The sequence below is a fragment of the Myotis nattereri genome, assembly GCF_964212035.1.
Source record: "Myotis nattereri genome assembly, chromosome: 3".
NCBI classification, from domain to species: Eukaryota; Metazoa; Chordata; class Mammalia; order Chiroptera; family Vespertilionidae; genus Myotis; species Myotis nattereri.
The window spans coordinates 172,115,893-172,391,718 of NC_138077.1; the positions used below are offsets into that span (position 1 = coordinate 172,115,893).

The 275,826-nt window shown below is 39.3% G+C and overlaps 4 protein-coding genes and 2 pseudogenes across 7 annotated transcripts; 2 read left to right on the forward strand and 4 right to left on the reverse strand.

Annotated features, from left to right (window-relative positions):
- The first annotated feature begins 39,774 nt into the window (after positions 1–39,774).
- Positions 39,775–227,101, forward strand: DOCK7 (dedicator of cytokinesis 7). Of its 2 annotated transcripts, XM_081087072.1 has the most exons (49): positions 39,778–39,887; positions 62,668–62,773; positions 66,959–67,134; positions 67,321–67,389; positions 77,517–77,646; positions 77,745–77,957; positions 78,303–78,388; positions 81,067–81,133; positions 82,035–82,184; positions 86,734–86,814; positions 88,626–88,791; positions 92,525–92,667; positions 96,374–96,467; positions 99,700–99,862; positions 125,562–125,679; positions 130,196–130,266; positions 133,822–133,960; positions 134,861–134,962; positions 142,860–142,946; positions 146,072–146,303; positions 148,500–148,664; positions 152,059–152,228; positions 156,793–156,885; positions 158,049–158,138; positions 159,089–159,184; positions 161,227–161,367; positions 161,459–161,572; positions 163,260–163,430; positions 167,447–167,586; positions 170,735–170,904; positions 171,592–171,746; positions 179,060–179,242; positions 179,348–179,510; positions 184,392–184,488; positions 187,367–187,463; positions 188,274–188,408; positions 189,751–189,903; positions 199,770–199,928; positions 200,573–200,673; positions 201,591–201,783; positions 203,574–203,717; positions 206,966–207,097; positions 216,297–216,431; positions 217,562–217,651; positions 217,769–218,005; positions 218,349–218,492; positions 220,811–220,917; positions 222,958–223,125; positions 225,978–227,101. In XM_081087072.1, the coding sequence occupies exons 1-49, from the start codon at positions 39,850–39,852 to the stop codon at positions 226,018–226,020; spliced, it is 6,417 nt and encodes a 2,138-aa protein (XP_080943198.1). In that variant the 5' UTR covers positions 39,778–39,849; the 3' UTR covers positions 226,021–227,101. The 2 variants fall into 2 exon arrangements, with proteins under 2 accessions (XP_080943197.1, XP_080943198.1); XM_081087071.1 differs by lacking the exons at positions 130,196–130,266; positions 134,861–134,962; positions 142,860–142,946; ... (28 more) ...; positions 222,958–223,125; positions 225,978–227,101 and having other exon boundaries at positions 39,775–39,887; positions 133,822–133,916.
- Positions 56,007–56,948, reverse strand: LOC308516925 (developmental pluripotency-associated protein 4-like; the record flags this gene model as incomplete). Its single annotated transcript, XM_081087991.1, has 1 exon — positions 56,007–56,948. The coding sequence occupies one exon, from the start codon at positions 56,946–56,948 to the stop codon at positions 56,007–56,009; it is 942 nt and encodes a 313-aa protein (XP_080944117.1).
- LOC308516926 (glycine cleavage system H protein, mitochondrial-like) lies at positions 67,754–69,839 on the forward strand (annotated as a pseudogene). The gene is made up of 2 exons: positions 67,754–67,781; positions 69,346–69,839. The product of its transcript is annotated as a glycine cleavage system H protein, mitochondrial-like (transcript).
- Positions 108,010–117,381, reverse strand: ANGPTL3 (angiopoietin like 3). The gene is made up of 7 exons (XM_081087073.1): positions 116,834–117,381; positions 116,083–116,193; positions 112,287–112,401; positions 111,672–111,785; positions 111,168–111,263; positions 109,027–109,293; positions 108,010–108,230 (listed from the first exon to the last, which is right to left on the reverse strand). The coding sequence occupies exons 1-7, from the start codon at positions 117,329–117,331 to the stop codon at positions 108,058–108,060; spliced, it is 1,374 nt and encodes a 457-aa protein (XP_080943199.1). The 5' UTR covers positions 117,332–117,381; the 3' UTR covers positions 108,010–108,057.
- A 1,065-nt stretch (positions 227,102–228,166) lies between the features above and the next one.
- On the reverse strand, positions 228,167–242,787 carry USP1 (ubiquitin specific peptidase 1). Its single transcript, XM_081087070.1, has 9 exons — positions 241,915–242,787; positions 239,346–239,587; positions 237,146–237,266; positions 236,194–236,298; positions 235,460–235,620; positions 233,136–233,821; positions 232,266–232,436; positions 231,007–231,208; positions 228,167–230,196 (listed from the first exon to the last, which is right to left on the reverse strand). The coding sequence occupies exons 2-9, from the start codon at positions 239,516–239,518 to the stop codon at positions 229,464–229,466; spliced, it is 2,352 nt and encodes a 783-aa protein (XP_080943196.1). The 5' UTR covers positions 239,519–239,587; positions 241,915–242,787; the 3' UTR covers positions 228,167–229,463.
- Positions 242,788–259,443: 16,656 nt separating this feature from the next.
- Positions 259,444–273,218, reverse strand: LOC308515535 (large ribosomal subunit protein uL14-like; annotated as a pseudogene). Its single transcript has 3 exons — positions 273,183–273,218; positions 272,203–272,254; positions 259,444–259,850 (listed from the first exon to the last, which is right to left on the reverse strand). The product of its transcript is annotated as a large ribosomal subunit protein uL14-like (transcript).
- Between the last annotated feature and the right edge of the window lie 2,608 nt (positions 273,219–275,826).

Sequence of the window (275,826 nt, forward strand, 5' to 3'; positions counted from 1 at the left end):
AGTTATTAAAGCTTAGGAATGTTTGCCAGTGTCTGGATGATCTAATGCTTTGGCAAATATTGAAAGTGACCTATGTCCCCAGGGGGAAGCACATTACGCCTCATGATTCGATGTCCCAGATTTTCCAGAAAAGACCTGATTTTTTTCTTTTTTCTGGTTTTTTTTTTTTTCATAACAAAGGTCATTCCTTTATTAGATTTTAACTTTTATGTCTCTGGCAGATTTTCCCTGTAAATTAATTCATGCATGTCAATAAAATATCTTTTGTTAGATTAAAAATCCCAATTTTTAAAGTAGAAAAATGATCACCAAGGCATCAGGGTTGGAACAATTAATCCTCAGGTAGGGCAGTGTGGTGCTGGTGACTCCAGCAGGCTCAGGGAGAGATGTGAATGTGGTGAATGAATATGAAAAATCTAATTTGGAGCTTACACTTTGGTAACCACAAGAAACTACCACTTGAATTTCCAGACAATTTGCGCCATAATTACTTTTGACCTTGAATTCTAGTCCCAGATATAAAGCCAACCAGCTGTATAAAGGAGGCTCAATCAGTCAATATTTTGTTGCTTTCCATACCCTAATAGCTCAAGTAGAATTTTAAAAAATGATTGAGCAGCCTTGCTTGGTTGTTTTGAGAATTAAATGAAATACAGAGTGTACACGTGATTTTAAAAGCCCTGTTTGTTTTTGCCAATGAGTCCTTTGTTAACATCTTACTATGAAAGTTAGAAAAATAAAACAGGAAAGTTGAACAGCTCTTGTTGAAGATGATATAAAGGGCAGAAGCCTACAGATTTGTTATGTTACCCTTGCTTCTTCCCATGTTTATTAGAGAAAAAAATTAAATAATTAAAAAAAGAATAAAAGTCACTAATAATCCCACCACATGGAGAACTGTTCATGGACTGTATTTTCCCAGACCCTAAAGAATATCTTCAAACTTGACTGAACAGAATAAAATCTCTTCTCCACTGCCCAGGGGGCTTAATTATTCAACTGACTAGAAGTGTGTTTGAGATTTCAACCTCAAATCCAGGAAGCAATGGAACACATGGCCAGAAAGAGGAGACAAAGGCCAGAACTGCTGTCTAATGAGTCTGATTGAGAAGCCAGGCTGAAAGACACCTAGAGCGCTCTGGCTAACAGCTAGACGTAGGACTAGAGTTAGCTTAGCTTGTTTTTGTAGTCCAGTGTCTGGAAATTGTTGGTTCAATCAGACTAGTATAGAGATTCAAGGTTATCAACATAACTAAACAAAATGTGGCCTTTTTGTTAGGCTTAAAAAACTGCATTCTGAATATTTAATTAAAGGCTTATCTAGTATACAAACATTATTTTGAATATACTTTGAATTATAAGGACAAAAGAAAGATAATTTTTGGCTTCTTTTCATTTAATGGAATGATTTTCAAGTTTTTAAAAATATGGTAATTATAAATTAAAGTACTAAGCATTTATTGGTAAATAATATATGTTTCATTTCAATTAATGTAATAAGTGAATGAAGGTGAAATAAGTGCTCTAAAATTATAAAAATGACTAAGAATTAGACTATTTCCCGATACCCCTTGCCTTCTCCTACTTTCTTTTATCTCCAGCGTAAGACAAGAATATAACTTGAAAGAAATATACTAAGGCCCAAATATTGGTAAATAAAGGTTTTTCCATAACAGTTGTTTAAAAATATTACTACTATTTAGTCTGTAAAGAGATATTAAAAATATTAAAACCAGATATGATTCAGATTGTTGGGTCAAAACATGCATCTAGAAACTTCCAACTCATGCATGCAAAGGTGCAAAACCTTTCTGAAACATTTGATGATTATTCTGCATCTTTCATTATTCTCCTGCATATCTTTAGCCATTCTTTACTCTAGGAGGTCCTTCCCCTCCCATCCAGACTGGACTAAATACCCTTCTATGTGCTCTAAGCCCTTCTATGTATACTTCTATAATTTCTACTTATCTCCTTCTGTTGAAATTATCTGCTTATAATTTTTCTCTTTGGCTGACCCAAAAGCTTCTGTATAGAAACCCTCCACAAACCCTAGATGAGATTGAGTTCCCTATCTTAAGCGTCCATGATTCCCTACAGTTTTCTTTTAAAACACTGATGGGTGTGATTATTTTTACAACAGGAATAGTAATTACCGCTCTTTGGTACTGCATAAATAACCATTAGGGCTGAAGCTTTCACTTACACACCACTATCACTTTCCTTTCTGCATCCCTTTTTTCCTTTCTGATCGCCCCTAACTGACCCCCCTGCCAGCCTGGTCACCCCCAACTGCCCCCCACTGCCAACCTGGTCAGCCCTCACTGCCCCCCCTGCTGGTCTGGTAGCCTTTCACTGCCCCCCTCCCCCCTCTAGCCTGGTCACCCCCAACTGCCACCCCTGCTAGTCTGGTCACCCTTTACTGCCCCCCCTGCTGGCCTGGTCGCCCCTCACTGCCCCCCTGCTGGCCTGGTCACCCCATGCAACCTGGTGTTCAGTCGTTTGGTTGTCCCTCACTAACCCCCCTGCCAGCCTTGTTGCCCCACTCAGCCTGTTCAGTCATCCATTCAGTTGTTTCAGGTGTGATGGTCCCTGGCTCTTTATGTATATAGATAGTTTATCTTTGTACAGAGATTTAAAAGTCAAAATACTATGACTTATAATTTTTTTTTAAATATATTTTATTGATTTTTTACAGAGAGGAAGGGAGATAGATAGAGAGTTAGAAACATCGATGAGAGAGAATCATCGATCAGCCGCCTCCTGCACATCTCCCACTGGGGATGTGCCCGCAACCCAGGCACATGCCCCCGACTGGAATCGAACCCGGGACCTCTCAGTCCGCAGGCCGATGCTCTATCCACTGAGCCAAACCGGCTTCGGCAGCGACTTATAATTTTTAAAAATCAATTCCTGCTTCTGAAAGCATTTTTTTATATTATATTAACTTCATAGTCTTCTGCTACTTGCCTCAGTCTTCCTAAATAACATCCTTTTATTGCTGCTGTTTCAAGATCTCGCAGTTTCATATCTTTCGGCTTCCTGCTATGGAGGATGAAAACTAAGCTTTTAACAACACTGCCTGCCCCACACCCCATCACACACACATTCACATACATTCTTTTCCTCCTCCATTTCTCCCTATATCAGTGGTTCTCAACCTTGGCTGCACATTAGAATCACCTGGGAATCTTTTTAAAATCCTGATTTCTGAGCCTCATCCTCCAGAAATTCTGTTTCTTTGTTATGGGGTGGGGCCACAACATTAGTAACAAAGAAACAGAATTTCCGGAGGATGAGGCCCAGAAATCAGGATTTTAAAAAGATTCCCAGGTGATTCTAATGTGCAGCCAAGGTTGAGAACCACTATCCTATATAACTACATTATTCATAACTTTTGACCAAGTCAACATGACTATGAGGTATACAATGATTATACTTCCTTTCTTGCACAATTTTTTGTTTCTCCTGGAATTAATAATTATCTTTCTTGTTTGCTTAGTTTTCTATATCACTAATTTATCCCCAAACATTCCTCCAGAATTATAAATTTCCTCTCATAATGTCCAAATACATCTGATTTTTTTGTTTGTTTTGTTTTGTTTTTTCTTAGTGTCTTTTTTTTAATTAAATCTTTATTGTTCAGATTATTACATTTGTTCCTCTTTTTTCCCACCATAACTCCCCTCCTCCCAGTTCCCACCCAACCCTCCGCCCTCACTCCCCACCCACTGTCCTCATCCATGGGTGCACGATTTTTGTCCAGTCTCTTTCCGCATCTCCCACACCCCTTTCCCGCCCAAGAATAATCAGTCCATTCCCTTTCTATGTCCCTGATTTTATTATAATCACCAGTTCATTCTGTTCATCAGATTATTTATTCACTTGTTCTTAGATTCACTTGTTGATAGATGTGTATTTGTTGTTCATAATTTGTATCTTTACCTTTTTCTTCCTCTTCCTCTTCTTAAAGGATACCTTTCAGCATTTCATATAATCCCGGTTTGGTGGTGATGAACTCCTTTAGCTTTTCCTTATCTGTGAAGCTCTTTATCTGACCTTCAGTTCTGAATGATAGCTTTGCTGGATAAAGTAATCTTGGTTGTAGGTTCTTGGCATTCATCACTTTGAATATTTCTTGCCACTCCCTTCTGGCCTGCAAAGTTTCTGTTGAGAAATCAGCTGACAGTCGTATGGGTACTCCCTTGTAGGTAACTGAGTTTCTTTCTCTTGTTGCTTTTAAGATTCTCTCTTTGTCTTTTGCTCTTGGCATTTTAATTATGATGTGTCTTGGTGTGGTCCTCTTTGGATTCCTTTTGTTTGGGGTTCTCTGCGCTTCCTGGACCTGTAAGTCTATTTCTTTCACCAGGTGGGGGAAGTTTTCTGTCATTATTTCTTCAAATAGGTTTTCAATATCTTGCTCTCTCTCATCTTCTGGCACCCCCATAATTCTGATGTTGGTACACTTGAAGCTGTCCCAGAGGCTCCTTACACTATCTTCGTATTTTCGAATTCTTTTTTCATTTTGCTTTTCTGGTTGGGTGTTTTCTGCTTCTTCGCATTTCAAATCTTTGCCTTGATTCTTGCACTCCTCTGGTCTGCTGTTGGGAGTCTGTATAGTATTCGTTATTTCAGTCCGTGTATGCTTAATTTCTAGTTGGTTCTTTATCATAACATAGAGGGTCTCATTAGATTTCTTGAGGATCTCACTACATTTATCGACGGCTTCTAGACAGTTCTTAAGAGACCTTAAAAGTGTGGTTCTGAATTCAATATTCTCCATTGACAGTTTTGTCCTGTTTCTTTGTCTCCGCATTTTTTATGCTTTCTTGGTGCACCCCCTAGTGGTCTTTGTGCCCAGTCTTGTTGTAGTTAAGCCTTGATTGTTGTCGGAAATACTGGGGGTGATTTGTACATCTGATTTTTTAAAGTTTTTATTTATTTTGTGGCAATATCCCTGGTGGAGCCCTCTGCTCCCTGTGCCAATACCAACACATGTTCTCTAGAAATGTTGTGCAGGTATCTCTCTGGAATCTCTTTAATATTCATCCTGGGGAGTCCCTTCTTCTCCCTCTGTTGGATCTCCTATTTTCTGAATTCTATATCTTTCTTCCTTGTTTTGCATCCTTGCTTTATGGAGCACATACTCCAACAATTCCTGAGAAAGGGTACATGTTTAGTATATTCTTTAAAAACATGAACATCTGAAAATGTCTTTACTCTAGCCAGCCATGGGCAAACTACGGCCCGCGGGCCGAATCTGGCCCGTTTGAAATGAATAAAACTAAAAAAAAAAAAAAAAGACTGTACCCTTTTATGTAATGATGTTTACTTTGAATTTATATTAGTTCACACAAACACTCCATCCATGCTTTTGTTCCGGCCCTCCGGTCCAGTTTAAGAACCCATTGTGGCCCTTGAGTCAAAAAATTTGCCCACCCCTGCTCTAGCCTCACACTTGAATGAAAGTTTGACTGAATAAAGTTGAAACTATTTTTTTAAATGTGTTTTTTATTGATTAAAAAAAAGGTTAATGTTAGTTTTTCTCCATAATTATCTTTTTATTTTTATCCTCACCCGAGGATATTTTTCCATTGATTTTTAGAGAGAGTGGAAGAGAGAGGGAAGGACAGAGAGAAATATCAATGTGAAAGAAACACATCGACTGGTTGCTTCCTGCATGCGCCCTGACCAGGGAGAAGCCTGCAGCTGAGGTACATGAACTTGACTGGAATCAAACCTGGGACCCTTCAGTCCACAGACAATGCTCTATCCTCTGAGCCAAACTGGCTAAGGCTGTTTTTTTATTGATTTTTAGATAGAGAGGAAGGGAGAGGGAGAGAGGGATAGAAACATCAATGATGAGAAAGAATCATTGATCGGCTGCCTCCTGCACACTCTCTTTTGAGGATCAAGCCTGCAACCTGGGCATGTGCCCTGACCAGGAATTGAACCTGAGCCACACCAGCCAGGCTAGGTTGAAACTATTTCCCTTGGATTTCTGTAGACATTGCTCCATTGTCTTTGCATGGAGCATTGTTGGAAGAGTCAATTCCTTTAAAATTCAAGTTCTTTATTTGTGGCCTCTTTTTTTTCCTCTTGGGAAATGTTTAGAAATTTTTTTGTTGTTACTCCTCACCTGAAGATATTTTTCCTTTGGTTTTTAGAAAAAATGGAAGGGAGTGGAAGAGACACAGAGAGAGAAACCTTGATGTGAGAGAGAGACATTGATTGGATGCCTCCCTCAAGCACCCCAACTGGCCTGGGGATCAAGCCTGCAACCAAGGCATGTGCCCTTGACAGGCATCAAACCCCAGATCCCTTCAGTACCAGAGCCAATGCTCTATCTACTGAGCCAAACCGACCAGGGCTAGAAACTTCTTTTTACCCCACTAATTAAAACTTCTCATGTGTGCTTTGGTGTGGGTCTTTTTACACCTAATGTGCCAGCATTAAGTGGGCTCTCTTACTCTGGAAAGCCATGTCTTTCTGTTGCGGAAAATTTTCGTGAATTACTACTTTGATCATCATCTCCCCTCTGTTTTCTCTATTCTTTCTGAAACTCTTATTATTTAGATGCTGAACTGTCTTAAATTTTCTTAGGTTTTCTATTTTCCATATCTTTTACATTTTTGTTTTTTAGTTCTACTTCCTCAGAGCTTTCCTTCAATTTTATATTCCAATTCCTGAACTTTTAGGGTTCTCACAGCATGAATCATCTTGTTATTACAGATGGTCCTCAATATACAATGCTTTACCTTATGATTTTTGGGCTTTACAATGGTGTGAAAGTGATACACATTTAGTAGAAATTGTACTTTGAATTTTGATCTTTTCCCGGGTTAGCAATGTAAGTATGATACTCTCTTTCCTGATGCTGGGCAGTGGCAATGAGAAGATTTTGCCCCACTGTAGGCTAATGTAAGTGTTCTGAACACAGTTAAGATAGGATAGGCTAAGCCATGACGTTTGGTAGATTAAGTGTATGAAATGCATTTTTGACTTACAATCTTTTCAACTTACGATGTGTTTATCAGACTATAACCCCATGGTAAGTGAGAAGCTTTCCCATCTGCAAGTTGAGTTTTGAGCTTTTTTTCACACTAGCATATTAGTTCTCACTCATCTGCTTCCATTCTTCCAATTTTATCTTGCTTTCTCTCCCATTCTCTTGATCCTTCTTGGTTTATGCCTTTGGGGGATCACTTTCCTGGGGCTTCAGGAGAAATCCGTGGTAAATACTTGTGTTTAATCTATCACATATAATCAGGACCTTTGTTTATTTCCCTCTGTTGCCGGGGCTGACAGGCAGCCCCTGAACGATACAGTTTCACTGTCGGGGTAGAAGGCTAAGGGTCGACCTGGCTGATAGCAGCGAGGCAGCCTCGATTGCCTGCCTCGTTAGCCATTTATTGCAGTTTTTATCTTTAGATACAATCAGTAGGGTGAGTAATCTTGGGAGGACACTTGCTTACATTGTCCTCTAGGCAAGGGCATCCAGGGATTAAGTGTAAGGATTCCAGTAAACAACCGGCGGTCTGCATATGCACAGGCTTGTTTGGAAAGGTCAAGAAATAATTAGGGCACCACCTTGGACACTCTCCTAAGTCTCCCCTAAGTCGGAATTCCAATAAACAGGGGAGGCGGCCTTCCACACACTTTTCTCAGAATGTCCTCCTTACAAACTTTCTAACCAAGTCTCTTGTGCTCCCCAACACTCTATAATGGTCATACTTCTTCTGAAGGCAACATGGATACCTCTGAGTTACAGGGAAAAGATTAAGTACAAGAGAACAGAGAAAAGAAAAAGTGCAAATATTAATATTTCAAGATATTATAACACTTCCAATGGGACTGAAGCCAGCTCATACTAGTTCACAAAAATAGTTTTATTTTCAGGAATTTTGTGAGCAATTGCTAAACAGCCATTACTAAAAATTAAATTAATTAAACTTACAAATCTACATAATAAAAGCATTGTATGCAAATTGCCCCCTCAAATGGGAGTTCATCCAGGAATTCAACCAGGGGGCGGGGCAGGCCGGGGGATGGGAGGGAGTACCCAACCTGCAGCCGGCAGCCGCTAGGGACCCTATCAGTGTACAAATTCCGCGCACTGGACCTCTAGTGTTTAATATAGCTTACAACTTACAATGAAATAAAAGGTTAAACACAAAGATAATAAATACTCAAAACTCATAACTTCCTCATTATTTTAGTGAAATGTCCTATCTAATAAAAGACAAAAAGGGTAATTGACCGTACCTTCACTACACTTCCCATTGGCTAATCAGGGTGATATTCAAATTAACTGCCAACCAAGATGGCGGCCAGCAGCCACACAGCTGAAGCGAGCAGGAGGCTTGCTTGCTCCAGTGATGGAGGAAGCCAAGGTTCCCCACCTGCTGCTGCCCAGCTCTAAGCTCCAAAAGCAACAAAGTTTCAATTATAGAAGCTAAACAAACCCCAGATACCTGCTTTCAGCTGGCAGTGGCCACAGAGCTGGAGCTGGCTCTCAGCTCCAGTGACAGCAAGAGAGTTTAAATTATAGAAACTAAGCAAACCTCAGATACTTGCTTTCAGCAGGCCGTGGCCTCAGAGCTGGTGCCGGCTCTCAGCTCCAGTGACAGCAACAGAGTTTAAATTATAGAAGCTAAACAAACCTCAGATACCTGCTTTCAGCAGGCTGTGGCCTCAGAGCTGGTGCCGGCTCTCAGCTCCAGTGACAGCAACTAAGTTTCAATTATAGAAGGTAAATAAATCCCAGAATTAAAAAAAAGAAAAAAAGGAGAGGCTGGGAGCTTCAGTTGCCCGCCAGCCTGAAAATGGCCCTCAGCCCCTCACCCAGGCTGGCCAGGCACCCCAGTGGGGACCCCCACCCTGAAGGGTGTGTGACTAGCTGCAAATAGCCATCAGCCCCTCACCCAGGCTGGCCAGGCACCCAGCGGGACCCACACCCTGATCCGGACACCCTTCAGGGCAAACTAGCCGGCCCCCACCTGTGCACCAGGCCTCTATCCTATGCAGTAAAAGGGTAATATGCAAACTGACCCTAACAGCAGAAAGACTGGGAATGACTGGTCACTATGACACACACTGACCACCAGGGGGCAGATGCTCAATTCAGGAGCTGCCCCCTGGTGGTCAGGGCGCTCTCACATGGGGGAGCTCTGCTCAGCCACAAGCCAGGCTGATGGCTGCCAGTACAGTGGTGGTGGTGGGAGCCTCTCCTGCCTCCTCAGCAGTGCTAAGGATGTGTGACTGCAGCATAGGTCTGCTCCCCGCTGGCAAGTGGACATCCCCCGAGGGCTTCCGGGCTGCCAGAGGGATGTCTGATTGCCATCTTAGGCCCAACCCCCCAGGGATCAGGCCTAGGCCAGCAGGTGGTCATCCCCCAAGGGGTCCCAGACTGCGAGAGGGCACAGGCCGGGCTGAGGGACCTCCCCCCCTCAGTGCACAAATGTTTGTGCACTGGGCCTCTAGTTCTATAATAATGTGCTATATATCACTTTCAACTCCATGTTTAGTGAAATCATATTCATAGCTTAAAAGTGGCCATAGTGGGAGTATTTGTATCAGAAATTTTAAAAGCGACAAATAACAGATCAATACTGTTTTTCCTTTTATTATCTAGACTTAAGAAAGCCATGGAGAAAACTATTAATAATGCCAATTAACTTAAAAATATGTTGTGTCTGTAGCATTTTAAGTGTGAATAGTACAAAAAATTGAGAATCCCTTCTTCCAGTATTCGAAAACTATTGCCTCAGTCACCCAATAAATCACTCAATCACTGACAAAAAAAGTGAAGTTCTGACATTCTTCTTTTTTTGTTTTCACTTTTCTCTTACTCTTTAACTTAAATGAAAATATCAACCAATGTTCAGGTCAAAAACACATTCATTTTGTCAATTGGAACCATACGTTGGCCATGGATGCAAGAATTCTGCAAATATCAGTGACATCTTTCTTTGAGAATCAATAGGCTATAATGATTTGACAATGAAGTATATATTATCATTTATAAATTTGTGCTACACATCCTTTCTATTAGTAAAATTAATACACACATACCTTGTTTGATTTATTTTTGGAGAGCTAGTTCTTTTTTTAAAATATTTTTTATTTGATTTCAGAGAGGAAGGGAGAGGGAGAGAAAGAGAAACATCAATGATGAGAGAGAATCATTGATCGGCTGACTCCTGCATGCCCCCTGCTGGGGATCGAGCCGCAACCCAGGCATATGCTCTTGACCAGAATCAAACCCGGGATCCTTCAGTCTGCAGGCCGATGCTCTATCCACTAAGCCAAACCAGTTAGGGCTGGAGAGCTAGTTCTTAAACTTTTATCACTGTCCATAACTGTTCTTAAACTGTAAGTTCTATGAGGGCAGTAACTGTTTTTGTTTGATTCCTCTCACCATTTCAATACCTACTAGGTACTCCATAAACATTTATTGAATGAGTTCATGAAAGCACAGGGACCTTGCCTTTTTCATTTTTCTATCCAAAATCTAGCGCAGTGCCTGACACAAATTAAGTTCTGTAAAATAATGTTTGATGACCTGAATTGAACTTGAGTCATATTCTCCTAATTCTGAAAACAATCCCCTGATAATCAAACACATCAAGACAAAGAGTGAGATGGATTATTTTTTCAGGCACAAGACTTGTTTTCATGGTTGCTTTGTAAGTTAAGTCCCTTGCCGCAGGAAGTCCAGGGTGGAAGCCAGATCTCCTGATTCGTAAAAACAGTGCCCTATTCATTAGATTCCCTATTTCTCAAGGGCACCAGTATTTTTTAAACACTAATTTTGGACAGCAGAGCCAGTTTCTTGTTTTGTGGCTACAAGATTTTACTTAAGATACTAGTAAATGACAATAAACAGTCAGAAGGAATCAAATTACGATGTCTATCATTTAATGAGCCCACACTGTGCTCCTTATAAAACCGTGCTTTTAATCCTGTAGCTTGGTTTCTTTCAACAAGGCTATAAGGTAGGAATTACCTGTACATTACAAATGAAGACACTAAGATTTAGAGAGATTTATGAACTTGCCTAAAGCTCACAGATGCTAGGTAGCAATACTGGGATTGCAAGCAGTTCTGACTTAAGACAAATGCCTAGGTATTTGTGTGTGTGTGTGTGTGTGTGTGTGTGTGTGTGTTTTAATCCTCAGCCAAGGATATGCTTGGGTTTTTGTTTTTTTTAATTTATTTTAGAGAGAGAGAAAGAGAGAGAGAGAGAGAGAGAGAGAGAGAGAGAGAGAGAGAGAGAGAGACATTGGTTGCCTGCTTTACACACCTTGACCAGGGATTGAACCTGCAACCTTTTGGTGTAAGGGACGACCCTCCAACCATCTGACCCACCCAGCCAGGGCTATTTTAATTGGACAATGTTTCTTTGTGTTTTTAAAAATATCTTTATCATTGAAAATATTACATATGTCTCCTTTTCTTAAACATCAGCTGTTCATACACCATTGTTCACGTACTACTTTCAGGATTTGATCATATTTGCATGCCAATTACATTATCATTTACTTCATATTTATCATGGACTTCTTCGTTATTATTCAGCCTAATCTGAAACAATAATATCCATAAAATAATGGTTTTATATGTTATCTTCTTTTCATATGTATTAAAATGAACACATAATTCTTAAAATAAAATTTGCCTACTCACCAGCTAAAGTGACCTTAGATGCTATCAGAGCTACATATACATTCCTGAGGCAAGCATTGCTTCTTGCAACGCTGCAGATTTAACTCGTACTGGGGCGGGGCAAGAGTGAGGTCATATTTTTTGGTTTGTCTTCCATTTCCATTCTGAAATAAAAGAAAACAAGTCAATCTATTTTACTTAGAGGAGCCTGACTAATACTTCCTGAGCAAATTCCTGTTGCACAAAACAAGGAGATTTACAAAACTTTCTTCCAGGGTCACTGAAACCTTCCAAGAAAATGACTCGGAATTAAACTTGGCAAAGATTATTAAATGCCACCAGAATTAGACAATTGAAGGTTTCTGCGGCAAGAACACAATTCAAGAAAAATTAAACCAATTTGTTGGAAAGCACCTACAGTGAGAGTCACGCAGGATTCCAAATGTAAGAAAAGCTTCCTGGCATTTATGTTGCCCAGCTGGAGTTGATAAAATTGTTTCTATTCTTTCCTGTAAGTATGTCGGAGGAGGAAGTAGTTGGATTGTCTTTCTCAGCTTTTGAGTGGGAGGTATAATACAGCATTGTCAGAGATGATTGCAAAAGAAAAAAAGAGAGAAAACAACTTTTTATGAGCTGCTGAAAAACTGGATTCATATCTCTGTGGCAGAGCCCAGATTTGGTTAAGTAGATAATTTGGAATGCTGTCCAATGCATTTCAAAGGGAAAAAATTAAAAGAGCATCAGAAATCATAATAGCCAAGACCATAGTGGTAAATAGTATCATTTTTTTAGGGCTTTTGAAATATAAATGTTTGCATTTGGCTCCGTTTTAATATATCTTTTTTTATGGTTCCTACAAGTCCCTCCACAATGTGACTTCTACCACGTAGTCAGCCCTCTCCTTACCTCAAACGTATTCGGGGCCTATGCCCAGGGTCGTTGGCATCAGGATTTCACTTACATCTGGACTTTAAGTAAACCAGAACTTAACAAATCTTAGCACTTCTGACCTTTCTATCTTAAACAGAAAAATCCCCTGTAGAATTTAGATCTAGGAGGAGTACTGTTTTTCAAAGGAAACAGAATCTTTCACAATAATGAGAACTTCGTGATAGAATGTGTGTTTTCATCTTGCCCTCACTGACTGTGTGGCTAGCAACCTGAATGACAAATCAAATGACTTCCAGTTGCTGTAGAATCATAACAAACGAATGAGATATCATTTTCCCTCCCTTCCTGGGGGCGGGGGGGGGGGTGGCCTCTGGGGGTGGGACAGGGGAGGGTAGCCAGGGCTACCTGTGTTCTGTGTGGTACAGTCTAGGCTTCCTACACCTAGTTAAGAAAATGTTGTTTTTGAAATCTAGGTTCGCGGAGACTTGTGGGATTGGTGGAAAGGGAAACAGCTTCCGGTTTTAAGAGAGAGGGGGCTGGAGCAGAGATGGTTTACCCAGAGTAACAGATGGAATGCTAAGTCCTCTAGCTGGGGGGCTCTGCACTCTGCTTCCTCACAGTGGCCTGGAAGTCAGAAATTTTGACGGCCAGTGGCTTCATGTGTATCTGGGGACTGAGCACTAAGCTGTAACTCTCTCTAGTGAAGGTCGCAGTTGTCAAACTTGGAAGAGAGGGAGTCAATGCTAACTTTGGCAGAAGCAGCCACCTTTTTTAAAAATATATTTTTTTATTGATTTTAGAAAGGAAGGAAGAGGGAAAGAGAAATAGAAACAACAATGATGAGAGAGAATCATTGATTGGCTGCCTCCTGCACACCCCCCTACTTCAGAATGAACCAGCAACCCAGGCATGTGCCCTTGACTGAATCGAACCTGGGGCCCTTCAGTCCACAGGCCAATGCTCTATCCACGGAGCCAAACCAGCTATGGTGAAGCAGCCACCTTTGAGCAGACTATATAGATGGTGACAATATGGGTTTCAGCAACAAATCAATGGATTGAGTATGCTCTACACACCTATTCCCCACATCAGTTCTCCTTATTTATGTAAACCTTAGGCTTTTTATGAAGGATGAGGTAAGGCCTTATAAAAATAACCATGATTGAATTACCAACCCTAATAGGTGAGAGCCCAAAAGATTTCTTTTAATCAAGAAAAATATTGAAATGTGATGTTCCCTACACTTCAGTTTTATTAGTTATATAATAAAAGACTAATATGCAATCTACCAAACGGCAAAACGACCAGTTGCTATGATGTGCACTGACCACCAGGAGTCAGACTCTCAACACAGGAGCTGCCCCCTGATGGTCAATGCACTCCCACAGGGGGAGCATTGCTCAGCCAGAAGCCAGGCTCATGGCTGGCAAGCGCTGCGGTGGTGGTGGGAGCCTTTCCCACCTCTGCGGCAGTGCTAAGGATATCCGACTGATGGCTCAGGCATGCTCCCTGCCAAGGAGAGGGCGCAGGCTGGGCTCAGGAACCCCCACCCCTGAGTGCACGAATTTCATGCACCATGCCTTTAGTTGTGTAATAATATTACCACAAATTGAGTAACTTAAAACATTATTAATTAATTAATTAATTATTGTTTCTTTTAATCCTCCCCCAAGGACATTTTTTCCCACTGATTTTTAGAGAGTGGAAGGGAGGGAGGAAGAGAGAGAGAGAGGAAGAGAAAGAGAGAAAGAGAAGGAGAAAAAAAATCCATGAGAGAGAGACACATTGACTGGTTATAACCCAGGTAGTTGCACTTGACTGGGAATTGAACCTGAGACCCTTCAGTGTACAGGCCAATGCTCTAACCACTAAAAAATACTGGCCAGGGCTATTTATCTCTAAATATAAAAGGTTAAGCGACCATCCGACCATCTGACTGGTAGCTATGATGCGCACTGACCAGCAGGGGGCAGATGATCAACACAAGAACTGCCAAGCTGTGGTGACTTGGCAGTGGCAGTTCTCAGGTGACACACCCTAGAACCAGAGAGGAGGGAGCCCGATTTCAGGGTGCATCACCCAAGAATCGCCCTCTCGCAATCTGGGACCCTTCAGGGGATGTCAGAGAGCTGGTTTTGGCCCAATCCCCACAGGCCAGGCTGAGGGACCCCACCTGCCAGAGGGACCCCCGCTCACTCCACAGACGCCCTTTGAGCCACAGCGCCACCCCAGTGCGGCTGGCCGGAAAAGAACCATAGGAGGTTGGCTCCAGAGTGTGTTCGGCCTGTCTTGCCCAGTTCCACTCCCCCGGCCACCTTCTAATTAATTTCCTTTCAATGTGCATGAATCTGTGCACTGGGGCACTAGTTTATTAAATCATAGTTTCTCTGGGTCATAGCTTAGCTCAGTTTTCTGCTTCAGGACTTTTCACAAGGCTGTGATCAGGAGTCAGCCAAGACTGGGCTCTCATCTGGGGTCTGACTGGAGAAGGATCTTCTTCCAAGTTCACATCACTGTTGGCAGCATCCAGTTCCTTGCAGGTTGTTGGACTGAAGGCCTCAGAGCCTCCCCTGCTGTCCTGAGTTCCTTGCCACATGGATCTTTCCATATGGTGACTTATTTCATCAAAGCCATTAAGTAAGAGACTCAATAGGGAAAGTCTAGCAAGATCAAAGTTACAATTCTATGTAATGCATAGGAAGCTGATACAAGGAAAACCCTCTGCCCTCCACCTACTTGCCTAAAGGCTAGTTGTAAATTTGTAAAAGTATTTCCCCTCCCTCTCTACCAAGAAGGACAACAGTTAATTGCCAGAGACAACTCTCCGACTCTTATGAGCCCAGATGCCCTAGAAGAATCTACATAACACATTTTACTAACTAGCCCTTCTCTTCCATTAGTTCCCCCATATAGTGGCCTACTCACAATTTGCCACCCTGGGAATTCAAGGCCCTTTCCCTCTCTAAAAATGTATTGTTCTTTTGTTAACATGCTATCTATAATAATAAAAGTGTAATATGCTAACTGGACTGGACAGCAGAAGAACCTTCCGGACATCCTTCCGGATGACCTTCCAGGTGAAGCCACAGCTGTGAGGACTGAGGCAAGCCACCGCAGCTGCAAGGACCAAGACTCTTGCATGAATTTCATGCATTGGGCCTCTAGTATAATTATATAAGCCCAAGTTCTAACTACCCCTTTGAGTTACTCATCCCTGAGTGCTCCCATGTATAAGTATGATGCACATGTTATAAACTTCGGCTTGGATTTTTTTCTTGTTAATCTGTCTTTTGTCAGTCTATTTTATAGAGCTTCAGCCAACTAACCAAAGATGGGTAATGGGAAAAAAATAATTGTTTTCCTTCCCTACATTGCTCAGCAAATACATTCCTCCGGTTCAGATGAGGAGGTGGTACAGGAGAAGTTAAGTAACTTATCGAAAGTGACACTGTTCGTTTGTCTAATCTTTTTTTTTTTTTAATTGATTTCAAAGAGGGAAGGAGAGGGAGAGAGAGATAGAAACATCAATGATGAGAGAGAATCATTTATTGGCTGCCTCCTGCAAGCCCCCTACTGGGCAGTTTGTCTAATCTTAAGCCTGTGCCCTTAGCTCCCATTGCCTTCTTCACTTAAAAAATAATAATAGTCCGGCCAGCATGGTTCAGTGGTCGAGCCTTGACCTGTGAGCGAGGAGGTCATGGTTCGATTCCTGGTCAGGGCACATACCTGGGTTGTGGGCTTGATCCCCAGTGTGGGGCATGCAGGAGGCAACCGATCAATGGTTCTCTCTCATCATTGATGTTTCTATATCTCTCTCCCTCTCCCTTCCTCTCTGAAATCAATAAAAATATACTTTAAAAAATAAATAAAATAAATAAATAAATAATAGTAATAATCAGTTGCTATCTTCTTAATAATAGATAATATTTTCCTGGAATATGAATATTGATTTCCTCAGCTAGCAAAATAGTCCATTCAAAATGGTTTCTTGGAAAATATTTTGACATTATGGATGCTCATCCTTGCTGTTATCCCACTTGATTTTGTGCTTCTGTTTTTCCTTTGGCATGTCTCTCTGAGGCATATTCTGGGTCAGGAAAGTCTTTCCGGGGCCCCTCAACTGCCTCCGCCTACCCATAGGCTGGCCTTATGGGTAGGCTGGCCTTATGTCCGACACACATCGACTTCTCTGCCTCCGAGGGTGTAGCCTTCCCTGGCCACAAAATGTAATTACTATTTTCCTTTCCCTTTCTTCCCACACTAGTTTCTTTCTGGTCTGCATAAGTGGCCCTTCCCACCCCTGAATATCCAAATTACAATGTATTTCAGAAAAAAACCCTCTGCTCCTCTGAAAACTTCCCTTCCCCAGGGCAGGCCTCTGACTGCTATATTCACATTTTACTATAGATAGTTATCACTGTTTGAGGTCTCACAGCTGACTCCACTGACTCAAAACAACACATCAAAGCCAATATTCTGGCCTACAAAACGTTTCCTCAATAGCCTGATATGAAGCAAAGACAATCACACTGAGGCCTTTAACCCAGGTTGCACGAGCTCAGGGAAGTTAATTGTTTGGTGGTGCTTTCCTGTACTTGAGGAATAAATGCTTCCTTTTCCAACAACACTCACTAAAGCCTCAGTCAATGCAATGAAATTAGGGACTTGAAGAGCGTCCTGTACTCAGAAAACCTTGAGTGGTAATTTAGACTATGATGTATGCAGGATCACAAAGGGCCCTCCCAGTATGAGAATTCTTAATAATAGTTCTGAATATTTCTGGAGGGGCTGTGGCCCTTCTATCAATGACTCCTTGATTTTTTTGCACCCTATGGAGCTCAGAGCCTCTTTCTTACAAAAGAGGAAAAGGTGGGTGTGGATAGTATGCAAGCATAAGCTACCAAAGAGACCAAACTCCTAAGCATAAAATAGAAGAGCCTTCATGAATTGAATTTTGACTAACCAGACAGTTTTTCCTTTTGTTTTATCCTGAAAAAGATGCTTTCCTTGACCAAAATTTAGTCAGACTCCTCTAAGCCCTCTTCTCAACTAGGCCTTGACCTTGGGTATCAGTGTCTGTCTTTGTTGGCCTGTATTGCTTAGTTTTAGCAAGAATCCTGCTAAGTCAGTTTAGAGAGAATTCCCCCACCCTTGATATTGGGCCAAATTCTCCATCTGCCACCATCTCTTGGGTGATACACCTGAATACCCTGGCCTACAATCAGCAAGAATCCTAGTAGGTCAGTTTAGCAAGAATTATCCTACCCCCTTAGTAATTTTCCATTCACTAACAAACAACACCAACTCCCACAGCCCCCACCCCATCCCTTCCTTGCCTATAAATCCTTACTTTCCCTTATAGTCCTGATAAAGACTAATTGGAACTTGTAGCAAATACAATCAGTAAAGGGGTCTATGGGAGGAGTTAGGGCTATGGAAGTGCTCACATTCTAGATAACTGTGGAAACCCTACATGTGAGAGTACTCTACAGGAAGAATTTTATATTTATAATAAAGCTTTATGGTTCTGACTTCCCCTTCCCTTGACTTCCTTTTCCCTTCTATAAATACCCCTTCATCTAGGCACATAGACCAGAATATGCACGTGGCTTGTTATGTTTGTATGCACTGGGTTACAACCCTTTTTTTCCCCCAAATAAATCATTTTTGTTGACAAAGCACCTAGTCGATATTACTTTTCATTCAACAGTTCAAAATGAGCCCAGTTCTACAATGAGGTCTCTTTACCCCTATTGCAATAGTTCCTAAATAAAATCTGTTTATACCACTTCCCAGCTCTGGTTTTTCTTTGACAATCCACTGTAGTGGCCCTATGTTGTAGTCACACTGAATATTTCTCCACTCTGGGAACATTTCTTGCTTTTCCACACCTCCCTGCCTCTACACCTACCTAAGAATGTCCTTGTTTCACTTCTCTGCCTGGTTGACTCCTAATCATTCTTTAAGACCAAGCTTACATCATTTATTAACCAAGTCCCTTCCTCTCCATTTCTAAAATCACTGCCAGAGCTCAGACCCTCAAAATTTCTTGGCTGGATGGCTGCCAACAACTTACATTCACCAGGTCTCTAGTGTTGAGCCTCTTCAAATTTATCTTCTACACACCAGCCAGAGCAATTTATTTTAAACACAAATTTGATCATCTTATTACTTATTTGAATTCCTTTTTTAAAATATATTTTTATTAATTTTTTTTTACAGAGAGGAAGGGAGAGGGATAGAGAGTTAGAAACATCGATGAGAGAGAGAGACATCAATCAGCTGCCTCCTGCACGCCCCCCACTGGGGATGTGCCCGCAACCAAGGTACATGCCCTTGACCGGAATCAAACCTGGGACCCTTCAGTCCGCAGGCTGACGCTCTACTCACTGATCCAAACCAGTTAGGGCTATTTGAATTCTTAAAGTCTTTCCATCAGCTACAAGGTAGAATCCAATAGAGCATCAGCCTATTGCATGGGTGGGGTCCCTTGGCCTGGTCGCCGATTGGGGCTGTCTGGCCCAGTCCTGATTAGGGCCAAGGGGAGCCAACCGGCCGAGGGGAGGGACCACGGGAGGTTGGCCAGCTGAGGGAGGTTGGCTGTGGGAGTGCACTGACCACCAGGGGGCAGCTCCTGCATTGAGGGTCTGCCTCCTGATGGTCAGTGCACGTCATAGCTACTGGCGAGTTGTCAGGTCATAATGGTTGCTTAGGCTTTTATATAGAGAGATATATACATTTAGGATCATGTATATTCCTAAATACATATTATAGGAATGCTTACTCTATATATACCTACTAGAGCAGTGATGGCGAACCCAGGACACGCATGTCAGAGATGACACGCAAACTCATTTTTTTGGTTGATTTTTCTTTGTTAAATGGCATTTAAATATATAAAATAAATATCAAAAATATAAGCCTTTGTTTTACTATGGTTGCAAATATCAAAAAATTTCTATATGTGACATGGCACCAGAGTTAAGTTAGGGTTTTTCAAAATGCTGACACGCTGAGCTCAAAAGGTTCACCATCACTGTACTAGAGGCCCGGTGCACAAAATTTGTGCACGGCGGGGGGGCGGGGGCAGGCGGGGAGATCCCTCAACTCGACCTGCACCCTCTCCAATTCGGGAGCCCTCAGGGGATGTGCTGCTGATGGCTTGGGCCCACTCCCCATGGTTCTCTGCTCTCTGCGGGGCCTCCCTGCTCCACACCACAGGGATGGGCAAGCAGGCCCTGCTGGGTGCTGCCTGGGGCCCCCGCTTGTCTGCTCTTAGGTCACTGCAGTGACTGCCCAGCAGGCCTTCTGGGTGCTGTCTGCAGGTCGCCACTGCCACCACTTAGCAGGCCCTGCTGGGTGCTGCCTGTGGGCCCCGGTTGCCTGCCTGTGGGTCGCCGCGGCAACCGCCCAGCAGCCAGTGCTGGGTGCTGCCTTCGGCCCCGCTTGCCTGCTGGGCTCACGTTGCCAGGGTGACACCACCAGCGTCCTGCCCAGCCGCTATGGGCCCCGCCATCTTTGTTGCGGATTGATGGCTAATTTGCATATTACTCTTTTATTAGAAAGGATGTACATAATACCTTATACCAGTGGTTCTCAACCTTCCTAATGCCATGACCCTTTAATACAGTTCCTCATGTTGTGGTGACCCCCAACCGTAAAATTATTTTCGTTGCTACTTCATAACTGTAATTTTGCTACTGTTATGAATCGTAATGTAAATATCTGATATGCTATATGTGTTTTCCGATGGTCGCGACCCACAGGTTGAGAACTGCTGCCTTATACATACATTACCATTTCTGCATTTACTGCATTGTTTTACATTTATTAACTTTTCTCTGTCTCCAATGACATGATCACATTCTAAGGGCATGGACCAGGTCCACTCAGTTCCTAGCCTACTTTTATGGTACAATGTGCTCTCAATAACATGTGTATTAAGTGAAGATATACCTAGTAAAAGGAATACTAGAAGTTCCTTTTTTAACATAACCTCAAGATTTTATTGTTTTCATAATAAAAATATGAAGATTAGAACTGGATTACTCGGCCCTTTCTCTGCTTATCTCCTCCTAATTCAAAATGCTTAATCTCTTAATTCTCTTAGAAAAGCAGTTGGGCTCAACACATTCAAGCCTCAGCACAATTTTGTTTGTAGTTTTAGGCTTTTTGCTGAATTTGGCTTAGTCTGCCTGCCAAGCTATTCTGCTTCCTGTTGTAATGCCACTTCTCCTGCACATGCAGACAATCCTTGTCCTTCTGGGACTCCATCACTTTGTGGGGTTGGAGCTTGCCACACTTCTTACAGAAAGCCTGGTGGGTTTTGGGAACTTCACCATGTTGGCGAGAACGGATTGGCACAGAAAGAAAGAGTTAGAAGTCCCCATGTTTTAAAAGTATTTTTCTCTACATAAATATTTCAATAACTAGTGGGTTTATTTGCATTATTAAGCTTCTCTTTTTTATTATTTTTTAAAATATACTTTTATTGATTTTAGAGAGGAAGAGGGAAAGATAGATACAAACATCAATGATAAGAGAGAATCATTGATTGGCTGCCTCCTGCATGCCCCCTACTGGGAATCAAAATGGGAATTGAACCATGACCTCCTTGGCTCATAGGTTGATGCTCAACCACTGAGCCATGCCAGCCAGGCAGAGCTTCTCTTTTTAACAGCCAACTCTCAAAGAGGAAAATCATCAGTCACCCACACTTCAGTGTAAATTACTTCAAACTGCTGAATACCTGGTTCAGATCAGTAGGGGTTGAGAGGATAACTGGAGTAGAGTAGTATACTTTTGTTATTCTTTTTTAAAAAAAATATATTTTATTGATTTTTTACAGAGAGGAAGGGAGAGGGATAGAGAGCTAGAAACATCAATGAGAGAGAAACATCAATCAGCTGCCTCCTGCACACTCCCCACTGGGGATGTGCCCGCAACCAAAGTACATGCTCTTGACTGGAATCGAACCTGGGACCCTTGAGTCCACAGGCTGATGCTCTATCCACTGAGCCAAACCGGATAGGGCACTTTTGTTATTCTTACTGGCTGCACAGAACCTTTGAATACTCGTCATATGTTTGGTGAGTTCTTTCCTATTGATTAGAAGCCAAACCTCACTTTCTCAACCTTTCCGGCAGTCACATTCCTCCAGTCCAATCCATGTGCACCAAACTTTGAACTGGAGGCTAGGGAGGTAAAGACGCACGTAAGACCCAGTCTAGACCTTAATGCAGAGGCTCCATTAAGAATCAGTGGTATTTTTTTGAGGAAACTCCATACTGTTCTCCACCAGTTTGCATTCCCACCAGCAGTGAATGAGGGTATTGGAACCAGTGATCCCACTTCTAGGAATATATCCCAAGAAACCAGAAACACCAATCAGAAGGAATATATGCACCTTATGTTCATAGCAGCACAATTTACAATAGCTAAGATTTGGAATCAGCCTAAGTGCCCATCAGCAGATGAATGGATTAAAAACTTTGGCACATCTACACAATGGAATACTATGCAACTGTAAAAAAGGAATGAATTCCTACCATTTGCAACAGCATGGATGGAGCTGGAGAGCATTATGCTAAGTGAAATAAGTAAGTCAGAGAAAGAGAAATATCACATGCTGTCACTCATTTGTGGATTATAACGAACAACGTAAACCGATGAACAAAAACAGATGTAGAGACAGAGAAGCATCAATCAGATGCTCAAAACTCAGAGGGAAAGCAGGGAAGGGTGGGGGTGAGGGGGAAAGATCAACCAAAGGACTTGTATGCATGCCTATAAGCATAAGTGATGGATGTGGACAACAGGGGGTGAGGGTGAGGGCAGGATTGGGGGGATGAGGGGACATTGGGGGGATAAGGACACATTTGTAATATCTTATTCAATAAAGGGAAAACAAACAAACAAAAGAATCAGTGGTAGAGACTGTGATGTTTCTCTGGTGGAGTTCTGTCATGTCATTTGGGCATTGGTCCTCCAAGCATGGTTCTCTCATGTTCTGGGAGATTCTGTGAACTTCTTAATATCCTTGAATATCCCTTTCTGTTTAAAATAGCTAGGATATATTCCTGTACATTCTGTCTAATCCCATTGACTAACAGATGTACTGGTAAGGAGGAAGAAGGAAGTACTTTTCATGGTGCTTTGGGGAAGACAAGCCAGAAGGATGGGGAACTTTGGACGAGGGAACTGCAATACAAAGACCATGAATCCTTGGAGAGCAGGGGAATCACCAAACTTTGCCTACTTGGTTAATTTTGCTTCTGGTCCTGATAGGAGCCATTATGGACCTAAAAATAATTCCTTATCTGTTTTAGTGAGTGAGGTGGGTGTATGGCTGAGAAATACTGATATCTATTGGTTTAAAAAGCTGCAGAATTTAATCTTCGCCAATCTTCTCAAGCTCCCTGGTCCAGAGAACCCCTGACTCTTCTAATGCAGACCAGTCTCTCTACATATAATTGCTGTTCCTCTTTCCATGAGGAAGAAGAGGGAGGGAAGAAGAGGAGGGCGGTGCAGCAGCAGCAGGGGCAGAGTACAAAGAAAGGAAAGGAGGGGGAAATAGTATGTGGAGAGGAGAAAATGCTGGGGAGAAAAGTCATGCAAATGTCCACTTGAAAAAAAGAGCATCATCTTTTTTCTTTTAACTACCTCGTCTCTTCTTGGCTTTCCTCTCCCTCTAAGACATTTATTCTACTAAGGATTTTCCCATTTGAAAAGTCTTCCAGAGCATATTTCTTCACAAATATTAAGGCTTTTCTATCAATGCTAACTAGGATATAGACTGTCTAAATAAATGTGAGAAAGTATAGTCATTTATCCAACAAATATTTACTGGGACCCTTTATGTGCCAGGCACTAAGCTCGGGAGCAGTGCTGAATAAGATAGATAAAGGCCCTTGGGAGTTTTCATTAGCACTGAGCTCATCCATACTCTCATGTTTCATAATCTATTAAAACAAATGTCTTCTCTTGAAATCATAGCTGTGGTAAAATGGCAGATTAAAGTGTCTATCCCAAGGTTACATGCAGGTAGGCGCTTAGTATAATTGCTTTGGAATGATAAAGTGATGATACTATTAAAACTCTGAGTATAGGCAGGGTAATTTCTTGAACTTTATAAGACAATGGAAAAAATTAATTTTTATCAAGAATATTGAAAAGAGCTATAAATCAATCAATTTGGACCTTCTAGATCAGTGGTTCTCAACCTTCCTAATGCTGCGACCCTTTAATACAGTTCCTCATGTTGTGACCCAACCATAAAATTATTTTCATTGCTACTTCATAACTGTAATTTTGCTACTGTTATGAATCGTTATGTAAATACCTGATATGCAGGATGTATTCAGGCAACCCCTGTGAAAAAGGGTGGTTCCACCCCCAAAGGGGTCGCGACCCACAGGTTAAGAAACGCTGTTCTAGATAGACAAATCGATGTATTTAACCTGTGAGTATGCTATTAGAGTTATTGAAGGTACTTCTTTCCTACTCCTGATGTTTCTTCTATGTTACTGGAGCCCATTAGTGTACATACTGGTATTAGTATAGTGCTTCTGATCTTCTGCCAACTCTGCACTCATTCCATTCTGGGGGTGATGTGTTGGTGTTCATTAAGTATATTTTTATTGATTTCAGAGAGGAAGGGAGAGGGAGAGAGATATAGAAACATCAATGATGAGAGAGAACCATTAATCGGCTGCCTCCTACATGCCCCACACTGGGGATTGAGCCCACAACCTGGCATGTGCCCAGACCGGGAATTGAACCATGACCTCCTGGTTCATGGGTTGATGTTCAACCACTGAGGCATGCCGGCCAGGCTAGGGGTGACATTTGAAAACAGAAACTGGGCATGAACAACTCAGCTTCTACCTCGTGGGATAAAACTGAGGAGAGGGTGTATGTGTTTATCTCTCTGCTCCTCTAGGGGCAGGCGCCACCCATGCTGGGGCAAAGCAGGGACCTGCCCAGTTCCAGCACTGCCTGGCCTGAACTGGGTAGGTGTGGCTGAACAATTCTGGACTCAGTATTATGAAGTTCACTTGCTCAGACATCAGCCCTTCAACCTAAACTTCATTAGTAATAACAGTGATTTTTTTGTTGTTGTTGGTCCCACTGCCTTACTCTTACGTCTTGTTTTCCCATTGATTTAGAAATGAGGTGAGGAAAAGGGACTAGTAATTGGCCCTTCCAATTAAGTAAAGACTGTCCCAACAAATAAATAAAGAAAAAAGTAAAACTTAGTGGACAAAGCCCGAACTCTGACATCAGACCTGAATTTTGAATCTTGGCTGTGTGGTCTTGGTTAAGCCACCTAGCCTCAGAGAATTTCCTTTCTTTTTGGTACCCTCAGAATATTATGTTTAGCATTGTTGCAAAGATGAAAGACAATGTATGTAAAGTACTAAGCACAATGCCTGGCATTTTATATTTTACTAGAGGCCCGGTGCATGAAATTCGTGCACAGGGATGGGGGGGTCCCCTCAGCTCAGCCTGTACCTTCTCCAATCCGGGACCCCTCAGGGGATGTCCGACTGCCGGTCTAGGCCCGATCCCTAAACCGGCAGTCAGACATACCTCTCACAATCCTGGACTGCTGGCTCCTAATCGCTTACCTGCCTGCCTGCCTGGTCACTCCTAACTGCGCCCCCCTGCCTGCCTGATTGCCCCTCACTGCCTCTGCGTGCTGGCCTGATCACCCCTAACTACCCCCCCCCCCCCCCGCTGGCCTGGTTGTCCCTATCTGCCCCTTGCTGCCAGCCAGGTTGCCCCCAACTGCCCCCTCTCTGCTGGCCTTGTTGCTCCTAACTGCCCTCCAACTGCCAGCCTGGTCACCCCTTATTGCCCCCTTGCTGAACTGGTTGCTCCCAGCTGGCCCCCTCTGCCAGTCTGGCCACCCATAACTGCCCCCCCTCACTGGCCTAGTTGCCTCTTACTGCCCCCCCTGCCAGCCTAATCGCCCCCAACTGCCCCCCACCCCCGCTGGCCTGGTTGCCCCCAACTGCACCCCCCCTGCTGGCCTGGTCGTCCCTAACTGCCCCCCTCTGCCAGCCTGAGTGCCCCTAACTGCCCTCCCTGCCAGCCTAATTGCCCCCAACTGCCTTCCCCTGCTGGCCTGGTCACCCCCAACTGCCCCCCCAATGGCGTGGTCACCCCTAACTGCCCACCCACTGGCCTGGTCACCTCTTACTTCCCCCCCCTGCTGGCCTGGTCACCCCTAGCTCCCCCCCCCACTGGCCTAGTTGCCCCTCACTGCCCCTCTGCCAGCCTAATCGCCCCCAACTGCACCCCCTTGCTGGCCTGGTTGCCCCTAACTGCCCCCCCCCACCATCCTGGTCACTTCTTACTGCCCCCCCCCCACCATCCTGGTCACTTCTTACTGCCCCCCCCCCCCGCCAGCCTGGTTGCCCCCAACTGTCCCCTCTCTGCCAACCTGGTCATCCCTAACTGGCCCCCCCTCGCCAGCCTGGTCGCCCCACGCAGCCTTCTGTTCAGTCGTTTGGTCATTCCTCACTAACTGCCCTGCCGGCCTGGTCACCCCATGCAGCCTGCTTGTTCAGTCATTTGGTTGTCCCTGGTCAACCTGCCGGCCTGGTCGTAGGCAGCCATCTTTGTGAGGGCGTGAGGGTTAATTTGCACATTACCTCTTTATTATATAGGATAAACAGTAACTGGGGGTGGGGAGAAGGCTGATTTGGAATATCCAACACTGAGATAGTTACAAAAGTATTTTTGCCTTCACAAAAATTTATCTTTTTAAGAAATAACACTAAAAATTTATTTATTTATTTATTTTAAAATATATTTTTATAGATTTCAGAGAGTAAGGGAGAGGGAAGAGAGATAGAAACATCAATGATGAGAGAGTATCATTGGCTGCCTCCTGCACGCCCCCTACTGGGGGTCAAGCCTGCAACCCGGGCATGTGCCCTTGACTGGAATGGAACCTGGGACCCTTTAGTCCACAAGCTGACACTCTATCCACTGCGCCAAACCAACTAGGGCTAAAAATTTATTTTTAATTTCTAAACTAATTAACTAAAAATACATTCCTCATGAAAAACCTTGCATGTTTTAAAATAATTTGGTAACTCAATAATTCTTTTGGAATTCAAGAGATAATGAGGATAATTAGAGTGAAAGTGATTATTTCTAGCTTATTAATCTCCCTCAATTATCATAGAGAAAACCTTTACTGGCAGTAATAAGGTCTTCCTTTGAGTCAGGTATGATGAGAGAAGTGCTAGGAAAGAACAAATCAGGCATCTCACTTTTGTAGACTATTTGTGTCCCCTCATTTTTAAAGCTAATATTCCATGTATGAAATTGTCTGTGAGTCAACATAAGATACCTGCTTTTTTCCCCCTCATAGGCATCTTTCTGAACAGTTTTCATCATCCTTGTCCATCTCTGCTGATTTCAATTCATCATTGGCAAAGGTATGGAGTGTTTTGTGGCCGGGAAACAGATTTATGAAAAGAATCCAGATATGTTTCTATTATTTTTCTGATGCATGCTTTCTAAGGTTCATTGGGTTCGGAGATTTTCACGTTTAGCTCAAATAAATGACAAACAGCGATATCAATTTGTGACCTATAACTCTACTGAAAAGTAACATAAATTGATTTGATTTAGAATCTAAATTTTAGATTATGCTATTTGTTATGGGGATGCTTTTTCATTTTCTTTGCTGTCCTGAAAATTTACATGTAGAATATTTTCTCTGCAAACAGACTGTTTAGGTAAAAAGCAGGTAAGAATTTCCCTTTTGTCTATTAGTGCTTTCACAGTTTATATCATTCTTAAACAAATCTACCTATCAGCAACTACACAAATAAAACTAGAATTAAAGAAACAAGCTAATTCTATTGTGCTCACAAATGGAAACAGTGCGCTTTTGCAAAGCACTAATGAGCAGTTTCTAAGATTATAAGCACAGATTATAGGAACTCCACGCTTCAGCATTCTATTGTGGGGGTTCATATAAGGAGCCAGCCAATGCAGAGGGAGATCTTTTGGATTGGAACACTCACCCCACAATGGAAGCCACGAGAACACATCAAATGCATCAAATAAATGACTGAAAGCATATATCTGGTAAATCCAGACAACCAGGGATACTTTAATACCTGAATTCAACTTGATTTCTGACACTAGCATAATAAAATCAAGTGATTTTTTTTTTTAGAGAATACTTTAAATGTACTCTTAACTAATAGTGCCTAAAACAAAATGCTCTCTGGTTGACTCTAGGGCAAGCATGTCAAACTCAAAGGCTAACACGGGCCAAATAAACAAGGTTTAAGTTTATGTGGGCTGCAAAAAAACAAAAGCTTCAATTTTCATAGAAACCTAGGTTTATTTCGATAGAGACATGCTGAATACAAAAAAGCTAAAATAAACGAGTAATAATCGTTAACATAAAATAATAGAACATTTTAATAAAAATTAATATTTTTTCTTGAACATTAACTAACCAGACACTGAATAACTGCACAAATTAATAAGCACAACGCAAATAAACCTATTTTTCTTGTTCTCCGAAAACGAATTATTTCCTGTTGCGCACACCAAACAAGTCAGTCCAAGACTAATGACATGGCAATCTGCTGCTAAAATATTTGCTGATAGTATTAGTGGAGAGAAATGGTGCGTCTGCGCGTAAGGCGCGTAAGGGAAGTGAATGCAACAGGATCATAGTAATCAGCCATTAGCGAACGGCTGTAGTTCGTTATCAATAATTTGTATAACAGGATATTGTCAAAATTAAGTTATAAAATTGTTATTAAAATGTTTCTTACATACCGTTATATTGGCTGGGCCGCAAAAATATTCGTTGTGGGCCCCATGCAGCCCGCAGGCCGTGAGTTTGACACACTTGCTCTAAGGAATCAAGTTTTCAGACTGCTTTGTCTCTAGCATCTTCTCCAGTTTCCCCCAGTGGGGAACGACGTATTTACTGAGCCAATTTTGCTAATAAGTATTAGAACTCTTTTAGTGAACTCAATATATCCAAAATATCATCCCCGCATTAACCAATAGAAAATATTAATGAGAAATTTTACATTCATGCTAAATCTTTGAAATCAGTGTGATTTTACACATATAGCACATCTCAATTTAGACTAGCCACATTTCAGGTGCTCACTAGCCATGTGTGGCTAATGACTAACATATTGGACAGTGCAGGTTAAAGCAATTCATCAGGAGGGTATAGCTTGCTATTGCTCCACTCAACTTGTCTTTCTGCCGGCCTCAGCGTGTTGCCTCATCTGGCTAACTGGGTTTTCAGTTTTATACATTCTTCCTACGGTGATCTTCTCTCCTGCTCAGCCTTATTTACTAGAGACATGGCAGTGTTTGAATGGGTGTTCTTTATCATAAAGGTTTTGAAGGAAAGGATACACCAGGACACATTCATTATTATTAAAACAGCCAGATGAAGAGATACAGAGGTACATAGGGCTAGATCCCAAACAAATGAGCTTCTGTCCTGTGGAGCTTAGGGCCCAGGTGGGTGGCAAGTGAAAGCTTTCTGGTTTCCCAATGAGGAACCTCTCAGAACCCCCTCCTTGTTTTGGTTTCTATGGGGACTTTGATACATAGGCATGATTGATTAACTCACAGACTATGGGTGATGGCTTGGGTTCCAAGGGTTTGGGGAGCTGTGAGCCAGGAACTGTGGATAAAGAATGAAAATATCTGAGAAATATATTTTGGTCATCTGAATAACCAAATATATGTATTTCTTATAAATCACAATTTCAATTAGGTAATTTATTAGAGCCAGCAGCAATGACAGAAGCAGAGTTGGAATCTGAGTCCGTTGTCTTGATAGTGTTGGAAAGGGTAAGAATCCCTCCTTACCCTTCTTTACTTTTTACGGCTGAACTAACAATAAAATGAACACAAAACCAGATTAACCAGAGAGAAAAAAACAATTCAAAACATGTTCACAGGACAATCATAAATGATGCTCAGAGAAATGATGAACCAGACAATGTTTTATACTTTTTAGACAAAGAAACAATAAAAATTTGAAAAACTGGCAGGACATTAGAAAGGAATCTAAGCAAGATTTGGGGATTTATTAGTGAGGAATCTGACTTGAGTAGTAAGTCAATAAAGAGGCAATAAGGTTTGTTGGTACAGGCTTTTCGGTGCTAGATCTTTTTGCTCTAGTGATAATGTTGTCTCTCTAGTCTTCCTGGAACAGGGCACCTTTTACAGGAGAGATTTATTTCCTGCCTTCACAGAGATAAGGGAGGGTCACGGTACCCTTCTGGCACCAGCTGCTTGTCAAGTAACTTTATTTCAAAGTAATCAATACACCACTATGGGGTATTTGGAGGTGACCTGTCTTGGGTCCCCGCAATAGACTGTCTATCCCACCTATTGTAAAATAATTGTGTGACAATATAGAGCAGTGGTTCTCAACCTTGGCTGCACATTAGAATCACCTGGGAATCTTTTTTTAAAAAAATATATTTTATTGATTTTTTTACAGAGAGGAAGGGAGAGGGATAGAGAGTTAGAAACATCAATGAGAGAGAAACATCGATCAGCTGCCTTCTGCATACCCCCTACTGGGGATTTGCCCGCAACCAAGGTGCATGCCCTTGACTGGAATCGAACCTGGGACCCTTCAGTCTGCAGGCCTGCTGGGAGCCGGTCCATCCTTGCTGTTTCAAGGGACCTGGCATATATGGCATACTGTTCCTAATATGTTTGCTCACCTTCTTGGCACTATGTGTTTTAACCAAGGTCACCTCTCTGAGAAAGGTTGTTTCCCCAGGTAGGGATTTTCCCCTGAAGTTAGGGAGGGAATAAAACCCCTTAACTAAGTGCCAGGCGGGTAATTAATCACTTTAACTACGAACAATCATGCTTAAACTACATAATCTTTACTCCCTGGAATGGAGATAAGAAACGCCCTAACCTTTGGAATTAGAGATTGATAGGATTGGAATCAACTGGTATAAATACAGATGTAACAAGACAACAGGACACAGAACCTAGACACAGAGCCTACTCAGAACCTAGAGACAGAACCTAGCGAGAGAACATGGCAAAAGCTCCTGGACAGAACTTAGAAGACAGAACCAAGAGAGACAGAACCTAGACAAAGAACCTAGAGACAGAACCTGGCTACAGAACCTGGATAGAACATGGCAAGAGAACCTGACTAGAACCTGGTGACTGAACCTGGCTGGAGAACCTAGCAAGAGAACATGGACACAGAACCTGGCTGGAGATCCTAACCAGAACTTCGCTGGAGATCCTGACCAGAACTTGGCTAGATCCTGGCTAGGCTGCTGATCAACTGAACGCTGTCTCCGTGTCATTCCTTCTTCGCCAACTCCGTCCACACCTTTGGGGACCCCTGGACCTGCTGGGGTTGGACCCCAGCACAGGCCGACGCTCTATGCACTGAGCCAAACCGGTTAGGGCTCACCTGGGAATCTTTTAAAAATCCTGATTTCTGGGCCTCATCCTCCAGAAATTCTGTTTCTTTGTTACTAATGTTGTGGCCCCATCCCATAACAAAGAAACAGAATTTCCGGAGGATGAGGCCCAGAAATCAGGATTTTAAAAAGATTCCCAGGTGATTCTAATGTGCAGCCAAGGTTGAGAACCACTGATATAGAGCAACACTAGTAAAGAAAGCAGTAAATTTTATTTATTTATTTATTTTAATATTTTTTAAAAATTGATTTCAGAGAGAAAGGGAGAGGGAGAGAGAGATGGGAACATCAATGATGAGAGAGAATAATTGATCGGCTGCCTCCTGCACGCCCACTACTGGGAACTGAGCCGCAACCCAGGCATGTGCCCTTGACCAGAATTGAACCTGGGACCCTTCAGTCTGCAGGCCGACACTCTATCCACCGAGTCAAACCAGCTAAGGCAAGGAAGCAATGAATTTTAAAACAAATTGTAGATAGATTAAAATAGCAAATACCAAAGCTAAGGTACAAGATAACTTCCTACTTTAGAATCACATAGTTATGGATTTGGCAGCATTCTGAAGGGGCAATCACCTACATTTCCCCTATCTGTAAGCAAGGCTACATCTACTAGTCCCTACACAGAGCAAGCTATGCAGTTCTCTAAGTTATTTGGAAAAAGAATAGTCTACCACTCTTTTTCAGACTTGTCCTAATACCAGATGATACTGATAACGGAGAATTCTTATGTGCCTTAACAATCATCTAGTTTTATTACTTCTATTTTAGAGCTGAGGAAAAAAGGGCCCAGGAAGGTTGCTATTTGCTTAAAGTGGCATAGTAATATTGGGGCAGAGCCGGAACCAAAACCCCAGTCGTTCTGATTTCCAGTCCCCTGCCCCAGCTGTAGGAAGAGGAACTGTGACTTTCAGGACTCTCACCATTCCACTTTCTATGTCTCCTCTTAAATTTTCAACGTGGTCCCTGGCACTCCAGCCGAGGCCTTGGCTTTCAGCTCTCAGACTGAACCGGGTGTAGCACTGACCCCCATGCACCTGAGGTTCTCTCTGTTCCTGGTTGTGGCACACAGGATTTTAAGATGGCTTCCCAAGTTCCTGCCTCTGGTGTATGTGTTCTGTGTCAGCCCTCCCAGGTGTGTCTATCTGATGAGACAGCCACTGGATAGGTTACACGATGGAACAAATGTATGATGGTGGTCGTTTTTGATTACATAGTGATCGACCATGAATATAGCTGCACTACATGGTTATATTTAGTGAGGAAATGGAATTCTATCTGAATGTATCTCCCTCGATTTCCCTTATTTCTACCTTCCAAATGCTGCATGGTTTTCCATCCTTTTCTTCCCTCCTGAGGTAGCAGATAAAAGGTACCTGTTTCTCTCAAGGTTGTCAAAAGTGTCTCTCTCGTATTTTCAATTTTCTCTCTCCTCTTAATTCTTCCCTTCAGTCTACAAACATGTAGGGTGTCCTACCCGGTCAGAGCCCTTCCATGACTCCAACTCTTGAACCTTGGTGCTTCTTCTTTTCTCTGTGCGAGACCTGTTTGTTCCAGATCTTCCCTACTGGTCCTAAAGAACACTGGGCTCCTCTGGGCCCACATCCAGAATCAATAATCCCAGCAGGTTTCAGCTCCTAGCCCCCTGAAATCAAATCACAGCACAACAGGGCACCACTGACATTCGTCCCAAGCTGGCCCTTGAGCCAACATTTCTTCTACTTGCTTGATTTCCTTAACCCCTGGCCACCTAGACTTTCTGGTCTGGCTACATGATAGTGTCATTCTGTGAGCTTTCAACTCTGTTTCTTCTCTAATCAGCAGGTTGTCTTCTCCCTTCTGACATCATACTAATTTAGGCCTTTTTTAATTTTTATTTGTTCACTTAGAAAGAATGATATAATGAATCCCAACAGTCCCATCACCCAGATTCAACATTTATTAACATAAGCCTAATGTTAGGTTATTATTTTTTTGTGTGGCCAAAACCACGTAATATTAAATGTATCATCTTAATATTTTTAAGTGCAAAGTTCTATAGAGTTAAGTATATTCACATTGTTGTGCAATAGATCTCTGGAACTTTTTTTATCTTTTAATACTGAAACTTTATACCCATTAATTATGAATCATATTGGATTGCTTTTAAAGCAAATCCCAGGGCTTACATAATTTATAAATAGTTCAGTGTGTATCTTCAAGGAATAAAGATATCTATCTATCTCTCTCTCTCGCTCTCTCTCTCTCTCTCTCACTGTGGTACAACCACAAAACCCTTATCACACATAAATCAAAAGTTCAACAGGATGACACACTCAAAATAAGGTAGCTCTAAGAGGGTTTATTTAAAGGTTGTGGGCATAGGGCAGTGGTTCTCAACCTTGGCTGCACATTAGAATCACCTGGGAATCTTTTTAAAATTCTGATTTCTGGGCCTCAGAATTTTAAAAAGATTCCCAGGTGATTCTAATGTGCAGCCAAGGTTGAGAACCACTGGTATAGGGGAACCACAATGTATAGTGTAGTAACCTAGGGTAAGTGGCTAGGTTGGTACTACCTGCAAGCCCATAGGGATAAGGCGAGGGAGTGGTTACCAGAACTTGGAAGGAGAATGAGTTTAGAGAGTTGGCTGTTCTTAGAGAAGCAATGTTCTTTGGTCAAGAGGTACAGCAAGCAAGAGGTGCCCTTGCAGGGAGGGAGGCAGGGGAATAATACCTTGACATTACTCTCCTTCCTCCCACGGTTCTCTTGCCAGTATTTCTCACTGGCCAAGTCCATCTAATAGCTAAAGGCCGTGAGAACCGTGCTCATAGAGTTCAGATAGGCCAGCCTTCTGGAGAAGAGAACAGGATGGAGAGTGTATCTGGAGGAACAACTGGAAGATAATCAGAAAATAATAATTCTTATAATCATTTCATACCCAGTCAGTGATCAGAATTTGCTGTCTCCCAAATGCCTTTTATTTTATAGTTGGTTTGTTTTCTTTGGACCCATATGTTGTATTTAAGTTGCTATGTGTGATGGTTAATTTTATGCGTCAATTTGACTGGGACACCGGGAGACTAGTTGGTCAAATTTTATTTTGGGTGTTTCTGTGAGGGTGTTTTTGGATGAGTTTATATTCAAATCAATTGACCGAGTAAAGCAAATCACCACCCTGCCTAAGGTGGGTAGGCCTTATCCAATCAATGAAAGGTCTAAATAGAACAAAAAGGCTGAACTTTCCCCAAATAAGAGGGAATTCCTCCTGTCTAATGGCCTTTGAACTGGGACATCAGTTTTTCCTACTTTTAGACAACTCAAAAGGAAATACTGTCTCTTCCTGGATCTTGAGCCTGCTGGCCTTCGCACTGGAACTGCATTTCCAGCTCTCCTGGGTCTCCAGCTTGCCAACTGCAGATCATAGCACTTAGCCTCATTATTTGCGTGAGCCAATTCCTTATAATAAATCTCTCTTTATCCTATTGGTTCTGTTTCTTTGGAGAACCCTAATATAGTATGTCTCAAGTCTATTTTATTCTCTTTTTAAAAATAACTTTATTGAAATATGATACAATAAGAAATACATATTGGTCTTTGTCTAAAAGCCTAGAATTCCTGAGTGATAGAAGTGATAGGAACATGTTTTGTTATTTATAACGATCTCCTTTCAACCACGTCTTTTATGCAAATGAGGTGATTCTTGGTGGGCCCCAAGATAGCTTCAGATGGGGGTTAGTTGTCAGAGGAACCACTTGTGATTAGAGCAGGGGTGGGCAAACTTTTTGACTCAAGGGCCACAATGGGTTCTTAAACTGGACTGGAGGGCCGGAACAAAAGCATGGATGGAGTGTTTGTGTGAACTAATATAAATTCAAAGTAAACATCATTACATAAAAGGGTACGGTCTTTTTTTTTTTTTTTAGTTTTATTCATTTCAAACGGGGCCGTGGTTTGCCCACGGCTGGATTAGAGGGTTGGGACTTTCAGCCCCACCCACAGACCTTTGAAGAGAGGAGTGGCTGGAGATTGAGTTTAATCACCAATGGCCAATGATTAATCAATCATGCCTACCTAATGGAATCTCCATAAACTCCTAGATGATGGGGTTTGGAGAGTGTCTGAGTTAATGGACACATTCATGTGATTGATTAATCATTGTTTCTGGGGAAATGTAAATTAAGGCAAGATTGCAAAATATTTTAGTCCATAGCATTTATTTGCTCAAAAATATTCACTGAGTGATTATAATAGACTAGAGGCCTGGTACATGAAATTTGTGCACATGGGGGAGTCCCTCAGTGCGGCCTGCACCCTCTCCAATCCAGGACCCCTCAGGGGATGTCTGACTGCCTCTCGAAATCTGGGACCACTGGCTCCTAGCCACTCGCCTGCCTGCCTGCCTGATTGCCTCTAACCCCTCTACCTGATCACCCCTAACCACCTCTGCTTGCCTGCCTGATTGCCCCTAACTGCTCCCCTACTGGTCTGATCGTCTGTAACTGCTCCCTAACTGCCTCTGCCTTGCCCCACACCCGGGACCCAGGCTTCCCTTCCTCTGGCCGGCCACAGGCACCCAGGACCTGGGCCGGCTTCATCCAGGCCAGCCACAGCTGCAGGGGACAGTGGGCAGGCAGCTTCGCCGGGCCACAGCTGCAGGCGCTGGCGCCCGGGACCGTGGGGCAGGTGGCTTGTCCCTCTCCCGGGCCGCAGCCTGGTTGGTCCCCATTCCTGTCTCGTGAGCTGATTTGTGCCTGGCTGATCCCCATTCCTCTCTCCCCAGCGTTGAGTGTCTGAGCCCTTACGGCGTTATGGCGTGAGGGCGTGATGACCATTTGCATATTAGCGCATTATTATATGGGATCAGGCAGTGTAGTAGATGCTTGAAATACAATGGTGAACAAGAGATCAAATCTAATGGGAAATACAGATTAATAGGCAATTAGTGAATAGTGCAGTAAGCAACATAAAAGTAAACATAGGTGCTCTTAGTTGTGCAGTGTGGGTAGGTTTAGAATCCCTGAATTGTCTCTTGTAAAAATCATATTGCTAGACATTAAGAGAGAGTGAGTGACAGAGGACGAGACAGACAAAAGCTTCCCTAGCTTAGACTTTGTGCCCAACTCCTAGACTTCAATTTGGGATTGAGGTAAGCCCAAGTGGCAGGCCCGTCATCCCTTCCTCTGGGCCACACTCACTGGCCTTCCTTAGAGCCTCCTAGTGGAGGGAGCCTCATGTCAATTTTATTGCATGAATCCAGTGATGCTTAATAAAAGCTCAAGCTTAAACAAAGGAACCACTCTCTATCTCCTTCCCTCTCCCAAATCCCCCCAAAGAGAACACATTCCGCCTGAAAAGTCAGAACTTTATCGCTCCTAACACAAACACTCTGTGGCCTTAGAACCTTGACCTTGTCACAACCATAATCTCCCTTAAAGGGGGAAACTTGAACTCAGTAAAGGTTAGAATGTGAAACTAATATGAATTCCTCTCTCTTTTTTTCTTCTTTCCACATCCCGAAGTCTTCTGTTTAAAGGACTTTAGAACAATGTGTATATCTAGTGGGAAAACTGTCCTGAGGCTTTCTAACTTAAACGTCACTGTTTTGAGGCTGCTCTGCCAAATAGGTCCTGGCTCTTGGAAAGTAGTTTCTTTGCCAGTATCTTCCCATCAGTGGGAGACTTGGGTTCTAAATTCATCAATGTCTGAGCCATTGGTTCCCCAGAGTTCCAAACAGTCTTTCCACAAAGTTTTAATAGGGTTAAACATAGTTCAACTCCATCTAGTTTTCTCCACCTTATGTCAAATGAACATCCTGGTGATATTCTAGTCTTTAACTGATGCTGAGAACTGATGCTATCTAGAACTGACATGGAGCATCCTGAATTTTTCCCAAGTTAGCACTTAGCATACATTTTACTTGTTTATCTCTTCAACCAAACGCTATATTCTTTGAGGACACAAATTGTGTCTTATTTACCGTTTTACCTCCAGGTTGACTAAATTGGTTGACTAAATAAAGGTCTCTATCAGGTAAGACTCTTTCAGTTGCTAATGACAGAAAACCAAATGAACTCAAATTAGCTTAAGCAAAATCACAAACCAAACCAAACCAACTAACAGACAAAACCTCTGCACATTACTTTGTGTAACTGCAAAGTCCAAGAACAAGCAATGCTATAGGAGCTCCTCTCTTCCTCCTTGTTCCCATTTTTTGCTCTCCTCTCTGCTGTGTTTGACTTCACTCTCAGGCAAATGAGACGGAGGTACCGGTACAGCACATAGAATTTTTAGTTCTGATTGGGCCCAATAGTCTTGGCTTGATTCACATGCCTATCTCCAAACTAGTTACGTAAGTCAGAGGAATGTGATGCTCTGCCTTCCAGGGTTTAGGCCACACATACTCATCCTTGAAACTAGGATGACAGGCAATCTGGGGTGGGGAGGTCAGCTCCATAGAAGTATGGTGTATTGAGGCCAGTGTGTGTGTGTGTGTGTGTGTGTGTGTGTGTGCATGCACGCGCACATGTACATATGTGCATGTGTGCGCGGGTTAGTGTGGGAAGCATGAATGCTGGTCAGCCAAAGCAATTCCACTGTTGAACTCCATACGTTTCCCTGAGATTGGACCCCTGTGAAACATGGATATCTGCCCAGACTGGTCTTGTCTGTGACTGCCAGCTCTTCCCCAGGGGTGGGGGCCACCATTCTTGCTTGGAGTATTCCCCAAACTCTGTGTATCTGCTTACAGCTTGGTCCTGCAAATCCTCTTTCTGCTCTAAATGTTCCCAGCAGGCTGCACAGTGCATGCAATGTCCTTCCAGACACTTTGGCAACTAGTGAGTCATGTATACAAAGAACTATTCAAAACAGAATTTGGTCAGTTCTCTATGAGAGTAGTGAAAAGATGTTTGGGGAGCAGAGATAAAGGCATACAACATCTGGCTGGGGCTTGAGAGCAGACAACCAATTCAGGCTCCATCAAGCACCCAGGACAAGCCCCAGTGTAACGATGAATAATGAGAATAATAGTGATATTAACAACAGTTGCTAATACATATAGTACTTACTGTATGTCCTTTTCTAAGAACTTTATACGAATTAACTCAATGAATCCTCACTCTACTCTTTCAAGTAGGTACAATTATTTCCCCCATTTTAGAGTTGAAGTTAAGTAGTTTACCCAAGGTCACATAGGAAGGAAGCAGCAGAATAAGACTGGGTTTCTACACAGAGGATCTGAAAGGCCATGATACAGTGTGAGCCTGGACTTACAGTTTTATAAGCAGCTGTTTCATCTTTCCCAATGGACTCAAACTTCCCGAGAGTAGGACTGAGTCTAATCCAGCTTTGTATTCTCTAGAACGCTAGGTGGGCTCTACACTTAGATAGAACCTACATATATCTCCTCTTTGAGTAAACTATCTTTGCTGGAATGAGCACTGTTATACAAACCACGTAAATGAAATTTCCCGCACTGCTGGAGCACTGGGCAGGAAGTTCTGGATCTGACTAATTGAGGTTTTCGCCTCTGACTCAGTGTGTGAGTCCAGGCAAATAACTTAATGGCTGAATACTACAAACTTGCCAACTGTAAAACAGGAAAATAAGTATCCCACATACTTCACAAGGACACAGCGAGGATAACATAATAATAAACAAACACAGAGGGTAAATTCTTGCAATCCTTAAGAGGAAAGGTACAAGAAACCAAGGTATTGTTCTTTTTTTCCCACTGTAACTTCACTAATCAGCAAATGTGCACTAGGAGGCAAACAATCTAGACACATGGGATTACAGCAGAATAATAAAGCAAGCTTTCTGCTACTCCCTGTTTAACAATCGATTTAATGGGCAAGATCAGTTAGAGTGATAAACAGAAATTACTTAATAGAATAGGAAATTGGTAAGGTACATAGAGCTCTCTTCGTCCAACATATATAATGGAAAATGAGATCCAAAAGGGGGAAGTAACAGACTCAGGAAGGGTGCTATCAACGCAGAAACACTGGTCCTCAAAGCCAAGACCTGGGCTCGGGCTTGAACGCCAGTGGCAGAGATTACCATCTGTGTGACCTGGGGCCAGTAGCTTAGCTTCTCTGAACCAATTCCCTTCTCGCTAAAATTGTGGTCACACCTTACTTCAGAGAGCTATTGTGAATTTTAAATAATATCCTGCGTGTAAAACTGTAATCCAGGGCCCGGCGGTCAACTATTATTGCCGTTACTTCCGTAGGAGAAAGGTCTTTTCTGTCTCTTTTTCTGTAAGACAAACCATTCTTTGTCCAGCCAGACCCCGTTCACACGGTGGAAAAAGAAAAGAAAAAGTGCTTTTAATAGGTCGGAGACGGGCGCTGCTGGCACTCGAACCGAGCCACCCTGGGCGGCAAAGCACAGGCCCGCTCGGCAAAGCCCATCTTCCATTTCCTTCCCTTCCTTTTTGGGAAAGGCCCCCCCGCTCCCCGCACCCCCTCTACCGCCCCCAAATCGCTGGCCCCGGTCGGGCTTCTCCCTCCGTCCTGTAGGTCGTGCGGGCCGCAGCAGCGCGGCGGCCAGGGCTGGCGCCTGGGTCCCCCCACACCCCATTCTTCCCCTGGGTTTCCCCGCCAGCGCTCCCGCGGGAATTGACGCGCGGGCGGGGGGATGGGGGGGCGGGTGGAGGAGGAGCGGTTTCTCGTTGCGCCGCTCTCAGGAGCATTACGGTAGGGCTCGTTCCCGGCTCGGCCGCCAGCCCCAGCCTCCCGAGTCCGGCGCCGGGACTGGCGGAGGCCGCGAGCGAGGGAGGCACGCGCCCGCTCTCCGCGCCCAGACCGCCGCCGCCGCCGCCGCAGCCATGGCCGAGCGCCGCGCCTTCGCCCAGAAGATCAGCAGGTAAATCCCGGGCGTGGGGCGCGTCGCCGTAGCCGGAGGAAGAACGGCCGAGTCCTGCCGCGCCGGGCCTCGGGGGTGGGTGAGTGGGTGGGTGGGTGTGGCGGCGGGGCGCCGGGATCCCGCGGCCTGCCCTGCGGCTGGGCGGAGAGGCTGGCGGCTGCGGCCTCCCGCCGCCCTCGGAACCCGGCCCGCAGCCTCGCCTACTGCGGGCCCCCGAGAGGCCGGGGCGCCCGCCTCCACCTCCACCTCCACCTCCACCGGTCCGCGGGCACCCGAGCCTGGAGTTTCGCGGCGGCGCACGGCCGGGCGGGTGGGGGAAGCTCCTCGGCCGGCCGGCTGATCGGCGGCGCTTCCCAAATTCTTTGTGTCCCCACCCCCGGCGCCGGGAAAGCCGCGGCGCTGCGCCCCCTCGCACTCCCCGCCCACTCCCCGTGCGCCCCCCGGCGGGTGCGGGCGGCCGCCCTCCTCGCCACCCCGACAAAAGGAGCGGCGCGCGCGGGCGCGGGCCGGGGGAGGCCGCCCCTCCTTCGCGCCTCCTTCCCTTCCCGAGGGATCTGGCAGGGAGGGACCCTCTTTGCACCCCGAGGCCCACTTCAGAGTGGGCTCCTGCACCCGGGGTTTACGGCCGCCAGGGAAAGTTGGGAAGCTTTGGTCTGCACCCTCGGTGTGCAGCTGCGGAATGTTGGGCGAATCGTGGCTGCAGCCTGATGTTGGGACCATGTGCAGCTCAGGGCGTCCCCGTGTTCCCAGCGCCGGGGGAAGGTGGGTGATCGGCAGTGTCCCTCACTCACCGATCCTCTCACCGAGCTTCCCCAGCCTTCCACCTGTTTGGGGTGGATTGATTGTCACCTTTCTCCCCCGCCGCCCCCCCTCCCCCAAACTACACATTGAATTACTGTGGAGGGTGCTAGCATTGGTAGAATGTCTTTGTGGAATGTACTAGTGTATAAGATGCTAGACATTTTTGGTTTCTATGGATCATGGTGTTCCAATAAAAGAAACACTCACATGTATTTTTTGACCGTTGTATTTCTGTGGGTCTGGATCTTTTTCGTTTGCTGAGGTTTTTGAAAGATGTTTGGACCCCCCCAACACACGTCCTTTCTTAACTGCCTGAACGTCCACAGTGCTACTCTATTTTGGCACGTTGTATATTTAAAACTAACATTTCTTTGATTTAAGCTTTGTGCTTAATTTTTTTTTTTCTTTGAAGTTTTAAACACGTATTTCATTTTCTCCTTAAGAGGCAAAATAGTAAATGCTAAAGGGCACGGGCTTTAGTGTTAAACTGTGACATGAGATCCCCTACTGTTATCTTCTAACTTGCCATCTTGGCCACATTGTTTAAGCCGTCTTAAGTTTTAGTTTCCTCCTCTGGAAAATGGGTATAATAACAGTACCCAGATCGTAGAGTTGTTGTGAAAATTAAATGGCAAAATGTGTGTAAAGTGTTTAGCATAGTGCATGGCCTATACTAGCCATCACTGAACACTTACAATAATTAGCATATCCTAGAGAGTTGTGATTGATTTAATACTCAATTAGTACTTTTTTTTTGTAAAACAATTGGGTCTGGTTTCTGAAGGCAGTGCCATTTTTTAAAAAAAATGTATTTTATTGAATGTTTACAGAGAAGAAGGGAGAGGGATAGAGAGCTAGAAACATCGATGAGAGAGATCCATCAGCTGCCTCCTGCACGCCCCCCAGTAGGGATGTGCCCGCAACCAAGGTACATGCCCCCGACCGGAATCGAACCCGGGACCCCTCAGTCCGGAGACCGAGGCTCTATCCACCGAGCCAAACCGATTCGGCAGGCATTGCCATTTTAAAAAAGATGTATTACTTGACACCATGCTTAGTATTAATTTCTCTTTAAAGGAATCAAAAGTTCATCCCTGAGAACATTGCACTGATCAAGAATTGTGCACATTAGGAATTTAGATATGACACATACAATGTTTGCTCTCCATCTTCTATGGAGTTTGTCTTCAGGTGGGACAGGACAACACACACATACGCACATACACACACAAGATCGGTTTTGCAAAACAACACTAAATTCAAATTAATATAACCTTATAAAGTAAAGTTAGGCCCTTGCTGGTTTGGCTCAGTGGATAGAACGTCAGCCTGGGGACTGAAGGGTCCTGGGTTCCATTCCCGTCAAGGGCACATGCCCAGGTTTCAGGCTCGTTCCCCAGTAGGGGGAGTGCAGAAGGCAGCCAAACAGTGATTCTCATCATTGATATTTCTCTCTCTCCCTCTCCCTTCCTCTCTGAAATCAATAAAAAAAAAAAAAATTAGGAGAAAGAATAGGTTTGAGGGTAGAAATGAGGTGGAATGGATATCATGATTCAGTTTTGGACATGCTGATTTGAGGTGCTCATGGAGCATTCAAAGGGAAAAGTCTACTGGGTTGTTGGTACAGGTTTTAGGTGCAGAGGAGAGAGATTGGGATGAAGATCTAGATTTGGGAGTCATCAGTAAGTTGATTGTAATGGAAGCAGAGGACATGAAAGCCCAGGAGGAATTTGCAGTCTTAATTTGGAGGGAAGGCCAGGGACAGAACTGCTATAGATGAAGTATTATCTGCTTATCGTAAGTGAAAGGCACTTTCTTCCTTGTTGCCAAATACGACTGAATAATAATTCTGAATAAATTCTTGTTCTGCTTCTTAGTTTCCTACTAAGGGAAGTATAATAACACAAACTCTGGAGGCAAACTGCCTTAGTCTGCCATACTAGCACTGCCCCTCATTGAGTAAACTTGGGCATGCTACTTTATTCACCTCATTATGCCTTATTATCCCTATCTATAAAATGGGATAATAGTAGGACTTACCTTATAGGGTTGTTGCAAAGATTAAATAAATCAATACATGTAAAGTGCTTAGAACAGTGTTTTTTACTAGTGCCCAGTAAGTAGCAACAATTTTTTGTTATTACAGTATTTATAATATGGCTAGGACCTTTTCTTGGTAGTGATAATCCCTTTTATGGTGTCCATACATGAAATCTGTTGCTCTGAAAAACCTGTTGCTATTTGAAACCTTATCTTTCTTTTTTAAAAAGCTTTATAATTATTAGAAACCTTTACTTAAAAAAGAATTATGTTGATTTCTGGCTCAGTTATTTCCTAATCCTTTTGCTGTTATTTTAGTGCTGTTATTTTTTGAAGCTGTGATTTGGTGACTTCTTCCAGCTTTTTATTCTGTATCATTGATTGTTCTGCTTACCTCAGCTCATCATAGAAAAGCAGCATGTTCATTTTGTCAATATCTTGTCGCCCTACTTCTTAAGGACAAGGCACATGCATTGTTAAGGTTTATACTCACCCCCAGCATATAATAGGTACATTTTTTGGAATGTTGACTGTAAATTAATGATCTAGGATTTTGTTTGGATTATTTCATCCTGTTACTTGATATTCAGCAGTAATGATGAGCATTTGTATATTCTTAAAATACTTTTTACTACATTTTCATCTTCATAACCGAGAGAGGCAGAGAACATAGTAAAAAAAAAAATCCAGGGCATTTTATACAGGTTGAAATTTTGCTTATATCACAATAGCTATGTGATTCTGGACAGTTGATTTAACCTCGCTGTCTTCATTTATTCATCAGTGAAGTGGGGATAAATCACCTCCATAGATTTAATGTAAGGATTAAGTGCGTTAATGCATGTAAAAAATTTAGAACTGTGCCTGAAACATAATAACCATAAAAAAAAAAGTTAGCTGCTGCTATTCTTATTTCTGTATTACTTTTTGTTATTATTTTGTCCCTAATCTAGATAAGGAATTGAGGCCTACTGGGCATGGGATTATTTGCTTAAATTGGAACTCAAATCCTAGTTCTCTGGTTTCTGGTCTTAAGGTCTTATGCTTAAAATAATTTTTTTTAAAAAATTTATTGATTTGAGAGAGAGAGAGAGAGAGAGAGAGAGAGAGAGAAACATTGACTCATTATTTTACCCATTTATACATTTATTGGTTGCGTCCCGTATGTGCCCTTAACCTGGGATTGAATCTGCAACCTTAGCATATTGGAAGGCAGCTCCAACCAACTGAGCTACTGGTCAGGGCAGATCTTACACTTTTTATTCAACTGTATTTTCTTTCTGCAAAATATTTTCTGGATTAGTTCCAGATTTTCTAAGAGTGCCACTGTTAGCATCTCAAAAGTTACCCTTGCCTTTTTAGTCTTGCCTTTGTTAATTTAGTATCATTTTGCTGCTAAAGAAGCAGAATATAATGAAAGGCTTTATCAGATCTTTATTTCTGATGAAAATTTACCTGAGTAGGGTTTCCTAGATATAGCCTTATTTATATCCTCAATTGTTTTTAGTCTTGAACCTGTTCATAACTCTGGTTGGTTAGGCCCAATTTTTCAATCTGCTGAATCTGCTATGTTCAATTCATTATCTCACTGCTGATCAAAGTAAATCCGTTCTGATTACTATCAACTACTTTAATGCTGCCTGTTTTGTCACTTTGGACATATACTTCATTGAGCTTTTGTTATACTCATTTCACTAACTCTTAATGCTGAGTCTTATAATCTATTCTTACTCATGAACTATAGAGTAGTGTTAGGGGGAGACTAGACCAGTTCACACAGACAATAGAGTGGTGAATGCCTGGGAGGGGTGGGTGCGGGGTGGAGGGGGTCAATGTTTTTTAAAAAAAGAACAAAACAAACACACAACCAAACAAAGGGGACATCTGTAATACTTTCAACAATAAAGAAAAAAAAAGCACCCAAAAGTTGATCTCTTATTAATAGTTTCTCATTTGAAGTTTACTGCAAATCATTTCTATCATTTATCATCTTTGTTTCCCTACATCATCTTCTATTGAAAAGTTTGACATGAGTTCTGACACGAGTTCTTCATTTTAACCTCAGCATACCACTGTATCAATATGTCATTGAACCATCTTTCTCTTGAGCCTGAAAAGTGTCTTATCTCTAAAGCTTACCTGTTTTATTGTACTTTGAGTCCCATACCTTGCCACTTCCCTCAGAACCTTGATCTCACAATTTTTCCTTTCCTTTCTAGCATCTTCAATCTATTCCTTTTAATGGATGCTTCCCTAAACCATAAGACTTACTATGTCTTTCTCATCATAAAACAAAGAACCATTGAGTCTTTTGGCCTTTTTAGCTGCCAAGCAATCATTCCTTTTTCTTTTCTAGTCATATTTCTCACTTGTTTGTGGTATAGTCGAGACTATTTCCTGCTTGTTCTCATCAATCCTTAGTCCATACGGCTGTACTCACCATGGTACCTTATATGTACTTGAATTATAGAACTCTTGAGGATTAGGAACCTTTGACTTATTTTTTTCTTCATCACTGATTTCAGAAACTACTGCATGTTTTTAAATTTTTTCTCAAGCTTCCACCCTCCCCTCTTTCTCCTACTTTGATGGCTGGTTGGGTCTTTTTATCTCCAGAGCTTAGCACAGAGTCTGTGTAAACTGGACAGCCAAGTATTTGAATGAATGCCACCCTGACACCTTGGAGCATCTTTCATTACCTCAGTCCTAGATGATCACAAACCAGTGTAATTGATCCCTGGCTCTCCCTCTCCTAATTCAAATTTGTTGCAAATGAATTCTCCTTAAAACACATGGAATTCTTTTTTTTAAGAATATATAATGGTGCCCTGGCCAGTGTAGTTCAGTTGGTTGGAACCTTATCCAATATACCAAAAGGTCATGGGTTCGCTTTCCAGTCAGGGCATATACTGGGTTCAATCCCTAGTCGAGGCACATGTAGGAGGCAACCAATCTATGTTTCTCTCTCTCTCTCTCTCTCTCTCTCTCTCTCTCTCTCTCTCTCTCTCTCTCTCTTTCTCTCTCGTCCTTATTTGTGGGTTGTTTTCTGGACTTTCTATTTTGTTCAATAGGTCTGGTTATACATTTTTACCTATTATAAATGCTCTTAATTCTAATAAGTCTTAGAATTTGGTAGAGTAACTCCTCCCACCTTTTTAAAGTATCTTGGCTGCTGCTCTGAGCTCTTTGAATTTCCATGTATACTTTAGAAAACCTCCACATCTTATTAGAATTTGATTGGGATTTCATTGAATTTATATATCAGTTTGGGAACAGTGACATCCTTATATTATTGAGTTTCCAATTTATGATTATGGTGCACTCTCCATTTATTTTTAAAAATATTTTTATTGATTTCAGAAAGGAAGGGAAAGGGAGAGAGAGATAGAAACATCAATGATGAGAATCACTGATCAGCTGCCTCCTGGATGCCCCAAACTGGGGATCGATTTATTTAGTTCTTTATATTGCACAATGACATTTTATAATTTTCTCTGCAAGGTTCTTAAATATCTTTATTTGATTTACTAGAGGCCCCGGTGCATGACATTCATGCACCCGGGGCGGGGAGGTCCCTCAGCCCAGCCTGTGCCCTCTCACAGTCCGGGAACCCTCGGGGGAGCGGTCAGACACCCTTAGTGCTGCCGCGGAGGTGGGAGAGGCTCCTGCCACTGCCTCTGCGCTTGCCAGCCATGAGCCCGGCCTCTGGCTGAGCAGTACTCCCCCGTGGGAGCGCACTGACCACCAGGGGACAGCTCCTGCGTTGAGCATCTGCTCCCTGGTGGTCAGTGCACGTCATAGTGACTGGTCGTCCGCTTTCTGTTGAGTTGCATATTAGCCTTTTATTATATAGGATTTCTAGGTATATAAGGATTTTGTATCCGGCTATATAACTTGCTAAACTCTTGTTAATTCTAAAAATGTATCTGTGGATTCATACGTAATATGGACAATCATATCTAGAAATTATGAATTTTTGTTCCTTTCCAAACTTTATAACTGATTTATTTTTTGTCTTTATTACTGTGCAAATTATTATAATTTCTATTCAACATTGTATTAATATTGAGAATCCTCATTTTGTTTATGATCTCAATGCCTGATGGTTGCTGTACTTTTATTGGTCTGGGTTCCCTAGAAATGGAGATTGAGACAAGGTTTAAGAGTTGAGACTTTATCTGGGAGGCATAACTCCAGGGCATCAAAAGAGAAAATGAAAATGAGGCAGAAAAGGAAGAGAAACAATATAAGGTGATAACTTATCTCATTGGCCACTGCTCCCCAAAGAGCTGGGGAGAGATTGTTGACAGGTGTGCTTGCTTGGCCACACAGGATATCTTTTTATGGAGGAACAATTCCTCAGATCAGTAGATGGGAGTCTGGAAGAAGAAATATGTCGCCCCGCTTCTCTCCTGCATCATGTTTTCCATTGGTCAATTCTATCTCCTCAGAGAGATATCTTCCCTTCTCTTCTGGGTTGCATCATTTGGACCCCTTTGGCAACCATTCTAGATGTCTCACTACTTTAAAAAAAAATTTTTTTTTTTTATTGAATTCAAAGAGGAAGGGAGAGGGAGATAGAATATCAATGATGAGAGAATATCATTGATTGGCTGCCTCCTGCACACCCCCCTCTGGGGATCGAGCCCACAACCCAGGCATGTGCCCTGATGGGGAATTGAACCGTGACCTCCTGGTTCATAGATCCCCACTCAACCACTGCTGCCACACCAGCTAGGTTGTCTCACTACTTTTTCAGTGGCTTTTTATAGAGGAGACTTTTTGGTTGCAAGTGACAGAAACTCAGATCAGATTAATTTGCACACAAAAAAGTGTTGACTTAATAACTGAGTACATCTGGTCCAGAAATACATATGATGTTGGCAGACCTCCTATCATCATGCTTACATAGATTTTCCACTGAGTTACAATGAGAGTTCTCAGCCTCAGGCTCAAATCTTGCCAGTTTAGTTCTGGCACAAAAGATCCAGCAACAATTATTGGTTTGGCTTGGGTCACATGTTCTTCTTTGAACCAATTACTATGTATAGGGATATAAGGGTCTTTGGCAGGTACTGGGTCACATGTCCTTCTCTATGGCTTGAAGGAGGATGTGATGGTGTCAGCCCCACCCAATCTCAAGGAATGAGTTCCTTACCAAAAAGAAGGGGTCTCTGACCAAAAGAAGTAGGGCAAGAGTGTGGTCACACCAAAACAACTCATGGTCTTTAAAATTAGTCATTTTAAGTTGCACAACATCACTATAATTATTTAAATATATAGCTGTACAGTCAGCTTTGCTACCTATTAAAATTTAAATGTAACTTGTGAAATATCCTATATAAAAAGCCTAATATGCTAGGTGTTCGGTCTTCCAGTCGGCTGTTCAACCAATCAAAGCATAATATGCTAATGCTATGCTAAGGCCGCTCAACCGCTCGCTATGACCTGCATTGATCACCAAGGGGCAGATGCTCAACACAGGAGCTGCCCCCTGGTGGTCAGTGCCCTCCCACAGGGGGAGCACTGCTCAGCCAGAAGCCGGCTCACAGCTGGCAAGTGCAGCGGTGGTGGTAGGAGCTTCCCCCGCCTCCTTGGCAGCGCTAAGGATGTCCGACTGACGGCTTAGGCCTGCTCCCCAAGCTGTCAGTTGGATATTCCCTGAGGGTTCCTGGACTGTGAGAAGGTGCAGGCCAGGCTGAGGGACACCCCCCCCCCAAGTGCACAAATTTTATGCACCAGGCCTCTAGTAAAATATAAAGGAAACCAGTGTGACCTGATGCCAGCTGTACATCTGGTACTTTAACTTTTAGGTCTGAACTTTATGCGATCTAGAGCCCTCCCAAGGAGTTGTGCTTGTGTTTTTGCTTTCCTATGCTTTTTTCTGCATCTACATTTCTGTGTCATCATGAGGTGTTTCTTATTTGTCCAGTGACACCAGAAAATTGAACTTCTTAACTCATATCAGTCATTTAATGCTGTTCATAAACTTTGATAGAGATGCAGGGTTTGTGGTAAGGTGTCTCATGATGCAAAACTTTCTTAGAGACTCCACTTGAGCTCCTCTTTTTCATGTTGTTATCATTCTTACTCTGACTAATAAACAGCTTCTTCCCCTTATCTTCACAGAGTAGTTCCAACCATACTCAGGCTCTTTTTTAAAAAAAATAACTTCATTGAAGTAAAATTTATATACCATAAGATTAATTCAAGTGTATATTCAGTGATTTTTAGTAAATTTATAGAGTTGTGAAACCATCAACCACAATCCAGTTTTAGCGCATTTTTATCACCCCCCAAAATCCCTGTGACAGTTTATAGTCACTCTCTGTTCCTACCCCAAGCAGCTCTGGGCAACCACTTACTATATTCTCTGTCTTTTCTCTCTAGATTTGCCTTTTCTGAATGTTTCAAATAAATAGTCATACAATATGTGGTCTTTTGTGTCTGGCTTCTTTAAAAAAATTTTTTTTTAAAGTTTCAATTACATTCAGTGCTATTTTGTACTAGTTTCCTGTGTGCAACAAAGTGATAAGATAATCAAGTACTTTACAAAGTGTTCCCTCTGATATTTCCAGTACCCACCTGGTAGTATACCTAGTTATTAACATATTATTGACTACTAGAGGCCTGATGCACAAAATTTGTGCAAGGGGCTTGGCCCTCGCAGCCTCGGCTTCGTCCAGCAGGTCGTCTGGAAGGACGTCCAGAAGGTCGTTTGGCTGTCTGGTCTAATTAGCATATAACACTTTTATTATTATAGATATTTCATATGCTGTGCTTTACATCCCTCTGGCTTCTTATTTTTTATTTATTGATTTTTGTTGTTGTTTATCCTCACCTGAGGATATTTTTTCGTTGATTTTTAGGGAGAGTGTAAGAGAGGGAAAAACAGAGAGAGAAACATCAATGTGAGAGAAACACATCAATTGGTTGCCTTTTGCACAATCCCTGACCCAGGCCCAGGCAGGGGAGGAGCTTGCAACCAAGGTACATGCCCTTGACCTGAATCGAATCCAGGACCCTTTGGCCTGCAGGCCGATGCTCTACCCGCTGAACCAAACCAGCTTGGGCCCTCTGGCTTCTTTAACTTAGCATAATGTTTTTGTGATTCACCCATGCTGTAGCATGTATCAGTACTTCACTCCTTTTTATAACTGAACTAGAGGCCTGGTGCATGAATTCATGCATGGGTGGGGTCCCTCGGCCTGGCCAGCTGTGGGGGAGGGACCACAGGAGGTTGGCCGGCCCCGGAAGGTTGGCTGTGGGAGGGCACTGACCACCAGGAGGCAGCTCCTGTGTTGAGTGTCTGCCCCCCTGGTGGTCAGTGCGCATCATAGCTACTGGCCAGTCATCCGGTCCTACGGTTGTAAACGAAGATAATATTTCACTGTATGTAGCACATTTACTTTATCCATTCACCAGCTGATGGACATTTAGGTTGTTTCTAACTTTGGCTATTGTGAACAGTGCTGCTATGGACAGTCATGTACAGCTTTTGTTTGAACACCTATTTTCAGTTCTTGTGGGTATATTCCTAGGAGTGGAATTGCTGGATCACCTGGTAATGTTTAATTTTTTAGGAACTTCCAAACTGTTCCACAGCGACTATACCATTTTACATTCCTACCAGCAATGTATGAGGGTTCTAATTTCTCCACATCCCTGGTAACACTTGTTACTGTCTTGTTTTTGATTATAGACATTCAGATGAGTATGAGGTTGGCACTTTATTGTGATTTTTATTTGCATTTCTCTAATGATTAGTGATGTTTTTCTTGTGCTTATTGACTATTCACAGACTTCTTTGGTAAGATAGCTATTAAAATCATTTATTCATTTTAAATTGGATTATTTATCTTGTTTTGTGTTGTAAGAGTTCTTTATATATTCTGGATACAAGTCCTTTATTATATATATGAGTTACAAATTTTTTTTTCCCTGTCTGGTTTTTGCTTCATTTTCTTAATGGTGAATTTTTAAGCACATTCTTAATTTTGATGAAGTCCTGTTAATTAATTTTTTTTTAAGGATTATTATTTTGGTGGTATATCTAAGACTGCTTAATTCATGGTTGAAAGGCGTTCTTTCTCTGTTTTCTTCTACAAGTCCTATAGTTTTAGCTCTTACATTTAGGCTTATGATACATTTTGCATTAATTTTTGTGTATGGTGTGCGATGAGAGTCTAACTTCATTTTTTTTGCATGGAAATGTTCAGTTGTTGCAACACTCTATTGAAAAGACTATATTTATTTCATTTAATTGCCTCGGCACATTTGTCAAAAATCTGTTGACCATAATGCAAGAATTTATTTCTTGACATTCAGTTCTGTTTAATTGATCTGTATGTCTATCCTTAGACCAGTACCACATTGTTTTGATTAATTACTGTTACTCTATAGTAGATTTTGAAATCCAGAAGTGTAAGTTGTCCAACTTTTAACTTTTTTTTTTTCAAAATTGTTTTGTCTATTCTGGATTTTTTTGCATTTCCATAAACATTTGAGGATCAATATCAAATATAAATTTTGTTAATTTCTGCCAAAATCCTTTTGGGATTTTGATAGTGATTATGTTGAATCGGTAGATTAGTTTGGGGAGAATTGCCATGTGAACAGGATATTTTTTTCTTTGTTTTTATTGTTGACACTATTACAGATGGCACCATTTTCTCCTCCTTTAACCTCCCTCCACCTTGTCCCCACCCCCCTTCCCTCTGGCCATTTGAATAATATTGAGTCTTCAAATCTACGAACACAGACTGTCTCTTCGTTTAATAAATCTTATTTGATTTCTCTCAGCAAAGTTTAAGTTTTCATTGTGTAAGTCTTGCACTTCTTTTGTTAAATCTATTTCTAAGTATTTTATTGTTTTTGAGGTTATCATGAATGGAATTACAAAATTATTTTTGGTTTATTCATTGCTAGTGTATAGAAATACAATTGATTTTTGAATATTGAACTTGTATCCTCTGACTTTGCTGAATTCATTGGTTCTGGTAGCTTTTTTGTGTATGGATTTCTTCAGATTTTCCGCATACAGGACCCTGTTATTATCTGTGAATAAACATAATTTTATTTCTTGCTTTCTAATCTAAATGCCTTTATATTCTCTTCTCTTCCCTCCCTCCCTCCCTCCTCCCCTTCCTCCATTCCTCTCTCTCTTCCTCTCTCCCTCCTATTTTTCTTTCCATTTCTTCTTGCACTGGCTAGAATCTGCATTATATTGTTAAAAAGAAGTGTTGAGAGCAGATACTCTTGCTTTCTTCCCTTTCTCAGAAGCAAGCATTAGACTTACAGCATTAAGCATGCTGTTACATGTAGACTGATGCTGTAGAAAAGGGAAGGAAGGGACAGAGAGTTGAGAAGTATTTAAGCATTAAAATGAACAGGACTTAGCAATTAATTGTGTATAGTTTATACCAGGATATAATTTGTACATTTGTAGGAAGATTCTGGCTTTATTTTTATGAAGGAGGGTGGAATTGAAGATAAATTTACCTACTTTTGGGAGGATTGACTTTTTCCAGTAGAGGCCCCCCAGCTAGTTTTCTTTTCAGTTTTCTTTTTAGTTGTTAATTTCAGATGTGTTAATTTTTCTAAGTGCTAAATTTTTAAATTCTTTTTCAATATAGTTATAATTTAATATGTTCCATGATTTTAGGGAGCAATATTATCCTCATGTTTTAGGTGAAGAAATTGAAATGCTATAGATCAGAGTGATGGAGACATCCAAGTCTTGTTAATACAATGTTTTCTAAATCTTTGACTTAAATGTTATCCCAAAATAGTGTCAGGTGGGATGCATGAGTCATCTGACTTTTTAAAAAAATTCTCCACAAAAAGAAGCTATGTCTTACATGTTAAAGCCTATTATATAGAAGGACTATTTCTGTTCTTTGGTTTCATAAATCAACCTATATGTTTTCATTTTCTTGGCTTTAGTGGTTACTGGTGCACTCTGAACCTACATTCCTAAGGAATTTAACACAGGCTAATTTATAAGTGGCACAGAGGCAGTGCCTCAGATGGGAGTTTCATTTAGCCATCCGTGAAAGGTGGGAAGCAGATCATAACAGTGGCGGTAGTCATTAAAGTGTTCCTATTTATATGGTAGTATATAAAACTAGATATTTTCCCCAGGTATATTTAACTGACCTCATAGCTAGGTTTTGAAGAATAGAGAAATTATTGATATTAACTATAGCTAGAATAATTTATCTTTGGAAACTTGCTTCCATAAAAAGAAGCCTGAGGAGCTTTAAGGATCTGAATTCAAACCCTGGCTCTACCTTTCAAAATAAGCTTGAGAAAGTTACTTTATTTTTATCTCAAAAATATCTATTTTCCCCCTGATTATAATACATAGTACTGCAGAAAAAAGGCACAAAAGAGACAATAAAAATTACTCATAATTTTTGATTCAGACAAAAATCTGCCCTAATGAAATTTACACTCCAGTGATGGTCTTTGCAAAAACTAGAAATAGCCTAAATGTCTACCAATAGAGACTGGCTAAATATCTTCCAGATTATCTATGTCATGGACTCTATTACAGATAAAAAGAAGGAGAGCAGTGGTTAAGCTCAGATCTTGGTGTTAATACAGGGGGGCCTTGACTTACGAGTGTCCCGACTAACGAGTTTTTCGAGATACGAGCCGTCTCTTGGCTGATTTTTTGCTTTGAGTTGCGAGCTAAAATTCGGGTTACAAGCCAGCTTCAGATACCCCACCGCTAGTTGGCACAGTGAACGTCACAGTGAATGCCACAACATCAGCCCAGCATCACGTGTCTCACTTGTTCACTTTATGATTTGACATACGAGTAATTTGAGTTACGAGCTCCGTCACGGAACAAATTAAACTCGTAAGTCAAGGCCCCACTCACTCTACTAGACAGGGTTGTTCTGAAGATTAAATGAATGATGTGTAACAAATGTAACATTTTGCTCATTGTCAGGTAGATTGTATGTGCTTGATAAATATTGCTAGAGTATTATTTTTTACTTGAGGCCCGGTGGATGAAATTCATGCACTGGGGAGGGGAGGTGTCCCTCAGCCTAGCCTGCACCCTCTCCAATCTGGGACCCCTTGAGGGATGTCCGATTGCAGTCAGACAGTCAGACATCCCTCTCACATTTCAGGACTGCTGGCTCTCAACTGCTCGCCTGCCTGCCTGCCTGCCTAATTGCCCCTAACCACTTCTGCCTGCCAGCCTGATCACTCCCTAACCACTCCCCTGCCAGCCTGATCAACACCTAACTGCTCCCCTGCCAGCCCGATTGCTCCCTACTGCCCTCCCCTGCCGGCCTGATCACCCCCAACTGCCCTCCCCTGCAGGCCTGGTCCCCCCTAACTGCTCTCCCCTGCAGGCCTGGTCGCCCCCAACTGCCCTCCCTTTCAGGCCTGGTCCCTCCCAACTGCTCTCCCCTGCAGGCCATCTTGTGTCCACATGGGGGCGGCCATCTTGTGTGTTGGTGTGATGGTCAATTTGCATATTACATCTTTATTATATAGGATGTGCTGATATGTATCAAGAAAATGTTATTGTATGATATCATATGTGGACATTAAGCAATAAGGGATATATGTGTATATGTGTGTGTGTGTGTGTGTGTGTGTGTGTGTGTGTATATATATATATATATATATATATATATATATATATATAGATAAATACACGTCTTTTTCTTCAAGAATACCCAAGAAAACATTAAGTGGTTACATTTGGGGAATAAGGCTGGGGATTGGAAGTGGTAGAGAGATACAGCTTTTTCTTTTACCTCTTCCTGAAGTTTGAATTTTTTAATGTCATGCACATATTTGTTACATTTATTTTTTAAAGATGTCTTCTTTGATCAAGTTGTTTTCTTTGTCTTCTCTCTATATTGAAAAATCTATTCTGCTTCTCATAGTAATTTTATTTGCATATTCATAAAGCTTGAAAGTAATTCTGGAACCAGCCCTTTGCAGACATGGTAAAGCTATATTAGAGATTACTTTGAGATATATAAACATGTTATATATCTTGTTAAAAAATAAGAGTTTCAGCCGAACCGGTTTGGCTCAGTAGATAGAGCGTTGGCCTGCGGACTGAAGGGTCCTGGGTTCGATTCCGGTCAAGGGTATGTACCTTGGTTGCGGACGCATCCCCAGTGGAGGGCGTGCAGGAGGCAGCTGATGGATCTTTCTCTCTCATCGATGTTTCTAACTCTCTATCCCTCTCCCTTCCTCTCTGTAAAAAACCAATAAAATATATTAAAAAAAAAAAAGAGTTTCAGTAGTAATTTTTTACCTTACCAGTTAACACAGTTACCTTACCAGTTAACTGGGATAATAATGGTGTCAGCTATGCTTTTAAAAAAAGGTTATACATTTAGAAATCTGTGGATTCAGATTTTCCCCCACCAGCAAATATTTACCTATTTGACAGTAATAGACAAAATAGCATATGTTTTTGTCCCTTCCCAATAAATTAGAAACCAACTATACTTATAGATTAGTTTACTCTAAAAGTCATTTGGAAAGTTCATATATGATGTAATCTCTAAATTCATTTTTTTTTAAAGTGTATATTATTTATTACACGGAAACAAAATCATGCCTTTTGGCTTAATCCTACCGAGTTAAGAACATTAACAATAATTTGCACACAGCAAAGTTCCCGAAACAGCAGATGAATTACTTTACATATGGAATTTAAGCATACTAGATATTTATGACTCAGAAGTAACCTTGGTCATATTTAAAAAGCAAAAATATACAAACCAGTTACAACTGGAAATGATACTGGCCCAAGTGCCTGTGTTTTCATCCCAGAGACACACTACAGAAATCCCAAGTTAAGACAACTTCGCAAAAATGTTTTGAATATTAAGAATGTTTTTTGGGAAGGGACACAATTCTGAGGCAGGAGTTTAGTGAAGGAGCACAGACAGCTGTTTCTCCACTCCCCCCGTGAGGCTCAGTGCAGGCTCCCACCGTGAAAGAGCAGAAGTGGAGTCACTTCTGTTCCAGACAGGTCATCGTTGGACGGTGTGAGTGACTTTTGCATCTTCACTGCAATGAATGATAGTTTGTGAAGTGCATGTCTGTTTTAAAACATAGCTGTATCCCAGCAGACGAAGCAGCAGGCGCTGTTGGTAGTCTGAGAGTAACATCTGCTCCCCACCGGTCTGGGCCCTGTGAGCAGGGAGCATGCAGCCTGGAGGGTGTCAAGCAGCCCAGAGTTGCTGTCAGTGGCACCATGGAGTTGATTGTAGTCACCTTTCCACGCTATTAATTACAATCGTAGCCGTACCCTTTTTCTTGGCAATGGAAGCTTCTTGCTAATACCTTATTCCTATGAATGCATTTGGGGCACAGCATATTATCCTCCAGGTGTGGGGGTGGAAAGTTGCAGGAAGGTATCAAGAAGAGTGCACACACTTGCCCTGGTTTCTCAGGGACCCAGGCTTGCCCAGCATAAAACTGTAGCTGAACCCAACTCTCTGTGTCTGCAGGGAGACTCTGTCCATGGACCACACACCACTTGTAACCAGAGGCCTCCTGTGGCGACCTCACATTCTCCATCTTCCCAGACTTCCCTGTAGTGGCTGCAATTCTGCTCCAGGAGGCAAACACATCATCCAGGGTGGAAGTTGTCACGAAAATATTGTCCATTCCCTCCAGGAGAGCAGTAGCACCCCCATCAGGAGCAGGACCCCCCACCAGGGGACCAGTCAGTTCAGGAAGACCAAAACTGTCCAGACTCATTTCCCCCTTTTGCATCTTCAATTTCCTTTGTGATAATGTCAATATCTTTGCCTCCTCTGGTTTGACAGGAATAGCCTTTTGATTAGGGTAAGCATATGCACGCAGCCTATTATATGTTTCCCATTTCTGGCCGCTGGTGCTCAGCTTTAATTGCTGGCACCAAGCCCTCACGACGTCTCGGTGAATCAGGTTAACTGGTGGCAAGTGAAGGGGCAGCGGAGGAATCGGTATCTTCTTGTGAATTCTTACTCTTTTATTTTCCTGTGCCATCTTTTGTGGACAAGAAACTTTGTCATCTTTCTTAGATCTTTTCCGTTTGGTCTCCACCCCTGAGGTTCTTTGTTCACTTGGTTCGCCAGCAGCCCCATGTTTCTCTTCAGTTGGTACTGGTTGGGATTTTGGAGCTTTTTGCCGCTCCCCTGACTTCTTTGGGGACTTCTGCTTCTTGCCTTTTGCATTTTCCATACTCAGAAAAGAATTCAAGACTTCTAAATTCATTTTTATTACCTACTTGCTTTTCTCTCTTTCCACTCTTATACCTCCCCCCCCCCCCCTTCCTCCAAGAAGCTCACATCACTTGTTCCATTCTAGCATTCTTATTGAACTGCTTTTTTGGGGAGGAATTATGAGTTTCTCTTTATTCTCATTTTCCACTGTAGCCTTGTAATCCTTTTTAAAGCACTCTGCTAAAGGGTGTAAGGATAAATAATGTGAAGATCTACTTTTTAATTGCTTAGTTCCTTGCAAGGAGATTGGTAAATAGATTTCAAAAACAATTTGATAGATGCCATGATTAAGGTATTGTTCAATTATTGCAATGAAGTAGAAAAGAGCTACCAGACATAGTTAAAGAATATAGAGGGTGGGGCAAAAGTATGTTTATAGTTGTGGGTTTATTCTTGTGTTATTATTTATTATTTAATACAATAATAATTATTAATTATTTGCCATATGAACAACTGTCAACCTACTTTTGCCCCACTCTGAACACTTTCTTTATTGGCTGACATTAACCTGCGTTGGGACATTTATACAAAATAAGAGACAGCAAAGCATACTCCAGTCAAATGTGAAGTTTTTCTTTTCTTTCTTTTGTTTTGTTAATCCTCACCTGAGGATATTTTTCCGTTGATTTTTAGGGAAAATTGGGAGAGAGGGAAAGACAGAGAGAAACATTGATGTGAGAGAAACACATTGATTGGTTGCCTCCTGCCGAGCTGGGGAGGAGCCTGTAAACAAGGTACATGCTGCCCTTGCCCGGAAGTGAACCCAGGACCCTTTGGTCCACAGGCCGACGCTCTATCCACTGAACCAAACCAGCTAGGGTGAAAGTGAAGTTTTTCTTATTCCTCCCCGATTCCTCAAGAAGGTTGCAAAGGTGCCCCTAAAGAGTGAGAGTGTACCAGGCCTGAGAAGCCAAATTCTTGAGACTTAATTGTACCTTTTTATTTTCCACCGAATTTTATAGTTGAGGGTTGCATCACCACTGTTTAAGAAAAACTGACTTTGCAATTTATATGCTTCTTTTTAAAGAGAATGTTTACAAACCAGGCTTTCCTACTGTTGAAATCAAATTCTTTGTCAGCAAGGCCAGATTCATTCTTCTTATATTACGGTGGTGAAAAGCAGTCTGGCTACTCTGCCTGTCCGAACTAGCCTCCTAGGAACTCCATTTCTTTGAACGTATATGGATAAACACAGAGTGCTTGGAAAGCCCAAAGGAGTGTCTTACCTAAGTGAAATAGAATAGAAATAATCAGGCAGGGCTTTATGGAGGCCGTGATACACTGATGGAAGGGTATTTGCCCCATCCGTACTTCATATTTAATGTGCTAGTTTTCCTCATTAAGCCAGAGTAATAATAACTAAAGAGTCTAAGCTAAAATTTGTATCTCTAAAATATAAGGACATTTTCTTGCACACTTAATACTGTTTTCACACATTAAAAGTAAACAAACCAGTAATTCTTAATTATGTAATACCTTGCTTCTCTGTGTTCAAATATCTCATTAATCCCAGAAATGGTTTTTATAGCTGGTTTCTTCACACCAGTGTCCAAGAACCATTTGTTGCCTGCCTGCCTGCCTGCCTGCCTCCCCCCCCCCCCCCCCCAATCTTTGACTTTGATAGTCACAGCACTGGGACATCATCAGCTATTTTGTCCTTTTTCTTTTGGAGATTTTTAGTTAGCCCTTTTTTGCCTTGCCTTTGATATACTTTCTTACCTCGTATATTCTGTTGTATATTCTCTTACCCTTCTCTTTTTCCCTGACTTCTATCTTAGATATAAACAGTGCCAGTTCCAAGAGGTCTTGTTCTCTTATTTGACATGTTACATTGCAGCTATTTTTTGTGACATTAAAGAAATGGCTCAAATAAGTGCTTTTATTTTAGTCTAAATTCTCCTTATTCACTTTACTCAGGCTGACTGGCAATGAGAAACCCAGATTAGCCTATTATCCTTGGGTCATTCTGGAAGTCATGGTTGGATGGCGCATCTGAAAATGAGAGGAGGTTAGAGGAAAGATTAAATGCAATATTACTTTCCCTCAGAATGTGGGTCCTGTGTTGGTTATTTCCAACATCCTATGGCAGAGAGAGTTGATAAGGAGACCAATAAGTCAAATATTGGATCATGTTCTTTTGGGAGGGGAAGAAGATATTCTAAATTAGGAGCATAAGTAATTAGGGGATTTCTGACCTACTCTTCTTTCCACTTTGCAGTTGATGTTAATAGCTTATTAGAAGTACATAGGACTTCCTTATTGCTTTACTATATGTGTTATCACTAAGTATAGCAAAAATTGTCAGAAAAAGTAATCTGATAAAGTATTTTAACTGTTATCAAGAACTGTATTCATCACATTTCTTGTCTTGCATACTCTGCACCATAGTATGGTTAAGAGATACTGTTTTTTATTTGGGAAAAATTCCTTGTTGCTATTTAATGAAGTCTTTTTATACAGAGATCTCATTGTAAATACATCCCCTGTCTGGGTTGCAGATATTGCTGTTACAGCTCAGTTTGGAAATGGTTCTTATTTTCAGTTATCAATTTTCTTTTTTTGGGAAAATTATGTCATACAGAAATAAGACAAATATTTGTAAAATGGGGATTATTTTTTGTATGTCTGGTATGAAAAGATTCTCTTTCTGAAATACTCATTTCCTTTATTTCAAGTTTCACTTCTTAACATATGAAATCAGGGTATGTCTTCCAATTAATTGATGGTGTGATGGTTAATTGGCAAGAATTTTCTTTCTTAGATATACATGAAGTAATCGCACTACTTAACCCATTAGTGACATCATTAATTTGATGAAATAGCATTTACACATTAGATTATTCATGGTGTAGGCCCAGAAACAGTGAGGTAAGGGCATAGTGAGTTGAGTAACACTGAAGAAGATAGACAGAATATTCGTTCTTTGTCTCTCTCTCTTTGAAGGTTTCTTCATATTCTCATCTTGACAAAAGGATCAGGAGATTATAAGGCCTTTCAACTAAACTTAATAAACACTCCAAACATGTAGTTTCATTAAAAGGGCAAAGGGGAGTCCTGAATTGAAATGAGAGCGCCGAACCCTAACCACTAGACCACCAGGGAACCTTTGAATTGAAATGAATGTTCTTATCTTTTCATATCCAGAAGTGTACAGATTTGCCCTTGGCCCTCTCTTCAATCTGTATTACCCTTCTTAAAGATTTCATTCCTTATCTAGTTTTCATTTCTAACCTATAATTATTGTCTTCATGTTCTTTTCTTCCTCCTGTGTCTGTTCTGAGTTAACCTTGTTTGCTTATTTACTTATTTTGTTTAATTGAGTTTTTGGGGGAGCAGTTTTAGATTTACAGAAAATTGAGGAGAAAATATAGAGTTCCCATGTAGTTCTCATATAGAAACTTCCCTACCAAGTTTCTTCTGTTATAACTTCTTGCATTTGTGTGGTACATTTATCATAATTGATGAGCCAAAATTGATACATTATTATTAAGCACATAGATTACATTTTATTCTTTGTGTTGTACATTCTATAGGTGCTGACATGTATAATGACATTTATCTACCATTATAGTATCATACAGAATAGTTTCACCACCCTAAAAGTCCCCTGTGCACTACTTACTCATCCCTTCCTTTTCTGACCCCCTGCACTCCCTGGCAACCACTAACCTTTTTATTGTTACTGTAGTTTTGCCTTTTCTAGAATATCATATAGTTGAAATCATATGTAGCCTTTTTAGATTGGCTTCTTTCACTTAGCAGTATTCTTTTATATCTTTTTATAGCTTGATAGGATATTTTTAAAATATTGCTGAATGATATTCAATTGTATGGGCTATATTATAGTTTACCTATTGAAGGACATCTTGGTTACTTCCAAGTTTTGGCAAGTATGAATAATGAATTAGCCTTTTATAAAACACAACTGTGATCTAAAGTACCTTAAGTTACCCATAGAAAAAAGAGTTGAGGCAGTTCAGTATCTTGAACCTTAAAGAATGATAGCTCTTTTACATTATATCAAAAATTTCTGTTATGAGTAGTTGGCTTATAACAATGTTCAATAAATGTGTGTGGAATGATTGAATATATAAAAAAGCAAGGAGATATGAAATGAGAAGGGGAAAAGGTTATATAAAAAATCTGGATAATTTTTAGAAAATGAGATGTTTAGAAATTTAGCTGGAAATTTGAATGGGGACCAAGATGTTCAGGGCTCTGAGCTTCAAAACCCTTCAGAACAAAAGTATCATCAGGCTGTTCAAAAGTATCATCCAGAAACCAGGTCATGAAGCCTGTTTTACTTTATGTGCTATGGAAATGATAGGAAGAAAGAGTGAAAGAAGAGCAGGCAAGTTTTATAAAATAGAGAATCGGCCAGTTGATTGATGCTCATAGGGTAGAAGTTAGGCATTGACACCAGGAAAATAATTGCATAAAAACTGTGGATAGTGGTCTTTATTTTGTATTGCTGAGTTATATTTTCTACTTAATAAAAATATTACTAATGTGAAGAAGTTGTTTAGTTACAGGATTTAGGATTCGCTGAATATTTTGGTTTAGAGTTTTTTGGAATCTAAGGAATATAGATATGAGCTATAAAGTCACTTGAATATCTAAAATATTTTGTTTTAGAAATGCTATTTAAGTAAATATGTTATATACTAGTATGCCCCCAAGGGTCAAAACTGGCTTGAATTTGTGGAACTTCTAAACTCTAATCCTGATTCAAAATAAAGACTTACCTGTCAGGTTGCATTATGGTAATGCCTTAGTGGTTTACTTCATTGTCAATAAGTAATACTATATTTTTCATAGGGCTGAACATACAGCTGTTTTGAGTACCATTTGTTAAATATTTTAGGGAAAACAACAAAAAAAAATGAAACCATTGCCTCTGTTTATATAGATTGTACATGACACATGGAAAAATAAGTAGGAGGAAAGTGCAAGTTAGGTTATGATACATGCTCATGTTAATGATAAAAGGCTTTTAAAGAAGGGTGATATTTTTAGTTATAGTGAGTCAAGAAGTTTGTTGTATGGAGTTCTTGGCATTTAAGTTTCACCCTTAAAACTAGTAAGGGTAAAATAGAATTTGTGGATACAGGAGACAAACAGTGTTCTAGGAAGCAATTTAAGTTCAATGACAAGAATTTGGGATAGGTGCTTAGGCTTGGAGTATGGAAAGCTATTAATATGAAAGTATAATGACATTTTTTAGTAGTTAAGAAAAACAGGGAATAGTTTTCTGGAGCATGAATGAATAGCTAGTAATATTAGAAAGGGAAAAAGAGGGTTTTTTTTTCTTCCTAATTCTTATATGTTAATTTGTTAATCAAATATTTTAGAATTAATTTTATATCCTTAAAATATATACTTTAATGTATGCATATATTTATAGCTTCTAGCTCTATCGTAAGCCCAAGTATATTCCCTGATATGCCATATATGAAAAAAGCCTTATGTAAGTTGTCTGTCAGTCTTATACCCTACATCAGCATTATAAAGATGTTCTTCTGTAATTGTAAGCAGTATTTACTGATACCTTATAAATTTATAGTCTTATTGACATGCTGAGGTTTTGTTGTTTTTCAAATGAGTCTTTAGTATACTTACCTTTTTAAACCTAGTTTGTTTTCTTTTTAAAAATAATGTATTTGCTTTCTTTGTTATAGAACTGTGGCTGCTGAAGTTAGGAAGCAGATCTCTGGGCAGTACAGTGGTTCCCCTCAACTGCTTAAAAACCTCAACATTGTTGGCAATATATCCCATCATACCACAGTAAGTAGCATATTTAAAATATGGATATGGTATGTTACTGGTATATTACTAACTAGGCCATGAAAAAATAGTGGAAAGATAGGAGCCAGTAGATTGGATAGCATCAATAGTTTCATAACCTTATTTATTGTTTCCTCACTCTTTCCTGAAATTTGAGTTGGGGGAGAGTGTTAGGAGATATAGAAGTGTTGATTTCCTAGTCAATTCTGAAACTACATTCAGGATTTAATCAATTCTGAAATTTTAACTTTGTTTTTATGCCATTGGCTTGTTGAGGAAATTGGGTTAGTGGTCTTGTAGTATTTCTTGCCTTTTAGATTTTATGTTTGCTTCCTTGTAGACTTATTTCTCTATCTCTTGTACTTCCTGTAACTGATTAGATTCTGTGCAGCTTTTTTGAAATTTTTTCCTTGTAGACTTGTTTTTCTACTTCTGTATTTCCTGTAACTGATTAGATTCTGGCTCAACTTTTTAAAACAGCTTTATTGAAATTTAATTTACATACCATACAAGTTCACCCATTTAATGTACAATTCAATGGATTTAATATATTTGTAGATATGTGCAACCATTGCTACAGTCAAGTTAGAATATTTTTATCACCTCAAAGAAAAAACAAAACAACCCTTTAGCTATCACCTTCTTACCCCGTTTCTGTCAGCCCCAAACAACCACTAATTAAATGCCAGAAGTTCTGATGGCATGCTGCCAAGGATTGAAAGAGAACTTTACTCTGTCAGCCAAAATAAAAATAAAAATAAAATAAACATGTCAGCCAAAATTCCAGTGCAATGATTGCTGAAGTTAGACAAGTTCTCACATTGACTATGAGAGTTTCTGTAGTGCTTCCCTATTACTTCTCTTTGTCACCCTTTAACCCTGCTTACTGCCCCATCATTTACTCTCTCTTATAAAATCATGTTGCAATCTCCTTCTTTTTGTCAGTGAATACAGGATCTTTCTTTGGAATCTTGTAAAATAATTTATAATTGTAAGGAGCTCACACTACATCCCAAGACTAACCCAGGCTGCTGTCTCCCCATGGGCATCAGAGGGAATGGAGATAGTTATAGCAGAAATAAATTTGTTTCCTTGATCTAGCTAACATTACACCTAGAAATCCATTGACCTCCTCTATGAATTATAGAAACAAGACCAATTATCCTCTGTATGATTTAATGTTTTTAAGAGAGTGTCATAGCTTCCTATGACACTTACCCTAACACTCTTTTTTTTAAAAAAAATTATTTTAGAGAGGAAGGGAGAGGGAGAGAAAGATAGAAACATCAATGATGAGAGAGAATCATTGATTGGCTGCCTCCTGCACACCCCCTACTGGGGATGGAGCCCGCAACCAGACCATGTACCCTTGGCCGGAATCGAACCCGGGACCCTTCAGTCCGCAGAGCCAACGCTCTGTACACTGAGCCAAACTGGCTAGGCCCTAACACTTACTCTTGATATGGTTGGTATTCTGAGAAAAGATTAATTTTGAATTAGACATGTGTAAGGTCTCCCAACTTTTGTCATTTATATTCATTGAATATTCATTTGTGATACTTTAAATCTTAAAAATTATACTGTCCCCAAAAGAATACCTGGGTGGAGAAGCATTGACTTCAATTTTTAAAAAATGTTCTTTAAAAATTTTTTATCTATATATCTATCTGGTGTTAAGATATACATAACATAAAATTTACCAACTCATTTCTAAATGTATAATTCAGTGGTATTAAGTATATTCAGTGTCGTGCAACTATTACCACTAGCTATTTCCAGAAATTTTTTATCCCAAAATGAAACCATATACCCATCTACACTAATAAAAGACAAGATGCTAATTGACCATACCTTCGCTACACCCATCAGCCAATCAGAAGAGTATGCAAATTAACCCAACAAATATGGCCGTTAAATTTGCATACTGCAGGCGGGGTGGGGCAGCGCCATCTGCTGCCTGCCCCGCCTCCATCCAGGCCTGCCGTGGGCAACCCGGGGTGGTGGGGTGGGGCGGGCGCCATTTGCCACCCGCCCCACCGTGGGATTGGGCCTGCCGTGAGAGACCCGGGGAGGCCAGGCAGGCACCCTGGGATAGGGCCTGCCATCTGCCACCTGGGGAGCAGTCCTAAGCCAGCAGGTGGTAATCTCCTGAGGGGTCCCAGACTGTGAGAGGGCACAGGTCTGGCTGAGGAACATCTCCCCCCCCCACCCCCCCCCCCCCACCAGTGCATAAATTTTTGTGCACAGGGCCTCTAGTTAAACAATAATTCCCTATTCTCTCTCCTCTCAATCCTTGGTAACCTCTGTTTTCTATATCTGAATCTGTCTATTCTATGTACCTCATATAAGTGGAATTGTACAATGTTTGTCTTTTGTATCTGGCTTATTTCACTCAGCATAATGTCTTCAAAGTTCATCTTTGTTGTATCAGCCTATATAATAAAAGTGTAATATGCTAAGTATCTGACCAATTGGCCGACCATTCGATCGACTGCTCAACCAGTCACTATGACGTGCACTGACCACCAGGGTGCAGATGCTCTGACTGGTAGGTTAGGTTGCTGCTGGGTTCTGGCCGATTGGGACTGGGTGAGAGGGCCAGACATGCCTTGGACCCCTCCCGCGGTCCCTCCCCAGCCAGCCGGCCAACCTCCCGCGGTCCCTCCCTGGCCCCGGTTGCCAGCCAGGCTGAGGGGCCCCACCTGTGCATGAATTCGTACACCGGGCCTCTAGTGTGTTATCATTTCAAAGGCTGAATAATATTTCATTGTATGTGTAAACCACATTTTGTTTGTCCATTCATCAGTTGATAGACATTGAGTTGTTTACATCTTTTGGCTATGGGTAATAATGCTGCTATGAACATGAGTGTGCAAAATCAGTTTGAGTCTTTATTTCAGTTTTTTGGGGTATATATATAGAAGTGAAATTGGTACATCATATGGTAATTCTGTGTGTTTTTGTATTTTTTTCAGAACACCAATGGTCCACATCTGTACATTTATTATATAATCCTTTATAGTTTTGCCTGAATATTTTTTCTTTCTTGAATCAGAAAAGAAGTTGGGTGTCTTAATAAAAAGTATATTTTCAACTTGGCTAAGGAATGCCCTGAATATTCTGTTATTACTAATAGAAACTTTTAATGTGGTCTGTGAATTAGTTTCCTTTGGCTGCTGTGATAACTTACCGCAAATTGGGTAGCTTAAAACAAAATAAATTTATTTCCTTACAGTGCTTATGTCCAAATCAGCATCAGTGGACTGAAATCAAGGTTTTGGCAAGGCCTCACTCCCTTTGGAGGATCTAGAAAAGAATTAGTTCCTTGCCTCTTCCAGATTCTTATGGCTGCTTATAACTGCATCACTTCTATCTTTAAGGCCAGAATCTTCAGATCTGTCTTTGTTATGTCTTCATATGGTTTTCTCCTCTGTGTGGCCCAACTCTTACTGTCTTCATATAAAGCTGTATATGATTGCATTTGTGACTCACTCAAATAATTAAGGATAATGTCCACATTATAGATCATACCTTTTATTTTTATTTATTTTTTAAATATTTCTTTTATTGATTTCAGAAAGGGAAAGAGAGAGAAACATCAATGATGAGAGAGAATCATTGATTGGCTGCTTCCTGCACGCACCCTACTGTGGCAAGCCAGGCACATGCCCTTGACCAGAATCGAACCTAGGATCTTTCAGCAGGCTGACGCTCTAGTCACTGAGCCAAACTAGCTAGGGCTATCTTAATTTTTTGTCATGAAAGGTCCATGGATTGGTACAGGGAGATCTTTTGGAGGGCCATTTTTTAGCTTACCACAGTCTGGTTATATGTTTTTACTAGGATAATCAACAATAGCAACAAATAAAATAAAAGTACTATTTAGAAACTCAGAAATGAAAATTCCAAAGATATAAAAAAGAAAAAAGAATTCCTCAATGAGCATTTTGTCACTGTAAAGTATTATAAACTGTTAATGATCATTGCTGGCTTTACATGAGAGGCATGGATAAAGTCTAAGCAAGTGCATCTGTTGACAATGTAGAAGTAATTAGGTTAAAACTTATTATATTTTAAAGAATAAAAATTATTTGCTTAAAGTTTTAAAATTCTTAACATTTGCCTCTTCCTTTCCATTCACCTCTTATCCCCTACCACCTCCCTCCCCAACCCCCCTTTATAAAGGTGCCCCTTACAGAAGCAGTGGATGCAGTGGATTTGGAAGAGTACCTTGCTACTCATCCTTTAGGTGTGGATTCTGGGCCTTTAAGGGAGTTGGTTGAATTCCCTCCAGATGATATTGAAGTTGTTCATAGTCCTAGGGACTGCAGAACCCTTGTTTCAGCTGTACCTGAAGAAAGGTAAGGAAACATTAACCTATTTTTGGTTTCAGTAACTACAGAAAGGCTATGATCCATTATTTGATTTATATCCTATTTCTTATGGTGGGGTTATTTTCTGTTATACAAACATAGAGCTATAGCAACCAAATTCACAACATCACTGCTTTTCTGTCTAAATTACAAATGTTTTCTTTTTGAAAATAGTGAAATGGATCCACATGTTAGAGATTGTATAAGAAGTTATACAGAAGACTGGGCAATTGTGATCAGAAAGTAAGTTATATGTTTATTATAGCATTTAAAAATACTAAGTAGGATCTATAAGTGGATTAAGGTAAATTAATAATAATTATGAAACCTGAAAATTTCTTTAAACAAATAGCTGAAGAAGCAAAGGATGTGTTCAGCTAGATGTCTTCTCTCTAGGAGTTCCACAATTACTTTTACTTACTTATCTTATAAAATAACTAGAGGCCAGGTGCACGAAGATTCGTGCAAGAATGGGCCTTCCTTCCCCTGGCTGCTGGCACCACCTTTGCTCCCGCTGGAGCCGCCTTTCCACCTTCACTCTAGCCCAGAGCCACCTTTCCGCCTTCCCATGCTGCCCAGAGGCCCGGAGCGGCTGGGGCAGTGCGGAATGCAAGCGTCCCGCCCCTGGCTGCTCGGCACCTGCATATGCAAATTAGTCTGCCATCTTTGTTGGGTAATTTGCATACTCACTCCTGATTGGCAGGTGGGCGTCTCAAAGGTATGGTCAATTTGCATCTTTCTCTTTTATTAGTGTAGATAGGTTTGTGGAGATAATATTTCCATGTTATCATAGATCACTAATAACTGATAGTATATAATTAAAATAATTTGTAGTCTAATTCTTTTGGGAAATCATGGATACTTATTGATGAGTAATTTTATTATTAAAAAAGAATTGAATTTATTGAAACTTAAGTAGTTAAGTTAAAATTTTTTAAATATATTTTTATTGATTTTAGAGAGGAAGGGAGAGGGTGAGAAAGATAGAAACATCAATGATGAGAGAGAATCATTGATCAGCTGCCTCCTGCATGCCCCCTACTGGGATTGAGCCCACAACCCCAGCATGTGCCCTTGACTAGAATTGAACCCGGGATCCTTCAGTCCGTAGGTCAACACTGTTCACTGAGCCAAACCAGCTAGGGCTTAAGTTACTTTTCCAGATCAAGCTGTTTGAGATATCTGTGCCTTTTATTAACTAAAATTCTTTTTTTTAAAGATCAGGTTTTTGTTTTGTTTTGACTTTTAAATGTATTTTTATTGATTTCAGAGAGGACGAGAGAGAGGGAGAGATATAGAAATATCAATGATGAAAGAGAATCATTGATCAGCTGCCTCCTGCATGCCCCACACTGGGAACCGAGCCCACAACCCCGGCATGTGCCCTGACCTGGAATCAAACCCGGGACCCTTCAGTCTACAGACCGATGCTCTATCCACTGAGCCAAATCAGCTAGGGCATAAATTTTTACAAGTCTTTTATCTATCCATTCAATCAGGTAAATATTTGTTGGGGTCCAGCCCCAGCGGTCCAGGGGTTCCCAAAGATGTGTATGGAGTTGGCGAAGAAGAAATGACATAGAGGCAGTTCAGATGATCAGCATAGCCAGGTTCTCTAGCCAGGTTCTCTAGCCAGGTTCTCTCTTTATTCTCCTGTTACATCTGTATTTATACCATTTGATTTTAATCCTATCCATTCAATTCCAAAGGTTAGGGCGTTTGTTATCTCCATTCCAAGGTCACTACTCTACTGTTCTGTTAAGCTACAAGGAAGTAACTGAAGGAGATTATCCTAAGTAAAGATTATGTAACTTAAGCATGATTGTTTGTAGTTAAGGTGATTAACTACCCACCTGGTACTTAGTTAAGGGGTTTTACTGATTTATTCCCTTCCTTAGTCCTGTTAATCCCTAACTCCAGGGAAAAATCCCCACCTGGGGAAACAATCTTTCTCGGGGAGGTGGCCTTGGTTACAACACATAGCGCTAAGAAGGGGAGCAAACATATTAAGAATAGTATGCCAGGTCCCTTGAAACATATGCTGTGCAGATGTTTCTTCCCTGCAGCGACTGTGTCAAGCAACAAGGATGGACTGGCCTCCGGCAAATATTTATAAAAAACAATGTTTTATTCTACCACAAAATTTATTTTTCTCATGGATAGTTTTGAAATATAACATCAGATTAATAAATAAAATAGACTCCTGTGAACATGGTGTTACCTGCAGCGCAGAACTTGCACCTGCCACGCCCTAACCATGGAGGCCAGGGGGTCTGAAGGCTCATGCTGTCAGGATGCTGTGTACCAGCCCCAGTCTACCTTCCCTGTGTAAATTCACAGAGAAACATGAATGGATAACAACAGAAAATGATATTAGAACAGTGGGAGTCAGCAATTTGCACAGGAAGCTTTGGGAGATGTTATATACTGTACTCTGCCTGAAATTGGGACAAAATTGAACAAACGATGAATGTAGTGCTTTGGAAAGTGTGACAGCTGCTAGCGAATCCTGTTCTCCTCTGTCAGAAGAAATAACTGAAATTAATGAAGCTCTAGAAAATCCAGGACTTACCAACAAAGCTTGTTATGAAGATGGTTGGCAGATCAAGTTGACACTGAGTAACCCTTCAGAACAAGATGAACTAATGAGTGAAGAAATATGTGTGAAATGCATAAAAAGTATTGAGGAGTGAAAATGGACCCCCTCCTCCCCCTAAATAAAGTAGCATGAAACAACTTGGTCTAGCATAGTTGTCAGAAATTAGTGGTGGATAGGAGATTTAAAATAGCAGTTTTTAGTAATACCAATGGAAAAAGAAACTACAAAAATGCTACTGGAAGAAAATGCCCCTAACTTTTTAATGATTGCAGATAAACATAATATGCATCTTTTTAGAACACCCTATGATTTTTAGGCTGGGCTGCAGTTATAATATTCAGAATTCCTGGAATTATCTGTGGTAAAATCTAGTTATAAAATTTATGTAATTCAAGGATAACATTGTTATCTTAAACCTTATATAATACTAGAGGCCTGGTGCACAATATTTGTGCACTGGGTGGTGGTGGGGAGGTGTCCCTCAGCCCAGCCTGCTCACTCTCCAATCTGGGATCCCTCTCACAATCCGGGACTGGTGGCCCCCAACCGCTCGCCTGCCTGCCGGCCTGATTGCCCCTAACTGCTTCTGCCTGCCAGCCTGATCACCCCCTAACCACTCCCCTGCGGCCCAGTCACCCCCAACTGCCCTCCCCTGCCAGCCTGGTCCCCCCCCAACTGCCCTCCCCTGCCGGCCCGGTCCCCCCCCCCCCCCAACTGCTCTCCCCTGCAGTCCTGGTCGCCCCCAACTGCCCTCCCCTGAAGGCCTGTTCACCCCTAACTTTCTTCCCCTGCTGGCCTGATCGCCCTTAACTGCCCTCCCCTGCCAGCCTTATTGCCCACAACTGCCCTTCCCTGCCAGCCATCTTGTGGCTGTGGCACCGCCATCTTTGAGGGCGTGGCAGTCACTTAGCATATTCCCTCCTTATTGGCTGTGGGTGCCCCCATCTTTGCAAAGGTGTCAATTAGCATATTCCCTCTTTATTAGATAGGATTATAACTCCTTAAATCGGTCTCTGGATTTGGGTCAAAATACTTAATGATATTTCCACTGAAAATGACTGGCAGTGGAGAAAGTTTTTGATAGTCCTTACAGTGTCAAATGATGAACAATACTTAATTTTATAATATACTGTGTTTACTGGTGCTGTTTTTATACATTGAAGCAACAGTCTTGTAGGAAAATAGGAAAGTTTAATAATAAAACACTCAACTTCAAATAAAACTCCTTTTATTTTGCTACTTGCAAATGAGACTTTTAAGCCTTTTTTTTTTTAAAGGAAATATGATGCCAGACATAGTGGAGAATTCTTTCATGACTTCTATTCTGTAGTTTTCAGAAATGAAGTACTGTACGCTATTGTTCCAGCAACAATGATGTCTCCATTGCTTATTGTTTTGCCCTTATGGCTCGTCTTATTTCACTGGATTTAATATTGTGCTAAGCATCACTCTTGGGGATACTGCTGACATGCTTTTTAGTTTTAGTGTGACCTAATAAAAGCATAGATTTTTACTCTTTCTAAAGAAGACCTGTTTTTATGAACTTACACTTCTGATAACTATTTCAATAGCCAACTTTTAGACTTTAGGGAAGAGAACTGTCCCTCTGTCAGATAACTCAGAAGTCTTTACTTCTATACATGTATGTTGGAAACTTATAATCAGAAATCTTAATAAAAGATTAATTGTAAAATATGTTAACCTAGAATTATGGAATTTACTACTTAATTTTAGTCATGGTGTAGCTGACCTTGATTTAGGCAATAGGGTCAGGTAGTTAATGTTTATGAGTATTTACTATGTGCTGGTCATTTTATTGAGCACTTTATACTCATCTCATTTAAGGTTTCAACAGAAAAATAGCTTAGGCTCAGAGTAGTTAAGTAAATTCTTCGATTTCCCACAGCCAAATAGTGAGTTAGCCAGATTAGAACATAGGGGCATCAGATTCCAAAGCTTATACATATTTTTTGTTATACTAGATATTGTTTATTATCTTCAGTGGTAAATGGAAGACAAAAAGGGTACTTTTTTTTTAAATATTTTTTATTGATTAAGATATTACATATGTGTACCCTCTACCCCCCCTCTCCCCGCTCACCCCCTCACCCCCCCGTTGTCCGTGTCCATTGGTTAGGCCTATATGCTTGCATATAAGTCCTTTGGTTGATCTTTCCCCCTTGCCCCCACCCTCCCCTACCTTCCCTCCAAGGCCCGACAGTCCAATCAATGCCTCTCCGTCTCTGGATCAGTCCTTGTTCATCAGTTTATGTTGTTCATTATATTCCACAAATAAGTGAGATCTTGTGGTATTTATCCGCTCTCCAGTTCCATCCATGCTGTGGCAAATGGTAAGAGTTCCTTTTTCTTCTTCCTCTTCTTAAAGAATACCTTTCAGCATTTCATATAATGCTGGTTTGGTGGTGATGAACTCCTTTAGCTTTTTCTTATCCGTGAAGCTCTTTATCTGACCTTCCATTCTGAATGATAGCTTTGCTGGATAAAGTAATCTTGGTTTCAGGTTCTTGCTATTCATCTCTTTGAATATTTCTTGCCACTCTCTTCTGGCCTGCATGGTTTCTGTTGAGAAATCAGCTGACAGTCGGATGGGTACTCCCTTGTAGGTAACTGACTGTCTTTCTCTTGCTGCTTTTAAGATTCTCTCTTTATCTTTTGCTCTTGGCATTTTAATTATGATGTGTCTTGGTGTGGTCCTCTTTGGATTCCTTTTGTGTGGGGTTCTCTGCGCTTCCTGGACTTGTAAGTCCATTTCTTTCACCAGGTGGGGGAAGTTTTCTGTCATTATTTCTTCAAAAAGGTTTTCAATATCTTGCCCTCTCTCTCCTTCTGGTACCCCTATAATTCTGATGTTGGTACGCTTGAAGTTGTCCCAGAGGTTCCTTACACTATCTTCATATTTTTTGAATCTCTTTTCTTTTTTCTTTTTCGGTTGGGTATTTTTTGTTTCTTTGCATTTCAAATCTTTGACTTGATTCTTGGGATCCTCTTGTCTGCTGTTGGATCTCTGTAAAGTATTCTTTATTTCAGTCAGTGTATGCATAATTTCTAATTGGTCCTTTTTCATGACCTCCATGGTCTCACCATACTCCTTGAGGGATTCATTAAATTTATCGGCGGTTTCCATAAAATTCTTGACAAACCTTATAAACGTGGCCTTGAACTCTATATCCAGTCGTCTGTCCTCCTCCGTTTCTGACAATTGTGACCTGTTTCTCTGTCTCCGCATTTTGGCTGCTTCCCTGTGTTGCTAGAGTGGCCCTGCGTGCCAGGTGTCCTGTAGGGCCCAGTGGCTCAGCCTCCCCAGTTACCTGGGGTGGACACTCTTGGTGCACTCTTGGTGCCTTGGTTGTTGTAGGATCACTGGGAGGAATTGACCTCCAGGCCAATTGGCTGTGGGAAGCTGCTGTGTCTGAAGTGGGAGAATGGACCCCCTCTGACAACTGGGTACAGTGGCTCCTGGATCTAAGGAGGTGCTAATTCAGCCCCTGCCTGAGGCCACACAGCAGGAACTACGAAGAGGCTCAGCTGTGAAGCAATGCAAGCCGCTGCGGGGCCTTGGGCCTTCTCTTGGAAGTTCCGGGTCTGGCTGGCCCGGCTGCAGTTAGGTAATTATCAGGTTGCAAAGGGCTGGGGCATTCACATGCAAAAGCCTCTGCCGCAGCCCGGGTGGGGCGTGGTCTCAGGGAGTCAAAGGGCGTAGAAAGAAGCAATGGCTGATTCTCCGCGCCCAGAGTCGCGCGTCTCAGTGTCCCGGTAACAGCTGCAAGCACCTCTGAGGGAAAGCGGCCCTCAAGTTCGCCTGCTGCCGCCTGAGAGAGCCGCCTCTCCCCGTATGAGTCCTAAGTCCCCAGAGACTTCCCAGAACCGGAGTTCAGAGCAGTCGGGAGCTTGTGATTCAAAAAGCCAGCCGCGTCCTCAGGTGCCACCCCCTTTCCGCGCGCGAGCCGCCGCCGCCGCCGCCGCTGCCGTACCTCTGCACTCAGCCTCCGCAGCTCCTCTGGCTCTCAGCGTGCTTTTCTTTTCTTCTAGTTGTAGAAATTACACTCAGTCAGCCTTCCTGTTCTGGACGATGTTTGCTCCGTCCTTTGGGGTGTTTTTCAATTGTTGTGGGAGGCGACTATTTCCCGGTGTTTATCTATGCCGCCATCTTAGTTTCTCCTCCAAAAAGGGTACTTTTGATAGACTAGAAGTTTTAAAGTATCCCTGGAAGATAGAACTATACATGGTTGGGCAAAAGTAGGTTTGCAGTTCATATGGAAAATAATTAAGAAATAATAATACAAGAATAAATTCTGTGTTTCCTGTACTTACAACTGTAAACCTACTTTTGCCATGCACCCTATATATAGTGTTTTAAGCTCAGAAGCAGTGAATATAGGCAGTGGAAGAGTGGCCTGGGGTACTGTTGACATTTGTTTGCTTAGAAACCCCTGCATCATGTGCCTTTTTAAAGAGAGCAGCACTTAATGGGGGCTTGAGTTGATAGTATGGAGCCCAGAGAGGGCAAACCTTGTAAGAAGGAGCCCTTATTCCCAGAAGACCAGGTACTGACAGACTGCCCGGCAGCATGACTTGCCTCTTCTCCACAACTACTGGATATGGACTGGGTTGAGCAGATACAGTATTTCCAGACAGATATGGGGATACAAATTCAAAAGTAAGTATAGAACCCAGAATTGCCAAGTAGTTGATGAAAATAATTGCATTTGAAAAAGAATTATGAAACTACGAATAAAAAACTAGCAATTATGAAACAGTTAATGGACTACTTATCAGGACACATAAGTATATAGTATATAATTAATATCTTCAAAGAGATTTGAACAGATATGTTAGCCAGACAAATGTCTTTGGAAATTAAAATTTTTTTCAATGAAAAATATTAAAAACTCAGCAGATGTGCTTAATGGCAGAGTAGATGTGATGGAAGAGTGGAATAGATGAAGACATAAATCTTCCATAATTCAGCACAAAGGAGAAAGGGACAGAAAGTACTTTATTTATTTACTCATTCATCAAGTACTTAACTGAGAGTCTAGTGTGTGCCAGGCACTATACTAAGCAATCAACAAAACGAAATTCCTGCCCTCATGGAGCTTACATTCTAGTTTGGGATGAGGGCAATGGACAATAAATAAACACTGGTAAATAATATATACTAGATTTGATGGATGTAAATCTTGTGGAGAAAAAAATACAGCGTGAGGGGGATAGGGAGAACCAAGATTATGGACTAAATTTTCTAATTTATGTAAGTAATCTGATAAACCTGAATTTGAACAAAGACCTGAAGGAATTAAAATAGTGAGCACTTTGGGTATCTGGGGGAAGAGGGCATTAGGTAGAGGGGAGAACAGTACATGCAAAGGCTTCATATTAGAAGCATGCTAGGAATGTTCAAGGAATAGAAAAAAGGTCAGTGTGTCTGGAAAAGAAGAAATGAGGGTGAGAATGCCATGATAGGAAGTCATAGAAATGGTAATGTGTGTGGTTAGATGGGTAATTATGTAGAGCCTTATTGTAGCAATTGACCAGAGGACAGAAAGATCCTATATAATAAAGAGGTGATATGCAAATTAATCCCCATGCCCTCACAAGATGGCTGCCTACGACCAGGCTGGCAGGGGGGTTATTGAGGCACGCCCAAATGACTGAACAGCAGGCTGCGTGGGGCAACTAGGCCAGCGGGGGGGGGGGGGCTGTGAGGGGTGACTAGGCTGGCGGGTGGGCAGTTTAGGGCAACCAGGCCGGCAGGGGAGGCAGTTAGGGGCGACCAGGCAGGCAGGGGGCGCAGTTGGGGGTGATCAAGTCGGCAGGGGAGGCAGTTAGGGGGCAACCAGGCTGGTGGGGGGGGGGGCAGTTAGGAGTGACCAGGCTGGCAGGGAGGGGGCAGTTAGGGCCAACTGGCTGGAATGCAGAGGCAGTGAGGGGCGATCAGGCCAGCAGTCGGACATCCCCAGAGGGGTCCCGGATTGAAGAGGGTGCAGGCTGGGCTGAGGAGACCCACCCCACCCCCTGTGCACGGATTTTATGCACTGGGCCTCTAGTAATATATAAAGAATATTGAACATGAATCATGCCATTCTCCTTAGCTCTCTTGAATTTTATACTGTCAGTTTTTTAGAACATAAATGAAGCAGAATGCAACACTATTCTGGTTTATTAGAGCAGCTTAGATATGCAATTCACAAATTAAGGCACTCTGACCATTTCATAAAAGGTTAAAACATCTTCTGAATAACACCTTTTATATTACCATATGGCGTACCTTTATTTTAGTTCTTCCAAAGACAAATGCTTTCTTCTATTTGATTATGCTGTGATGTGAATATAGTATAGTTTCTGTTTTTCCCCCAAAGGGATATCCATTTTATTTTACTTGAACTTGAGCTTGGGGGCACTATTACAAGTAATATAAGCATAGAGCACTGCCTTCTATGCAAGTTGGGGGATGCTTCTTAAGGTCACAGTCCATGGCACTCTACAAAATTAGGTGCTCAGTTGGCACTAGCTGTTGGTGACAGTGGTTTGAATGGTGGTGCTAATAACAATAATAATTATAAATAACAGTGTAGTTTCTATTTTAATATCTTTAGCAACAAGACATGATGTGAATGATTCATATTCAATATGATTCTTTACTATTTCATAAATTGTCTGATACAAGAACCATATCATCCTCTGGTAATCGTAATTGTTTTTGCTTCAATTAGAAATTTACCCTGTTTGGCTATTTGAGCTGTGGAACAATAATTGCTCTTTGATTTTAGTGTTTCTCCTTGATATTCTTGGATATTGGGTTGTTAGGAAAGAAGGTCACATTCATTTAAGAGTGTAACGATATATGTTAACTAAATAATATATGTGTACGGTGATGTAGATCCTGATGGTTTCATTTTAGAAGTCTGCATCTTTAGGTTAAGACATTTTATACCTAATGAGATAGAGCAAAAATATTTTGCCTATTTGAAATTTAAGATTCAATGCTTTATATATTTTTTGCCTTCTTATATTATGAATGCAATATATATTTTCCTCTCATTTTATTCTTTAACCTGGCTTCTTTCATCCTTTATTTTTACTGAAATATTCTCGAATTGAAAGTATAGCTGTAAATTATATATACACTAGAGGCCCGGTGCACGAAATTCGTGCATGGGGCGGGAGTTGTATGTGTCCTTCAGCCCAGCCTGCACCCTCTCCAATCTGGGATCCCTCTCACAATCCAGGACTGCTGGCTCCCAACCGCTCGCCTGCCTGCCTGCCTGATTGCCCCTAACCGCTCCCCTGCCAGCCTGATCGACGCCTAACTGCTCCCCTGCCGGCCCGATTGCCCCTAACTGCCCTCTCCTGATGGCCTGGTCTCCCCCAACTGCCCTCCCCTGCAGGCCTGGGTCCCCCCCAACTTCCCTCCCCTGCAGGCCATCTTGTGTCCACATAGGGGCGGCCATCTTGTGTGTTGGAGTGATGGTCAATTTGCATATTACCTCTTTACTAGATAGGATTGTCATGAAAAGGAGAGTATGATTTACTTCTGGAAACTCATAACCTGCTCTGTAGTTGGATTAAAAGAACTTTGAATGGAAGTTTTCTTAAACCTCTGGTTAATTGTTTAGCACACTCAAAACTGCTAGTGTATATCTTTATTATGTAAATAAATATTCAGAGAATATTTGGCTTATTATTTAATGATTAAAAAGTGGAAAATTTTAAAAAATTGATATTTACATAACTGTTTTATTTTGTATAGATATCATAAACTGGGAACAGGATTTAATCCCAATACATTAGATAAACAGAAAGAAAGGCAAAAAGGTTTGCCAAAACAGGTGTTTGAATCTGATGAAGCTCCAGATGGCAGCAACTACCAGGATGAGCAAGTAATACTTTTATTTTGAAATTACTATAAAATGATATTTTAAAATAGTTTGTTTTATTCATTAATTCATATATTTATTTTTAATATTTTGCATGACAGGATGATCTTAAAAGACGTTCAATGTCAATAGATGATACTCCAAGGGGTAGCTGGGCCTGCAGTATTTTTGACTTGAAAAATTCACTTCCTGATGCTCTGCTTCCCAATTTACTTGATCGAACTCCAAATGAAGAAATAGACCGTCAGAATGATGACCAAAGGAAATCAAACCGTCACAAGGAACTCTTTGCTTTGCATCCATCACCAGATGAGGTATAGTTATTTGGGAATAAAGAAGCAAGTAATTATGAAATAGACATTTTGGGAGTATGAATTACATATAGCATAGTATAATAATGTAGGGAATAAATCACAACTGAGCCATAGCTATAATTTTTATAAATGAAACATACTTTTTATTCTAATGAATTTATTCTTAATGAGTAATTTCTGTGAATTTAGCTCACTTACAATCCAGTTCTAGAATAAATAGGTCATTCTATTTTTTCAATTGTGAAGACTAAAAGTACTAAATTAATAAAATAAGTTTTTAAAGAAATTGTGAAGGGTTGAAATATGATAAGCAGGTTCATTTTGGTGTTGCTTGTCAATTTGTAGGAAGAACCAATAGAACGACTTAGTATTCCTGATGTTCCCAAAGAACATTTTGGTCAAAGACTTCTTGTAAAATGTTTATCACTCAAGTGAGTATTCATTTTGTTTACTGCATACTTTTGTTTACTGCATTCTTCTGAGAAGTATTTTTTTGGTGTGAGGAATTGATTGTACCTTTGTCACATGGTAGGCTTTGTTTTTTTGAAGTACATATTTTTTTCCCTTCTTTAAAAAAGTTAAATATATATTCACATGTATATTTTGCTTCACAAAATGCTTTCTCTTATTTTGTTTCATGCTGTCTTCAGAGTAATTCTGTAAGGTAGATACTATTTTCTTCATTTTACAAATGAGGAAACCAGGGTTCAAAAGCATTAGCAGAGGTTAACTAGCATACTCATTATGCAACCTATACTCTTTTTACTCTATCATGTTAATATTATCAGTTAGTTATTAGTTCTGACTTATGAAAAAAAGTTTCAATTCATAGAGCTTTTTAAAAGAAGTGACTCATAAGGATGGGCCACTTCTGTGTTTAGATAACATAGGCAGTTTTCTTCCTTTGAAAGCTAAGGCTTTATGTGTTTAATTAAACATGAAAGGATGCATATTGAAAATCCAATATGATACCATTTACCCACTGGAATGGGTAAGAAAAGACAGACAATTCAAAAAGACTAGCATTGTCAAGTATTATAAAGGATGCCTAGTAGAGGCTTACCCATGTACCCAGTATCACCAAGACCCTTATTCTTGTGGCATCTGGTTGGGGTCTGCTAAGAGAGGCATCAGAAGTCAGAGGGTGGAAGAGAGTGAGATCAGGTTGGGGTACTTGTTTTTTTTTAACTCATTCCCTGCTAGATCACATCGATTAGTTGTCACCCTGTCCCCAGGGCCACAGTTTTTTGTGAAGCGTCCTCCATATTTTTTCTAAGTTTGGTTACCACTTGCACATTTTCCTTTAGGTCAAGGGATGGTAATGAGCTGCTGATGTTGCTATTCCAGGAAATAGCACTCTCTGTAATTGTTTCCCCTAAGTTATGCCCAATTCTTTGTAAATGGCTTTTTATTAAACTTTTAATCCAATAAAAATATGTTGTTTTTCTCCTCTAAGAACTTTGACTGATAGTCATATGATAAAAAAAATGAACATTATTGACATTTCTGTCTGGGGCTCTCCTATATAATATAAAATGGTTAGCCACCTCCCTGGCCGCTGCTCAATAAATGTCAGTAATAATAATAACCAAAAATATCTCCAGACATTGCCAGATTTCTCCTTGGACGCAAATTAGTCCTTGGTTGATAACCACTGCTCTACCATTTTATTAACTTTCTATTTTATTTCACCAGCAAATATTGATTGAGTGCTTACTAAATGTAAGTCATTGTTTGTGGAAGTCAATCAGACATCTCAACTTACATATACTGTTATAAAATAAGTAATGAAAATTAGTATGCTAGCATTTAAAATGATAGTGAGATTAATATTTGTCATGGGAATCTACACTAATAAAAGGCCAAATATGCTAATTAGACCGGACGTCCTTCCGGACAAAGCCACGGTGGCGGGGTTGAGGAAGAGGCATTTAGGGGCGATCAGGCCGGCAGGGGAGAGCAGGTAGGGGGATCAGGCCAGCAGGGGAGAGCAGTTAGGGGGATCAGGCAGGCAGGGGAGCAATTAGGGGCATCAGGCAAGCAGGCCGAGTGGTTATGGGTGATCAGGCAGGCAGCGTGGTTAGGGGAGATCAGGCAGGTGAGCGGTTAGGAGCCAGTATCCCAGATTGTGAGAGGGATATACGACTGCTGGTTTAGGCCCTATCCCACAGGAATTGGCAGTCGGACGTCCCGGATAGGAGAGGGTGCAGGCTAAGCTGAGGGGACCCCCCCCCCCAACCCATGCACAAAATTTGTGCACTGGGCCTCTCGTATATCTCTAAAATATTAAGTTTGAAAACAGACTGTAAAATATGTATACAGTGACATTCTGTATTTAAAAAAGTGGATTTATACATAGAGAAAAGTCTGGATGGATAGGCACTAAACTGTTAATTATGGTTCTCTCTATGTTGTGAAGTTTTGGATGCTCCCATTTTCTTCCAAATATATTTATGTATCCTAATTTTATTACATTGAATATGTGATTTACAAACTGAAAAAGGAAACATTAAGTCTTTACTTTTAAAGTTTATTTAAAATCTTACATATCTACATACACAAATAACCAAATTATAGTTAAGTAAGTACTTAGTGTCAAAAAGTGGACTTAACCCTACTAGACCGCTGTACCGATTTTTCGGTAATTTGCACACAAAGGTGGAATATTGGCGCTAGATGAAAGGTAAATGAAAGGTAGACCTATTTTCTACAATGTCTCCAAGTTCCATCTTATTCTAACCACTTGTTTGCATGTAACTAACATTTTTCTATATCATGTTGATTTTTTCTCTTTAATGCTCAGGAGCCCAGGTATAGGGGACAGTTAGTTTCAGGGCCTCAGGTCTGGTAGGATTAAAATGCCATGAGCTTTTAGGCAGAGATTACTTATAGGAGAAATTAAGGAAGATTACCTAGAGGAGGTAATGGTTGATATAAATTGAAAGATATACCTGGAAAAGTGTTTCAGGAAGAAGCGGGGTAGCATAGATGGTATAGCACAGATGTAGAAAAGTACACGATATTGAGATTATTTTTGGAATGAGAATTTCTCTCCAATTATGTATTTTATATTTATTTTTAAACTACTTCATTGTTTTTCTTCCTAAAGGTTTGAGATTGAAATTGAACCCATTTTTGCAAGTTTGGCTTTATATGATGTAAAGGAAAAGAAAAAGGTAAGGTTATATGATTTAAACATAATAGATTTCAGAAACCTGATTTTAAGTTGTTTTATAAGATAAATAAGTAACAATTTTTTGAGAATTATTAAAGATGGATATTTTACAAAGAAAAATGGAAATTTAAGGCTTGTTAAATATATTCTTACTATGAAATAATTTAGTTTATACCTAGATTTTATTTCATTGAAAGAGTTCAAAAGCCAGTAGCAGAAGCAACTTTTAATTTAAAAACAAGAAAAGATACTACAAGAAAAGCATTTTAGGCAATCTATTAAAGGTAACGATGATGATAACAGTGAGTTTTTGTTGACATAATTTTCAATTTCTTACTACAACAGATCATTTATGTATATTTTAAATATTTTGCCTTAAATACTGCTGTTAGTTTTACCATCATCATTTACAGAAGGCTGTCTTATCACAGCATTTCTTGCTTGTATATTCTAAGCCTGAAGTGTAGTAGAAACTTAAAGTGCCTTCAGTGACTTCTGCTGTCAAAATATTACGGTTTTCTGCAGTGGAACTTTGCTTGAGCAACTTGTATTTGCTAAATCAAAACTGCTGAGATATTGTTCATATAATTTTTAAAGACAATTTGGGATAATTCATCTCAATAATAATTTCTTTGTATATTGTATTAGAGGTTTACATTTCCAATCAGAAGAGTTTGGGATATGCTTCTTTAGACTATGTTTATTATATTATATTTTGCAAATAGTTTGTACATTTCTTTGGATTTAGACATGTAAAGAATGGGCAGTGACATATATGATAGACTGTATGTTATAGTATATTATTTTAATATCTGTAATAGTTTAAGATTGGAGATGTATGATTTTTGTGAGTTTTTATAAAATGTACAGATTTAAAAATTTGATATGATTATATTTTTTAGATTTCAGAAAACTTTTATTTTGACCTTAATTCTGAGCAGATGAAAGGATTACTACGTCCACATGTACCACCTGCTGCCATTACCACCCTGGCAAGATCAGCTATTTTTTCTATCACTTATCCTTCCCAAGATGTCTTTCTTGTAATAAAGGTGAGAATAATCTATATATATAATCCTAAGCGACCGAATGACTGAACGACCAGTTGCTATGACGCACACTGACCATGAGGGAGCAGATGCTCAACGCAGGAGCTGCTCCCTGGTGGTCAGTGTGCTCCCACAGCCAACCTCCCACGCTGAGCAACCTCTCGCGGTCCCTTCCCCCGGCCATTCAGGCCCAATTGGCCTCGATTGCTGGCCAGGCCAAGGGATCCCACCTGTGCATGAATTTGTGCACCGGGTCTCTAGTGTTAAATATATTTATTTGTGTAGTGTCTGTATACTCATCTCTCTATCAGTGGTGCAGCTTTTTATGGGCACAGATTTTGCCTTTACTTATTTTTTCATCTTAATATTCTTTAACATACACTATAGGTGCTACTTAATTTTTTCTTGAATTAGGGACTATTTTAGTCAGGGTTTTCCATAGAAACAAACCTATAGGATGGACGCATGTGTGTGTGCGTGTGTGCGTGTGTGCGCGCGTGCGCCTATATACACACACACACACACACACACACACAGAAAGGAAGGATTTGGCTGAGGGCTAGCAAGTCTGAAATCTGTATGGCAGGCAGGCAGGCTGGAAATTCAGGAAAGAGTTGTTGTCTTGAGTTTGAATCCCACAGAGCAACATACTAGAAACTCAGCCAAGTAGTCTTGAGAATACCTTTTTTGAGAAACCTCATTTTTTGCTCTGTGACCTTTAACTAATTAGATGAGGCTCACCCACATCATGGAGGGTAATCTACTCTACTTAGTCTACTGATTAAATGTTAATCATCTCCAAAAAATACCTATACAGCAACATTTAGTCTGATATTTGGTCAAACAACTGCTTTCAATTCTATTGGGTTTATACCCAGAAATAGATTTCCTGAATTGCATGGTAGTTCTATTTTTAATATTTGAGGAATCTTTGTACTGCTTTCCATAGTGGATGCACCATTTTACAGTTCACTGGTAGCGGCCAAGGGTGCTAGTTTTTCTATATCCTTGCCAATATTTGTTGTATATTTATTTATTTTTGAGAGTAGCCATTCTGATGGGTGTAAGATGATCTTATTGTGGTTTTGATTTGCATTTCCCTAATGATTAGTGGTTTAAACATCCTTTCATATGCCTGTTAGCCATTTGTATAGCTTCCTTGGAGAAATGTCTACTCAAGTCCTTTTCACATTTAATAATCAGATTATTATTGTTTTGTTAAGTTATGGTATTTTTTTAATTAAATCTTTATTGTTCAGATTATTACATTTGTTCCTCTTTTTTCCCCCCATAACTCCTCTCCTCCCAGTTCCCGCCCCACCCTCTGCCCTCACTCCCCACCCACTGTCCTCATCCATAGGTGCACGATTTTTGTCCAGTCTCTTCCCGCATCTCCCACACCCCTTTCTCCCCCAAGAATAGTCAGTCCATTCCCTTTCTATGTCCCTGATTCTATTATAATCACCAGTTCATTCTGTTCATGAGATTATTTATTCACTTGATTCTTAGATTCACTTGTTGATAGATGCCTGTTTGTTGTTCATAATTTGTATCTTTACCTTTTTCTTCCTCTTCCTCTTCTTAAAGGATACCTTTCAGCATTTCATATAATACTGGTTTGTTGGTGATGAACTCCTTTAGCTTTTCCTTATCTGTGAAGCTCTTTATCTGACCTTCAATTCTGAATGATAGCTTTGCTGGATAAAGTAACCTTGGTTGTAGGTTCTTGGCATTCATCACTTTGAATATTTCTTGCCACTCCCTTCTGGCCTGCAAAGTTTCTGTTGAGGAATCAGCTGACAGTCGTATGGGTATTCCCTTGTAGGTAACTGAGTTTCTTTCTCTTGCTGCTTTTAAGATTCTCTCTTTATCTTTTGCTCTTGGCATTTTAATTATGATGTGTCTTGGTGTGGTCCTCTTTGGATTCCTTTTGTTTGGGGTTCTCTGCGCTTCTTGGACCTGTAAGTCTATTTCTTTCACCAGGTGGGGGAAGTTTTCTGTCATTATTTCTTCAAATAGGTTTTCAATATCTTGCTCTCTCTCATCTTCTGGCATCCCTATAATTCTGATGTTGGTACGCTTGAAGCTGTCCCAGAGGCTCCTTACACTATCTTCGTATTTTTGGATTCTTTTTTCATTTTGCTTTTCCGGTTGGGTGTTTTTTGCTTCTTTGCATTTCAATTCTTTGACTTGATTCTTGCGCTCCTCTGGTCTGCTGTTGGGTGTCTGTATAATATTCTTTATTTCAGTCAGTGTATGCTTAATTTCTAGTTGGTTCTTTATCACAACATCGAGGGTCTCATTAGATTTCTTGAGGATCTCACTACATTTATTGGCAGTTTTTAGAAACTTATTGAAAGACCTTAAAAGTGTGGTTTTGAGCTCTATATCTTCCATTTCTGACATCTGTGTCCTGTTTCTTTGTCTCCGCATTTTTTATGCTTTCTTGGTGCAACCCCTAGTGGTCTTTATGTGCAGTCTTGTTGTAGTTAAGCCTAGATTGTTGTAGGTAATACTGGCGGGGATTTGACCACCAGGCCAACTGGCTGTGAGAATCAGCTGTGTCTGCAGTGAGAGAACTTCTGTCCTCTAGGGAGGTGCTAATCTAGCCTTTGCCTGAGGCTATCCGGCAAATGCCTCTGTGCAGGGCTTGGGCGGGGCGAGTCGCACGGGTTCAACAGGGTGGGCTGGAGCGAGCAGTTATGGCTGCTCTCAGTCCCGTCCCCAGGGGCTCTGCCTCTCTGAGTCCCAGCAACCGCTGCAAACCTCAGAGAGAAAGCTGCCTTCGAGTTCCGACCGAAGCCAGACAGTCCCGCTTCTCCTGTTTGAGTCTGGATCCCTAAAGACTCGCCCGGATCTGGAGCTCAGAGTCTGCGACTCCCTCCCGATTGAAAACGCCAACCGCGCCCTCAGCCGCCAGCCTGCTCTGCATGCACTTCGCACCTTAGTATTTGACTTCAGTACTGCGCCTCCTCTGAGTCTCGGTATGCGTTTCTCTTTCCTCCTAGTTGTAGGACTTCCACTCAGCCAGCTTTCCTGTGGTTCTGGGTGATGTCCGTTCCATCTGTTAGTTGTTTTTTTTGAAGTGGTTGTTCGAGGCAGCAAACTCCGGCGTTAACCTATGCCGCCATATTGGTTCTCCAGTTATGATGTTTTAAAAAATCTGTTCTGGGCATTAACTCCTTATGATATATATGTATGATTTCTCTCATTTCTTGTCTTTTTACACTGTTGGTTGTGTCCTTTGAAGCACAAAAGTTTTAAATTTTGATGTAGTCCAGTTTATCTACTTTTACTTTAATTGAATGTGCTTTTTTTTTTTTTTTTTTTTTTTTTTTTTTTTTTTTTTTGTCTCAAATCCAAGAAAACATAGTCATGTTCTTTATTTTTTCTTCTCTAAGAGTTTTATAGTGTTAGGTCTATGTTTAGGTCTTTGATCCATTTCAAATTAATTTTTGTATAACATAAGGTAAAGGTATAATTTTATTTTTTGCAATTGGACATTCAGGTGTTGTTTTTTTAACACCATTTGTTGAAAAGACTCTCCTTTTCTTATTGAATGGTCTTGATACCCCTCTTGAAAATTATTTAACTATATATACAAGGGTTTATTTCTGGACTCTATTCTACTACATTGATCTATAGGTATATCTTTATGCCAGTACCACACTGTTTTGATTACTGTAACTTTATATTAAGTTTGGAAATCAAGAAGTTTGAGGCTTCCAGCTTCCAACTTTGTTCCTTTTATTAAAGCTTGTTTTGACTATTGGAAAAACAAACAAACATAAAAACACCCCATTATTGTGATTTTGATTAAATCTACAGATTGTTTTAGGTAGTATTGACATCTTAATTACATTAAGTTTTCCAGTTCATGAGTACAAGATGTTTTGCCATTTATTTGTGTTTCCTTTATTTATTTATTTATTGTAAATGGAATTATTTTCTTAATTTCCTTTTCAAATTGCTCATTTTTAGTGTATAGACATACAACTTATTTTTGCATGGCTTGTATCTGATACTTTGCTGAATTCCTTTAAGTTCTAAAGAGTGTGTGTGTGTGTGTGTGTGTGTGTGCATGCGCATGAGTGAAATATTAGGGTTTTCTGTATAAAATATCATGTCTTCAAAGAGATAATTTTACTTTTTCCTTTTTAATTTGAATGTGTTTTCTTTTTCTTGCCTAATTGCTCTGACTCAGTCTTCTAATTACTATGTTGAATAGAATTGGCAAAAGTGAGCATCCCTATCTTGTTGCTGATCTTAGAGGGAAAGTTTTAAGTCTTTTAACACCTAGTATGATGTTATCTTGCGGGCTTTGCACATAAGGGCTTTGATTATGTTGAGGTAGCTTTCTTAAATTCCTAGTTTGTTGAATGTTTCTTTCATGAAAGTATATTGAATTTTGTTCAGTGCTTTTTCTATATTAATTGAGATGATCATGTGATTTTATTATAGTGATTAATTTTTATGTGTTGAATCATCCTTGCATTCCATACTGATAGCTTTTTAAAAAAAAAGTTTAATCTTTAATTTTTGCCTTTGACAGTTAGAAAAAGTCCTACAGCAAGGAGACATTGGAGAGTGTGCAGAACCATATATGATTTTCAAAGAAGCAGATGCCACCAAGGTATAGAATATCATGCCTCTCATTTCCCCCACTTTTGTATTTATTGCCATTCAGTCCCATTTCCCCCAAGTCCCCAAACCCAACCCTAAATTACCTCTAATCTCCCAAATTATTATTTGGGAAACTACTATGTAAAGCATACTAATAAATTTAATTCAGTTTTTTCTATTATCCTACTCAGTTTCTTTCTTTATTTGCTTTGTCACCTCGCTTGTGTCACATATTGTGCTATTCTTTAAAATATCCCTCACCATTAATTGATTATTTAAATTATTTTTTTTTGTAGAAAGCTAATTCAGTTTAATTCCTAAATAATTTTTCTTGTATATACAGAATAGTGATATTGATTGAACGTTTCCTAGCAAAACAGAAATATTCTAGGCCTCTGTCTAGCTATAGATAATTAAGAATGTGTTAAAAATAGAAAATACAACCTCTGTTTTGTCATCAAATAACAAATTTCTAGAATTTAGATAAACTTCTAAAGCAAAAATAATTGGTCAACAATAGGTACCAAATTCCAGATACCCTGAGTTAGCTATAGGAATAACAGGCGATCTTGGGTCTTTGAACACTTCATTTAATACTGGAAACACCCAGGAGAGGTATGCTTGAGAAATACTTGACAAACTAGAAAATGTTTTACTTTCTGTTTTTCTGAGATTCAGAACAAGAGCTGAGCCTTTTCTGCTATTATAAGTAGATCTGAAGACATGATAATCTTCTCTGATCCCTGGCTATCTGGTTGAAAGCAGCGTTAAAGTATTCAGGCTTTCCCAGGTTGTCATTTTACAAATTAAATTTGCTCTGTTATATGGAGTTCATAGGTATTATAGCAGCTTATTCCACATTTCTTCTTACATATTTACATAAGCTGATAGAATTAAGTATACTTTATAGCTAGGCTTTTAAAGCAAGAACCTATTTTTAAGGTATACTAGGTATAGCAGTAAAAGTGATGCCATTTAGCTATCTGTCCATCTTTTCCCAGCTCTGAGTCTTCAGGTAGGGGACTGTCATTAGAGTAAACCACACCAATAGACATACTGTATAGGAAGAATATGTGAGGAATTTGGTGTGGGTTTTCACTCTTGGACCATTGGTTGGATATTGCAGGTCGCCTTAGTGTTTGTTCAGGAATAGCCTAAAAGTTGAGCCAGCCTCAGGATGTCTTCCAGGTAGGCATGTATTGTTTGTACCATTAGTCTTTTTCCAGTATTTAGTACTCTTATCATACTTTTTTTTTTTCTTCATTTATTACTACTCTTGGCTTATTATTGGCATATTTGTGCCCTACACTCCCACCTCATGGTTGCTCTAAGTTAGGGACTATTTTAAATTGGCTCAAGTGCTTCCATATTTTTTAGAATATTTAAATTTAATGAGTTATAACTTAGAATATTTTATAGTTTGCAGTTGGAAACATAGTTATGCTTCCTTTCATAAAATAGTACTTAAAATACATAAACATATTTGACACTTGCTCTTTTTTCTCCAGAGATGAGATAATTTCAAACAAAAATGTCATCAAATAACAAAGAATAAGTACATACATTTGTAGAACAAGTAAGAACAAATAAGAACAAATAAGAACAAATAACGAAGAATAAGTACATACATTTGTAGAACAGGTTAAGGTTGTTCAGTGGTTAAGATAGTACACTGTTAATTGATCTCTGAAAGGCACAGATTGTTTTTCCATCTTTGTTGAAAATTGAGAATTTTGAAACTGTGTCTCTATTTATTATGAAATAGCCTTTAATTCATTTCTTTGAGCATAATCATATAATGTATAAAGTTTTGTTTTGCAGAATAAGGAAAAATTGGAGAAGCTGAAAAGTCAAGCTGATCAGTTTTGCCAAAGACTTGGAAAATATCGCATGCCTTTCGCTTGGACTGCGATCCATTTAATGAATATTGTTAGCAGTGCTGGGAGTTTGGAAAGAGATTCTACAGAGGTAGAAATTAGTACTGGAGGTAAGAGTGTTTTATATAAAATGTTTCTAAATATATAATTTTTTTTCTTTTTTTCTTAGATAAGCTTGTTTTATGTGTAGACTTTGCAATGTGATGAGGCATACAATGATTTCTTTTTTGCCTTTTTTTAAAACCTTAACAGCTTTTTTGAGATGTAATTTGCATACCATACATTTCACCTGTTTTAAGTGTATAATTCAGTGTTTTTTTAATGTAGTCCCAAGGTTCTGCAACCATCATTGCAATCTAATTGTGGAATGCTTTCATAGTCACTAGCAGTCATTTTCCATTCTCCCCAAGTCCCCAAACCCAACCCTAAACAACCTCAAATCTACTTACCAGTAAGTCGTATGGATTTTCTTGTTCCAGACATTTCATATCAATAGAATTACGTAATATCTAGTCTTTTGTGTCTAGCTTCTTTTGCTTAGTATAATGTTTTAAAGTTAATCTGTGCTATAGCATTGTCAGTATTTCATTTTTTATTGCTGAATAATGGTCCATTGTACTTGTCTGTTAAGTATGAAATAACATTATGTCTAAATAAACAACGTACATAACTTAATTAAAAATACTTTCTTGCTAAAATATGCTAACCATCATCTGAGCCTTCAATGAGTTGTAATCTTTTTGCTGGTGGAGAGTCTTGCCTCAGTGTTAATGTCTGCTGACTGATTAGAGTGGTGGCGGCTGAAGGTTGGGGTATCTGTGGCAATTTCTGAAAATACAACAGCAATGAAATTTGCTGCATTAAGTGACTCTTTTGCCAATGATTTCTCTATAGCATGTGATGCTGTTTGATGGCATTTTACCTATAGAACTTCTTTCATAATTGGAGTCAGTTCTTTTAAACCCTGCTGCTGCTTTATCACCTAAGTTTATATAATTTCTATATCCTTCGTTGTCATTTCAACAATCATCACAGCATCTTCATCAGGAGTCAGTTCTGTCTCAGGAAACCACTCTCTCTGATCAACCATAAGAAGCAATTCCTCATCTGTTAACGTTTTATCATGAGATGCAGCAATTCAGTCACTTCTTCAGGCTCCAATAAGTCTAGTTCTCTTGCTATTTCCACCACATCTGCATTTACTTCCTCCACTGAAATCTTCAACCACTCAAAGTCATCAGTGAGGGTTGGAATCAACTTCTTCCAAATTCCTGTTAACGTTGGTATTTTGACTGCTTCTCATGAATCTGTATTGTTCTTAATGACATCGAGAATGGTGAATCATTTCCAGAAAGTTTCAGTTTACTTGCCCAGATCCATCAGAGGAATCACTGTGGCAGATATATCCTTATGAAATGTATTTTTTAAATAAAAAGACTTAAAAGTTGAAATTACTCCTTGATCCATGGGCTGCAGAATGGATGTTGTGTTAGCAGGCATGAAAACATTAATGTACATCTCCATTAGAGCTCTTGGGTGACCAGGTGCATTGTCAATGAGTAGTATTATTTTGAAAGGAATATTTTTTTCTGAGCAATAGGTCTTAACAGTGGGCTTAAAATGTTCAGTGAATCATGTAGGCAGATGTGCTATCATCCAGGCTTTGCTGTTCCTTTTATAGAGCACAGGCAGAGTAGTTTAGCATAATTCTTAAGGACCCTAGGATTTTTAGAATGGCAAATGAGCATTGGCTTCTATGTAAAGTCACTAGCTGCCTTAGCCCCTCACAAGAGAGTCAGGTTTTGAAGCTTTGAACCCAGGCATTAACTTCTCCTCTCTAGCTATAAAGTCCTAGATAGCATCTGCTAACCTAAGGCTGTTTTGTCTCTATTGGGAATCTGTTTAGTGTAGCCACCTTCATTAATTATCTTAGCTAGATCTTCTGGATAACGCTGCAGCTTCTATATCAGCACTTGCTGCTTCACCTTGCACTTTTATGTTATGAAAGATGGCTTCTTTCCTTAAGCCTATGAGCCTCAGCTAGCTTCAACCTTTTCATCGGCATCTTCCTCACTTCTCTCAGCCTTCATAGAATTGAAGAGAGTTAGGATCTTGCTCTGGATTTGGCTTTGGCTGAAGGCAATGTTGTGGATGGTTTGATCTTCTATCCAGACCACTAAAATATTCTCCATATCAACAATAAGGCTGTTTCGCTTTCTTATCTTTTGTGTGTTCACTGGAGCAGCACTTTTAATTTCTTTCACGAACTTTTCTTTGCATTTACAAATTGGCCAACTCTTTGGTGCAAGAGGCCTAGCTTTCAGCATATCTTGGCTTTCAACATTCTCTCATTAAGCTTAATCATTTGTAGCTTTTGATTAAAAATGAGAAACATAGGACTTTCTTTCACTTGAATACTTAGAGGCCATTGTAGAGTTATTATTTGGCCAATTCCAGTATTGTTGTGTCTCAGGGAATTGGGGTCTCTCGGAGAGGAACAGAGATAGGAGAACAACCCGTCAGTGGAACAATCAGAACACACATTTATTAAGTTGTTTTTTTTTTTTTTTTTTTTTTTTATTTTATTGATTTTTTTACAGAGAGAAAGGGAGAGAGACAGAGAGTTAGAAACATCCATGAGAGAAATATCGATCAGCTGCTTCCTGCACACCCCCCACCGGGGATGTGCCCGCAACCCAGGTACATGCCCTTGACTGGAATCGAACCCGGGACCCCTCAGTCTGCAGGCCGACGCTCTATCCACTGAGCCAAACCGGTTTCGGCACATTTATTAAGTTTGCTCTCTTAAGTTTGTGATGCCCCAAAACAATTACAATAATATCAGAGATCACTGATCACAGATTACCATAACAAATATAATAACAGTGAAAAAGTTTGAAATAGCTCTAGCTGGTTTGGCTCAGTAGATAGAGCATTGGCTTGTGGACCAAAGGGTCCTGGGTTCGATTCCAGTCAAGTGCATGTACCTCAGTTGCAGGCTTCTCCTCGGCCTGGGCCCTGGTCAGGGCATGTGCAGGAGGCAACCAATTGATATTTCTCTTTGTCTTTCACTCTCTCTTCCACTGTCTCTAAAAAATCAATGGAAAAATATCCTCGGGTGAGGATTAAAAAAAAAAATAGTTTGAAATATTGTGAGAATTACCAAAATGTGAACAGAGACAAATTGAGCGAATACTATTGAAAAAATGGCACCAATAGAGTTGCTTAATGCAGGGTTGCCACAAATTTTTAATATGTGAAAAATGTAATATCTGTAGAGTGCAATAAAGCAAAGAGCAATAAAACAAGATATACCTATATATAATCTGTCTTGGAGAATGTCTTATGTGTGCTTGAGAAGAATATGCATTTGCCTTTTGTTTAGTGGAGTATATTGTAGAGGTCTGGTAGGTCTAGTTTGTTTATAGTTTTGTTTTAAGTCTTCAACATAATTATTTTATTGGGTTTAAATAGTAGGGTTATCTTGCAGAAATTTGAATGAAAGTTTCAAATTCAAGTGCTATAAGACTGAGGGACCATATATAGTGACTAAAATTTATAGTTCCTCTATATCTGTTCTTCTTAGCTCATCTTTGGTCATATGCATAATCTTTGTGTGGTAATTACCTTTTTTTTACATTGGAGAATTTTAAAGAGAATCAGAAGATTTAGGTGTAATATTTCCTTACTGATCTCCCCAGACGTGAAATTCTTCTACTATAGTCAATATGCTAAGTGGTTATTTTCAACCTCAGTGGATTTCCACCCTGTTTGGAAAGCTGCTTGAAAACAAATTTTTTAAAGATTATAAAAATGAATATTTTACTTTTTTTTCCTTCGTAGAACGAAAAGGTTCTTGGTCAGAGAGGAGGAATTCTAGTATTGTTGGCAGACGATCACTTGAAAGGACAACAAGTGGAGATGATGCTTGTAACCTGACCAGCTTTCGACCTGCTACACTCACAGTGACAAATTTTTTTAAGCAGGTATTGTTCTGTCATGTAGGAATTCTAGGGAGTTATTTGTCTGTAAATTTCTTTTGGTTTCAGAAAAATCGTGAATGTATATGCACATATAATAATTGATTATAATTTCAAGAAATTTAAAAAAATTAAGAATAAAAATAAAATATATAATAATACAAATAATTTATATATATCTGTTTTATCATTTTATTTAAATAGTGACATTGTCCAATAATGCATCAGAATCAATCCTCCACATCTATATTCTACTGCTTCAGTGAGCTTTATTCCCCCTAGTTTTTTTGTGAGTGTATGCATACTGGATTTTGAAGTAAAATTAATTTTATAATGTGAACCAAGATCAGAAAAATTTGAAAGCCTTTGTCTTGAGTAAGCAGATGACCAGAACCATATAAGAATGGAAGAAAATTTGTATTAGTGTGACAAACTGGAGAAGAACCATTCACGTATTTTAGAGCAGATTAAAGGAAAATGCAAAATACTCTCTCAAAATTCCTCCTTTTAAGATGTTATTCTAAATATAGGGAGGAAATCCTGGCCTTCTGATACCTTGTAACTTGAGAGAGCTAGATTTTAGGTAAGGATGTGCCATGAGTTGACAGATAACAATGTACTTGAAGTGTCTTTCACAATTATCTATCAATAGCATTCATAGGCAACTGCTCTGAGACACTCAGATGGAAAATAAAGCAGGTAAGGAGTGTCTGAAATGGTAAGGGTCTTTTTTATTATAAACTAGAGGCCCGTGCACGGATCCGGTGGAGTTTCTTGGCCTGGCCTCTGGGGATTGGGCCGAGACTGGCTCTCCAACATCCCCTGAGGGGCCCCAGATTGTGAGAGGGCTGTTCTCGGGTGATGCACCCCAGAATCAGGCTCCCTCCTCTCTGGTTCTGGGTGCGTCACCTGAGAACCGCAGCTGCCAAGTCACCGCAGCTCGGCAGCTCCTGGATTGAGCATCTCCCCCCTGGTGGTCAGTGCGCATCATAGCTACTGGTTGGAGCGTCTGCCCTCTGGTGGTCATTGCATGTCATAGTTACCCGTCGGACAGTCATATGGTCGCTTAGGCTTTTATATATATAGATTGTAGTACAAGAAAGTGTTTAGAAAAGGCCTCAGTGTTACTTCGATGAGGTAATAGCCAAGTATAGCTATGGAGACAGAGCGGTAGATTTACCTCATACAATGACACAACCTTGCAACTATGACATTTTTCTCTTTTTGTGCTTCTTCAGCTGCTACATCACTTCTGCTATTTTCACAGCTCTTCTTTGCATTTCTTCAGCTGCTTTATCATTGAACTGGTATTGTAAACTCAAATCAACCAGTTATCCATCCACCTACCCACCTATTTATTCAAAGGTACTTTATTGAGCATTCATCATGTACTGAGCATCATTCTACCCACCTACATATTTATCCAACAAATACTTTTTGAGTATTCACCATGTACTGGAGACCAGTAACCCGAAACTAGCACAAACTACTTGTGAAACTTAAAAAGCAACGATTGCTGGGGACATAGAGCAATGGGAAGCATTGACACTTGACTTTGTAGAGCTCTGTAATTTTTTAAACTATTAGTATGTACAATTTTTATAAGTATTTTTAAATAGCTAGAATATTATATATCAGGCAAATGCAAATTAAGCAAAAAGCAGAGATTATAATTTTAATAAAGTAGAATTAAAGGCACAATTTTCTCCTAAATGAGAAACAAAAGCAGGTGTTTTTTTGTTTTTGTTTTGTTTTGTTTTTAATTGAGCAATTACTACTCATGATTGGGATATAGTAATCAGTGCTTATGTACAGATTTTAAATGTGACAAGCTAAAGTTATTAGAAATACATGGAGATTTAAAAATAAAATTCACACATTAGTTTTAAGGGCATTTTTTCTACTTACTAAAATGTGTGTCAGTTGTTGCTTTAGGAGTACACAACAGTAAACCAGCACTGTGGAGAAGGGGTTGTGAGCTAGGTTCATTCACATGTATAGAGGTTGACTGGAGTCAGCTGATCTAGACTGACTTTTGGGAAGACAGAAATAACAGACCTCTTTCATATTTCTCAATTTGTACTCTCATCATCTAGCAGGCTGGCTTGATAATGTTCTCATGCCAGTGGCTGAAGTTCAAGAGGGAGGGCAAGCTCAGTTGTGCAAATGTTTTTGAAGTTTCTGCATCATCTTTGCTTATTGGCCAACACAAGCCTGGGGAGGGAGTTAATGTCCCACCTAACAAAAGGTATGGAAACAGATATGGAGTAAAGAATGGAGGTCAATAGTACAATCAATTTAACAGGTTAAATAGACAGAAATAATTGAATCTAAAGATAATCTTAATGTATCTATATATATAAAAGCCTAATATGCTAAGTGTTCCACTGTTTGGTCGACCATTCGGTCAACTGCTTGACCAGTAGCTATGACGTGCACTGACCACCAGGGGGCCAATGCTCCAATCAGTAGCTTGCTACTGGGGTCTGGTGGATCGGGAGTGGGTGAGACTGGCCGGACGTACCCTGGAGCCAGTCTCCCGTGGTCCCTCCCTAGCCTCTAAAATATTTCTTCTAATTAATTTCCTTTCAATGTGCATGAATTTGTGCACCAGGCCTCTAGTTATAAATAAGAACCATTTAAGGATGCATTTAATTCTGTATTCAAAAGGAGAGAATATACTGTTTTAGGAACTGATAGAACATTTGTAATAATTAATTATATGTACGTCACTGAAAAAATCTTCATAGAGTCAAATTTGCTAACCATAACTCAGTAAAACTAAAAACTATTTATAAAAGTATTAACAAAAAACTCCAGCCTTTTGGAAAGTAAAAATGACTTTTCTAGGTAGTGGGATAAAAGATGAGCAATTCTGTATTCTGTTCAGAATATAGCAGTGAGCAGGTGGAATATGTAGCTCAGGGTGAGCTCATAGTAGTGAAGTAACCTTAACCCTATTTAAGATAAAAAGACGACATGAACTATGCTTTAAAACCACTAAGGTATTAAATGCAGGAGGTTTAGATTAATAAGCTCTAAAAACTAACTCTTAAATTAAAAAACAAAATTAATCCCTACCTATTTTAATTGCAAAACATTATATTAAATTAAAAATTTTTTATTAATTAGGTATGGTTTGGTTTGGTTTGTCTCTTTTCCCATGATGGAGGTCTTTTCATTTTTTTTCTTTCTGGTTTAATATCAAGATAGTTATACTTTATTTCAAGAGAAGTTTTTGTTACTACTTCTTTCCTCTTGTAAATTTAGTCAGTGCTTTATATTTTGCATTTGAGAGACTTGGTGATATAAAATTGAAAAGACAAATATAAACTCAAGTGTTTTAAATTTTTAAGAATGTCATTATATGTATATCTGTTTTATATCAATACTCTTTTTTTTATCCTTTTCATCTATCTCTAATTTGTATTGATTTTCCATATTTTAGAGTTCCCTGTAATACCTTATAAACATAATGGGCTATAAATAAATATATAAAATTTAAAAACAGATAGCAGTATCATAACTCAATAAAATTTGAAAGCATAAAAAAGGAAATAAGTCCGCATACTGATTTTTAATCACGATTATATAAATTTTACTTTTCACTCTGACTCAAATGAAGGAAAAAGGGCAGGATTATTAACAAGCAATATTTTAAATCTACCATATTTATTTTATCAAATAATTTTTCCTTTGTTTTTAAAATCAGGAAGGAGACCGCTTAAGTGATGAAGATCTGTACAAATTCCTTGCCGATATGAGAAGGCCATCTTCTGTTTTACGGAGACTAAGACCTATTACAGGTATTTAAAATTTTTAACTAGAAATAATTATAACTGTTATCATCACAAGTATATTGTATTGTTTGTAATATGTATTCCTTTTTCACTTACTTGGCCCATATGTCTGTCAGTACTCTTCATCTCATTCTACCCTCATGTGGTCTGACACTTTGGATGCAGGAATCTTTGATAATTTTTTTATTATTATTATTTTTAATATATTTTATTGATTTTTCATAGAGAGGAAGGGAGAGGGACAGAGAGCTAGAAACATTGATGAGAGAGAAACATGGATCAGCTGCCTCCTGCACACTCCCCACTGGGGATGTGCCCACAACCAAAGTACATGCCCTTGACTGGAATCGAACCTGGGACCCCTGAGTCCGCAGGCTGACGCTCTATCCACTGAGCCAAACTGGTTAGGGCGATAATTTTTTAAAAAAAATAAATCTTTATTGTTCAGATTATTACAGTTGTTCCTCTTTTTTCCCCCCCATAGCTCCCCTCCACCCAGTTCCCACCCCACCCTCTGCCCTTACCTCCCCCCGTCACTGTCCTCATCCATAGGTGTACAATTTTTGTCCAATCTCTTCCCACACCCCCCACACCCCTTTTCCCCCCGAAAATTGTTATTCCATTCCCTTTCTATGCCCCTGATTCTATTATATTCGCCAGTTTACTCTGTTCATCAGATTTTTTATTCACTTGATTTTTAGATTCACTTGTTGATAGATATGTATTTGTTGTTCATAATTTTTATCTTTACCTTTTTCTTCTTCTTCTTCTTAAAGAATACCTTTCAGCATTTCATATAATACTGGTTTGATAGTGATGAACTCCTTTAGCATTTTCTTACCAGTGAAGCTCTTTATCTGACCTTCAATTCTGAATGATAGCTTTGTTGTATAAAGTAATCTTGGTTGTAGGTTCTTGCTATTCATCACTTTGAATATTTCTTGCCACTCCTTTCTGGCCTGCAAAGTTTCTGTTGAGAAATCAGCTGACAGTTGTATGGGTACTCCCTTATAGGTAACTGACTTTTTTTCTCTTGCTGCTTTTAAGATTCTCTCTTTGTCTTTTGCCCTTGGCATTTTTATTATGATGTGTCTTGGATTCCTTTTGTTTGGGGTTCTCTGCGCTTCCTGGACTTGTAAGTCTATTTCTTTCACCAGGTAGGGGAAGTTTTCTGTCATTATTTCTTCAAATAGGTTTTCAATATCTTGGTCTCTCTCTTTTTCTGGCACCCCTATAATTCGGATGTTGGTACGCTTGAAGTTGTCCCAGAGGCTCCTTACAGTATCTTCATATTTTTGGATTCTTTTTACTTTTTGCTTTTCCAGTTGGGTATTTTTTGCTTCCTCATATTTCAAATCTTTGTCTCGATTCTTGGGATCCTCTTGTCTGCTGTTGGATCTCTGTATATTATTCTTTATTTCAGTCCGTATATGCTTAATTTCTAGTTGGTCCTTTTTCATATCCTCCAGGGTCTCACTAAATTTATCGGCGGTTTCTAGAAAATTCTTGAAAAACCTTATAACCGTGGTTTTGAACTCTATATCCTGTAGTTTGCTTTCCTCCATTTCTTTCATTTGTGATCTCTTTCTTTGTCTCCTCATTTTTTATGCTTCCCTGTGTTGATAGAGTGGCTTTCTGTGGCTAGGTGTCCTATAGGGCCCAGTGACTCAGCCTCCCCAATTACCTGAGGTGGACACTCTTGGCACACCCCTTTGTGGGCTGTGTGCACAGTCTTGTAGTTAAGCCTTGATTGTTGTTGGTATCACTGGAAGGAATTGACCTCCAGGCCAATTGGCTGTGAGAATCAGCTGTGTCTGCAGTGGGAGAACTTCTGTGCTGGAGACACCATTCTGGGGCAAGACTTGCTTCAGTGGGGCTTTGGTGCTCACTGAGTCTGCCCCCTGAGTGTGTCCCTTATGGATCTGAGGAGTTGTAATCTGGATGGTCCCACTCTGACCACTGGGTACACTGGCTCTTGGATCTAAGGAGGTGCTAATTTAGCCTCTGCCTGAGGCTACCCAGCAGGAGCTACAGAGAGATCTGCAGATTCCTCTTCCTTGTTTGGGGTTTGGAGGTGCCCAGATGAGGCCCAGCTGTGAAGCAGTGCAAGTTGCTGTGGGGCCTTGAGCCTTCTTTTGGATGTTCTGGGTCTCTCTGACCCAGGTGCAGTTTATTAGGTAATTTTGGATCTCAAAGGGCCAGGGCATTCATATGTAAAAGCCTCTGCTCGCAGCTTGGGTGGGGAGGGGGTCTCAAGGAATCAACAGGGTGGGGCAAGCAGCTATGGCTGCTCCTCAGTCCTACCCTAAGAGGCCCCACGTCTCAGTGTCCCGGTAATCGTCTCAGTGTCCCGGTAATCGCTGCAAGCATCTCTGAGAGAAAGCTGCCCTTGAGTTCCAACTGATGCCAGACAGTCCAGTCTCTCCCCGTATGAGTCTGGGTCCTCAGAGACTTGCCCGGAACTGGAGTTCAGAGCAGTTGTGAGCTTGAGACTCCCTCCCGTTTGAAAAAGACACCAGTGTCCTCCGTTGCCAGCCCTTTCCAAGTGTGCCTCCGTACCTCTGCACTTTACTTCCGCACCTCCTCTGAGTCTCAGTGTGCATTTCTCTTTCCTTCTAGTTGTAGAATTTCCACTCAGCCAGCCTTCCTGTGGTTCTGGATGATGTCTGTTTTGTCTTTTAGTTGTAGTTTTGAAGTGGTTGTGCGAGGCAGCAATTTCAGGTGTTTACCTATGCCGCCATCTTGGTTCTCTCAGAACCTTTGATAATTTAAGTACTGAAATGAGAGCGATGAATAATACCATGGCTTAAAATTATTTTCTAGAGGAAAAAATGCATGAAATGGTAAAATTTAGAAACATATTATGATCAGAGCAAACCATTCCAGAGTAAAACTATTTTTTAAGCCTACCAAGTTTAATTTAAACATTTAATCTTTGAAATGGTAGCTCGTTCCTGTGCTAGATTTCTGTTTGTTTGGTTTGTTTTTTTGCTGATTCTTTTTCATTCATTCATTCATTCATTCGTTCAGTATTTTACGTGTATTTATGTGTGTCTCAGGAATTTATACCTTTGAGACTTGCTAAAATGAAGTGATTTAGAGGACCGAGACAATAATAATTTGGTTTCTTTCCAGACTTCTTGCAAAAATATGATCTAAATTCATTCAAAAACATTTTCAACATGAAGTTTTTATTTATTATGTTTACATTGTTTTTACAATATATTTTTATATGCAGCTCAGCTGAAGATAGACATTTCTCCGGCACCTGAAAATCCTCATTATTGCCTAACCCCAGAGCTGCTTCAGGTGAAGCTTTACCCTGACAGTAGAGTTAGACCTACCAGAGAAATTTTGGAGTTTCCTGCTAGGGATGTCTATGTTCCAAACACTACTTACAGGTAATACATTTTAATTTGGGAAAATTTTGAAATAAGATACTGTATATTCTAATAGTAATATAGAACTAGAATGAAACTCTTCAAAAATCTTGTGTAGCTTTGTTACTTGTTCCATTTCTTATCGCATGACTATATTAATAGCTGTAATGTATGAAGCTTTTACTGTGTGCCAGATAAAATCTTAATTATCTTACATACATTATCTTACTTAATTCTCGTAACTTGAGGTATGTGTTACCTTCATTTTAGGAGTGAATAAACAGAGATCGAGAGGTTAAGTATACTTGAGTATGGTGGAACTAGCACTTGAATCGTGGGCTGTTAGTTTAAAACATATGAACTCCTAGTTCCTAGTTTTTCTCAAATGGTCTTATTAACAGAATCTAGCATTACATATGAATCAAGTTTATGGGCCTAAACTATGTTCTAACAATAACAGTATTTGGTAAATATACACTATTTAGAGAATACCTGACACGAGATTATTGGCTAAGCTATTTAGGCTGAACACTACATAACTCCAGGGGTTCCATTTATGAATGATGCTCTCCACATTTTGTGAATGCTGAGACCATGACTTGATATGTCTGTTGGGATATACAACAGGGCAGCTCAGACATAGGATCCTAATGCACACTTCCCCATCTTAGCATATTTCACTACCATTTACCCAGTTCCTGAGGCCAAAATTTTGGGAATCAAAATGATTTCCCTTCTTTTCTTACTCCTCCATTTACTCCTAGGACAAGTTTTATAGGTTTTAATTTTTAAATGTATCCCAAATCTAGTATTTTTTATGTCTTCCACCTCTAAAACTCAGTCAAAGTCACCATGTAGGTCAGCATTGTCAAATAGAAATATAATCTTAACCACATTTGTAATTTAAAATTTTATAGTTGCTACATTAAAAAAATAAAAAGAAACAAGTGAAATTAATTTTAATTATTTGTTGTTTAACCCAGTATACCTAACATAGCATTTTGACATGTACTAAATGTAAAAATTATTGAAATATCTTACTTCTTTTCTCTCCTACTAAAGTCTTCAAAATCTGAGGTGCATTTTACTTTTAAAGCACTTCTCATTTCAGATGCCAAGGAGCCATGTAGGACTAGGGGCTATTATATTGGATAGCTGCTAATCTTGAATTTTGTTGTACCTTTTTAATTTGATCATCTTATTTCTGCTCCTGCCTTAGTCAACTCTCAACATTGCAGTCAGAGAGGTTTTTAAAAGTTAAAAATCAGATCATTCATTCCTCTTTCTAAAACCCTCTAGTTGTTTCTATTATAAGTAAAAAAAGAAGTATCTTTTGTAATTGTCTATAATACTCTACGTATCTGGCTTCTGCCTTTCTTTAACTTCATGTCCCTCTAATCTCTGCTTTGCTTGCTTCATTTTAGCCTCAATGGCCTTTTTGTTCATCCTTGTACAAACAAAATTCAATTCTGCGTAAGGCTTTCTATTTGTTTTCTTTGCCTGTTGTTTTCCCCCAGATTTCTGCATGGCTTGGTTCCTTTTTCAAACATATATCTCTTAAAGGTCACTTCTTAGAGAAGCTTACTCTCATCACCCTACCTAAAATGATCCACTGCTTCCCTCCTCTCGCTCTTTACCCTTATTGTATTTATCATTATCTGACGTTATATGTAGTTATGGGATCATTTTTGTCTTTGTCATTAGAATGTAATTACTGTAAATGCCAGGGACTTGTCTGTTTTGTTTACGGCTTTATCTTCAGCATCTAGCACAGTGTGCTAGCACACCAAAAGCACTTAATAAATATTTATTCAATGAATTAAGAAACTGGAAACTAGGCACTGGTCTAAGGGTGGGATTTAGAGTCTACAGATATGAATTTATAAAAGTAGTTTTTATGTTTGAGATGGAATGCTTGATTTTATATTTTTAAAAAGGTCATTAAAACCTTATTTTATAAAGGCTTATTGTGGGAGATAGTTAAGCCTACCTTCATGACCTTGAACTGCACATTTCACACAGATTGAGTAATTTTGACCTAGTCTATTTTCCATGAGAACACTTTGGACTTTGATAAAAAGGCCAACTATTGGGTCCCTTTTCAATTTTGAAAACTGTTGCGTTGGATGGTCGCTTGATAGTACATGCATACATGCAATGCTTGCGGTTGTTAGTGATGGGAAAATCAAGGAAATTTGATTATCCTATAACAGAAGGTGGAATATGTAGCCATATATATTTGGGATAGGTTTCATAAAAGAGGCAAGTTGGAGGTACTGAATAAATACTGGTTAAGGAGTACATTTTTGGTTAATGAGTGATTTCCATGAGTCACACTATTAGGAAGGAAAGATACAGGCATGAAAACATGCTGACTCTAGGATGAGAGAGAGTGGGTAAATAGATTGTGCTGAAATAGGTAACCCTGAAAGAGGAAATGAGTATACTTGCTTTCAGTAAAATTCAAACTGGTGCAGAGTAAACTCTTGGTGTAGAAATTTTGCAATACAGTAGTCTCCCTGTATTTGCAGGGATGTGTTCCAAGACCCCAAAGGATGCCTAAAACCCCTGGGAGTGACAAACTCGATATTGTAAAAATCCTCACTTAATGCCATGGATAGGTTCTTTGACTTTAAGTGAAATGCCATGTAGCAGAACCAACTTTACCATAGCCTAATAGATATAAACAAGAGTTAAGTTTCTATAGCATCTCATCAGTGTTAGAATAAAATGATGTTAAATGAAATGATGTTATTTGAGGACCTGCTATATTGTACTATGTTTTTTCCTATACATACATACCTATTATAAAGTTTAATTTGTAAATTAGGTACAGTAAGAGATTAACAACAACTAATAGTAAAATAGAATAATTATGTCAGTAGATTGTATTAAAAGTTACATGAATGTGGTATCTCTCTCTGTCTAAAAATATCTTACTGTACTCACTCTTTTGTGATGTTGTGAGATGATACAAATGCCTACATGATGAGATGAAGTGAGGTGAATGATGTAGGTATTGTGATGTAGTGTTAAGCTACTACTGACCTTCTGATAGTACATCAGGAGGATCATGATGATGTCATGTCTTTTACCAACAAATTTAATGCCCTTTTCATCTTATCTAAGCAGTATGCACTGGGCTGTAACTTTGGCAGTTTGAGGTGTGACAGCAAAACTAGCACAAGCTTCTTTCTTCTTCACCATTTCACGGATAGAAGATTTGTTCTTACTTTAGATTTAGCAGCCAAGGAATATGATGTTTTTTCTTTCCTTACTAAGTCTAGAAGGTTCACCTTCCACTTAAAGCAATACTTTAAGGCTTCTCTTTGGCTTATCCTAATTGCCTGCATCACTATTCTTGTGCTTTAGAGACCATTATTAAGCAAAATAAGGTTTACTGAACACAAGCGCTGTCATCCACTACAGTTGATCTGATCACCTAGGCAGCTACTAAGTGACTATTGAGTATGTAGCATCTATAGCTTGGAGATGTTGGTCAAAGGATATTCATATCTTAACAGGATGAAGTGGGACAGTGCGATATTTCACCATGCTATTCGGGATAGTGCACAATTTAAAACTTGTAAATTAAAAAAGAAAACCCTTGTGAATTGTTTATTTCTGAAATTTTCCATCTAATATTTTTGGACCATGGTAGAGCATGAAACTGTGGGAAGCAAGACTGCAGGTAAAAGAGGGAATTTCAGTAATTCACTAAAATCAAGTAGATTGACTATCTTTGCTCTTGGAGTTTTTATTACTTTTTCTCACAATTCATATTATTATGTTTGTCAGATTTACTTTTCTGTCTTATCTTTATTTAAGTGTCAGTTGAAGGGTACAAATAGTAATGCTGCAAGGTTGCAGAGGAAGGAGCCTCCATTTACTAGATAGTTGTGGAAAAGTGACATTATCTCTAACTTGAGGTATAAATAGAACCTAGCCAACCAGAAAGGTCTGGGAGGCATTCTAGGCAATGAAAAGTCATTAAGAAAGTATATAGAGAATGTTTAAAAGTAGGTAATTTTTATTAGAGCTGAGGGATTGTGTTGGGCAGGAAATGATTAAAGAGGTAACTAGGGTTCAGATTATTAAAGTCCTTGAGTACCTGGAAGAGATTTGGATTTCATTTTGTAGGCTTATGCTCTTTCATGTTCTTGTGAGTGCACAGCTATATGGGACATGCACGTCCATAGGATAAACATGATACATCTTTCAGGAACATCACTTCTTAGAAGATTTGGGAGGAAATAACTATACTAATAAAAGTGTAATATGCTAATTAGACCAGGAGACCTTCCGGGAGATCTTCCGGATGTCCTTCCGGACAAAGCCATGGTGGTGGGGCCAAGGCAGAGGTGGTTAGGGGCAATCAGGTTGGCGGGGGGGGGGGGGTGTGGGCATTTGGGGTCAACCATGCCAGCAGGGGGGGCAGTTGGGGGTGAGCTGGCTGGCACAGGGGGGCAGTTGGAGGCAAGCAGGCCGGCATGGGGGGGCAGTTAGGGGTGAGCAGGCCGGCAGGGGGGGCAGTTGGGGGTGAGCTGGGTGGCAGGGGGGGGGGCAGTTGGAGGTGAGCAGGCTGGCAAAGGGGGCAGGTGGGGGAGATCAGGCCAGCAGGGGGAGGCAGTTGGGGGCGATCATGTCGGCAGGGGGGGCAGTTGGGGGTAAGCTGGCTGGCAGAGGGGGCAGTTGGGGGCATGCTGGCTGGCAGGGGGGAGCAGGTGGGGTCAATCAGGCTGGCGGCGGGGGGCAGATGGGGGCCATCAGGCCGGCAGGCAGGTAAGCAGTTAGGAGCCAGAGGTCCAGGATTGTGAGAGGGATGTCCGACTGCCAGATACCCACAGGGATCTGGCCTAAACCGGCAGTCGGATATCCCCCGAGGGGTCCCAGATTAGAGAGGGTGCAGGCTGGGCCGAGGGACACCCTCCCTCCTGTGCAAGAATTTCGTGCACTGGGCCACTAGTTTTTATATAAAGATAGATTTGTGGAGTAGAAACTACAATTCACATGTAATTTTAAGATAAGATCATAAAATTTAGATAAAGTCCTATTAAGATTATAAAATAAATCTTTGCTTATATCAAGCCATTTTATCCTATAACTGCAGAATCTATAAGGATATGTTTTCATTATCTTTTCTTTGTTGTTACACTCTTTTAGTAGACAAGTTTGAGAGACACAGGTTGAAGCAGTATGCAGCCATTACAAATTTGTTTTCCGAAGATTGAGGGGCAATAGACATAAAATTAGGAGCCCAGGCAGGAGACTAGGTAGATAATTTTAAGACTCAGCTTAAAGGCAGTCCTTGGTAGGTTTTTGGCGGTAAAAATGGGAAGAAAGCATATCAGGTTAAGAGACTTCAAAGGAAGATTGTGACAGATTTATCAGATGAAGAGACTTTTCAAAAGAAGATTGTGATAGACTTAGTGGCTTATGATAGAGGAGAGGTGGTTTACAAAGTTCAGTGAAAAGCCAGAGATGTTTCTTGGGTTTTAAACTTCTGTGACTGAGAAGCATGGCAGTGCCATTCTATATAATAAAGAGCTAATATGCTAAGTAGACCGAATAGCAGAACGACCATCTGGATGACCTTCTGGATGAAGCCGGGCTGCGAGGACTGGCTGAGGCTGCCAGGGCCGAGCCCCTTGCACAAATTTCATGCTTCGGGCTTCTAGTTAGGATATAATGAAGTTAGGAGGAGAGTGGGATAGGGCCGTGGTCGGCAAACTGCGGCTCGCGAGCCACATGCGGCTCTTTGGCCCCTTGAGTGTGGCTCTTCCTAAGCCTTAGGAGTACCCTAATTAAGTTAATAACAATGTACCTACCTATATAGTTTAAGTTTAAAAAAATTGGCTCTCAAAAGAAATTTCAATCATTGTACTGTTGATATTTGGCTCTGTTGACTAATGAGTTTGCCGACCACTGGATAGGGTAAGAAGGGAGGAAGGACCGGCAGAGGCAGTAAGGCATTGATGAATTTGTTATTTGATATTTTGAATTTGAGGAGATTATAGGATATTGAAAGGAGAAGTGGCAGGTAGGGGAATTGGAGAGAAAGCTGGAATAATATGCAGATTCCAGAACTTTATTCATAAAAAATAAATGAGTCTATGAGAGTAGATTGAGTTTCTGGAAGGTCAGAGTAGAACAGATGATTGAAGATTGGTCATTGGCGTACAATACTAAATACTGGCAGGGAATAGGACCATAAAGATGGATTAAAGTTAGGGATAATTCTCAGAGAGTGTAATATTATGGAAGCAAAATGAAGGTCAAATTTGAAAAAAGAATATTGTTATTGGTAGTTTCTTTAAAAACATTTAAAACTGAATACTGACAAGTGATATGATTGTCAAAAATTTTACATCTAATAATCCTGGAAGATTTAGAATTTAAATTACTTAAATTAGAAATAACAATTGTACTTCTATTGGATGTAAATAAAAACTGCAAGAATTTAAATTTCTATAAATTAGGGGACTGAGTCTATTGAATTTGAAAACATACATCCACATGACTCAGGCTGTTTAAACATTCAGTAACTTGAATGATTTTTAATTCGTTTTGAAAGCCTACACATAGGTATTAGATTCACACTATGTCCAGGGAGAACACATTATTTAAGTTGATGTCACAAATACATTAATTCTTTAAAAAAAATATTTTTATTGATGTTTAGAGATATGGGAAGGGGGAGGGGGGAGAGAGAGAGAGAGAGAGAGAGAGAGAGAGAGAGAGAGAAAGAAACATTGATCGGTTGCCTCCTGCATGCCCCCTACTGGGATCAAGCCTGCAAACTAGGTATGTGCCCTGACCAGGAATTAAGCCTGGAACCTCTTGGTGCATGGGATGATGCCCAACCAATGAACCACACTGGCCAGGGAACAAATACATTCAGTCTTATTATATTATGATATGATACCTTAAAATGTTTTGTTTTCTCAGTATTATTAAAGTATGTAAAATGTATACACTAGCCCGGTTGGCACGGCTCGGTGGTTGAGTGTTGACCTGTGATCCAGGAGGTCACCATTCAATTCCTGGTCAGGGCATATGCCCCAGTTTTGGGCTTGATCCCTGGTGTGGAGCGTACAGAAGGCAGCCAATCAATGATTCTCTCTCATCATTGATGTTTCTCTCTCTCTCTCCGTCTCCCTTCCTCTCAAATCAATTAAAAAAAAAAAAAAAATATATATATATATATATATATATATATATATATATATAATAAAATGTATATACTATAGATAAGTTAGATAATATATGTTAAGGTACAGTGGCACCTATATTAAAGTCAATATGACTTAGTAATCATGAACTACTGAATTTAAGACAGTGCACCTATTTCAATACAGTATTTCATACCACTTCATAAATAAAGCATACCAAACATTTAAATATTCCAAATATTCCAAATTCTTTTGTAGCAAAATGAAGCATCAATTTAAAGGTTTTTTGTTTTCTTTTGTTTTTTTAAAAAATATTTTATTGATTTTTTACAGAGTAGAAAGGAGAGGGATAGAGAGTTAGAAACATCGATGAGAGAGAAACATCAATCAGCTGCCTCCTGCACACCCCCTACTGGGGATATGCCCACAACCAAGGTACATGCCCTTGGCTGGAATCGAACCTAGGACCCTTGAGTCCACAGCCCGACGCTCTATCCACTGAGCCAAACCAGTTAGGGCGAAGCATCAGTTTAAAAATTCATATTATAGATTTTTACATGTACTATGAATTGAATGAATTTTAGTTTTGAATTAAATAGTATGTATTACAGTATTTAAAAACTATATACTTATAGGTTTTTATACTTATTCAAGCTTAGAATTTTAACAAGGAAACTAGTGTTTTTTAACTGAGGAGGTTGTGAAAGTAGCCCACATGATGACTTTTAAACTAAAAGTCTCTATTTAAGCTTTTATTTTAAAAAGTTATTTAAGCCCTAGCTGGTTTAAAAATTTACCCATTAGTTAAAATTGATTTCCATATCACAAAATAAATGAATAAATGATATGAGAATTTGATTAAGAAGGTAAGTGGTATTGTTTTAGGTGATGTGATAATATGTTTAATCTTAAATCAACAGTGGCTTTAGAATAGTTTTTTCTAAAGCCTTCTATTTAATACCAGATTATTAAACCACAATAACTTGGGGTGATTTTAATGTTTAATTTATTGGCTTTTTAATTTGCCTTAGTTCAGTCAGAGCTTCATGAATCTTTTGGATGGATCAACATTTTGGTTGATTTGATGGAGTATAACCTTCCATTTTGAGACTTCCAACATATTCCTCTTCTCCTCTCTGGCTTAGTTTTTGCTCTTGGCTTGTTATATTTACCATTTAGGTTGTTTTCTTCACATACATCATGCCACCACCAGCCTCCTAAAGAAGATAGATATGCAATTGAATGGATAGAAACTCATATGTAGTTATTGTTACTGTATTTCCACATGAAGTATATCTTTATTTCTTATAAATATGACAGTGTTGTATGCATGTATCTTTATAAACTAGAGGCCCGGTGCACAACATTCGTGCACTCGGGGGAGGGGGGGCGTCCATCAGCCCAGCCTGTGCCCTTTAGCAGTCCGGGAGCCCTTGGGCGATGTCCGACTGCCGGCTTAGGCCCGTTCCCCAATGGGAGTGGGCCTACGTCGGCAGTCGGACATCCTTAGTGCTCCATGGAGGCGGGAGAGGCTCCCGCCACTGACACTGCACTTGCCAGCCGATAGCCCAGCTTGTGGCTGAGCGGCACTCCCTCTGTAGGCGCGCACTGACCACCAGGGGGCAGCTCCTGTGTTGAGCGTCTGTCCCCTGATGGTCAGTGCGTGCCATAGCAACCGGTCGTTCCACCATTTGGTCGATTTGCATATTACCCTTTTATTATATAGGATAATCTGTACAAGACTCATATACTCCACCAAAAATAAAATATCTGAGCAAGATTAAAGGTAAAAAACACACAAGTTGAGTTAGCATTTAATATAACACTTAATATGATACTTAAATTAAGATGTTATATATGCTAATAATACTTACATTAACACATATTAAGATATGTTTTACCAGTAGAAAAGTGATTATTTGGGATTCAGTTTTTAAAGAGTTGGCATTGTAGATACTTTAGGAAGATAGTGTGAACATAGAAAAACAAAGTATTGATATTAGGAAAAGATACCTGAATAACTTTCTGGACAATTGAAGTGTCCTTTTGCTCTGTGATCCCAAGTAGAAAACACCAAATCTTTGTTTACCAGGAGTGTACTGGGTACATTGCCAGTAATCTCAACTAGGTGTAGTTTATAGTTGGTTTCATGATTTCCCAAGTGAAAAGAATATTCAATATAATGCTTGGTGCCTTTCCAATCTTCTAGTTCAATTCGTAAAATGTAATTAGATTGCTTTACTATGGAGTATATCTTCTCTAGACCCAACCAAAATTCTCCTGAAAAGAAAAGTGGTAAAAATCTGTGGATTGTTAACTGCAGATTAGGCAATGACTTTTTTTTTTTTTGAGAAAGTTTTTACTAGTGTAAATAAATGAGTTGTTTTAGTCTCAAATTCCTTAGTTATTTTAGAGTCTCTTAAAATATTTCTTTTTGAAACAATTTTATTGAAGATCGTTACATGTACAAAATTGTTAAAAATATTATAGGCTTGCCTAAGTCTGATTATTTTTTCTCAAATGGATATTGTGAACCACAGTTCATGGGTTAAACATATTAGGCTATTATAGACATTTTTAGGTCTGATCATTGGTAAAATATTATCTGTACTGGCTTTACTATCAACTGTTTATTAATACCATATACTATGAAGAGATTTGTTAAGTATTTCCAGAGACCTGGATGATAAGTCATTTTTCTTAGATATAATCTTGCCCTTTGACAATTGCTTGATATATATGTTGTTGTTGTTGTTTGTAGAAAAAGAAGAAAATAAAAATTTAAAAACATTTAAATTTAAAGAGTATAATTTTAATAACTTTTCTCTATAATTGAAAAAATTATTTTTATTTGGAATTAAAACATAACATAAATACAGATAGATGTTTTTAAAATATCACAACCCTTTTTATTAAAATATTTAAGGAAAATGTCAAAATTTTCTGTTGATATTGAATTACTAAGAGAGCTCTTTTTAAGAATTGCAACTACAACTAGCTTACTTTCTTTTTTTAAAATCTCAAACATAATTTAATGGGAAGGCTGACAAAGACAGGCTAAACATTAAGATTACTGTCAACAGTGTTCAATCAATTTTGCTATAGCTAGAAACCAGGAAGCAAGGAAAAGTTGGCTTTTTCAACACCAAGCAAATAACAACTACCACCAATGGATGGAAAATGGCATACTTGAGAAATAGAAATTTGGTACCAAAACTGATTTCCTATGTGCTTCCAGTGAGTTAATATAAGAAAACCTAATTTAAAGATATGAACAGAGCCATATATTGGGCACTTATTCATGTATAAACTTTGGAATGCATTATAAGTGGCTTATCTTCTTTCCAAAATAAATGAATACTTTGAAATTAACTGTCAGCCTTTTATTTTGGGGTTGATTCATTCTTACTAGTAGAAGATTTGAAGCTACAAAACATTACTGAATATACCTTTTAGTTAGGAATTTAACTGGTAGTTTGAATGCAAAAAGGTTTTTAATGCTCAAATAGTATTGAGTGTTTAAAAATTTGATAAAATGATGAATATTTTCCATTTTATAAATGTTTACTTGTACATCATTCATGGATTCTATAACATGTAAACCTCTTTTTATTTTACTAATTTTATTTTTTATCTTATTTACTAATTTTATTCTGTGATCAAAGTATAATACTTTTGGAGAACTAATTTATTTTAAACACATCTTATAGTATACATTTATATTATTTAAATAATTGAAATCTAAACGGTTTATACTGTACATCTGACAGCTTCACCTCTTACATCCTCCAATAATTGATATCTAAGATGTTAATAAGAAAGTAGAGTGACTAGTGATAAGGATGGTTTTCTTCGTCATTCATAGCATTTACCATGTATCAAAATATATAGCATTTAATTATAATTTTTTTTAATAATTATGATTATTAGAAGCCATCAAATTAAATTATGATAAGTATACTTAAGAGCAGACATCTAGTTTTGAATAGTATAATTTAAATAAATACATAATAAGTGTAATTACTAACGAATGTGTAACTGTTAAGTCCTTTGAAGGCTGGGACTGTTCTCATTCATTGTTACATTCCTAATGCCCAGCCTATAATAAATAAATATTTTTAACAAGTAAATGAATGAATATGAAGTCACCTTACCATCAAGCCGCCCGAAACCATATTTGTAGTTTTCCCAAGTTTTATTGAAGTTTTGTGATCCATCTATTCGGTGTTGAATTAATGTCCAGGAACTACCTGAATACAGTGAACAACAGTGCATTTTTAGTAGACTGATGCTGATAGATTTAACAAAAGACTTTTACTTGGTTTGGTTTTGATTGGTGGCTGTGTAAGATAATTATTACTGCTATTACTTTATTAATTTATTATGGTAAAGATATTAAGTAAAGGATAACTAATGAGTTTGTCTTAAACTTATTGACAATAGTCATTTTAGATTATTTTTTGGAAAATATTTAATATATGCATAAGTACCTATATTAAAAAAACAAATATAAGTATTAGATCTATATAACTATTACTCAGGTTATATATATTTCATTTGATATATATTTAGAATAAAAATGACAGGATCAGTATTACTAATAGGTAGTAAGTAACGTGAACTAACTACTGTCTGTTTTCTTTGTAGGCTAGTTTTACCTGATTTAACATCACAGTAGACATTAAAAACTTGAGAGTCGCTGGGTCTAATGGAATAGATGCCACTTGTATGTTCACCTTTGTTATAAATGGTGGTACAATCTGCAGGAATGTCTAGAATCAACAAAATGTTACTACATAAGATATAGTAATAAGAACAATATCTTTAGAGCTTGAGATCTTGACATTTTATGGATTTATAGTGAATGTAGCCTTGAGCCTTCTTCAGTAATGTATTACTGAAATTAATGTATTACTGAAGAAGTACTTTATGCTAAGCATTTTTATTAGATAGCATGTTATGCAAAGAATGCCAAAATAGTTACCATGAGATTATTCTTTTACATCACTATAATACCACTATTACATCTAAGAAAATTAATAATTCCATATTATCTAATATCAAGTCTATATTCATATATCTCTGATTATTTTAAGAATGTATTTTATAGGGTTAAAAAGACTAAAACATCAGGATCCAATTTAGGTTGACATTGTATTGGGTAGCCTTGTCTCTTTACTCTCTTTTAGTCTAGAACAGGCCCTGAGAATAGAGATTTTGTGATGGAAGAAGAATTTGATAATAGCTTCAGGAAGGAAACCAAATTATCTTACCATCATGTTGTACATTTTTTGTTTCATTTAAGTGAAGAGAGGGAGTAGTTCTGGGTGCTCTTGGTTTTGAAGAAAGAGAATTTTCTGTGGATTCTTGAATACCAGTTCTTCTTAACTGATAAAAGAATATAAATCTACTTTTAAAAAAATGATACTGAATATACAGTTAGGGGAATCTGAGTGAGGATATTAAAAGTACAGCTTGCATGTATCTTTTAATTCATAATGTGTTATTGCTTTTGGTTTTTTAAAAATATATTTTATTGATTTTAGGGAGAGGGAGAAGGAGAAGAGATATAAACATCAATGATGAGAATCATTAAATCAGCTGCCTCCTGTACCTCTCCCCACCACTGGGGGTGGACCCTGCAACCCCAGCATGTGCTCTGACCAGGCATTGAACTGTGATCTCCTGGTTCATTGGTTGACACTCAACCACTAAACCACACCCGTCAGGCTTTGCTTTTGATTTTTAAGAGGGATAAACGATGCTATACAGATTATACAGATCTGTTCTAAAAATAATTAATCAGGCACATTTTTTAATGAGTTAAAAAATACAGAAAGAGCAAGGCAAAGAGACATCAAGACCAAAGGCAGAGACTTTGCGTAAATATTTTAATATGTTCTGTTTATTTATCTGAATAGAATATATGTTGTAATCAATAGCAAGGCAGATTATAAATTTATTAATTCTCAGTTGCAGATTTTATTGTTTCTCAGACCTGCCTTTAAGACATAGCATATAATTCAAACAAGGCTGCTTTCTGATAGTTTTTGACATGTAAACATATCTGTAAAGGTAACAGATTGGCAGGCTTATTTATTTACTTTCAATATTTTCAATGTTTTATTGTCCTGTGAGTTTAGCAATAACAACTTATTTAATGTGTGCTAGGTTTGCAATTTATAGGCTGAAAACTCTTCTTATTGATTGTCTGAGAAAAGCAGAGTATGTATATAATATTTTCTTTTACTGGTGTTAGTTTTTTTATGTCAAGAGGTTCATTTAATCATAATAAAAGATATAGGAAAAATAATTTAGAAAAATAACAAAATAATGAAATTATGGAAATCAAAACTACTTGTCAAAGAAACTGGAAAATTTTCAAAAAATAACCTACCAAATTATGATTCATAAATTAGCAAAAATAACCTACTAAAATTAATGTCACATAATTACTGAAACATATAATGATATTATGGTTTACTGGAAATTGGTAATATTTGTTCTATAATTCTTGGCAACTATTTTTTAATCCATTTCTCCAAGTCTGTTATATTTGAACCCTCTTGAATGACTGTTTAATAGTGTTTATTAATTAATATTTCAAACTATCCTATATAATAGAAGCCGAATATGCTAAGTGTCTGACCGTTTGACCAGTCGTTATGATGTGCACTGACCACCAGGGGACAGATGCTCTGACCAGTAGGTTAGCTTGCTGCGGAGGTTTGTCTGATTGGTACTGTGCGAGACAGTCCTGACATGCCCTGGAGCCCTCCTGCGGTCCCTCACCAGCCCCGATCATGCACCGGTGGCGTCCCTTGGCCTGGCTTGTCCCCTCTCCCAACCCGGGACCCCTCTGGGGATGTTGGAGAGTCGGTTTCGGCCCGATCCCTGCAGGCCAGGCCGAGGGACCCCACCGATGCACGAATCCGTGCACTGGGCCTCTAGTGGTATTATATATTGGAATGCTTAGATTCTGACAGCTTTATTCTAAACTAGGGGCCCGGTGCATGAAATTCGTGCACTGGGCGTGGAGGGGCGGGGAGAGTGTCCCTCAGCCCAGCCTGCCCCCTCTCACATACTGGGAGCCCTCAGGCATTGACCCCCATCACCCTCCGATCGCCTGATCGGCCCCTTGCCCAGGCCTGACGCCTCCGCCAGAGGTGTCAGGCTTGGACAGGGGACCCCCTTCTCACCCCGATCACTGGCTCTGGCCCCCGCCCAGACCTGAGGCCTCTGGTCCAGGAATCATGCCTGGGCAGGGGACCCCCATCTCCCTTTGATCGCTTGCTCCACCCCCCGCCCAAGCCTGACGCCTCTGACCCAGGCTTCAGGCCTGAGCAAGGGGACCATCATATCCCCCCAATCCCCGGCTCCGCCCCCCGCCCAGGCCTGATGCCTCGGACAGAGGAGTTGATCCTCATCACCCTCCGATCACCAATCACCGGATCGGCCCCTTGACCAGGCCTGAGGCCTCCGGCAGAGGTGTCAGGCCTGGGCAGGGGACCCCCAGCTCCCCGCGGTTGCAGGCTCCGCCCCTGCCCAGGCCTAACGCCTCTGGCCTAGGCATCCGGCCCGGGCAGCGGGGACCTGCAGTGGCAGCGGGGGGCGCCGTGATCGTGGGCTTCGCTTTAGGCCCAGGCAAGGGACCCCTAGCTCCTGGGACTGCCAGCTTCAACCGTGCCCAGCTCCCATCGCTGACTCCCCCCTTACTTTCTGCTATCACTGGCCAGGGTGGCAAAGGCGCCTGATTCTCCGATCATGGCTGGGGGGCAGGGCAAAGGCGGCCCCAGGGCCGCCTTTGCCCTGCCCCCCAGCTCTTAGCTCCCCCCTGGGTTTCCGATCACTGTCAGTGGCAGGGGGCTTCTTCCTGCTTTCCCTTTCGCCTCCCTGCATTGTGCCTACATATGCAAATTAGCCGCCATCTTGTTGGCAGTTAACTGCCAATCTTAGTTGGCAGTTAATTTGCATATAGCCCTGATTAGCCAATGAAAACGGTATTGCCGTACGCCAATTATTATTTTTCTCTTTTATTAGTGTAGATAGGTATTTTTCTTACCTAGCCAGTTGTCTACATTGTAGATTAATTTTATTGTTGGGAATTAAACTTAATTATCAAGTACACAGTTTCTAATAAGAGTAAGTTTTTAATGACTTTTTTTGTGCTATGTCATTACCTTTATTAATTCAACATATGTTTATTAAATGCCTAGTAAGTGTCAGACAGTGTGCTATATTCTGAGACAACAGCAGTTTTAAAAATGGAAGAAGATTCCTGTACTCATGGAGCTTACATACTAGTGCAGGGACAGACAAAATAAATAACTAAAAAGTATATTATGTTAAATAGAGGTAGGTGCTAAGGAAAAAAAGAGTAATGAAGGAGGTAGCAGGTTTCAAGGATGGGAGTAGGGGATTCTAATTTTTAAGTGACCCGAGAAGACTTCATTGAGAATTCTGTATTTGGAAAGGCCCAAAGGAAATGAGAGTGGGCCTTGCAGAACCAGGGGAAGAGCTCTCCAGGCAGGGAACAGCAAGGCAGAGGCCCTGAGATGGCAGCATGTTTGAAGCCTTTCGGTAACAGTGAAGAGGCTTATGTGAGTAGAGTAGAAGAGGTGAAGTCAGTGACATAGTAAAGGCTCCTCCGAGGTCTTACAGGCCTGTGAGTGAGGCAAGAAGCCATTGTAGGATTTTGAACAGAGAGACGTGATCTAATTTAAATTTTAATAATCGTTTTGGCTGTTATATTGAGGACATACTTTACATGAATCCATCCTTTTTTCTCATAACAATCCTGTAAGATGTTTTCTTATTACTATCTCCATAGAGTGAGGAAAGAGAGAGACAAAGGGTTAAGTAATTTATTGAAGGTCACACAAAAGTTTTAGACTCAAGATTCAAACCCTGGTAAGTTTATCAGCTTCAGAGCCTTCAAGCTTAACGATTATGCTGATGTGATCCTTTTACTCACTCTTCAGCTATAATTATTTAAAGTAATTTTAGGGTTCCGTGTTTTCACAAACCTAAAGTTTATGTAAAAGATTGGACATTAAAATATCGACTTACCTGATTTTCTATTTCTTTTATTTGACTGTGCTGTTGGTTTAATTGTCTATATTGCTCTTCCACAGTCTGGAGAAGGTCTTTGATGCTGTTATCTTGCTGTTCTACAAAAGTCTGGACATAGGTTATAGGTTGGTTAGAAATTTCTTTTTTCATTTTTGTTAAATTTTTTTATTTATTATAACACTATCACAGTCTAATTTTTAAAGCTAATAGTAGATTAGAAAAATGAATATAGGTAATTATTTTACTCTTGTGTGCTTCTTTCAAATAGTACATACTTTTTAAAATGTTTTTTGTAAATGTACCATCTCTAAAATCTGATTTCCTGAACTTTAAACTACTTCAATTAAATAAAAATAAAAAACAAAACAAACCCCCCCAAACCCTGTATTTTAATAGAAATAAATCTTTACCATTTACTTTATTACTTGTATTTATTTTAAACATGGAAGAATAGTTTCAAGTTAGATTCCTTTAACATTTTTCTTGCCTCCAATAATGTGCAATATTGTGTTCCATATTTTATTATTTAACTGTAAAGTTATAATTTTCATTTTCATATTTAATGTTAGGGAAACAAAAACTAACTGAAAATTATAATGGAAAATTTTATTTCCTGGAGGCTTTTTTTCTTAAAAAAAATACAGTATTTCAATTGTGCAACAAAGTATTTAAAGTAGCTTATCTTAAATATTTTTTTAAACGATCCTCATTTAAACATAATCATGAACACTTTTTGGTTTCTACTTACTTTAAGTGACGTTACCTCTGGGTGTTCCTGAATTTCAGGTTGATTTTTAATTAAATTGGTTAATTGCTCTTCCAAATACCTCACTTTTTGTTGAAGTAGAATTTTTTCTTCTAGGACGTTTTCAAGTTTTGAGTTGAGTTCAAGTGACATATTCTTCACTTCTTCATTTTTGACTTGTAGTTTGGATGTAGTTGTTCTAAGTTTCTTTTCTTCTTCTTTTATTTCATTAGTTTGCAGTGATAGATCGTAGAAAGACTGATCAAATATGTTGAGTTTTTCAAATATGTCATTAATTTGGCCCTTAGTCTTATGGACAAAGTCTTTAAGACCATGCCCTAATTGAAGAAGGCCATTGGCTAAAATTTTTACATCATCTAACATAGCAAATCTTGATTTTGGCTGTGGAGATATAGAATCAAATGGTGAATAATAGTCTTGGTCAATTCTGGAAGAGATAACTAGAGGAATAATAAAAAGAAAGAGCTTAATTGTGTACATTTTATCCTAATTAGTCAATTTCAAGCAATTTGGGACAAGTTTTCTCTTCCAAGCAGACCTAGATTTCTGAACTCTATATATACCACTGTTTGCCACATAAGGTTGGCAGGTGACTATAGTTAATCATTAAACTGTGTAAACTTGTACGAATGTAACCTTCCACAGTGAGTCAGATCAATGCTAAATGAAATCAAAGAAATGAGCAACTTAATAGGTCATTCTAAATTGTTACTGTATTTAATTTGCTGTAAGTTACATTTTCATTGTTATGTGATCTACCTGTTTTTATTTTTGTTTTTAAAAATATTTTTATTAATTTCAGAGTGGAAGGAATAGGGAGAGAGAGATGGAAACATCAATGATGAGAGAGAATCATTGATTAGCTGCCTTCTGCATGCTCCCCACTGGGGATCGAGCCTTCAACCCGGGCATGTGCCCTTGACCAGAATCGAACCTGGGACCCTTTCGTCTGCAGGTCGATGTTCTCTCCATTGAGCCAAACTGGCTAGGGCATGATCTACCTATTTAAAAAAAAATACATATTTTATTGATTTTTTACAGAGAGGAAGAGAGAGAGAGTTAGAAACATCGTTGAGAGAGAAACATCGATCAGCTGCCTCCTGCACACCTCCCACTGGGGATGTGCCCGCAACCAAGGTACATGCCCTTGACTGGAATCAAACCTGGGACCTTTCAGTCTGCAGGCCAACGCTCTGTCCACTGAGCCAATCCGGTTAGGGCAATCTACCTATTTTTAAAAGCTAATTTTAATTTGTCATGATTTTTAGAGATTTAAAAGTAAGCACCAGACTCTTTTGACTGGTAAATTCATCATTAATGAATTAAGTATGAATTTCCCAAATTATATTTTAGTTTTTATGAAAACAGTTACCTGTTAACAAAAAATAAATGCCTTCTCTGTGAAGCCTTCCTCCACTTTTTTGGGTAATCTTTATGATTCTCAATGCTGTACTCCCATGCTGATACGCTAACAAATGATTATATATTTCTTGTTATAATTATTTGTTAATATACATATTTGCTTCTGATGATCTGTCTTAACCATATGTATTTGTATATTATCACAAAATCCCATACATTAAATAGCATTTTACCCCTTTTCTCCCTTATATTTTGTCTCTATGTTCTAGCCTGTTTTCTATGTACCCACTGAAAGACCAATAGATTATGGTCTTCTAAGGTCAAACCAGAATTAAATACTTCCAGTGTTTGAAATGATTTGCTCATTATACATTTTTCTAAAGTTTGTAACAATTTTGATAATATAAATTTAAGAAAAACAAAACAGTAGTATGTGTAAAAATTAATGTTCCACTGTGCTTCTTCTCACTTATGGTTAAAAGGAAAAACACTTAATACCTTGGTTAAATTATAAGTGATTATTTTTCTTGAGTGTTTATATTAAGAACTTTTGGAGAAAGTAATAATTCTTTAAAAATTTCTTATCTTGACAAATTAACATAGTAAAATTGTTAAGAATGTGGGTTCTGGAATCAGACTGTGGTCTGGGTCCAAAAGCCAGCTCTTGCTGTCTGGCCTTAGACAAGTTATTTAACCTTCTCATACCTCAGTCTCCTCAACTGTACGTTAGAGTAGTTCCATATACTACATAATTATAGGATTATGAGAATTAAAAGAAGTAATGTGTAAAGCACTTAGGACAGTGTCTGGCAAATAGGAAGCACCCAAAATATTAGTCATTATATCTCATGAAACAGGTTTTAATCTGTGTGTGTCTATAAAATCAGCCCTATGTAAAAGAAATTTTGCATGAAGGCCTTTGTTTGCAAAGAGAAAAAAGCTTTTAACATAATGAATTTCAATTTAAATTGTAAATTATCAAGTAACACTTTACAAAATGAACCATTTCTAAATTTCTACTCTTAGAAATGCCTCTCTTTCTGGTATAAAATAGAGACCCTTTCTTTTGATTTAGAATTAAGGGCTTTGGATACATAATATTTACAGTAGAGGTAGATGCTCTAGTGGTTGAGTATGATTGTGGAGAGAGACTGGCTAAATTGGAATGCCCTGCTATTCTGCAGCTATGTGACTCTTGGTCAAATTACTTAGGTTTTCTGCATCTCTGTTTTCTTATCTGTCAAGTGAAGTTAATACCTACTTCATTGAATTGTATAAAGATTAAAAATTAGTGTTTTTGAAGCAGTTAGAACACTACCTGGTGCTTAGTAAACATTACACAATATTATATATTAGTTTTTTATGACAGAAATAATCAATACATTTATGTACATACTGTATTATTCTATTGTTGAATATTATCTAATCTCATGTTAAGACATAAGTTGGGAAATTTTGCCAGAGTCTAGATTTTCGGAGTTTTGTTCTCTTGGACTTTAGTAGTACATGGAATTATATTGTCTTTTGTTTAGTCTGTGTATTATTTTTCTAAGTATCCAATACAGAATCATATAAATATTTCTGTTAAGAGAAATGAAGAATGCAACTAAATAAAATATAGAAATACTTCCAGTAATGAAGAAGAAAAACAAATAAAATTTCCTTATACTTTATATTCTTCCTAACCTTAACCAGTGGTACGTATTATAAAATTATAAAAGCATATGTTGAAGTAGTGAAAAGTTTGAATTTTCTCCCTCCTTTTTTAAAAGGGAAAAGTTAGTGTTGTCATTATTGGTCATGAAGAGCATATTTCGAAACTTCTCTTAAGTAAACTGTCTACTTTTCTGGCTTAACTATTGACCCTGATATTTTATCTACTTTCTAGTTGAGGGGAAATTGAGATGGGCCAACTTCTCATCTCTATTGTATTATAAGCTGTTATTAGCAAGATCTATATCTGTTTTTAATTTATATCCCTTATAGCATGTTAGTACAAAGCCTTACTTTTTGGAGAAACAATAAATATGTACTGAATTAATAAGAGAATGATAAAGTCATAACATGAGAATTTTCCGTTCTTTTTAGAGAAAGGAATTTAAAAAATATCCCCTTCCAGTGCATAAAAGTAACAGCATTAATACCAAAGAGAGGCTGTATGAAGGAATTTTCTTCCATTTGGGTTATTGTATGAGAATATTAACCTTTGCACAATTCATACACTTCCTCCCGTGTATCACTAACAGGTAGATTGGAATCAAGGTCACATATTCTTGGTTTTTAGAATGTATTGTTTCAGGGTAGAAATATTAGGATATTTTTTGATAGTAGTTTGACATGTTACTGAATATAATTAAATAATTTGCCTAATTACAAGCTGTGTAAGAGTGTTAATGTGGGAAATGTGATGAAAGTGGTAATTTTATAAATGTTTTTTTTATTTACCTTTCAGTGCATCCTGCCTGAGTACACATTATTAAAGGCAGAATATAAACTTTGAACTCGTGCCTGTTTAAATAGAGCCCTGATTAAATATAACCAGTAATGTTATAAAAATTAAAAATTTTATGCCAAAGAAAATAAGAGGAACAAAGCAAAATTAGACCCTAATTTAAGGATTCCTAGTTTCCAATAACTAATATAAAATTTTTTTAGCAACTTAGAAATATAGTACATTTAGAAGCCTTGTTTGAATTCCAAGCAAAGCAAAGTCCCTTATCCTCCCCCAGGTTGTGTAATCTTTTGGAGATACAACTTCCGAATAAAATACGAGGCATTTTGGATCTTTTGAATATGGTATCCTGTTAATTTCACCCTTTTTAAATGTGATAATTTGTTTTTGAATTAATGTATTTGGTAGAAAGAATCTGAAAGTAACTGAGAAAAACACGTATAAATAAAAATGTTTATATTAACTAAAGAATAATGCCAGAGTAATTCATTAGCTCCCGTTTCTTCTCTTTGTTCAGAGCAGCATTGTCCAGTGCAAGTATAGTGAATTACACATGAAAAAAAGCTAAAAAGAAGCAAGTGAAATTAGTTTTAATAGTATATTTTATTTAATCCAATATATCAATTACTTTAACCAGTGATCAATACTAATTAGGTATTTTATATTCTTTTTCATGCTAAGTCCTCCAGATAGACACTGAGTCTGGTATATATTTTATCTCTCAGGATATCTCAATTAGAGCAGGCACACATCATGTGCTTGATAGTCTCCTAACCTATTTTATTGGACAGTGTAGATCTAGAAGATGTGACTTTCTCCAGGAATAATTTTATTTATCTTACTTGCTTTCACTATTAATAAATGTTAAATGTTTTATGTTGAAAATACTTACTGTGGAAACTCAGACATTTCAAAAACCTGTAAAAAGTAAAAATTCCTGCCCTGGCTGGTTTAGCTTAGTGAGTAGAGCATCAGCCCTCTGATTGAAGGGTCCCAGGTTTGATTCTGGTCAAGGGTGCCATCCTAGCACTGTCAAGATGCATGTGGGAGGCAGCCAATCCATGTATTTCTCTCACACCAATGTTTCTCTCTCTCTCTCTCTCTCTCTCTCTCTCTCTCTCTCTCTCTCTGTCTCTGTCTCTGTCTCTCTCTTTCTCTCTCTCTTCCTCCCTCCATTCTCTCTAAAAATCAATGAAAAAAATCCTCCAGTGAGGATTAACAATAGAAAAGTACAAAATCCTGAATTCTATTAACATTTTGGTGTATGGGATGATGCTCCAACTAACCGCCAGGGCACTTTTGACTATTTTGAGTACAACTGACTCTTCTTCATTTCTTTAGGGATTTTTAGATTGCATGCTTGTTGTCACACATACCCATATTCCCACCATGGAAACTACTTTATTGCTTTTTCTAATTATAAAGATCATGTATTCTCACTGTAAAAAAATTTCACATCTATTTATATAAAAACCCTGGGTGTAACATCACGACTGAGGCTCGACCAACCGGAAGGAAGTCAGTCCTGCAGGGGTTGTCTTGGAAACGGCTGCACCCTCCCGTGCTATTTCCCGCGAGGGCGGTTAGTTTTCAGGCAGGAACCCACCCTCAGAGCATGGACGCACTGAGTCCTGGGTCCTCTGAGCCACAGCTGTGCCCTCCCTGAGCTGTTTCCCGGGGAGGGTGAGGTTTGAGGTAGGAACCAGCCCTCGCAGCGTGGAGGCCTATCTTTATAAAGTTTTAATACATTATATTAGAGGTCGTGGTAGTACTGTTTTACCCACAGCGTCTACAGGAATTGCTGCAAATTTACTTCTCGGTGGAAGCACCTTTCATTCCCAATATAAATTACCCATTCCACTAAATGAAACTTCAATTTCTAGACTCGATATAAACAGTGAAGTTGCTAAAACTATTAAAAAGGCCCAACTTCTCATTATTGATGAATGCACCATGGCATCCAGTCATGCTATAAACGCCATAGACAGATTACTAAGAGAAATTTGAATGTTGTATTTGGTGGGAAAGTTCTCCTTCGTGGAGGGGACTTTTGACAATGTCTCAGTATTGTACCACATGCTATGCGATCGGCCGTAGTACAAATGAGTTTAAAGTACTGCAATGTTTGGGGATGTTTCAGAAAGTTTTTTCTTACAACAAATATGAGATCAGAGGATTCTGCTTATAGTGAATGGTGAGTAAAACTTGGAGATGGCAAACTTGAAAGCAGTTTTCATTTAGGAATGGATATTATTGAAATCCCCTGTGAAATGATTTGTAATGGATCTATTATTAAAGCTACCTTTGGAAATACTATATCTATAGATAATAGTAAAAATATATCTAAATGTGCAATTCTTTGTCCAAAAAATGAGCACGTTCAAAAATAAAATGAAGAAATTTTGGATATACTCGGTGGAGATTTTCACACATATTTGAGTGATGACCCCATTGATTCCACAGATGATGCTGAAAAGGAAATTTTGCCATCAAATTTCTTAATAGTATTACTCCTTCGGGAATGCCGTGTCATAAATTAAAATTAAAAATGGGTGCAATTATCATGCTATTGAGAAATCTTAATAGTAAATGGGGTCTTTGTAATGGTACCAGATTTATTATCAAAAGATTACGACCTAACATTATTGAAGCTGAAGTATTAACAGGATCTGTAGAGGGAGAGGTTGTTCTGATTCCAAGAATTGATTTGTCCCCATCTGACACTGGCCTCCCATTTAAATTGATTCAACGACAGTTTCCGGTGATGCCAGCATTTCTGATGACTATTAATAAATCACAAGGACAAACTCTAGACAGAGTAGGCATATTCCTACCTGAACCTGTTTTTGCACATGGTCAGTATATGTTGCTTTCTCTAGAGTTTGAAGACCATGTGACGTTAAAGTTCTAAATACTTCAGCACAAGGGAAATTAGTCAAGCACTCTGAAAGTGTTTTCACTCTTAATGTGGTGTACAGGGAGATAGTAGAATAAGTTTAATCACTTTATCAGTCATTGTTTGCATCACTGTTGTTTTTATATCATGTTTTTGTTTTCTTACGTGTTTGTCATTTTTATATCATGCCTCTGTTGTTGTTATATCCTTTTGTTACTGTTTATTTATTAATAAATTTATATATTATTTTCATATACATTTTACTAATTTCCTTTCATCCCTCACACTTCTATTATAGAGAAAGGGCAAATAGCAATATTAAAATATTTCCGTTAATTAATTCCCTTTTAATGTGCACGAATTTTGTGCACCGGGCTACTAGTGAAATTATAAAAAAGAAATTAGAGCCATCACTATTAACCACTATGAATATTTCAGAAATATCCTTTTTACTCATTTCTATAACTCCCACTCCAAATTTCTACAAGTAGGGTAATGCCGCAGTATCCTGCTCTGGAACCTGCATTTTTTTCATCCAACATGGTGGATATCTCCTTCTACATGAATAAATACTACTGTACATTGTCATGCTGTATTAATTTAGTCCAGGGCTGATGAGCATTATATCCTGTATAATAGAAGGCTGATATGCAAAATTGTCCTCTTGCCCCCTTGAATGGGAGTTTGACTGGGAGTTTGACCAGGGGCAGGGCCGGCCAACTGCCCGCAGTCCCTCCCACTTGCCGGCCCCACCCCTGACTCCCCCCATCCTGATCGGGGCTGGGGCCGGCCAGACTTCACCAGTGTACGAATTTGTGCACTGGGCCTCTAGTTTCTTTATAATTATTTGTAACTATGCCCTATTATAAGAAATGTTGTAGTGAATTTCTTTGAGCATATCCATTTGTACAAGTGTTTACTTTTCTCCTTAGACTAGAGATGGGTTTGTTGGATCAAAGAGTGTATTCACTTAAAATTTCTATATTACCCTACCGCCTTCCAGAAAATTTAGACCTATTTTTGTTGCCCTAGCAGTCCATTAGCAGGGTTTTATTATTATTGAAGTTTTGTTTATCAGCTGCCATCACTAGTCTTCAGGTAAAGTATCTCTAATTCTTTTTTTTTTTTTAGCTCTTTCTTTTGGTGAATTATTTCTCCTCTGTGTTTGTAGCAAGAACTATTAAAATTGTGTAAGATACAAGATCATAAACTGGACATGAAGTCAAATGCATAGTAATACGTGATTGTCTCATAGTAACTACCTATTGCTGCTCGTTATACTTACCATAATTGTCATATATGTTTTTAACAATAATGTTGAATATTATACCTCTTAAATCCTTAATCACATTTATACAAAAGGCGCATTTAAAAATGTCATCCTATTTACATCTGCGTGGAGAACCTAAGAGAATATTAGAACTGTCTTTTAATTTCTTAATTCTTTTTTTTAAAATATATTTTATTGATTTTTTACAGAGAGGAAGGGAGAGAGATAGAGAGCTAGAAACATCGATGAGAGAGAAACATCAATCAGCTGCCTCCTGCACATCTCCCACTGGGGATGTGCCCGCAACCCAGGTACATGCCCTTGACCGGAATCGAACCTGGGACCTTTCAGTCTGCAAGCCGACGCTCTATCCACTAAGCCAAACCGGTTTCGGCTTAATTTCTTAATAATGTTTCAGTCCATACTCCTTTATTTCCCAAAAGCCTCTTGTAGGGGAAAGAACGTGTGTTTGGACGTCTGAACTGTATTCTGATTTCAGCTTTGCCACATACTTGGTTGTATATGAAAATTCCGTAACTTTTTGGGGCCGCAATTTGCTAAATTGGGGTACATTTATTTGAATGATTGCTCTAAGGGTCAAATAAAACATTGTATGTGAAAATACTTAGCATAATAGCTAACAAATATTAATAATTATATCTCTTTTGTGACATGTTTGATAGTGTTTTTAGCTATGTATTCACTATCGTGTATACTATTGCCTTCACAGAAATCTTCTCTATGTATACCCTCAGAGCCTCAATTTTGCCAATCGTCAAGGTTCTGCCAGAAATATAACAGTGAAAGTCCAGTTTATGTATGGGGAGGATCCAAGCAATGCCATGCCGGTAATAAATGTTCTTTACTTTTCCTATTCTTCATATATAGTTCAAATAGACACCTTTGGGGTATCACTGGGTTGGCAGGTTATTATAAATTTATTTGCAGTCTTATTTTTTGAGGATTTGGTATATGCAAGGCACTCCCAGAAATACAAAGATGAATAAAGACTTATAATCTGGAGGATATAAGACAAATACATAAAATTCTAAAATAGTTACTTTCAAAAGAAGGTCAGATCATAATTACTTCGGCTACTCTAACAAAGCACAGATACCTTTCCTCTATCTTGGCATCTGGATTATTCTCCTCCTTTAGAATGAGAGGCCAGATAACGGAGGTGGAGAGTAATGGGTGGTATAATTTAAAAATGTTTTCCAGCTGATTTTAATATGATGGTTCTTCCCATCTTTTTTTTGAGAAGTTCTGGCTATAGATCTCAACCTTGGCTGCATATTATACCCACCTGGGGAGCTTTAAAAAACATCAGTGCCCAGACTGAATCTAATTCCAATTAGATTAGAATCTCTGCATGTGGGAACCGGGCAGATATCAGTATTTTAAAATCTTCCCTAGGGATTACATTTCGTAGCCAGTATTGAGAACCAAGGTCTGTGCTAATTATAGACTAGTGGCCTGGTGCATGAAATTTGTGCACATTAAAAGGGGATTAATTAGAGGAAATATTTTAATATTGCTATTTGCCCTTTCTCTATAATAGAAGTGTCATAGATGAAAGAAAATTAGTAAAATGTATATGAAAATCTTCCTTCTGTGAGAGTCTGGGGTGTGCCGTGGGACCCAGAGTCAAGTCCCCGCCTACCTGTGGCGCCTCAAAATAGCGCAAGACCCAGACCCAGCCAGCCCCACACCCATTGGGTGAGATCCAGACCCGGCCGGCCCTGCCCTTGTCAAGCCCCACGAGGTGGGGGGCACAGCCTCAGGTCCCCTGTCAAGCTCCGCCAGGTGGAGGGTGCAGCCTCAGGGCCCCTGTCAAGCCCCGCAGGGTGGAGTTCACAGCCTCAGGTCCTCCGGCATGCCCTGAGGTCCCCCATCAACCCCCGCCGGGCAGGGGGCGTGGCCTGAGGTCCCCCAGCCTGGCACCAGGGTGGGGGGCATGGCCTGAGGTCCCTGGCCTTGTGCCATAGCAGGGGGTGTGACCTGAGGTCCCATGTCAAGCCCTGCTTTGTGGGGGATGCAGCCTGAGATCCCCCGTCAAGACCCGCCAGGTGGGGGGGGCGCAGTATGAGATACCCCGTCGAGCCCTGCTGGGCGGGGGACGCGGCCTCAGGTCCCCTGGTCCGGCGCCAGGGTGGGGGTGCAGCCTGAGGTCCCCAGTCAAGCCCTGCCGGGCGGGGGGCACGGCCTGAGGTCCCCTGTGAAGCCCCACTGGGTGGGGGGGGCGCAGCCTCAGGTCCCCTGCCCTAGCCCAGAATTAGGGAAGTGCCTTCACCTACTCATGGCTTTTGAACCAATGACTCCCTCCTGGGCTCGGAAACCACCTGTAAGTAACTAAAGGCAATGCATCGAGTGCCACATCCAGCCTAGGACATTACACTCTATGCAGGGTGGGCAGCCACCCTCCTCCCAAAGATATTCGTGTGGGGTCAATTTTTAGAGCCTCAGGTCCCTGCTGATTGCTTGCTAAGGCTCGTTATGGGAACTCGGCCTCCGCTGTTGGTTCAGCTATCTTGTGTTACGGAAACCCGCCTCTGCTATGGGAGACACCATCTTTGTGATGACATGATGGTCAATTTGCATATTCCCTCTTTATTAGATAGGATTGGTATAGGGATTCAAAGGCACAGGTGCTCACTGGTAGGAGAGAATGTCTTAAAGGTGGTGAAAATGTTAATGGCAATAGGTCTAGATGGTGGGGGTAGGAAAGCAATTCAGGTTGGAGAATATCCTTCAACTGAGGTGAATTGCCAGTGAGCCAGAGCAGTGGAAGGTTGAAATAGTAGATTGAAGCCAGACTGGGGAAACTGACCAAATTATGACTTAGTATTTGTGGAACACTAATAAGTGCAAGAAGATTTTTTACTCAACTCTAAGTAACATACAGAATAGGGGCACAACTGTCACTGTAGATGTTCAACTTCTGGCAACTCTAGTGGAATGCAAATGAGCTAAGAATAGGTGCATTGTTAACAATTTTATTTTAGCCTTCTGTATCAGACATTTGAATCAAGTTCTGATTTTCTACCAACTAGGAAAGCTGTATATTTTCTTCTTCCCTATTGCCTCAATTTCATCAGCATTTTTAGAACTTGATAGCAGCAAGCACAAATTATTCATCTTTGTATTCTGTGGCAGCTATTTCAAATACTTGCATATAATACATATTGAATAAATATTTGTTGAATATGCAGAATTTATTTTTGAGATTCTAATTAGCATTTCACGTTCTTTATGAGCTCTTTATTTCTGCTGAAGAGATGAACATGCTATCATAGTTGATAAAAAGATACTGGATTGTAAAAATAGATGTGTTGGTATTTTATGTGAATTGCCATATAAATTCGAGTTTATGACAAATGCAATATATATAAAATAATCTGTTTTACTGTTTGCCTAACAAACTCTTCCTTGTCTTACCATCTGTATGGCCTCCTCTACAGAACCCTAGCTGCATCCAGCCACATTGCAGTTACACCCCTCTCCCTTTTGGTGCTACCAAAGCATCTTCTTACTTCTGTTATGGGCCTTATAAGTTTATGATTATATGTTGATTTCCTCATCATGTCCACTAGACTGTGAGCTCCTTGAGGGCAAGGACCATGTCTTACTCATGATTATATCCTGATGCCTATCTTAGTGCTTGGTACATAATTGATGCTCCATTCATATTGATGAATGATTAAACATACATATCGATGATCAAAAACGGAATACATTTTACTGTAAATCATTCATGTTATGAAAATAAATGAGTTATTCTGTGAAAAATGATAGCTTCTCAATGGGGAAAAAAAAGGTACCACGTTCCTTTATTTGTATATTATTAGTCATATGAAAATATAATGTTTTTTATGTTTATGTGAGTGGTTGGTTTGAAAGTATATAAACAGACACATTTTTGTTTGCTTATTTAAAAATAATAGAGACTAAGATAATTTTTGATCATATAATGTCGGTGTGATAAAACCATAAACTCTAATTCTAGCACTGGAACAATCTTTAAAAAATGTTTTTTAATCCTTACCCGATAATAGGTTTTTATTGATTTGAGAGAAAGAGGAAGAGAGAGAGAAAAACATCAGTGTGAGAGAGAAACATCAGTCAGTTGCCTCCCATACGCCCCCAATTGGAGATTGAACCTGCAACCTGGGTATGTGCCCAGACCAGGAATCAAACCCACCACCTTTTGGTGTACAGGAAGACACTCCAACCATTTGAGCCACATTGGCCAGGGCTGGAACAACCTTTTATAAAAATATAGTGAAGTATTCTTAGCAAATTGATTAAATTAGAGTTTTCTAGGAGAGTCATAATTATTACATTTTAAATACACTTAAAATAAAAGGGCCAGCTTGAGATACTGCAGAAAGAGACAAAATACCTGTTAATATGTTCTTTTTATTTTGGGATGGTGCCAATTAGTCCCTTTGTATAGGAATACATTTGAGTTGTTTTACCAGTTGTGTTGATGAAAGTGTGCTGACAGGACTGCATTCCTGTTCATGCATATGTAGAGATGGCTGGCCAGACGTAAGAGTTTAATCCGTGGCTAGATAACATTGCAAGCCTACCTGTCTCCCACTGGAATAATAACTGTGATGATGACATCATTAAGCCAACGTTCTAATCAGCTGCCCTAATTAACCACCACTTGCTGTTAGCATTCAAGAGGCAGATATATAAGACTATTATTTTACTGCTAAACCTTCTTCAAAAGTAGTATTGTATTTTTTGATATGTTGGATTTTTAAAGTACATGCTAGAATATAAAATGGATCTGTATTACTTTCAACAATAAGGATAAATTTTTAAAAATAATATAAAATGGAGCTCCCCTCCATTGTAGAGTAGCTTGCAGGTAGTACTAGGAGCAAAGGATACCTAAAATAGGATTTTTAAATATCATTTATAAATAATAAATATTTGACTTTCAGAATGACTGCTGTCTTAGTGGTGAAGTCACCAATTTGTATAGTAGATATATGCCACCATTTTAGGACCATATTTCTTATATAAATTCCAAATGATGTGCTGTATCCAGATTTTAAGATGAATTATCTTCTTTCAAAAAAAGAAAGAAATGTACCTCATTGCCCAATATATATAAATATAATGGATAGAAATTTTTTGAATGTTTGAATGTCAGATGGGTCTATAGTTGAAAATAAATTTAGAATTAAGCAATTGAACTTATTAATGATCGTCAGTAGGCACATTGTTCTTCATTGGGCTGATTTTGCCCATTGTTCTCAAATAGTTATTAAATCAGACAAATTCTTACATAGATATGAAACATCCAACATTTATTACAACAAAGTTTCAACATGCTGTTATTTGTTACAGGTAATCTTTGGTAAATCTAGCTGTTCAGAATTTTCAAAGGAAGCCTATACAGCCGTAGTATATCATAACAGGTACTGAATTCAAATATTTCTTTCAAAGTTACTCACTTCTCAGTGGCATTGTTAGCACTCACATTAGTGTGTTTCCCAAATGCTTTGCTGCACTGAATGTGCAAATTCAAGACAGCTGACATCACAGTTATAATTTTCAATATGTGGATCCATATTTTCTATATACATCTCAAATAAAAGATTTTATACACAAAACATCTTTTCTGTCCAATTCTCTGATCCTTTCATTTTTATTATATTATGATTGATTATCTTTGTAGCTTCTGGTTTTTCAGTCTTTTCCCTATTATATCCCCCTAACATTTTGCAGCTTCACTTAACTCTTTACTAAGCTTGAAACTAGTCAATTAAATTGATGATAGTTTCAACATCCAATAATCCTTTAAGTTGGTGCCTTTCCATTTTACTTCTTTGAGAAATTAACTTTAGATAACCTTAAATTTCTGCTTTTGTTCTTCTTTTTTAATTGAATGCTGTTGGAGAAAAAGCACAAAATTGTGCTGATCAGTACTTTCATAGTTATTTTATCTTCTTTTGGCCCCAAAAGATAACTTTTTGTGAATTTTTTTGTCATCACATTTTTACCCTCTCTCACATTATGCAGTAGCTGTTTTAAGTTTTTCTTCCCCTTCCTCTAGCTGCTACCTCTTTTCTGTTTGCTTTTACTCTTAGCTTTTCTATTTTATTAAGTTGATTGAGTCCATCCCACTTAAGATCCATCAACTTTTCTGCCCTTCACCTCAGATATCTTTGCACTGATCTGCCTTCTGTTTCAAAGGCAGTAATGGCCCACATCCTGCTCAGTGTGAATCTGCTCTCAAACAATCTTATCCAGCTTCTTCCAGAATATGACTTCATCAGTTATCCCTTCGCTTGCATCATCAATCTCCTGTTTCATTCGCTCCATCTCTTGCTATCAAAAAGAAGCTTAGGTTTTCTATTCTTAAAAAATAAACAAAACAAGTCTTTCTCCAGTGCTGTTGTGCAGCATGTTTTCCCCTGATCTCCTTAAAACTTTATTCTTTCTCACCTTTTTTTACAGCCCTCTCTCATTTCCTTCTATCTCTTTGAAAGTGTTCTGTAGTAATTATTCTCAATTTTTCTTTTCTTTTAAGTACAGACATTCCATACAAAAAACTAAGGTTTTGTCCTTAACCCTACTATTCTCTTCCTAAATAATTTTATGTATTTCTCAGACTTACACTCAATGAAAATGCTTCTACTTTTACCTTTATGTGTACTGCTCACAACTTTTATTTTCAGCCAGAACCTTCTTTCTGAGGTACAGACATGTATTTTTGATGGCCTATTGGGCATATTCATTTGGATTCCCTGCTGCTTTTCCAATTTCCATGTATTTTCTCCTGGCCCTCTTCCTGACCCTATCTTTCTTTTTATTAGTAGTACCACCAATTTTCCAGTTAGTCTGACTCAAACTTTAAGACATCCTTGCCTTCCTTCTTCATTTCTCTAATATTCAAGTATCTTTCTTTTACATATTGATGATTTTCTTCCTATCTCATCACCAAACATAATCTGTGCTGTCCTATTTCTGGGCCTTTCTTGGATCTTTATTTCTATTATACTAGTATACAGATTCCCTCTCCCTACTGAGCTTTTACTCATTCTTTAAGGCCCATATTATAGATCTCTTCCTAAATATAATTCCTTGACCTAAAATTTTAAGAAATTTGTTGAATTCTGTTCTTGAAGCATTTAACTTCATATGCTCTATCCCAGGAGTTGGCAAACTTTTTCCACGAAGGGTCAAATAGTATATATTAGGCCCTGTGGGCCATGTGGTCTCTGTTGCAACTACTCAGCCCTGCTGTTGTAGTTCAAAAGCAGCCATAGCCAGTAAGTTAAGTTGCAAATCAATGGGCATGACTGTCTTCCAATAAAATTTTATTTATGGGCACTGAAATTTGAATTTCATATAATATTTAAAGTGAACCAGTATACTTTTGATTTTTTCAACCGTGTAAAAATAAAAAATAAAAATTCTTAGTTTGTAGTTTAAACAAACGAGGCAGATGACTGGATTTGGTCTGTGTGCATTAGTTTGCCAACCCCCACTTTATTTATATTTCTACTAAATTATATATTTTTGAGGGTAATTATTTTTGATGTTCATCTTTAAACCCACCACAAAAGTAATACAATGCCTAACCTAAAGGTCGGCAATTCACTTGCTTGATTGGAAGATGTTTAATTTTCTGTAACAGTCTTCACATAATACAATTTAAAGAAAGACATTAACTAAAACACTCCATACAAGGAAAAATATTGATAAAGAAAGTAGTCATTTCTAAACGTATCTCAGTTTGTGGCTAAGTCTTTATTTTTGTTCTTATCATTAGCAGAATTTAAATGAAAGTATAGTGTAACATTGCTAGTAAATTAAACTTTCTCATTAATTCAGTGATGACTAGTAAGATCAGTAATAAGATGTGTAGCATCTTTTTACTCAACCAGAGTCATCAAATTCTCAGATGGCTAGCATTGGCTGTCTTTCTTGTGGGTATTACAAGCCTCATTCCACTTACTATTTCGGTGATCGAATCTATACCCCTTAGCACTTTGAGGCTTATTTGAAAAGAATATTTGACCTATAAGCATCAGAGGAAAAAAACCCTACTTGGTTTTGGATGAACAGCCTTCTCTTTAAAGGTAGTTGGAGCTCTATGGTTTGGATGCATTTTCATTGAAGATAACTCTGAGAGATACTAACTCAACCTGGAAGATTGGGATGCTAAGATTCTATCCCTTTTAAGTCTATATAATAAATAGTAGCTATGCTTTCCTGTTAAAATTCTCAATGGATATTGAGACAAAAATTCCATTGGTTTGATCAAATATATTTGCTGTATTCTTTATAATGACTGGAGACACTTCTAAAATGTGAAGCAAATGTAATTTGTGTGTATTCCCTGATTTTTTTATTTTCTTTGAGCTGTTAGTCAATGTTTTGGTAACATCATTTATTTCTTTAGCAATGGGATAATTGATGTAAGACATTTCATAGAGAGCCCTACTTGATACTAAGTTGTCTAAAGTTACCTTTTTCTTTTTTTTACAGAAGGGTAATATAAATTAGTCTTAATTTGAAGCTGTACTCCTATAACAGAAAAATGTTTTTCTGTGGTATGGTTTTAAAATATGCACTTACAGAATTCTCTATTATTTTTATGTGCTGTGTGTCAGAATTGGCCTGGAAATAAGAGAAAGCCTTACCCTAGTCTCCTCTCTTATAGTTTCCAGTCTGATGACGGTCTCAGCATCAAGGTGGTAATTATTAATGAATTTTCAAATAATAGGATTACTCAGCCCATTAATAAAAATGGGAGGAGAAATTTTAGAAACAGTGACAGTTCCCTCATCTGGAAGTAGGAGTTAGTTAGTTATTTTGGAATAAAGAAAAATATTTGGACTAGAAGAAAAATTAAGCATGAATCCTGAAATTAATTTTAAAATTACTCAAATATTCAAATTCAGTAATTCTTTATTTTGAACAAATTACTGACTATTGATCTGTTTTGTTGTTTTTGTATGAAGGTCTCCTGATTTTCATGAAGAAATCAAGGTTAAACTCCCTGCTACTTTAACTGACCATCATCACTTGCTTTTTACTTTTTATCATGTTAGTTGTCAACAAAAACAAAATACTCCTCTTGAAACTCCTGTTGGATATACAGTAAGTATATTTTTGTTAAATAATTAGCTCTTTGATCTTAAAACTAGTACAATATTTAAGATATATGTAGTTGGTATAATAATTCTTATCTGATTCCCCACATTGGTTAGGAAGGATCACTATAACAATAAAATGCTCATTAATGTAATTAATTGACTAACAATCTAAACATTAGGTGTTAGTCCTGATTATTATGTTTACCCAACTGTACAATATAAATATAATAATTTTAAGGGTTCTTCAGAAAAGAATAGTTTGAATGTAAAATGATTAAAAAGGACTTTTGTCAATTAAATATATTTTTACTTTAATTAAAGGCAAACCCTTGAGTACTTTTTGAAAAATCATTATGATTGAATTGCAAAAGCAAACCGAAGATGAAGGACATCATAATATGCAATTACTACTTTGTTAGAAAATTCATGCCTCCACCCAATAGAGAAAAGTCAACATTTGATTTATGTTTTGTCTTTTGCAGTTTGTGACATGAATTTTGCTAAATGTAAGAAAATAAATTCATGTTCATACTTGAAAATTTTCTTTTCAACAGTCATATCTAATCAAATCTTTTTTTTCTTATATTGACACTGCTATCCCAGTTTAATATTGATACACTCTGTGGCCTTTTTTTACTACCAGTTTTCCTTTGGCTAAAAGGACCTTGTATAGATTTAAAAATTGTATAGTTAGTACTAATAATATCTCACAGATCATTCTTAATAAATTATTGTCAGGGAAACTTTGGGGAAATTATGAAAGCTCATAATTACATAATTAAATCCCTTTGGTGTTTGGGGATGTGAGACAAATGTGGCTCGTATTCAGTTCTTAAAACAGATTTTCCAAGCAATTACTTTTAAAAACAATTTAAATGAATATTGTTTCCTTTTTATTTTAAAGTGGATACCAATGCTTCAGAATGGACGATTAAAGACTGGGCAGTTTTGCCTACCGGTCTCACTGGAAAAACCACCACAGGCTTATTCTGTACTGTCTCCTGAGGTCAGTATCTCTCACGTTGAAATTCTTCAGATTGAACGAAATGGGTTTTCATTACAAAGGTGTTTTTCTCAAACAAGACCTTGTGATTCTGTTTATAAGTATGTTGATAATGAAGTAATAATATTATTTTCCTCTTATAATTAAAATTATAGAATACTAAGAAGCTTTCATACTATTTTAAAAAATGTAAGTTTATTCATTTTAAAATAATAATACATGAAAATAAACTCAAAGAAAAGATACATTTGGAAAATTTTTATATTGTAACGAGAAATTTCTTTAAATAATTAAGTCTTTCTTTTAGTAGATAATATTTAACTACAAGGCTAGAGGGAGAACAGATTTAAAATACTTTTTAAAGAAATTTTTTATAATTACTGATCATTGATCATATATGTGAAAATAAAGTGGCTATAAATATGCTATAAATATAGTGCTTTATTTTAAGAGACATTAGCAGCTTTGATGATTATATGTGACTTGAAAGAAACAAAAACATTAGAAAAATCTCACTCAAGAATCAGTAGCCACTTTTCAAAAACCAAAGTGCCCTTTGAGAGAACTACTACATGATGATTACCAATCCACTTAATGTGTTGGCCATCAATATAAACATTAATCTGAAATATGTATTGTGAATGTTGTCCTGGTGGAATTTTTTTCAGAATAGAACTCAGAAAGTATTCACAAATAAATTAGTATTGTTTTTATTTCTTAAAACAGAAGAAGAAACAATATAATGCTACTGCTTTGACTTCATTTCTCACTATTATCTCATTCTGCTCTAGCCATGTAGCACAGTCACCTTAGCTGTTCTTCAAACATGAAAAGAGCATTTTATCCCAGGCCCTTTGCACTTCTGTCTGCTGGCAATGCTTTATCATAAGGCCTGCTTCTCCGTTTCATTCAGGTAGCCACTTAAATGCCACCTCTTCAGAGAGGTTGTCTGTGATCATCGTTAAGCGCCCAGCCTGTTTTGTCTTCCGGACAGAAAGTACAGTGTCAGTCACCGGTGACTGACATAGCGTTTAACGTGTTAAATGAATGAATAAAGATAGTATAAAATAAAAATATGACTCTCCCCCTCCTTCCCTAATCTGTCATTTAGTTTTTCATGAACACATTTTTTTAGTAAATAAGTTAGTCCTCTGCCAGGGGTAGCATTGTATTTCAAAAGGAAGTATTTTGAAAGAAAATAGGATTTTATGGAAATTATGTTTTTGATTTTCCATGTTTTGCAAATGCAAGGTCAGCTTTCTAAAAGCAAAGTTGGTGGTTTCTTTTAGCTATGTTGTGTATGCTTATATATAAAAAATATGGTGATGATTTGGATTTGACTATAGACATATAGTATGGCTGATTGATAGTGAGATAAACCACCTCATTAAAAATGCTTACACTTTTGTATATTTTAATTACTATATTAAAATAACAGTATGTATTCTTCGCTTTTATTTAAAAAATAGTAAATATTACTGGTTTTAGTGCTTAATTTAAAATATGTGAAGATAAGTATTTCAACATTGAACTTTTATAGGTCATGGCTTAACGCAATTTTTCGTTTACTTTCCTGGCTGAGGTTGAGCTTTGTTTGAAGGTCAGAGACCTTCTGATACGTGCTAACTTCAGTAGTTCTTTGGGCCTTAGAATATGAGGCTTGCCATATATGCATGCTTAGATACTGGTAAACTATCTATAACCAGTGAACTATTGTTTTATGATATTTGACCATTTCTAGTGATCAGTGAATCATTTTCTTTTTAAAACTGGGTAGAAAGGAAGGTAAACCTTTATGTGGCTTTGCTTTGCCTCATATTCTTGATAACTATTTTCCCCTTAAGTTTTCATGTTCCTTTCACTCTGAACCTATAAGTACTCTTCCTAGGCAGGACCACTGGCTGCAGTTCATGTGAACGGTACTCCCAAAGTGTATAACTTGTACAAAAATCAAGATGTTCTTGACACCTACTGTTAGTTGATGAATCCTAAATCTGCATCTCTGCTCATCCGTATTTTGCCAGTTATTTTTCTTTACCGGGATATTCCACAGATACCTCAAGCATAAAATGCCTAACATTAGATTTTTTCTTGTTAAATAATCTTTGGAACCTTAGGGTGAGAGAAAAACCTTGGCCACCAATGTACCTCAACAGACTGATGGTACTTTGGTGACTTTACCTCACTTCAGTGTCATCAGCTTTTCAGGATCAGTGTTTATTGGGCTCATGGAAGCAGATTCATACTTACAAAATTCGTGAAGATAGATGTAGAGACCATCATGGCAGTCTGTCAACAGATTTTTTTTTTCTCTGTAGGATTATGGCATTCAGCACTCATCATAGTCACTTGGACCTTAAAATAGTTTTGTTTGATTGTTTTTGCCTTATATATGTCACAATGAAAAAATATACATACCCTTTATCTCATTAATTATACTTCTAAATATTTATTCTACAGATATATTTGCATAAGTATGCAAATATCCTCATATAGCATATTTCTAAACTTCACAGTGGTTAAATCTATATGTGGATATTTACATTTTTCAATTTATTGTTATTTTATTTAATAATATAATAAACAATGATGCATCCACCATGCAATCCAAGAACTAGAACATTGACAATAACTTGCATCGTTTATTTGTTCCTCCCCATCCCATACTCTTTTTCCCCTCTATAAAAAACTAGCTTTCTTTTTTAAAAATTGTGGTAAATATACATAACATAAAATTTACCATTTTAAAGTGTGTAGTTCTGTGGCATTAAGTATGTTCACATTATTTTGAAAACTGGCCTCATAAAAACAACTTTGTGTGTGACTAAAGAATACATTTTTTAATTTGCTTATGTTATGAATTTAACAAAAATTTATTATTTGTATGTAATCCTCTGGGACTTGCTTTTTCTTTTTCTTTCTGTTTTTAAATATATTTTATTGATGTCAGAGAGGAAGGGGGAGAGAGAGAGAGAGATAGAAACATCAGTGATGAGAGAGAATCATTGATTGGCTGCCTCCTGCACACTTTACACTAGGGATGAACCTGCAATCCTGTCATGTGCCCTGACCTGGAATCGAACCGTGACCTCCTGGTTCATAGGTCGACGCTCAACCTCTGAGCCATGCCAATCAGTCTGGAACTTGCTTTTTCCATTCAGCATTATATTACCAAGATTTAGTATTTCTTTTGATTAAAATAAAATATTCCTCTGGCCTTTTGTTGTCCTTAAAATTTAGTCCAGATTTTTTCCCCATGACCTTCACATCTCTGAATGATCTGAGGGTGTGCCCACCTCTCCAGCATTGTCTTTTACCGTAACTGCAGCCTGTCTTTGTACTTAGACTTTCTTCCAAAATTTTTCCTGCCTCCAAGTCTTTGAATCATCTTACTTCTCTTCCTGTTCTTCACATGGCTGGATTCTTATCATTTTCTGAATTGTATATAAAATAGCACCTCCTCAGAAAGGTCTCTCTTCACTTCATGAACTTTCGACCCTTTCCTCCTCTACATTGCTGATATACTCTATCATATTAATCCAATTTTATTTACTTAATATTTATCATAATCTGAAATTATTTACTTACTTGTTTTTCTCTATTCCTGTCAGCTGTCTGAGAGTAGACCATATGTTTACCATGAAACCCCAAAACCTAGAAAAATAGGTAGAGACTTTAGTAAATATTTGTTGTTTGAATTAAATAGAAAAAAATACAAAATTATTGGTATTAGCAAAAAATAAAACATGGAAATTACCTGGATATCGACCAAGAGTTTAATGTTTAATTAAATTTTTGTACCTCCATACAATGAATGGTATAATTGTAAGAGGAATGAAATAGATTTTAATATCCCAATAGGATATTTAGAATAAAACATAAAAATAGCTCGAAACGGTTTGGCTCAGTGACTTGGAGCTTCGGCCTGCAGACTGAAGGGTCCCGGGTTCGGTTCCGGTCTGGGGCATGTACCTTGGTTGCAGGCACATCCCCAGTAGGGGGTGTGCAGGAGGCAGCTGATCAATGCTTCTCTCTCATCTATATTTCTAACTCTCTATCCCTCTCCCCTCCTCTCTGTAAAAAAATCAATTAAATATATGTTTTTAAAAAACAAACAATATAGCGACGACCAAACTTAGTATGTAGGTATACATCAGTAATTGTGTGGGAAATAGTTTGGAAAATATATATCAAATTTAGCAAAGTTAGTTATTGAAGCGCTGTGCAATTGTGAGCATTTTTGTTATTTAAACCTCATATACTTTGAAAGACAGTGTGGCGTAATTACCAGGGTTTTACTCTTGGCTCCACCACTTCCAGTTGTGTGTTCTTGGGCAAGTGTCTTAATTTCTCTGTTATGGACTGAATTGTGGTCCCCACTCCCGGCTCATATTTTGAAGCCCTAACCCCCACATGTGATAGTATTTGGAGATTTGCTTTTTGAGAGGAATTGAGTTTACATGAGGTCATGAGGGTGGGGCCTCATGATAGAATTAGTTATAAAGAGACACCAGAGAGCTTGCTCTCTCTTGAGGACACAGTGAGATGGTGGCCATCTGCAAGCTAGGAGGAGTTTCTCACCAGATACTGATCGTGTTGGTGCCTGGATCTTGGACTTGAGGTCTTCAGACTGTGAGAAAATAAATTTCTGTTGTTTAAGCCACCCAGCATATGGTGTTTTATAATAGCAGTCTGATCTAAGGCACTACACTCTCTGTGTCTGAATTTTCTCATCTATAAATTAGGAGAATAATTAATGCTTATAATAAAGGGTTGTGTTGATGATTGTATGATTTAATGGCATACAGAGCATTTAGAATGGTGCCAAACACATAAAAAGTATTAAAGTAATATTTGCTACTATTACACCATTCCTTTTACCGCACTGCTTGTTAGAATTTTTTAAGATGACAATTATTACGTTAGCAAGCATCAAAATCATCTCGAGAGTTTGTTGTAACACCAGTTGTTGAACCTTACTCCCTCCACGCCCACTCAACCCAGTTTCTGATGCAGTAGATCTGGAAGGGATGTTAATTATTTACATTTCAAACAAGTGCCCAGACCATGTTTGTGTTGCTGGTCCTTACTTCAAGCTTTGAGAACCGCTATTTTTAAAGAAGTATGTGTTCACACTTTATTTGTGTGTCTCTTTTTTTTTTTTTTTTGGTAACTGAAAACAGTATTTTGGGCTGATAGAGCCAGTACTGATTTTTGCTTTGAGACATTTAAATTCACTTTTTCTTTTTTTCCAGAAATATTTCTAAATCTATATTACTTGCCTCAATAGAGACATTACATGTATACCTATTCATGTTGAATTATTTAACAGTGAATTAACTTTATTTCAGCGGTTCTCAACCTGTGGGTCATGACCCCTTTGGCGGTTGAATGACCCTTTCACAGGGGTCGCCTAAGACCATGCTGCATATCAGATTTTACATTACGATTCATAACAGTAGCAACATTACAGTTATGAAGTAGCAATGAAAATAATTTTATGATTGGGTCACAACATGAGGAACTATATTTGAGGGCCAGAAGGTTGAGAACCATGCTTTATTTGATTTTCTTTTCTGCACATAAAAATATGAAACCATGGAAAAGAAACCCTTTTATTTATTATTTATTTATTTATTTATTGCTGAGTATATAATTTTGTCATGACTTTCACAGATATTTACCATTGCTTATTGTAGTTTTTTTTTTTTTTTTTAATGATGGCTGCTTTAAAATTCTGTCACATCTGTCCAACATTGATATCATCTTAGTGTTGGTATCGGTTGTCTTTTTCGCATTTAAGTTGAGATTTGCCGGGTTCTTGGTATGATGGATGATTTTTTATTATATCACTAGAGGCCGGTGCATGAGAATTCATGCACTGGAGGGGGGATCCCTCGGCCCGCCCTCCCACTCTCACAGTCCAGGAGCCCTCGGGGGCAGGAGGTGTGATGCCCCATCACACCTCTGCTGCTGCCACTGCTGGCAGTGCAAGCCTCAGCCAGCCCTGGTTACCCGAGCCTCGGGCGGCCCTGGGCGGCTGGGCAGCCACCATCCAAGGCTTGCCTGTGCCTTGGGCCAGCCTTGGGCCAGCCCTGGGCAGCTGGGGGGCTGAAGGGACTGGGGGTCTCCGGAGGCAGGCGCGCAGAGTGGCCGGGCCCGCCCCCAGGTGTGCGCCTGCCACCCCTGCGTGGCTGAGGGGACTGGGTGCCACTATTCTTGTGGCTGTGGGTGCCGCTATCTTTGTGACAGTGTGAGGGTCAATTAGCATATTCCCTCTTTATTAGAATGGATGAACATTTTAGGTCACGACTCTAGATCTTATTTATGCCTTGTGTTTTAACAGTGGGGGTAGGGCTGTTACTAGGTAAAGGTCCATATTCCTCATGTAACAATGTGTTGAGGTGAGGGAGGGCTTGTATTTCAGGCTTCCCACTAGGCTGTGCTAACAGCTCCCTGGCTATGGGGGTGGGGGCACCTTGTTACTGCTTTCCTCTTGGCCTCCACTGACACCACAGTTGGTGGGGATACTACTGGGCTGGGATCAGATCCCCCACTTCTGTCTTCTCTGATACCACCCAGTGTGTGTGGGAAGAAGTGGGGTTGTGCACCTCCTTACAGCCAGCTGAGGATAGAGACCCAGGCTCCCCACTCAGCCTGTGGAGGTGCCATGGGACTGCAATTTGTTTTTGCCAAAGTAGGGCAAGTATTGGCTTTGACAAAAGAGAGCAGACTTTCTTAGAGCTCTTTTATGTCTGCTCCTTTTGACGTTTCTGGCTCGACAGCTTCTCTAGCACCTAGTCCAGGATATATCAGGCAAAGATAAAACCCAGGAAACACTGCCTTATAGTTCCTCCCCTCCTGAGGTTCCTTGCCTGCTGCATTCCTCTATCCATGCTTCTATTTTTTGGCAGTACTTAGCAGGAGGAATAGAAACAACAGATGTACTCTCTTTAAAAACTAGATTTTATTATATCACTAGAGGCCTAGTGCACGAATTTTGTGCACCGGGGGCAGAGGGGGTGTCCTTCAGCCCGGCCTGCACCCTCTCCAATCTGGGAACCCTCTGGGGATGTCCAACTGCCGGTTTTAAAATATTTTAAACCGGCAGTCGGACATCCCTCTCACAATCTGGGACTGCTGGCTCCTAACCGCTCACCTGCCTGCCTGCCTGATTGCCCCTAACTGCTTCTGCCTGCCAGCCTGATCACCCCCTAACTGCTCCCCTGCCAGCCTGATTGACGCATAACTGCTCCCCTGCTGGCCCGATGGCCCCCCACTGCCCTCCCCTGCCGGTCATCTTGTGGCGGCCATTTTGTGATGATGTGAGGGCGTCCCGTGAGGGCGGGAGGACCACCTAGGCTTTTATTAGTATAGATTTTAATTAATTTCTAGCAAAAAAAAAAAAAAAGTTTTCTCATCCGTAAAACAGAATTTCTTGGTTTATGAATATTTTAAAGCCCACTTAAAACATAAGAGGAGTGTTTAAAATAAAGAAAATAGAATATTATAAACCATTAAGATGATATTGTGGATATGAAAAGAGATTCACAATGTAATATGTGAAAAACAGGTTGTAAAATATCTGTGATATCACCTATGTAAGGGAATGTATAGAACTATTTTCCTAGAGGATGATTTGGAATTATATAAAGGGATATGTCTTTGGGAAGATGGAATTTTGAATGTATATTTTCTGTTTTTGACTCTTTGAGCCTCTTCATCTAGAAAACATTGATTTTGTAATAAGAATTAAGCATACATTTTACATTCATTTACAGTGCATAAAAATATATTTCACAGATTTTTTTTCTCATCAAGATACGGTAATTTTAAAATTTGTTTTCAGAGTTTATGATCAACTTAAGTATCTGTGATTGTTGTATTTTATATTTTATAGGTTCCTCTCCCTGGCATGAAATGGGTAGATAACCACAAAGGTGTTTTTAATGTTGAAGTTGTTGCTGTTTCATCTATCCATACACAAGTGAGTATTAGTAATTTTTATGATCAAATTTCACTTGAATGAATTGAACATATTGTCTAGTACTTAAATCAGTTTTGTTGCCTGCTGTTAGACTCAGGAATATAAGTCAGTTAAAAATGTATAGATTTAGAAATTCCTTTTTATCAACAAAATGTTAATGTCAACCAAAGCAAATATTTTACTTTTCAAAATATTATTGACTTCATTTTGAACAATTAATTTTTGTCCCTAGGTTTCTGGTACATAGCAGTACTTTAAAGTTCAAAAAGCATCATCCAACATACTTTATTTCTCACAGACTCAGATATTTCAAATGGAAAGAGTTCTTAGGGATCACTTACTCCACATTCTTTACTGTATTTCTTGAATATGCCTTCTCCTTAAAGCCTGTACATTTACTATTTCTCTAGCTGGAATGCTTTTCCTCCTGACATTCATTTGACCTCTCTTCATTAAGGTTTCTGCTTACGTCAGAGAGGACTTTTCTGGTGACTCTTAAACAGCAGCCCCATTATTCTGTTTCGTCTTACCTTGCACTTACTACTGCCTTTTGCTCTCATGCACTCAGGCACTTTTGCTTCCTCTCACACTCCTGTGTGTCTGTGTGTGTTTGCATGTACATATGTATACATACATAACATGCTTTTGTTTATTGGTTCTTTTTCCCATTAGACTGTAAACTTCATGAGGTCAGGGATGTTGTTACCTGTCAGGGAAAGAGACTTTCCTTTAAGGACCTTAAAATAGGGGAAATGTAAAAATAATTACAATACAATAAAATTAGTACTATGTTAGACATATGAACTAAATCAAGTACAGAGGAGTTGTCTGTTTTGCTGGGAACTGAGGTGTTTTGCTGATAAGTAGCAACTCAGAAGATAAAAAGTGCAAAGAGACAGTAATCTGTTTAAGGATGGGCAAACAATGTAAAGTGTATGAGAAATTGTGATAGGTGAAGATGGAAGACCAGGATGGTAACAGATTATGAAGGAACTTGAATGCTTTAGAGTTTAGAGTCCAGGTAGATGGTGATTTCTGACCTAAATGTAGGAAACATGAGAGAAGTAAATTTGGGAGCACATTAAGGGGGAGCAGTTTGGAGCTATACGTAATGAGTTTATTTTTTAGCTTGTTCAGTTTGACATGACTATGCAATTCAGATGACAATGTCCTATAGGCAGTTGTAATTTGTTTGCTATTCAGGATTAGAGGTAATAGAGTAAATACATAGTGGGTATAGATGGAGCTGAGAGCAATAAATTAGTAATGGGCACAGATAGTTTACTAACACATCTATCCCTATAATTGAGCTCTAAAACAATAAGACAGACTCACTGGGAAACATATCCTGAATTAGTATCAATATATTTCTTAATTAGTAGTATTTGAAGTGGCTACTTTACAATAATAAGTGAAAATACAGAGTGGGACAAAAGTAGGTTTACATTTGTAAATATACAAAACACAGTTTATTATTATTTACTAGAGGCCCAGAACACAAAAATTTGTGCACTTGGGGGGGGGGGGGGAGGGTCCCTCAGCCCGGCCTGTGCCCTCTCACAGTCTGGGACCCCTCAGGGGATGACCACCTGCTGGCTTAGGCCCGCTCCCCAGGGGATTGGGCCTAAGATGGCAATCAGACATCCCTCTGGCAGCCCGGCAGCCCTCAGGGGATGTCCACTTGCCAGCAGGGAGCAGGCCTAAACTGCAGTTGGACATCCTTAGCGCTGCTGAGGAGGCAGGAGAGGCTTCCACCACCACCGCTGTACTGGCAGCCATCAGCCTGGCTTGTGGCTGAACAGAGCTCCTCCCATGTGAGAGCGCCCTGACCACCAGGGGGCAGCTCCTCCATTGAGCGTCTGCCCCCTGGTGGTCAGTGTGTGTCATAGTGACCAGTCATTCCCAGTCTTTCTGCTGTTAGAGTCAGTTTGCATATTACCCTTTTACTATATAGGGTAGAGGCCTGGTGCATGGGTCAGGGCCAGCTGGTTTGCCCTGAAGGGTGTCCCGGATCAGGGTGGGGGTCCCGCTTGGGTGCCTGGCCAGCCTGGATGAGGGGATGATGGCTGTTTGCAGCTGGTTGCACCCCCTTCAGGGTGGGGGTCCCCACTGCGGTGCCTGGCCAGTCTGGGTGAGGGGATGATAGCTGTTTGCAGCTGGTCGCACTCCCTTCAGGGTGGGGGGTCCCCACTGGGTGCCTGGCCAGTCTGGGTGAGGGGCTGAGGGCCATTTTCAGGCTGGCAGGTGACTGAAGCTCCCAACCTCTCCTTTTTTTCTTTCTTTTTTTTTTATTCTGGGGTTTATTTACCTTCTATGGCTGTCACTGGAACTGAGAGCCGGCTTTAGCTCTGAAGCCCGGCTCCAGCTCTGAGACCTCGGCTGCTGAATGCAGGTATCTTGGGTGTTTGGCTTCTATAATTGAAACACTGTTTCAGCTCCAGCTCTGACGGCTGAAAGCAGGTTTCTGGGGTTTGTTTAGCTTCTATAATTGCAACAATGTTTCTTAGAGTGCAAGCTCAGAGCCCAGCAGCAGCAGGCGGGGAACCTTGGCTTCCTCCTTCACTGGAGCAAGCAAGCCTCCTGTTTGCTTCAGCTGCCTGGCTGCGGGCCGCCATCTTGGTTGGCAGTTAATTTGCATATCTTGCTGATTAGCCAATGGGAAGGGTAGCGAAGTTACGGTTAATTACCATGTTTGTCTATTATTAGATAGGATTGTTTTTTTAAAATATATTTTTTATTTCAGAAAGGGAGGGAGAGGGAGAGAGATAGAAACATCAATAATGAGAGAGAATCATTGATCGGCTTCTTCCTGCACGCCCCCTACTGGGGATAAAGCCAGCAACCTGGGCATTAGCCCTGACGGGGAATCCACCTGTGACCTCCTGGTTCATAGGTCGACGTTCAACTGGCCGGGCTATTATTATTTTTTATTTAACAACTATAGACCTATTTACTAATATGCCCCACCCTATAGATTTAGTGTTTAATTGGAAACAATGTTTATATATACTGGTATGTACTTTTTTGTATTATCAGTTAATATGAGACATCTTATTAGTGTTTTATAGTTTGGAGAATTTATAGAGCTATACTTGTTTAGTGCTTTTGTTCATTCTTTGTTTTAGGATCCTTATCTTGACAAGTTTTTTGCTCTGGTCAATGCTCTGGATGAACACATGTTCCCTGTTCGAATTGGAGATATGCGAATCATGGAAAATAACTTAGAAAATGAATTGAAGAGCAGTATTTCAGCATTGAATTCATCTCAGTTGGAACCAGTGGTCCGATTTCTTCATCTTCTGCTTGATAAACTGATACTTTTAGTTGTTAGACCTCCAGTCATTGCTGGCCAAATAGGTAATTTACTTTTGTTTGGGGAATCATAGAATTTATAATTTGGTATTTTTTTAACTTTTGCAAAATAGAACCATGATTCCTGTTTGTTATTTATAAGGATGCATTTGATTGGGGGGGAGGCGGGTGAGAGTTGTTATTTACTTGTCTCAAATGCCAAAAATGATAACTTACTTTTGTTTTTTATAAAATATGCCATATAGACTTCTACTCAAATTATGGAAACAAACTAATTTATTCACCAAGTATTTTTTTTAAAATTCTTTATTAGTTAAGGTATTACAAATGTGTCCTCATCCCCCCCATCAACCCCCGTCCTCTCCCCCCCCCCCCCCCACTCATGCTCTCATCCCCCTGTTGTCCATGTCCATTGGTTTGGCTTATATGCGTGCATACAAGTCCTTTGGTTGATCTCTTTCCCTTACCCGCTCCCTCCCCTACATTCCTTCTGGGGATTGATAGTCTGATCGCTGTTTCTCTGTCTTTGGATCTGTCCCTGTTCTTCAGTCTATGTTGTTCTCTATAATCCACAAATGAGTGAGATCATGTGGTATTTATCTTTCACTGACTGGCTTATTTCACTTAACATAATGCTCTCCAATTCCATCCATGCTGTTGCAAAAGGCAAGAGTTCCTTCTTTTTTACCTCAGCATAGTATTCCATTGTATAGATGTACCACAGTTTTCTAATCCACTCATCTGCTGATGGGCACTTAGGCTGTTTCCAGATCTTCGCTATGGTAAATTGTGCTGCTATGAACATAGGGGTGCATATATTCTTTCTGATTGGTGTTTCTGTTTTCTTGGGATGTATTCCTAGAAGTGGGATCAATGGGTCAAATGGGAGTTCCATTTTTAACTTTTTGAGGAAACTCCATACTGTCTTCCATAATGGCTGCACCAGTCTGCATTCCCACCAGCAGTGCACAAGTGTTCCCTTTTCTCCACATCCTCTCCAGCACTTGTCGTTTGTTAATTTGTTGATGATAGCCATTCTGACAGGTGTGAGTTGATGCCTCATTGTTGTTTTGATTTGCATTTCTCGGATGATTAGTGACTTTGAGCATGTTTTCATATGTCTCTTGGCTTTCTGCATGTCCTCTTTTGAAAAGTGTCTGTTTAGGTCCTTTGCCCATTTTTTATTGGATTGTTTATCTTCCTTTTGTTAAGTTGTATGAGTTCCCTATAAATTTTGGAGATTAGTCCGTTATCAGATATAACATTGGCAAATATGTTTTCCCACACAGTGGGCTTTCTCGTTGTTTTGTTTGCTGTGCAGAAGCTTTTTATTTTGATGTAGTCCCATTTGTTTATTTTCTCTTTAGTTTCCAATGACCTAGGAGCTGTATCAGTGAAGAAATTGCTTCGGCATATGTCTGAGATTTTGTTGCCTTTGGATTCCTCTAGTATTTTTATGGTTTCCCGTCTTACATTTAAGTCCTTTATCCATTTTGAGTTTATTTTTGTGTATGGTGTAAGTTGGTGGTCTAGTTTCATTATTTTGCATGTATCTGTAAAATTTTCCCAACACCATTTATTGAAGAGTCTTGTCTTACTATCTTAAGTTGATATTTTTAATAATCTACTTTCATTGTTAATATTTTTATACTTTTAAAACAAAAGTCACATGCTCATTGTGTGCTATATAGGTTAGTGTGGTGAAGGCTTGGGAGGGGCAGGTGCAAAGTGGAGGGGGTCAGTGGGTAATAAAAAACAAAGAGACATCTGTAATACTTTCAGCAATAAAGATAAATTAAAAATAAAAATAATGAAATAATAAAATAAATGAATAAAATGAGAATTTACTTCTCCAAGATAGATTTTTTTCCTATGTGCTTTGTATTGTTTACAAAATTTAGGTATCTGTGGGATGATCTTTTGTTTTTGACTAAATCCATACAATATTCATGTTAAATTAGTAAAATTAGTTTTTTTTCATTTTGTTTAGAAAAGTAATTTTGATTTATCTAATACAAGATAATCTTTAACATGAACATCAAATTGTTTAATCACTGTGTTGTGTTCCTGTTATTGTATGTCAACTGTAATTGAAAAATAAATTTTAAAAATCAATATCTTTATACAATTATTATGTATAATCACTATACTTAATGCATGTAGAGAGGACAAAACCTTGATCTCTTTGGAAGTTATAGTCTAAAAGAGTTAATGCAAAAATATTTTCCTCCTTCTTAAAAGTTAATCTAGGTCAAGCATCTTTTGAAGCGATGTCATCAATTATAAATCGGCTTCACAAAAATCTGGAAGGAAATCATGACCAGCATGGCAGGAACAGTCTTCTTGCATCATATATCTATTATGTTTTTCGCTTACCAAATACTTCCCCTAATTCACCATCACCAGGTATTTTATTCTTTTTACTATGAACAGCAAACATTTATTGAATGCCTACTAAGTGGCATGGACTATATTCAGTGCTGGAGGTAAAATAAATGTTACATTTTAAAGCACCATTATTTACACAGCTTCCTTTAATTAGATCTTGGTTGAATTAATTCTTGGAAATGAACCCTGCAAATTACTTCTTGTCTTTGGAAGCATTTTATTTCCTGTTAAGATTAAGAGAATGTTGTATTTGTCATTGCAGACCTATTGGACTTTAAAGAAGAAATAACCCTGATAAACGTTTGAAACCTCTATAATATAAAAGATTATTTTCTAGAAAAGTTCTGATTTCTCCATTATTAATAAAACTAGAGGACTGGTGCATGAAATTCGTGCACTGGGGAGGGGGGTATCCCTCAGCCCAGCCTGCACCCTCTCCAATCTGGGACTGCTGGCTCCCAACCGCTCGCCTGCTTGCCTGCCTCATTGCCCCTAACCACTTCTGCCTGCCAGCCCGATTACCCCCTAACCACTCCCCTACCAGCCCGATTGATGCTTAACTACTCCCCTGCCAGTCCGATCTCCCCAACTGCCCTCCCCTGCTGGCCCGGTCGCCCCCAACTGCCCTTCCCTGCTGGCTCGGTCGCTCCCAACTGCCCTCCCCTGCCTGTCCGGTTGCCTGAAAGTGCCCTCCCCTGCCGGCCCAGTCCCCCCCAACTGCCCTCCCTTGCCGGCCCGGTCACCCCTAAATGCCCTCCCCTGCTGGCCATCTTGTGGCTGTGGGCACCACCATCTTTGAGGGTGGGCAGTCAGTTAGCATATTCCCTCCTTATTGGCTGTGGGTGCCGCCATCTTTGCAATGGCATGAAGGTCAATTAGCATATTCCCTCTTTATTAGATAGGATAAGATAGCTTTCAGAATACTAGAGCCCAAAGTAGCTATTTGTTTTTTATGATAGTGGTGTTGGAGGTGGTGGATGTATCTTAGTTTGAATAACTCATTAGATGTTCAGTTAGTTAATGAATATATCATGCATATCTTTCAACTTGCTCATATATTTGTCTGTGTGAATCATCATTCATCACTAGTGATAATGGTAAGTGCCCTTTCCAACAATTGACAAGGTTAACATTAATGGTGAAAATTAATTATGGCATTTATTGTGAAAACTAAGCATAACAGTATATGAGTTTTAGCTCATTGTTTTTCTTAATTGCAAAAATAGTAGTAATTAATTCATATCACATATGTTTCATAATTTCTTCTCTTGGTTTTTAAAATTATAGTATTTGAGGCTCTGAATGTGGAGGTGATTGTGGACTACATATAATACTCCTCCATTTACTCTTTCATTCAGTACACTGTTAGAATACCACAGATTATGCAAAACATTTTTTATATGCTGATGTGAAAGACTTATAATTAGTTGACAGGTATTTGTCATTTGCAAATATGACATTCAGAAAGATTTCTTTAAATAAGAAAAATGGATGCAATCACTGGGTATATTTATGTTCATAGAACATGGTTGAATAATGGTGTCAGGCTTGATTTTAGATGAAAAGGTTTCCATTGCTTTTTTTTATATAAGGTGGGCTTTTAGAAAAGCTTTCTTTAGATTTTTTTACATGTATATGGCACAAAGGTGCCCTTTTGTTATAGTTCAGATTTTCACTGATGAAGATAGAGAAGTAAAGCATAATCTCTTTCAAGAGATGTTGACAGTAAATTGACTGTTCCTCTATTGACTGTATCAAGGGGCATAGCAAGGAGGGATAGAGGAAGAAGAAGAGACACAAGCTGAAGCATTTTGGATCTTAGATATACTTACATTGTGTGTACTAGGTGTATAGGTTACTAATGCGGATTTTGTAATCATAGAAAACACGATAATTTCAAGAGGAACATCAAAAGTGCTTTATTCAAAGTACTGTCCATTGCTAGCTACACATTTCCCCCATCTTTCGGGTAATTTGTGGATACTGTCCCAATAGAACTTTTCTTGTTTTGAGGCAAACCATTCAGAGACCCAATTTTCCACTTTGTACATTTTGAAGTGCTGCTCAGAAAGTGCGTGTGCCATTGATCAAAACAAGTGGTCATCTGAAGGAGCGAGGTCTGGTGAATACAGCGGGTATGTTAATACTTCCCAGGCAAGATCTTTTAACGTGTCTTTAACTGGCTTTGAAGTGTGTGATGGTGCATCATCATGAAGCAAAATTACTTAGCCATGTCTTCTGGCCCATTCTGGTCGTTTCACATTCAAAGCCTGGTTCAAATTGATTATTTGTTGTCGGTAGCGATCAGTATTAATGGTTTCACCTGATTTTAGAAGCTCATAATACACCACACCTTCCCAATCCCACCAAACACAGAGCATTGTCTTCTTTCTGAAGCGATTTGGCCTTGCAGTCGATGTTGATGGTTGTCCTGGGTCAACCCCTGATTTTGTGCATTTGGGATTCTCAAAATAAATACACTTTTCATCGCCAGTCACAATTCGATGGAAAAAAGACTTTCTTTCGTGCCGTTGAAGCAACATTTTACTGATGACTTTTCGGTTTTCCATTTGTCTTTCATTCAGTTCATGTGGCACCCATTTTCCTTCCTTTAAAATCTTTCCCATTGCTTGTAAGTGATCGGAAATTGTTTGCCGAGCAACGTTTAATCTTTCTGCAAGTTGTTTTTGAGTCTAACACGCATCTTCATCCAATAATGCTTGTCATTGTTGGTCTTCAAACTTTTTGGTTGACCTGGACGTTCTTTGTCTTTCACATCGAAATCATCACTTTTAAAGCAGTCAAACCAGCGTTCACAAGTATCTTGAGATGGAGCATGTTCACCATAAGCTTCCCGAAGTATACGATAACTTTTTCTTTAAAATAATGAATTAAAACTTCCTACAAATGCTCTTTTTTTGGCACAAAATTTGACATTTTTAAGCATAAAAATATTTATGATGTTAACACCTTCAGAAAATTTGACATATGAAGTTTTGAAGCTTGCTGTCAATACAACAAAATAGCATACATATCAAATTGCATATATATCAACATATGTGTAACTCCATCTAGTGAAAAAAATCCGCATTATTAACCGGTACACCTAGTGTCTCGGTAATGTATGTGACTGTTTTTCTATTATACATGTACTCTATAATCATAGAAACATTGAAGAGAATTGTTTTTATAATTCATACGGTATTGCCAACTGCTGTGAAATAAGAATATCTTTGTGTATTTATTATTAAGTCTTTAGTCTTTTTCTTTCTTATTTATAGTATTTTTCATTCAGAAACAAAAGCAATTCATGGCCTTAGTGAAATTCTGTAAAGTGACAGAGATTAAGTTCATGTCCTTTCTTGACTAATTTCCTTTGTATAATTATGTGCTGTTTTATATTCAACTCTAGGTCCTGGGGGTTTAGGAGGATCAGTGCATTATGCCACAATGGCTAGATCTGCTGTGAGACCTGCAAGCCTGAATTTAAATCGTTCTCGGAGCCTTAGTAATAGTAACCCAGATATACCTGGGACTCCCACATCACCAGATGATGAAGTACGGTCAATCATCGGCAGTAAGGTAAACTGAAGATAACCGCCTATAAGTTGGATTTTCAGTTCATGAACAAATGAGAAATGTCCAAATGTTTTAATTTATTTTGAATTTTTAAGTGTATTTGAGTTAGAAATTGTGCATTTCCATTTTGTCAGTAAACACTAAGTGTTTCATGTTTCTATTAAATATGCTTGCTATTGCAAACTGGTTTGTGCATTCTGCTAAAAAAAATCTGCCAAATTCTAAACTTTGTCCAGGATGACTAGTTATATATTACTCACTTTTATCTGTCTTTCATCATGTAAAAAATGATTTTTACGTAGAATCAAAACAGATCTATGTGACTGCTGGGTAGTAGGGCTATATCATCAGTGATACAAAATGTAAGTCCTTCTCCAAAAAAAATCTAGATTGGTAATTGAGCTACATTTCTTATGAAAAACTCTATGTAAGATGCACAAGGATTAGAATTATATGATTTATTTAATGATGGTTAATGATTACATCAGATAATAAGGGAGATGCCAGCTAATCTAAGATCTAGCTATATTTTATTTATTTATAATCTTTATTACCCAAAGAAATATACTTAAGGAACAAATAGTTAATTCCCTTTTTATATTTAAAGTACAAAAATATTTCAGAGTTTAAGCAAGCTGGACAAACAACAGTAAAGCCAAGAAATCACGTCATGTTGTGTTTTGACCAAACCATTGCAAATGTAAATACATTTCCTATTGTAAAAGAGGAAGATGTTATAGTTATGGAATCATAGCCAACTTTTCTTTGGCATTTCAGTTTGGTAATAATGATATGAGGAAGAATTACTAAACATGTACTAGGGTCTGTATTTAACAGTCTGAACTACAATAGAATATATTTTTTTAAGATTTGGGTTTGTTTGTTAGGTGAAATACTTGAACATTGATAAAAAAAAAACATCAGAATTACTTATAGCTATTCATATAGTTACAGAAATGTTACATTTTCAGAAGCATTGTTCATTGTAAAATAACTTTTTTAAAAAATACATTTTTATTGATATCAGAGAGGAAGGGAGCAGGAGAGAGAGAGAGAAATATCAATGATAAGTGAGAATCATTGATTGGCTGCCCCCTGCATGCCCCTTACTAGGTATCGAGCCTGCAACCTGGGCATGTGCTGTTGACCAGAATCAAACCTGGGGCCCGTGAGTCCACAGGCCAAAGCTCTATCCATTCAGCCAAACCGGCTAGGGCATAAAATAACTTTTAAACAATTTTTAAGTAATTTTCACAGATCAGAAATACATTTTGTAGCCTTACCTCACATACATTTCCATGTTTAGGAAAAATACTCAAGTTCTTTATCCTTGTCTTTATTTTTTATTATATCTCATTGTAATAGAGAGAGTACTTAGCATTATTTACATATTTATAAAATACAATTCTTCAGTAGAATGAATTTGATTTGTGAATTATAAGAGATTCTATTAATCTATAGAAACCATTTTCTTTAAGGCTGTACTTTTAAAATGTCTCAGTTTCTGTAAGATTTGCATTATGCCTCATTTAGCATGATTCTAGAGTTTTCTTTTATATGATGTATGTGATAACTTACAACATCCAGGATTTAGAACAAGATTTACATATATTGGAATGATTAGTTGCCTTTGTTCAAGTAGTTTATAAAATGGGATATAATGACATAAACTTACTTTTGATGATATTAAAATGATAAACATCAACTTTTGAGCAAGCCATCATAAAATGAGAATTTTTTTATGACAACACAGCCTTGTATGAATTGTTATTTAAATGCTTTCTATGTTTTCTCTTTGTTGCAAAATTTTTGCTAGCTACCTTTATTTTGGAGTATCCTTTAGTCATAATCCCTTATAGTAGTATGTAATTTTATTTTATTGAAAAATTTAAGGAAGTTTGAAGTTTATTTGTAGCTGGTTTTCATTTAGTTTGATTTTATTGGCCTAGACCAATGGTCGGCAAACTGCGGCTCGACAAACCATGGCTTGCGAGCCACATGCGGCTCTCTGGCGCCTTGAGTGTGGCTCTTCCACAAAATATAGGCTCTTCCACAAAATACCAACTTCTGCGCATGGGCCATGAAGTTTTGATTGCACTGTACGTGCGTGCCCGCACGTGTTATTTTGTGGAAGAGCCACACTCAAGTTGCCAAAGAGCCACATGTGGCTCGCGAGCCGCGGTTTGCCCACCACGGGCCTAGACATTTAAGTAACTCTCTCTTTTTTTTTTTTTTTAATATATTTTTATTGATTTCAGAGAGGAAGGAAGAGGGAGAGAGAGAGAGATAGAAACATCCACGATGAGAGAGAATCGTGGATCGGCTGCCTCCAGCAAGACCCCCACTGGGGATCGAGCCCACAACCTGGGCATGTGCCCTTGACCAGAATCGAACCCGGGACCTTTCAGTTTGCAGGCCGACGCTCTATCCACTGAGCCAAACCGGCTAGGGCAAAGTAATTCTTCTTTAATGATTTTGTCTTTCACTTTGCCTCCGCCATGGTCATAACCTAGATCTTCTCATTACCAATAACTTTAATCCTCATAATCTCAATTTCATGCATTTTGTTCTTTAACCATTAGTTGCTAGTTTTCTCTTTAGTATCTCAATTCTAACAAGTTCTTTATTTCTCTACAATCTCCAATTACTTGATTCAGTGACCTTTATACTGTGTCTTACCCCCCTAATGTTATTTCTTCCAATTTAGCTGGCTAAAATATCATCATCATTATAATTATACCCATTATAATCGAACCTCAATTCTCTTATCCTTCTCCACTTCATTTTACTTGCTTAACCAAACCATAAACCATAGTTCAATCCAGTTGACTGCCCTTGCCATGTCACCACCTGTGCCACTGAACAAGACTTGAGAAATACCATGATGACTGGTCTCATTTGAAATTAAAGACCATAAACCTCAGAGAGCCCTAATGTTATCAAGCAGTTATATATATTTCTGTATTTCATTTACCTTCCCATTCTCCCAGAAAAGGTATCATGCCATTTTTTATTACTTTAAGCCTCATAAAACCTCCTCACCAATCCTCCTTCTGACTTTATCTTCTACTTCATTGAGAAAATTGAAGCCATCAGAAGAAAACTTTGGAAAACTTTTATCATTGCATCTACTTGCTGATTACATCTATTACTACCGAATACTTAATACAGTGCTATAGATGAACTATCCATTTCCCTAAGTGATACTGTCTATACAGAATTGCTTAACATTGTGACTACTCTTTCTTTTCTTTTACCTATTCTTCCTTTGATGTTTTCTGGTTTGCATCCATACTCATGTCCTGATATTTGTAGTCGGTTTCTTTTGGTTTCTCTTTATAAATCTTACTCCAACAATCCTCAAAAAATTTGTTATAATTTGTTCCAGTTCTATTAGCAGATTCCCAGGCCTATATTGCTGGATCAGGATTTTTGGGAGTAGGGCCCAGAATCTGAATTTTATAAACCTTCCCAATTAATTTTAATGATCAGTCAGGTTTTTAAAAAAATATATTTATTTTTATTGATTTGAGAGAGGAAGGGAGAGGGAAAGAGAGAGAGAAACATCAATGACAAGAGAGATTCATTGATTGGCTGCCTCCAGCACACTCCACACTGGGGATGGAGCCCCCAACCCAGGCACGTGCCCTGACCTGGAATCAAACTGTGACCTCCTGGTTCGTAGGTCGAGGCTCAACCACTGAGCCGCCGGCCGACTGGGCTGATCAGTCAGGTTTAAGAAATTGAACTAAAGCCCCAGTTTCCTTCACCTGGGATCATAATGACCTCTTTTAGAGACAGATAGGCATAATTCACTTCTGGTTATACACATTAGTAGCATATTAAATTAACTTTATATTAGTGATAGTAATGATGAAGATATAATTACTATAAATAGCTCCAGAATGTTTTTTTCTTAATATGTATAGTAGCCCATTAGATTTAATTGCAATAAGCACAATAAAACTGAGCACAACCCCAAATTTACCATCATTTTTAGAAAGGAACAGATATTAGGCATTTTTTTCTTAAATTTTTACTTAATTTCTCCTGACAGTCCCTGAAAGAAAATGAAAGGCAGGATCAAGTAGAATTATGGAGTATTACCGCACAAAAGTTTTCAGTGATGACATATGGAATGAAATTAAATTCTTTTAGAAAAGAATGAAATGTTTTTTCTCCCATTTTTTTCTTTGATTCCCTAGTTATATTCGGAGTAAATTAACTGTTGCTAACTCATACCACCTTTAAAGAAAATTGAGGGGGGAGGGGTGTGCTGTGGGAACTTTAGTTGTTGGTACTTCAAGGTGTACCAACGCCTTTACAAAAAGAGAAATCACCTTTAAATGGTACAGTTCATGTTCTTGGTGATTCTTTAAAATGTATGTAATAAGATAACTTTGGTGAACTAATAATACTCTATAGGTGCCTAAAATTTTTGGTTGCTTTAACAGTACTAATTTTAAAAATGTTTGCATTGGAAATTCTGGATTTCTTTAAGAATAATTTATAGCATGCCACATGTAATATTTCTTTCCTTTCCAACTGCTTTCTATTATATGCTTAGGGTTTAGATCGCTCCAATTCCTGGGTTAACACTGGTGGTCCAAAAGCTGCCCCATGGGGATCCAACCCCAGTCCAAGTGCAGAATCAACACAGGTGGTGTTTATATCAGAGGTTTCTTTATTGGCTGCTGATGTTTCCCTTTAGAACATTACTTTTTAGTATATACTGTGATTTCAGTGGCTTGCTTTTTTAATTATTAAAAAGTGTGTATTTTTGTTTACTTAGCACATTCTTCAACTACTATGCATGAATACCACCAGTTGCACCAGTATTGTTCTGCTTTCCTATTTCCTGTCTCCTTCTCCCTCCCTCCTTATACACTCTATCATTATATCAGTTCCTGTTGCTTATGCGATTGATGACTTTGATAACAGTGTCTACTTCAGGGGTAGCATATCTTCAGTAGGAATTTAAAAATATTTTATGTGGAAAAACCTGACAGTTTTCCATTTGCTTTTGGTTTAAAGTGTAGCTATTGTATCGTTTCCATTTAGCATTTACTATCTTGTTATTTTTTTCATAATCACTGACTAAAAATACTGGTAATAAAATAGAAATTAAATGTGAACAGTATATGCTCCCCATCCTATAAGCAAAAAACTTTTTCAGTTTGTGCTGTGTTGCAAAGTATGAAATGTATTATAACTTAGTTGAATTAGGTTTTGATGACTTAAATCTAATTGCTTGATAGCTAATACTGCATGATACCTTCAAATGTACTTCTCATCTGTTTATTGACTTTGTAGGAAAATGTTTTTGTTCTTGTAGAAACAATTTAATTACATTTTAATATTAGAATTGATTTGTATTTCATGTAGTATATGGCAAGCCTGAATACTATTTTTGATAATAGTGAAAAGTGAAAGAAATCATTCTAAACTTTTAATAATTTTTTATTGAGTATAAAAGTTTTGGTGGTTTTTTTTTTGTCTGAGACCAGTTGAGAAGTATGTTTTTACATTTTCTTACTAGATATGTGCATGTGTATAGGTCACACAAATAAAAGTTTCATTCTTTGCAGCACTCTGAATTTATATAATTATTAAAATACTCATCTAAAAATTTTAGAAGCATTTTGATATTCCTAAGGCATTAAAATAACTTAAAATGGTAAAAATGAGATGAGCAATAAAATAGATGGTTGCTGAAACCACAATAAAACACTATTTAAAAAATTCTATGTATTCCTTGAGCTGCAAAGTCATTCCACAGCAGACTTTAATGTTATCTCGTCATCATTCATCTTCACTCCATAGGCTATGGATCGAAGTTGTAATCGTATGTCTTCGCACACAGAGACGTCAAGTTTCTTACAAACATTAACGGGACGCTTACCAACTAAAAAGGTAGATTCATATGAAGACAATCCATATAGGGGGAAAATAATTTCAGCAATTAAATAGATAATGAGATTTATTTACCTAATCAATATGAGATATTGCAGAATTTCCATTGCATTTTAAAACACAGTTGAGCAAGCTCTGCTTGTCTGATGCCTTTTGGGGCCTGCCTTTCCAGTGTAGGCTATTTTACATTATTTCAACGTGTACCTTTGGGATTGGCTGCTTTTGGACTTTAGTGCATTGAAATTTGATCATTCAATTTGAGTGCCAAAAAATGTACCAAATTAATTCTGTTTCTGTAACTGCTTCTGTTTTGTGTTTTAAATCTCCAGGAAATGGAAGATGAGTTAGAAAAATTATCACTCTTAGTAAGATATGTTGATTTGCTTCCCTTATGCACAGTTTTGTTAGTCCTTTTTCTTATTAATATACACTACTTTGCAAATGCTTTGTATGCATATCCATTGCAAGGCAGGCATTTCTGCCATTTTTATAAAACGACTTTCAATACCTGAAAACTTGAAAATTAATGTGTTATGTCAAAGTTTAAAATTTTAAAGGTATTTTCTAAATTGTACCAGCAAAGTTCATGAATGTATTTGCATATGTGGAAATATGTATGTAAAGCACAAACAAGATTTTATTTGTAACTTTGAGTTTTTGGTCTAATTTCTGTTTGCAGGTACAATTTAGGAGGCTATTTCCCACCTGTTTTTTAAAAATTACATTTTGCTACAAGATAACATGTAATTTTTCCAGCTATTCAACATGCCACTATCTTACATGTATAAATAGCCGTTTCGTTAATGGGTGTCCTCACTGCATCATTGAATGGTTCACATGCCTTATTTTGCTTATTCTCATTATATCTTCATTTGCAGTTGCATTATTATTTGGTTTGTGTTATTAACAGACTTGACTTTGATAATAACTTTGGATTTACTTCTGGATAGCTTTTTCATGAGGAGCTGGCTTTGCAGTGGGTTGTTTGCAGTGGCAGCGTTCGGGAATCAGCTTTGCAACAGGCCTGGTTCTTTTTTGAGTTAATGGTGAGCAAAATAAACACTTTTTTAAAAAATATTATTTTCCTTAGTGAACACTTTTGTGTTAGCTCATCATACTAGAAATCTTTTTCTGTTGTCTTATGGTTTTACATGTTCCTCCAAGGCAAAATTACATATATTATATCCCTAAATAAACATTGTGAACACTCAGCACAAGTTAGTTGGAATGATAAAGTTCATTTTATTTTTTTTAGGGATGATTGCAGAAGCTAGCTACTTTTTAAAAGCACCTGTGATACATTCTTATTATGAATATGCTGCTGTATAATAGCAATATTTTAGATTTCATACCGAACATAGATAGATACTGCTTTTATGGTTAGAAAGCTCTTAGGGAAATGCTAGTTAAAGCCAATTAAAAAAACCTTTTTGCTTCATTCAATAAATGATATTAAAAACAAAGGAATCAGTAACTTAATATTTATGCACACACATCATTGTTTATTGCTTTTGTGCATATATGTATTATCAGGTGTATACAATGTGGTAGCACTGTCTCCATGGCTAAATATTACCAAGGCACAGAGAGATTAAGTAACTTTAAGTATACACTGCTTGTAGATAGCAGAACTGTGTTTCAAACACAGACATTCTGGCGCTAGGGGTCTTTCTCTTCAGCCTCTAGAAAGCTGAAATCATTGGAACTTTTTCTTCCGGAAAAAAAGTATGTAAAAAATAAATAAGAAACAAAGGAAATCACAGCAAAAACAGGTAGAAAAGAAACAAAAGGAGCTGAGTCATAGGGTCATTCTCAGCATTGAATGTTACCTATATTGAGGATAGAAAGCCATTTCTTCTAGGGATTTACTAACCAAATAAGTGAAAAGCGACCATCCATAAATGATAGGTAACTCATTTTTTCCCTAGAAAATAAACACCAAATTTGTAATTCATGTACTTTTAATATAAGTTCAAAATTATAATTTGATTTATTTTTTGATAGTTGTAAATGTATGTTCAGATTTCTTAAATATAAACTAGTCAAAAGGTTTAGACTTGAATCTGCTATTGACTAAATGTAGAACTCCGCCTTCAATTTCCCTGAATATTTCTTACCATTATCACATGGGGATAAGAACCTATACCCAAAAACATTTTATCAACTTAAATCACTTTGTTAATTTTTACCTAATATTTTATATAGGTAATATATTTAGTCATTCATATTTAATGTACATCCACCATTTGATACTAGGTGCTAGATACCATAGGCACTACAGTGAAGTCCAGGTTTCTAATCTCTCAAAGCTCACAGGGATAAGGTATGGCAAAATTATTGAGTCTTGGAAAGACTTAATTTAAAACAATTTCAGAGTGCAAATTTTTTTTTCTTTTGCATACACACACTTTTTTTTTCCTATTCACAGCCAGGGTAATTTTATGAAGATGGTCCTGTGATTGGATTGCATTTTTTTAAAAAGTATATTTCATTGATTTTTTACAGAGAGGAAGGGAGAGAGATAGAGTGTTAGAAACATCGATCAGCTGCCTCCTGCACATCTCCTACTGGGGATGTGCCCGCAACCCAGGCACATGCCCTTGACCGGAATCGAACCTGGGACCTTTCAGACCGTAGGCCGACACTCTCTCCACTGTGCAAAACCAGTTTCGGCTGGATTGCATTTTTTAATATTTCTTTGGAATATACAAAATGTTATAGGGAACTTTTCAAAATATTTAAGGAGCTAAAGGTATTTCAGTTATGTAATAAATCACATGGTACATTGAAAAAAATAGCCCTACTGTGCAGCGGTTCTCAACCTGTGGGTCGCGACCCCTTCGGTGGTCGAACGACCCTTTCACAGGGGTCGCCTAAGCCCATCCTGCATATCAGATATTTACATTACGATTCATAACAGTAGCAACATTACAGTTATGAAGTAGCAATGAAAATAATTTTATGGTTGGGTCACAACATGAGGAACTGTATTTAAAGGGCCAGAAGGTTGAGAACCACTGGTTTAGAGTCTCTAACTATTAATTGCATCTGTAAGAAATTAAACTAATGGCTTATTTATTTTTTTCAGGTGAAAAGCATGGTGCACCATTTATACTTTAATGATAAACTAAATGCAGCAAGGAAATCTCGTTTTCCAGAGCGTTTCATGGATGACATTGCTGCTCTTGTCAGTACAATTGCTAGTGATATAGTTTCACGATTTCAGAAGGTAATGATGACTTTTTTTTTTTTAACCTTTTTCTAGCTCACATTAAACTCTCACACTTTTATTTGTTTTTGCTTTTTATTCCGTTTCTCAGGACGCAGAAATGGTTGAAAGACTCAACACAAGTCTTGCGTTCTTTCTCAATGATCTGTTGTCTGTTATGGACAGAGGATTTGTCTTTAGTCTTATAAAGAACTTCTATAAACAGGTAATTCATAATTAGTAATAATTAGTAGTCAGATAACCTAAATACAGTATTTGCTCTTTGTACAGCCAGAGCTAAGAGACCTTCATATACATGCATATACTAATATTTTTTTAAATAGCATAGTTTTATTAGTAAGGCAAAAGTAAGTTACATTTGTTAATCAGGACACAAGACTGACAAGCTGATATCAGTAAAACTGGCTTTTCCTTGGGTTACACTGGCTCATTCTGGAGCACACCACCAGGTCAGTAGTAACTGTAAAGCAGCCCGAGATTCCATTCAAGAATAATGTTTACACTAAATGAAGAACTAACTGCACCTTTTGTGTCTTCAGTGATATTTAAAGTAGCTGCATTTTGCTATGTATTCCTCCTAACACAGCTTTGGACATTGTAGAGTTTAGAATGGCAAACAGATGTTTACCCAAGTCCCAAATTTCATTCATTTTGCTCTTACTAAACTAAAAGCATTCTGGAACTTTTCCACAAACAGCTGATTTTGTTTTTAAATTTTTATCAACTTATTAATGAAACCTGACTTTTGGAAAACATTAGTATTGGACCTGATAGGCAGTTTTGCTAGTAAGCTAGTAACTCATCCTAGAGTTCCCTTTTAAAGAAGCTTTAAAGATATATAGACCTCTGGGTCCCATCTCAGCATTCTTGAGGAGTTTGAATCCTGATGGTGGGCATAGGGAGTGAGGGACACAGTGCTTGTGAAGCACTTCCCAGCTGGCCCACAGATTAGATTTGGGGAACTACTGGTTAAGAATGCTATTTGGCAGTGAAATATTTAGACTTTTGAAGATCTGTTCTATTGGATGCCTTTACTGTATGTTTCTTTTATTAGAGAAGTTAAAACTATGTGTGGACACTGACCCACTTATAATTATTTACAATAGTATGCATTATTTTTATTCTGTCCCCAAAATTTCATGTACTGTTGCTTCCAAAACCTATTCCTGTCTTTATTCTTCAAGTATTAACTTCCTACATTTGCTGAACATTGAACTAGATCCTAGGGTTGCTAAAGTTATTAAGTCCATTCATATATGTCCTCAAGTAGCTTATGGTATAGCTGGGGAAATAGACAAATAGATCATTATAAATATAGGTTAACACAAGGTACTATAAAAAGAATGGATACTTTCTTTTATGAAGTTAATTGGTGGTGTACTTTTTCCTCATAAAGTATATCTTTGAAAAGCAGAATATTAATGCTGTATTGGAAATACAAGAATGTGGCTTTGCCCTAGCCAGTTTGGCTCAGTGGATAGAGTGTTGGCCTGCGAACTGAAGGGTCCCAGGTTCGATTCCGGTCAAGGGCACATGCCCGGGTTGCAGGCTCTGTCCCCATTTAGGGGCGTGCAGGAGGCAGCCGATCAATGATTCTCTCTCATTGACATTTCTCTCTCTCTCACCCTCTCTGAAATCAATAAAAATATATATATTTTTTTAAAAAGAATGTGGCTTTTAGCCTAGTCAGTGGAATTCTACTGTAAACCTGTAGTTCAAAATTTTGCATTTTAACAGTAATTCTAGAGAAAGCTGATACTATTACTTAAATCACAAAACCGAAGCTGCCCACTGAGTACTGTTCTTTAATTCTTTAATCTGTCATTCTGGTGTTTGTATTAGAGAAATGATATATTTGATTGGTTTTCTCTTATTTATGCATTGCTTACAAGGTGTCTTCAAAGCTTTACTCATTACCAATTCCAAGTGTCCTGGTGTCCTTGAGGTTGGATTTTCTGCGAATCATCTGCAGTCATGAGCACTATGTTACATTAAACTTACCCTGTAGCCTGCTTACTCCACCTGCATCACCATCACCTTCTGTTTCTTCTGCAACATCTCAGGTATGCAAAGTGTAAGAAAGAAATATCCTTAACGTCCACATTTGTGAAAAAGCATTTTAAACACTGGGGGAAAATTATAGGTAACACTATTGAATAAAAGCTGTATAATAGGTTCTGTATTAAGTGCTTCATAAGTATTAAGCATTTAATTCTCAGAGCAACTCTAGGAGATAAATTCTATTACTATTCCTATTCTACAGATGGAAAACTGAAACACAGTAAGGTCAATAACTTAAGGTCACACAGTTAAATGGCACAGCTATACTTTGAACCAAGTCACATGTTGACATTATTTTAAATTTATTTTTCAATTACAGTTAACATATTATATTAGTTTCAGGCATACAACATAGTGATTAGATATTTATATACCTTATGAATTCATCACCCGTTAGTCTGGTACCCATCTGACACCGTATATAGTTATTACAATATTATTGATTATATTCCTTATGCTATACTTTGCATGTTGGGTTTATTTTAGATCCTAAGCTGTTAACCACTATATTCTACTCCTCTTACAGATTGTGCATATGTGAGTGAATTCATCCACATAAACTCACTTATTTAGGTGTTTTCACAAATTAGGGTTTTTTGAAGCAGACAGACTGAATTTGGGGTATAAAATGTTTGTTAGGGATTAATACTAGTGAAAGGAATGGGGATGAAGCATAATTTAGCAGAGAAAGAAACCAAACTGTTACAGAATTATCTCCCAAAATTCAGGTTTGTGTACCCAGTGCACTAGTAGGCCCAACCAGTGAGACACCAGTGCTCAGAGACAGAAAGATTTATTTGATTGTGAGGATGGGAGAGCAAGCTCTCCCAAATCCATCTCTCTCAAAAAGCAAAAGTAGGTGGTTTTTATGTAAGTAGGGAATGGGGTTAGTTCCAGGAACTGAGAGAGAAGATCATGTTTATTTAGTCACAGATAACACTTTTTCGTATCAGACTTCTTGGAATCAGCAGCTGGTCGCAGCTACCCTGAAGATATTCTTTTCTTCTACAAAACAAACTCATAGATTCTTCTCAAGACCCTGAAGTTATTTCCTCCGCTTGACAAAGAAACAGTACATCAGCACCACAAAATTATATAGTGAGGACAAGTGGTGCAGCTTTGAAGGACCAAGATTCTGCAAAATATCTCATAATTGTGTGTCAGTGATATTATCTTAAAAATAAAAGGCAGAAAGTTAACGTCTTGTGATTCTCGCCACTAGGCTATCATTGGTTTGAGGTTGAACTAGCTATATTTTTCAGTTATCTCAAGCTAAATATACTTTTAGACATTTCTGCTGGAACTTCATGTACAGTCAGAATATGACGCACATACTTTCTTAATCTTTGAGTAGAAGCTATCTGACAACCAAAGGAATTAAAACATTTAGTTAAAGCTTATACCTATAGCCCTAGCCAGTTTGACTCAGTAGATAGAGTGTCGGCCTACAGACCAAAGTGTCCTGGGTTCGATTCCGGTCAAGTGCATGTACATTGGTGCAGGCTCCTCCCTGGTCCTGGCCCTGGTCAGGGCTTGTGCAGGAGGCAACCAATCCATGTGTTTCTCTCACATCGATGTTTCTCACTTTCTTTTCCTCTCTCTCCCACTCTCCCTAAAAATTAATGGAAAAATATCCTCAGGTGAGGATTAATAAAAAATAAAAAGCTTATACCTATATCCTAATTTAGTTGTAGCTGCCAAAAATACTAAGGGTATTAAAATCACAAAGGCTCTGTTATAAAACTGCAGTGCAAGCCTGACAGAGCCCTCCTACCTCTCTTGTATCCAGAAAACCCAAAGGAAACTAGATGGATATTTATAGGCACTTGACTTCAACAGCTAGTAGTTTCTCTAAAGATGAAAAAGGGCTATCATAGCAATTATTATGTATCCTGTCATACACATTGAGATTAAGGGATTTTGTGGTTTTAGTATTAAAGAAGCCTAGATTTTTCCCTCCTAATGAAACACCCTTTCTGCTGTATAATTCCTGAGGCAAACAAACTGCTTCCTTAAGCTCTTAATGTCTGAAGTCAAAGTCGATTTTAACTCTACTTAATTTTATTTTTGAGACATTTAATTCCTTAATGCAATTCTGTAGGCTAGATCAGTGTGAGATGCCTGATAAAAGAAAAAAATTAAACTTCACTTAGAAAGATGGAAAACATCAGAGAGCACCCACAACTTTGCACTTTACTTTTGCAAAACATCTTATTTCCACACACTCTTTTACCTGGCTAGGAAACACTTCTTCCTTTAATGGATGAAGTTTTGCTTTCTTTGACCAACTTCTTCCAAAGATGTAGCTACACAGATACAAATAAAGCACAGGTGCAGTTCTAAAATCTTTAATGAAACACACTTGTTTACCCCTAACTCCCTGCTGAACATCACATTCAGCAAAGAAATTCACAGAAGTTCTTTCATTATCTTGTTCCCCACCTTGTCATGTAACTACAGTGCATAATTTTCAGATTCTAATATATGACAGAGATATCACTTTTTCAGGGGTGGGGCAGAGGAATTTTATATAGTTATTAGGAAAATGATTTCTGCATGGAGAAATCTGAAATCTATTGTTCTTCTAAGAAACCTCACATAGATGATCTTGAATTATGGATTAGGGGATGAAGGTAAGGACTTTCTTGCTTTGAACTATATCTTACGGGTTGCTATTTTGCAGTATTAAAAACTTTTTAAAAACTCAGGAAGTGCATCATAAAATTATAGTGATTTTTTTTTAGAGATAGTATTTTGTCTGAGAAATAATTTTACCCATATTTGAAATTTCCCTGGAAACCAATAGCCTTGACTATGAATATTTCCCGCACACTCAGCAAAGAGTGCATAATACAGTTTGGGGCAAACATAGATGTACAGTTGTTCATATGGGAAATAACATAATAATTAATAAATAATAATTCAAGAATAAACTGTGTTTCACATATTCACAACTCTAAATCTACTTTTGCCCCACCCTGTATATTATTTGGACTTAGTTGCTTTTTTTTTTTTTCCATTCACAGTATCATATTAAAACATTATCTTACTCATATGTTGAATCTAATGAACAAAATAAACTGGTGAACAAAATAGATCTAGAAACATAAAAGCATGCAACAGACTGACAAATTTCAGAGGGAAGGTGGGATTGGGGGGTAGGGGGAGTGATTAACTTATATGCATATATGCATAGCCCATGAATATAGACAATAGAGTGGTGAAGGCCTGGGAAGGGAGGGTGCAGGGAGGAGGGGGTCAATAGGGAAAACAAACAAAGGGGACATCTGTAATACTTTCAACAATAAAGATAAAACAAACCAGAAAAAGGAATAAAGAAAAAAACGGATAGGAGGGGGGACAACAAATGGAAACTTTTAGTATGAGAAAAAAGAAATTGAAAGTATTTTTCATCATAGTTTCCTATACCAAGAGTAAGAATAGTTATTTTCTCCAATCTATGTATATAAAAGCCAAGCGACCAGAACGACTGGTAGCTATGACATGCACTGAGGCCCCAACCAACTGCAGCCCCTCCCCCACACCGGCCAACCATTTGTGGCCCCTCCCCCCACCAGCCTGGACCCCACCTGTGCACAAATTCATGCACTGGGCCTCTAGTGTTAATAATAATCATCTGTCATAAACCCTAGGCAAGCCCTAACCGGTTTGGCTCAGTGGATAGAGCATCGGCCTGGGGACTGAAGGGTCACAGATTCGATTCCAGTCAGGGCATGTACCTTGGTTGCGGGCACATCCCCAGTAGGGGGTATGCAGGAGGCAGCTGATCGATGTTTCTCTCTTGTCGATGTTTCTAATGCTCTATCCCTCTCCCTTCCTCTCTGTAAAAAATAAATCAAATATATTACACACACAAAAAAAACCCTAGGCAATAAATTACTCTAGGCAATGTTTATCTCACTTTCAGATAATGCTCACATTCTATTTATTGTAATGTGTGTCTGGGATTTTTTTGTTGCACAGCTATTATAGTTTGTTCTACCTCACTCCCAAACAGAGTTCTGGATTTTCCACCAATGTACAGGACCAGAAGATTGCAAATATGTTTGAATTGTCTGTGCCTTTCCGCCAACAGCATTATTTGGCAGGACTTGTATTAACAGAGCTGGCTGTCATTTTAGATCCCGAGGCTGAAGGGTGAGTAGACCAATTTTTGCCTTGTAGAATATTAGCTTGATTTTGAATGATAGGACAGAAGTATCCCCCTTAAACTTCCTAAGAATCAAAAGATTAATCTTTCCCACTCTTCTACTTGAGAGGAATGCTTTTCTTTTTATTCCATCAGCTTGCTAAGTAACCAAGAGTAATTCCTTGAGTGGCAATAATATGTTCTATATTGATCACAGATTTGCTTTCTAGAAACTCTCATTATAGGAAGAAAGTTAAGACTGAAACAATACACTATGATTAAATGCTAATTTTGTAGTACAGACATAATTGTGTAGAAGAGTAATGTCTTTATTATAGCATTTGTAACATTGAATTATTACTTTGCTGTCTGTTCCTCTCTTACTAAAACAAGCTATTTAAGAACAGAGACAATGTCTTAGCTCCAACATGCAGAATAGGATATTGCAGGGCCTGCATAAGTGTATATTTAGTTACTGAGTGTGATTGAGTTTAGATAGGTTGAAGTCTGGAATTGGGAGCTGTTGAGAGATAAGAAATAGACAGTCAGGTTTGGGAATCATTGGTGATACAGGAAATAGAAAGGGGGAACATAAAAAGCAAATGACGAGAAGGGGAGGAACTATTTGGAGAAAATACTGAGAAAAGAACAAATAAGATGACAGTGTCAAGTAGAAATCTAGAGAATGAAATCTGACATATGTTCATTAGGTGTGGTTCGTGACAGTATTTAACAATATACTTTCTGAATAAAAATCTGGAAGGGAGAAGAGTCTCCAGCTAGATTTCATAGGCAGCTATATAAAATGGCAGATAAGATCAAGGGCTCTGGCTACTTCATAAGACTACTTCATTTCAGATCCCAGCTGTTAAATCTGTATGATCTTAAGAGATAAAAGTTAATATTTATTGACGGTCTCCCTCCCAGGAGCATGCCCATCCCTTTCCCTTCCCTACTCTCTCTCTCTTCATCCCCTTCTCCCTCCCCCAGGCACAATAGCTTCCTCACTCCCAAGCTCCAAGGGCCTTTCCTTTACCTCCGTTAACTCGTTCCTACTAGTAAGCCCGTTTCTTCTAGGAATTAATTCTACCTCTGTACTTTACCCAATAAACGTTCTCTTGCAAAAAATTTTTTTGAAGTACTATTTACTGAGGAAGGCAATATGCAAGGCACTGTATTAGGCATTTGGCATAAATTATAAAACTTAATTTCAAACCACCTTAGGTAGGTTATTACCCTCATCCATACATAAGGAAACAGAAGTTAAGTATCTTCAAAAAATCATTTAGCTATTAAATGATGAAGCTAGTAAGTACCATATTATGAACATGCAAATACTGTTAGTTACAAACAAAGGAAGTAAATAGTAGGAATTAAGTGGAAACACTTGGTGTAGACTTAAAACGTTAAGGAAGTTTATTACTGGGGACATCATGTAATAGTTTATTACTAAGTGAAATACTGTATAAGTTAGAGGAAACTAATTTCAAGTGAACATATATTTTCAAGGTAGGAAAGAAAAATAAAGGGTAGGCTATTGAAGAAAGATGGGATTTATTGAATATATGGGGAAATTACTTTCTGAGAGAAGATACAGCTTTTTCTGAAACAAAGGAAAGATGATCCTATAGCTAAATAGATGGAGATGTGTTAAAAAGATGTGACCAGCCTGGCCGGTGTGGTTCAGTTGTTGAGCATCAACTCATGAACCAAGAGGTCACGGTTCGATTCCTGGTCAGGGCACATGCCCAGGTTGTAAGCTTGATTCCCAGTAGGAGACATGCAGGAGGCAGCCATTGAATGATTCTCTCTCATCATTGATGTTTTTATTCCCCTCCCTTTTCCTTCCTCCCTCTGAAATCAATAAAAACATATTTTTTTTAAAAAAATGTTTTCACCAGAGCAAATTTGAAATGGCTTTCTTTCCTGAAAGAAAGAAGTTGAAGTAAGGTCTTTTACTGATATTGATGGTGTAAGGCTTAAGGAGAGATAATGTAATATGAAACTGATACCAGGTGCAGCATTAAGGGCCAGTTGAAGTTGTATGAATTTTCAATTGGAATGGTTTGCATAGTCAAAGCACCTTCAATTTAAGAAGAAAGGCAAAAGTATGAAGATGAGAGAGACCCTTGCTAGTTTATTAGCTCAGTTGAAACGCAGGTGACTGGGAGTCTAGAAAAGTTGTAAGGGCCCATATGAGGTATATGAGCAAGAAAGTTCCATTTAAATAGATGCCAAAGGCAATCCCAACCTGTAAACTACAGAATCCATTTCAGTGGTTCTCAATCTTCTGGCCCTTTAAATACAGTTCCTCATGTTGTGACCCAACCATAAAATTATTTTCGTTGCTACTTCATAACTGTAATGTTGCTACTGTTATGAATCGTAATGTAAATATCTGATATGCATGATGGGCTTAGGTGACCCCTGTGAACCGCTAAAGGGGTCACGGCCCACAGGTTGAGAACCGCTGCATTAGGTAGAGGATTTTCTTCTGGAAAAAGGAAATAAAAGTTTACTTATGGTAAATGTGAAAAGATTTCATTTGATGAAATAAAAGTTACAGCTACGCCGAAACCGGTTTGGCTCAGTGGATAGAGTGTCGGCCTGCGGACTGAAGGGTCCCGGGTTCGATTCCGGTCAGGGGCATGTACCTGGGTTGTGGGCACTTCCCCAGTAGGGGATGTGCAGGAGGCAGCTGATCGATGTTTCTCTCTCATAGATGTTTCTGACTCTCTATCTCTCTCTCCTCCTCTCTGTAAAAAATCAATAAAATATATTTTAAAAAAATAAAAAAATAAAAGTTACAGCTACTTAAAATGTAGCTTTTTTTTTTTTTTTTGCTTTAAAATATAACCATAACTGCTCTTAAGTTATTTAACATTAAAATGCACTAACAAGGAGTTAATGTAAAAATATTCAGGTTTACTCTTAAGTGAATTTATATAACATTTCTTCCTCAATTTTTATTTATACAGAAAGACATTTATTAATTTTAAAATAGAAGTGTTTTTATTTATAGGAATAGATGCAAATATGTGGCAAAGTTAAGAAGTTGAACAAGATTGATTCAGTACCATTGCTTACTGTTTGCTTTAAAGGTATTAACTAATATCTGTGACCTTACTGCTTCTTCTCCATCTTCTTTTTAAATAGACTGTTTGGATTGCATAAGAAAGTCATCAATATGGTACACAATTTACTATCCAGTCATGACTCAGATCCACGGTACTCTGACCCCCAGATAAAGGCTCGGGTGGCCATGTTATATCTACCTCTGATTGGCATTATCATGGAAACTGTTCCTCAGCTGTATGATTTTACAGGTACTTAGTGTATGTAAGACAGATTTTAATGGCAAACCACAATATATAATGAAAGTGTTAGAAAGTTTCTCAAGAATAAAGATCTTATTTTAGGAAAAGAAATATAAAGAAATGTACACTAACGTAAGTAAACTGTAAATACTTAATTATATTACTGAAAATCTTTTGACTTTGTGAGAGAATCCACTGCAAGGTTTCTGTAAGTAGTTCTTATGAAATTTTAAATAATGATTGTATAGTAGTTCTATTCCTACTTGTTAGAAAATAGGGTTTTTGTGTACTTACTGTTCCTCTAAAAAATACACAAGAAAGCTGAAAGCTGTCTACTACCCTCAGTATCAATTTTATTCATATAAATATAATTTAAATTGATCTTCACCTGAATATCATTAATTAGGTTTATTGCTAACATTGGGTTAATAAGATGAAGTTTTGTTGCTTTTTGAAAATTAGGACCCACAAAGTTTTATTGCTCTTGCTTTTCACATCAGAATTTACTTGAATTCCTTCACTGCTCTAAAGAAAACACTGTAGGTTGCATTTAAACTAGCCATTAACTGGATAAAATACTTCCATTCAATCAAAACAAAAATTTACTGAGTACCTAATGTGTATTAAGAACTGTTTATTAAGCTGTTTAGAAGTTTTATGTATGTATTTATTTATTTTCTCTCCCCCCCGCCCCAGAATCTCACAATCAACGAGGAAGACCAGTTTGTATAGCCACTGATGACTTTGAAAGTGAGAGTGGAAGCATGATAAGCCAGACAGTTGCCATGGCAATTGCAGGAACATCAGTTCCTCAACTAACAAGGCCTGGCAGTTTTATTCTCACATCAACGGTAAAAACAACCCTCCTACAGAATTATTTTCCGGAAAGACAAATACTTACAAGGATGTACCCTTAAATAACTAAAATTATTTGTTATATTATTTGATGCAGAAGTACTCTGAGCTTTATTTTGTGGAAATGTTAAGGTTCTGAGAATATTACCTATCTTTTACAAGTTATTTTAAAAAGTATTAATTATTTCAGGTTTATGGTATAAAGCTCTTTTCTGTCATTCAGAATTTTGGAAAGTTGCTTATTATATAGCCTATTCTTTTAATCCATTTTACTTTTTTCCTCTTTATTGAATTTATTGGGGTGACACTGGTTAACAAAAGTATCCAAGTTTCAGGTGCACAACACATCATCTGTTAACATTCTGAGAAATTTCTAAACTCTTTTTCACAGTGGCTACACCATTTTACATTCTCACCAGCAATGAATAAAAGGTTCCTGTTTCTTCAAATCCTCACCTACACTTTTTTCTTATTTATAGCCACCTTAGTGGGTATGAAGCGGCATCTCATTGTGGTTTTGATTTGCATTTCCCTAATATCTACTAATGTAGAGCACCTTTTCATTGCTAATTGGCACATCTTTTTGAACAACTATCTTATTTAGAGAAAAGTCCATTCAAATTCTTTGCCATTTAAAAATTGTGTTATTCTTTTTGTTACTGACTTAAAGAGTTCTTTATATATTCTGAGTACAACTCCCTTATATATGATTTCAAATATTTTCTCTCATTCTGTGGCTTTTTACTTTTTTTATGGTGTCTTTTGAAATGCAAATTTTTATGAATTCTAATTTATCAAATTTTTCTTTTATTCCTTGTACTTTGTGCTTGTTAATCCTCATCCAAGGATATTTTTCCCATTGATATATATATATATATATATATATATATATATATTTTTTTTTTTTTTTTTAGGAAGGAAGGGGAGAAAGGGGAGAAAGGGGGAAAGATAAATGTAGATGTGAGAAAGACATTGATTGGTGGCCTCCTGCACGTGTGTTGACTGGGGCCGGGGATCCAACCTGCAACCAGCTATATGCCCCTTGACCGGAAATCGAACCCGAGACTTTTGATGTGCGGGCCAACACTTAAACTACTGAGCAACACCAGCCAGGGCTATTCCTCGTACTTTTGATATTATACATAAAAAAGAATATATAAACTATATGTATAATTAAAATAAAACAAGCAACAGTATATGTACCACCCAGTTTCAGAAATAAAACATTGCAAATACTTTGGAAGTTCCTTACTGCCCTCAATTCACTCCATCTCTCCCCTAAAAGTGACCACTATTCTCAATTTTATTGACTTTTTAAAACTTTTCTTTATGTAAAATATACTGCACATGAAAAAGTACATGAAACATAAATGTACGAGTTAAAATATTATAAAATGAACACCTTTGTAGCCACCACTCAGGACAAATGATAGAACACTGCCTTTTAGAAATCTTTAGCATGTTTTTCTCCACCACAACTACTTACCAAGCTCCCACTAACATGACTAATGAAATAATTCCTTAATTTTATCTATAGTTTTACCATCTACGTTTGCATCCCTAAAAATTATAGTGTAGTTTTTACATTATGTCTTTAAATTTTTTTAAAATATATTTTATTGATTTTTTACAGAGAGGAAGGGAGAGAGATAGAGAGTTAGAAACATCGATGAGAGAGAAACATTGATCAGCTGCCTCCTGCACATCCCCTACTGGGGATGTGCCCACAACCCAGGTACATGCCCTTGACCGGAATCGAACCTGGGACCCTTCAGTCCGCAAGCCGACGCTCTATCCACTGAGCCAAACCGGTTTCGGCTATGTCTTTAATATTTAAGCAAGTTACAAATTGTACTATAATTCACTGATTTTATTTCTGTACTAGAGGCCTGGTGCATGAATTCGTGCACAGGTGGGGTCCCTAGGCCTGGCCGACGATCAGGGCTGATGGGGCCATCTCGCTCAGTCCCTATTGGGGCCTGCCAGCCAGGGGGAGGGACTGGGGGAGGTTGGCCGGCCATGGGAGGTTGGCTTTGGGAGCGCACTGACCACCCGGGGCAGCTCCTGCTTTGAGCGTCTGCCCCCTCATGGTCAGTGTGCATCATAGCGACTGGTTGACTGGTCATTGGGTCATAGTGGTCACTTAGACTTTTATATATATCTTATATAATAAAAGGCTAATATGCAAATTGACCTAGGGGAGCAGGCCTAAGCTGGCAGGCGGACATCCCCCAAGTCGTCCCACACTGTGAGAGGGTGCAGGCTGAGCTGAGGGACCCCTCCCCCCCCCCCAGAGCACAAATTTCATGCACCGGGCCCTCTAGTAGATGATATCCCATTACCTGTATATAGATCAGTTTATTTACCCATTCTGTTGATAGATGTTTGAACGGTTTCTGATCTTTTGTTATTGTAAATAGCAACCCTATATATTCTCTTATTTGTATCCTGTATGCATGCCTATACTATTATTTAGCGTATTTACTAGGAGGGGAATTTGCTGGGTTACACAATAGTTTCTTCACCCATACTAGATGTGCCAGGATGTTTTCCGAAGAGTTTGTCTCAGTTTATACTTGCACCTTTGAGAGTTCCATTCATATGTTCATCATCACTTAGGATTTTCAGACTTTTCAACTTTTGTCAATCTGATAATTTATAGTTGTATTTCATTTCCCTGGTGTGTTCCGAGGGTACACACTCTTTCATATTTGTGTTGGCCATTTGGATTTTCTCTTTTAAAGTGTCTAGTTTTTGTTCATTTTCCATTGGGTCCTCTGCCTTTGTGTGTGCTTTGCAGAAGTTTATATGTTCTGGATCAAGCCTGTTGTCAATTATAAATGGGTCTTATAATTTATAGGGCTTGCTTTTTCACACGCTTAATAGTAAATTTGGTGATTGGAATGTCTTATTTTAAAATCCTCAAATTTGTCAATCTTTTCCTAGTATTTTTTGTATTTTTTTTAATATCCCTATTCCAAAATTTTGAAGGTATTTTAAAAAATATGTTTTTATTGATTTTAGAGAAAGAGGGAAAGATAGAAACATCAATTAGCAACATCAGCTGCCTCCTGCATGCCCCCTACCTGGGATTGAGCCAGCATCCCAGGCATGTGCCCTGATCAGAATTGAACTAGTTGCCAAAGCCGGTTTGGCTCAGTGGATAGAGCGTTGGCTTGCGGACTGAAGGGTCCCAGGTTCGATTCCGGTCAAGGGCATGTACCTGGGTTGCGGGCACATCCCCAGTAGGAGATGTGCAGGAGGCAGCTGATCGATGTTTCTCTCTCATCGATGTTTCTAACTCTCTATCTCTCTCCCTTCCTCTCTGTAAAAAATCAATAAAATATATTAAAAAAAAAAAAAAGAATTTTACTAGTGACCTCTTGGTGCAAGGGATGACTCATGCTCAACCAACTAAGCCTTACCAACCAGGCCTTACGTTATTTTTTAAATGCTTGTTTTGTTCTTCCTTTTATATATAACCCTAAAATCTGCTAGTTCATGGAATTTATTTTTATGAACAGTAGAATTTGGGCGCCCAAGTTTATTTATTTATTTTATATATCATATCAAAACATTTCATCATCATTTATTAAAAGATTATTTTTCCACCTTTCATCTACATGAACTATAAAACTTTTTTTTTTGCCATAAACTCTGTTTTATATAATATTAGTATAGCTATGTTAGGTTTTTTTTCCCTAGAGTATATATGGCATGAATTTTTTCACTTTTTAATTTCAGTGTTTTTGCTTACGTTTTAAATATTTGAAACTTATGTTTTCAATGTCTTTTATACATAGTGTGTAGTTAGATTTTGCCTTATATTTTTAAAATCTGGTATGTTCATTTTTGTCTTTCACTAGACTTCTTAATCCATTTGCATTTAGTATAATTAAAATTAATATATATACATTTTAACTTTACTTCAAATTGTCTCACCCACTATGTGTGAATTATATTTTTTCTCATTCCACATTTTCCTCTAGTTTAGAAATTATTCTGTTTCTTTTTGTGATTATATTACAAATCATAGTATGCTTCCTTAAATTAAATGATAGTCTAATGTAAATCATCATTATATTCACTTTGGTTAATAGAAGGATCTTAAAACTAGTTGACTTTATTTACCATTCTCCCTATTCACATTCTATTTTATGTATTTTTAATTTTGAATATTATTTGCTGGGGTCGAGCCCCAGCAGGTCCAGGGGTCCCCAAAGGTGTGGACGGAGTCGGCGAAGACGGAACAACACAGAGGCAGCGTTCAGTTGATCAGCAGGCTAGCCAGGATCTCTAGCCAGGATCTCCAGCCAAGTTCTGGTCAGGATCTCCAGCCAGGTTCTGTGTCCATGTTCTCTTGCTAGGTTCTCCAGCCAGGTTCTCCAGCCAGGTTCAGTCACCAGGTTCTAGTCAGGTTCTCTTGCCATGTTCTATCCAGGTTCTGTAGCCAGGTTCTGTCTCTAGGTTCTTCAGCCAGGTTCTCTCGCTAGGGTCTGTCTCTAGGTTCTGTTGCCAGTTTCTGTCCAGGATCTTTTGCCATGTTCTCTCCAGCGAAGTTCTTCTGTCTCTAGGTTCTGGGTAGGTTCTGTCTTCTAAGTTCTGTCTTGTTACATCTGTATTTATACCAGTTGATTCCAATCCTATCAATCTCTATTCCAAAGGTTAGGGCGTTTCTTATCTCCATTCCAGGGAGTAAAGATTATGTAGCTTAAGCATGATTGTTCGTAGTTAAAGTGATTAATTACCCGCCTGGCACTTAGTTAAGGGATTTTATTCCCTCCCTAACTTCAGGGGAAAATCCCTACCTGGGGAAACAACCTTTCTCAGAGACCTTGGTTAAAACACATAGTGCCGAGAAGGTGAGCAAACATATTAAGAACAGTATGCCATATATGCCAGGTCCCTTGAAACAGCAAGCATGGACTGGCTCCCGGCAATTATTAAACCTGATATTATATTGAAACAATCCATTGAGCCCAGCTGAAATGACTCAGTGGTTGAGTGTCGACCTATGAACCAGAATGTCACAATTCAATTCCTGGTCAGGGCACATGCCCATGTTGCGGGCTTGATCCCCAGTAGGGCATGCAGGAGACAGCCAATCAATGATTCTCTCTCATTGATGTTTCTTTCTCTCGCCTTCGCCCTTTCTCTCTCTGAAATCAATAAAAACATATTTTTAAAAAAACAATACATAAAGTTCTTAATTTGGTTACTGTGCAAGGGTTTTTTTGTTGTTGTTTTGTGGGGTTTTTTTTAGTTTTCCTAAATTCTATTTGTTTCTTCTATTTTTTGTCAAGTAACCTTTTCTTTATACTTTCAAATTTCCTGTCAGATTTTTTGGGGTATAATACTTTTAAAATATTATTATTTTGTGGTTTTATTACTTGATAATTTAAGTATTTCAAGTCTTTACATACCTGTTTCTGTTGTCTGTTTTAAAGTTCTCACTCATGATCTATTGCTTCCTGTGTACCTGATTCTTTGGCTGTATACTGGACTTTGTATTTGCAGTACTATTTATTGGTATAATAAGAGTCCTGTGATTGTGAATTCTTCCTACAGAGAAGTTTCATTGATTGCTAGTACCAGACCAGAATTATCTCCCCCAACCCCCTTTTTTTAATGCCTTGGGAGAATGGGAAAAATAGTCCCTCAGTCATTCTTTGGAGGGCTTAAATTTCTCGTGGAAACTTGGTTGAGAAAGACTATTCTTGATACTAATCTCAGGTTGTTTTTATATGCAGCAAATTTCTACTAATTTATCATGTGCATTTTCTATCTGTCTACTTAAATGAACACATTGTTGCAATTTTAATTTAGGCAAAATGACCATCTTTTTTGTGGGTTTATAGTTTATGCTTTTTAGGTCTTATTTAAGAAGTTCTGTTCTACCCCCAAGGTATAAATATAATCTCTTATATTTCCTTGTAAAAGTTTTAAAATTTTGCCTTTTACATTTAAGTTCTTTCTTTGTCTTGAATTTATTTTTTGTACAATTGTGCAAGGTAGGATTCTTATTTCTTTTCTCTAGTGAATCTATCCACACTTATAATCCATCCATCCATACTGATCCATAACTCTGCTGTATATCAGATTTTCATATATGCATAGGATTTTTTATTCTTTCTATTCTATTTCATTACATTATTTGTCTGCCATATGCCAATATCAAACTGTCTTAATTATTCTAATTCTAGTAAATTCTACTAAATTTATTAATTTAAAATAATTATTTCAACAGTTAAGTATGTTCAGCTTTCCTTTGTCTTTCGTCTCTACATCTCTTCCATTGCTTTTTTGTTATTTAGTATATTTATTAACTAAATATGAGAATGTAATATAAAGGTAAAGAGAAAGAGTTGGAGTCTGGTTAACCTGTATGAAAATCCTGGCTTTACTTTTTCTTAGTACGTGATTTAGAGTAAATTAATTTCTAGCCTTTAGTATCCTTACCTATAAACTAGAAATAATAATAGTTAATACTGTCTCATAAAATTATTGTGAATTAAATAAGAAAAAGTTATCATACTGTCTAGCACATTTCAAATTTTGTTATGTTTAGTCATCATCATTATCACCATTGTCATCCTGTATCTTGTCTGTACAATTGAGATGATACTACCTGCTTGGTGATATTGTTAGAGAACTAAATGAAATAATGTATGTAAAGAGCTTGGCATGATAACTGGAGTAGAATAAATATCCAATAAATGATACTATAAACAGGTTCTTATTCTTAGTTTTTTGTTTGTATTTTACATACTTGTACTAATGGAGATTGAAAAATTTAAATGGCACCTTAACTTTATATGCTGTATGTAAAAATGGTTTTTATTTATACAGTGTCTAAGACTTTTCTTTTTTGTCAGTGTCCCTGACAGGAAACAGTGGTTCTCTACACCTGATAAACTTTTTGTTATTACTTTCTATTCTTAAACTTCTCTCTTATTTTTTGAGTCAGCTGTTTCTTTTTTCCCTTTACTTTCATCATGTTTGATATTTTGTGGTAGATATGTTAGTTTTTAATAGTAAGATCTTTTAGTTTTTTGCTTTATAATTTCTATTAAATCTGCCCAAATTAAACAATCTTCTATTGCCAGGAAAGATTCAATAAACTTCAAGACCTTAAGTCTAAGGTTCAGTATGACGTATACAAGTGTTATCTAAATCAGATGGTTCTTTTATAATATTTAGTTTATAAGTAATTTTGGTTTTTTGCTTTTAGAAGAAAACAATTGACAACAGCCCAAAAAGGAAATGGTCGTTGATCAATCTGACTCATTCTACTGTTCTTGATTTTCAGAGTGGCAGGCAACACACTACCTTTTCACCAGAATCAAGTCGGAGCCTTTTGATCTGCCTCCTTTGGGTTCTCAAGAATGCAGATGAGACAGTCCTACAAAAGTGGTTTACAGATCTCTCAGTCCTGCAGCTCAACCGGCTGTTAGATCTGCTTTACCTCTGTGTATCTTGCTTTGAATACAAAGTAAGTGATCATTATGCCATTGCAAAGAGGAACAAGAAAGGAAATTATGTGGAAAAAGAAGAATATTTTCTCAATGCTTCTTCTTTTCTAATGTTTAAATTTTAGGGAAAGAAAGTGTTTGAAAGAATGAATAGCTTGACCTTTAAGAAATCAAAAGACATGAGAGCTAAACTTGAAGAAGCTATTCTTGGAAGCATAGGTGCTAGGCAAGAAATGGTGCGCCGAAGCCGAGGACAGCTTGGTATGTACACAGTATCTTCTCCTTCTGGTGAGAATTTCTTCATTTTCCTTCAAGTTTATTTTATAGTGCTCATTGTTGCAAGTCTTCAATGACAGTTCTACCCTTTTAAAAAAAGGGTTTTAAATGTAACTGTGAATTAACCGAAATAACCATTTCTCTGCAGGAATTCAAGTTAAGAGCTCTGATTGAAGTAGGCTAAAACGTACTTTGTGATTTTCTCTGGATAGGGCAAAGGTTATTCCTGTTGCCCTTGTGTGATTATTAATAGCTCTAGTTTTAGAGCCGTTTTAGGTTCACAGTAAAATTGAGCTGAAGGTACAAAGATTTTCTTGCCTGCACGTATATATAGCCTCTTCCATTAACAGCATCATTAATGAACCTACACTGACACATCATAATCACACAGAGTCTATATAGTGTTCACTCTTGGAGTCATAAATTCTATGTAGCATCTCCTTTTTATTCTTAAAAGTTTCCTAGTTTGCACAATGAATTAATGTACCCTGTATCTAAGGCAAAGATAATGGCCATCAAACTCAAATATCAGGGAGAAGAAACAGTTAGTTGCTTTAGAAGCCTGATTCTAATTCCAGGTCTGCTAACCATTAGCCATATAACTTTGACCAAGTCACTTAATCTCCCCACTTTCCTTTTCCTCATTTACTTGTTATAGTTTGGAGAATTTAAAAGATAGTATTACTAACTGAGCTTATCATCTTTGTAGTGACCATGTGTGTAAACATTTCATAAATTCTAAAGTGACATGTAAATGATATTGTTGCTGTGAACTCCTTAAGGTCAGGGTATGGCTTAGTCATCTGTGTACATGACACATGCTAATAGTCCCATGTATATTTGTTGACTTAAAATATGACTATACATTTATAAGTATACTAGGGGCCCAGTGCACAAATTCGTGCACCTTGAAAGGAACTGTTTGCTGCGAGGCTGTGGTGGGCACAGGGGCAGGTCTCAGCCCATCCTCCACACCCCTGCCCAGCCCCTCCCACCGTGGCCCTCAGTCCCCTCTCTGCCAGCAGCCCCACTCCTGCTGCCGCTGATCCCACAAGCTGGCAGCGCCGGCCCCACTCGCACCCACTGATGATGCAGAGCAATTCTGGCCAGCGCCAGCAGCGGTGTGAGCAGGGCTGGCACTGTCAGTGGGTGCAAGTGGCAGCTGCTGCCCCCATTGCCCCTCAGAAGCAGGGGATGTGGAAAAGCCCTCATGGGTGATCGAGGCCAGTAGCCACCACTCGCACCTGCTGACAGCGTCAAGGGATTGGGACTGGTGCCGGGCGCCAGCAGCAGGTGCAAGCAGTGGCTCCAGCGCTGGCAGTGGGTGTGAGCGGGGCTAGCGCCAGCAGCAGGTGCAAGTACCTGGCAGGACCGCTGTGTTCGGGAGCAAAGAATTTTCAGTAACCACCAGAGGCTTACCCCGATGACAGCTACCGGCACCCTGCCTTGGTCTGGCGCCCCCACTCATCTGCTCCACCATCCCACCGAGGCCAACACCTGCCACGTTCTGCACTCTGCTGCCTGCTGCCAACACCTGCCATGTTCCGCGTGCTCCCCCTGGTGGTCAGCGCACATCATAGCGACCAGTTGTTTGGTTGTTCTGCCATTTGGTCTATTTGCATATTAGGGTTTTATATATATACACTAGGGGCCCGGTGCACGAAATTCGTGCACTGGGTGTGGGGGGGGGGGCGCGCGGGGAGTGTCCCTCAGCCCAGCCTGCCCCCTCTCACATACTGGGAGCCCTCAGGCGTTGACCCCCATCACCCTCCAATCGCAGGATCGGCCCCTTGCCCAGGCCTGACGCCTCTGACAGAGGCGTCAGGCCTGGGCAGGGGACCCTCATTTTCCCCCATCACTGGTTCTGCCCCCAGCCCAGGCCTGATGCCTCTGGCCCAGGCGTCAGGCCTGGGCAGGGGACCCCCAGACCCCTCCGATTGCTGGCTCTGCCCCTTGCCCAGGCCTGATGCCTCGGCCAGAGGCATAGACCCCCATCACCCTCCGATCGCCTGATCGGCCCCTTGCCCAGGCCTGACGCCTCCGCCAGAGGTGTCAGGCTTGGACAGGGGACTCCCATCTCCCCCCGATCACTGGCTCTGACCCCCGCCCAGGCCTGAGGCCTCTGGCCCAGGAATCATGCCTGGGCAGGGGACCCCCATCTCCCTCTGATCGCTTGCTCCACCCCCCGCCCAAGCTTGCCGCCTCTGACCCAGGCTTCAGGCCTGGGCAAGGGGACCATCATATCCCCCCAATCCCTGGCTCCGCCCCCACCCCCCCCAGCTCCCCGCGGTTGCAGGCTCCGCCCCTGCCCAGGCCTAATGCCTCTGGCCTGGGCGTCCGGCCCGGGCAGCGGGGACCCGCAGCTGCAGCGGCCCCGCGATCGTGGGCTCCGCTTTAGGCCCAGGCAAGGGACCCCTAGCTCCTGGGACTGCCAGCTTCCACCGTGCCCAGCTCCCATCGCTGGCTCCACCCCTACTTCCTGCTATCTTAGTTGGCAGTTAATTTGCCTATAGCCCTGATTAGCCAATGAAAACGGTAGTGCCGTATGCCAATTACCATTTTTCTCTTTTGTTAGTGTAGATAGATTCTTTATTTATTGTTTTCCAAAATGCTGTTACCATGGTGATCATTTATTTAAGTGAACTTAAATATTCTTTATATGCTATGTATGTTTGGAATTTAATAATGAAAAAGATAAAGTCTTTGCCTTTAATTGAATTAATAGAGCACCGATTTTTTCACTGTAGTTATATACAATTCAAAATGTACCTATGTATTTTTTTAATTCATTTATTATGTAAAACAATCTTCTAGAAAGGCATGAAAATTAACTTTCAAGTAGGTCATTTAATTATTACCAAAATCTAATGTATATTATCCTCATCTTTAAGATGAAGAAAATAAAACTCATAGAGATAAATAACTTGCCTTAGATCATAAACTAAGTGACAGAAGCAGGATCTTTTGACTTCCAGTTTAGTGTTCTTCATATTATACTACAGCTCTTTCTGAAGTTTATTGTTGGAAAGGTGAAACTATTAACAATATGTTACAATTTATGAAATGTTTACACATTTCCTTTCTTGTTCCTCCAATTTGTGAAATGTTTACACAACTTTAGAATTGATGAAATGTTTACACATATGGTCTCTACAAAGTTAGTTACACTTACTTTTAAATTCTCTAAACTATCACAAAAATATGTTACATTTTTAAACCTGTGGCCTTAAGACACCTATCATTATTTGAATTAAGAACTGAAGCTCTGTTTGTGGAATTTAAAACAAATAGCCCTAGCCAGTTTGGCTCAGGGTATAGAGCATTGACTTGCAGACTGAAGGGTCCCGGGTTCAATTTTGATCAAGGGCACGTAACTCGGTTGCTGGCTCGAAACTAACGTTATATGTCAATTATATTTCAATTTAAAGAAAGAATTGAACTTCTTGTTTTTAAAAAATTAGGCCTTTGTAATTCTTATTTGCATTTTGACATTTAAGCTAGGTTATCTAATGATAGACATTCTTAACTAAGGAGATACAACAGTTTCATGAAAAAAAGTTTATAATAAAAATGTAAATAGACTACACATTTATTTAGTTAACTATCTTAATATAGGCATATCATTCTTGTTTTCTTTTTTAAAATTTCTTAAAGATAGAAATTTTAAAATTAAAAAGAGGTAAGTAGAGAAGGAAAGAAAGAGACGGGAAGGGAGAGAAAGCAGAAGAAATATCCAGACATGTCCTTTATTGTGTGGCAAATTACATTTTTTTCTCAGTATTTTTAAAATTAGTATTTGAACTCTGAATTTTGACTTTCATTTTTCTTTCCATCTTTCCAACCAATTTAAGGTCTCATGTTTTTCAAAAAGGAGCATTAGCTTCTCATTGAAAGCCTAAAATCATGGCACTCTATTGTTTAAGTATTTTTATATTTCTGCACAATTCCCATTGCCTTCTCCACTTCTGCTGGATTTGTATAAATCAGTTCTATTGCTACTGCCCCTTAAAAGAGTCTATGCGATTCAGTCCACCTTCCATCCTAGAAACCTCCTGGGAGAAAGCCCGTTTTTCTTTTGCTCTGCTTTCCGTTGTCCAAAAGAAGTAATTACTCTAGGAATTATCCTTATTTTCTTTCTTTATCAAACAAAAACTTATTGAGCACTGACAATGTGCCAGAAACTTTGTCAGCCTCAGACATTAAGTGCTGGATAAGTAAACAGTCTTTGTTCTTAGTAGTTTATAGTCTTGTATTTGTAAGTGCTGTGGAGAAAAGTAGATTAAGGGGAAAAGAAGTTGGAGAGTTGGGAAAGGCCTTTCTGTGGAGGTAAGGAATGATTGGCCAGTGAAAATTTGGGACGAACAATCTGGCAGAAGGAAAAACAACCCTTAGACAGGTTCTAAATCAGGAGCATATATTCAGAATGCAACACACACACACACACACACACACACACACATAGTGTGTGTGTGTGTGTGTGTATAACATATATATATAATATGTATAATATATATTATATGTATAATATACATATATAACTGTAGTGGTGCAAGCAAGAGGAATAATGGTAGGAAATAAGGTTATATCATGTTGAGCCATAGAAGCCATGGTTAAGATTTTGAGAAAGTCAGTATTAGAAAATGTGCTTATTTAAAAGGGTGTTGTTGTTGTTGTTTTTGTAATACATGTAGCAAACATATTTCTTCTGTAACTGTTATGAAAGCTTTGAATAAAAAGCACTATTGTCAGGTTTTTACATTGTTATTGAGGATAAAATGGCTGTGTATAAAATTATTAACATTGTGCAGTATTTCTTAACTGTTTGCAAGTATACACATAAGTGGTCCAGTTGGAATAACATTTTTAAAAATGGTTTTGAAATGTACTTGACAGAGAGAAGCCCATCTGGAAGTGCCTTTGGCAGTCAAGAAAATCTAAGGTGGAGAAAGGATATGACTCACTGGCGGCAAAACACTGAGAAACTTGACAAGTAATGTAACCTTCTATTTTATGTTAATAATAGGCTTGTTGAATTTCAGATGCAAGAGGAAAAATGACTAATTTTAATGTTATTTATGTATATGTTAGGCATTCAAATCTTAGAAGAAAAAATTATTGTACTTAATTTTTAAATTAAAGATTTAAACAGATTTGGGGCAAGAATTTTTAATGTGGTACAGTAAAGCATAATGTTATATATTTTAAATGTTACCCCATTTTCCCCTTCGAAAGTTGCATTCTAGAACATTTTAGAATATATTTTGGGTGTCACACTTAACTAAATATTTCAAGCACTACCAAAAATTAGAAAACTATTATTTGCCCTCTTGGAGCCTAAAATACAATTAAAGGAAGACAAAACACTCTGAGTCTTCTGGTTTTAGCATGGAGGCAAGCCAGGTAAAAAACAACCGAAAATGCACTACCATGAGTCCAGGAGCCTAAAGGACTACACCGTCAGTGTAAAGAGAACTAGAAATGAACCCTTCTCACTGCCTAGGTGACTGCAGGTAAAATTGTGTGGCTTGAAACTTGGCATTGAATTAAGGGGCTAAATATTTTCTCTTGACAATTTGTAATTACAAGTTAGCCCTCAAGTAGCTTGACTGGCCCGAAAACTTTAGAATATGGTGACCAGCTCATTCAGGTTTTCCTAGTACTCCTGATTTTTAGCACTGAATGTTTCATATCCCAGGGAACCCCTCAGTCCTGTCCTTAAGCAAACCAAGATGATTGGTCACTCTGTCCGAAACCATCTTCAGCCCAAGAGTTAGAGGATTCTTACAAATAAATTCCAGAAATATTAGTTCACAGCAGTGAACTCATAAAACACAGAAAGCAAGGCCCTATGCAAGCCAGTAGAGAAAAAACAGTAACAGCAGACTCAGTACCATATAGATGAGAGTCTGGAATTATCAGAAATTCTTAGTCTCTTTAGGCTGCTTTAACAAAATACCATTTGCTGGGGCCACTTATAAACAACAGAAATTTATTTCTCACAGTTCTGGGAGCTGGGAAGTTCAAGATCATGGCACCAGCAGATTTGGTGTCCGACCCTCTCCCAGGTTACAGACTTCTCTCTCGCTATGTCCTCATATGGTGGAAAGGCAAACAGATTCCCCAGGGCCTCTTTTATAAAAGCACTAATCCTATTCCCAAGACCTCTTCCCCTCATGACCTTTGCCTCACCTCCTAATACCATTAACTTGGGCATTAGATTTTCAACTTAAGAGTATAGTGGGGACACAAATATTCAGACCAAAGCAGATAGTGAGTATAAAATTAGTATGCTAAAATTTTTGAGCTTAGAGTGTTCATTTTTCTCCTTTGTCTGCTTAAGTCCATTTCTTTGATTGCTTTTCCACATATGTTGTGGAATTCACAAAGCAGTCAGCATATATTGCTTTATTTCTGCATTTGTATAATGTTCTTTCTGCTCTTGCCGTGTTCTAGGGAAGCTGTTTTTTAGTGTTTTCCTGATTCTTTTTGTTTAAACCATATATATATATTTAAATATATTTTTATTGATTTCAGAGAGGAAAAGTGAGGGAGAGAGAGAGAAACATCAATGATGACAGAGAATCATTGATCAGCTGCCTCCTACATGCCCCCTACTGGGGATGGGCCACCAACACGGTCAAATGCCCGTGACTGCAATCGAACATGGGACCCTTCAGTCCACAGGCCGGCGCTCTATCCACTGAGACAAACCAGCTAGGGCTATACCATATTTTTGTCATGTTTCTTTACAGAAGTCTTTCTGGATTTTAAGTTTGAACAATGCATTATTTTCTTTTTCAATTTAATTCTAACTATGCTGTATTTTCTCTTTAATTTGTAAAATGTAAACTCATGAACTTTTCTCTTTAATGGTAGTAATAAAGATTCAGAGACTTAAACATCTAAGAACTTCAGTAAGTTAGCATTTAGTATGTCCTTGTATTTTTGCTTTGATTTTGTGTATTGTTTTGTCTATTTAGATTTAATATATAATTCCTATATATTTATTGCTACTAAAACAAATCTCAACTTTACCCATAAATCATTTATAGTTCTTTTTAAATTTTATTTATTTATTTATTTTTAAATGTATTTTATTGATTTTTTACAGAGAGGAAGGGAGAGGGATAGAGAGTTAGAAACATCGATAAGAGAGAAACATCGATTAGCTGCCTCCTGCACACCCCCTACTGGGGATGTGCCCGTAACCAAGGTACATGCCCTTGACCAGAATCGAACCTGGGACCCTTCAGTCCGCAGGCCGACGCTCCATCCACTGAGCCAAACTGGTTAGGACTAAATTTTTTATTTTTATTAAATAATACTTTTGTGTATATTAGTCAAGTAAATGACTTGATTGGCATCAGATGTTTTATTTCTAAATGCGTGATTCCATCCAGAGTTTCATTGAAGAGTTAATTTATTTTCTGCATCAAAATTTAAAATTTTTGAAACTTTAGGGGGGAAAAGTACATTTATCCTTTAACATTTTGAATAATGCTACATGAAGCAGCCCTAAACGCAAGCCCACATAGCACCACCTAGTGTCTATTCCACGCAGAATAAAACACTTTCCTGTGTTTGCTGTTATCTCTGGAAGCTAAGTATTTCTGCTTTCAGTGGCATCGTGATAAAATGTGTATAGGAATGGTCAACAAAATGTAGGGTAAAACAAAACATTAATATGTAAAATATTGTCTTTTCCCTTATTCTCTTATAATTTTCAATTCAGGCAAATACTGAAAAATGGTTCCAAGTTTTGTTTCGTTTTTCTATGAATCTTTAAGTCTTTTTTCGAATTGTGGATCTATTGTTTTGTTTTGTTTCTTTTTAACATAAATATAATTTCTTATACTATTTTGCATTAGGTCAAGAGCAGAGATTGAACATGAAGCACTGATTGATGGAAATCTGGCTACTGAAGCAAACCTAATCATTTTGGATACACTAGAGATTGTTGTCCAGGTAAGAACACAGAGGAGAGGAATTTAAAGTACAGATTTGGTTCCCTCGCTGGTTTTGTTCAATGGATAGAGTGTCAGCCTGTGGACTGAAGGGTCCTGGGTTCGATTCTGGTCAAGGGCACTTGCCGGGTGCAGGCTCGATCTCCAGTAGGGGGCGTGCAGGAGGCAGCTGATCAAAGATTCTCTCTCATCATTGATGTTTCTATCTCCTCCCTTCCTCTCTGAAATCAATGAAAATATATTTAAAAGAAAAAAAAAGTATAGATTTGGTAAATTGGGATTAGGGAAAAAGTATTTATTGAGCCATATAATTACATTTAAAATATAAGTAGTTCCTAAAAGTTACATCCTGGCTCTCCCTGCCCGCTTCATTTAAATCCTGCCCATTCTGTTTTTCCCTTTTTTCTTTTATCCAAATCCCGGTAAGCTCCTTTTTTTTTAAGTCCTCCTAGATCAGTGATGGCGACCTTTTGAGCTCGGCATGTCAGCATTTTGAAAAACCCTAACTTAACTCTGGTGCCGTGTCACATATAGAAATTTTTTGATATTTGCAACCATAGTAAAACAAAGATTTATATTTTTGATATTTATTTTATATATTTAAATGCCATTTAACAAAGAAAAATCAACCAAAAAAATGAGTTCGCGTGTCACCTCTGACACGCGTGTCATAGGTTCGCCATCACTGTCCTAGATCTTATATTATCATTTTCCTATTTTAAAAACAGTATTTGTTTGTGTATACATATTCTGTCTCCTTAACCAAATTGCAAGTACATCTCTTTTTTATTTATCTATCTTTAAATTGCAGACAGTTTCTGTAACAGAATCCAAAGAGAGCATCCTTGGCGGGGTGCTGAAAGTGCTACTACATAGTATGGCTTGTAACCAAAGTGCAGTTTATCTACAACACTGTTTTGCTACACAGAGGGCCCTGGTTTCAAAGGTAGGTTAATTTTGTTCCTTCAGTCTTATTCGACTTTATTAACATTGTCTAAAATCATTTGACATGTTCATTGGTTAATGTATTTATATTTAAAGTTTTTATAGAAACCCAAGACCCTTGAGTCTTCTTTGTCTCTCTTTTATTATTTGCCTTTTGGAATTCTTATTTGGATCACCTTTAACCAGTTTCTGGCTTAAAAAATTAGTTTTGATGTGGAGAAAGGCCTAAAATTAATAGCTAATTTTAAATTTGGGGCTTTCCTTATTTCTTGTACTGCCTGTTCCTTATTAACTTGATAAATCAAGAATTCAATGAATAAGTAGTTCAGTCCATTCAATTTAAATTAACTTAAAATATGGTGAATGGAAAATAAAGTACATTTGTTTGTTCTATGACTTCAAATATTTATTTTCTACATTCTTTTCCTCCGAAAAATTTGTATATTCTTAAATCTCAAAGGTAGCTATTTCTTTTCTTTTTTTTATATATAGTATTACAGATATCTCCCATTCGCCCCATCCTTACTTCCCTCCTCTCAGCTCCTCCCTAACACTCCCAGATCTTCACCACCCTATTGCCCATGTCCATGGGCTATATGTATAAGTATATAAGTTCTTTGGTTTATCTCTTCTCGTCCCCTCAACCCCACATCGAGGTATGTCAGTCTGTTCCTCCATGCTTAGGTCTTATTTTTTGGTCAATTCTTTTTGTTCCTTAGATTCCACAAATAAGTGAGATCATATTCAAAGGTAGCTATTTCATTTTATACAACTTATAAGATGGAATACAGAGCTGTTGATGAAACTTAACCAGTGAAAATAACTTATAGTATTATTTTGTAATAATAAAAACATATTACAGAATTATACATGTTTGTTACTATATCAAGTGTTTTATGGACATTATCTGATATAAGATAGTCATACAACCCCATGTAGATAATATTATTAGGCTCATTTTTTCGATGAGAAAACTTGTCCAAGGTCACACTGCTACAAGCTAGTCAGTGCCATAGTTAGTATTCAAACCCAGTCTGTCTGACTCTGGTCCACATTATTAACCACTAGAGGCCCAGTGCATGAAATCCATGCATGGGAAGGGTCCTGCCAGCTGGGGCCTTCCTTTGTTCCACACTACCCCCTGGTGTTCAGCGCACATCATAGCGAGCGATCGAACTGCCGGTCAGTCAAACTCACGAGGGGATACTTCGCATATTAGCCTTTATATATAGAGAGAGAGATTAGCAAATATTGTCCCTTCACCATTCTTTTGATTCTTGGCTATACTAACAAATCTCTTGTTCAGGCTACATAACTTAAATGTTGGTGTTGTTTTTTTACAGTTCCCTGAGCTCCTGTTTGAAGAAGAGACAGAACAGTGTGCTGATTTATGCCTCCGGCTTCTCCGACACTGTAGCAGTAGCATCAGTACAATACGGTCACATGCTAGTGCCTCCCTTTATCTACTGATGAGACAAAACTTTGAAATAGGGAATGTAAGTATTTTGCCTCTGGATTCATAATGGAATATAACTCCTAAAGCTGTCTATTTTATGGATTTGGGGAGAAGAATGGAATTATTTTACGTATTTTGAGCCTAATCCTAGACTATCTTGATAGTTCTCATTCTATGGATATCTTATAAAAATTCAAATCCTTAATTTTGTTTTCTATATTAAAAAATAACATACAGCCCTAGTGGTTTGGCTCAGTGAATAGAGCGTTGGCCTGCAAACTGAAAGGTCCCGGGTTCGATTCCGGTCAAGGGCACATGCCCATGTTGTGGGCTTTGATCCCTAGTGGGGGACTTGAAGGAAGCAGCCGATCCATGATTCTCTCTTATCATGGATGTTTCTGTCTCTCTCTCCCTCTTCCTTCCTCTCTGAAATCAATAAAAATGTATTTTAAAAAAATAACATGCAGTAGTAAACTTTGAATATAAATCTATGTTGAGCCCTCACCGGTTTGGCTCAGTGGATAGAGCGTCGGCCTGTGGACTGAAAGGTCCCAGGTTCGATTCCGGTCAAGGGCATGTACCTTGGTTGCGGGCACATCCCCACTAGGGGGTGTGCAGGAGGCAGCTGATGGATGTTTCTAACTCTCTATCCCTCTCCCTTCTTCTCTGTAAAAAACCAATAAAATATATTTTAAAATAAATAAATAAATCTATGTTGAGCTGTTATAAATTTTAATTGTTATCATTAAGTAAAATGAAAGTAATCTATATATATATATATATATATATATATATATAGAGAGAGAGAGAGAGAGAGAGAGAGAGAGAGATAATATGCAGATTAGGCCGGGATGCTGTAACAGGTCACGACCAGACAGGAGGAAGTTGCACGTGCAGGTGAGGCCCGGGCGGAGACAGAGACAGAGGGGGGCCTGCCTGAGCCAGTGCACAGGCAGGGGGGTCGGGGGACGCTGCAAGTGTCAGGCGTGGGTCCCAGCCCCCTGCGGCACCGGTGGGGCTTGACTCCTGTGGCAGCCTGCGAGAGTCAGGCGCGGGTCCTGGACCCCCGCGGAGGTGCGATTTCAGTCACATGCTGGGCCTCTAGTAATAAAGAAAATTAAATGTTTAAATATCTTGCTTGATATTTTATGATTATATGCCAGACTGAGGGATTCCATTTTTTCATTTAAGTATTTATTTGATAATACATTCATGTTTGTATTTTTTATTTTAGTTTTTTGTGTGTGGTATTTTTTTGTGTGTTTTTTTTAGTCAGATGTTTAATTCACTCAGGTAAGTATTTAAAAATTAAATTTTAGAATTTTTCTTTGAGCACTGTTTTGGGTATCTTATTGGGTCTCATATGTAGTATTTTCTTTTAATCCAAACAGTTGATAGTCCTTTTTGTTTTAAAGTTTTTTAAATTATTTTTTTTAAATATTGATTTTAGAGAGAGAAAGAGAGGGGAGCAGGGAGAGAGAGAGAAAGAGAAACATTTATGTTATTTATACATTCATTGGTTCTCATATGTGCCCTGACCTGGGATCAAACCCACAACCTAGACATTTTAGAACGATGCTCTAACCAGCTAACCTACCTAGGTAGGGCTTGTTTTTAAAATTCTTGGTTTTTGTTGTTGTTGTTTTAAATAATGTATTTATAGGTTTTAGAGAGAAAGAAAGGGACAGAGATAGAAACATGGATCTGCTGCCTTCTGCGGCCCCTACTGGGGATTAAGCCTGCAACCTGGGCATGTGCCCTGACCAGAATCGAACCAGCAACCTCTTGGTGCATGGGATGATGCTCAATCCACTGAGCCACACTGGTCAGACATGTTTAAGTTTTGATGTTAATTTTATTGCAGTGTGATCAAACAGTATATATCTCTTTTGTACCGTGTGTGTTTGTGTGTTCATGTATGCAATGTTTTTGTATACATTTAAAAAGAAGGGGTATTATTTTTTAGAGCATTGAGTTAAACAAACAAAAATACCTTATTAATTACATTATTCTGTCTTTCTATATCCTTGTTTATTTTTGGTCCATTTGCTGGACTGAGAAATGATTTTAAGCCTACAAATTGTATATTTTTTCCTTTAGCTCTTATTGGGTGAATTGATATTCATAACTATTACATCCTTTTTATGAATTATTATTCCCTTCAGAATTGAATAGGCTTTATTTTAAGCTTATTTTGGTCTAAATTCTACCCTGTATTAAGATACCTCGGATTTCTTTTTAATTTGAATCCTGTTCATTTTGTGTGCTTTTATCTTCCCTATACCTCTTATGTGTTCTTCAGTTCCCTTTGTTTCTTTATTTTTACTTTTAAGAATCTGTTTTAGGTGTGCCTCTCATATACAAGATAGAATTTTTCTATGTAATACACTCTAAGTGAAGTAAATCTTTTCATATTTGCTATTATAACAAATATGTCCTTGAATTCTGTTGTATTATGTTATTATGCCTCCCCTTCTTTAAAAAAATTTGTTGGTTGTTTTTACCTTGAACTATCTGCTTAGCTCACTTTATGTCTTGGGTATAATGTTTATTATATTCAGGAAAGTTTATATTGCTCTAACAATTACCTTTATCTAGTTATGTAATATCTTTAGTCATCTATTTTGTTAGATTATGAATTCTTAGTGGGGGTAATATTGCCACCAAGCAAGTACAAATTGGTTCTTGGGAAAGAAAAAAAAAATCTTAACTATCACAATGGTTTGTAGCCTTACAAAGCACAACCCTACCATTAGCATTTCACTCTTTAGTACAGTTGATCCTGAACATCATAGATGTTAGGGGCACTGATCCCTGCACATTCAAAAATTAACGTATAACTTTAACTCCTCCCAAAACTTAACTACTACAGCCTACTGTTAAACGGAAGCATTACCAATAACATAAACAGTTTATTAACACATATTTTGTATGTTATGTGTATTATATGCTGTATTCTTATAATAAAGTAAGCTAGGGAAAAGAAAATGTTATTAAAATCACAAGGAAAAGAAAATACATTCGCAGTATTTACTGAAAACAATGTATGAGTTCAAACTTTTGTTGTTCAAGGGTCAACTGTAGTTATTTCTCTCATTGGGTTTTATTGAGCAGCACTGGCATTAAGTTCATAGACGATAAAGAACAAAATATATGCAAAATTGGTGCTGCAAAACAGTGGAGCATATATGGCTGTGATTTGGAGGGACTTTCAGTCAGTTGCGGGATCCTAATATCATATGGCAAGAGGTGGTCTATATGTGACTGTTGGCTTTCATTGGCTTCTTTATGGATGTTGTTTATGTTTGATCCTTAGTGCTTCTGTGTGTGAGTTGGGCTTCGAAATTTTTTTAAACTTTATTATTGAATTCAAAAAAGTTATTCAACTTTATCATTAATTATGTCTAGTGCCAAAAGGAAAAATGTCAAACATAGCTGAATGAATATCAAGCAGCTAAATACTATTCTGTAGCTATTTTCTCAAGAAAGTTCTTGGGAAACTTTCCCAAGTTCTTGATTATTCAAAATTGTTTCTACTTTTAAGACAGCAAGGATGGTTATGAAATTTTTGCCTCAGACTTTGAATAATAAAAAGGGCATGAAAGAAAAACTTAAAACATAAAGAATACTTAATAGGATAAAAAAGGTACTTGGTTATCATTTTATTTCTGGCATTAAATATTGTTGTAGAGCCATCTGAATATAGCCTGATATTTTCTTCCCTTTATATAAATTTTTCCCTCTCAGCTGCTCAAGTGATCTTTTTCTTTTTCTTTTTTTTTAAATATATTTTTATTGACTTCTGAGAGGACGGCAGAGAGAGAGAGAGAGAGAGAGAGAGAGAGAGAGAGAGAGAGAGAGAGAGATCAATGATGCGAATCATTGATTGGCTGCCTCTTGCACGCCCCCTACTGGGGATTGAGCCCACAACCCAGGCATGTGCCCTTGACCGGAATTGAACCCAGGACCCTTCAGTCCACAGGCCGACGCTCTATCCACCGAGCCAAACTAGCTGGGGCAGTAATCTTTTTCTTTATATTTGAAATTAAATCCCTTTTGTAGAATATGTCATGGTGTTGACTGATTTTTGTTAATTTTCTCAGGCACATGTCTACTTTTAATTCACTTAGTTCAGAAAGTTTTCTTGAGTGCAGAACTGAATATTTGTTTTTTTTCCAGGGTTTGGATATTTTTTTCTGCTTCCTAACAGTTATACATATGTTGGATCTGTTTTTGCTTTACCTTTTACCTATCATTTTCTCTTTCCTTTTTTAACACTTTATTTTTGTTAAAATATATTTTTATTGATTTCAGAGAGGAAGGGAAAGGGAGAGAGAGATAGAAACATCAATAATGAGAATCTCTGATCAGCTGACTCCTGCACCCCCCATACTGGAGATAGAGCCTACAACCCAAGCTTGTGCCCTGACCAGGGATCAAACTGTGACCTCCTGATTCATAGGTCAACGCTCAACCATTGAGCCACGCCGCTGGGCTCCTTTTTTTTTTTTTTTTTTTTAACACTTTTTGAATTTCTATTCATTTTAGGTGCTTTTCTCTCCCCTATACATACTTTTATGTTCTTTACATCTTTCTTTTGCCAATTTTAGCTTTTGTGTTTCTATTTCTTTTTCTAGTGTCGACTCTCATGTGAGCTCCTGTTTCATCATCACTTTCTGATTCTTGCTGTCTTTCCTTAAATTTTTATTTCTGTCTTTTCTTTTGTAAAGTTAATGACTTCACACATTTTTTTATAATGTAAGGCGAAATATTTCATTAGAACTTTCATCTGTTTCATGACAGCATTTTTATAATAAGTGTTCTTTATCTGGTGAGTTTCACTGATCTTCTTTACCATTTTATTACTCAGTATAGAATAAGCTGGTCCAGGTATTTGTAGGAAAATTCTTCAGGAATGTATTTCTCATGGAACTTTGCTATTATACATACATCTTATCTAACTTTCTAAGTTTCTGGTCAATCTGTTTCTGTCCACTCCTCACAAATTTTTACTCTTTTACTTTTCAGGACAGATAGTTTTATCACTTCAAAATTAGTCTTTTATTTAAAAGAAGTATTTTTTCCCATTATTTCTGGCATCTGTACGTTAGGATAAGTAGGTGAATAGAGCTTTTTAAATAATTAGAATGGCCTGGAGATAATAGAAGGAGACAGGGAAAGAGAGAAAGATACTTTTTAGCACTGCTTGATGATTATGGCTGGAAGAGAGAGTAATAAGAGAGAAAGTTGTCATTGAAAAAACCTAGAGTAAGGTTTCATAGGACAGATATTTGTTTTGTTTGTTATTGTAGTCTCAGTTCCCACCATGTAGTTTGACACATTTACTGAGTTGATACTTGAGTTTTATCCTTAAAGCTATGCTCAGCAATTGGAGCTTTTTAAGGAGAGATGTGTTTAGACTTGCATTTGACAAAAAATTTTCTGAAGCTATTTAGAAGATAGACTTGAGGGATAAGAGAAAAGGCAAAAAGATCAGTTAGGAAGTTATTACAGTAATTCAGGCAAGAAATGGTAAGGGTAGAAACTAAAGCAATGGCATTGGGAATGGAGAAAGAACAGATTGGAACAGAATAGGGAATTGTGAATTGGATTTATAGTGTGAGTAATAAGGGAAGAATGATTTCTAGATTTTTGGCTTGAATGAGTGTACATGAATAGTAGCACCACTCATTTAATCAATAGGAAGAGAAAGTATTTTAGTGTTAAAATTGCAGTACCAATGAGACACATCCAGATAGAGTCATCTAGTAAAATATAATAGCCTGGAACTCTAGAGAAAAATATGAGCTATGAAGACATAGGCATGTATCTATACTAGTGAAAAGCAAAGAAATGGATGAGACTATTTAGAGTATGACAAGTAAAAAGGTTTCTTGCCAGGCTGGCGTGGCTCCGTGGTTGAGTGTCGACCTATGAACCAGGAGGTCACAGTTCTATTCCCGGTCAGGGCACATGGAGGCTCAATCCCCAGTGGGGGGCATGCAGGAAGCAGCCGATCAATGATTCTCTCTCATCATTAATGCTTCTATCTCTCTCTTCCTATCTGAAATCAATTTAAAAATATATTTTTTTAAAGTTTCTTGACAGAATCTTTGGTATCAAAAGAGTGTATAAAAAATAGGAAAATCAGGATAAAGTGGTACCACTGAAGATAAGCTAGGAAATTTTAAATAATACATTTACATATACAAAGATGTCAGAAAGAATTTTGACAAAAATATCTTCAATTTGAAAATTACTATGTATTATTGATAACCTCTTAAAAATAGTCTCATAGTGGGGAATGGTGAAACAAATAAATTTACACTAAAAATGGAAGAATATAAACTCTCTTATAGGCATTATTCTAAAGATTCTACTTTTAAGTTACTTTATGAATGATTTGTGTTAAATTATTTATGTCATAATAATGGACTTAATGAAATGGGCCAGAGTTTAAAGACCATATCTACCATTTAAGAATTTTGTGATGGCCCTAGGTGATTTGGTTCCGTGGATAGAGTATCAGCCTCCAGTCGCAGCACTAGAGGTCCCAGATTCAATTCCAAGCAAAGGTCCGTATCTTGGTTGCAGGCTTGATCCCCTGCCCTGGTCAGGGCATGTGCGGGAGGCAACCAATCCACGTGTTTCTCTCACATTGATGTTTCTCTCCCCTCCCATCCCTTACACTCTTTCTAAAAGTCAATGGAAAAATATCCTCGGTTGAGGATTAACAAATTTTATTTTTTTATTTTATTTTTTTTAATTTTATTTATTTTTTTAACATATTTTATTGATTTTTTTACAGAGAGGAAGGGAGAGGGATAGAGAGTTAGAAACATCAATGAGAGAGAAACACCGATCAGCTGCCTCCTGCACACCCCTACTGAGTATGTGCCCGTAACCAAGGTACATGCCCTTGACCGGAATCGAACCTGGGATCTTTCAGTCCGCAGGCCGATGCTCTATCTACTGAGCCAAACCAGTTAGGGCAAGGATTAACAAATAAAAAAAAAAAAGAATTTTGTGATGGTTGGTTAAGCTCTTTAGTCTGTAAAAATTGTGTTATTATTAATAACATTCTATCTAATAAAAGAGAAACATGGTAATTAGCGTATGACCGCTACCCTTCCCATTGGCTAATCAGGGCGTTATGCAAATTAACTGCCAGCCAAGATGGCGGCCAGCAGCCAGGCAGCTTGAAACTAACATGAGGCTTGCTTGCTTCAGTGACGGAGGACTCCAACGTTCCCCGCCGGCCTTGCCGGCCTCTGAACTTGCAGTTTGAAACATAGTTACAAATATAGAAGCTAAACAAAACCCCAGAAACCTGCTTTCAGCCTGCTGGGATCTCAGAGCTGGAGTTGATACAGAGTTTCGATTATAGAACCCAAACAAACCAGATACCTGCTTTCAGTAGCCGAGGCCTCAGAGCTGGAGCCAGGGCTAAAGCTGGCCCAGAATAAATTTGAAAAAAAGAAAAAAAGGAGCGGTTGGGAGCTTCAGTCACCCGCCAGCCTGAAAACAGCCCTCAGCCCCTCACCCAGACTGGCCAGGCACCCCAGTAGGGACCCTCACCCTGAAGGGTGTGTGACCAGCTGCAAACAGCCATCATCCCCTCACCCAGGCTGGCCAGGCACCCCAGTGGCCACCCCCACCCTGAAGGGTGTGTGACCAGCTGCAAACAGCCATCATCCCCTCACGCAGGCTGGCCAGGCAGCCCCCCACCCTGATCCAGGACACCCTTCAGGGCAAACCAGCTGACCCCCACCCGTGCACCAGGCCTCTGTCCTATATAGTAAAAGGGTAATATGCCTCCCAGCACCGGAATCAGCGGAGCCATGAGGCCTCCCAGCACCGGGATCAGCGGAGCCGAGAGGCCTCCCGGCACCAGGATCAGTGTGACAGGGGGCAGCGCCCAAACCCCCTGATCGCCCTGTGGCTCTGTGTGTGACAGGGGGCGGGGCCACAGCCTTCCTATCCGCCCTGCTCTGTTCGTGACAGGGGAAGGCGCTCCAACCCCCTGATTAGCCCTGCACTGTGCCTGATGGGGGGAGCTCCCCAACCCCCTGGTCTCCCTGCAGCTCTGTGTGTGACAGGGTGCGGTGCCCCAACCCCCTCCCCCCCACGGGCCCTGTTGTGTGTGTGATGGGGTAGAGCCATAACCTCCCCATTGGCCCTGCCCTGAGTGTGAGAGTGGCGGCGCCCCAACCCCCTGATTGGCCCTGCTCTGTGGGTGATAGAGGGCGGCCCCCAACCCCCCCTCCACAGGCCCTGCTCTGTGTGTGATGGGGTAGAGCCATAACCTCCCCATTGGCCCTGCCCTGAGTGTGACAGCGGCGGCGCCCCAACCCCCTGATCGGCCCTGCTCTGTGGGTGATAGAGGGCGGCGCCCCAACCCCCTGATCCGCCCTGCTCTGTGCGTGACAGGGGGGAGCTCCCCAACCCCCTGATGGGCCCTGCTCTGTGTGTGATAGGGTACGGAGCCCCAATCCCCCTGATGGGCCCTACTCTGTGAGTGACAGGGGGCAGCGCCCCAACCCCCTGATTGGCCCTGCTCTGTGTGTGACAGGGTACGGAGCCCCAACCCCCCTGATGGGCCCTGCTCTGTGAGTGACGGGGCAGCGCCCCAACCCCCTGATTGGCCCTGTTCTGTGCGTGACGGGGTGGCGCTGCAACCTCCCCATCGACCCTGCCTTGAGTGTGACGGGGCGGTGCCCCAACCCCCCAATCGGCCCTACCCTGAGCGTGACTGAGGGTGGCATCGCAACCTCCCAATCCGCCCTGCTCTGTGCATGACGGGGGCGGCACCCCAACTCCCCAATTGGCCCTGCTCTGAGCCCGACCAGGGGCTGCACCTAGGGATTGGGCCCGCCCTCTGCCACCCGGGAGCAGGCCTAAGCCAGCAGGTCGTTATCTCCCAAGGGGTCCCAGACTGCGAGTGGGCACAGGCCGGGCTGAGGGACCCCTCTTCCCCCCGAGTGCACAAATTTTTGTGCACCCGGCCTCTAGTTGTGTATAATAAAAGCCTAATATGCTAAGTGTCTGGTCGTCTGGTGACCGGTCGACTGTTCAACCAATCTAAGTGTAATATGCTAATAATATGCTAAGGCTGCTTAATCGCTCTCTATGACATGCACTGACCACCAGGGTGCAGATGGTCTGACTGGTAGGTTAGCTTGCTGCTGGGGTCCAGCCAATTGGGACTGAGCGAGATGTGCCGGACATCCCTGGAGCCCTCCCGCGGTCCTTTTCCGGCTGGCCAACCTCCCGTGTCCCTCTACGGCCGGCCCCAATCGGGACTGGGCAAGATGAGGCCGGACACACCCTGGAGCCCTCCCCAGCCCGATCGTGCACCATAAGGGTCCCTCAGCCTGGCCTGGGCCCTCTCACAATCCATTCCCCCTCGGGGGATGTCATAGAGCCAGTTTCAGTCCAATCCCACAAGCCACTCCCCTCAAGAGGCTCCCCGCTCCCACTCCCCTTGTGCCACTCCTTGAGTGGGGCCAGGATGAGCGGGAGCGGCAGGTAGGAGCTGCAGGCAGTGTTGGATTGCGGGTTTCAGCCCTATCCCCACAGGCCACCCAGAGGGGCCCCACCTGTGCACAAATTCGTGCTCTGGGCCTTTAGTATTTCATAATAGGTCAATGTTAAGTCTAGGCACAACTTCTAATTTAACTGTAAAACATGGCACTTTTTAAAACCCTGTTCTGTAGCATATTGTTCACAGCAAAATTGTAAGTTTTATGTTCTTTTTAAAATAAGATTTTAATATGCATATCTCATTACTTTTTAAAAGTATTTTGCTTAGAGTGGTATTTTTTTTCACTAACTAACCTTTTCTTTTAGACTGTGCCTTTAAGCTCTCCTATATTAAATGGTAACCTGACAATTTCTCTGTTACAGAACTTTGCCAGGGTTAAAATGCAGGTAACCATGTCACTATCTTCCTTGGTGGGTACATCTCAGAATTTTAATGAAGAATTCTTAAGACGTTCTTTGAAGACTATCTTGACCTATGCTGAAGAAGATCTGGAATTGAGAGAAACAACCTTTCCTGACCAGGTCAGAAATGCCACTTTCTAGAAAAGGATTGTAAAATAGGCACTTTTCCAAACTGTTAAATCAATCTTTGTTTTTTACTGGAGGAACCTGTATTTTTCTTTCAATACACATATCATATGCCATAGACAGGGTTGAAATTTTTATTTCAATAAGCTACTCTTCCTTCTTGGATTAAATAAAAAAGGGTTTAATTCTGTGTATTTGTCACAGAAAGAACAGTAGACAGGCAGTATGGGAAACCAAAAAGTTTTATGATGAAACGTTATTTCCACTTATTATTGAAATAGTAATTTGCCTTAAAAACTAGAGTTTTCTACAAACTACCTTTTGGGAGAATCAGAAACCTAGGAGAGAATTATATTTTGTATTCTTTTTTATATCTATTCTATCCCTATATTTTATTTCTACTTATAATTCTACTTGTTTCCAAGTAAAAGAACTGGAAAAAAACAAACAGTCTGCTGAGGAATTTGTGGAAAGTTTAGTACCCTTACCCCACCAGACTCCAGCAATTCCACTCTTAACTATATCAATTATTTGTTTTGAAATCTTCAGATACTCTTCGGAAATATCTTCTAAACTAATTTAGTAATTGTGAATGAATGGCAATTGAAGAATGTTTTTCATATAATTCTCTGCTGCAGGTCCAAGATTTGGTTTTCAATCTTCATATGATCCTTTCTGATACTGTTAAAATGAAGGAACACCAGGAGGATCCTGAAATGTTGATTGATCTAATGTACAGGTACCATTTGTTTGATTCACTTATAATAGCTTATATAATGGGCTCAAATTAGTAAGACACAGGAAACATTAGATAAAAAAAATACAAATATTAAGTGATTTCCTAATGGTAGATTGAAAAGTAAAAATACACTTTTTTTAGGCTGCTTTTTTACATCCCTTGTGTACCCCTTCTTTTAAGAACTATGCATAATTGTTCAGTATATTTATTGATTATCAAAAAACGAGAGGGTTTTAAAAAATAATCAGAACACATTTAACACCTTGGCGTCTTGGGCCCTAGACTTCCTAAGAAGGCTCAAGAACCCTATTTTAAATGTAAAAATCAATCCTTTAGTAATATTTATCATAACCATTTTCCTGACTGTAAATATAGTTATGCTATAGATTATGTCTAGGGGCACATTTTGAGAATTTTGTAATTCCTATTATATGTTGAAAGATGTAAGTAAAACTTGAGGCTTTTTCTTTGCCACATGACCCTCTCCTTTCACAGTTTTGGAGTTCTTTAAAGAGCGTAAATAAGACAAATATATTTATAAGTCTTTTTTTCTTGAATATAAAACGTCTTTATGTTTTTTCATAATGAACACATAAATTCTCATAGTTTTCCCTTATTGTTTTCTTTAATAGCCAGATTTCAATATGGCATGTCTATTTTTAGTACTTCCTCCCCCCACCCCCCAAAAAAACAAAATGATATTGCCCATTCCATGGGCCCACAGCTATTTTCTCTAAGCATACACACAAAGACATTTCCATTCCCCTAAAAAACTTGTCTTAATTGGTTGGGTTTTTTGTACCTTAATTTCCCTCATAGGGAAATTTGTAGGTAAACACTACCAGGAAAAAGCAATCTAAACTCCCTTTCAGCTTAGGAAGCAAATGCTAATTGGGGAGAATTTCTGTTCTGTTTAGAATTGCCAAGGGCTACCAGACCTCTCCAGACCTGCGACTGACCTGGTTGCAGAACATGGCTGGCAAGCACTCGGAGCGCAGCAATCACGCTGAGGCTGCGCAGTGCCTGGTCCACTCAGCAGCACTGGTTGCGGAATATTTGAGCATGCTGGAGGACCGCAAATACCTCCCTGTGGGGTGTGTAACATTTCAGGTAGGAATCTGCCAGACTTACATTAAATCGAGGTATGCCCTTTTTTGGTTGTAATTTTTCTCCCTGGTGTTTAGATTAATTCGTCTGGAAGGGAAAGCATAACGATGGAAGGTATGCGAGTACTTCTTGCTAATTCCCTCCACATGGTCTTACCTCTGCATTACCAGTGCCATGTATGTTTTTTCTCTTTGCCTAAAGTACTATGGACTTTATGTCATCTACACTCAAAATACTGAGAATCAAAATTCAGTAGAGCCGAACCGGTTTGGCTCAGTGGATAGAGCGTCAGCCTGCGGACTCAAGGGTCCTGGGTTCAATTCCGATCAAGGGCATGTACCTTGGTTGCGGGCACATCCCCAGTAGGGAGTGTGCAGGAGGCAGCTGATCGATCTCTCTCATCGATGTTTCTAACTCTCTATCCCTCTCCCTTCTTCTCTGTAAAAAAATCAATAAAATATATTAAAAAAAATTCAGTAGAAACTCTTCCTTGGCTTTTACTGAACACACCAGATAACCAACATTCTCCATCCTTTGTATAAAATATGCTAATACCTCGCTCAGAAGTGGTAGTTTACTAGGGTTACATACCTCTGATTCACTAGTTGAATTCTTTGCTTACAAAGAGTCAGTTATGTATTACTTTTCTTAAAAACCTATTATGCCAGGTTTGGAAAATGTCTAATTTTGATTAAATATTATATGCTGTGATGAAATCCAAATGCAAAAAAAAGTGAGTTATTGTTTCTTTGAAAAGATTTGCAAAGACTTGATAAAAGTGAGTCTCCAGAACAGTTGAGTTAATTTTGGACCCAATGGATATAAAAGATTTCAGGAAAAGCTCCTAAAAATCTAAAATAATTTTATAAACTTTTTAAGTTCAAATCTTTACTTTATAAAAACTGAAAATATTAAATAATGGTTGCATTATAGGTATTTAGTCAAGAGTATGTACATGGAACTCTGATCTCGAGGCCCATACACAAAGAAAAGGTCTTAGACTTACTTGAAAAATTGACAAATGAGTGTATATCTACTGTCAGTGTTTACATTAAAATAAAATATTTAAGGTATATATTTATCATTTCTTTTTTAGAACTAATGATTGATCCCAATCTTAGGGAGTAGAGGGTTTTTTTTTTATTATACCTGAGTTTTTTATTAACTCAATGTATGTTGGGCAAATCAAAGAGACCATATGGTTTTTTGTACCTTAATTTCCCTCATAGGGAATTTTGACAAGATCAATTAAATACTATTTAAATCTCCTTAGATGTCCTATGTCATATTAATATTTTTCTTAGCACATGATTTTTAAAAAATTTCTTTCTCACAACTTTTTGCTGATAGAAAAGTTTTCTTGTCATCTTGTCATTTTACTGTCATCTCCAAAATTACAAAAAGGTTTTGGAGATTTGTCTTTTCTCTGTGCATAGACTACCCATAAAATTTTTTTTTATTGATTTCAGAGAGGAAAGGAGAGGGAGAGATAGAAACATCAATGGTGACAGAGAATCATTGATCGGCTGCCTCCTGCACCCTTCTTGCCCCTCTACTGGGGATCAAGCTTACAACCCAGGCATGTGCCCTGACCAGGAATCCAACCATAACCTCCTGGTTCATAGGTCAGTGCTCAACCACTGAGCCACACTAGCCAGGCTGACTACCCCCCCCCTTTTTTTTTAACCTAAGCTGATCTCTATATTTTATCTTAAATTACTTCTTCATATACATCTTCTATGCTAAGAAATTAATTCCATTTCACAAACCTTTTTGATTTTTTTTCTCCCTAGAATATTTCATCTAATGTTTTAGAAGAGTCTGCAGTCTCAGATGACGTTGTATCTCCCGATGAAGAAGGCATCTGCTCTGGAAAGTACTTCACTGAGTCAGGACTTGTGGGATTGCTGGAGCAAGCAGCTGCTTCTTTCTCTATGGTGAGTGACTCATGCTCATTCTCTTTCCCCAGTTACATACCTCTGGATTATTAGTGATGTGTATATTTATTCTCTCTGCTTATGATCCTGCTTTTCCTTTACAGTAGTTTTCTCTGAGTACCTTAAGAACTATCTAGGAATAAATCTTCTTCATCAATTTATTATTGCTTACTCTCCTTTTAATCTTAATCATCTGCCACTTTTAGTGTTTTTTATTTGCTTGTTTATGGACCAACCCTTAATCTACAACAAATTTTTATTGTTGTTTATAAAACTTTCACCACCAAACAGAACAGAATTTTATTTAAAAAACAGAACAGAAGAAAACAAGGACTCTAAACGATTTCAGTTCCTGCTTGGGTAGACTGGCATGGCCTGTGTATTAGATGAAAGGGAAAATCTGTTTGCGTGTGTTGAGTATCCCCCTGGTACTCAGGAAGATCATGGTTTCTCATCTCATTGGTAGCCCTATTGGTAGGTGTTAGTGGCCTGGAGCTCACATATCAGGAATTTCATGAAATATATTCTAGATCCCTGTGTGACCTACTCTACCATGCTTTAACCCCAACCCTGTCCCTCCACATCTGTATGTGAAAAAATTAAGTATTCATGCGGATCTAGGATGAGAGGTTTATCAGAGAAAGGAGAGATAGCTAGCTGAATCCCCTTCTTTAACCAGGGTGATAGGGTCACCTACTTTCTGTGACTTCTCTGCTGAGTGTTTAGTGTCCCAGCACCAAGGTTTAGGAGGCAGTGGGGGTACATGTTAGCGTAAGATGGTAGCTTGAGTTAATATGCAATGCTGCCCCAACTTCCCCATTGCACCACGATTAGAAATTGGTCATTTCTTCTCTTGACCTTAACCCTATCTTGCAATACATTGGTTAAGGTTATAGATTTAGAAGGCATACAGCCAGAATTCAAGTCCTGGCTCTGCCACCTTAGTAATTAAATCACTTTAGGCACTAATTACTCAACCTATTGGTACCTTACATTTCTTATCCATAAAATGCATCTAGTAATAATACCTACCTCATAGGAATGTTGTCAGTATTAAATGAGTTAATATATGTAATGTGGCTCCAGATTAGTAATAATGTGTGCTGAACCATTGAGCCACACTAGCCAGTTGACTATCTTCATCTGCATTGTATTGGCACTTAGAACCAGGTAATCTGAATATAATGATTCTTAGCCCAGCCAGTGTGGCTCAGTTGGTTAGAGCATCATCTGTACATGGAAAGCTTGCTGGTTAGATTCCCAATCAGGGCATATACTTGTGTTTTGGGTTTGATCCCTGGTCAGGACTCATATGGAAGGCAACTGATCAATCTCTCTCCTCCCCCTCCTCCCTCTCCTCCTCCTCCTCCTCCTCCTCCCCCTCCTCCTCCTCCTCCTCCTCCCCCTCCTCCTCCTCCTTCCCCTCCTCCTCCTCCTCCCCCTCCTCCCTCTCCTCCTCCTCCTCCCTCTCCTCCCCCTCCTCCCCCTCCTCCTCCCCCTCCTCCCTCTCCTCCTCCTCCTCCCTCTCCTCCTCCTCCTCCCCCTCCTCCCTCTCCCCCTCCTCCTCCTCCTCCCCCTCCTCCTCCTCCTCCTCCCCCTCCTCCCTCTCCTCCTCCTCCTCCCCCTCCTCCCTCTCCTCCTCCTCCCTCTCCTCCTCCTCCCCCTCCTCCCCCTCCTCCTCCTCCTCCCCCTCCTCCCTCTCCTCCTCCTCCCCCTCCTCCCTCTCCTCCTCCTCCTCCTCCCCCTCCTCCCTCTCCTCCTCCTCCTCCCCCTCTTCCCTCTCCTCCTCCTCCCTCTCCTCCTCCTCCTCCTCCCCCTCTTCCCTCTTCTCCTCCTCCCTCTCCTCCTCCTCCTCCTCCTCCTCCCTCTCCTCCTCCTCCTCCCTCTCTCCTCCTCCTCCTCTCCCCCTCTCTCCCCCAGCCCTCCAGCCTTTCCTTCCTCTCTAAGCATGTCCTCGGGTAAGGATTTAGAAGAATAATAATTTAAATTAATAAATATAATTCTTAGACTCTAAGGATGTTAGGTGTTGGTCCACTTTAAAATTTCTTGTCTTTGAGAACCTTGACAGTCCTGATTTCCCTGGATTTTTGCTTCACGTGTTTCAATATAATTGATCTGAACTAGCAGGGGGGAAAGGTTTTTTGTTATTAATGGAATATTTTGACAAATATACACTGTGTGTATTAGTGTGTGTGTGTGTGTGCTTGTAATTTTAATAATTCACAGTAGTGAATTCAAATTGTGGTACAATGGCCTAATTACAGAATTTCTTTTGCAATAAATAGCATGTAATTATGAATTTCATTTTTTTCCATTAGTCTATTTAATCTTAATTAAAATAATTACTGAGGCATTTTAGTTACACTAAATATATTTCATTGTTATAGCTACGTGACTGCTTAAACATACTCCTGTGAACTGACTAGAAAATAAGAACCATATGTTTATTTCCTTGGGAAAATATGTTTGCTGATTTGTGAGGCAATGGGAACTCAATGGCTCTTGGAAAACCTCTCTTCCCTCACTACAGCTACCAACCCATGGTTAAGGACAAGAGAATGGAAGAGTAGTACAAACACATTTCGTCACTCACTCTGCGTATAACCAGAGTAACCCTTGGCCAACCACTGGCCAACTAGCCATAGTGGAATAAAATCTGAAAATTTGATGACTCAGGACCTTCTCATGTTTTGTTATAAATCAGTTGTTTTTCCATAGGCAGTTTCCTGTGCCAGTTTAATATTTTGGAAAAGTTAAATAATTTTAGTTTCGTTGGAGGCCACAGGTTATCTGATATCTATGTATCTGTGACCAATGTAATAATTGGATTTCTTTTATTTCTTTGCTTAGAATTAGTTTCTGCAAAAGTTTATCTGCAGGTAGAAGTACTCAAACATACACATATTTACCTTAGCGAAGTAAGGTAATAATTAATAATGAATAATTCTACCTACCTATCCTGGGTAGGTAGAAGCAGAAAATCCAATTCAGATTATATAGAAGTATAAATATGCATATGTATGTTAAATGCACACACATATATATTCGTGTACATCTATCTAGAGAAGATAATACATTGTGAAAAATTCTTCTAAGTTTTAGTAAAATTAAAATTAGTATTGTTTGTTTTTATGTCCTATTGGAAAAGCTTCAGTTGGTATTGTTTTAGCAGAAATATTGTGAATTCATAAAGTGTAAATATTTACTTTCTTGTTGATATAAAAGAAAGCAATATCTTATTCTTATAGGCTGGCATGTATGAAGCAGTTAATGAGGTGTACAAAGTACTTATTCCTATTCATGAAGCTAATCGGGATGCAAAGAAACTATCCACAATTCATGGTAAACTTCAAGAAGCATTCAGCAAAATTGTTCATCAGGTAATGATTGCAATTTCTAGCTTCAGTATAAATGGAGAAACTGTCTAAAAGCATTAGTGTTGCATTGTATTGATGTCAAACTGGATCCCATGGAATGACCATTTTAATCAGGTTACAAATGAATGGTGTCAAAATGATGGTTCAGTACCAAAGCAAGGCTCATTAACAAAAAATTGAATTTATCCAAAGTAGATTAAGATCATCATAAGTTTCCCACACAGCTTGTCTTTTTTTTATCACTTTTTTTAAATGATTACTAGTTGCCAAATTTTTTTTAATTGTGTGTTATTTTCTGTTTCATAGTGTGAGTTATAGTTATGAATCTGATTTTTAAATTGATTTCTATTTCTAGGCTGCCAAAAAAGTTTTTTAAGTTAATTTTTTATTAAATGATAAGAAAATTTAATAAACCCCTAATATTTTGTGATTTCAACTAGACTTCACTGTTTATCCTAGATCAGTGATGGCGAACCTTTTGAGCTCGGCGTGTCAGCATTTTGAAAAACCCTAACTTAACTCTGGTGCCGTGTCACATATAGAAATTTTTTGATATTTGCAACCATAGTAAAATAAAGATTTATATTTTTGATATTTATTTTATATATTTAAATGCCATTTAACAAAGAAAAATCAACCAAAAAAATGAGTTCGCGTGTCACCTCTGACACGCGTGTCCTAGGTTCGCCATCACTGCCCTAGATGTTTCCATTCAATCATTCTTTGATATATTTCTAATATAAAAATAATGAATAAAATGGTTGTCTTATGTGTATTCAATTATAATAGTATAACTTCAGTACTTGTTTATAGTTCATGGAATCCACAAATCACAAAAATTAAAATTAAAATAAACTTAGTTTACAATTAAACTATTAGCAATTGATGTCCCTGAAACTAAATCCTTGGCTCCTTTTAAATACTCCGAAATACGCTATTGAGCCTTCTCCTCCTCCACTTTCCTGTTCCCTTTCCTGTGCTACCCATGCTGTTATCTGCTACTGCCATCATCTAAGACGGAAGTGGAATCTGAATATCCACTTCTGTATTCAATACTACTTCTTTATTGTCTATCAGCTTGACTTCTTCTTTCTTGCCATGGACTAAGATGAAATGATATAATCTAAAAACTTTAACAGTCTTAAAATAAGGCTGCTGTACTGTTATTCCAGAATTTTATTGTTGTCTGCTAAAATACTGAAATTGCAAAAGATTTACCAGGATTCATAAGTGGGTGGGGGAGTGGTTATAATCAATTATACAGATACTGTCAAAGGAGCCTTATCCCAGCTTCTAGAGCTGTAAACTGCAAATTACACAGGTCAGGTCTGGAACATCTAGAGCTAGTAGATTCCAAGAAACTTTCATCCATTTGTAACAAAGGCATTTGAGCAAAATTGCAATTTCTGTTCCAGTTTACCCCGGGTAGTTCAGCTGAGTTTAGTGAGAGATCTAATTTAGACAGACAAATGGAACCAGCAGTAGGCTTTCTTTCCCCAAAATATGTACTTTCACTTTTAAAGTTTTTAAAAGGTAAAATTTTAGCTACCAGGTTTTGAACAAGCAATTTATAAAATTATCAGAGGTCTTAAAAGTGAAAGAATGTGGTGTTTAAAAAATATCCTAGTGTCTTCTATCAGTGGAGAAGAATTTATGGTATATGGTGCCTTTCTTTATACTACTGAACTTCTTTTGGCCTTTTTTTGTTCTTTTTAAATAATTTTTTTATGACCTGCCCTTTTTTACTTTTTATTATACAGAGTACTGGCTGGGAGGTAGGTAATGTTTTAGTTAGTTAAAGACACTAATAGATTGATTTGATCCGATGTCTTATGCCAATGCTTTGCCCACATGTGCTAGCTGTGGGCATTCTGTTGCTATCTGCTATCAACTGAATTCATTAACCAAAGAAATTTTGTTAAAATACTGTAAGTTTTTTTTTTTTAATTTATTATTAAGAGGTGTAGGCAGTGCATGGAAATCCCTATTACACTAATGAGATTCTTTGGTAAATGAGCCACTTTGTCATCACTTTAGTTTGTTTTTATCCCTTGAAGCATTTTCTTTCATCAACATTTACACACAGATTTCTTTTTTTAACCATATTGTTTCACCTCATTTTACAGAGGTCGATTTATGTGTTATTGCTCAGAGGTGTAAATAAAAAATACTGTATTTCATCTGATCTAAGATGCCATCAATTGTAAGACATCCCATTAATTTACGTGCATTTAAGAAAGAAAAAAGAAACCTGTGTATTAAACCACAATGTCCTACCAGGTGAAAGATTAATGCCAACTACAGAGATATTAAACTGTATACAAAAACAATTATGCATCTTAGAATTGATGAAAGAATGTATTAATTTGATCTTGAGTCACTTCACCTTGAGTATAAGCACTCCTGAAGAAAGAAATTCACTTTTGTTTTTTTCAGTTTTGTTGGGGGGAAAGATTAAAGAGATTGAGAGAACTTGAAATTTAATTTGACCTCATATTCTGACAGTGTTTGATAATTAATGTTTAATGAAAACGACATGTGGAGCCTTTTATGTAGTAAGTGGTTAGGCTCATGAAAGTTATATATAAATCAAATCTTAAAATGCCAGGGAGAAATTGATTGCCATTATTTTAAATTTTTATGTAAAGGAAAGAATTCTATAAAATGCGTTTCAATTTATTTTGATGAGGTAAAGCAAAATATTAATAAATTGGATTTATTTAAAGCTAGGTGTACTTGTAAAGTTGTCTGCTTTGCCTTCTCACTTCATAGTCACGTTCATGTTGACTAAAGAGCTTAGGCTTTCTGTTTGATTTCAGTATTGCAGCCCTTGTTTTGGGACCCAAATAGAAAACCTTGGGAATAAATGTTACTACTGTGTTTTCTTCCATTTCTGAATTGGTTCCCAACTTTTTTTTTTTTGTACTTTTGCATCTACCTTAATTCTCTAGATGAAATGTGTATGACCTTATTAATATTTAGTATAGAATCCCTCATTTCTGTGGCTCAATTAAGACATATATAGACTTGCCATGGTTATCTATGAGTGATAACATTCCTTATGGATTTCCTATCGTGAAATGGAATTAGCTGAAAAGTAAGCATTAAAGATATATGGAAACCTCTGAGCAGTTTATTACTAGTCAGCTTGATGCTAAATCGACCCCTGAAAGGTATAATTTTCACTGGTTATGGCATTAATATCATTCTGTCATTATGTTTATTGCATGGTAAAAGTCACAGGCTTTATTTTCTTGTTTATATCTTGTCACTACCTTTCACTGGATCTTTAGCTTTGTAGCTTCTAAAATTGTTGCACGCTTGTTTTTTGCTTTTTTCCTTGTAAAACTTAAATGGATGCTTGCATTTTTAAAAAATGTGTTTGCTACCATTTGCTGCTTATTTGTTTTGAAATTTCCTTAATTAAAATGCCTTCTGTTTTCTCTTCTCTCTTGCCCCTGGTTGCTGACCCTACTCCCTACTTTTACTCTTGTCTATTGTGGTAAGTTCCTATCATGTGAATATTTTTCTTTTTTACTCAGAAAACTTCAGTAATTTCATTTTTTTCTAAACAACTGTGTTTTCTAGCTAATTTCCTAGTATTCTCAACTCTCACTGGGTTGAAATTCAGTAAGGATAATTTATACATTGTAGAATGACTCTGACTTAGAGGAAAAGCCTTTTGCACTTATATATTTGCAATGTGTTTCATTTTTCCTTATTCTCCTTGATTTGGTATAAATTGTTTGAGTTGGTGAAGCTTTTGGGGGATGTGTGTGCGGGTTTGTGTATGTATGTAAATGGTAACTCTAAAACTTGACACTTATTAGTAAAGTATTTACCATGCAAAATAACCAGTCACAAACCCTTTATGAATCATGGTGACTGTTAATCTGCTATCCAGTTTCAGTACCGTGATGGCTTTTTACTCTTCACTTTTATTTTTTCTTTTCCCACGTCCATATTTTTAAAATAATAGGAAATACGTTGTGCTTTAATCATTTCTTATTATTGCATTTTAAATTATTTTTATTAAAGAGAAATGTTGAATTTCTGTTTGGAAATTTTTATAACCGCCTCATATTTTGTATGTGTATTTCATTTTAAAAAGATATCTTTACCAAATAGTGATCAATTTATATTCAAAAATAGACAATTTGTATTCATAGTAGAGAATAGTTGTAAGATAGAGAAAGACAAAACATAGGAAGAGAAGTACCAAGTAATTACTCAAGGAAATTCTCAAAAATTCTCAGGGAAAACATAAGAGAAGTGTCAAATGATATATATACTTATGTCCCAGTTTTTGTATACCAGTATATACAGTATGGGAATTATATAGCCTAATTAAGAACTTGGACTAAGGTGTCAAATATATTGGGATTTTACTGCCAACTCCACCACAGTATGGTCTCCGAATGTGATCTTGGGCAAGTTATTTTTCCTTCTCTTAAAATAAAGGGGGAAGTAATGGTACCTCACTCAAAATTGAGATAAAAGTTGACATACTACATGTAAAGTGGATAGCCAGTGTCTAGCACATACTAAGTACTCAAAAATATTGGAGATTATTGTTTTTGTTGTACTATATTTATTATCATTATTTTTACTATTACTTGAAATCTTAACACAATCCTTTATAATAAAGAGCTAATATGCAAATGGTCATCACGCCGTCACGCTGTAATGGCCCAGATGCTCAACACTGGAGAGAGAGGAATGGGGACCCGCCAGGCACAAATGAGCTCGCAAGAGAGGAAAAGGTACCCGCCAGGCACAAATGAGCTTGCGAGAGAGGAATGGGGGCCAGCCAGGCTGCGGCCCAGGAGAGGGACAAGCTGCCCACCCCGCAGTCCCGGGTGCCAGCAGCTGTGCCTGTGCCTGTGGCCCAGCCTGGGAGAGGGACAATCCACACACCCCATGGTCTCCGCAGTCCTGGGTGCCAGTGGCTGTGCCTGTAGCCTGGGAGAGGGACAAGCCGCCCACTCATGGTCCCCTGTGGCTGCAGCCAGCCCGGGCCAAGCCAGCTCAGGTCCTGGGTGCATGTGACCAGCCAGAAGGCGAGAATCCCGGGTCCCTGGTGCCTGCAACCAGCCAGAGGAGGGAATCCTGGGTCCTAGGTCCCAGGTGCGGGGCGAGGCAGAGGCAGTTAGGGGCGATCAGACCAGCAGGGGAGCAATTAGGGGTGATCAGACCAGCAGGGGAGCAATTAGGGGTGATCAGACCGGTAGGGGAGCAGTTAGGGGCGATCAGGCCAGCAGGGGAGCAATTAGGGGTGATCAGACCGGTAGGGGAGCAGTTAGGGGCAATCAGGCAAGCAGGCAGAGGTAGTCAGGGGCAATCAGGCAGGCAGGCAGGCAGGCGAGTGGTTAGGAGTCGGCGGTCCTGGATTGCGAGAGGCAGTTGGACATCCCCCGAGGTGTCCCAGATTGGAGAGTGTGCAGGCCGTGCTGAGGGACTTCTTACCCCCTCCACCCATGCATGAATTTCATGCGCTGGGCCTCTAGTTTGGTTAATAAAATCTAAGAGGTGTTATGTCCCCAAGTTGAGACCTGGGACTAAATAAACTGATAACAGTTTGTAAATGTTCTCTCTCTTTTTTTTAAGTATGTTACTTTTTTTTAATGTTACCTTTTTTAAAAAAGTTTTTTTTAATTGATTTTTAGAGAGAGAGAAAGGGAGAGGGAGAGAGAGAAACATCAATGTAAGAGCATAACATTGATCGGCTGCCTCCTGCACACCTCCTAGTCGGGATTGAAGCCAAAATCTGGGCATGTGCTCTGACTGGTAATCGAACCGGCAATCTTTTGGTGCATGGGATGATGCCCAACCAACCGAGCCACACTGGCCAGGGCAATGTGTTCTCTTAAGAGGAATAGATCTAATAGGAGGGAACTACCACTGTGTGAAATACTGGTATGCCTTTATGGAAATCAGTTAACTTGAAGGAAATATAGGGGAAAACAATTGAGTGAGGATAAAAGAAGTTATAGAAGTGATGTCATTGTAGAAATATATAACTAGCCCAACACAATGTTTCTTATGAAATACAGATTTAAGATATATTTCTCATAAGAAATTTCAGCCATTAGAGAAATGGATAGATGAGTAGATGGATTTCCTTGTCTGGGATAGTTTCATCACCCACAAGATTGTGCAAGTCAATAAGTAGAACTGCTAAGGAAGAATAAGTTGAAGTATGTAGGAAGTTCCAAAAGAGTTCATAACAATAAAGGAAGATTATGTTAGGAAATCATAGGCTAGGTTAAAGAAAAGTGGATTTTTATTTTTCAAATTCAAAGGAAAACAGTTATCATTCTGTGGTCCAAAACTCTGAAGAGAAAATAAAGATGGAAGTGATGTTTTTCCTGAAGATAAAGCTATGTGTTAATGTTTTCATGAGCCTGATAGCGTCAGTGGTTTGACACTGGAGAACTCTAAGTTGAAAATAAATTTACTCATGGGGGTTGGGCGGGGGACATATGTAATACTTTCAACAGTAAAGATTTATTTTTTAAAAAAAGAAAGCAAATAAATTTACTCAGACTCTTAATTTTCCTGCCTCTGCTGCTCCCTCCTTCATTTTAGTATACACACATTCATTTTTAATTCCAGCCACTCCATATAGTTACCTCTTAACTCTGCGTCAGTCACAGGACCACCTTCCTGTTCTTGGAACACATTAGGTAGGCACCTACCCTTGGGCCTTTGCACTGGCTCTTTCCTCTGCCTGGAATCCAGGCAGAGATCCACATGAATAACTCACTTTCTTCATGTCTTTGCTTAGATGTCACCTTCTTGAGGAGACCTATCCTGACCACCCTCTTTGTCTCTTTTGTTCATTGATTTATCACAAATGTCTAGGATAGTTTATTGACACATAGGAGGCACTCAAATATGTGAACGGATGGTTTCCCTTACAGACGTTCTATTTCAAGATTTTCCCTCTTTCCCTCTTTCCCTCTTTCTCTGCTGGCCTATCCTTTCCCCCTTCCACATCCATTCTCAAATTGTAGAACCCTGTCTGTGTGTTACCGCTTTTGTGACCTGGCTCCAATAGGGTTAATATTTTTCGGTACAACTTTTTAGCACATAACCCTTCGTATTGTAATTATTTGAACACATCTTTTACTCTCTTGAGGAGCCAAATCTTATTTGTATGTTCCTGTTACTGATGAATAGTGGCTAACATCATAAGCACTCAGTGTCTTTCCTTGAACTGAATGTTATTACGGAAAGTAAATTAAGAGTTTTAAATGGTTGCTCAATTTTAAAGTGCATTAATAAAATTCAAGTCCAGATCCAGGGAGGCAGTCAGCCTCACTGATCAGATCAGTTTATAGCAGTCTTGTGTCTATTTCTGAGGTACCACACTTTAAAAGATGGCACTGAAAAAAACACAAATAAAATGCACACAGGATAGTGATTACTCTCATATGGAAAGTATAGCTAAAGGAAATAAATTTTAATAGCTGTCTTCAAATATTTAAAAGGCCATGATATTGAAGATTTGAAATAGTATCTTTTTTTAAAATATATTTTATTGATTTTTTACAGAGAGGAAGGGAGAGGGATAGAGAGTTAGAAACATCAATGAGAGAGAAACATCGATCAGTTGCCTCCTGCACACCCCATACTGGGGATATGCCCGCAACCAAGGTACATACCCTTGACCGGAATCGAACCTGGGACCCTTCAGTCCTCAAGCCGAGGCTCTATCCACTGAGCCAAACTGATCAGGGCTTGAAATAGTATCTTAAATTCGAAACCTCTGAGAGGAGTACAGCCAGAATAACAATATTTTAATATTTGTGAGAATTTTCATGTATAGAATATTTTTGAAAAATAATCACAAATCATTCATTTTTTAAAAATAATTTTTATTTTCCATGCAGTGTTTTCTTTGTTCTTTAATTATGTCAAAATTTGCTATTATTCCATTAGCATGTTGATAGTTTTTATCAGAATTTTGGTTGAATACTTTTAATCTATCTAGAAAGATATCTTTTGCTGTAGAAATTAGTTAATTTTTATGTCTGTTAAATTTTGAAATGAAATAACTTGTGAAAAATTTTTAAATTAGAAACCTCACATTTATTTGACTCCAAAGACTTTTTAAAAAACAACAACAACTTTAAATATTGACAAAAATGTGGGTATTTTAACATGTACTTTTCTAAAAATTATAAAACTGGTAAATTAAGGATCAGACTTTTCTATTTTGCTTGATTATCTGTGACATTTATGACTTATTTTACATGCCCTTTGCCTTTACAGTAAGAACTCAATAAAGGAAAAATAAGTATGGGACAGATTAGGCTTAAAATACTTATGTGTGCTGTGTATGTAGGAGCCACCACAAAATCCTTCTAAAATATCTTTGTATCTAAATTGAAAGAATTGCATAGAAAGCTTCCTACTATTTTATCTTTATTGAAGGAATTTGTTTCCAAATGCACTGTGTAAAAGTGACTTTGGTGTACGTCATACTTGAAATGAATGTGTAGTTAATGTATGAAGTGGGTGGTTTGAGGACTGACAGATAACTAACTCCTCTCAATTTTTTCCCCTTTTAGCTTTCAGTTTACATTTTTCCCTTCCTATTCCATTTTTACTTACTCATCCAAATAAAAATATTTTTATCAGCACAGGCTACTGATTATAAATTTTTTGCTTAAGTGCTTCTGGATGGTCTTGGCATTTACTGATTGTCTGCTCTATGCCAGGTGCTATACTTGGCTCCTAACTTTTATGATCTAATTTATTATATTTAGAGATTATATAAAGCTGTTAACTAAAAATGTTAGTGTTTTTATGTAGTATGCTCTAATTTCAGCACAGTTAAGACACGGTCTGTGTCATACTGAGCATCTTTTCTTGCAATAAGGAACATAAGTTAATTTATTTCAAGTGTATGGACTTAAAACATAAACCAATGTGAAGTAGTCACTTGGTAGAAACCTGAAAAAGCATATGTGATTTATTCAGTTGCTGAAAGCCCAGTTACATAATGTTATTTGTTAAAAATATTGAAAAATGAAAGGTTATTGCTTTGTTTTTATCTTCATTTGGGAAATAACAAAGTATTGTAATTTTTAAAAGTTTTTGCAATGTTTTGGGAATTTTATAGTATAGCAATCTAAGCATAATGTCAAAAACAAAAAGACTTTGTATTAAAGTCTCTTTATTTTCCTAAACCTAGGATGGGAAGCGGATGTTTGGCACCTATTTTCGTGTTGGTTTTTATGGAACCAAGTTCGGGGATTTGGATGAACAGGAATTTGTTTACAAGGAGCCTGCAATCACCAAACTTGCAGAGATCTCTCACAGATTGGAGGTGAATGCTATGGTGGTTCATAAAATGTCATCTTTAATTTGCAATGATGAATAGACTTTCAGATCCAAATCTGATCATCTGATAATCTATATCATGCCAAATAAACTGTTCTAAAGAGTAAAGGGAATTATCTTTCCTGCTATAGTTCTGCTTTCCAACCTTTCTCTATTCTTATCACTCAAAGTGTGGTTCAGGGACCAGAAGCACTGGCATCAGCTGGGAGATTGCTTGTAATGCAAAGTCCCAGGTCCTGCCCCAGACCTTCCTAATAAAAATCTGCATTTCAACCAGATACCCAGGTGATTTGTATTCACATAAGAGTTTGAGCAACACTGCTCTAGGCTTGTTTGTATTCTCAACAAAATGGTTAATTTCTTAAATGTTTTATTCTTATTGATGACTTTACTGGTCTCTATTTCTATAAATTGGCTTAAACTGTGACTTTATTTTTCAAGAGGCTAGGTAAGTCTTGGGAAATATTAAGTGAAACAGTGTTTCTCAAAACTTAATCATAAAAATTACCTTTGGAGGAAGAGTAGGGTTTCTCCTTTGAAGATGCAAATTTAATTTTTTCTTTTGAATAGCTCCATTCATTGCCCATGCTGCTACTCAGTGTCATATGGAAAAGTCACTACATTCTTGACCCAGGGTTGCCTTTTCAAAATCTAAACCTATGTAAAACTTCATCAAGTTAGTGCTTTTATTTGAAATTCTAGGGCATTGCATTTAATCATAAAAATGAATGCTTCTTCATTGACCCATGTCTGCAAGAAATCAGGCCTCATCAGACACAATAAAAGATCCTATACATCAAAGATACTGAACTTCTTTTGTTTCTGCTTTCTGTCCCTTTTTGTTTTTCTTGAGAAACCCTGTATTTTTATTGAAGAAAATTGTTGTTTTCTTCTACTTTGTGTTATTTAAAGTGAGTGGATGGGGATAATATCAAATAAATATGGACTGAGACTGGGCTAATTTGTAGGCTAAATATAATGTACTTTGTAATTATTAACATGGTTGTACATAAGCTTACTAAATGGCCTAATTTTGTCAGGAGTCTCCCTCAGAGGCCTTCTCTAGTCTCTAATACTGTAAACATCATGTAATAGATTTCCTTTTCTTTATTGTAGGGATTTTATGGAGAAAGATTTGGAGAGGATGTGGTTGAAGTAATCAAGGATTCTAATCCTGTAGACAAGTGTAAATTAGATCCTAACAAGGTATGGTTGATTGAACTGTAGTGACACGTAGCCATATTTTTGAGACTGTGATGTTGTTGGAGAGAGACTGTGTGATGATTTATCAGTGAGAAAATGAAGGACTTTTTCCTTTCCCAGGCGTATATTCAGATTACCTACGTGGAGCCATACTTTGACACGTATGAGATGAAGGACAGAATCACATATTTTGACAAAAATTATAATCTTCGCCGTTTCATGTACTGTACACCCTTCACTTTAGATGGCCGTGCCCATGGGGAACTTCATGAACAATTCAAACGGAAGACCATACTGACTACTTCTCATGCTTTTCCTTATATTAAGACAAGGGTCAATGTTACTCACAAAGAGGAGGTAAGTTCACAAATGGGGAAGCAGAATTAGTGAAACTAATACATTGGAGCCATGTGAGAACAGTGTGGATGTGCCTTTATGTACCACCCTTCATGTGTTAGCACAATAGAACTTTATCCATTTTTAAGTGATTAACTTTAAACTTCTTTTTTAAGTCCCTAGTTCACACTCAGCTTTTACTTAGAAAGATGATTTTTTATTAAGGCATGCAAAGTTTGGGATTTTATTATTAAATGATAGGTTACAATTGGTCTCCACTTTTTTTATTTTAATTGATTATATATAAAACTCTTTAAATAGTTTTCTATCAGTACCCTGACCTAACAGATGTTATTTCACCCAGATCATCTTAACACCAATTGAAGTTGCTATTGAAGACATGCAGAAAAAGACACAGGAGTTGGCATTTGCAACACATCAGGATCCGGCAGATCCCAAAATGCTCCAGATGGTGCTCCAGGGGTCTGTGGGCACAACTGTGAATCAGGTTGGTGCTTTCTGCTGGCACTGTTTAGTTTAAGTTATGAATGGAATTTGGAGTGATTTTATTATTATACTAGAGGCTCGGTGCACAAATTTGTGCACAGATGGGGTCCAGCCAGCCCACCCCAATCAGAGCCGATTGGGGCTGTGGGTGGAGGGTGGGCGGGGGGAGAAGGGGATGTGGGAAGTTGGCCGGTCCCACCTTTGATCAGGGTTGGGGGGGAGCAATCAGAGGCTGGGCTGCCTGAGGAGAGGGGCTGTGGGAGGTTGGCTAGCGGCAGTGTGCGTCATAGCGACTGGTCTTTCCAATCACTTGGCTTTTATATACAGTGGGGCCTTGACTTACGAGTGTCCCGACTAACATGTTTTTTGAGATACCAGCTGTCTCTCGGCCGATTTTTTGCATTGAGTTGATAGAGTAATTTGAGTTAACGAGCTCCTTAATGAGCTCGGTCTCGGAACGAATTAAACTCGTAAGTCAAGGCCCCACTGTACATAGACTAGAAGCCCGTTGCAGGAGGATTCCTGCAAGAATAGGGCTTCCTCGGGCCGATCACGCCACCAAGCCCCTTCGCCCAGGGCCGCAAACGGGGGTCCCGCCCGCCCAGGGCTGCACACAGGGGTCCCGGCTGGGGGGCAGGGCTTAGGCGCCCCGTTTGCACCGCCAAGCCCCTCCGCCCAGGGCCGCAGACGGGGATCCGGCTGGGGGCAGGGCTTAGGCAGCACACGTGGGCCCGGATGGTGGCTCGCGCTGGCCCGCCCTGCCTGAAGTATGCAAATTAGCTGCCATATTTGTTGGCGGTTACTTTGCATATCGCACTGATTAGCCAATGGGAGGCATAGCAAAGGTGCGGTCAATTTTGTCTATTATTAGATTAGATTTTACAAAGATCATAAATAAGTGCCAAATCAAGTGAAAAAGATCTTAGAACTGGTTGCAAAAGGCACTGAACATATAAATATAAAGGTAAACTGAAAAAAGTTTTTATCATCATCTCAATGGTAAAGATTTTCATTCCTGCCTTCTACACTGCCTACACTGTCTGTTCTTAAACATTCCATTAAGAAGGAATTGGGCCCCAGCTGATTTGGCTCAGTGGATAGATTGCCAGCCTGCGGACTGAAGGGTCCTGGGTTCAATTCTGGTCAAGGGCACCTACCTCAGTTGTAGACTCCTCCCCAGCCCGGGCCCTGGTAAGGGTGTGTGCAGGAAGCAACCAATCGATGTGTATATCTCACATCAATATTTCTCTCTTTCTTTCCCTCTCTCTTCCATTCTCTTTAAAAGATCAATGGAAAAATATCCTCAGGTGAGAATTTAAAAAAAAGAAGGAATTGGTTCACTTAGAATAGCCTTTCCTTTTTGTACTGAAAGAATGTGTTCAAAAAAGCAAGGTTCATTTTCAGAGCTATGTACACGCATGTGAACGCCTACTGTCTTACATATTTCCTGATGTTATTTTCTCCAGATTGTTATTTTCTCCACACTGAACTGTGAGGAGTAAATAAGTAATGTAGGATCATTTTGAAATTTTTAATAATATATGTACACAAAAGAGTACTGTAGACTTGTCATATGTAGATTAGAAGGCATCCCATTGTCTCTTTGATGATGATTAGGGAATATCCAAGGTAAGAGGAAATCCAGACAGGCTTCAAGTAAGATTTCACATAATATGTCTTACACTATTTTTTTTTCTTTATATTTTTATTGATTTCAGAAAGGAAAGGAGAGGGAAAGAGAAATAGAAACATCAATAATGAGAAAGAATCATTGATCTGCTGCCTCCTACACACTCCTACTAGGGATCGAGCCCACAATCTGGGCATGTGCCCTGACTGAGAATTGAACCATGGCCTCCTGGTTCATAAGTTGATGCTCAACCACTGAGCCACACCAGCCAGCTGTCTTACCCTATTTTTTAGGTTAAAGGAATAAAGCCAAAAAAAGGAGCAAACACTTTAAGACCTTTAACCCCCTAAAACACACAAATAATATAACTTGCAAAAGATTATCTTCTTTAATTTACAGTGCTGGGAACAGATTTCGTATACTGAGGAAATGTTTCAGGAAACCAAGTCTAATAATCTGAATTAACAATTGATTGCCAGTAGCCCAAGAATTTAATTTAAATGTAGTAGACAAGAATATAGACTTGACATTAGGAAAAACTAAAAACATATGGCCAGAATCTGTCACATACACATATGCATTAAGCTTAAATGCAGCCATTTTAATGCTAAGAAAAATCATTCAGGTAACTTCTATCTCTCTAATTTTAGAGAAGACAAAACACTCCTCTTGTTTTTCTTATTTTACAGGGGCCTTTGGAAGTTGCCCAGGTTTTCCTATCTGAAATACCCAATGACCCAAAACTCTTCAGACATCACAATAAACTGCGACTCTGCTTCAAAGATTTTACTAAAAGGTATTCCAGACTTCCTACATAGAGATCTTCAAATTGAGAACGTCTAAAACCACACTGTAAAATAATGTCTTAAGGGACAGTTGAAAAGAGAAAATATAGGAAAGTGATTCACAATGAAAAATAGTTGTGTATTTCTCCATTTACTGACATCTTTTCAATGTTTTCTTAATATTATTTTAATTTTCTGTAGAGGCCTTATATATCTTTTGATTTATTCCTTGGTATTTAATACTTTTATGTTTTTGTTAATGGTATCTTTTAAAATTGTGTTTTGTTTACTGGTATACAGAAATGCATATGAATGTGATATATTTTACATAAGAATGTTGCCAAACTTACTTGTTAATTCTAATAATTAATCTGTAGAATATTTTTACAGTGATGTTTAGGATTTTTGGCACTATGTTGAATGGTAATAGTAATAGAGGCATCCTTTTCTTGTTCCTGATCTAAAAGGAAATGTTTTCACTATTGAGTGTAATGTTTACTTCAGGTTTTTTGTAGATGTTTTAACTAAAGAGGCTCCCACTATTTGTACTTATGCTAAGAGTTTTTTTGTTTTGTTTTAAATATATTTTTATTGATTTCAGAGGGGAAGGGAGGAAAGATAGAAACATCAATAATGAGAGGGAATCATTGATCGGCTGCCTCCTGCAGGGGATTGAGCCTGCAACTGGGCCTGTCAAGAATCGAACACTGACCTCCTGGTTCATAGGTCGGTGCTCAACCATTGAGCCACACCAGCCAGGCTATGCTAAGAGTATTTTATAATTACAAATTTAAAACTTTTATTAAATGGTGTGTGTGTGTGTGTTTGTGTGTAATATTTGTTAACAGTTTCCTATTATTTTACTTGGGAGTTTTGCAATTGTTTCTAAGGATGATTGAAATACAATTTTTTCTTGTAGTTCCCATTAGGTTTTGGTATCCCAGCCTTGAAAAATGAGTTGGAAATCTTCTCAAGAATAGTTCTTCTCTCCCCTCCCCCCCTCCACCCCCCGCCATATACTTTGGATTTTTTTTTTAATACTCTGAAATTGTTACATTGGGATTATTCATCGTCACAGTGTTTGCTAGAATTTACATGTTGGTGTTTTCTTTGGGGATAGATTTGTGACTTGGCTGATTCTATGTATTTGATGGTTTTAGGATTATTCATGGTTTTTCTTATTAAGTCTGTTTTGGTAAATTATATTAATCTAGAAAAGTATCATTTCAGATTTATTACATTAAATTGTACATAATATCATCTGTGCCTTTATAAACTTCTGCTGTATTTGACCTTATATCTCATTTTTAATTTCTAATAGGGATTATTTAGCCTTCTCTCATTTAATCTTGCCAGTGCTTAGTCTTTTTTTTTCTTTGAAAGAACCAACTTTTGTATTGCTATAGAGCCGTCATACTTTTAAATTTATTTCCTTCCTTTTACTTCAGGTTTGTTCTGTTCTTTTTAGATTGCTTAGCTCTTCAGTTTTAGCCTTCTTTTCTAATGTAAGCATTTGGGGCTATATATTTTCCTCTGAGCATCAAGTGGTGATCTGTATATATTGTCTTTTAATATCCTTTCATTTACCTACCAGAGTCCAGATATTTTTTCTCAAACATCTGAATAAACTGTTATCAAGAGCTATTCATTTAGAAACATTTATTAGGACACAGGCAAACCACTGTGCCAGATGCCATTGGTGCCTCATAAATGAGTATGGCTATTATATTTCTTTTAGTTTAGAGCTTCAAGTTTAGTGGTAATAGGAGGAAGGAAAAATGGCTTCAGAATTATTATTTAAAAATACACAATTTTTTCCTTGTTAAATTTTTATTGAATAAAAGTAATTTTCAATTAAATGAAAACTGGAAGTGAATGTTAGATTTTTAACAGCTGATCATCTGTTCCCTTTCTTAAACCTAATACAAGGCAGGATATTTAACAATCAACCAAGAAACTGAAAGTCCTCATCATGGGGAATGTGTATGTATATATATCACTAACCCCTCAAACTATGCCAGAAGAGTTTTTGACATCACTGTTTTTTCTAGATGTGAAGATGCCTTAAGAAAAAATAAGAGCTTAATTGGGCCAGATCAAAAGGAGTATCAAAGAGAACTGGAGAGAAACTATCATCGCCTTAAAGAGGCCCTACAACCTCTGATAAACAGAAAGATCCCTCAGTTATACAAGGTAGTATTACCCGTCACCTGCCACAGGTATGCTTATTTTTCTGTTATTTGGTTTATGTTCAGAAAAATAAAATCTGCTTGAATTATTTGTTTTAATAATGAATTAGTGTACTTTTATTACATGGTTTTAGATATTGTGTCTCCTGACAAGTTCAACTAATATAAGCCTTTTGTATCTCTACATGAATCAGCCTCCAAGATATGTATGTAATTCAGGAGTCACAAAGTTGTGTTAAATACTCATACTAACCAGGACCACTTATAAGTCTGGCCTCTTAAAACTATTCCTTTTATTAAAGTCCTGTCACACTTCCTAGTATTTTTGTGGGAGAATTCACTGGAATAGATCACGAACCGGGTTTTGTTTCCCTCAGCCCTGGCAGTAAATAGTATGCAGTGTTCTTCTTCATTTGTATTAAAACACATAACCACATTGAGTATCAAGAAGGCTTCAGTGTTTTTCTCTACGTTCCAAGTGTGACACAAAAAGTTAGAAATAACTTGGAATTTTCTACAACTGATCCTAGTTCACTTGAGCAGTTTTTAGATTTCTCCTCTAAAATTTCTTACCTTGAAAAGGTTGTTGTGGACATTAAATGGCATGTACATTTCCAAGGATGGCACTTAACATTGTACTTTTTAGTGCCTCAATTCTGGACAGGGCATGATAAGGTAAACCACTTTTGCATTTTGAAATCTAAATATATATACAAATTGAATTATTGTGGCACCAGTATGTTACCACCTTCTGAATTAATAACAGTAAAGGCATTAAATTATACTTACCTAATTAATATTTAGAAGGCCTTCGAAGTTGCTTGTAAGAAAACAGAATGTAAATGCATGCTATACTACAAAAGAAAATTATTTGATCATCTGGGAATTAGTTCTTATTCTTCAGTAATCTATTTCTGTACTTCTAGGCCTCTGAAAACAATTGTGTTCACTCAAAAAATGCCTACCTGCCTGCTATATGTCATGTCCCCTAAGAAAGCATGTAGATTATTTGCATCTGTTCCACAATCTACAGGAGCAGAGGGAGATCAGAGGGCCTGTTTTAGATCCTTCCTCTGGCAAAATATTATTTTGCTTCCGCCATCCCATACAGATGTGAATACCCAAGGTGGCTTCCTCTTAAAATTGCCAATGGGAAGCAATACTAGTCCCCTCCACTTTTGGTTTCTCCTTTAATCACTTTGGAGTTTTTCTTCTTGCTACCTCTAACCCCCTTCCACCAGTTTTACACTCTGTTTACAAACGACCTAGAATGAGGGTGCTGGGTCCCTGAGGTCATCAGGCAGTTTCCTAATGCTTGTCTCACTTCCTTCAAATCTCTCCCACTCCTTTTGATGGAAAGACTGTATTCTTCCTATCTGAAGGGAACTCCCTTACACTGTTATCCTGAGCTTTTGCCTTCTCAACTATCTGATTATGGTCACTCCCCCAAGATTCAATTCTTAATGTTTGCAAGAAGTTCTTTGGAATTTAGAAAAGCTCTTATGAACATTATCTAGCTTTTAATACTGCTACTTTCCCTGGAACCAAAAAAACCACACTAAGAAATTCAAAGCTGAACATGACTTTTTTATACCTGCCCTTTCCTTTCCTGGAGAGTGTTATAAACCTCAAAGATTAACCTTAATACTAGGAAGGATAAGTGAAAGAAATTAACTTAAGGATAAAGGAAAATACATTATGAGGTATTGAAGAATATTAGTCTCCTCACTATTAACTAAATCTTAAAAACTTAGAAAATAAAGCTTCCTTACAATTTAAAATTTTTATTTTACTGATTTAAAAAATCTAGAATATTACTTACTTGTAAAGTATTAAGATAGTGGTCCTCAAAGTGTGGTCTGGGACTTCTGTGAGGGTGCCCCTGAGACCTTTTCAGGAAGTTCCTGAGTCAAAACTAATTTTGTATTAACACCAAATATGATTTGCCTTTCTCACTGTCATTCTCTTGAGAAAGTACAGTGGTTTTCCAGACTACATGCAACGTGATATTGTAAAAGACATGAGAACATAGGCCTTTTATTAAGCCAGACATTAAATATGTAAGCATGCCACTATCCTAAAGTTTCTTGCAAGTTATTTTTAATAAACTATTTATGTAATGGGTTATTTTGTAAAAATAAGTTGATTTTTCTTAGTTTTAATTTCTAATATGGTAAATATAATCCACATAAACAAAAGCTTCCTGAGTCCTCAATTTTTAAGTGTAAACATGTCCTAAAATTCAAGTTTAAGAATCACTGATTTGAGACTTGAAATTTAGTGTTTTAAATAAACACCTGCCTTTTGCCTTTATATATATATTTTATTGATTTTTTTACGGAGAGGAAGGGAGAGGGATAGAGAATTAGAAACATCAATGAGAGAGAAACATCGATCAGCTGCCTCCTGCATACACCCTACTGGGGATGTGCCCGCAACCAAGGTACATGCCCTCGACCGGAATCAAACCTGGGACCCTTCAGTCCGCAGGCCGATGCTCTATCCACTGAGCCAAACCGGTTAGGGCTGCCTTTTGCCTTTTAATAATCGCAAAAAAAATATTTTCCTAAAATCTCTCCCATTATCCCTTCGTTCCTTATTTGTCATAGCTAATGCTTCTGTTGCACAAGTGACTAAAAGATCAATGCATTTGATAAAGTGTTTACTGCAATATAGTTTTAATTTATAGAGGTCTATAAACCAGAATATACATAAGGCAGAGTAACTTGAAAGTTAGTAACAACTTTGGTACAAAAAGTTTTAAGTTATTAACTTTTTGGTGGCAAAACTTTGAGATAACTTTGGCAGAACAAAAAAGTAAACCTAATCTACAGAAGTTTGCAAAGTTTGTTTGCTTATAATTATATCCTTTTTCTTCCCAGAGATTCCTTCAGTCGAATGAGCCTGCGCAAAATGGATCTCTAAAATAAACACTTGTTTTATTAATTTGAAAAGAGCCACATATTCAACATTGAGTGTGAAAAGAAGTTAAGATCTATTGAAAAATAAGACTTGGGACTTAAATCTGAAAATTGTAGCATTAATTTACTCAATGAAGAATGCAGTGGCCAAATCAAATGTAGATTGTTGAAGTTTGAGAATCATGGCTATGGCTTCTAATATTCTGGTAATATGCTGTTATCTTTTTAAAGACATTTTAATGACTCAAGGGTACACTATACATTTACCATTATTTATACCATAGCTAATGTTAATTTTATTTACTTTAAGTTTGTATTTTTTAATTTATATGAACATTTATAGATTCATTTTGGAACCATTTTAAATGTAGTAATGCTTATTTTAAAGGTACTATTAAATATGTGAACGTTTACACTAATTTTATTGAGTGGGACTTTACAAATTTTCTTTATTGACAAAGGCAGAGAATAATTTAGAGTTGATTCAAGAACCAGCATAATGAAAACAAAAGTTGAAAGTCACTTTATGGCCCCAAAGTTCCAAATTGAATGAATGGGTAAAGACATTGATAACTGGTTTGTGAAGTCTTAAAACTGGTTTCTAAGCTGTTTTGCATTTAGACACCAAAAAGGCGGGGAGGGGGGTTAGAGTAAATTGTAGAAATAACTTTTAAGTACTGGGATAGCCAATACCAGTGACAGTAGCTTGATCTTTTACTCTCAACTTTATTATACTAATGATAATGGTATCAGCTTAATGACTCTCAGCAACTAAAATGAATGATTCCTGTTTCAAATTAAACAAGCCAGTCATCAGTTTTTTCGTGACAAAAACTATTACATCATAAAGCTACTACACCATGAAAAGAACATGAAGAACTGTTGTTTGACTTTCATTTACCAGCTGAGAAGTGATACTTGTATAGATTTTACAAAATATATGTAAAATTCGTTCTTTTAACTGAAGTTAAGATGAACCTATTAACTTAAAATTTTAACTTTATAAGAAATTAATGCAACAGTTTTGGGGGAAATATATTTCAATTACTTGGCAAATTTTTCCAAGAAAATGCATTGATTTCTGGAAGTGTTTTGACAATGTTTTCTTTGTGTAGTATTATAACTTATAGAAAGTCATCATTTATAATCTACTAGAGGCCTGGTGCACGAATTCATGCATGGGTCGGGTCCGGCTGGCCCTCCCCGATTGGGGCTGGGCCGGCCAGGGGGAGGGGCCGCGGGCGGTTGGCCAGTAGCAGTAGGCAGCATAGCAACTGCTCGTTCCGGTCATTCCAGCATTCCGGTCACCGGCTTTTTATACATATAGATTCCTCTGATCTGACCAGTTACATGAATCACTTAGGAAAATAAGATCTCTAAAACATGATTCTCCTGAGTGCAGCTTTCCTTTATAACTGTATCATCTCAAATTCTTACCTACATCAATTCAAACACTGAATTATGCAAAGGTTTTTCAGATGAGTCTTACAATGTTGGACCACAAGGGGTTATCCAAGGAGTCAGCAAGGTATAACTTCAAAAATATATTTGGGGACAAAGGATCCAGATGGACAATAAGGCAAGGCAGGAATGTAAATTCTTTAAAACAAAAAAGGTAGCATATACTTTACTATGGGTGCGGAAAGGAGGTAGATAAAAAGGGAGAGGATATTAAACCCCTAGGTCATTTCTCATTAGGTTGCATTTATGTAAAAGTTTGAATAGTTTCAAAGAAATCTGTGACATCAAGAGCTTTAAAATCTGATTTAATTAGCACACATTACTGATTATTTTCTGACTTAATTCAGAAGAGGCTTTCTCTTACCCTTAAGATATCAACACTTGGTAACTTACCATGAACTCCCAATTTTCTTTAAACTTTCTCATATCAGAAACCTATGCTAGTGGTTCTTAACCTTGGCTGCTCCTTAAGTATTGGAGGCCTAGAACTACTCCATCAGAAGCTTATGGGTAGTGTTCAGGGCTGTTTCTTTTTAAGAGTTCTATTAGTGGTTCCTATTTCATCAGATAATGTTCATAGCTGTTTCTTAAACAGTTCCATTAGTGATTCTGAATGTAGATCGAGGTGAGAGCCATGACTTTTTATATCACACCATCTTATGGAAGAATTTAAGACATTATTTATCTATGTAACTAATTTATTAGTTGACAGGTACTCTTATTTGTTGAAATGGGGTAAAAGTGTTATTCCAATAGTGTATATTCTTTAGAATTATTTTTAAATACCAAAAATGTCTTTTAACAAGTCATAAGATAATTGACCACTTACCAACTTAATATACTATATTTAAAATGAAAATTTAACCAGGTTTTTGTGTGTGCCCAAAGCATCATCTTAAGTTCTCCAGTTCTGGATTCCATAAAGTTGTATGTCTACTTTAAAGGACTACTAACAATTTTTAAGTATGACAACTTAGATGGACTAATAAGTAAGCACAATTTGAATTATCCTACTTCCAAGTTTCTTCATTCCAACAGTCAAAAATATTAAGTATTAAAGATAATTGCCTGTTTACTCTCTTCTCTGTGTGTAATGTATATATATATGTGTATATATACATACACACACACATATATATATGTATATATACTAGTATACATACATTCTGTTCTTTAAGAGAATCCAGCTATATTTATAGTAAAAATAAGCAAGTTAAAACAAACACACAAGCATTTGTATACATAGTTTTTAAGCATTTAAAATTTTATTGACCTTATTTTTTAAAAAAGTTAAACTTAAGGTCACACCTCTAAGTTTGATATACTATATACAGATCGTGCAGAATATGACTATGAAGAGATACAAATTAGTCCATGCCCAAAAAGATTTACTAAAGAATCATCTTCATAAATACATATAAAATTCTTGTGAAGATAAGACTGTCCAGGTTTTCTGAGACACTTTCAAAGCAACCCAAGGCACAAAATGTACACACCATTGTGAATACATACATATTCCAGACTTTGTGCCTCTAATACAGCCCATCAAAGATTTGGCTTCATGACTTATAAAACTAAATGTACTGAAATGATATTCTGCTTCTTAGCTGAAAAACCACAGGACCTATAAACATGTAATTACTCCAAAATATGGAGATACAAATACAAGCACTTTATTTTAAAAAGCGAACACAAAAAAGGTGTAAATTCAAAAGTGTTTAAATGCTTCCATTTTGGATAATTCAATTAAGAACCTATACAAGTTTTTTCCCAGAGCTAATACATCACTAGTCTCTACTACGGAAAATGAATTCTAAAAATTAACATGGTTTTCAGTAATTCAAATTTCACTATACAAAAACCTAGAGACCAATAGTATCCAATAGCTTCAAAAGATAAGCTATTCTTTTTGATGTAATCAACGTTATCAATGTTTGTCTGGGTCTGTTTTTATATATATATATACACATAAGGAAAATGTACACTCTATAGTTTCTTATAAAATAGCAAATAAGGAGTAGATGTAGGAGATGTAGAAGGGGAAAGAGAATTCAAAAAGTCCTTCTCTTCAGTAACTTTTACTTCAGAATCATCAAAAAGCAACCACTTCCCCTCATACTCCTTTAAGCTTTGCACTACATATGAAATTTTGTTCTCGAATCCACCAATGTTAATGCCTGTTTGGTCACTGGATTCCTTGTTCCTATCAGATTCATGCGTCCCATTAGTAATGTTAGTCTCAGAATTTCTATTTTCAGCAAATGCTGTACTGGTACCTTTGTCAGGATTAGCTACTTTGTTGTATAGCTCATAATCTGCTTTGCTCTTTTGTCCTCCAAGAAGTCCAATAGCTTCTACATTTTTTTTGTTCAAAACTTTACTTGGCTGTGTGTTTCCATTGACTCTAATTGACACTTCATCATCGTAATTTTCAGCCATACCCCTTGCTTCCTCCTCATTCAGTGGTTCTGGCTTACTCATTTCACACAACTGGTCAAGCACAAAATTTCCCTTATCTAGTTCTAAACTGTTAAGGTCTGTGACTTTAACAGAAGCAGTGTAGTGCCCACTACTAATTGTAATGCCACTATGCATCACAACTGCAAATAATCCATAGCTGTCATTGGTTGGCTTTGTACTCCATTCTTCTAGTGACAGTTTGAGAGGTGTCAGTAAAGGAGTGTTGATCTTGGAAAGTCCACCACCATAACAATCAAACCTTTGGAAGAAAAATAAAATAAGGTTTTCTGCTATTCCACTTTATATTTTTTATATACCCAATGTGAAACCAACTAAGAGTCTGAATGAACCCTTAATATTTAGTGTTCCTATGAGTAAACACAAAATAATAAAAAAGACCCCAACTTATGTACTTAAAATATTTCCACAAAGAAAAATATTGAAAATGCTAATTAATATTTAAGTGTTTCTGTGAAGGCTCAAGGCATCCCCCCCACCCCCCAATTTTGTGCAGTTAAGTAAATGAAAGGATCATGTCGTTCTTCTGGCACAAAATAAAGTATATGGAGAATTACTGGGAAACTCTCATACTAATTTGAAAAATTCATTGATATAAAAAGGAATAAAGTCTACGACATGTATACATGTCAGAAAAGTCAGACTATTCAAAATGCAACTAATATTTTTATACTTTAATTGCTTTTAGATATTTAAATTTTCAACTATATAAGAATCAAATTGTTCAGATTCATTTGATTTCCTGGCTAACCTTAAAACTAAATAATTTTGCCTTTTTTCTCCCCTTATAAAAACCTTACTGTATATAAAATTTGTTCTCTGCTTTCATCAATTCAACTATATTTGATAAGGAATGAAAAGGTGTGAAGAAATCAGAATATGTATTCATACTGATGCATTTTTACAGGGAAACTTAATAAGAGAACAAACTTTTCTAAGGCAATCTTTATAAATTACTTCATTTCAGTAGTTTATATTATACTATTTTGAACAGAACTTCTCTTATATAGCAGCTCATTTTCTTCATATAGCTTTTATTTATAATACTCACTCCAAGCCACTAGCAGCAAAACACTTCAAATGAATGGTTATAACTTCAGGCATTTTGTCAAACAAAAGACTTCGTTCAGCTTCAGTATAATGATGGCAATTTTCACAGAAATATTTATCTTCTCCTACAATCCTCTCCACTGAAGCAAATTGTGAAATTGCCCACCTCAGGGTCTTCATTTCTGTTTTTGGCTCTGGAGAAACTACATAAGAGAATCCTTTCACTCACAAATGAAAAATCTGTCCAACATTTAAAAATTAAACCACTAAGTTCTATGTTCAAAATTAGCATGCAATTTCAACTTACTAATCCTTCCAATAATAAAGACAATAACTAGTTTCAGAAACTCTATCATAAAGTTCTCCCTTGACTGTGCATGTCCTTTAAATATTTGTATTTGATCAGCATTTGCTAGAGACAGAAAGAATATGACAGAAAAACCTAGTCTCTGACTCATTATAAGACAGACTTTAGTTTATATTTAACACATTGTATGCGGGAAAGATATTTATACGTTTTACTTATACGTTTTACGTTGACTGGTAGTAGAGCACGGGACACGTATTAATACGTTTCTTATAGACTAGCGGTAGAATGCGGGTAACGTATAAATACATAAACTAAAGTTATCGTAATTTTACTGAACGTTGCCATTTGCGCAAAAAATTAGCAAAAATGGCCCGTGCCACCTGTTAGCGCGCGATAAAAACTACCCGCAAACTATGTGTTAACTAGAGGCCTGATGCACGAAATTCATACAAGGGGCTCAGCCCTCACAGTTGCAGCCCCAGCTTCCTCCAGAAGGTCGTCCGGAAGGATGTCCAGCTGTCTGGTCTAATTAGCATATTATGCTTTTATTATTATAGAAGGTAGCCAATTTCCAATATCTGAGCAAGTAAATCAGTCTCATGATCATTTCTTGTTACATTTCCATGCTTTTTGTGGTTTATACTAGACAAAACAATGGCTCAAATATTGTGTTAAAAATATCCTCGGTAGCTCTGAGAAATTCAGGTACCCAAATGTTAACTTACAAAAGCATTTCATTTTCTCATTATACTCTACACATCAAAATAAAGATTCCACAATTTCCCAAATGCTAACTATTGACAAGTGAAGCTATATAAGCAGAAAGATATTATACAAAAGACACGAAAAAAATAACTGCTCAATAATTATGCAAGCTATTTACTATACTGCTTATTGAAGAAGACTGTAATTATTTCATGGTCCTTACAAATACTCCAGTTTTTGCTTACTTTCAGAACTCTCCTCTACTTTAGAAAGCTCATCTTCTTGTACTGGCACACTGATGTCTTGAAAATCTTCTCTTCTTTCTGTTAAACTTTCACATTCTAAACAACGAGTTCTTAATACCAGCTGACCTTGAAATAACTTCTCTACAAGCTCAAAACCAATTTGCTCTGTGCCTAAAACAAAAACAGGAAAATATAAGTCTATATATATTAATTTTTCAGCATAGCCCAAGTAACCAATATTCATTTAAAGCATATGTGAATAAAAGGCTGATTTTCAAATCTCAACCTGCTTATTAGCATTAAAAGGTGCCTTATTCATGAAATGTAAATTCTATAAAGGTAGTTTAGAATACGAATTACTGTTCTCTAAATAAAGGAAGTCACAACTGTGTCTTCATAATTCCCACCCCCTAGAGAGTAACTCTAAAATAAAGATGACACTTGGTAAAACCATAACCACATCAATACTGGTTTCCCTGAGAGCTGTAGATCTGGAAGAAGGTAAGCAGAAATCCAGTCCAAGCATGATGCATCTACTTAGTTCTCTACTTTAAAGCTGAATTACACTAAATACAATACCTTTCGTGTGTTTGTCAAATATTGCTTATATAAAGGGGTAAAGTATACTCTTCCCGTTAAAATTTATTGAACTCCCTTATTTTATAATCCATAAACTAACATTACCTTAAGATTGAGATTTATACACACACGAAACATAGCAGTGCTTAAAACACCACAGTACAAAGTATTAAATTTTTCTTTTTAAACAAAACGTCAGCCAGATTTATACTATACATATATCTAAGAGAATAATTACAATTCTGCAACTATTAACCTGCCTATCAATGTCAAAGAATAAATTATACTGACCTTTGTTTATGGGCTTAACTTCATTACCATTAATGGACTTAACATTATTTCCTGGAGATTCAAGTCCACAGCCATTAATTGTGTTATCATTTTCACACTTCCCAGGGTCCTCTTCAAGATCATATTCATTTTCTTTAGATTGTCCTTTGGATCCTTGGTTTATTTTCCCCAAACTACAGAATTTAGAAAGGATGCTGGGTTGCTTAGTTGCAGACTTTAACCAACTTATTTTAACTTTTGATTTCTTCTGTGAGGGTCTTGCACTCTCATTTTCAGGAATGTGCTTAGTGACTATTTTAGAAGGAATCTCTAATATATCACCTGTAGCTTTTCTTTTTGATCTGGTTTGTCTCTGGTTCTCTTCCAATGACTGGTGTTCCTTGGATACCTTAACTTTTTTCTTCATGTTACCAAATTCAGTGTCACTTTTTCTCTTCCCATTTCCTTTTGGGAGTTTTTCTTTATAGTCTTCAGCATGCCCCATATTGTCCATCTCTGTGCTATTAACCCCATTAATTGTCTCTCTCTGATTAGGTTTTTCTTCTACCTTGTTAGATAATTCTGCCACATTTTTTACTTCTTCTTTTTTTAGGAGTTGGCATGTTTCTTGAATGTTTCCCAAAATACACTGTAATACTTCCTGTGCATCATGCTGTAGATATCCTTCATACATAGGGTTGAGTTCCCTATTAAAAAAATATATTTCCCATTTCATATATTATGCTTATAAAGACTACAAGTAAGAAAACTTTCCTATATAGAAACTAGAGGCCCAATGCACGGAATTCCTGCACTCAGGCTGGGAGGGGGGGGGTGTCCCTCAGCCCAGCCTGCGCCCTCTCATAGTCTGGGAGCCCTTGCTCCTTATTGCCCTCTTGCTCGCTGCTCCTTAGCGCTGCCACGGAGGTTGGAGAGGCTCCTGCTCGCCAGCCGTGAGCCCGGCTTCTGGCTGAGCGATGCTCCCCCTGTGGGAGCACAATGACCACCATGGGGCAGCTCCTGCATTGAGCGTCTGCCCCCTGGTGGCCAGTGTGCATCATAAGGACCGGTCATTCTGCCATTTGGTTGATTTGCATATTAGCCTTTTATTATATAGGATGATTTAATATTTATAGGGATATCATAGCTTTATTTTTTTCATTTTTATTATTTTTTAAAAATTCCTCACCCAAGAATATGCTTTCACTGAGTTTTAGAGCAAGGAAGGGGGAGAGAGAGAGCAAGAGAAACGTCCATGTGAGAGAAAAACATGAATCAGTTGCCTCTCATATGCACCCCAACTGGGAATCAAACCTGTAACCTTTTGATGTATGGAATGACTCTCCAATCAAATGATCCACCCAGCCAGGGCCATAACTTTATTTTTTAAATCTAAAAGCATTCATTCAGCTACAAATGTGAAACTTTCAAACTAATTCTTAGCCCTAGCTGGTTTGGCTCAGTTGATAGAGCGTCGGCCTATGGACTGAAGGGTCCCGGGTTCGATTCTGGTCAAGGGCACATACTTGGATTGTGGGCTCTATCCCCCGTAGGGTGGTGTGCAGGAGGCAGCCAATCAGTGATTCTCTCTCATCATTGATGTTTCTATCTCTCTTCCTTCCTCTCTAAAGTCAATACAAATACATTTTTTTTAAATAATATATTTTTTAAAAATTGCTCTTAGTCATTATGCTACACTGCCTGTTAAACATATAGCAATGTATTACATCTAGGTCTATTCCTAAACCAAATGAGTAGATAATTTTTTAAAAGGCTTAACCTATAACATTTTAAATAAAGCTCTTTTATATATGGGATAAAGTTTTATTTTTAAAGACAATACTACAAAGAGATCTAATCCAGTTAACAGCTCTCTTCTAAGTACACACAACAACAAAAAATATTTGGAATTTATATTTCGTATGCATATTCTGAATACAAACCTACAATTCATAATCTGAAATCTTTAAGACAAAATATGTTTGGGTATTCAGAACTTTTCAGATTAAAAAAGACAGTATGACACATAAGTAAAATATATATCACCAACATAAGGGACACTATAAGCAAACACATTACTATTTCTATTTTAAAATATGTATGGATCTTATTACAGGTAAATATGAATAAAGACTATAAACTCATATACATTTGGATTTAATGAGTTTAATACCAAACTTATTAAAAGTGTTCCAGTTTTTGGAGTCTCTGGGATAATAAGGACTATAAAAATGTAGTTTCTATTTTCTTTGCCCTTTATTACACACCCATTTGTTCATGTATCACTCTCCTCCAAGGAAAGCAGTAACTAAATTAGAATCCTAAAATTATATTATAGGCTATACCTGAGTGTGTTAAGTAATCGTCTTGGCTGAGTAGCAAGTTCATCAGTGTATTTTTCTGGATTTAAAAGAAAACTAGCCTGAAGCTGTTCAACTGAAATGATTAAGGACTGTAAACTGCATATTAGTTCATAACTTGCCAAAGAATCTTCTTTACAATTTCCCTGTCAACAAAGAAATAAACAAATTAGTATTATTTATGAACAAATTAAGTGCCTTCCCCCTTGTCTTTGTCTCACTAGACAAAACTAGTTTTTCTAAATTTAATTTCATCATAGCAGTAATTTTATGGAGGTATACAAATAAACTTTTAAAATTTTAAGTTTTTTTTATTTATTATGTGGATAATGGTTTTCTAATTATGTAAGTCAACAGTTCCTTTAATTAAATTTTAAAAGTGAGTCAATTGGAAAAACAATGAGTGACAGGTGATACAAAGGTATGATAAATTGTGATGGTGGGTATACAAATGACAATGTTTATTGGTAAACAATAAATTAAAGGCCTGGAGAAGACTTAGTAAATGGGAATAATCTAGCTAGCTACCCTACAAGAATGACAAATAATTCCCTTTCTGACTGTAAACTACTAAGAAATTTAATTCTAAGTTATAGTTTAACTGAGAAATAATCTTTGTCATCCCCCTCCCAAATCCTCTGTGCATCTAATTACTTTATTATGAACCAAGTGAGTTTCCATTAATTCACTTTTTATATTTAGTTATTTTTATCTTTTACCTTCTCTTTTTGATTGGCTTCATCTTTAAGAGCTTCCTTCTTCCTTGAAATAATATTAAATAAGTGCTTCACTCCAGATTTAAAACCAGGACAAAAATATAATACCTATAAAAAGTGAAATTGTCTGAGTGTTTACTGAACAAACAACAATAGTATAGTGTTTAACATTATTCAAAAATTATCATGCTTTTTTAAGTAGCGCACTTTAAAATGTGCATTACTGAAAATTCTGAGATTATGATTTGTGTCAAAAAAATTGTTCTTGCCCTAGCCAGTTTGGCTCAGTGGAAGAGTGTCGGGCCTGCAGACTGAAGGGTCCCGGATTTGATTCTGGTCAAGGGCACATATCTCGGTTGTGGGCTCGATCCCTGGCCGACTGGGGCCCTGCAGGAGGCAGCCAATCCATGTGTCTCTCTCACATCAGTGTTTCTACGTCTCTGTCTCTACCTTCCCCTTCCTCTCTCTCTAAAAACCAATGGAAAAACATCTTCAGGTGAGAATTAACAACAACAAATTTGTTCTCTAGTTCATCATTGTAGCCCACTCTCTCCCTTCACTGGCAATAAAGCATTGAGCCTGAGCAGATAGTGCTAAGACTTACGGTTTTAAGAATACAACATAAAACAGACATGGTTCCAAGGGTTAAATACATACCACCATAGCACCAGGAATTGAGAGAAAAACTAAATATCTGGCATCTTTCCACTTAAGGTCTACTCAACTATGCTCTCCCAATTTTAATGCATCACTTTCTCCTACCCCAAGGAAGATTATAACATACAACTTAGAATCATTATTCTTATTGTAGCCCATTCCAGTTTATTTACAATCAAAGGCAAAGGTAGTATGGACAATTAAAATACTCTAATAATCTGAAATTCTCAGAAGCATTAAATGTTACATCATTCTTTGCCTACTAAGGTTTTATTATATATCAAAATTGTCAACTTACCTGAAGTATACTATTAAGATAACAAGTATTGCCGAGATTATTTAGCCCCACAAATGGTAACAAGTTTTCTCTCTTCTCACAATTCATAGGTGAGGGCTGTGCCGCAGGAACAACTTGATCACTATTAAGTATAGAGGGGAGAAGAAAGATATAATGAAATAGTATCTTAAAGAAACAAAGCAGAAATATTACTTCCCTAGATTTAGTCTTTTCCCAAAAGTTATATGATCTGAAACCATATGGATTTTACTCAAATGACATTTTAAGAAAATATGCAGAAGTGAAAAATTTGCTGTACACCAGAATACAAATTTTACAAGCACTTTAAAATTATTACAATTAAGATACCTCAAAGTTAATTCCATCAAGAGGCTATTAATCCTATTTTACAGATCAGAAAATAGTAATTCGTAGTGATTTGTTAAGCCATCATGACACTTTTATCAAGTACTGCTGACTCTTGAACAATGCAGGGTGTGTGTTTAGGGGTGTGAGAGGTGGGTAGAAGTACTGACCTCCCCCCATGCATGGTTGGAAATTTCCCTATAGCTTTGACTCCCCCAAAACTTAACTATTCATAGACTACCAGAAGCCTTACTGAAAACAAAAACAGTCAATCAACATATTTTGTACATTACATGTATTATAAACTGTAGTCTTATAATAAAGCAGCGATTCTCAACCTGTGGGTCGTGACCCCTTTGGGGGTTGAACGACCCTTTCACAGGGGTCGCCTAAGACCATCGGAAAACACATATGTAATTACATATTGTTTTTGTGATTAATCACTATGCTTTAATTATGTTCAATTTGTAACAATGAAATTGGGGGTCACCACAACATGAGGAACTGTATTAAAGGGTCGCGGCATTAGGAGGGTTGAGAACCACTGGTATAAACTAGAGAAAAGAAAAATGTTGAGAAAATACATTTACGGTATTTATTGAAAAACAGCCCGGTACACATGGACCCACATAATTTAAACCCATGTTCAAGGATCAATTGCAGTTTAACTCTGAATAGAAACCTGGGAATAGCTTGACTATGACAATATTTGGGAGAGGCTTCACTAAGAAGTCAGATTCTATTAATAAAAGAAGAGGAGCCCTAGCCAGGTTGGCCTGTGGACTGAAGGGTCCTGGGTTCAATTCCAGTCAAGGGCACATAACTGGGTTGCAGGCTCGATTCCCCATCTCCAGCATGTGTGGGAGGCAACCAATCAATGTAACTCTCTCACATCAATGTTTCTTTGTCTCCCTCCCTTCCACTGTCTCTAAAAATCAATGGAAAAATATCCTCAGGTAAGGATTAACAACACCCCCCCCCCAAAAAAAAAATAAAAGAGGAAAAAGAGTCTATGAAGAGAATTACACATCTGTCCCTCACTTAAAATGAATTAAGTTTATAACTTTAACAAGCATTAGGTCATTATAGCATTTTTATTTTATAGCTGCTATTACTCTGGCACCCCAAAGTATTTATAGGCATGAATGCTGGTAAACAAAAGCTTCACACACAACCTCCTAAGCTGATTATTGGTTAATATTAGGAAATTACACATAAAACCAAATCTACTTTAGTCATACAGCAGAGTGCCTATCTGTTGAATAGAGAGCTGGTGTAGACTCCAACTGGAGCAACTATTGATGGAATAAAGTATTTCATTTTGTTCTGATCTCCTTTTAGTCACCAAAGGATTTTTATCAAAAGCATTTGTTTTTAATTTTATTTAAAATAAATTTGCCATTGTACATCTCCAACAGGTTTGCTAATTCACATTATCAGGTATGACTATAAGTAAAGTTTAAATATCTCAGGTAACTGTCAAGTACAGTATTCTTAAAAAAATCACCCATTTATTTACCCTTACACTAACCGTGTTATACTACAAAACAAACACGTTTACATTAAAAGCAGTGTTAGTGGATAAATATTTCTGCCAGTTAGTCAAATTGGCTGAACACAATGTATATTGAGTTAACATGGAAGTGATCCCTGAAGGGAACCACCACTAGTTTTGCTGTTTCCACCACATACTGTTAGACTTGTCTCACAAATATGTGTGGGTGGTGGTGGTTGTTTGTTTGTTTTTGCCTCTATGGACTATCAGGTAGGAATGTCTGAAGATACTGACTTAATTTCACCAGTTTTTTGTTGATGTAGAATTTTAAAAGTACAGAAATATACTTACGATACCTACATTTCAGATCCTCTATAATCAGAAGAAACCTTTTCTTCATTTTCTTGAGAATCTGTGAAATCCAAGGCTCTCTTAGTTTCCTTTTTCTGAAAAAACTTCAAGGAAAGTCTGTTTTTCTTTGATGGACTACCTCTTGAAAGCCCATTACTTTCATTAGGTATGACACCAGGCATTTTTTCTTCAAATACCAAAGAGTTGACAAACACTGATTTATATACGGACGTTATAATCACCAATCATATCTGTGAATCACAAAAAGTTTTCAGTCAATAAACTGCACTCTGCTGCAGTCAATAAAATAAAATTTGAAAAATTTACTAAGGAATAATTACTAATTAGAACGTCATATTTGAAAACCTAATGCCTGGCAATAATAAGTGCTCAATGTTCTATTGCTTGCCATTTGTCCTAGCTTTCTTACCCAACAAAACTATCCGATAGCTCCACCGGTGTGGCTCAGTGACTGAGCATGGACCCACGCACCAGGAGTCCTGGTTCCGGTCCTGGTCAGGCACATGCCCAGATTGTGGGTTCAGTCCCCAGTAGGGGGCGTGCAGGAGGCAGCCAATCATTGATTCTCTCTCATCATTTATGTTTCTATCTCTCTCTCCCTCTCCCTTTCTCTCTCGAAAATCAATAAAAACATTTTTTTTAAGAAGCGGAGAAATAATATTTTTTTAGCCTGCTATTAGAGTAAGGGACACCTCACAAAAGACCTCATTTTAGTAGACCTACAGTAGATTAATAAGCAAAACCTTAATTTTATTATTAATTCACTCAGAAAATATTGACTGAGCAACTACCATCTCTAATTTACAAAGTAGAGAGTGGGAAACAGGGATGAATGGAAAATCAAAGGATGCTGGAATAAGTTTTTCTTCCAAGGTCTTTTCTACTTACTAATATGGACACATGAAATAAAGTCTCTAAAAAGTACCTTTAAAATGCAATTTGAATACAAGAAAAGGCAAAGACCTGGTGTTGTTATACCTAAAAACTAGAGTGAAAAGTAACAGAACAAATCAAAGTTGGGATAAGTGAGCAACTTCGTGTATATAACATTCTTATGCACTATGACTAGACGCAATATAGTACTAATTTTCCAAACATTTGTTAAAGTACACATTTTTAAAAAAAATAATGCTTTATGTAGGGAAAAAAGAAAGGGTGATTTGTTTTGCCTTTTGCTATTTTTCTTCCCAGTTTTAAAGTAAAACTTTTAGGTTAAAAAATGGCACTACTGCGGTGAAAGCCTGAGGGCAGGGTGGGTGGGGACGGGAGGGGGGAGGAGGAAGTCAATGGGGTTTGGAAAAGAGGACAACTGTAATACTTTCAACAATAAAGATTTTTAAACAATAAATAAAAGCACTATTTGTGGTAGTTACTTTATATGTTAATCCTATTTTTCATTATGATATCTGGAGGTGGGGGAGATTACCTAAGAGAAATTATTTAGAAACCAACAACTTTCCAATATAGATACAGAGTAATACCACGAACTAACAAAACTCACTCGAATTCCATCTTTCCCGAGCATTTCACTGGATGCTTCTGATGTGGGAATTCACACACTGAAATCGGCAGTGAAACCGCATTTCTGAGACTGGACTCAGGAAGGTGGGAAGCTGCCCCGCTCCCCCACCCCTCCTCCCCCGGAGGCTCCCGATGAACCGCGCCGGGGTGACAGCCCGCCCGCGGGTGTCGGCCCCCAGCACCCGAGGTTTCCGAAGAGCCGCGGACACTGGGCTCTAAGAAACGGAGGAGCCGGGCTTCACAGGAAAGCTCATCTCGCCGCTGAAATAACGGATTACCCATCAGTCCTGGCTCCCTCCAAGTCCCACTAAACACCTAACACTAATGAGAATGTAACATCTCTTGCTCTTGGCTTTCCTTAAAACTGGGGGTTGTTACGTAAAAAAAATAAGTCTCGTAAGTCTCAATCAAATTTCATAGAAAACACAATGAATCGAGCATTAAATGTTCCTCAACAAATGACAGCGTTGACCACTCGGTCCCATTAGTTTTAAAAGTTCTTTCCTCTATCAAATGACGCGACTCAATTCCAATTTTTCAAGAAAAATGCAAAACCATAACACCTCCGACCGAGGTTGAAGGCACGGGGCGTCCTAAACACTTACTTCTAAAGGAAATGAAGACACGCTGCGCGTAACCCCTAGTTACCCCGGACCAGCAAGGGGCTCCCCTACGCCGCTCCGCTCCACGAGCGCGCACCCGGGGAAGGACGTCGAGACGGTGTGGCGGCCGGTGCCCGTCCCAGCACCGGGCACGGCGGGGGCCGGCCCGCGGCGGAACCACCGCTCCCGGCCCCCACGCCCGCGGGGACGGCCAATGTGCGCCCAGCCCGCACCTGCTCTCCCGAGTCCTGCCGCGGCAGGAGGGGGCGCCCCGCCCGGCGCCCACGGGGCAGCTCCGCCCCGGGCGCAGCACCACCACGGCCCTGGGGTCTCGCCCGCGCACCGACGCCGGCGTCCCAGGGCAGCCCCGCTCCGGAGCCGGCCCCACTTGCGTCGCGCCCGGCAACGGCCTCTCCCCGCCAGGCCCTCCTTACCTGGTCATGGCCCTCAGCGAGGTCCGCGGCGGTGACGCCGGCCGGTCCAACCGGGACGAGTGTGGGTGCGACCGTGGAGACCTGGTCCCGAGCCCGCGGAGTCCCCCGACCCAAGAAAAAGCTGGACAGATCGCCCTCCCCGCGGGGGAGTGACCATTCGCTTTCAGGAGCAGGAGCCCGGGCCGCCGCTTGGTCCTGCCTCGCGCCGGCACCAACTACATCCCCGGAGCGGCGCCCGCCGCGCCTGCCCCGGGAAGGGAAGGAGCGCAGAGAAGCAGTCCCACTGGCGAAGTGCCTCAACCGCTAGGGTCGTCCCCACTCCACCACCGAGGGGAACTTGGCGCGTTTTCCTCCGTCTCAGGACCCCCGTGCTTTAGCCTCCGCCCGCGCCAGCGCTGCGATTGGAGGGTGGTGCCCTTCGAAAATGCCGGCTCTAGTCGCTCGAGGCACAGACGCGAAAGGCAGGAGCCGCCTCGCGACCGCCACTAGCCCCCTGGCACGCACGTGCGCAGGAATCAGCGGGAACGGTAGTTCCCCCAAGACCGTAACGGGCTCTGCAGTTTCAAACAGCGCAGGCACCGGCGCGGGCAGCTCACGCGGGTCCTCGCGGAGGGCGCGCGCGAGGCGCCGGAGGCCGGGCTGGCGCGCTCGAGCCTCACACCTCCCTGCCCCCCCTCCCCCGCCCTGCTTTAACCATTGGTGCGCGCGAGTGGCCCCTGAAAGGCGTACGGGTCGGGAAACGGGACAGAGAGGAGGTGGGACGGGCTCCTTCGCGGAGATGGAGCCGCCAGGTGCTCAAATCCACCAATCCGTGAACACGCCCCGACCTGGCTCCCTCCGCCAGCCGCCGGTCGAAAGGAGCCAATCAGAAGTACCCAGACAAAGAGCCCCCTGGGTGGGCGGGGGAAGGAAGTCCAGCCAATACCAAGAAGAAAGGATTAACCAATGTCACCTCAATACATTCAATAAAAATAAAACTTAAAAAAAAAAAAAAGGAGGGCTCCAGCCAATCACTGCCGGACATACAGAGTTTTTCAGAAGCTGCTCGCCTCCAACCGCTCTCATTGGCGCTCGAGGGCGCGCTTCGCTGCCGACTGTTAGGATTGTGCGGGGCGCTTTGTGGGTCCTCCCGGCCGCCGAGGGTGCGGCTTCCGGCGCAGGGCCCTCGCCGCAGGCCCCTCCCCCTTCCTCGCGTGCACGCTCGGGCGGGGTTTCCAGGGAAACTGGTTTCAGAAAATGGCTGCCCTCTCCCTCTTCGCGGGGCGTCAGGGGCAGGTTCTCTTTGCCATCGCAGCCCCGGCCCAGGCCGGTCCAGTAACAACAAGGGCTGACGTGGATGAACCGTCCATCCTCAGTGGGACACTGTAGCGCTCCTTCCGCAGTTCCCCCACTCTTTTCCAACTGTTGACCCCTTCCCTGCGGGGCAAGGAAACAAAATAGCATTTCATGGCTAGGCTCTGGCGGCGGGAGCTGCGAAGGATGCCTGCGCGAGCCCCTGCGAAAGGGCGCAGACGCGGCGAGACCGGCCTCACCTGGGTTTTGCTTGCTTCTGTTTGCTGCTTTGTGAGCTGCAATTAAGCAGGATGAGTTCAGACCCAGGTCGCTTCATCAAGCAGGGCTTGGCGCTTACTGTGTGCCAGGCTTCTATGTAGAGATAATTTTTAAAAATCCTCACCCAAGGATATTTTCCATTGCTTTTTAGGGAGAGTGGAAGAAAGAGGGAAAGACTAAGAGAAACGTCCACGTGAGAGAAACACGGATGGGTTGTCGACAGCAGGAGCCCTGACCAGAGCCCCCAGGGGAGGCACCTGCAGCCAAGACGCTGCCCTTGACCAGGATCGAACCCGGGACCCTTTGGTCCGCAGGCGGATGCTCTGTCCACTGAGCCAACGTGGCTACGGCTGCGCCAGGCATGTTTCAAGGCGCTAGGCATGCGGTGTACATGCATTCCCTGCTCGGAAGGAGCCTGACATTGTGGGCGGGGGCCTGAGTTAGGCTAAAATGATACTATGTGAATGACAGGGGAAGGAGAGGAAAGTGTCGTCTCAGACAGGATAGTCTGGAAAGACCTCTTTGCGTTGATATTTGAGCAGAGAATGAAGATGGAGGGCGCCTTGGAGGAACCCAAGGGGAGGATGGTCCCGCAGCACAGCAAGTGCGTGGCGCCTGGGAAAGAAGCGGAGGCCAGGATGCTTAGAGCACAGGCAGCCGGGGTGAGGAGGTTGTGGTGTTGTAATGTGCCCTGCGAATCACAGAAGGACGCCTCAAGAAGTCAAATTAAAGAGTCACATTTATTGCAATCCGGGACTATGAGGGGCCATTCCCCAAATCTCATAGTAACAAGATGGTCACAGCTCCAAGGTTATATAGGCAAAAAAGTCACAAAGGTATTGATTACATCCCAGGGTTTGGAATGAGGAACCTGGTTCGCAAAAAAGCAGTTTACAGAAGCAGAAACAGCATGTTATCTAAATTACAGTTTTGGGTCTAGAGCCCTCTGACCTTGGGATAACTGTGCTGTCCTTCCCAGGTAAAGGAAAATGTGCTTTCTAAGACCACTATGACCACAACCCATGGGATATTCACATTACAGTCAATAAGGCATTTAATCGAATGGGATGATTTATATAATTCAGAAAATCAAAATAACCTGCCCATTGTTAAAGCAAATAGGTACATAAGCCGAACAGCAGGGTTAAACTACAGTTTCTACCTGAGATGATTGCTACCATACTTCAGTGGGAAATAGGATTATTTGTGACATGGCGGGGCTCTGATTAAGCCGGGTAGAGATGGAAGCCATTGGATGGTTTTTCGATGGAGGGTGGAATGATTTGTAAAGTGGTGAATAGACAATTGAGCTTAAAAAGTGCAAGCAGGAAGGTCAGCTAGGAGGCTATTTCAGTAGTTCAGGGACTAAAGCATGGTGGCTTGCAAAAAGCTGGTAGCAGAGAGACTGTAAGAATGGTTGGATTCAGAATACATTTTGAAGTAGAGCCACCAGGATCTGCTGATGAATTGTTTAAAAAAAAGCGGGGTGGGGGGGGGGGAATTACAATATATATTTTTTTTGAACCAAAGCAACTGGACCATGGTTGGTTATTGCTAAAATGAAGATCATTGGAGATCTAGGGGGTTTGATGGGAGGGGCCATTCTTCTTAGACTTTAAGATTGAGATGCCTATTTTACATGCAAATAGAGATGTTGAACCAGCTGATACCAATTTTGGAGCTCAATGGATCAATTAGATTAGGGGATATAAATTTGGGAGGACCAAATGGTATTTTAAACCTTGAGTCTATGAGAAATCACTTAGAATTATAATATTCATTCTAAAAAATCTGCAGGGGGTTGATTATCCTTGCCAAGCCAGGAGTCCTGAATCCATATAACTTCCCCTTAATTTGCCTATCTTAGCCATCCCCCCAAAAAATTTTAAAATGAAACTTAAAAAGCTTTGAATCATTGAATTTATATTTTTTTAAAAAACCACTGTGATCTCTAAACTTTCTAAAGAGAAGTTAATTCTGCTATCATGTGGTAAAATGGGCTCAAACCTAGTGTTTTACTATACTTTCAAGGGATTTGAGAGAAGAAGCAACCCAACTCATTTTGAGGCCAGTATAATGGTGATGCCCAAAATAGATAAGGACAGAATTAGAAAATATCACAATGTCAGTCTTTTCAAAAAAAATATTGTTGAAAGTATTGCATATGTCTCCCCCCTCCCATTGTCCCCTTCTAGCCTGTCCCGCCCACCACTACCACCCCCGCCTTCACCACCCTATTGTCTGTGTCCATGGGTTATACATGCATACAAGGATGTTGATCTCTTCCCACCCCCCCCACCCCCCCACCCCCCACCCCGCACCTTTCCTCTGAGGTTCCACAGTCTGTTCTATGCTTCTATGTCTCTGGACCTATTTTGTTCATCAGTTTATTTTGTTCATTAGATTCCACATATGAGTGAAATCATGTGATTCTTATCTTTTTCTGACTGGTTTATTTCACTTAGAATAATACTCTTCATGTCCCTTCATGCTATCTCAAAGGGTAAGAGATCCTTCTTTTTTTATTGCTGCATAGTATCCCATGGTGTAAATGTACCACAGCTTTTTTATCCACTCATCTACTGATGGGCACTCGGGCTGTTTCCAGATCTGAGCTACTGTAATAGGTCAGTCTTTAGTTTGACATTGTGTACCATGGACTGATGTGTCTCTTTCTCTCATACTAGCAAAATCATTGCTACTTTCAAACTCTACTAGGATGGATAACCAATTCTTATTTCCTATTCTAATTTTCCCAATTCTAGTTTTTCTATCACCATTGAGATCCTGTTGTCTTATAGCCGCTATTCTTCCTGTCAGGGTTCACAGAGAGAATAGAATCCATTCCACCTGGCCTGAGTATAAAGGGCATTGAATACTTGGGAGTGTTGATTAAATAAACTCTAAGTTTCTCTGTTCAGAACTGAGTCCCAAAGTCTCACAAAGCCAGGCCATCAAGAGAACAATGACTTTCCCTATGATCAGGGAATGATGATTTCTGATTTGTGTTGCTCCTGCAATTGCCTTGGAAACCACCACCATCAGAAAGCTGCTTGTGTTGCCAGTGCTGTGCCCACTGTGATCTACACCAGCACAAGTAATGTACGTCCTAAAGCCTGCCCGTCAGGGCCCACAGAACTAGTGGCTGGATGCCTAGACTTTGCTAATGTCCCTTCAGAAATACCAAACTTGCTTACCACAACAGCGGAAGCCCATGGATGCAGATCCAGGTTGGTGTATCTCTGGCACTATAATTCACCAAAAATTTAAAGGGTTTCTAATCCTTTTGCTTTCCGTCAGTTCTGTGTGGGAGAAATTACAGCTGCAGTTCTTGCCTAGATATCATTTTTAAGCCCAAAGACTATTTACTTATTTATTTAATCTTTATTGTTGAAAGTCCCTAACACTCTTATCTTTTCTGGCTTCTGCGTGCTGAGCAGCTACCTCACTCTTAATGACAGCTAACTTGGGGGCACCTGAAACAATGGGATTTAACAGATTGACAGCATTGTTAGCCCATATTGTCAACTCTATGGCTGAGTGGCAGGCATATTTCTTTCCAAGGCTTTTCACAGTTCACAGGCACTGTTTCTTTGATTTGGAGGTGGAGAAATAGTTGGTTGGTTTTTTTTTTATAATAATGCTGGGTTTTTTTTTTTTAACATATTTTTATTGATTTTAGAGAGGAAGGGAGAGGGATAGTGAGAGATAGAAACATCAATGATGAGAATCATCGATCAGCTGCCTCCTGCACGCCCCCTACTGGGGATCGAGCCCACAACCCAGGCATGTGCCCTTGGCTGGAATCGAACCTGGGACCCTTTAGTCCGCAGGCCGACACTCTATCCACTGAGCCAAACCGGCCAGGGCGAAATAGTTGGTTTTCATCAGCCCTTTAAGACTCCAAATTCTGGGACTCTTTTTTTTCTTTTTAAAAAATATGTTTTTTAAAGCTCAATATTTTTTAAAATTTATATTTATTGTTAAAAGTATTATAGATGTCCCTCCTTCCCCCCATCCCCACCCCCCATTGACCCCTTCCACTCTGCTCTGCTCCCACATCCTACCCAGGACTTCACTGCACTATCATCTGTGTCCATGGGTTATGCATATTTGCATACAAGTTCTTTGGTTTATTGATTTTTTAGAGGAGGGGGGGAAGAGCGGGAGAGGAAGAAACATCAGTGAGAGAGAAACATTGATCAGCTGCCTCCTGCTTGCCCCCTACTGTCGATCAAGCCCGAAACCCAGGCATGTGCCCTGACTGGGAATCCTCTTGGTGCATGGGATAACACTCAACCAACTGAGCCATACTGGCCAGACTGAGACTCTTAATCCACTTAGTTATAGACAGAGTACCCCCCTTAGCAAAGCTGTATTCCTTCCCATATCTACTTGTAGGTCAGCTAGTGCTGGCCTAATTTCTCATAGAACTTTGCTAAAAGTGGCAAGAAAAAGCCAGTAAATACCAAGTTTATAAATCTGTCCAATTATCTCCCTTCATGCCACAAATATCTTGCAACTGGACATCAAAGGTCACCAGTTTTTCATCTGGCAATATCTGAGTCTGCCCAAATGCTTCCACTAAGCCAACATGACATTTCTTTTAAGGTTATTCTATGTGCATCGTGAATCTATAGTCTTCTGGCCACTAGACCTATAATAGGGTTAAGTCATAGTATTACCTACCTACTTGGGAGGTGCTGTGCCTGATAATGGAGGTAAAAGACTATTCCCAAAAAAAGATGCAAGACCTATTAGGGGCAGAGATAGAATATTGTGGACTAGCTATTAGTTATAAGAAATAAAATAATAATAATCATGCTTTGTTAACTGTGATTGTTTTGTTCTGATTAAAGAAAGCACATTCTAACATGGCTGGGAGTTATTTGCCCCCGGGCCCTGGGAGTCAACCTTGGAATGCGGTCCATCCCCATTCAAGAATTGTCTGTTATCATGGAATGATTAATAACCTTGTTACCCAAACAATGGAGACCTGCCCCAGCCCGCAGCCTCCCCCACCCTCCCATCCCCCCCCCCCCCCCCAGACAACCTGGACTACTTCCCCACGCCTGTGATTCCAGCTTCCCCATGTAATCTTTGTCCTGCCCAATATAAGCAGCTGGCTTATGGGGGACTACAGAGCAAATTTTGTGGATGACGTGCTGCTCTCCCATACTGCCAGCATTATTGGAATAAATGCTCATATATAATTCAACCCTGTTTCTGCTTAATTGACTCAAGTGATAGGCAGCCCAGACTCATTGGTTGTCTGGTTTCAGACCTACCATCGTACACCACCAAGAGCCTGGGGTACGCATGACTTTAAGCAAGTCCCAGCTGAAGGTAGCAGAGACCTCTTAGAACTTGGCCACTGAGAGCAATGGGGATTACAGGGCCCCAAAACAATAAAGGCCAGGGGGCAGTGCTCAAATACCAGAAGCGAGAAAGTTACAATGACGATAATGTAGACCTGACCCACACAGTTATGGAAATGGTTAATGGAACTTCCTGGTGTAAGTTAAAGAAAGACAGGCTCAGTATGTGAACTTGGTGTTCCTAGGGGCAAAATAGGCAACCAACACAGGTCTTATGAGTTTGTATCAGAAGAAAAAATCAAGAACAGATGACCAGGAGGCTAAGGTCTATCACCCAATACAGTCACAATTTCTTAACCATTTTCCATGCCAACCCCAGTGTATAGCCCTGGAATCCATTGACTGAAGAAGTCTCCAAGAAGGAAGAACCTTGCTACACTTCAAGTATAAATGGTAACCATTTCCCTAGCCCATCCCCAAAGTACAGGGTTGGGCAAAAGTAGATTTACAGTTGATCCTATGAAAAATAATACAATAATCTTATATAATAAAAGGGTAATATGCAAATTGACCCTAACAGCAGAATGACTGGGAATGACTGGTCACTATGACACTCACTGACCACCAGCAGGCAGACACTCAATGCAGGACTGGCCCCTGGTGGTCAGTGCGCTCCCACAGGGGGAGCTCTGCTCAGCCACAAGCCAGGCTGACAGCTGTCAGCACAGCGGTGGTGGCGGGAGCCTCTACCACCTCCTCAGCAGTTCTAAGGATGTCCGACTACAGCTTAGGCCTGCTTCCCGCTGGCAAGTGGACATTCCCCGAGGGCTCCTGGGCTGCCAGAGGGATGTCTGACTGCCAGCTTAGGCCCACTCCCCCGGGGAGTGGGCCTAAGCCAGCAGGTGGACATCCCCTGAGGGGTTCCAGACTGTAAGAGGGCACAGGCAGGACTGAGGGATCCCCCCTACCCCCCGAGTGCACAAATTTTTGTGCACTGGGCCTCTAGTTAATAAATAATAGCATAAGAATAAACTCTGTGTTTCATGTATTCATAACGGTAAACCTAGTTTTGCCCCATCCTGGATATTTGGTCACTTACTCGGGTGATTGTACCTTGGGGAAATGGGAATACCCAGACATTCAAGGACTGTTAGACATAGCGTCTGAATTGATACCTGGAGACCATAAGTATCGTCATGGCCCTCTGTTAAACTGGAGGCATAAAAAGACCAGTTAATGAGTGGGGTCAAGGCCTGTCCAGCTCAGTGTAGGTCCATTGGGTCTGTGGCCCACATAGTGGTCATTTCCCCAGTCCCTAAATGTATAATCGGAATGACCCACTTGGCAACTGGTACAAAAACATTGGGAAGTTTGTGGAGTAAAAGCTATCGTGGGGAAGGCCAAGTGGAAGCCTCTGAAATTGCATACTCTGCCCAGCCAAACATGGCAAAGGAAATCAAAATAATGTTGTTTCTCAGGAGATGAAATCAGAGCCACTCTTATGAATTTAAAGATACAGAGGTGCTGATTCCTAGCATATTTCCATTTAACTGACCATGTGTCCCTGCAAAAAATAGATGGACCCTGAAAGATGACAGTAGATTATGGCAAGCTCACCAATTAGTGGGCCTGGTGCCAGGTGCTGTGCCAGATATAATATATTTGTAGAACAGATTAATACAGCCTCGGGTGTTTAGTACACATCATTGATCTAGTGAATGCATTCTTTTTTTTTTTCATGTTTATGATATTTATTCTTCTTCCAATCAGTAGGCTGAATGCATTCTTTTCCAATCCAATTGTAAGAAAGGATCAGGAACAGTTAGCATTCCCATGAAACAGACAAAAGTACGCTTTGACAGTTTGACCCAGGGCTATGTTAACATTCCTGCCACCTTTCCCAAAGTAGCTTGAATAGATCTAGACCTTTTGGACAGCTTGTAGAACAAGCATGTCAAACTCAAAGGCTAACACAGGCCAAATAAACAAGGTTAAGTTTATGTGAGTCACAAAAAAAGAAAAGCTTCAATTTTCATAAAAATGTAGGTTTATTTCGATGGAGACATGCTAAATACAAAGTGCTGAAATAAATGAGTAATCATTAACAAAATAATAGAACATTTTAATAAAAATTAATATTTTTTCTTGAACATTAACTTACCAGACACTGAATAACTGCACAAATTAATAAGCGTAACACAAATAAACCTATTTTTCTAGTTCTCTGAAAGTGAAATATTTCCTGTTGCACACACCAAACAAGTCAGTCCAAGACTAATGACATGGCAATCAGCTGCTAAAATATTCACTGCTAGTATTAGTGGAGAGAAATGGTGCGCCTGCATGTAAAGCACATAAGGGAAATGAATGCAACACGATTATAGTAATCAGTCATTAGCGAGCGTTGTAGTTCACTATTAATAATTACACATAACAGGATAATGTAAAAATTAAGTTACGAAATTTTTATTAAAACATTTCTTATACACTGTTATATTGGCCGGACCGCAAAAATATTCACTATGGGCCGCATGCAGCCCACAGACCGAGAGTTTGACATGCTTATTGTAGAATATCATGTTAATCTCTTACATCAATGACATCTGGCTGATTGAGCACCATAAGTAAATTATTTGATAACTAGAGGCCCGGTGCACAAATTTGTGCACCAGTGGGGTCCCTCAGCTTGGCCTGCGGGATTAGGCCAAAACTGGCTTTCTGACATCCCCCAAGGGGTTCCAGATTGCGAGAGGGTGCAGGCCAGGCAAAGGGACCTCACAGATGCACAATTGGGGCCGGACATGGGAGGTTGGCCAGCCAGGGAGGGATCACGGGAGGGCTCCAGGGCGTGTCTGGCCGGTCTTGCTCAGTCCTGATCAGCTGGATCCCAGCAGCAAGCTAACCTACCGGTCAGAGTGTCTGCCCCCCTGGTGGTCAGTGCACATCATAACACTGGTCGACTACCCCCTAGTGGTCAGTGCACATCATTGCGAGCTTTTGAGCACATTAGCACATCATTAGCATATCATGCTTTGATTGGTTGAACGGCCGACCAGTTGACTGGACACTTAGCATATTAGGGTTTTATTATATAGGACTAGTATCCTGGTGCACGAAATTTGTGCACTGGGGTGGGGGGGGGGAAGGGGCCCCTCAGTCTGGCCTTCACCCTCTCCAATCTGAGACTCCTCAGGGAATGTCCAACTACCTGTTTGTGCCCACACTTTTAACAGATAACAGCTCCATTGTTGTTTCTTTCTTATGCTTAAAACCATTGGAATTAGTAGGTCTTCAAAGTGTGTATACATTTTGGGGGGACACCCTGTATATCTCTAGTCAGTGGTGAAAGAAACCAACAGCAGATTTGGAACCCCCAGACAGGGAAACTCGCTCACTCCCCACATGTCTCCCCATTTCACTTTCCACCTTCGTGGGCAGCAGGAGAATCAACGTTTTCTCCCATTAATTCGGAAAAGCACGTCCTGTCACCCGCTGCCCGGCAGGAGTGCGCTAGGCCCCAAGCAAGCGAGGCTCAGTCAGGGCAGCCTTCGCTCATGGGTGCTGGCACCCAAAGTGCACATTCCTTCTCTACAGTCGCCCCAACTATCCCACTGTTTCACTGAGAGGACAGAATTCCTCTCCGCCTCTGGGTTCTTGATCTTGAACGCTGACCGAAGGCACCTCAGCGAGGGCTGCCCACGCCCACCAGGTGTGTCTGTCTGCACCTGCTCCTGCTCCTGCCTCAGCACCTGCATTAACCCCCCAGAGGTGATCTCGTAGCTGCACTGGCCTCCGTGGGAACAGGGCATCACCACTCCACCCTCTCACTGTCATCTCACAGGCACCCACCCTCAGCACCCAGAACACGCAGACACTCTCCAAAGGACGTGAGCGCATCAGAGGGGATGTGTGCACATCCTGTGGGGGGGTGAGGCATGCCGGGTTGATGGTAGTGCAGTGGAGAGGCGGGGGGAACTTGTGCATGCCTTGGTTTGCAACTGTTGCAGGTGTGGGAGGGTGACAGTGTGCTGGGGGATGTTCGCATGCCGGGGCGGGGATGTGCACACCGGAGGCCTCTGGCTTTGCAGATCCACAAACCCCCGTGGTGCAGCCAGGAGGATGTCAGTCTGGCCCGCCACGGTGGCTGTCCCTGCGATCCTGCACCTTCTGGGCCAGGAGGCGGATCTTGCGCAACCACTCCTGGGCGCTGATGGCCTGCAGGCGCTACTTCAGCTCAGCCTGCAGGCTCCGCTTGGCGCGCTCACAGCTGTCACCACTGCCATGTGGGGAGTACAGGCCGCCCTCCACTGGCCTGCCTCCCCTGTCCAGAGGCTCTCTGCGCTGCTCACCTGCCCAGAGTGACTGGGGCTGGGCGGAAGCCAGGCGTCCTGCCCTGCCCAACCCCGGCCGATCCGCCCCTGTGCGAGGTGCTGCCCCACCAGGAAGGGTCACAGATCCGGGTCCCGGGACCACGGACAGTCTCAAGCGCTGCCCTCCGCCCAGCAGGCTCACAGATCCATGTCTTGGTCCCGTGGACAGCCTCAAGCACTGCCCCCCACCCAGCAGAGTCACAGATCCGGTCCCGGACCGTGGACAGCCTCAAGCACTGCCCCCGGCCCGGCAGGGTCACAGATCCGGGTCCCGGACCGCAGACAGCCTTTCCCGCTGCTGCCTGCCTTCAGTATACAAATTAGCCGCCATCTTGTTGCTTCAGGGTGGAGGTCCCCACTGGGGTGCCTGGCCAGCCTGGGTGAGGGGATGATGGCTGTTTTCAGGCTGGTGGGCAACTGAGGCTCCCAACCTCTCCTTTTTTTCTTTTTTTTTTGTTCTGGGATATATTTACCTGCTATGGCTGTCACTGGATCTGAGAGCCGGCTTTAGCTCTGAGGGTCGGCTCCAGCTCTGAGACCTCAGCTGCTGAAAGCAGGGATCTGGGTTTGTTTGGATTCTATAATTGAAACACTGTTGCGATCCTGCTGGCTGAAGTCCGGCTGGCTGAAAGCAGGTTTCTGGGGAATGTTTACCTTCTATGATTGTAACAATGTTTCTTAGAGTGCAGCTCAGAGGCCGGCAGCGGCAGGTAGGAACCTTGGCTTCCTCCGTCACTGGAGCAAGCAAGCCTCCTGTTCGCTTCAGGTGCCTGGCTGCTGGCCACCATCTTGTTTGGCAGTTAATTTGCATATATCCTGCTGATTAGCCAAAGGGAAGGGTGTCAGGGTTATGGTCAATTTGCATGTTTCTCTTTTATTAGATAGGATTGTGTCAGGGCAATTAAGGAACTAAAAGTGTCTATGCCTGGTAGAAGTGCACAGGAGTGTGCACAAGAAAGCTAACTCCTTCTATTCCATACTAGAGGCCTGGTGCACAACATTTGTGCACAGGCGGGGGTCCCTCAGCCCGGCCTGAGCCCTCTTGCAGTCTGGGACTCCTTGGGGGATGTCTGCCTGCTGGCTTAGGCCTGCTCCCCACCACCATTGCTGCGCTCGCCAGCTGTGAGCTCAGCTTCTGGCTGAGTGGCACTCCCCCTGTGGGAGCATACTGACCACCAGGGAGCAGCTCCAGCATTGAGCATCTGCCCCCTGGTGGTCAGTGTGCATCATAGCAACTGGTCATTCCACTATTCAGTCAATTTGCATATTAGCCTTTTATTATATAGGATTGGAAAGTCAATAGATAATGGCTAACTGAAAAAAATTGAGAAGTAGAAATATGAACATGTTATTTAGATATGTGGACATAAATATCAAAGAATCAGCTAAAAGTTGAAAGTGAGCCCAGCTGGCATGTCCCAGTGGTTGAGCGATGACCTATGAACCAGGAGGTCATGGTTCGATTCCTGGTCAGGGCACATGCCTGGGTTGCGGGCTCGATCCCCAGTGTGGAGCATGCAAGAGGCAGCTGATCAATGATTCTCTCTCATTATTGATGTTTCTATCTCTCTCTCCCTCTCCTTTCCTCTCTGAGATAAATAAAATATATATTTTTAAAAAGTTGAACAATAAAGAATTATTTTTAAAAAAGGTTGAAAGTGGTTGCCCAAGGGAACAAGAAGTCTTGTTGCAAGCATTTAACTCTTTCAACCATGTATACGTATTACTTTGAAAGTAGCAAAAAAACTTTTTAAACAAAAAATACTGTAAATGAATCATTTTCTGATTTCATCCCCTGGGAAAGGTCAACACAAAGAGGCTCGACAGGAGTAGGATTATTTGGGATTGGTGACAATTCTTCCAACCTCCTCACCCCCTTCTGGGTGCAATTTAAAGAAGACAGGCTCAGTATGTGAACCTGTGGCGTGCATTCAGCATCTTTAGCAACCACAAAAGGCAACCAACCTCAAGACCACTATCCCGTATTTACATTTAAAGATTATTTCCACAAATTAAAGTCTGTTTAAGAGGTAAAATCCATTGCCTTCTTTTTCACCATCTCATGCCCGAGGGTCAGGTGGGAGGACCTCCATGCCTCTGAAAGGAATGCCTACCCCACTTCCTTAATGTTTGGTGTCAATTTAATAGATGAATGTCCGGTAAGTGTGGGTGCTGAGGGGGCAGCAGGAAGTCTCAAGAGCCTATTTAGAGCTTATTTATGTTTCACGGGAAGTGAGTCTTGCCTTTCACATACCATTAACATTCTCTTATTCTTTGTGTGTTTCACCGATCCTGAAAAGAGACCTACAACTAAATTTCAACAATCATTTTTCTTCTCTGAATAAAATATTTTTCTCTTCTTTCTCAATAAACATTAATAAAGTACTGAGTATTTGAAGAGAAAAGGAATTCCTATTCTTTTCTTTTGAATATCATTATGGATTCATGGCTTTTTACACCCTTAATTTGTTTTAAGTAAGTATAAGACTAATTTCCTTTTCCAAGCAATTTATTTATTTTTTGTTTTTATTTATTTATTTTTATTTTTTTATTTTAGTAAATCTTTATTGTTCAGATTATTACATTTGTTCCTCTTTTTTCCCCCCATAGCTCCCCTCCACCCAGTTCCCACCCCACCCTCTGCCCTTACCCCCCCCACTGTCCTCATCCCTAGGTGCACAATTTTTGTCCAGTCTCTTCCCACATCTCCCACACCCCTTTCCCCACCAAGAATAGTGAGTCCATTCCCTTTCTATGTCCCTGATTCTATTATAATCCCCAGTTCATTCTGTTCATCAGATTATTTATTCACTTGATTCTTAGATTCACTTGTTGATAGATGCATATTTGTTGTTCATAATTTGTATCTTTACCTTTTTCTTCCTCTTCCTCTTCTTAAAGGATACCTTTCAGCATTTCATATAATCCTGGTTTGGTGGTGATGAACTCCTTTAGCTTTTCCTTATCTGTGAAGCTCTTTATCTGACCTTCAATTCTGAATGATAGCTTTGCTGGATAAAGTAATCTTGGTTGTAGGTTCTTGGCATTCATCACTTTGAATATTTGTTGCCACTCCCTTCTGGCCTGCAAAGTTTCTGTTGAGAAATCCGCTGACAGACGTATGGGTATTCCCTTGTAGGTAACTGAGTTTCTTTCTCTTGCTGCTTTTAAGATTCTCTCTTTGTCTTTTGCTCTTGGCATTTTAATTATGATGTGTCTTGGTGTGGTCCTCTTTGGATTCCTTTTGTTTGGGGTTCTCTGCACTTCCTGGACTTGTAAGTCAATTTCTCCCACCAGGTAGGGGAATTTTTCTGTCATTATTTCTTCAAATAGGTTTTCAATATCTTGCTCTCTCTCTTCTTCTGGCACCCCCATAATTCGGATGTTGGTATGCTTGAAGTTGTCCCAGAGGCTCCTTACTTTATCTTCATATTTTTGTTTTTGTTTTTGTTTTTGTTTTGTTTTTAAAATATATTTTATTGATTTTTCACAGAGAGGAAGGAAAAGGGATAGAGAGTTAGAAACATTGATGAGAGAGAAACATCGACCAGCTGCCTCCTGCACGCCCCCTACTGGGGATGTACCTGCAACTGAGGTACATGCCCTTGACTGGAATCGAACCTGAGACCCTTCAGTCCGCAGGCTGACGCTCTATCCACTGAGCCAAACCGGTTAGGGCTATCTTCATATTTTTGGATTCTTTTTTCTTTTTGCTTTTCCAGTTGGGTATTTTTTGCTTCTTTGTATTTCAAATCTTTGACTTGATTCTTACAATCCTCTAGTCTGCTGTTGGTTCTCTGTATATTATTCTTTATTTCAGTTAGTGTATGCTTAATTTCTAGTTGGTCCTTTTTCATATCCTCGAGGGTCTCACTTAATTTATCTGCAGTTTCTAGAAAATTCTTGCAAAACCTTATAACCGTGCTTTTGAACTCTATATCCACTAGTTTGCTTTCCTCCATTTCTGTCATTTGTGACCTATTTCTTTGCCCAGCTGTGAAGCAATGCAAGCTACTATGGGGTCTTGGGCCTTCTTTTGGATGTTCTGGGTCTCTCTGACCCAGCTGCAGTTTCTTAGGTAATTTTGCAAAGGGCCAGGCCATTCATATGCAAAAGCCTCTGTGCACAGCTTGGGTGGGGCGGGGTCTCAGGGAATCAACAGGGCGGAGCAAAAAGCTATGGATGATCCTCAGTCCTGCCCTAAGAGTTCCAGGGTCTCAGTGTCCCATGGTAATCGCTACAAGCACCTCTGATAGAAAGCCGCCCTCGAGTTCTGCCCGATGCCAGACAGTCCAGTTTCTCCCCATATGAGTCTGGGTCCCCAGAGATTCACCTGGAACTGGAGTTCAGAGCGGGAGCATGTGTCTCCCTCCCGATTGAAAAAGACAACTGCGTCCTCAGTTGCCAGCCCTTTCCGCGTGCACCTCCGTACCTCTGCACTTTACTTCCGCACCTCCTCTAAGTCTCAGTGTGCTTTTCTCTTTCCTTCTAGTTGTAGAATTTCCACTCAGCCAGCCTTCCTGTGGTTCTGGATGATGTCCGTTTTGTCTTTTAGTTGTATTTTTGAAGTGGTTGTGCGAGGCAGCAATTTCAATTGTTTACCTATGCTCCCATCTTGGTTTCTCTTTTGCATTTAATCTTTACATTGCTTTAGCTAATTGGGCCATTGGAACATTATTAATTCTTCAAATTCATGAATATGAATTATGTCTTCCATTTCTTTATGTCTTCCATTTCTTTCAACAATGTCATGTCGTTTTCAGTGTACATGTCCTTCACCTCCTGTGTTAAGTTTATTGCTAAGCATTTTATTCTTTTTGCTGTGATTGTAAATGGGATTGTCTTCTTCATTTTTTTCTGATATTTCATATTCTGTTGGAATGTAACAGATTTTTGTTTATTGATTTTGTGTCTTGCAACTTTACTGTATTTGTTTCTATTTCCAACAGATTTTTGGTAGAGTGTTTAGGGTTTTCTATATATATAGAATCATGTCACCTGCAAATATTGCCAGTATTGCTTCATTTCTAATTTAGATGTCTTTTCTTTCTTTTTCCTGACTAATTGCTCTAGCTAGGACTTCTACATTTGTAACTTTCTAAATAAACTTTCTCTTATAATTTGGAAAAAAAAAAAGCAAATGGACAACTGAATAAGTTTCTACCTGTTCTGTCATGCTGTATGTGGTTCAGAGGTCACCTCTGCAGAATCTCACACTGAATTAACTGCTCTGTCATCTCTTTTCTGATTTTAGATATACTTCCATTTTAGAACTTAACATTTAAATATATTTTTCTATTGTTGCTCTCTATTGGGATAATTTTGTTAAACTCTGTATCTCCCATGTCGAGTGCCTGGCATAAAGAAAGTGATCAATGAAGGTGAAATTGAAGTTGTATGTTCTAGTTCATAAATGCAAGCTCACAAGCTAGTCTTAGAAATGTCAATTACTGCCCTAGCAGGTTTGGCCCAGTGGGTAGAGCGTAGGCCTGCTGACTGAAGGGTCCAGGGTTCGATTCCGGTCAAGGGCATGTACCTCGATTGCAGGTTCCTCCCCGGCCTAGGCCCTGGTAGGGGCTCATGCAGGAGGCAATTAACCAATGTGTTTCAAGGAACGGAGGTGCACACGGAACACAATGATGTTTCTCTCTGTCTTTCTCTTTCTCTCCCACTCTAAAATCAATAGAAAAATAGCTTTGGTTGAGTATTTAAAAGTGTAAAAAAAAAATGCCAATTACTCAAACTACTTAATGTTAATGTAATTTAATTCAATTTTGTTTGTTTGTTTTTAATCCTCACCTGAAGTTATTTTTTCCATTGACTTTTAGAGAGAGTGGAAGAGAGAGGGTAAGACAGAGAGAAACGTCCATGTGAGAAAAACACATCAATTGGTTGCCTCCTGCGTACGCCCCAACCAGGGCCTGGCAGGGGAGGAGCCTGCAACTGAGGTACATGCCCTTGACTAGAATGGAACCTGGGACCCTTCAGTCCGCAGGCTGACGCTCTATCCACTGAGCCAAACTGGCTAGGGCTAATTCAAATTTTAAAACTTAAAACTTCTGCCCTAACCAGTTTGGCTCAGTAGATAGAGTATCAGCCTGCCGACTGAAGAGTCCTGGGTTCGATTCCAGTCAAGGGCACATACCTGGGTTAAAACGGGGACAGTGCACAAATATTTGCCCAGTTAACTAATTAACTGCTAGTTAAAGGGAACTTTCCAAGTTTTAACTTTTTTTCTTTGAGTGTCAATAATTTTTAATGGGTTTTTCCTTTATAAATACACCAGAGAATCATGCAATGCTGCCAGCAGTGGGTGCAATCCCGGGCCAAAAATCTGCATACTCCTTTGCAACTGGTCCTGTGATGGCAGAACCTTTCATTTCGCCTTTATTGTTTACTATGACCCCCGCATTATCTTCAAAATAAAGAAACACGCCATCTTTTCTCCGGCATGGCTTTCATTATCGAATTACCCTCACTGATGTACCTTCTTTCTGAGCTCTGGTTTGCCTTTTCTGTCTGTGGCCATCACCATGTCACTTACACCGGCATCAGGAAGTCTGTTGCATCGTCCCTTGGTCTCCTTCACAGAGATAATATACAGATTTTTGGCTCCTGTGTTGACAGCACAGTTGATCACGGCTCCTACCAGAAGACCCAGGAAATTGGCATTTCGCCCCGGAGGACCCACCACGTCCTCATTTTGACATATTGGACTCCAGAAAGGGATGGAAAAAACTCAAGTTTTAACTTTTAACTAGATAACTAAAATAAGTATCATCTAAGTTTCATCCCTAGGAAGGATCTCTGGAATAAGTAACACCTTGAACTAATTCAAGACCTGAACCAAGAGGTCACCAGTTCGATTCCCAGTTAGGGCACGTGCCTGGGCTGCGGGCTCGATGCCCAGTAGGGGGTGTGCAGAAAGCAACCGATCAATGTTTCTATCTATCCCTCTCCCTTCCTCTCTCTCTAAAAATCAATTTAAAACAACAAAACAGACATTAAGACTATCTGAGCGTGCTTTTAAGTTTCTCAGCAGCAGGTGGCGCTCACATTTTAGTGTTGACTGGTCTTTAAGCCTGCTGGTTTTCCCAGATACTGACTTGATGGAAAAGTGTGGTTCCCTGTATTCACCATGTGTGCTGAGGGCAGAGTATGTAATTGTTATAAGGATAAAAAAATAAGTACTGTATTAAAAATACTTTATCCAGCTTCTGTTAGTACTTTAAACACTTCCGTAAATTTCTTTGCCTGAGGGTTTAATCAATAATCTGCTTAACAGAAGGGCAATCTGCTTAAGAGTGGCAATTGAGCAGGCTGTGAAGTCATTTATTGGAGTGCTTGGAAGTCTGGAGTTAGGCACACCTACAGTTATATGAAATGGAGATGCTAATACTACTTCACTCTGTTTTTAAAGCTAATGTTTGTTGACTGCGAACTATGTACCAGGCACTAGGTACAACGGGGTGGAATCCACATTGTGATGTATCTCTCTCACATTAATTTTAGTAATTAGTTCATGTGTGCCAGGAGATGAAAAAGGTTGAAAATCACTGCTCTAAGGTCATGAGTAGCCTCCACGTTTTCTTCCCACACTGAACCTCCTTATAACATTCTCTTCCCTGGCTTCGGATGGGCCCATGACACGTGGGTCTTCAGCAAGGACTCAGAGTGAGTGCAAGGTGCGATGTGAATGCTGCTGTGTTGCAGAAGGAAAGGGAAAGAGGCCAATCCATAGCTCCTTTCCTTTCAGTGCTTCCTTACTAATCATTAAGGCGAAGGAGAAGAAAGAGTGCTGGTAGGACGTGTGTGCCTCATAAAACGAAATAAAGCCACTTTAGTTTTGTGCAGTGTCCCCACTGTTCGGGTAAGAACAAAACACATATTCCTGTATGAGCTATGAAATATGGATTGGGTAATTCCAATGGTTCAACATATGAATTCAGTGTTTCTAAATTTGCATTTAGGACTGCCACTGCACAATATAAAGATGAATGGTCATTCAGGCTAATCATTTAAGTTTTTAAAATTTTCTTTGCTCAGAACAATTGTAAATAGCAAATTAAAAAAGAGATCTTGAAAGAAAGGAAAAAGCATTACATTTTTAGTACCTTTAATAGCACATGATTCCTGCTCTTTGAACAAGGGACTTTACATTTTTATTTTGCACAATGTTCTGCTTATGTTCACAGCCTGACTTGGAGTGCTAAAATGGACTGTACTTTCTATCACTCAGTTCATTTCTGACTCTGAGCCCCAATTCTGCCTGATGCAAAAACCTGATTGCTCCTATTCAAGGAAATTCAGTCCAATTCAGTAATTTCTTTGTCACCTTAGGTTCAAAACTCAGTTAATTCTGGGTTCTTCCCATCCCAGAGTGGCATCCTTTGTCCCCCAAGGAGGTTTCTGTCTTGTCATCCTTGGCCAGCATCTTTGCTGATGTCAGTCTTGTATCTCTTCTTTCTTTAGTGGCCTCTCTGTCCACTGTGTTTGATGAGATGAGAACTAATTGAGGCTCTTTTCTAAGTTCTTGACTTATTTCACTCATTTAATCTACACAATAATCCTATGAGATAGGAACTATAATTATATCCCTGTTAGAAGTGAGAAAACCAAGGCACAGAGAGGTTAGGCAAATTGCCCATGGTCACACAGCTAGGAAATATCAGACATACTGGCTCCAAAACCTTCTGTCTTAACTATACACTAGGCAACCTCTCTCAACCTGGTGTTCCCCAAAGGCCCTACTTGGTCATAATGTTGTTGGTTTTTTTGGTTTGTTTTCTTAATATAGTATTAAATTTGATTTAAAATTATTGTAATTTACTTTTTTAATTTATAAGAGACATTGAGATATAATTTTATTTTATTTATTTATTGTTTAAGAGTTTTATTTTATGTTAATCCTAACTCAAGAATATGTTTTTATTGATTTTTAGAGAGAGAGAGAGAGAGAGAAAGAGATGTGAGAGAGAAACATTGATTGGTTGCCTCCCATATGTACTCCAGTGAGGAATCAAACCCACAACCTGGGTATGCGCCCTGACCAGGAATTGAACCCATAACCTTTCTTGCAAGGGGTGATGCTCCAACCAACTGAGCCACACTGGCGAGGGTGAGTTTTAGCTTATTTTAGCCAAACTGATCACAATTGCCAGGAAATAAGATCTCAAATGCTTGTATAATTTTATTTTTGTATTTGGTTATCCAAATTACACTATTCTCATAAAATGAGTTAAGTAGCTTTTCTTTTTTTCTTGTCTCTGAAAAAATTATAAGAGCTTATTTATAGCAGCTTTATTCATAATTGCCAAAATTCAAAACAATCAGATGTCCTTCAGTAGGTAAATGGATAAAGTGTGGTACATCCAGAGAAGGGAATATTATTCATCATGAAAAGAAATAAGCTATCAAAACATGAAAAGACATGCAGAAAACTTAAATGCACATTACTAAGTGAAAGAAGCCAATACGGAAAGGCTACATATGGTATGATTTCAATTGTATGACATTTTGGAGAAGGTAAAGCTATGGAGACAGTAAAAAGATCAGTGGTTATCAGAGGTTAGCAGGGAGGGAAAGATGAATCAGCAGAGTACAGAGGATGCTTAGGGTACTACAGTGGGGGATACACATCATTATACATTTTTCCAAACCCATGGAATATACAAGACCAGGAATGAACACTAATGGACACTGTGGACTCTGGGTGATAATGCTGTGTCAATGTAGGTTCATTGATTGGAACAAATGTACCACTTTGGTGGGGGATGTTAATAATGGGGGAGATCATGTGTGTGTGGGGGGGGGGGGCGGGGTAGGAGATATGTGGGAAAACCGTGTATTTTCCATTCAACTTTCCTGTGAACCTAAAATTGGTCTAATATATATATGTGTGTACATATATATACACACACACATATATGATACTATTTTATTTTATTTTATTTTTTTAAATTAAATCTTTATTGTTCAGATTATTACAATTGTTCCTCTTTTTTCCCCCATAACTCCCCTCCTCTCAGTTCCCACCCCACTCTCCGCCCTCACACCCCACCCACTGTCCTCATCCATAGGTGCACGATTTTTGTCCAGTCTCTTCCCGCATCTCCCACACCCCTTTTCCCCCAAGAATAGTTGGTCCATTCCTTTTCTATGTCCCTGTTTCTATTATAATCACCAGTTCATTCTGTTCATCAGATTATTTATTCACTTGATTCTTAGATTCACTTGTTGATAGATGCATATTTGTTGTTCATAATTTGTATCTTGACCTTTTTCTTCTTCTTCCTCTTCTTAAAGGATACCTTTCAGCATTTCATATAATACTAGTTTGGTGGTGATGAACTCCTTTAGCTTTTCCTTATCTGTGAAGCTCTTTATCTGACCTTCAATTCTGAATGATAGCTTTGCTGGATAAAGTAATCTTGGTTGTAGGTTCTCGGTATTCATCACTTTGAATATTTCTTGCCATTCCCTTCTGGCTTGCAAAGTTTCTGTTGAGAAATCAGCTGACAGTCGTATGGGTACCCCCTTGTAGGTAACTGAGTTTCTTTCTCTTGCTGCCTTTAAGATTCTCTTTGTCTTTTGCTCTTGGCATTTTAATTATGATGTGTCTTGGTGTGGTCCTCTTTGGATTCCTTTTGTTTGGGGTTCTCTGTGCTTCCTGGACTTGTAAGTCTATTTCTTTCACCAGGTGGGGGAAGTTTTCTGTCATTATTTCTTCAAATAGGTTTTCAATATCTTGCTCTCTCTCATCTTCTGGCACCCTTATAATTCTGATGTTGGTACGCTTGAAGCTGTCCCAGACGCTCCTTACACTATCTTTGTATTTTTGGATTCTTTTTTCATTTTGCTTTTCTGGTTGGGTGTTTTTTGCTTCCTCGAATTTCAAATCATTGACTTGATTCTTGCGCTCCTCTGGTCTGCTGTTGGGAGTCTGTATAATATTCTTTATTTCAGTCAGTGTATGCTTAATTTCTAGTTGGTTCTTTATCACAACATCGAGGGTCTCATTAGATTTCTTGAGGATCTCACTATATTTATTGGCAGTCTCATCAGTCTTTTCGAGGACCTTACTAAGTTTATCAGCGGCTTCTAGACAGTTCTTGAGAGACCTTAAAAGTGTGGTTTTGAATTCTATATCCTCCATTTCTGTCAGTTGTGTCCTGTTTCTTTGTCTCCGCATTTTTTATGCTTTTTTGGTGCACCCCCTTGTGGTCTTTGTGTGCCCTCTTGTTGTAGTTAAACCTTGATTGTTGTAGGTAATACTGGGGGGGATTTGACTTCCAGGCCAACTGGCTGTGAGAATCAGCTGTGTCTGCAGTGGGAGAACTTCTGTCCTCTAGGGAGGTGCTAATCTAGCCTTTGCCTAAGGCTATCCCGAAAATGCCTCTGTGCAGGGCTTGGGTGGGGCGGGTCTCAGGGGATCAACAGGGCGGGCGGAGCGAGCAGTTATGGCTGCTCTCAGTCCCGTCCCCAGGGGCTCTGCCTCTCAGAGTCCCAGCAACAGCTGCAAACCTCAGAGAGAAAGTTGCCCTCGAGTTCCGACCGATGCCAGACAATCCTGCTTCTCCCGTTTGAGTCTGTGTCCCCAGAGACTCACCCGGATCTGGAGCTTAGAGCCTGAGACTCCTTCTGGATTGAAACAGACAACCGTGCCCTCAGCCGCCAGCCCGCTCCGCACTCACCTCCGCACCTTTGTATTTTCTGCACTGCGCCTCCTCTGAGTCTCGGTATGCTTTCCTCTTTCCTTCTAGTTGTAGAATTTCCCCTCAGCCAGCCTTCCTGTGGCTCTGGGTGATGTCCGTTCCGTCTTTTAGTTGTATTTTTGAAGTGGTTGTGTGAGGCAGCAATCTCTGGTGTTTACCTATGCCGCCATCTTCTATGATACTATTTTAATAAGTACATTTAAGTTCAAATTTTTTTTGGGGGGGGGGAGAAATTGTTTCTTTTATTTTTAGGTACTGCCCTTCTTTCTTAATACTTACTTTAGCTCCAAATTCTATTTTATTTAATGTAATTCTGTTACACTGACTTATTTTTCTTATATTTACACTAGAAGCCCGGTGCATGTATTTGTGCATCAGTGGGGTCCCTCAGCCTGGCCTGTGCCCTCTTGCAATCCGGGACCCCTGTGGGATGTCAGACTGCCAGTTTTTTTTTTTTAAATATATTTTATTGATTTTTTACAGAGAGGAAGGGAGAGAGATAGTTAGAAACATCGATGAGAGAGAAACATCGATCAGCTGCCTCCTGCACATCTCCCACTGGGGATATGCCTGCAACCAAGGTACATGCCCTTGACCGGAATCGAACCTGGGACCTTTCAGTCCGCAGACCGACGCTCTATCCACTGAGCCAAACCGGTTTTGGCAGACTGCCAGTTTTAGCCCAATCCCCACAGGCCAGGCCAAGGGACCCTACCAGTACTGGAATCCACGCACTGGGCCTCTAGTATGCATATAAGATCTTTGGTTAATCTCTTCCTGCCCTCCCCGCTCCCTGCTCCCCTTTTCCAGCTGAGATTCCTCAGTCTGTTCCATGTTTCCATGCCTGTGCATTGAGCGTCTGCCCCCTGGTGGTCAGTGCGCATCATAGCTACCAGTACAATGGTTGCTTAGGCTTTTATATATATACTAGAGACCTGGTGCATGAAATTCATGCACTCAGGGGAGGGGGAGGGCCCCTCAGCCTCGCCTGTGCCCTCTCGCACAGGAGCCCTTAGGGGTTGTCCGACTGAAGCCGTCAGTTGGACATCCTTAGCACTGCCAAGGAGGTGGAAGAGGCTCCCGCCACCACCACTGCACTCGCTAGCCATGAGCCCAGCTTCTGGCTGACTGGATCTCCCCCTGGGAGCACAATGACCACCAGGGGGCAGCTCATGCATTGAGCATCTGCCCCCTGTGGTCAGTGCATAACTGGTCATTCTGCCATTAGGTCAATTAGCATATTAGCTTTTTATTATATAGGGTATATACTAGTGGCCCAATGCACAAAATTCATGCACTTGGGAGGGGTCCTCCAGCCTGGCCTGTGCCCTATCACAGAGCAGGAGCCCTGTGATCCATTGCTCCAAAGAAGTAGGCCCCGGCCACCCATCCGGGGCTTGATAGATTGCCCCAAAAAGGTGGGCCGGAGCCAGGGGTCCCACCTCTGTGCCACATGGAGCCACGGGACCCCCAGGCCTCGCTATGTGGAGGCCTCCGCTGGGCCCCACGCCTCCTGGTGATGGATTGTGATGGCGTGACGCAAGTCCCCAATGCTGCAAGTTCCCGCCCATCTGTGCCTGCTGCACACGCAGCCTGCTGATCGGTCATTATGCGTGAGGGCATCCCAACCATTTGCATATTACCCTTTAATTAGTATAGATAGATTAACTAGAATTAGGTTCAACTGCAAAGAACTGAGAACCAAAATAACAATAACCTAAGTGAGAGAGGAGATTTTTCCCCTCCTACATGGAAGTCCCAAGGTGTGGACAGAGCTGATTCTGTCCTGAAGCTAATCCACATCTCCCTGGGTGATGCCCAGACCTGCCCCCCCCCCCCCTCAGGCATGCAACCTACACAAGAACTCTGCTCGCCCCTGGAGTGTGCCACCTTGGACACGATCTTCCTCCTCACCGGCTCTGGCCCCAGAGCCTTCTCTGCACCTGGTGGTCCCCCTCACCTTAGATTAAACACACATTCCTTCCCAAACACGTAGACTCACTGTTTTTAGCTATAAAGCAGAGTCTGGGGGAGGAAGGTAGAACAGTTCCGTGTCCTCATGCCACTGCCCAAGATGCGCCTCCCATGTAAGTTCCTTTAATAAACTCTATGGATTACCAGAATGGAGTGGACAGTCTTTTTCTTTTTTCTTTTTTTGTTCACTGCCCTCCTTTGGGAGTAGATTTTTCAATCTTGGGGCTTTTCCCTGTGGGTATGAATAATTGATGAACCAACGAAGAGATGGAAGAAATGGGCTTTAGTAAAGAGGCATCCTCGGAGTAATTCCCGAGTTGGCTATCTACTTCCATGTGGGGAGAGATGGCCGATATGCTAGATGCCCATGCCTGCCACATGAGCACAGGGACTCCCTGGAAACTCAGGCAGGCCTCGTGCACCTGTTTGAGGAGCTACACTGACTCAAGGCAGGAATATTTATGGTCACAGCTATATTAGGCTGGTCCCTCTTATGGGTGGTTTGGCTTGGTTGGTCACTGATGCCCAGCTAGAGGTAGAAGCCAGGGTTTAGTAAATTAGAGGAAAAATGGAAACTAGGAAAAGATATTAGAATGTCTGCGACTCTGTTAGCATTGGGACTGGCCAATACAGGTTGAGGGTGGGGTGGGGTGGACAAAGGTCCTTTAAACAGGTCCCACTTATTTTATAAAAGCCATGAGGTCTCTGTTTGCATGTTCTTGTGGGTCTCTATGTGTTGTATCTATGCAGCATTTTCGACCAATAGATGGTAATGCTAAGTTGTAAAAGAGCTATGTTTAATTGACTTAAAAAGTAAACCAGTGCACAGGGATTGGATATTCTAAAATTCTCAAAAATATAGGAACTAACCCAGTGCTTTTCAGGATCATGTGATCTGATAAAATATTTAACACCCAAGCTACTTTAAGTTTGTTGGCATAATTAAAGCAAACATGCCTTTAGTCTCATGAAGTTCTTGTGGGTAACCTACTAAGATTAAAATAGATTCAATTAAATAAGTGGATTTAAATATTAAAAGTCAGCTGATACAAAACTAGAGTTTGGTTTTCTTTCCTTCTATTAAAAGGACAGTTTTCTTGGACTATGGGTCTTCTCCTGATAAGATATTATGTGGGTCTTTGATTGCTTAAGAATACTGAATCTTCTCAATAGTAAAAGCTAGCCTTCTGTATTTGGAATGCCCTAGCTGACTTTCATAAAAAGGCAGTAGCATGAAGACCTGGGAGAGGTGGATAGGAGCTGGGAGGAAGGGTGTAAAGTTGGAGGGGAATGGGAGACATCTGTAATACTATCAACAATAAAAATAGCTGGTTTGGCTCAGTGGATAGAGTGTCAGTCTGAGGACTGAGAGGATCGCAGATTCAATTCTGGTCAAGGGCACATGCCAGGGGTTGAGGCTCGATCCCCAGTGTGGGGTGTGCAGGAGGCAACCAATCAATGATTCTCTCTCATTATTGATGTTTCTATCTTTCTCTCCCTCTCCCTTCCTCTCTGAAATCAATAAAAATATATTAAAAATATTTTTAAAAGTCAGCAGCAACACAATTTATGAAGACTGTGGTATACATATGGATGAAGTCCATTCTGCTTCTGCAAAAATGACTCCTTAATGCCAGTCTTTTATCATCCTGATATCCTTGTAACATGACAGCAGTCTGCTCCTGAATCAGGAAAATGTAAATGGGTAGACAATGGCTGTAAATTACATAAATAGTTGAGGTTATGGGAAACCCAACCGAGTCACTTGATTCTTCCAGGCTCCTGGGCAAACCCCATTTTTCAGTTTTTTGCATTCCTTCATCCACCATCAGGCAATTAAGCTGGACTTCATGCCACTGCCACTTAGTATGGGTTGTCAATACGTTCTTCTTGTTGTGTGTACGTTTTCCAGATGGATTGAAGCCTTCCCCTGATGCAAGGCTGATGTCCTCACAGTGGCAAAGAAACTGTTAGAAAACATGTTTCCCACTTGGAATATACCTTCCAAGTGCTCCCTCAAGGATGTTTACATAGACTGTCTGCCATGGGATAGTTGCTAGAGATTTGTCTTTGTATACACCCTCTCCCATGTCCAATGGTTTCATTGTATTGATGATGAGATGCTAACCTATGAAGAACTGCAATGATTACAGCAATACTTAGACATCCTGTTTGCCCATCTCCCAGCCAGAGGATGGGCCATCAATCCGTAAAAGATACAAGGCCTGAGCATAGCTGTGAAGCTCCTAGGGGTCACCTGGTCAGGTAAATGCATCTCATTCAGGGCACTGTCATTGGCAAGATACACCATTTTCCCACACCTAAAATATTTTTTTAGGCTTTTTAGGATACTAGCAGGCTATCATTGCCCTCGGGCAGCAATATAATGGCTCAATGTTTCTACACATTATATTGACTGATAAAGAAAGGCACTCATTGATGTTGGGAAGGGGATCAGGAAGCTGGATTTGAGAAAGCAAAGATTCTAATAGCCCAGGCTCAGGCCGTGGGTTCCCCCCTTGCTGGGGTACTCATATCTTTGGTCGTGACTGTAAGCCCCAGGGGAACTAATTGGGCCTACGGCAAACTCAAAAAGGGTAAGCCATCCCCTTGTGTGCTGGTCCCAATTATGGAAGGTACAGAGACCTGCTATTCTCCCCTTGAACAATAGGCCTTGGGGGTGTATAAAGCACTGCAACCTGCAGTTCAGAGTCCAAGAACCCATCACTGCCACACTACGGGTGATAGTGCAGATAGGCCTCCCACTAAAGGTTGGATAGAAGGGTTGTTTGCAAGGCCTGCTTGAGCTGCTGCCCACGCCCCCACCTTGCAGAAAGGGCATGCATATTTGCAGCAGTGCCCTTTCCACAAGCCCTTTAGGCAATGGGTTACATGTCGTTTGGATGCCAGTGTATTACAGGAGCCCCCACTGTAGAGTCCCCACAAGAGATGCCCTCATCAGTGAAAGTAGGCATGGCATATAGATGGGCCTAGCCAAGGTAATCCTTGTGTGTGGACTGCGGTAGCCATCCAACCCCTGACAGACACAATAGTGATGGGAGTACAACAGTAGCCAGTGGCCAGAACTAAGGGCCACATGGCTGGTATGTACACATGAACCATGGCCTATGGTCCTCTGTACAAACAGTTGGGCTATATTAGGGTCTCAGTGCTGGCTGGCACAATGGGCACCGGATAGCTGACAAGGACTAAGGAAGCTGTTGTGGGGGCCACAATATGGCAGAAAATGGGAAATGTTCCAGGAGCCAACTGCTAGGCCAGGGGTGGGCAAACTTTTTGACTCGAGGGCCACAATGGGTTCGTAAACTGGACCAGAGGGCCGGAACAAAAGCATGGATGGAGTGTTTGTGTGAACTAATACATGTTAACACTGCTGCTGGTGAAGGAGCGGAGGGGAGAGCAAGAGAACCCTCTGCTCTTTCGGCTCCGCAGGGCGGATAGAACAGCCGAACGGGCTGGATCCGGCCCGCGGGCCATAGTTTGCCCATGGCTGTGCTAGTCTGACAGTCTGTCACATCTCTGCTCACTTGTCTGACCCACCTCCCAGAAAGGAGGTTGATGTGCTAGAAAAGATCAGGACACCGGCTCCTTCACAAACACCCAAACCAGCAGACTGGGTGCCAAGGAGAGTGGGCACCGCAGTGCGTGGCTGGGATGGCAAATAATAAAGGGGGCCAGACTGCCCCTCTCTTGTGCTGATATAGTGGTGGCAGTAGCCAATTGCCTGGAGTGTTCTCCCTGGTGCCCCCGCTGCACCCCACACATACCAGGACATATACACAAAGCATCCATCCCTGTACAAGACTGGCAGGTAGATTACATTGGGTCTCTGCCAAGGACAGAAATATGCCTTCTTAACATGTGTGGATACTGCAACCGGACCGCTGCAAGCCTTTCCTTGCAAAAGAACCAACCCAACAGCCACAATGAAGGGATTAGGACAAGTTAGTGTTGTGTATGGTGCATTGGCAGTGGCCGAGGTACACATTTTATTGGACATGATGTCCAAGATTGGGCCCAGGAGAGGGATATAAAATGGAGATTTCACTGAGCCTGTAACTCAGAGGCTGCTGGCTTGATTGGAAGAAAAAATGATATTTTAAGGGCACAGCTGTTTGCCCTTTTACAATTCTCTACTTCGCACAGGTGGAAAAGGTCATCGCCGAGGCGATCAGGAAAATAAATTCGGCCAATGCCAGCACGGGGTTGGCTCCCTGGGTACTGTTACAAAGAGAGTTCGTTGAAAAGCTATGGCCTAATCACTAATGCCCTGGTGCCAGAGCTGATAAGGGGGGCTCTGCAGTTCAGAGCTCCTCGAGATGTCGAACCAGGAGACGGGACCCTTGAATGGGGATTGGATTAGGGCCCCTCCCCTGCCCGCCACCAGGCTGAATAGGATATTCATTGCCTGAGAGTGAGGAGTGTCCTGGCCAGCTAACGTGGTGCCTGTCGATCCTTCAGGAGTCTGGGCCCAAACACTCTGTGTATCAGTACAATGGACAGACACCAATACCAAAGGGCACTAAGGTAGGTCAGTTAGCATGGCCTTTTGCTACCCCACTCTCTTTATAAATAATCCCGGCACCCTTGCCCCTCACGCAGCATGCCTGGGATGCACCACCTGCCCAGAATCTGCAAGCTGCATACAGTACATTTTAACGAACAAGGGATGCTGTTTTCATTTTGTATCCACTAAACATCCGTATTTTCATCCATAGCTTCTTGGTCCTGATGCTGCTCGTCCCTGCCTGTGGAGAAGTGAATGTTTTCCTACCTTGGGCTCAAAGTGATGCCAATGGCATGTCCGGCCTGTCCTGGTGAGTATCACCTGCACAACCTGATTGGTTGGAATTACAGGTATTTACAAGGCTTCCTCAAGGCCAAAGCACCATATTTACCACTGGGTTTACTAATGATGAGGCATATAATTGGCCTGTAACTGCCTCTTTTAACAGAACGGGACATGGCAAACCTTTCTCTGTCAATGCCACACAGAAATAGGTGATCGTCCTAGCAACCCCTCAGTTACAAAAAACAAAACTCAGGCTTCCCACCATCAAATCCCAGAACAACCGCTACAAGGAAGGCTTTTGCAAATCTGGGATGGTTTCATCTGGCTCACACCCACAGCAGGGCATCTGAGCCAAGTTGCCCCATTATTCTGGGAATAAGCCAACCACACACTGTGCTAATAGTACCAGAGAAACGGGCGGGCTTCCTCGACAGCAATCTGCAAATGTCACTGTACTCCAAACCACTGACTGGTGCTACTGACTGGCTCAGCATCCTGGCATTGCCTGGTTGGCATGGACTGGGACAGAATGGCTAGGTAGCTCCAACCTATGGTCATGGCTGTCCCTGGACTGGCTTGGGTGGTGCACTCTAGGTTTTCCTTGGGTACAGAGATGTGGACTAAAACAGTTACTAAACCTGTAACTTACACCCATTTAGCCAGTAGGTGGACAAGGAGTGTTTTCTATTGGGATGACCACCACACAGCTATTTCTGTGCCTTCCCTGGATGTTGGGGATACCTTTCGGCCCACAGAAGCGGTAACTAGTCACACACAACGTGCTGTGAACGACAGATTCCAGATTCCAGAGCATTGCACTGGTTCATACAGAAATGGTTTACACAAGGAAAGATGTGCTTCAAAATTACTAGGGGCCCAGTGCATGAATTTGTGCACCTTGAAAGGAACTGTGGGCTGCGAGGCTGCAGTGGGCACAGGGGCAGGTCTCAGCCCATCCTCCGTGTCCCCGCCCGGCCCCTCCCACCGTGGATCCCACTCCTCTGTCTGCAGTCAGCCCTGTTCCTGCCACTGCCACTCCCACACGCTGATGGCACTAGCCCCGCTCACACCTGCTAATGGTGCAGAGCGATTGGGGCCAGTGTCGTCAGTGCTAGTGGCAACTGCTGCCCCAACCGCCCCTTAGGAGCAGGGGGAGATGGAGAAGCCCTCAGGGGTGATCAGGGCCAGCAGCCGCCACTTGCACCCGCTGATGGCGCCGAGAAATCAGGGCCAATGCCGGCACCAGCAGCGGGTGCAAGTGGGGCCAATGCCAGCAGTGGGTGTGAGAGGCAGCGCCGGTAGCAGGTGTGAGAGGCGGCTGCCGGCCCCAATCACCCCTCAGGAGCAGGGGGAGGCCGAGAAGCCCTGAGAGGAGATCAGGGCAGCAGGTGAATGGTGGTTCCAGCACCAGCAGCAGGTGCGAGCGGGGCCGGCACTGGCGCAGGAGCAAAGAATTTTCAGTAACCACTAGAGGCTTGCCCTGATGACAGCGACCAGCACCCCCCCTTGGTCTGGCGCCCCCACTCACCTGCTCAACCATCCTGCTGCAGCGGATGCCCGCCATGCTCCGTGCTCTACTGCCTGCTGCCAATGCCTGCCATGTTCCACGCACACCCTCTGGTGGTTAGCACACGTCATAGCAACCAGTTGTTCGGTTGTTCCACCCTTTGGTCTAGTTGCATGTTAGGGTTTTATATTTATAGATGACACTGGGTGTTTTAACACCTGCTCAAGGTGGGACTTATGTCATCATTAAAACTCAATGTTGCATATACATTCCTGATAACTCAGGCGATGTCAGCCTTGCCGTACAGGACACACATGAGTAAATACGCATCTTGTCAAAACTTTCATTTTCCCAATGGTTATCATCATGGTTTGTGTCTTGGGGCTATAGTTACTCTTTATCCTTGTTTTATACTAGTTATAGGTATCCTAGCCTGCTGCTACATCTACTGTGGCTGCGGCCTTTGCCTGCAAGCTGAACAGAATGAATACAACGTGTCACCCAGAGGGCCCTCTCTGAGGCTCAGGGAACATTGCGATGAGATTGTCAGAGGCGATTAGAGGGGTGGAGTGTGCCGACAGAGCTGGCTCATCTTGAAGCTAATCTACCATCGTGACTCCTGGGGGAAGCCCAGACGCTACCCCCTGCCTCCAGGTCTGTGAATGGACACAAGAACTCTGTGCTTTGCCTCTGGAGGGACACACCCTTGACGTTATCTGACTCTGGACCAGCTCTGGTGCCAGAGCTCCTCAGCACCCGGTGGACTCCAACCCCTTTAAATTATACACACATTCCTTTCCCAGCAAGTAAAACACAATCTGAGGGATGGGAGGCATGGAGGCTATCCATGTCATCTTGCTGCTGCCCAGGATGGGCCTCGTATGTAAGTTCCCTTAATAAACTCTGATGTCATGACAGAGTTGTCAGCCACTTTCTTTGGTTCTCGGCCCCAGGAAATTTCCCGTAACAGCTGAGAGAGGCAGCAGCCTGGGGCTGACACCCTGGCTCTGATTCACAGGTCCTTGGAGACCTAGGTGTTCCAGCCTCGCTACTCAGCCATCTGTAGGGCGTGGCGCTCATGTTCATGGTCCTCAGCTGACCTAGAAGCCTTCTCTGCATCGCTGAGGAGCCCACACACTGGCAGTTTAGATCATCCCGTGCAGGACCCCTTTATGGAGGTCCAGGATGGTGTCTCTGCTCTTCATCATCTCCATGGTAATTAGCCCACTTGCAATTCCTACCTGGCCTTGACAGAAAAGGTTTGCGGAACCTGGTGGTTTGAGCACAGCTTTGACATCTTTCTTCTAACAGTAGGTAATGGATTCAAGCTACCTAATCTTTCACCCCAGGACTCCCAAGTTTGCCTCTGGCAGCTGATTATGTACAATTACTCTCAGTCAATTTGTACTATCATATTTTCAAAGGCAACAGTATAGTTGATTTTTAATTGATCCTTAGGTTACACCCACAGAATGCGTAACTTACAAGGGAGAAGTCCATTCATTAGCACTAACATGTAAATCTGCAGCTGCTAAGAATATAAGAACTTCCTCCACCAAGTTGGTCTTGGAAGCAAGTACAGCCCTTCCGTCAGCTTATTGCCCGGGCGAATTTGGTATACGAGCTTTTGACCCACACGCTGGTTTTTATATCCCTGGATAATTACTAATAGGGAACCCTAGGTTGCTTGTTTCTATCTGTGCTTCCCGGGCAATGACTATTGAAGGGTCCTGATATAAGGCAGGTTTTGTAGGAATTATTTTTCCAATCATAAATGCAACAGAAAACAATCAACTTTTCCACTTGACTCAGATTTTAATGATCAAATAAAGTATATTAAAAAGTGCATTATGGCCCAGCTGGTTTGGCTCAGTGGTTGAGCATTGACCTAGGAATCAGGAGGTCATGTTGTGATTCCCAGTCAGGGCACACACCCAGTGTGGGGTGTGCAGGAGGTAGCAGATCAGTGATTCTCTCTCATCATTGATGTTTCTATCTCTCTCTCCCTCTCCCCTCCCCTCTGAAATCAATAAAATATATATTTTTAAAAGTTCATTATGAAGGAACCAATAACCAAAACTTACTTTCTCTGGAACAACATTTCTCAACCTTTGTTGTGGTTATTATTGTTCTCCTAAGGAACATTTTTAGGTGAATTTTCTGAGTCACACTTCTCCCCATAAAAATTTAATATCATAGATATACTGTTTTTCTGTTTATGGACTGCGGCCTTTTGGAAGCCCCAAAGCATTGTAACGTTTAAGATTTTGCCACCCTCATGTGAGAATACAACAACTGGCTAAGGAAATAGGAAACTAGCCCTAGTTGGTTTGGCTCAGTGTATAGAGTATCGGCCTGTGGACTCAAGGGTCCCAAGGCACATGCCCGGGTTGCGGGCTCGGTCTCCAGTAGGGGGTGTGCAAGAGGCAGCCAGTCACTGATTCCCTCTCATCATTGATGTTTCTCTTCCTCTTCTTTCATCTCAGAAATCAATAAAAATATATTTTAAAAAAACTATAAAAAAAGAAATTAGAAAACTAGAAAAAAAGTATTCAACGTGACATCATCATTTTTAATCCATAGTCCCCACTCTTCATCTGGCCTCAGGAATGCAGTGATACCGTGGCTCCCTTTTTGGGCCAAAGCCCCCATTGCACTTGCTCTT

Coding starts and splice junctions, on each gene's coding strand:
- ANGPTL3 (XM_081087073.1), bottom strand. CDS start 117,331: ATGTACACAATTAAGCTCTTTCTTTTTATTATTCCTCTAGTTATCTCT. Junction 111,264..111,671: donor CTACTGTGATGTTAAATCAG/GTAAAACTAGCC, acceptor CACTGTATTCAG/GTAGTTCCTGGACATTAATT. Junction 108,231..109,026: donor TTGTCCAGAAAGTTATTCAG/GTATCTTTTCCT, acceptor TATCTTCTTTAG/GAGGCTGGTGGTGGCATGAT.
- USP1 (XM_081087070.1), bottom strand. CDS start 239,518: ATGCCTGGTGTCATACCTAATGAAAGTAATGGGCTTTCAAGAGGTAGT. Junction 236,299..237,145: donor ATCTTAATAGTATACTTCAG/GTAAGTTGACAA, acceptor CACTTTTTATAG/GTATTATATTTTTGTCCTGG. Junction 230,197..231,006: donor TTTGCTGCTAGTGGCTTGGA/GTGAGTATTATA, acceptor TTTCTTCCAAAG/GTTTGATTGTTATGGTGGTG.
- DOCK7 (XM_081087072.1), top strand. CDS start 39,850: ATGGCCGAGCGCCGCGCCTTCGCCCAGAAGATCAGCAG. Junction 179,243..179,347: donor TATCTTGCTTTGAATACAAA/GTAAGTGATCAT, acceptor TTTAAATTTTAG/GGAAAGAAAGTGTTTGAAAG. Junction 201,784..203,573: donor TGGGGTGTGTAACATTTCAG/GTAGGAATCTGC, acceptor TTTTCTCCCTAG/AATATTTCATCTAATGTTTT.